The 248,042-nt window shown below is 44.6% G+C and overlaps 1 protein-coding gene and 2 long non-coding RNA genes across 3 annotated transcripts; 2 read left to right on the top strand and 1 right to left on the bottom strand.

Moving 5' to 3' along the window:
* The first annotated feature begins 37,191 nt into the window (after window positions 1–37,191).
* Window positions 37,192–213,673, top strand: lrp1bb (low density lipoprotein receptor-related protein 1Bb). The gene is given in 95 exon segments (XM_029843977.1): window positions 37,192–37,360; window positions 40,649–40,773; window positions 53,736–54,033; window positions 99,635–99,757; window positions 111,348–111,485; window positions 121,320–121,439; window positions 122,182–122,310; window positions 123,917–124,174; window positions 124,925–125,087; window positions 128,412–128,634; window positions 129,533–129,725; window positions 129,844–129,987; window positions 131,788–132,024; window positions 132,164–132,344; window positions 134,358–134,577; window positions 134,964–135,153; window positions 136,629–136,751; window positions 137,045–137,188; window positions 137,883–138,008; window positions 138,519–138,632; window positions 140,928–141,008; window positions 141,103–141,273; window positions 142,331–142,513; window positions 143,337–143,537; window positions 145,851–146,096; window positions 147,730–147,927; window positions 148,409–148,613; window positions 151,239–151,403; window positions 151,669–151,913; window positions 153,633–153,764; window positions 153,851–154,078; window positions 154,396–154,570; window positions 154,873–154,967; window positions 157,556–157,681; window positions 157,684–157,704; window positions 160,863–161,003; window positions 161,106–161,231; window positions 161,314–161,445; window positions 163,909–164,043; window positions 164,132–164,261; window positions 164,426–164,552; window positions 164,665–164,816; window positions 165,435–165,559; window positions 165,674–166,045; window positions 167,867–168,056; window positions 169,222–169,426; window positions 171,274–171,466; window positions 173,314–173,439; window positions 174,132–174,260; window positions 174,336–174,455; window positions 175,169–175,282; window positions 175,729–175,878; window positions 176,062–176,184; window positions 178,870–178,989; window positions 180,036–180,164; window positions 180,520–180,642; window positions 181,461–181,601; window positions 181,841–182,028; window positions 182,972–183,155; window positions 183,227–183,312; window positions 185,214–185,336; window positions 186,975–187,156; window positions 187,289–187,488; window positions 187,649–187,837; window positions 187,916–188,064; window positions 188,193–188,286; window positions 188,454–188,570; window positions 189,659–189,778; window positions 190,313–190,432; window positions 192,259–192,375; window positions 193,532–193,638; window positions 194,342–194,474; window positions 194,632–194,738; window positions 194,860–194,992; window positions 196,350–196,472; window positions 196,599–196,721; window positions 197,566–197,706; window positions 197,968–198,102; window positions 198,592–198,711; window positions 198,799–199,040; window positions 199,125–199,348; window positions 199,730–199,836; window positions 200,127–200,243; window positions 200,337–200,510; window positions 201,495–201,620; window positions 201,780–201,944; window positions 204,138–204,299; window positions 204,801–204,975; window positions 205,158–205,262; window positions 207,966–208,079; window positions 209,842–209,918; window positions 210,583–210,673; window positions 210,804–210,954; window positions 211,217–211,291; window positions 212,629–213,673. Coding segments are annotated over 93 exon segments (13,929 nt in total). The 5' UTR covers window positions 37,192–37,360; window positions 40,649–40,773; window positions 53,736–53,942; the 3' UTR covers window positions 212,770–213,673.
* LOC115251499 (uncharacterized) lies at window positions 113,814–116,022 on the bottom strand. Its single transcript, XR_003890067.1, has 3 exons — window positions 115,236–116,022; window positions 114,396–114,512; window positions 113,814–114,263 (listed from the first exon to the last, which is right to left on the bottom strand). It is a non-coding gene; the product is annotated as an uncharacterized lncRNA (long non-coding RNA).
* An 8,946-nt stretch (window positions 213,674–222,619) lies between the features above and the next one.
* On the top strand, window positions 222,620–224,681 carry LOC115251662 (uncharacterized). The gene is made up of 3 exons (XR_003890178.1): window positions 222,620–222,680; window positions 222,809–223,311; window positions 224,283–224,681. It is a non-coding gene; the product is annotated as an uncharacterized lncRNA (long non-coding RNA).
* The last annotated feature ends 23,361 nt before the right edge of the window (window positions 224,682–248,042 follow it).

Raw genomic sequence — 248,042 nt, 5'->3', positions numbered from 1 at the left:
ACTGTTAGAATTATTTCTGTTTCCATCTCTGTTTGAGAAAACACATCTGCCCCATGTGATTTATAGATAAATGCAGTCGACACCCCTTTTATCACTGTCAGCAGCACCACTGAGGGTGTGGGTCAACCTGGACAAGTATGTCTAAAAAACCATGAATGACTGTTTATCCATAGGACAAGGGGCTTAAATTAGAATAACTGCCTGAATAAATATATTAAAAATTAGAATAAGCAGCCCGGTTAGTGCCTGAGCAAGAGCCCAACAAGCTCTGATTTATCTCCTCTGTGCCGATAGAAGACAGGGAGGTCTAAGTCATCCAGGCGGTGTGTGTAAAAAACTGCTGCGTTACAACTCCATAATTCTGACAAAAGTGGTGGAGGAAGTGGACGCACACACCGAGACACATAGACGGGGGACACCAGCAGTTTGTCATGGAACATGAGAGTAAACCTCTGTCACAGTGAAACTCTGACCAGCGCCGCCTGAGAAAGAAGGATTTTTGAGTCGTGGCATTTGAACATGTATATCGGTGTAATTACAGTCTCATTTCACTTTGATTAACTTTATCCCGCCATCAGGCCTGCTCAGCCGCCTACTGGCAGCAGGAGCTTTCCGTCTCGCTTTAGCAGCAGAACTGGAGCAAGGTTTAGATTTAGGGTTATTCAATAAGACATCTGGAGGAGACAAATATTACTTTAAAATGACTTTACAAAATTTGCCTACCTAAGTCCTGAAAGCTATCGGGAGGGGTTTCTTGCCTGGGTTTGCACTGTACTGTGTTGCTGGGTTCTTTCTGAAAAGAACAATCAGAGCAAGTCCATCTTCTTTTCAATACACACAGTAATGCACATTGAAATACCACATCACCACAGTAACTAGTTTAAAAACCTGTAATTACAGAAAGCAAGATAATGATGATGATGATGATGATGATGATGATGATGATGATGATGATGATGATGATGATGATGATGATTGTATTTGAGATGAACTTCCAAACTCTGTGAAAAACATCATGCATGTAGGTAATGTCATTTGATGTTCTTTCTTGTCACATATGTTTGTGTAACACTGCAATTTTGCACCCATGAGTGACTGAAAGCCAAGACTGACAAGCTAATTTTCAGGCTTTACCTCTGTCTCAGAATAAAGTCTTCATCTTGACAGCAAGCAGACTGGACAATATGAATACAAGGAAAAAATATCACCAAAGGGCCAAACATTTTGTTTCTGATGTATATGGCATATACAGTATACTCATCCAAAACGTCAGAAAACAATGGTATATTTGAGCTTTTAGGGTGATATTTATTGCACAGAATTGATCTTTCCTCTTCATGCATGAGCCGTCCTTATGAGCTACAGTTCTCACATTCATTTCTGAAAAATACTTCTCAACTCTGATGTGCTAAATCTCTAGTTGAAAGGCATTTTATTAAAGGAAAGTGGCATGAGGAAGGCAGACAAAGACAGGTCTGTGCAAGCTAAAGGATGCTAATTAAAAATAAATGACTGTATGAAGTGATTCTTTGACAAGAGGCGATGCTGGTTTTTGAAGAGGGTCAGGGGTGTTCCAGAGTCCCTCAGAGTGATAACACGCATGAAAACACGCCACACAGGTCAGTTTAATGGAAGTCAAGGAACTTGATCCATAAAATAAAGCCCGATGAGGATGGGATTCAACCCCACGCATGAAAAAAAAACCCACAATGGATTAGCAGTTCATCGCCTTATCATCTTAGCCACCTCATCCTTGACCCCTGTATTGGTGCTTACTACCTCTCTCTCTCTGTTTCTATCTCTCCATCACACACACACACACACACACGCACACACACACACACACACACACACACACACACACACACACACACACACATGCTCTCTTTTTAATTGCCATTGTCTTGAAATAAGCATGGTTGGTAAAGGTCAGCGCTCGATTGATTCTTTGGTTGTAACCTTTAAACTATTTCTCAAATATTAACCTTTGTAGAGTGAATAATCACATACCTTTAGGACTGATTAGGTTTTTGGTTGTTCATCCTTCTCTTTTTAGGATTTTATTATTGTTAGCGTCTCCAAAACTATATGGAAAACACTGTATCCTTTTTCTGTCTCCGTAACTGAAGATGTGAGCCTGTGCTCAACATGTCAATGGTTTGAAAGTTTTCTTGAGTCTGCCACAGTAATACCAGCCTTATCCACCAAAGGTAAGATTAATAACACATGGCTACGTCCTGAGATAGAAATGAAAGCACATCATATGAAAAGTGACTCATGTCCGTATTTGATTCTGTAGCCTGGCTCGATGACAACTGATAAAACACCAACCTTTGCTTTGAAATGACCAGATTTCTCTACGATAGCTATAACGGATTATATTGTAGGCCTAGTTATCTGAAAATACATGTTTTTCATTTTTGGTTTACAGCGATTGTTTCCAGTGAGACAGATCATCTCCTTAGCAAGTGTCACAACACACTATTCATACATTTCTGTAGGAGGTTAAATGTGAAATAAAACAGCATTGACGTCAATGGAACAATGAGAGCTGAACATGGAGGACCTGCCAAGCTAATAAAAAACACACATTAAATTAAAAGGTAATTTGTGTTATATTGTCTTGCAAGGTTGAGGTTTTGACCCTATGCTGTGCAACAAGGACGACAATTTATGAGTCGCAGAGATAAATCACAGTTATGTGAATCAGACAGCACGAAGCTGCATGCATGTGGAATCTATCCAGTCACAAACCAGATTGTAAATGTTAGATAACATATTTACCTCCTAGGAAATCTATGGAAAACAATTTGACTTAAAAACATGGTGAAAACCAAAAACACTCATGCTACTAAGAGTGAACCTGTACGGTAAGATACTTTTTTCTCCATCCTCTTACTGTGCACCTTTATATCTTGACACCACTTACATTTTGTAAATTGCCAAAACCCCAGGTTTAAAAGCTCTGGGCAAGAGCACACTTCCTGTTTATTTTCTTTCCGACTGTATCCAAAACACTCTCAGAATAAACTAGGCAGAATGTGACATCAGGTCTGCAAGCCGACACCATAAAGTTGACAGTGTTTATCTGGGAGGATGGCAGTTAAGATAATCAGGAGGTACAAGGTAAAGAAAGGCAGCACAGATCAATCTCTTGGTTGTATTTCACGACCACACTCTTTATTTATTTTTTTAAATTCCAGGGAGAAAAAGAACTCCAAACAACATAACATCATCTAGACTACTGGGCTACTGAAACTATAAGAACACCTCAACATTTTGTATCTTAAATAATGCAGTAAGGAATGGGATTATGTATGTCTCTAAATTTTAATGACAGATACATGATGATGATGATGATGACGATGATGATGATAAAGCGCCCGCTACCTGAGCGTGATTGACAGATTGCAACACACCTGCGTGATCAGATAGGTGCGGAAGACAGGTACGTACGTGCCCATTGCGAACTAAGTGTTAAAGCTGTTATGTATCAAGGTTAAATTAGCAATGGATAAACTATTTTTTTCGCACGCTAATGAATCCATATCGAACTATCTAAAAGCAGCCCGGAGTGCTAAACTAGCGGGCAGGTGCTAATGTGGCTAACGGGTGACGTATGTTGTGTGACGCAGACCCCATGTTGTGGAGTCTGGTGATGGTTAGCGGCTTAGCTGCTAATAGTGAGTTAAAGCACTCGTTAACAGCGTAAATAGTTTGAGTGCCGGTTTAGGCACACTTCCCATAATGTAAAGTGTAATGGTGTTTTGATACGTTCGTTGTTTGCTACTTTAGATTACACCGACGCATGCTGGTAGTAAAGTACGGTGCAATAATTCACATATTGATAGTCAGACTTTGTCGAACCAAAGTGTAAAGAGATGCCTAAAATTGTACTAAATCAACAGGGTATGATTTGTTCCAGGTTCAGGGGGGGTCCCATTTAATGGTTTTTTTTAATTAAGGTCTGTTAAATCTCCGATTCACCGTAATTGTCAGACTACTGAGCGCACTTAAATTAAGCAAAGCTTTACGGCCCCCACACGGCACCACCTTTCACTTAAAAGCTGCATCATGTGTAGTTCTTTGTCTTTCTTTCTTTTGTCTTTCTTTCTTTTGTCTTTCTTTCTTTGTGTGTGAATGATGCACAGAATGACAATTCAAAATAAAAACTAGTGTTTCCTTCGGTGCATAATCTTTCTCCATGTCTCTCACTTTTACGTGTACTGCTAGAAAGTGCCCTTAGCCAGTAAAAATCTATAGATGAGAAGCACTTTTGTATAGGCCACAGGGTTCAAGGCATGTGAAAAAAGTAGCAGCTTATAGTCTGAAAATTACAGTACAACACTGATTAATGATTGAGGGGAAAAAAAGCTTGAACCTGCTACTTTTAAATCCTCGTAACAGCAAGTGTCTCTTTATTTGTCTTACAAAAGAATTAATCATGGCTCAAACAAGGTGGTACCGTGGCCCAACAATGGAGTACAGATCTTCTGAGCTGTGTGACTGATGAGACAATCCAGAGTCGGCTACACCGTCAGAGCTGAAATGAGCTTTACAGGGGACGAGCAGAAAGGGGTGGAAGTGATTTGATTAAACGGAGGCTATTTACGGCAACGGGAGGAATAGTTGCCTCAGCCGAAGAGTTGGTGGACAACTCGGCTGAGTTAAACATTTTTCATGTTCTAGTGGAGTTTACTTTGAGCAGACATTTACAGAATATACAGTATATTTTGAACGTACCTGTATGTTGTTTCAAGAAGCGGTAGTTGTGGGGTCCTGGGCTGAGAAGCAGAGGGTTCTCGGTTCAAGTCCTGGTGTGGCAACTCATCCAGGGGTAGACCCTTCCTTCGCCAGGTAAAGTAAAAAAGATGTGTTGATGTCCTCCACAGTTATGTGTTACATGGTGCCACAAATCGTGTAGACTATAGCCAATACTGTGTAGTGGTAACGCACCTTCAGTATTTTACTGTGTTACATCTAATGTGACATCGGTGTTATACTTTGGAGTGATTGATGTCCAAAAATGACTGGAATGAAATGTTAAAATCCTGTTTATAAAACCAAGCAGGTCAGGTCTTATGCACAGAGTGAGTTTCTCCTGAAAACTGATCGGAATTGATGGCAAATGCCACCTATATCAGTTATTGATGAGGTGATGCCAGTAGCCAGGACACTCATACACACGTCCACATTCATTTATTCATATTCCAGGAAGTGTCCAAAGGATATTTGGCACTAATAGGAAATCTACAGACAGTGGATTGGAAAGGCAATGTTACTGTGAAAGTGAATAAACTGGCCAGATTTATCGTTCAAACAGCCCAGTTCGATTTCATCTTTTCATGTATTTTGCTAATCGTGGTTTGGGAAACAGCTTACAATCCTTGTTGATTGTGTACTTTCCTGTACAGCTATTGTTGTATAATCTTTCAGCCCCACACAGACCTAGATTGACAGCGTAGCCTCCAGGTTACAAGGAAAGGACAGAACCACTGATGTGCAACCTAAACTTTTGGGATGGCAAATTTAACAAAATCTCTCTTGTTACATAAAATGACCTGCGAGAGTTTTGTGTGACGCGTCTCTTATCAGTGTCCGTGTCTTAATCTTTGTCATCTTTGGGGCTCCTTTATTGTTCTGGGGGAGCGCTATGCAGTCCTGAGTACAATCTATAATGATCTACAATTGTGTAGTTTACTTTCACTCCTATTCTCACTATCTTGCTGCTCATTTTAGCCTTTTCACTGCAAAAACGTTCTTGATTTTTATCCAAGACATTTCTGTCCTGACTGGGACAGAAGTCAGGAGGGTTGGCAATCCAATAATTGCTTCACAGGAGGAGTTTCTTTGGTCCCCAGAAGCGCCCGTAGACATATTCCACCAGGACTTTGTCACAAAATCAATAACCCCAACCTGTCGGCTCGGAGGATAGACGGCTTTACGCGCTAACCGGGTGCATCCTCTCAGCCAGAGCTCCCAGAACAAAAGCGTATGACGACGAACGAAGACCTCTGCAGCTGGGTTGTGAAACGCGCTTCTACTTGTTCTTTTAAGCTTTCTAGTAATGACCGAAGACCTGAGAATAATCACTCGGCTTTTGAAACTGCTGTTTTTTTTTTTTTTCTATTTCCATTCTGATGTGCTCCTGTGGGCATCAAGGGGCCCAGCAGCTTGAGGGAATCATGCAGCCGTCTGTGGAGCCGAGTTGAAAGGTTTTACTTTGCATCATTTCAAACCTCACTTTCAACCTCCCCACTGTTGGCTGTGTGCAGCAGGAGACGGCAGCAGCTTCATTAATTAGATTTCTTCACTGCGGAGGCTTTTGGGTAATCTAGAGGATTCTGATATAAAATGTAATTTTTTTGGTTTTATCTCAGACTGAAACTGAAAGAAAAATGATTGTGTTCTGGAGGAACTAAGGCAGAATTCCCTTATGTTTAAATAAAGGCAAAATACATATTTTTGCTGTATATGGTTACAATTAGATAAAGGATAATAATCCATGAGCCACGATTCTACTCTAAAGTGAAGTCACGTCATTGTTTTCTTTGAGTAAACACACATTACAAAAATGGGAGACAGGATTATCACGATGCATTTGTTCCTGTCATTTCTCTTGTTTGTAAATGTAAAGTTTTACAAGTGAGGAAAAGGAATTATTCTAAACACCAGTGCTGTACCAGAGCGGCAGTTTGGATGCAGAACTACAGATTTAATTCCTGAATTACATCTTTTAAATTGCAGTGGTGGGAACAATCTCACAGCTTCAGAATTCGAGCCTTCTCGAGGAGAAACCCTATTTGTGAGTGCTTGCTGACAAGCTAACATTCAGCTCTCAGTTCCCTTCATGTTTTATCTGGGTTTCTATCACTCTTTTTATTTGCTGTCATTGGTTCCTCTTTGCTCGCTGTGTACACCCATTTCTCCGGGTGTCTCGCTGTTAAATGGAGCTAGCTTCTGAGAAAATGAAATTCCTTATCCACACAGACGTGCTGCTTTTGGGCTTTGTCTCAGTATTCCAGGAGAAGAGATGCCGACAGGGATCTGTCCAATCAGGCCGTCCAGGACAGATGGGCTTTGTGGGCTGAGTGTATAAGTAAAAATAAAAAAAAAAGAATATTGTGTGACAATTTACAACAAAGGTTTCAGTCAACTGCTAGATATGACACTGCACATCCATCCTCCTTATCCGTCCTGCTTGTTGACTTTGTCTCTGCCGTTTGTCTGGACTGTTGTTTTTGTGTTTTAGCCTAACCTTTGATAGCGCTCCCTGCTGGGGAACAATACTGACTGGTTCTTGCATGTGGTGCCTTTACACCGCTTTTATTTCTAATCTGACGGTGACAGGATTGAGACTGAACGTGGGAGGTGGGCTGTGAAAATTAGAATAATTATTATTTATGTAAAGCTCTGATATATTTTGTCCCCAAAGCCGATACCAGTCACTCCTCAGGTGTCATCTGGTAAAAATGTGAGATTAATGGTTTAAAATGGTGTCTCTGCCTACATTTATTGAAATGACTTGTTTTAGATAATAGAATTTCAACAGTTAATGAGTTTTTGATATGCTGATTGACTATAAAGTCGTCGTGTGGAGCCGGTGGTGCCGTGTGACCAAGCCTCATTATATGATGCACGGCAGTATGGACATAGACAGCACATACATTATGCAGATGAAAATGACTTTATTATAGTGTCAGATTAAAGGCTACTGATCTGTTTTGCTGGTCTGTGAAGAAAAGCTAGAAAGGCCACAGTCTTGTGCTCTAGTAAACCAGTCAATTATCATTAATATCGGTGTCTGACTGTAAACGTATATAAACATCATTTATGTCTCTGCGTTCCTCAAGGTTGATATGAGCTTTCTTTGCTTTTCTCTATCATCAAGTTTATTTTGTGTTTGTTTGTCTCCTGATATACTTTTCATTAACATTTTTGTGTCTCCAAGGCCAAGATTTGCAAAGAACTTACAGCGATAAGCTTAGTATACACACTATGGCAGGTCTGTTATACATGAGTTTGACCTCAAAATATATTTTACTGTACTCAAACCTCTGGCGCTGTGAGAGGGTGGACATATATACAGGCTTCAAAAATGGCTCGGGTAGTCAAGGGTTAAGAAGAGAGTAGTGCTGGGATGCATTTCTTTAAGTCTTTAGGCAAGAATAAAGAGAACAAAAAGAAACAAAAACAGAAATGTCACATTTGCTCATAGCAACATATTGTTTCCACTTCATGAGCCAAATGGTGGACTCGGTGGTCCAAACCTTCTACCTGGAGACCAAAATGAAAATGGTTGCAGAGGCTCAGTGGCACCTCTGCCAGTGACAGCAGCATTAATGTGTGCAGCACCTTTACTGTTACAGATGCAAATCCGTTAGCATGCGACGGGCAGTGGCGTGCTAACGACGGCACAAGCGGTTAAAAAGGTTCAGTGGGTAATAGCTTCTGACCTTGGGCAGAAAACAAATGGGTTGACTCAGGCCAATGTTGTTGTTGCTGATTTAAGATAAATATAATTTCCTCACTTTAATCTGACTCTTATGATGTTCTGTTTTCAATTTGGGGGAAAAAGCATTTCACTGCTATGTTATTTAAATTTGCTCCATTCTGTACAATTTGTCCAACCTACTCTAAACTGCTGTGTTTTTCTAACATGCCGACGTGCTAATGCAATATCTCCTGGAAGGTAAAGTTGTATATTTCCTCCTTGAATGTCATTCGGTCTTTCAGACCCACTGCTGTTTCTATCAGCAGGCTAATCTCTACTGTATATTCCGAGCTGGGAGAACCTTTTTTCCTCTAAATCACTTTTCACTTGCATCAGCATTTCACCTCACAAGGTGCATTTCCCCCTCAGTAATAGAAGCTGTCCCTGCCTGGGAACACTTTTCTGTTTTGAAGACAGATTTTTTTTTAAAGTGAATATGCTAACTGGTGTCAAAGTGTAACAGATTATGTTGGCGACTGTAAGCCGTGAACTAACTGTATGATGGAGCTTTTCAAGGACAAGCGGCCCGGGGTCCTCATGAAATTAAACATGAAAAACGGCATTTTCTGCCTTCTAAACAAATTAAAATTTACTGACCTGTAAATTCTCAGGACAGATGGGTATCATTAACATGAAAGGGCTCACTCGAAGTATTCCTTCTTTACTGTAACGTTGGAATATCTGACAAAACGCATATGTGGATCAGTGATTAGACAATTCAACAATTTTCAACAGTCCTAAATGTTTCTCCTTTATAAAACTTTTAGTCAAAATTTTTAGTCAACTGCTGACTAATGTTTCAGTTTTCTTTAAATTGCTGTATTCAGAGAACAAGGCGGATCAAAATGGAATCAAATGGAAAAGAAAAACTTAACGCCTGTAAATCCCCCTTCCATATTCTCACCACGCTTTAGGAGCGATTTGAATGATTTCATTCTGTTGTAAAGGTAACGGGCAGCTCAGATGAAGAAGTGCAGCAAATCTGGCGTCGGTTTAAAAAGTGAAAATAAATGTAAGTCAGGCATTAACTTTTTGGCCCTTGGATATAAAAGCTTTTCCTCTGAGTGCCTTTTCTGTAACGGTGGGAGCTGTTTGTCTGTTTCATTAAAGCCGGAAGAGTCTACATCCATAACCAAGTAGAACAGTGCAGCATGGGGATCCAGAGGGTCCAGCGGGGTTCCCAGCAAGGAAGGAGACTTGTTTATTTACACTAATGTCTCCTATAAATAAGTTATTGACTGATATTGCCCTATCCGGTGTCATACATTCAAAAGTAAATGGGTGTCAGGGTGAGTTGGGGGAGGTATTAGGAGGATAATGCAGAGTATTAGTAATGTGCAATAAATTGATACTTAATGTGAAAAATGGAATGCAATTGGTGGCTCTTAGGGAGCATATTGATCTAAGCGTCACAGGAACCGCTGGGTGACAAATTGTTATGATAATACTGATAAATGCTCTGGCTCGACTACGCCCGGGCTTTATCTGGGCGCGCTGTCCGTGTGACCTGTTAAGTGGCACATTTGAAACCAGCCTCCTATTAATGGAATGCTGACATCAGCAAAAAGACAGTAAGTACCCTTTATAGGAGGGTTGGGAACGATGAGGTGGAGCGATTAGTCAAGACTAAGAGCCCGGGCTTTAATTTAAACTCATCGGGCAATTAAGAACCGGCGAGATAGTGCTTTACAATGCATTTCTGTCTTGTCCATTACTCAGGCTTAATCTCAGAAATCCTGTCAGTGATGTTATGAGCTATAAATGTTGCCTCAGTATATGGTCAGATGTAGGTAGGCAGTGTTTGAGATACGCTTTTGTCTGAAAGCATAGCTCACTTTCCAAATGTGTGGGATCTGTAAATGAGTATGCAGAACTGATGCATAAATATGCTGCATTACAGTGGATTGAGGTCACATTATAATCGAACGACCTACAGAACCACCTTATAACCGTCTGCTCCCTCATTGTTGGTCTAGGAAGTGTTGTTCCGTTCAGCCTCCTTATGAACTTTTAATTTACTGTATTTTGAATTGATGACCAGCATGATTGATTCGGGCTGTGTGAGGAATGAGGACACAGCCGTGTTGGCAGGGTGGTGTTGCAGACACAGAATCCACATTGATCTGCTGGTGCCTGTGTCCCGGCCCAGTAATGGAGTGTGAAAGTGGCAAAGATGAAAAGTAGCAGACGGGGGGGGGGGGGGGTGAACTTGACCAAGTGAGCAGTCACAGCGAGACCCCAGGATTCCTCAGAATGATTCAGCAGGGTCAATATTTATTACCGCGGCTCCATTAGCAACGACTGCAGCTCATTAATATGTACACGGTGGCTCCTGATGACCTTCATAACTGCAGTTTCTGCTCAAGTTCAGGCTCAACAGGACACGATGATTAGACAAAGACCTCAAGCTTTAGCTAGGAAACCGCAGCAATTTAAGGGGTTCTGGAAGTGTACCCCGTGTTTCAATCCAACCCAGCGTCTGCCTCAAACACGAACAGTATAACTCCTACAACATTTAGAGTTTGGTATATTTTTATCATAAATATACTAAATCATGTGATACACATTTGAATCATTTTTCTTCTCATGCAATAGCTTGCTAAAGCAATAAAAACATAAGGGACACTCTTGCTTACTGGCACATTAAACCAGTAATGAGGAACTAATCCAGACGGCTGACTGGTGAAAGAAGCAACAAGCTGACAGTTGACATATGGACCGTGCACAGAGCCCAACATGTGGGCAAAGAAAATAGAGATTTACTGTCTAATGAGGTCTTGATATTAAATGATGGAGTTAAGTGAAGTGGCGTTAACTGAAATAAAAAATGGATAAATGACACCTAGTTCTGCCAAGACGTCGCTCGTGTTTCTTCTTATTGACTTCAGAGTTTCTTGAACCAACAGTTCGGAGTTGCCCTGCAGAGCACATTGCAGTTATAAACTAAAGTAGATTCAAATCTAGCTAATTCATAAACGTGTCAAGAATATTTTAATGACCTTTCTTGCTGAAGCACAGCTGTCATTTACGGTAATTAGGCAGAATATGTACGCTATCACGGATTCTTCTAACGATTCACTGCTTCTTTCTATCGCATCCATATTTAATGACTTATAGTTTCAATGATCTATTTGATGTTCTCACGTCTCTGAGACGTTCCACTGTCTCTATTGTACCGGTCTGGCTTTCCACTTTGAAACATTGATAATGGGAAACAGTGGCCATCGGCACATTATTGAGTTAAATTATGTTATTGGATGTCTCAGCTTTACTTGTGAGTTTTATTAAATGCTCCTCTGATTTTTTTTTTTAGTCAATCGGGGAAATCGACAGAGCAATAAACCCGTCTAGTGAAAGAAACCTGCCCTTGGATGTTTGACGACAAAACCTCAATCAAACTTCACTTAATTCTGGTTTTGATCATTTTGTTTTCTCCAAAACGGACATGACAAATGACCCAGATGCACAGGATCTGGTTTATTTGACAGGTGTCTTGCTAATCCCCTCCTTGGGTGAAGGCGAAGAGTCGGAGCTTGTTGGGAGATGATTAGAAGAGTGATGGAAACATCCTGGAAAGACTGGTGCCTGGCAGGTGCACGTTTAGCCAGGAAGCAGGAGAGGAGGAAGTAGCACATTCTGGCAGATTGGAGCAGGCTGGACTGGGAGCACTGGGGATAGCAGGAGAAAGCTGTAGATCATGTTACCAAGGAACACAAAGAAAGATGATATAAAATAAATAAAACTCCCTGAGAAATACCAATACGGAAATGCTTTGAGACTGTTCTTTTCCAAATTAGGGCAATTATCACTCCAGTGAACATGTGACCCATTAAAAGACAAAAGAACAGTCATGATTCAAAATTGCGGATCACGTTTCTGAACCTGGAGGCAATAATGTAATGAATCAATAGGGATAGAGCCTATAGAATAATGAATAAGATGAATTATTAATTCATCTACCATTAAGGTTGCTGCTGACATTTTTTCCATTTGACATTTTCCATTTTTTCATGACAGTTGTCGACGGTCTTGGTGCTAATTCTGCTGCACAACAACCAAGGATTTTGTTGTATTTATGAGCATAGGATTCAATTACTGTCAGCGCGTTGTAAATAATGAAATATGAAAACTTATATGAACAGAGGTGACAGCATGCATATTTTCTCCATTGTTTATGGTTTTGGAATGATCCCCTCCACATTTTTTTTGATCAAGTAATTGCTTCCGCGCTCATCTCAGGAATTTATAAATCATGCTGAAAATGTTGATATAGTAATCATCTCTGCTTTCAAGTGACCTTGAATGTGGCGTGGCAGTGTTTAAATCTGCCAGCCAAACTTCATTTGACAGTGTTTCAGGCGGGTGAGGTGGTTTTTGCTCTTCACATGAGCATGCTAATCAATCATCCGTGTCATGTTGTTACATCAGGGACTGGGTTAAAGCAGATAATATTCTGGGCAGAAAAGCCTCATCCTTTGTGTTACTATGTTTCAGTGAGAGCAGGGAAACCTTGTGTAGGTTTATCTAACTCTTTTTGCTTTGCAGGAATTTATCACTAGAAAGCCTGCTCATTGAAATAGAAATGACCCAAAGATGAAGAGGGTAGACAGCTCTCCAGGTGCAAGATTGGATGCACACGTGCTCTGGTGTATTTCTAGTGGGACAACCTAGAGTGCTATGCTACTTTTTCAGTCTCCATTAGGCTGTAGTGGCTGATCTTGACCCACAGCAGAAAGGCCTCCGTTGACACGCAGGTATCAAAAAATGGCATAAATGGTGCACATCCCTTGTGGCGTTGTCGGCACCTGGAGACACGTTGGGGCTCGGTTCGGGTGGTTCACGCCATAAGCCTGTCTTTGAGCTCAAATGGCAGCACTTCAGCTCTGACATGTTAATTAGCAACGACTTTGCCTTCTGGCTGCGGTGCGAGACAGCTACAGCAAAGGTGAGACACTTCAGGGAGATAGGCAGGAAACATCTAAGTGCTGAACTCTGTGTTTGATCTACTGGGATCTTCAGTCTTATTGTATAGTTTAACTTCTAAGATGAAAGTATGGCTCCTGACACCAGCACTGACAGCATCGTAAAAGCTTTGTTGTAAGCGCCCGACTTCATACTTATGTTAGAATTTAGGCTAACATGTATTCCTTTGTGTTGGTGCTGAAATATTCAGTGCATGATACATCTTTAATCAATGTGTCAAACCGTTTAAACATTTAACACAAATAAAATGCTGGTCACATGTGAAAAGGGTCATTTTTGGGGTTCAGATGATGCTTAAGAAATGCTAAATGCATCGACGGTGTGAAAAATGTTGCACCTGAAATATCAAGATTTGAGATTTGTGTCTTGAGACATGATTATTTCTAGTTGCCACAGATTAAAGTTAAAATGGTTCTGACCAACTCCGCCATCCTTCCTGTGGAAAAGAAACACATTTGTGAGCGGGGATCATAAACCGGACAATAAACAATAATACAAAATGTCTGTGCAGCCATGCAGCGAAGAAACCTGTCCTCAAACCCAGTAGTTATATTTTACATTGATTCTTCTAATTTATTATTTTTATTTAATTTTTAAGTTAGCACTATTGCCGCTGGATCCTGGGGCTTTTCCGAGTTAGCGTGTTCCTCGTGTGTCTGCGTGGGTTTGCTCTGAGTTCTCCATCTGCTTCCCAAGAGGGAGGATAAGAGGTGAAACGTCTTCAAAAAACCAACAGGAGCCCAGTTGAATTCTCTGAAGCCAAGATTCTCTTAATAATGAGGTGATCCGATGCTCTTGTAAACGCATAAACACAACTCGTTAATTTCTGATAATTTCAGTCTTAACTCCAAAGGAAAAAAAGATTAATAAATACTTTATTCCAGTCAAATAGGTAAAATCCACTGTACATTGTGCAAAATCCAAATTGCAACACACAGACAACTTTTTAAGTAATGTAATGAAGCAATTGCCAGAAACAAGCAGTTTATGTCTTTTTTGGTGCGTTGAACATCTCGCTACTGACGTTTGTCTTCATTTTTGTTGTGTGTACTCCCAGTTCCTGTCCGTACTGCCGATGTAACCATGGGAATTACCAATGCAGTTGCACTGCACGCTTTAAGATCAGACCACCGATGGAAACCGGTGAAACTTGACATCCTTAGTTACCTGGTGACTTGTCCAGGATGTATCTTGCCCCCTCCCCCAAGGAGTACTGGGATCTTTTCCAGCTTCCCTGTGACCCTGTTAAGGGAAAAGTGGTAGAAGATGAATGGCTAACACCGATTCCAATGATCTATCAAGCCACAAACTGTGGTCGGACATCAAATGTGATGTCCTGTAGTGGGGAAGATTCCTCATTGGTGCATTGGCTCAATTTGGCTTTTCTTTCACTGCCTCGATCATAAACTGCTTGAAAACACTTAAAACATGAGGCAGCGTTTGTATGTTCCCAAGTTCCATGTACGTTATTAAAGGTGTTCCATGTTATTAAAGGTGTTACTTTGTCAAGCTGCGTGTTTAAAGAAGCTGCCCTTTGATGTGTTTGATATTTGCAACTGTTAAAGAACAAAACTACCCCTGGCCAATTAGCCTTGAGATAAATCCTCGTTCCATCTGACGTCTATAAATATTCTTTTACAGAATCCAAAATAAGGTGGGCCAAAAAGGTTGTAGATGAACTTCGCAGGACACTTTCATGTGCACTGTGATCCCTCCTGAACATCTTCTGCTCCATTTTTAGGATTAAAGCAGTGCAAAATTGTCATTTCAGCTGCTGAGGTGGTTTTGGAACACTCTTGGTCCAGATCAGATAGATGAAATGCTCCAGTTTGAGAGTCTGTCATTTGAATCAATGTGCAGCCATGCTCGGACACCTTATCCTCCTCACTAACACATTTTGTCAGTCTGTAAATTCAAATATAAATAGTTTAGGCTGTGGATGTGGGTGATATAACTGGGTGAGCTCTTTAACAGGTCAGACTTGTCATTCGCTATAATATAAGCCTCAAGACAGACACACACACACACACACACACACACAGAACTATAGAAACTTGAGTAGAAAGCCAAGACAAGTTGACATTTCAACATTTTATGTAAAACAATGCAACATCATGCTCTTAAGGACAGAAAGCTGCATTTAGCAGCATTGCTCAGGCAGGCAGGACATTTAAAATGGAGACAATCTTGTGACATTTTTAAGATTGCGGCACCATATATGATTGCTGAAAGGTCAAACAGACTTCACATTCTTTCAAGTAATGCACGCCCACCGATTACCCTGCAGTAGACTTTGCAAATAGAAATTTTTTTTTCTTCCCACTAAAGTGGTGTGTAAATGTCGTTCATACCATGTTAAATATCTTCTCACAAAATCACGATTGTAAAAAAAGAAATAAAAAAATTCCAAGACAAACTGGTGCGTCTGTGCTTGTGTAGTCAGTGTTGTGAATACACGCCTATAGTGTGTTCCACTTGTAACCACCATACATTATTTCCCCTATGGTGATCATCCCCACCACTCCAGTGCCTTTAGCCCAATTATAGAACTGAATAATGCAGAAAAAAATACAGCCCTACAAATTTCAAACGGGGCACCAAGCACACACAGCATGTAGTGGAAAAGTCCTTTAGAAAACAAAAAGCCCTGTGCAACCAAGACCCACGCTGTTTATGGCTAACAAAACACTGAAAGCAATTCAAGCTTGCAAATCTAGCATCAATTAATCAAAAGCACAGGATATTTGAACCAAGGCGACGGACAACGTTGCTTAATTTTAGAGTCACGTTCAAGAAATGTGGGGGGAAATTATTACACATGCAAAACGCGTTTGAAAAGGTCTCGCGGATGATTTGAATTTCATGCGGTGTAATTAGATGTTCGTGAAGAGTGGGAGTAGCACATGCTTTGCATATCAGCAAGTGTAACTTCAATTGTATCCCTACAAAGAAAAGTAGCACACAAAGAGGAGGCCTGATTTTCCAAAGGATAAACAGAGGCAAACACCAACGCCCTGTGATACGGGCAATTTCATTAATTTAATCGCAGCAAATCATCTTATCTGCCTTTGTTCAAATGGCTATGTTTTGTCACGACATGTTTTGTCGGACAGTTTTATTTTTATGATGTGATATTCGAAGACTCCCTCTCCCAGTCGGGTGCTTCGTAACAAATGAATAAATTATACAACCATTTCAACAACAAAAAAACCCCCCATCTTAAAATAATAGCGCAGGTGTTTGAGAATAGATGCTATTTACTTTTAGTCTGCTTGTGGATTCTGCTACCCTGATTATCACATTTTATCCGTGGTGATTACGGCGATGCTTGAATTTTGATTAAACGCAGCAGCCAATGAAATCTTATCCACAGGTTGTCAGAAAGACGGCAGCGTATTCACCGTGTTGGCACTCGTAAATGAGCTGCGTACAACCCAAGTCGGAGGGATCGGGACAAACCGCGCTGAATTTTCATTTTCACTTTGCTGCTTCCAATATGTGCTTTGCAGCATTTCCCCAAACAGTTCCAGATGGCATCAGAAGCTCGTGAGAGGCGCGCTGCATTCAGAAACACACACCAGCCTTTGACAGTCCCTGTTACCATTTTACTTTGTAAGTCATCTGGATCACTTGCTCATTTAATTTTAAAATAGGTGGCATATGCCGGCACAAATGCTGCTGTAATTTATGCAAATAGCGCTGAAGCATATTCATATGTTGACACGTTCCTCCTTTCCACTGCGTCACAAACTCCATCAACAAACAGTGGTCAAAGCTACAGCCGCACGTCTGGGGAAAGGAAAGTCAAACAAGTGTAATTTTATGAAGGAGAAAGATGTTGGCAAGTGTTCACCGAAAGCTGTCTGAGAGATGGGGAGCGGAATGGTCGCGTTGTCAAATTGCCACCTGATATAACGTATGAGTGGGGAGATGAGCATGAAATCCTCATAAACCAAAATGCAGCAGTCTATCATGAAAGGGAAATGAGAGGGAAATGTTTCATGCAAGGTCACAGTGAAGCAAATGTGACATTAAAAACAGCTCATGACGTTAATTCACTCTAAATGTGCCATTTATATCCCACGGAAAGCTTACCTGACAATATGTTCCTTGAGAAGCTTTGTGGAAAGGTCATTTTGAGGTTTTTCCAACATTAGAAACTTTGCAGGACTTCAGCCTGCGTTCGCATTGTTTGCCAATAACGGAGGGAAGACTGAAAATAGCGTCCATATTTGGTCCGATACTTGCAGACATGTGATGGAGCCCGATCGAGACGCGCTGTCCGTTGATGGCTTCATTTGTGAAGCTTCCTGTTTTCTGTTTCCAGCTCGGTAAATGGTCTTTATTTGTTGCCATTTATGTGGGCAAGCTCATCATGTTTTGCAGACATCATCTCAGTAATTTGCTGTTATGGATAGAGGTTGTGCCAGAAGCAGGCTGTGGTAAATTAGCCTGAAATGTATGTCTTCCATTGTCCTCTGCATGGTCACTGGGTTTGATTTTCTCTTTCTCTGATAAGGTTTTTGGGTCCCAGCTGAGGCTTGTTGATCAGCCACGGTCACGGTGTTCAGAGATGGTGGGAGCAGTCAGGTGTGAGGGTGAGGGACCTGGAAGTCTTATATGTATGAGCAAGACAATGCCTGACCTTGGCCTCGCTCTGTGAGCTGCTTGGCAAAGAATGGAAATGCAAATGCAAGGAAAGACTACAGGACAGGACGAGCCACTTGGAACACATCCACCCTACTCCTCACCTCTTTAGCATGCACTTCAGTCACGCACCGTGCCATAATATCGGCCTTATGTGACAAATGCCTTTCAGCCATTTAATGGATGTGAGGCAGTCATGTAATCTGGGTATCTGAGACCAGGCCAGGCACTCCTGGTGATTCGGCTAAATTCAGCCTGAGCTGCGAGGAATACCCGTCGAGAAGAATTTGACTTTAGTCTTGGGGCTCAATGAGAACCGCACAGCTCAAATACGTAACAAGTTAAACGGCCCACTAACATTTTAACATTACAAAAATCAAAGTGCTGATTTGATGCTCATTGTAGATTAAATCGGGAGGCACTAATAAATGACACAGTGAGAGTGACGTAGAGGAATAAATGATTTATTTGAGCATAAAATATTTGGTGCTTGAAAGGAGGGAGCAAAGATTGTGGGTGTGTGATCCAGAGCTACCGAAAGGAAAAAAAGAAAAATCCCCTTGGGCCTAATTCATGACATTATGATGCAGGACTCCTGGACAGTGTGATTGGAGAAGGCCAGGCCACCCCTGATGAGGTGCACGAGGGGAGGAGGTGAGTTGACAGTGCGATGAGGGGGAAGAGAGAGCACTTTAAAGTGACGAGAAAGAAGAAGAGGGCGTGTGAGTGATTGGAGCAGGAGGGGACCCGAAATCAAAGAGCTGGAAATGCAGAGGTTCGTGATGTGTGCATGGATAGATGGTTGAACTTTGGCTTAGCCTCATTAAATTAATAATTTCTTGTAATAATGTCATATTTTACCACAGTTGCACACCACCTCTGCACATTCCCATGAGTCATTGTGACATTTGGAACGTATGAGATGTTGAGCAGGGACGGTGGCATGTGACTGAGTTACAACCATCAGCAAGCTTTCTTTAACTTTATGTGGTCCCAGTTTGACAAGATAAGATATAAGTCGATAATATAATATAAGTCCATACAAATATAATGACAGGGACTTGTTTTACTAATTGTGGAAGATGTGTCTTTGATCTTGTATTAGATCTCTTAAATCAGATATGTTCCCTCTGTTTTGATCTTTCTCCACCTTCTATGGGTTTTTTTTTTCTCCGAACATAAATGTTTTCATTTTTTGAGGTTTAATAACGACCTTTGTTGACAACGGCCCGCTCACACCTACTGTAACCACAGGCATCAATCACGTGCGCTTGCATGAACGCCCACTGACAAGGTTGAGAACTCGCTGTGAAGGACAATCGCACTTTAAATGACGAAAGCAAAATAAACGAACAAATACTGCATTTGGACTGTATTTATTATCAGTTTAGAGATAGTTAAGTATTACCTATATCGGCGTTTATTTTCCAACTGAAAAGGTAAAACTTTACTAGCGCCAGTGTACATTGAAAAACCTGGTGCTGGACGAGTCACAATAGACGAATATGTTACTCAGAAAATCTCCAGTTTCCAGCAGACACTTGTTCACACAGGTGTCCAGCTGTTGAGCTGGACATTTCAAGGTGCTCTGCCAACTTCCAACTGCTATGGAACGCCAGGCCTGCAATTGTAAATACCTAAATATTATCTCAGTGCAAAACTATAGAAGCTGGAGTAACAAATCATAAGCATTTCCTCGCCAATGAACCCACATATTGGGAAATTTGTTCACAGATGTACACCCGATATTTAATCTTTGCTTTGCTGGCGCCCAGCTTTAGCTGCCATTTGGCAGCACAATGTGAGATTTCCCAAGAAACTAACAGCATGTAAATGCTGCGGCACAAACGCCATGTGTGCCACAGTCACCTGACATTTGGTGAAATATGGCTGGAAGGAGCAGATGGAGAAGACCAGGAGACACTGGTGATAATGTTCTTTAGGAGAGGACAAAAATCCAGCCTGCAGGTGAGAAGCTGTGTTATATGTTTTACCAAGGTGCTCATATTGAGTTTTCTTATATGAATATTTCAGACTGGACAGACAAGGACAAACAAGGTCAAAGACACACATGGAAGGTGTTTAATTTAACAAACTGTAGAGACCCTTGGTATTCTTCATGCAATTATAAAGTAAATCCATGAAAGCAATAAAATAGGATATGAAATCAGGCCTCATCTTTGGACTTTACTTGTTCAAGTCTGATACTGATGAGAGATTTATACTGAAGAAAATTTAAAATGCAGACACAGACCAAAGAATAGATTCTACACCTGGGGAAGACACCAAGGAGCATAAAAGAGCTTTAGTATTTAATGCCCGGGGAACGAGAGCAGGCGGCTCAGGCTGACTCTTTATCCAGGTTCAGTGGTAGCTCGTGTTCCTGTCGTCACACATCTCCACACAGCATTTACTTCTGCGCCAACTGTCACTAAATAATGTAGAAATTAAACTAAATTGAACTAAATTCTTGCAATAATTGCTAACATCATGCAACATAACGAGTTGGTGATAAAGGAAAAGAAAGGTGAACAAAGGTGGGAGAAGGTGGAAGACTGGACAAGTAGTGCCTGCATTTATACTTTATCAAAGGCCCAAAACAATAGAACAAAGAAAATAGGCAGTTCACATCTCTGCCAGAGGGCAGGAAGCTGCAAGGAGGGTAAACGATGTGGTGACGGCCACGGGAAGCCACCCTTGATTTACTGCAGCCTTTCGCTGGGATCCTCATCGGACAATGCGCCAAGATCCCATCAGAACACACACTCGCACACGCTGAGCCGCGGCATGTGGTCGTAGGCCTGTCAACTGTTAAAGTGACACATAACAAACACGCCCTGATGTGATTAACTGGGGTGGCAGTGGGGCAACAAAGCTATGGCCTAATCATCAGTGTCAGCACTGATGTATGTTGCAGATGAACTTCTGCCTTCAGCAAGAAGTGCAGATTTCAGTTTCATGGAAACCCAGGCATCTGGAGGAGTAAATCTAATGGATATCAGCCTCACTCCAGCTCCGTTCTAATGTTCACTATAACTTTAGCTACTTCTGGTTTGATTTATTACAAAGCGCACTCTTAAACTGTCTAAAACGCGACAAGGTGAAAATGTAGGAGAGACGGCTCAGGCAGCGCCTCAGAAGACGCTACGCCACAGGTGAGGGTCGGACAGCGTGATCACACATTAATCAAATATGTAATAATCTTCTCCTGCAGTGGTTCCTCCGTTCCAGCTGTGTCATGCTGCGATTTTAACAACTCGAAGCCAGAAGGATCTCTGCTTAGGAAGCATCCGTGCATCCTTGCGCTTTAAGATTTATGATGTATTATAATTAAAAATATTATAGGAGTGGAAGCATATTTACAGGGCTGCAGACAGTGATTTCTTTAGTCACAGACAAGGGGCTGCAGGAGGGATGGAGGCACTAAACAGCCCCGAGAAAATACAGGGGTGGGATGTAAACCCAAGGATTCCAGAGGAATTTACAGTTGCCAACTTCCTGATAAATACATAAGAGGGACATTTTGTTGGCAGGGCCGGCGACCTTGCTGGGTTTTCTCCTTTGTCCGTTCAATGATTACCTAAACATTTGACTCCAGCCTCATTTTCATTAGATGCATGTTGTTGAGTAGTACCAATATAAATGGAAAACAAATTATTTAACAATTTAGTTTTTAGTGCAAAATAACAAAATTACCAGAATAAAATGAATATTTTAATAAAAAATCTTTAAAGTACCTCCGTCCTGCTTACATTTCTGTAGTATTGCAATTAGAAAAGGAAAAACAAGAAGTCCGCCTCTAGAGGAATTTCACATCAAACACAACACAACTGCAGTGCACAACTTTCTAGACAAACTCGTGCACTCTTTCCAGCCTTATAGGTCCCTTTGCCCATTTGAATCTGTATTTTTACAAAGAGCATTGGGAATAACTCCCGCTGTAAAATGTGAGATAATTCATTCATTCTGATTACATTTTACAGACTATCTTTGATTCTCATGATAATACGGAACAAAGGGCGTCCCATTTGATCTCAATAGGGGATTTTGTTTCAAAATACAGAGCGGTTCTGTTTTTCCAATGAGGTTTGTCAACCTTGTTAAGTGATGATGAACAACTGCAGCCTGGGATCAGAAAGAAATCAAATGTCTTGGGTAGATACAGCTAATCTATTGTAAATATCACTACTTGCTCGGTGCCAAAAAAGGCTGGTTTCCTGAATGGCATGAACGTCACATAGGAGATAGAAAAGCTCTTTAAGCACGAGCAGATCATCTGGTTATTTAACGTGTTCATAAAGGTTTTATTATCCTGTGAGTTAAGTGTGGTGGTTTTAACAAAGCCAACAGACAGACAGTATTTCTGCCAGGAGAGGACAATTATGGTAATGTGGGCCCAGTCCAGGAAACCAAGGAATGCGCTCTCAATTCCTTGGTGGATTAAATATTTGGAAATAGGATCCAGAATTGAAGACGTTGTGATACACCTGCACCCACATGTTGACATCTTTCAGGACTGGGTAGCAGGCACTCGCCCTCTGTTCACAGACCTCTGACTGTGCCTGGGCGCATGGAAACAGGGCCTTCTGTGTTTATTTCTCACCACAAATGTGTCCTGAACCCAGTGGGAAACTATTACCACAGGATGACATTTTTCATTGAGCTGGAAGTCAAAACATCTCCAGGGGACAAACTGTCTTTATTTTTTATGTTGGCACACATTTATCAATCCGCAGTAATAGAACCATGACCCGGTGTGGAGGTTAGAGCCTGTAGAATGGCAGGCACACACACACACACACACACACACACACACACACACACACACACACACACACACACACACACACACACACACACACACACACACAGAGGGATGTCTACAGCAACATCTAAATAAGTAATTATCTGACAAGAGGAGAGGACCTGCATGACCCCTGTGATCAGCATAAAACTAAAGCTCTGAGTCAGCACATTAAGTGTGATTGTCTACACATGGTAAGACAAAGAGAATAAGGATTACACACAGCTAGTTAGCACAAGCCTCCTGTCAGCCACCATTATCTCCATCTCAGCCTTGGAGAGAGAAACACGTCTATCACAAGCTGCAGTACTGGTTAGAGGGCCGGCACGAACCTGCAGAGACTCTGCACCACTACTTGTGATGCTGGTGAGAAAAGTATTGGGTGTTTCAGAACCTCATTCACACTGAAGGCTTCGACATGAATGCGTGAAATGAGCGGATTTTGATTCTACTGCTCAGATGAGAGACTCACAACAGTGTTCTCAGTGGTTCTACCTTCAGTGCAAAATTATCAATTTCTACTAACAATGTGTGAAGGTTCAATTTGCATCATGCTACAACTGTTGTGTATTTTAGCCAACATTAGCATTTTCATGTCAGATGGAGATGACAAACGCCAGCACTGCCAGATGATAAATAATAATACAAAAAGGTTGTCACAGTGTTCTAAACCTCAAATTATGTTTGAAATGAACCAAACTTTGCTTAGACGAAACTAAAAGCTCCGATTAAGTGTTTTTCCTCTGCCTGCCTGTTAACTTTAATGCTATTTTATTGTTTTCTGCATGAAACTATTTACCTCACAGTCATTTGTGATTTTTTTATTTTTTTATTTTTTATTTTGGCACCTTGGCAACAGACATTTTATCAAAGTGCGAAACAGCTCTTGAGATGCTAATAGAGAATTATGCTACTTCTGGCAGGGCGCTGATTGATTGATGGAAACGCCAGCACACATTGGCTCACGGTTCAGCGCCTCCCTTCTATATATTCAATTGGTGGAGCTCATATAGAGTGGAGCATTTGAGCGAGATTGAACTTCTTATTCTTTCTTTCTTCTATTCTTCGTCGCCTGCAGCCTGACTACCACCAATTCAGCTCCTCCTTTTCATGCTGTGTTTGACTTAATCAATTTCATCTCTGTTGTCGTTGATGCTCTGTTGCCCCGTCCTCCCATTAGGCACACGGAGGCGCACGTCTGAAGAGAAAATGGAAGGAAAGTATCAAGGCTATTTTTTAGCTATAGTGGGTGTGAAAGGACTACTGATGGTGTCCATATTTGCAATGTGTGTTATTTAGATTTAGATTGTCTTTTAGGGGGAGGTTAGGGGATAGCCAGTTGGATTCCAGACAAATTTGGTGTCAAGCCCTGTTTCCCCTCTCAGCATTAATTAATGGACAGGTGGGACACTTGGTTACAGTGAACTTACAGATATCTGCCTTCATGTTGTGTACATGATTCAGACGACCACTTCCTCAATCCCAAACTGATCCAAGAACTCCAAATTGGTGCCTTGAAATATCCCAAAGGGGCTTAATAGAGGCTATCAAGGTCTCGTCATTTGTCCACGAGAGCTAAAACCTGCCCTAGGTTTTTATTTGTCCTTTTCTTTACTTTCTGCAGTCTTCCAGTGCTGTTTTTTTGCATTTCCAGAGCTCTCAGAAATCCCAGTTTCCTACAGTAAAGAGCTACAGTCCTCTGAGGAGCAACTCCTTCTGTACTGGCCAACTCCCCATGTTTCAGATGGGATTGTTTGTCATCTCCTAGACCATCTGACCATGGTCTCCTGGCTATCTTTCCTTCCCTCCATTTTGTGACAGTTTCTGGCTCTATTATTACATCAACTTAACGTCAACTTTATCAAAGCAGTGAACAATATATTTTGACTGATGTAAGTCCCATTAAATATGGTGTGAATTTGCCCTCAGAAAATTACAAATAAGCACTTGAGCTAATGTAATAGAAAGCCAGCTCATTATAATAAGTTACTTTAGCAGTTAGCTGTGGGGTGGCTGATTGTGTAGATATAATTTCTCATGATAGAATCCAAAAGAATCAGGGGTCCTTTGGCTGACTGAATTGAGTTCAAATAATGAGACGCGTTCTCCACAGAAGTTGTGCCTCCTGGAAATGTTTGCATAAGTAAAACTACAGCCTGCATTTAGATTGCATCGTTGTTATCATGGAGGATGCATCCACAGACAGGCACCATCTGTTTCTGGAATTCCATGCCAAGCTCAGAGTCACCCTTGAGATGAAGAACATGCATCTTAATGTAGCACTATCGGCTGGATACACACCTGGTTATTTTAAGATGTCCAAGACCTTCTCTCATGTCTTTAAATAATCTACATGAATAATGATCAATAAAACTACAAAATCTTTATTAATCCCCATTATTTTGACTATTTCTGAACCCGTCCGCATGCTGCCTCAAAAACGTCCAGCAACGTTGATGGACCAACATGGGTGAACAAGATGGATGAATGATTCACTCCACGTTAATGAACATGACGTTTTGTTCTAGACCTGAGCTGTTATTTTGTTTGCATTAATGTTTCACAGATCTCATTCATAACCCAGCTAGGCAGCTCAACGATCCATGTCTCTGTTTTGGCCTTAGCTTGTCTCCAAAGCTTTGGCCCTGCAACTGTGTGCAGGCAGACCCGACCTGAACACCAATTATTTTTATTATTTGACAAAGATCAATGTCTGCAAATATCTGCATTTCTATCCATATTCATTTGCAGTATCTAAAACTTGACAAACCCTCATTAAAACCCTCTAGTGTTGTGTTCTTTATGTTGAATGTCGCAGCGTCACACCAAGACAAATTCCTAGCTTGTGTAATACTGTGTATTACATGAACAATGGCAATAAACCTGATTCAATTCAATTCAATTCAATTCAAATTAACTCTTGCACGAAGCTCCGGTTAATATTTGCTCCTTGATCTCAGCCTTGTTAAGGTTTCTCCTCCTTCCCAGTTCCTCTGGGGTCTTCTGGACTTCTGCCTCTTTCCACCAGCACTGGATTCACCTTGGACGCTCAGTCAAAACTCATCTCTTACCTGGCTGACATTCACCTCTCCCAACCTTGCAATAAACCATCAATCACTCTTATTCCGGTCCCTTAGCCTGTTTCCTACTGGGTTTGTTCATTAAAAAAAAGAAGCTTGTTTGTGCAACATGATTCTGAGTCTTTTAACAGACACTATGGAGTTTCTTTATAGTTAAGTTGTGTGCAAAGTCGTTTCTCTGTGTGTGTGTGCGTGTGCGTGTGCGTGTGTGTGTGTGTGTGCGTGTGTGTGTGTGTGTGAGTGTGTGTGTGAGAGAGACAGAACCTTGTCTTTACCACTGACATCACAACACCACACAGGTTCCAGGCCCAGTGTGACCCGGCGGTTGTGACACATGAGTATTTTTGTGTCTCTCAGAGTCCATCACATCATCTCCTGGGAGCATCTTCGCAACTACTGCAACCTGTGTCAACAATGACCAAGGTCCTCAACTCCCACGGTCTTTTCCTGTGATACAGCTTTCGCCTTTATTCTGTGTCTCAGCACCAAAGCCGATCCAGTGGTGAATCACACCGGTACAAACTGGATATCGGGCAGGGCTTTATCTCATTACTGTGCAAAGTTCTTGTTCTCTGTATTCCTCACTGCCAGGGTGCTGACCATGGTGCTGAAATTAGCTGTGGCACTCGCGGGGCTCCACACTGTGTTTAACGATGCAGGGCGATAACAACGCTCCAGAGCGGCACATTTCAAACATCAGCCCTCTTTCTTTTTTGCCTGTTTACACTGATTTTAGTTTATACCGTTTCCTATATTTTCCCCTCCCTGTCTGTGTCCATTCTCTTACCCTATCTGGGCTCCGTGTGCCGCCTCTCCTGATCCTCCTAATTGCTCCCCCCGTGCCTTGTTCTGCCTCCCCCTGTCACTCAGTTCTCTGTCAGATTGTTAGACGTCCCAGGTCATCAGTGTCTGCGTCAGTTGACGACGCTTCCTCTCTTCCTCCCAGTTTGATTTTGCTTTCCTTGTATTTCGTCATGCATTTATTTATTGTTAATCACATAAATCCCAAATTCCATCCGTCCCATGGTCGACTTTTGGGTCCAACTCTGATAGAAGGCAGCATCTTCTGATCCTATCTGTCAGTTCTGTATGTGGGTTGCCAAAGCCTGACAGACTGCCTTTTGCTATGGCTGCTGCATTGTTGGAACGCTAGTTTGGGTATTACAACTATCTAGCTGTAAACGGCTGTCATTGGCACCCCCACAATATCAGTTCAAATGGTCAAGAACTCTGTTGAACATTGGACAGCTGCAACATTTTATTTTATCCTTCATATCTTGCCAAATATTTGCAACCCTTATATAATTCCTGAAGCGGAGATCCCTGAAAACTGGACGGTGGTCTTCAGGCGACGGCCCCACAGAGACACAGACAGACTTGAAAGACAAAGCGGGGAGTATTTCCATGGAGAGGAATGTCCACGGGGAAGAGGAAGTGAAGAGGCTCTCGAAGTTGGATGCTGACGTCCTCACCAAAACATGCAACTTGGCTCTTTTCAGAGCTGAAAGTTGCCCACAGCAAACTAACACTGACCAAAGAATAAAAACAAAAATGGGAAAAAGATAAAGGATCACATTCTCAGCATCAATCACTGAAACTACACAGGATGGTTATGTTGTTCCAGCACTTCTAATAGAAATGTCATCATAAATGTCAAGGCTATTGGCCCAAAAACCTCAAACGCAACCCCTAAACTCTCCTTCGTGCACTACAGTGCACACACAGATTTACATGGATTACTATACATCTTGGAAAAGCCTGTATCTTATATAGGATTTAGGCAGGATTAATGAAACACATTGGCAGGCTGAGGGCAACCATACTGATACCTCACTCACTGACACAATGCGCCCAGATGGCATATAAGAGCACGAACCCCCCACCTCCACCTCCACCTCCACTGCAACAGTTTCATGGTTCTAAAAAGTTCCTCAATATTTTCTGGCACACACAATATGAACCCGCCGTAATGTGTGAATAATCTGAGAGGGAGTCTTACTTATGCAGCACTCTGCTTCCTGGCCTTAAAGGTTGAAGTAGTCAAAACTGTCAAAACCAGAGTAGATAAATTGTGAGGCTGTTAAACTTGTATAGCCTTTGCCTGGCAATGGCTCCACCATCAGCTTCTGTGTCAGGCTCAGGCTCAAGAAATGCATCATCCTCACTGCCAGGCTAAGGCTCTTTGCCAGAGGCAACGGGGAAAAAACCTTAATATCGTGGGTATTTTCCTCCTCTTGCCCAGTTATCCTGTTAGCTGGTTTTATATTTTAAGTCCCCGATTCTGGTGTAAGAATCTATGATCAGCCTCGATGCTCCCGTTGTTACAATTATTCTTGCTTTGCAACTAAACTAATCATATGTTTTGTAATAGCAAATAAATGCTAGATTGGACTAGAATCTTTGCACCTCTCCCCATTCCAGCCCTGGTCTTTCTGCCCACGACCTCTTGCTGCAGACTACTGACAGCTTGGTTGACCTCAGTTTGAGCGTTCCACCTTCGGTCAATGGGAACCTTGGCGTTTGCATTCCCTACTGACTGATTGGTGGACTCCATTAGCTAGAGACCCGTCCCCACATTCTCTTACATATAACCTCCACTGATGGACGGTGGTTGCAGCTGGAGGGCATTCTTCCTAAGCAGCCTGTTTCAGAGAGGCACCATGGCGGACACAACCACTTTGTGATGAATGAGATGGCTTTGTCCATCTATCTTACGTACAAAGATTGGAGGGTTATAAACAAGCACAATTGTTGAGGTCAGAAACCTACAGCTCTATGAGATTAAGGAGATCCAATGCTGATAGAGGATATTTAAGTTGTTTTATCATTTCAGTGGCCTCAGTTTTGTATCGGTACTGTGAGAAAACTGATCCAACTTGTGTTAGATTTGATAGCATTAGGGGAAAAAATCCCGATACCACGTGGAGACAGCACAAACACGGACGGGTCACTGATGTAGGAACCAGCTGTGACACCCCCGTAAGCATCCTTTGGCGATCAAATAGATATTCTGATAAACACCACACCACCACACAAGTGGAAATCCTACCTGTAGATAAAGGAGATGCGGAGCTTCCATTTTGCCAAATATGATTTAGCGGGGAGCGTGTTGCACTGCGCTGGTTAGCGTTAACGTTCGGCCTCAGGGGAAGCGGCAGGTTATACTCGTTTCTATACATTTTTCATCACCCTGTCTCCCTGTATTGTTGCACATAAATTGACTGGTCTGCCGCAAGGTAACACAGTCATCCAGCTGCAAAATAAGTTTTAAATTCCATCACTTAGGCAGCATGTGTTCAGCGAACGTGCCCCTCCACCGGTGTCATGATTTTCCAGCTTGCTGCAGCTCTCCCACAGTGCTGCCACTTTGATGAGAACAAGCGGCGTCTAGCATGGTCCCGTTATGAGCGAACTGTCTCAATATGAGTCCTTTCCACATGAGAAACTACTGGAGTGAATATTTAAACCCAGTTGCACGACCTCTTTCATGTACAGAAGCTTTTATTTCTTTTTTTTTTCTCCCCATACGCTCTAAGTTGTAGCAGGACTTCAAAATTTAGACAACAAATGTTGATATTTAGCTGAAAATTTAATATTTCTTCAGAGGGAAAAACACAAATAATACAAAAAATAGTTAAACAGGTCTAAGACAATTAAATGAAGTTCTAATCACTGAATTTGTTTTCTTATTTTCCAGTTGTTTAAGTTTTGTACAAAACCCCCCAACCCCACAGTGCTGAGTAGGGCAATAGATTAATAGGTCTGTTTATGATGAGCATTAAATAAAACCAGTCTTTTTATGATATATGTTGTTTTGGTCCACCACCTCTGCTGCACTGACTGAGGGGGAGGAGGAGGAAGATGATGAAGCGAAGGGGGATGGCATGGGTATGTGCGGACTAAAAATGAGCAGATTGGAAATATGACAAATGTATTTATTTGCCCAGACAACACACAATCACCGTTCTGTACAGTCTGGTTTGATAATCACAACATCCGGTGATAGTTGCTGCATATTTAGCGCCAGACTGTCGATTTGAATGTAAATCCTTTTTATGGCCTTGACCATGATGCAACACTGCGAGTGTGCGTTCAGGAATCTGCAAATTTTAGTAGCAAAGTGAGTGTTTTCTCAAATTAGCCGCAGTAGTAACCGTTTGGAGTAAGTGCCTCTCTTGGTGTGGCAATTGTTTTCTCTTTTGTCAAGGTAAGGTGTACTAGCTTGAAGGCATATTATTTTAAAATCACCACGCCGACGTAGGCAAAAACAGGACAAATTGTGCATAAAATTTGAGAAAATAAGAGTTTTAGGACAAAAAAATAATCAGAATCAAGTGCCGCTGGTGTAATTGTCCACGAAGACAAAGAAACGCCACTGTTATTGTGATGGTTTCCTTAATTTTGGTTCACTCTTTTCAAAGCTGCGGTGAAGGTCTCATTGTGCTTGGAGTCGAGATAAAGCGCCTCTCCCCAGCTGCTGTGTACTGGTGAGGGGAAGAAGAAAGGTTTAAACATTTCCTGCTCTCAGATGAATCACCTGCACATTGTTCCATAATTAATAAGCCCATAAAGAGTCTGAACAAAAGGAAAGGAAGAGGCAGCATCTTGTGAATCCACCAAGGTAATTAACATGCCTCCCTCAACCTGTAACATTGCAACTCTCTCCAAATAATTGCCTCTCGCACCCACTGTGCTATAACGGTCGAGTGTTTTTCTGTTTATGCGCAGAAAGGTAACAGTTATATTTAGAACAGGATCCATTTCAAAGGCTTCGCCGTATTTAAGTCCCTAACTGCGGAATAAGAAAGTGAATTATGATATAAAAACCCGTGCGCGCTCCCCCTCCTATAGAGCAACTTTTGATGAAATGAACGACCGTTTCCATTGAAACATGCAGCGATTGTAAAGCAAACCAAGGATGAGTTATCACAAGGGTCTTTCACGTCCAAAACCTTCCCGTTTGCAACTGTACAACCTCAGGAACTTGTATCTGTCAGAAGCCCGGGGCTAGTTGTCAGACTGAAATGGTCTCATGCAAAATAGATGCATCCCATAACGGTTTGTTTAAAATAGCAGCAGCTCCTGGCACACGGGGCCACACCGAGAGGCCGAGAGAGTCCAGCAAAGATCTGGGGAGTTAGCCAGGTAGCGTTAGCGTTGCATTCTTCCAAAGGCAGCATAACAAATTCCATCAAAACGACGATGCTCCGGAAGAAAATTTAAGTGTACGGATTAAATATTGATGGATCGTTGTGGAAAAAAAAAAACTCTGCTTCGTTTTATTTCGAAGTTTTGTGTCTCAGGGTGTGATTTCAGTATTAATCGTGGGACACAAAAGTAATAAATAACAGGGAGCTTTTGGAAGGGGAAGGGATTCAGACAAAAGCCCAAGCATAAGTGTTTTACGCCTTTGAGGCACACTCGTATCTAAGAAAAGAGAAGACTTGGCTGTCAGAACGCAGACAGGACATCGGGCCGGGCCTTGAAGGAACGCTTGTTATCTCCATGAAACCCAACGTCTGTGTGGCAAAATGGGAAGCTGCTTCTATCTACAGATGTTCCCTCCGACATTTTTACTCCCTGTCAGTGTGATTATTAATGATAGTGACATAAGAATGTGCTCATAAACAATCGCGCCGCCGTCGGTGTGGCGTGTGGCACCCGGGCTCATCCAGAGCTGCCCGTCTGGAGAAGCTGCCAAAGCCACCGGCTGCTGCTCTCGTTTCCCAAACCAATCCCTTTCGGTGTGTGTGGTGTTGCCGAGCAATTTTAATTGCTACTCTGAAGAGAACTTCTTGACTCCTTATATGGTTTAGCCAACAACACAGACACAGACCGTGTTCGGAACATCCTTTAGATGAACCTGGCACGGTTTAAACCACCTTTACAAGTTGCATCATCATCGGCTGCCATGATGACAGTTACACGAGTGATTTAATATTTATTAACTTTAAAACCGAAAGTGACAAGATTCATTGCCAGGGTTTTTTAAGGAGTGTCTGTTCTTCCCATCTTCATATGGAGCTTTCTCCAGGTACTGAGGGTTTTTCCAGCAGTCCAGGGACACATTGGGGTGAGTGTGTACGTGTGTCTGCCTGTGTGTGCAGCTGAAATTAACACTATTGCTATTTCCAACTTTATCATTGTGTTGCCAACGCTCAAATTCTCTCAGACTATTGTGCTGCAGGAAAAGGATAATTATACCGTGGAGATAATTTCATTGGTTTGGCTGGTAAGGTTGCGTAAAATGGAACAATTAAGAACCTGCACATTACTGCCGATGTATCACCGAATCTAAGCGTTGATCCTCAAACGCCTTTCTGATCAGATCTATGGGCGTTAATGTCTCTTGCTTTAGTCTTGTGCCACCCCTTACCATGCCCAAGTGGGAGTAAACAGTCAAGGTCAATAGCTGATAACACTCTTAAACTGAGCATGACCTGGTGGAACCTTGTTTCACATGAGGGACCTCACGGCGGCGGAGGCAATTTGTCATGATGGCGGTGTAACCGGCAATTACCCCGCATCCTTATAGGCATCATGTATCATTGACTCTCACAGTCCTCAGTATCTGTGGACCATAGAAATCCCAGCTGATCCACACAGGCCAAACATAGCCGCCACGTTGGTCGGACTTTAAATATGGCCCCGTTTTAATGGGAAGACGTAGAAACTTCTGCAGCGTACGACTGAATAATGGAGACTTTTAAAATGTTTACTATTGAATCATTACCGCAGTCAGTAATTTATTGTTCCCATTCATTATATTTTAAACATTTTATTACTATCATTAAAACACATAACTCACAGTTGATGTGTTTATAATCTCAAGAAGAGGAGTAACCATCCGTTTACCGAGCTGCTGTTGATTACGAAACAGAAAATAGCCTGCCTGAGATGCTAATTAGCCAATGGCGTTAACAAAGAAATCTGTAATTGTGACAGCTTTTTGCAGAGCCTCGCCACATTTCCCTGTTCCCTCTCTCATTCCCGAGATCCTCCATACATCACCTTCACGTATGGATTTAAACTGGGTCAGCCATACTTCCCTCGCTTCGTGGAAAGGAGAATCCACATTCATCTTCATGGCGCGTTTTATTTCCAGGCGCAATTATCCCTAAACAATAGCACTTGGACGAAGATTTCCTTCTGTGCAGCCCAAGTCGTTTCCAGATTACGGGATTCTTCACTGACTGGCTGTACGTGAACTACTTTTGAGTTTTGCATTCGCTTAAGGAAGTTCACTGCCAACTGGAACTTTAAATCTCATTGTCACCAACTCTTTGTCTTTCCTGCCGAATCGCTGTTAATTGATAGACAAATCAAAGATGTTGAGGAAGAAAAAGAAATCCTACATGAACTATTCCGATCTCTGCAGTGGTCATTTCACACTGATGAGCTGCTGCTGATCATCAAAGCTGGAATCGATGACCCCCCCCCCACCAAAAGAAAATAAAAAAAATTCTAATCTGATGTCAGACACATTATGGAATGATTAGCAAACCATCACAGCGCTGCGGCTTCAACCAGACTTCTTCCCTCAGCAGAATGAAGCTATAATCACTTCAGCCCCCATCTCCAGACCAAATATATCTCAAACTCTACATACGTCTGCTGCTGGGGCCACTGCAGCCATTATTTTTGGTCAGATGTAGTTTTCACCTGCGCTGCACATCCCATCATGTGCAAAAACATTGATGGGAACATTTAGACATGTGACCTTCACTCATTATAGATTTTGGAGATGATCAGGCAAAATCCTTCAACATGAGATTAGAGTCCTTAAGGCTCTTAATGTATGTGCGCCACTATTTGCTTCAGAACGGGTCCGAAAGCTGCCCTCTGGACTCCCCAACCAGAGCTGGTTCCGCTTTAGAACGGGTCCAAAAGCTGCCCACCGGACTCCCCAACCAGAGCTGGTTCCGCTTCAGAACGGGTCCAAAAGCTGCCCTCTGGACTCCCAAACTCCCAGATCTGCACTGCAAAGGAAAGCGAGTATTTGTCTCCTTATTTTTGTCAGAACTTTGCCAGCAGGCAGCCTCCCCGTGCTGCTCTGGGGGCTTCATGTCTGTCCCGTGCTGTCGTCATTACTGACTGTGAGGCAACATTTCCCAGGCAGATATCCAGTCTGAACCGCGGGTTAGGATGGGGGGGGGGGTCACCCCCAAGGCTACTACACCACAGGCGTGACACAGAATGAAGGAGCCCGTGCTTCTGCCATGCAGAGAAATCGTTTTGAGAAATCTGTCATACGTGTTTGCCACAACCAGCAGGGTTTGATTCTGCAGGCTGAATGCTGAAATACATACTGAGCTTTTCTAAAAGGTTGAAAAGCACAAATGTGACAGCTTCAAATTGCAGCCTTTCTAACGAGATATGTCAAGATCAACTTCGTAGACATGCCGTAATTCTTATTTCATGCTATTAAAGTCAGTTATTTGCTCCCAATGTGATGTCAGGTGGTCCTTTTTCAGCTAGTTCAAGATTTTGTTGAATGTTTTTGACACAGTAATATGACCCCAGCGGGACCTTTTGAGTACTTTTCATGGATAAATGGAAGAAAGAATCGCAAATGCTGACCAGGTTTTCAAATACCACGAAACCAGTTCACAGATCAGAACCAGATCAGAGGGCATTTCGTTCCATCAGTGAGCATTTTTCTTTTTTCAAGTGTTTTTTCTCAAAGTGGAATTCCAGTGATGATGGTCGCAATATCTGACATGTCAGAAGTGAAATTGGGCCAACTGTATTTTAATAGATGTCACATTCCACAACCGCTGAAAGTGGTTTTGTCTTCCATCTGTGCCAGGAAAGACCACACAAAAAGATACGCTGTGAGATCGAAAGGCTATAGATCCTCCTGTTCACGTAGGGTTTTAAAGAGGTAAAAACAAACCTAAAGCCATTTTATCTTGGCCAAGGTCAGTGCGCCATGCACATTAAAAATAGTGTTAAATGGAGAGCGCTTTGAAGCACTTACTGTCACTGCTGACATGATGCTACCAATTAACAGCAGCCTCTGTGTTTATAAAAGAGCAGATGAAAGAAAAACACTTATGATGAGCTGTAATTAACAGTTTGGACATGTTGTCAAAAGATTTGCATTTGTCATAAATTCCAAATAATAGCTTCTTGTGAGTAGCTTTAAAAAGAAAAAAGTGACAGACTTGAGTGATTGTAAAGCCTGAGGAATTATTCTCACGCAGAATGGGCTCAGACTTGATGGCTGACATTTGTAACAAGAAGAAATATGTTTAAAAAACAAACAAGCCAAGAAACTGCTTTTGAGGTCCCGACTTTTAAGTTAAGCCCAGTTCAATAATAATAAGATAAAAGGAGATCATCGAGGGTTTCATCAGACTTTAGCGCGCCACAGCTTCAGGTCAGGATTTTTAACTGCTGAAGATTGTTTGCAGATACACTTTTTTCCACAGATAAGAAATCATTTTGAAGCTAAAAACTGGAAATAAGTTACTGGAGAGGATGGTAAACAGCCTGGTTCAATTGGAATCAGCCTATTTAAACAGCCGCAATCCTGCCTGTCAATTTGACGCAACGCTGTGGCAATCATCCCTCATTGACAGTCAGACAATTTCCGCCTCTAACGTCATTGGGTCTAACGGATGACATCATGTGATTAAACTGCCAACTTGAGGGTTCAGCCTCTGAACAGCATGTGAACTAATAGGCTAACACGTTTGCACCGGCGGTATTAGCTTATATCTGTCCATTCACACCGAGGCGACTGTGAGCAAAACACTATCCTAATGGGGTTTTGTGGCTCGTCAGTCTGAGCCTGAGAGTCTCACAGCAACAAAAATGTGTTAATCTAAATGATTTAGGTTGTCATCACTGCCATCACCACGTGTCATGTGCAAATCTTCTGAACTATAATTATAGGGTTAGTGACAGACTGGAACCCAGTTGAGAGCGTTAAAAAACCTTCAAAATGTCAAAAAAGCCACAATTTACTTGGCATTTAGCAAAATTTCAATCATTTCTCCACATGCTTTAGCTCCGAGGTTCTTTCTATTGCTAAGAATATCAGATTTATGTCCAAGAATCTTCTGCACTTAGAGCATTCGATGGTGATATGATTCAGTGGTGATATGTTTTTTTCAGAGCCTAACCCAGCGATGTTTCATAAATTCCACCATATATCCACCATTCCATCCAGAGCAGATCACCTTCATTCTCTTTGTAAGAATAAATGTCTGGTTTGCTTGTTTGTGCAGGTACTTGATGCAAAAGGTATGAGCAAAACACAGTGTGTATCAGGAAATCTCCTCTAAAGACGTCAGAAAGACACCAGATCATATTAAATTCTTCTTTGGTGGATGGCTACAATATTAAATGTAATTTGTCTTCTACCCAAGAGAGAGAGAGAGAGAGAGAGAGAGAAAACCTTCAATCCACTATTATTTCAGATTATTTCTGCCCATACGAGCAGATTCGTTATATTTTTGCACGTTGCTGGAAGGGACACAATGCCAGCCAGCTTTATTAGCAGGCCTGGGATAAAAGGACCAATGTGTGTAAAAGATTTAAGACCGAAGAGCTTCCTGTTTTTAGCTGAACATCGGGTGCACGCAGCGTTGCTGTGAAGATCATGTGTCGAGCTGAAAAGACTAAAAAGGTTTAGTCAGTTTGGACGGTACACAGCGTCCAGACATTTCTGTTTAGATATAAAACTCACGCCCTCTTGTAAACTTCAGCGGCTAACGCCATCCTCCTCGCCTTCTCCAAGCACAGTTCTTTGTCCAGCGGTCAGATGGGAGACGTGATCTCCCGAGCATGACTCCAGGGTCTCCCCAGCACGGTCAGAAACCCCTCTCGAGACTATTGTGGCGTTCTGAGCAGACACCTGGTATCTTGATGCTGTAGCTTGTGAATTTCTCTTGGACGTGTGTCCGGGTCCATGTTCTCGATTTCCTTTCCTTTCCTGAGGCCTGCTGGAATTTCCAAGCTGAGTTGGACTTTATGTTTGGCAAGCCTTTCCTCTCCCTTCAGGTGAGGAACATTAGTGAGGATCCTGCTTTAACTTGTCAACAGTGATATTGTGGAAAACTCTGACAAAGCTAGAAGAACTACTGTGCTGTTCTGACCTTGTTCGCTTGTGGACCTTCTCACACTCATCGTTTGTTTCTGCTCTTCTCACACACTGTGTAATCCCAGCCCTGACCTCGGCCAGAAGCCAACTCTTCCTCCGCTCAGTGTTTCTGCCCAATGCCAAGTCAGCCCCAGCTCTTTGTCCTAACCACCCGCTTACTCAGACTCAGCTCCAGTCTAAAGCCAGATGCTGACCTGGCCTCTTCAAGGAACGCCGCCACGTGTCTGAGTATCCACCTACAGGTATCGCTGACTCTGAAGTTGCACACTGACCTCCAACCCTCTGACCCACCCAGGTCTACTTCTGCATTTTTATAGAACAAATTACATCCATGTATCATGTATGAGTCTGTTCTTCACCTCCTGCTTTGCCCAGTTGGCCATTCCCCATCAGAGCTTGGTTCTGTTTAACGTTTCTCCCTGTTATAAGGGAGGGTTTCCTTTACCTTGCTTGTTCTGGGGTCAGATTTCGGGTTCCTGTAAAGCAGCCAGAGACAAGATCTACTAACAAAATACTGCCTGTTGGAACTCCTTACTCCTTCATCAATAGTAGTAGTAGTAGTAGTAGTAGTAGTAGTAATAGTAATAGTAATAGTAATAGTAATGATAATGATAATAAACAGATACAACTAACAAAATGAATTCTTTTGTTTAAACGTTGGCCAGTTTAAACAGACATACTGTATAATGATGGGTGGAATTTGATGAAACAGCATGAACAAGACAACCCCCCCTTTCAGTTTTACCACTATTTCTTATGGTGAAGCCTCAAAACAAAACAAGCCTCAAAAATAGTCCATCAATCCACATTTGGTACCTCAGGAGCACAGACCCACCCAGAATTTAAGAAGTTAACATTCAAACTTCTGCCACTCTGATGGTTTCTGATCATTTAACACTAGAAGTCCCAGAGAGGGGCCATTTGGCCTTTTTACCTAGAAAACCCACAAGAGGGCCAATTGGCCCCAAGTCCCCCCTGTGGACACTCATTTTGTTATGGAAATGTGGCTGTTAGTGGCACACGGCCGGAGCCACTTGAACCTGTGTGGGGGAGGGGACATACCTTACAGCTCAGGAGGTTCTTTTGAGAGCAAGCTTTAGTTGTGGGATGGATAAATACCTCAGTGAACATAGCCATAAAGACTTAAACTGGACTATGAGCTGTATGCGGAAGTGGAAAGGATCAACAGGAAGGAAGGGATCAACACACTGACATTTATTGTTAAAAAAAGAAAACATATTTACAAAGAATGAAAAAGCAACTTTTTCCCAGTTTTGGTGTGGAGGGTTGTTGCAGAAGTAATTGTTATTTTTTTGCTAAAAATAGTAAAAAAAATTAAAAAAAAGAAACCCAAGCATATTTACAAAGAATGAAAAACCATGCATTGTGAGTGAAATACATTTGAGCAGTCACTCACAATCCTGGCACTGCCATTGCTCCTTTGGGCATTTCCCACATGTATATCGGTAGCAGTCAACACAGCGCACAGTTGCGTGATTGTCCTTACATTTAATTTTAGCCTGACACTTGGCTCTTTTTCCTAGTTGTGGTGTGGAGGGTTGTTGCCGAAATAATTGTTCCTTTTGGGCCTTTTTCATACCCACGTGGGTTTGAGCCAACTCTCTTGCAAGCTCCAGCAGGAAATCCACCCGTCTCTCCTCCCTCCCGGTGAATAACTGATAGAGCACGTGTGCATTCAGTGCTGCCATATCTATCATGTTATAGAACACTGCTACTGGCCAGCGCCGTGTTCCTGCGCGGACAGTGTACTCTCGCACCACCTGGTCCATGACAGCGACGCCGCACTTTGTTGTGTTGTAGAGTGTGATGGTGTTTGGCTTCTTTTTAGTGGTATCCTGTGTCTGAATCATGCTGTGCATGCTGCTGACATTCACACAGAAGTAGCCAACATGACTTCACCACTGTAAGGTGTGACCCCCTCACCCCACACACTGCCACTAACAGCCTCATTACCATAACAAAATGAGTGATTAGTGTATTCGGAAAAAGTTGTCGGGCCAAATGGCCCCTATGTGGGTCTTCTACGTAGACAGAAAAATGCTGGGACTTCTAGTGTTAAGTGGCTTTGAGCTGGTTCCTCAACTTCATTTGATGAATTAAATGAATGGACCTGGTTTTTAAGGCACACACCCGTCTAAATATGGCCTTACATAGAAAGGTCATAGAAAAGAGGAGATCCATGAGGTCAAAAGAGTCTTGGACAGAGAGTGTTGGGATTTCTGGGTTGTGTCTGTCTTTGACCTGCAGGGGGTGGTGTTGAGCACAATTGGGTGCAGCTGGCACTGCAGGCGGGCGCACCTGTAGGCAATTAGTTCGTCTAGTGTGGGTGTCTGTTCGTGGTGAAGCTGTTTGGTTGCTTCCCCTGTCGTGTGTTGGTGCTCTGAGTTTCCTGGAGGGCCGCTCCTGTTCCCAAGCTTCCGGTTTCCCTGGAGGGCCGCTCCTGTTCCTGTTCCTGTGTTCCTGTTGCCCTGGAGGGCCGCTCCTGTCCCCGAGCTTCCGGTTTTCCTGGAAGGCCGCTCCTGTTCCTGTTCCTGGTCTCCTGGAGGACCGCTCCTGCTCCCCTTGCAGCCTAGGAGGACTGTCTCTGCCTTCAGTGTCTTCAGGGGACGTTCGTGTGGTGAGCGTGTCGCGCCGGACTCCCGAGTCCTCCCCGGTCCTGGAGGACTGCTGCGGGTTATGGACTCACCGGTGTTCCGAGTTCCCCGCAGTCTGGTTGGGGACTTGCCGATGGACCTGTGAGGGGCAGACGCTGCCTCCTAATCACCGGCAGTCCAGGAGGACTGTCTTGTCGCCAGTGTGTGCCCCCCCCCCCCCCCATAAATAAAGCTGTTGACTACTCCACCACTGTGTCCTGGCCTGCGTTCGGGTCCTCTACCACCACGTCTCGTAACAGACAGGTCAATAAGAACCCAAAGATCACTCTGACTGATCTCTGCAGATCCAGATGGAGAAAGTTTCAGATCAACAACCTTGATGCCACTCTGCGTCAATTTTGGTCAATTGGTCAGTTTAATGAATTTTGTTTTATTTACTATTTCTTATGAACTTAACTCAATTATTTGTTTTTTTCCCTTGTGTGATCTTGACATTCGTCCTTTGGTGAACAAAGTGGTTTCAAGGTTCTGCTGAATTTCTTCTTTGAAGAAGAGCCTGGAGCCTTTTGTCCTTCTACCGCTCTTAGCTTTTCTTCTTTTGCTCTATTATTGACGTGAAGTTTGTGAAAATAAAGTGGCTACAGCCCCTTAAACACGCTTTAGTCTGACCCAAAATGGTGGAATACCCAGCTAAATGTCAAGCGGTGAACAGTTTAAACGATGCTTAGCTTATGCTCCCAATGTATGTCTGTCTTAGGTAACATGAAATGATTAATGCCACTGCTGTGTTGTTTGTTTGGGGTGAACTCGCTGGTGGTGATGCTGAGGCTTTTCTTCTCTACTAACGTTGTTGTAGCCTTTCAGTGACACTTGCAGAGACCCCCATAGCTAATCCTTGTTTTTGTTGCTCTCCAGGATCACTCACCTGCCTGCTTGCCTGCTGATTGCCCACACATCCACATCCACAGCCGTTGATCTCAATCTTCTGCCCTCTGCCTCATCCAGCTGCCTCTCCACCTCCATTCTCCTGTTCTTTTCCAGTAAGTACATCTTTCAATGCAATGTCTCTGTGGTTGCGACTTAGCGAAGACCCTCACTGTTAATTCTTTATTAACCAAGTTCCAATCCGGTACGGATCTGGAATATTTTCAGTCTATTTATATTTTGCAGCAGGGGAGCGAGTGGTACAACTGGTTTCACGCATGGAAAGGGCTTCCTGTGTTCCTGCGCTCTTTATGAAGGATGTGATATTTGACAGGTTCACCTTGAAATCCCAAATTAATAGATGCAATAATGGATGTGGTTCACATTAATTAAGCATGCGAAAGGGCTGATCTTTAACAGAAAACTGTATGCAAGTGAAGAACGTGATCACAAATGTTGGGGAGGAAATGGAGAGAAAGAAGTTTAGCAGCTTACTTTTTTCTCCCATTGTGCTCTCAGAACATCATGAACTTTAATCTTTATTTTCATCCCCCCTCAGGCCAACTCTGCAGGTTATCTGGATAACCGGCAGGGCTTTCCATACTAGCAAGAGCACCATGCCCTTTCAAAAGAATAGAAAAAGAGAGATATTCAGGACCTCGATTCCCTCCTACATGAGCACACAAGGTCTTACAGGAGTGTGAAAGCAGAGAATATTAAGAATAGGTGGTTTGAAACCTCACAATTTGATACCTTTCTCATAAATAAGGCTTTATCCTCCCCTTACGTTCATAATTAGCAGTGATAATCATACATATTTGCATTAAAAGAACATTACTCTGAGAATGTGGGGACTGATTTTAAATCAATCGCACAGTGTTTGATCACCAGTATTGCTTTCACTTGTTTACCACCCCTTTTTTGTTCTCTCTCAGCCTCCTTATTCTGCAACGGTGAACATTGTAGAACATTCATCTTCCAAGTTTATTTGTCTGAATCAGTGTTACATGTGTTATATTCATTTAAGGATGACAAAGAAGATTTGAAAGGAATGCTTGGCATCAAATTCATATCAAGCCCATATTCATGAAGACCACGGTCCACACTTAAAAAATATATACAGTACATTAATTTCAGTTCAGGTAAAAGCTCTTCAAAAGCTCATACTGATCACACAATGTCAAACGCACTTGAACTCCATCCACCCACAGACATCTTTAATGATTTCCTTGCCTACAGTATCTCAGTGTAAGGACTGAAATAAAGAATAGCCACCTCCGACTGCCCCCAGACTAATTTTTTTCCAATGAAAATAAGTCTGCATATACGTGTCTGATCAGAGCTCTTTCCATATAATTTCCTTCTCATACACGTAAAAAAAACATTTAATCAACATGCCCGAGTACATTTTGAGATGTTAAAATGGAGGCACAACAGTGTCAAGCAAGCCTGACCGTGGTTCCAGACTCAGTCAGGGTAGAGCAATCTTCATTCACCAAATCCCTGCAGCACAATTCAATTCTGTATCACTGCAGGACAGGACACCCCGGACATAATCTGACAGCCATGAAAGGCTGGCGGGTGGGGGTTTGGGAGGGGTGCAAACAGACGCTTCTGTCAACGCCATGAAATAAAGCTTACCTTTAACAAGTGCATCCGCAGCCTGTAATAAGAAACTACTGAATATTTTCAATCTCAACCCTGCACACAGGCCTAGGAGGGTCCTGATCTCTTGTTATGCTCTTGTAAAGCACTTTTTGCCTTTTGAATATTACGAGCGTAATATGGAGGAACCTCTTTTACACTGTGCGACCGCAGTCGCCCTGACAATCGACACATTTTCAAGGTCGACACCAACGATCAGCACTGCTAACTCGCCATTCAAATGTGATATATGGTCACAGTCTTCCATTTGGGTCCTGGATCATCCTTTTGAGAGCTCATCCTCTTCAGAAAGTCCCTGTTCCCGGACATGCTCTTAAAGTAGCACTCCATTAGTTCCGTAGTCATGAATATTTTGTTGCCTCTCATTAGATCCGTCTGGTTCATCAACACTTGGCCTTGACCTTGTTGACCTGGGCAAATTCAGAGCTCCAATATTAGTTATCTCCCTTCTATCAAAGGGAGGCTTGAAGCTTCAAGAGCCTTCCCTCCAGACACAGACATGCATCTCACCTTGGCTGATCTTCAAATGATGGAATCAATGAAGGAACAAAACAATAAGTGAAACCACGTGGTGGAACTTGGCTTTCTTGTGAAGAGCTGGGAGAGGCTTCCGCTACACAATGGATTTATTATCAACCCAAAATAAACTGGGCTTATTAGACCTGCAGGAGTCAACAGGCGGTTCCAAGTAATCACAGCTCAATTAACAAGTGAGCAGCCATTTTAAACCGTCCAAAACAAACACCTTTTTAAGGGCTGCTTGCAGAACTTCCATTTTTCCTCTGCTGTTTTGTCTGTTTTAAAGTGAATTGGTAAGAGAAAAATCAGGAATATTTCAAGTATTAATATAGCTCCTCTCTGGTGCTCTCAGCGATCAGAAGGTTCCCCTGAGAAGGCTTAATAAGCGAGGGAGCAAGACTGAGATTAAATCATAAATATTTAACATCTAATGTGCCTACAAACTTTATATTCCTGTCTGACCTCACTTTCCAGATATCATGATGTCAGTTTAAAAACAAGTGAAGTTTTAAAACCACTAAAGGCAGACCTAGTCGCTATATGGATGAATTACGATATATAACACACACACACGCACGCACACACACACACACACACACACACACACACACACACACACACAAGCTCTGGTACATGAACACTTCCATGGTTCCAAACTGTCAAAAAATGCTACTTTTTAACTCAGAATGCTCCAATTTATAGTTTTCTTCCACATCGTCTCTTGTCCGCCCTCCCTGTCACTTTGCTGTCTATCTTACAGAGCGTTGAGCTGTTCATCCCTATCGTAATGACCTCCTCAGGGGCTTGGAGATACAGTCTGCACAGCCCCAGCTGTTTGGTGAAGGGCTTTGCCACTTCATGTGAAACAATAAAGAGTGATGCTGCAGACCGTCGTCTTGTTAAAAGCTTTGATCGCAGAGTTCACACAAAACCTTCACAGCGAGATGAAAAGGAAGGCACATTTTAGGGTGAGGACCTTTCTTTTGGTACAATAATGGGGTAGAATGGGAGCAAAAGGTCTCTTTGATAGCCACCTGCTTTGAAAGCCACTCATGTAAGTCTGTAAAAATATGGTACATCTCACCAAAAATGGCAAATCAGACCATCGGGCAGGGATCTACTTGATAACTCTTATTTATTTCTACAAAAATGGGAAAGCAAAATGCAAGTTTGACTTTTCCTTGGAGGGAAAAGTCGATAAAAAGAGGCAGAAAGTAGAAAGAAGTTCAAACATATATGCAAATTTACGGCACGTCGTTGTGATAGAAAACAGCATTCTTCATTCCAGCACAGTTGCATTCAAAACCCATCTCACTGCTGCAGGCGATGCATTCTTTAGGGAAAACTAAGACATTGCAAGCCTGCTAAAGAGGGCTCACGCAAGAGCAGCGTCTTGAAGGCACCTAAATTGATGACATAAACCGCAGCTCTGGTGCACTAAGATAATCACTTTGCATGCTCAAATATTTCCGCAAGTGTGAGTCCTCGTCCCACAGCGGTGGCGTGATTCTGTGGAACTGACAAATCAAACAGGGACGAACACCGTAGCTTCCTCAGCCTCGCCGCACTTTACGGGCAATTAAAATCCAAAACAATCATGGAAAACTGTTAGAATCGTGCAGACGGTCATCTGCCTGACATGGGACAGTGCTCGCTGGCATCGAGTCCACATTGACCAGAAATGCGTCTATTTTGGGATAAGGTTATGACAGCGTCTCCTCACGAGACTGTGCCATCGGTGTGGTAGTAATTGGTTTGGAAAACAACAGTCGGTGTTCAGGTGTCCATTATTAAGAATTGCTGGTGATAGCTGCCCCAGTGGATGTGCTTATTTCAGTGTGTATCTGAAATACACCAGCGGCAAGACATAACAATTGGCTTCCATCTATAGTTAAGCCTCTTTTCTTGTTTGACACAAACGGTGCATTAATGATGGATGATCCCGATGCAGCGGGGTTGTTTTTAGAAGTAAAATCCAACATTTAAAGTCTTTCATTGATGAGTAACATTGAATCTATATTTCCCTAAAAGACAATAACAATCTGTCTGCGTCCTTATCGCGCCCGGCTCATCAGATATGGATGCTTTGTACCTGTGAGAAGGACCAACATACATGAAAAGATTCAGGCTCACAGTGAAACATGTGGGGACATTCTTCCTCTACTCAATAATCTAAAGATATCCACATAGAGGTGTGAGATTCTGTGTTTGTCTGAACCTGGCTGTTCAGGCTTTTGTCTTATTACCACTGTAGTAGGGTCAGGGACCCTTTCATGACCCAATACAACAGTTGATGTAAGCATAAATCAGATGGATGGAATTCAGTGGTGACTACTACTGTTGTCATTCTCTGTTAGATTCAGCTTCCTGCCTGACTATGATTGGTTTATACATACATGTTGGATATTTTGGCTGATAGTGGCCAATAATCACACGACAATCATGGAATCTGCTGACACTGCTGTTGTCTTCATTTTATTGCTATTCCAGGTTGTTTTACGCCGTGGAGATCCAGACGACTGAGGTCAGTACTCTTAATAAAGTGATATGAAGTGATGTTCAATGGGGGATAGCCAGCGTATTTAATTGGCGCTGCTGCTGCCCCCGATGCTCTCACTAAATACCCTGCTGCGAGGGGGCATTAGTTCTGTGAGCTCTCCGGTGAGGGCTGTTCCACCGTGGCTCCTACTGGTTGGACCCAGAGGAGCCGGCCCATATTCAGTTTTGTCTATTTTGTTACTAGTGAATAACAATTCAGTGTTTGACATAAGATTCTTTTGCAAATCTTTATTAACTGCAGCATGAATTGGTGCAAAACAAAGGAAACTTTTTTCAAGGGTTATTAAATGCTGCAGGGATTGGCTCCAAAATTGTATTTTGTTAATGTTAGCAGATGATTTTGAGGAAAACTAAGATCTTAAACTGCTTATAAATCTGTTTGTGCTAATAAGGAAATTTTTGGCTTGGTTAAGTAATTAGTGAATTATTACCATTAGATTTCAGATGCAAAGTGCAGTCCAGATAATGGACATGTTTAGCCTCTGTGTACACTTAGCGGTTTGGCTCTTTTGGGATTAATCAGCAGTCCGCCTTCACAGCGGGGCCTAGATTGAACACTCAAAGCTCTGCTCGGGTCACGATGTTCTGTTGTGAACAGGAATCATGCATATGCAGAAAGAGCCCTCTAGGCCTCATAAAAAGCAGCATTATGCTTCCCTAATTAAACTGAACTCTCCCCTTCCAAACACTGTAGCAGGTCTTCAGGGATGTATAGAACCTCCTTGGGTCTGCTCCCAGGCTGTGTCGGCCTCTTGCAACAGCTCCCCTATTGGAGGCATTGCAGACTGCAACAATCAATAAAGTGCAACATTATGAAGAGAGAATATTGGTGCCATTACAAACAGCAATGCTGAACAGCCCAGCTATGGTGGAATGGCTTGATGTAAATGGAATGGATGTGGGCTGACACCTTACATCATTTACAGTTGATAAAAGTATTCTGCAACCCCCCCTCCATAATGGCTCAGGGTAAAGAGAAAGCATCCATGGGTCCAGTGAATTACAGAAAAACATTCTGATGGAAAATAAGAAGCATTTTTCACTACTGACCATTAAGGCCCCAAACAAAACCCCTCAACAAGGTCGTTTTTTCCGAACGCTGAAGCAAATAGGACATTTTTTGGTTTGTTTTGTTTTTCTTATGCACGTGTGTGTGGAGACTTTTGTTCCCTCTGCCATTTCAGATTCATACATCTGTTAAACATCAAAAATACAAACTGGTTTGCTCGTGACTGTTAGACTGAGGTGACTGGGTGAACAATATGTGGGCCCGCAGTCGGAGCAACGTTGTGACTCCAAATGATGGTTGAAAATACATAATACAAATCAGCTCTTTGCTCCCGCTGTGCATTGTCGCAGAGGGGAAAATGAGGAAGAGCGTTCAGAAGTCTATTCCGAACATGTAAAACCACAAAGGAAAAATTTTGAGGAGGAAAATGACTACTTGAGGCTGTCCTCAGCGGGTGCGCATTTATGCCTCGCTTGTCACTTCCCTTTTCTTTCACCTGCAACACTTGTGCCGCCCCATGAATGACGTGATGTGATTTGATGGTGGTCTTTGTAGTTAACAACCACGTATGAAGCCATAGCTCACAATGAAGTTCCTGATGAACCTTCATTTAGAGTATGCTTGCTCCTGACCACGCTTTACATGCCGGTGGCCACGTGATGAAGTGAGATGAAAGAGGCATTTGGAATTGCTGGTGATAGCTGGGGCCCATTTGGTACCAGTTGTACCAAATGGGCCCCAGTTCATGAAATTATTCAAAAACTCACACTGAATCCCAAGAAGGAAGTGAGGTTCAAGCTGTCTACCGTTAAAACAATGAAAAAAGGCATCATAACTGGTGTGGGTCCATGCGATTATTCCATCCTACTGCAATGTAAAACGGAGATTATGAACTCCTCTTTGTGATGCATTGTTGATGCTGCATAACATCAAGTTGCTCTATCTCACCTAGAATTATTTCTGCACCAATTCAGGTTTCCAGCTCATTAGGGCAGGATAATTAGTTTGAAAAGTAAACGAATGATGTTTGATCTATCTACTCAGGCCTCATTAGGATCTTTGTTTCCCTGTATAAACAGGCATTGATGGCAGATGATGCGTCTACTATCAGCAAAGAAAAACTTCCCAACTGAAGTTCGGTTAAAGGGCATTGTTTTGTTGGATGTTTCCGCTTGGAGCCTTGCGGTGATTTAACGCTGGGATGCACTGATAAAAGTTGGAAGAGCTGCATGAAAAGTGTCATTCAGTGTTTTGATTCAGTGGGATTGTGCGAGATGATATGTGGGAATGGGAAATGCCAGGAAGAGTATCCACAACCTGGGGAGCAAAGAGATGCAGTGGAGTTGTGATAAAACCACACATTTACCTAGAAGATGCTTCACAAATACTCGTATATAATAAAATGCTTCAAATAGATGGATATGGCGCTAAATGAGGGGGGAAATCCACTAAGCTCCCACATTATTATATTTCAAAATTAAGTCCCACAGTGACAGAGAGAAAGAGTGTGTGTGTGTGTGTGTGTGTGTGTGTGTTGGCCTGATGCCACAGCTTGTGAAAAGGGACGGCAAGAAGTGGATCTGTCACTATGAGTTAAGAGACACAGGATGACTCCCCAACAGGAGGTAGGGGTGTGTGTGCATGTGTGTGTGTGTGTGTGTGTGTGTGTATGTGTCTGTGTTTGATTGGGAACCGGGGATCGCCAGGATAGTGAACCCAAACATCAAAACCACACAGGCTGACCGCATCCAAGTTAGGCGAAATCTCATTCGCAGGTGGACGTTCTGCGTGTTCCCTGATGCGGTTGCCTAAATTTTCCTTTACTCTCCACGCAGCAGCCCACAAATTTCATTAGTGTCTGGGGTAATTACTGTAGATCTAATCGAATGCTGTCATATTTCTGCTGTTAATGGGCTTCGCGTGGAAGAGACGGGGTGAAGGGCTTTCTGAAAGGTCAGCTGACTCATCAGTGCTGCTTACCCCCTTCAGCTCTGCCTACCCACACCTCTTAAATCTCAGGGATGGGCTGCGCAGCCATTCATTAGCTTAGTATCCAGCGGCTGCCTCTTTCATCTCACTTCATCACGTGGCCACCACCCCTTCTTTTCCGATCTTTCCTCCCTTTCTCAGTCAAAAACACTCTCCGGGACCCCAAAGGTGCAGGAAGGGTCAAACCGCTGGAAGAAAACACCACTAGGGCTCCTCCAGCCCCCCCCACCCCGCTGCCTTTCTGAAGCCGGTGCACACCTTCGAGGTTTTTCAGCTTTCTGTTTTCCTCCTTGACTCCCAGTCAGCCCAGCATTTCCTGGAGAACTACTTGTGGCAAAAATAAATAAATAAATAGATAAATAATGGCGACGGGCATGAGTGCGCGCGCGCTCTAATGTGCGGGAGCGTACGCGCACGGGCAACAAAGCTTTGCGCTAAGCTGAGGGTGGCTCCCAGGTCCCCCCCTGAGGCAGAGCTGAGATTGAGTTCATTATTCAGTGGGAGTGTGTTCCAGCTGCGAGAGGAGCGAGATGGCGAGACCGTCTGCCTGTTTCGTGGCTCTTCCAACTCTGCTGCCCACGGGGAACGAGTACAAAATACAGCACGGCACAAAGACCCGTCTCTCTCTCTCTCTCTCTCTCTCTCTCTCTCTCTCACTTACACTCACACTCACACACACACACACACACACACAAAGTGAACAGGCAGATTTCTATGTGTCTTTAGCTAAACGCTGAGCTGCATTTGCGCGATCCAGCCTTCTTGTCTTGCCCCTTGCTGCAGTTTTCTATCTTTTTCCGAGGAACGCTGGGTTGTGACTGTGAAATGCTCAGGAGGAGTTGATGCCGAGCCCTAGATGGCAGTAGTAAGACGAGGAGAGTGTGCGCGAGAATAACTGTGTGTTTGCTTTTCCCGTGTGCAGTGATGAAGCTTTTAGCATAATCTTAGCAATGAGTGATCACAAACTGTCAAAAATACAAATATATATAATACTTTTACCCGAAACAGTCCGCTCCTCCGCTGTGGGAGCAGGCTGTCCCATTCACGTGTGAAGACCAAGGTTTTGTTTTTTCCCGTTTTCACACAAAGACAATTAACTTGAAATTGCTTTTTGTGAAATTGTTCCTTCAACAGTTTAGCGCGAGCAGGAAATGGTTGTGCAGCCATTTGCCGTTTGTGGGAATTAAATGTATGAGGTTCATCTCCTCTGAGATGTGCATGAAATTGCGTTAAGGGGCAATCAATTGTGAATGCAACAATGCGCTGTGGTTTTTGTTTACATTCGCCCCGGCTGCTGATGACCTCTCGCTAAGACAAACAGCGAGAAAATTAGAAAAGGCACTTTTACCACCCCGGTGCTGTTCATGGCCCATCGACATTAGGGAGGCCTAGAATGGTTTGGATGGCAGCACACCAAGCTGAGGTTCCTAAAAACAGCCCTTCTCAGGCATAAAAAACAGAACGGAATTGTCATTTTCAGTCTAATGGGAGGACACAACTGGCTTGCCAACCTGCTGCTTGATTAAGAAGAAGCGAGACCCTGGCGAGAGACCCGGGGTTCCTCATCACTTCGGCCTTTCCCTCAGCAGCACGACGGGAGCAGCCTATCATTCAGTCTGCTTTTCCTAATAACTGTCAAAACAAAACATGTCAGCCTGGATTTGCTGGTCCATCTTTCCCTACACCTTATTTATTAAAATTGCTTGTGACTTGCAGGGGAGATCTCATGTTGGCCAAGATGGGCACAGCGCTGAGGCTAAATCCATAGCGGCGGGGCTATTAGCTGATAATGAGCCCGCCGCTATGACAGGGTGAGCCAGGGTCAACCGCTGCTGCTAATTTAGGATGATGCTATCTTAATCCGAGAGCGTTACGTCAAGAGGCACACTTGGCAAAGGACTGGCACGGTCATCCATGTCAGCCAGCTCCCAAGGGCGCGGTGAGAGGAAACATCTCGCGCCGCGTCAAGTCAAACAGATGTAGCAGCCCCGAGGTCACACGTCGGGCGCGCGGTTCAACTGGGTCGCCGCATGTCAACGTGTAGGTATTCCTGACAGGCAGAAAAGCACAGTCTTGTCCCGCGTGTCAGGACCTGGTCTGCAAGTGCACGACACACAAGGCACACGTGGCCATTAGGCCGCCCCCGACGGTGCCATTCAGTGGAAAGACTGCCACTTGCTCTTGATTCTCAGTGACAGGTCGGCGCTGAAGTCAAGCCTGCTGGCCCACTCGACGCTATTGACAAACGCACGACCTCTTCGTGCAAAGGAACACTGGACTGTGGCAGAAGGAGGTTTCAAATCCAGGCGGACGGGGGCGTCGCGCAAGCATGAAGGCACGTAACGGGACAAAAAGCTGAAAAGGTGGTTCAGACCCTGAACCACCTGTTAGTGTAGTTATTTCCATAATGGGCAACACTCTTTAATGTTTGGAATATATATAGAAAATACAGCTGCCTACTTCTACAGATAACACCAACCCTCCTCCTCTACCTATCTGGCCCTCAGCAGGAGGGTCCCCCCTTATGAGCTTGGGCCTGCTCAAGGTTTCTTCCTATTAATGCGTTTTCTTCGCTGGTGAGAAGTGATCGTGCAAGATAGTAAAGTTCATCATGTACTCGGGGAGATTGTTGCTTTCCTCACCCTGGGTGACAACTCAGTAATAGAACATGACACGTTAATCTGCATGCATTCCGTCTCATCTCGGAGAGTCCTTGCTAGCCTAGCAGACCTTCAGCGTCGCTGATTGGTGACGTGACAGCATTGGTCAGCATCTGCGCTGTGATACTCATCCAACAAATATTTTAATATCACAGTTTCCAGCGACGCTGCTCTCACTTTCTGTCTGCCACTTGGCAAAATATCGTTATTACCAGACTTCATTAACGGGTTTTTTTTTTGACTTATTCGTGTGATTTCTGTTCCTTCCACTGCTGAAAGCTCTATACAGGGAATCCCCTTAAAGTCCCCCACCAATATGAATGATTTAATGCCCAGAAATTAATTTTTGCTGCATTTTGAGGGGGCTTCATCTATTAAAAAATTCCAAGACATTTGGGATGTAATTCCATTCCTCCACACCTTCTAATCTAGTTTCCACATATGAATATGTTAATTTAATCCCACCCTGTCTCTGCTCACCCCTGTGCCCCACGCCTGCAGCTAGCACTTACCTACTCTGTCACCATCCGACGTTTAAACCAGCCTGCTAAACTGCTCAGCGTCACCCTGCAGGCTGGAGTCATTCTGCCAGGCACGGATTCTCCAAATGGAAGCTAACACACAAGGTCAGCTACAAGTTGTGGAATGTTTCCTTTTTCTACTCTGTCACTCTCCCGCCACACCAGAAGTTTTGTTCAGCACAATATAAAACGGGAGCTGGTAAAATCGAGCGTTAACGCTGACACAGTCACATTTTCCTGCCGCCCCGAGAGTATAATTACAATTGCACGCTGCCTTAAGAGTTGGGGCTAACGCCAGTCACCAGCCGGGGTGATCCCAGTCATAAAAAAGGAAATGTAAGTAAGTTCATTTGTTTTTGGATTTGTTTTGAAATATTTCGCAAAGGAATGATATGTGTAATGAATGCCAGTTATTTTGGTGAATAATCAACAGTCGCAGTAAAAAAAAAAGGCCCAATTATGCAGGTGAATGGATGGAGTTTTTTGTTTTGTTTTGCCAAAATAATTGGAAAAATGGAAAAAAAAACCCTGCTTTTATTGAATTCCGTATTGTTATTTTGAGTGAAACAGTACCTCATTTGTAATGTGCCTGAAGCAGGGAAGCGCCGGCTGCTCACCCATCTAAAATAAACATGACAAAATATTGGAAAAGACAAGATTTCAACAGACTATTTAATAGCAGCTCGTGCTAACAGGGCGTGAACTCCCTGAGGTTTTGAACCTTTTCTTTGAACCACACAGTGACACTCTTCAGTCCTCTGCATGTTCCAAGGACATAAATCAATATTGAAATGGTGTTAGCCTGGCAAAATCTTTAAAAAAAAAAAAAAAAGCATCATTGGATATTTCTCTCACCCTATCGCATCAGTGAGACAGTTTTTGTTGTACTTGCTGTGCTCAGGTAACAAGAGCAGAAAATGCCCCGCAAGCTGACAGTAAAACTATGGGCAGCAAGAGAGATCTGTGGGAGAGGGACACTTTGGAGTAGAACTATAGGAAGGGGCAAGCTCCTTATATGTTTCAATTGCTTTGAAAAGGCACAGAAGAAAAATAAAAATAATGAGAGACTTGTAAGAAAAGGGTCCACCCTCTAAAGTAACCAGTAATTGCCTCATCTTGGTAAGATAATAGATTCTACAGGGACAACAAAAGAACAAAACAAAACTCTGCAGTGGGGCTTTTAACAGTCGCTGCTGGAGGAAAGCTGCAGCGTCTGCGTTCATTTTTTGAGTTCATTTCCACTTGTGTATCGGTTTCGAAAAAGAAGTGACAAGCGGTCCCAGATCTGTGAAGACCTGCACTTCTCTCCCTTTTTAAAGGTCTGACTTGCCTTCCGCTACAGCCTCAAAAGAACCCAAACTGTAATAAATAAAAACCAAACAAAAAACTTCCTGTTTAGGATCCAATTATTGATTGTTAGCTCCAACTATTAGAGTTTTAGGGCTCCTGGAACTTCAGAGCTTGGAATGTTTTCGTGATTTGTCGGACCTCTTGACCTACACGAGCGATAGCAGCTATTTTTCACGAGCTTTGCGTGTAAAAATTTACCCTTGCTGGGTCGGCTTCTCCCATGGAAACACCAAAAGGGCAAAGAAGAGCAGAGGTCTGCTCTCCCTCAGTAGTCAGGCCCACGGTCCACTGAGCTACTGAGCATCCAACTTTATGCTTATTTTCTCCCCCTCCTATTTGCCTTAAAAAATAACACCAAAGCAACAGAAACATGTGAATGAATTATTCATCCGTGACTTTTTTGAAGAAGGTTTGGCAGTCACTACAGTAAAACTTGCATCTGTGGGTGTCTGTAGTTTGGACTTTGTGTCCTCTTGCGTCACAGGGTTCATCGCATGCTTGTGTATTCTGGAGGATGGCGCGTTTTGTAGGTGTATAAACCATTAAGGTCTGCATCCACGGCTGAAATTACGCATGACTCACGCCACGTCCTGTGACTTTCTCCTCTCCCCCCTTTTCAAGACCACCCTCTGTCACCCACTCCGCTGACACGCAGCCTGAGCACCATGATGAATTTCAGCCGAGCTGCGCCACCTTGACGGCATTTAATCATTGAGAAAAAAAAGCAGGGAACGTACTCATTCTTTATCCTCCTCCACTCTCACCCCGCCTTCTCTCCCTCTCTTCGTCTCCCATCTCTCCCGCAGTCTCCGGAGTGTCTGATCGCAGTAGGCTGCACACGGCGGCGACGGCGGCGGCGTGCATGTGTCGCGGAGCGGTGAGAGCGCTGCTCCGTCCTGCGCACTGGTTCACCGAATAACGGCGCTCGGTTACCCCGGTGGTGGCGGAGGGGGAGAAGTGGAGCCCGGACCAGGAGAAGCACCGCGGCTCTCTACAGCCCGCTCTCCGAAATCATGTTCGACTTCTTTCTACTCGTCTTTCTCGCCCTTTTCTCGGGATTATTTCCATGCGCCGAACCACTGACAGTGTCGGACAAGGATGAAGGTAAGAATTCCTTCTCGCCCGGGCCGCCGGGGATGCGCAGCCCGATTAAACTTGGAAGCAGAGTCCGCAGGAGCAAGAATGAAAATCTGCTCCGTGCGTAAAATAATCCTCGATCATGCGAAACAGACACGATCTCAGGTGTCTAATCTGCGTATTTCCAGTTTTGTGGGATGTCAGAGTGTTGGCGTGTAACGCATCCCTGCTGAGAAATCGGGGCACCTCAGTAGTAGCCCAACACATGGAACTTGCCCTCGGCATCCACCAGAACATTCGTATGCGCCTCGCTGGATGATTTACCCGACGCAGCAGGTGAACAGACCTGGTGCCAAAGTGGGGCTCGCATCTCCCCGAGCTGCGTCTTTGCCGTGGGGGGCAGCGCAGCGTCGGATGGAGACGTACTTGGTGGGACTTGTTCTGCACGGACAACTCTGGCCGCGATGCGCCCTCCTCCCGGTGCTGTCGGGGAACTCATTTATGAGCTGCAGCATATTGACCGTCGGCGGCCCGACAGCTGATTTAAAACGAGTCTCAGATTTGCAGCGGGCTGCGTTCACGGTTCCCCTCGGCGTGTTTGTGTGTAAAGATCATTAAGCTTAATGTTCAGCGGAGTCGTCTCTCCACAATTATCCTTTCGGTATGGATTTGTGAACAAGCTGGACTGAAAACATCATTTGAAACAGAGTTCTGTGCAACGGCAATCAGGCTCCTTAGACACCGTGTTTCTGCCTTTTAATTTATAGGACTCGTGGCTGTGTAGGGTCATGGTCAGTTATTAGACCTGGACAAAAGCGGGCTGATCCGAGGCAAACATGAGAGCCAGAAGACTTAGTTTGTTGCGAACACCCCAAATCTCCCATCTCCCATCACAGCATGTGATGCAGTAGAGCTTTTCAGCAGGCAAGAGGAAAATACAGTTTACCTGACCCCCCCTCAGGATGTACCTGCTCTGAGAGTCATTATAAAAAGTAAAAAATAAGGCTAAAGAAAACACCACAGTGCTACAAATAATTGAAAGGACCGATGGAGATTGTAATGTAACAATGCAGCACTGCGCCTTCTTAATGTGGTTTGAGCTGAAGAAAAACGACGTGCCACCGAGCCACCGGGTCGAGGCTATTAGGACACATTTTAGAGAGGGAGCATTTATGGTAGCACCTATTCACACAGCGTTCTGGACGCACCCTAGCCTTGCCAGCTCGTCCTGTCCTATTTTCTTGAAACACATCCAGAATAAATGAACGTTCCTGTGACTGTGTCTAAATGGATGGTAATGATAATGGCATATCTTATTTCTTCCAACACTGAAGCCGCTTGTTAGCCTAATTACTCAGAAATTAATTTGCCTTTCTGGTAGCAGCGTTGCTACGTTGAATGCCAAGTAGAATCTGTGTGTGTGTGTGTGTGTGCGTGTGTGCGTGTGTGTGTGTGTGTGTGTGTGTGTGTGTGTGTGTGTGTGTGTGTGTGTGTGTGTGTGTGTGTGTGTTTTGTTCGTTCGTTCTTTGTGACTCGGGAGCGTTTCCAGACCTCATTCTTCACTGTGACTCCACTGTGTGTTCCACCCGCTTATCGTATGTGTCCATCTAATATCGAGCCGGCTGACCCTGCCTGGCGTGGCAGCACTCAGCTGATCTCCCAGAATGACAAGCTGGAGAATTCCAGACGCACATTTAGGCTTCTGCTTCCCAAATATGCACTCTGATCAAATTGATCACTGAATCAATAGCAGGTAAACATCATTCAGCACACGTTGCCTTGTTGAAGGTGGTTTGGAATGCACGTCACACTCTTCATATGATAGCGTGGCGAAGGGCAGTGATATGTCCACACACTACGCTGTAATTAGGGGCTAATTAAGGCAGATCGTTTTACAGATGTGTGTAGCTGTGCCGTGTGGAATAAATGATGGGGGTGTCATTGCACGGTGGGCTTTTTAAAAAAAAAAAATCACATACAATAAAGTTAGTGTCATAAAGTCGGAGACCGTATTAAATGAATCCTTCAGCTATATTGACACACAAAAGCTGTGGAATATTTGCAGAGTGTGAAAGCCACAGATTTCATGCAACAAGGCGTGATGCTGAGTGATTGAGGCTGAACCGCTGCACTAATGTTGCACCGATGTTGCGCTTTCCCTTTTTACACACGCAGCCTGTAATAACGGCTCTGTAATGTGGCTTTTCATGTCCAACACGACCCCGGTGACGCTTTATCTCCGCTTGGCTCCGCGCCCCAACAAGTCATTTAAGATCGCCTCGGGTTGCACGGCAGCACCAGGATTCAGTGATTTTGGAACCGGCGTCTAGAATAGAAGACGTTGCAGTACATGTTGCTTTGATTTTTTTCTCCCACCCTAAAAATCAGTCTCCTGTGAGTCTGACTTTATGAAAGTGGACCACGGCTGAGTAACGCGAACGTACTCTGCCAGTTGCAAAAAGCTTGCAAGATTAAAAGCCTTAAGATCAACTCCAGGCTGTGGCAACCATTGCCTCTCTTCTGGCTTGTACTTTCCAGAACCTGGGCAATTTCACAAACCCATCCCTGAAACATAAGAACAGGCATGTGTGATGTTCCACCCCCAGCCCCGCCTTGCCACTTACTTCAAGTCTACTTTCTTGTAAACCTCAATAGTGCCACAGTTTGCATCAAAACGCCATTTAATCAAAGCCAAGACTGTTGCTGAGGGGTGCCATGGACCAGCTGATCGATTTGGGCTTTAATAATCCTTGACATGTGCACAATGACTATATAACTCTGCTTCCTTAGTGCTGCTGACTTAAACAAATGCCCGTGCCACTTAATGCTGCTGCCGTATCCATATTTAAGAGCGAGCCTGGGCACAGGAAATGGATTACAGTTGTACGTGATAAATTGCAAATAAATGGAGAATATGTAAATCACTTCAGGAAGTACATGCCAAGAAGGGATGGCTGTGAGGCGCCGCTGTATAAAGATCAGGATGTTGTTTTTACAGGATTTGCCGGGCACTGATGGTTGACCTTCAAAGGTTGGAGAGAATTCTGTTTTCATAGCTGCTCGTACATATTTCTCCCTGGAAATCATTAACAGAGAATAAGACAGCCTGCTGCAAAGCCTTTCGGCTTTTCTGTTTTTTCTCTGCCCGCATCCTGCTCTGATGTGGCAGCTGAAGTGTCGCCTCGGCGATAAATGATCCTCGGGATGGAAAGTGTCCAGCTGCTTGGTCGTAAACCGAGCGAGTGGGGAAACAGCGTGCAGTTTACAGGTGAGGCTCCATGAAAGGGCTGCAGAGGAGCTCCTGGGTTGATTTTGGGCTGGGATGACTTTGTGGTACCGCTGTGATTGGCATTTATTCGCTATTGCTGGAGCCGCTATTGACAGTTGCCTCGCAAGTTTATCTTAGCTGGAAAACCAGACAAGTCATCAGAAAAGGCTGTCAGTTACTAACATGTCGAGAAGGTCAACACCAGTTTGCTGGCAGTTGTGTCAGACCTCATTTTTCCCCCCTGCTGTATTTTGTAGAGCACTAAGAACATCTGTGGGCCGTAACTGCCTTTCTGAGGTCTGTCTGAGGGGAGCGCTGAGGCAGCGTTTTTGGGGCGAGCAAATTTGGCTTTTTATGAGCTATGAAAAGACACTAAAACAGCTGATGCATTTATACCGCAATGCCAGCTAAGTGTTGCTGTCACTGAGCCGCTACATCTAACTCGGGTCAGAGGTCAAGTATATGGCTTAGACTTCCAGGAGGCGGCTCTCATCCCAACCCCCACTGGGAAAGAGCACGATGGCCCAGCTGGGCTGAGTTTTGGAATCGCGCTATGGATATTTGGTTGTGTCACCTTTGAATAATTCCCACCGCCTGGTCAGTTTACAGTTAATCGGTAATTTATTTGGTCAGGCCGTGAAAGCCTTTCTCTCTAAATTGACTTGAGGAATTGATTACAAGTGGAAGACGGGCCAACACTGTGACCCACATCGTCTGTGTTGATGTTTGTAGGTCGACTTACGCCTAAAACCTGGCCCAGAATATACAGTAGAGGGTCATTTATGAAACGTGAGCGTGTGTTTGTGTGCCTATCTATCTATCTGTCTATCTGTCTATCTGTCTATCTGTCTGTCTGTCTGTCTGTCTGTCTGTCTGTCTGTCTGTAAGTTCATGGGTGAGACTTGACATTTAGGCTGGTTTTACTGGGAAAAAGTCTAACTAGAGCTAAATGGACTCCTCAACATCTTACAGTGGATAAATGGAGTGCTAATAATGGAACAGAGAAGCTAAATGGACTTGTTATTGTGGGACAGAGCAGCTTAATGGACTGGTTATAGTGGAACAAAGGGGATAAAATGACTGGTTAAACTGGGCCAAATGAACTGCGTGTGATCGGCATGGAGAACGGCGGCGCTCTGATGTTCAGCCGGTCTGTCGCTGCGCGCTGTGTCTCTGTGTACCATGCAGCGTGTAAATCTGTGCCGAGTGGCTTCAGTTATTTCCGTTTATTGATTTTCGCACCTACCGCGGTGCACCGATGGTTTTACATATTTGTGTTGAATCATCTCGGTTGTTTAACTGTGCTGATGCTAAACACTGGAGCGAGGCTGCACGCTGGAGCTGATAGCGAGGGCTTTGACCAGGCTTCCCTTTCCACTATAACTGGACTTTATTACCTAGATATTAGCACAGGTTTGAACGGCTATGTGTGTGAAATGAAACTGAGTTTAATACCAGTGCTCTTTACATCAATGCAGAGAGCCTCTCTCCAGAAAAAGCTGTCAAGTTGTGGAGAAGAAATGTGACCCTATTAAATCAGTGTTCAAATGGCAGAAACTGAGGTGCTGCAGAAAGCCCGGCATTCATTTTAAGGTAACTCTGAGGTAACTCAGAAATGTTAAGTTCCTTTTCATTTTTATGTGGTTTTTTTTGGCCTTGGATCCTCTGGCAAAATTGTTTGTTTTTTAGTCCGATATCAGTGTGGCTCCTCTGTCAGGGACGCTGCTTTGTGAGGTGAGGTTCGTGTCTAGAAAATTTGATCAACAAGGTTTTGATGTGTTCTTAATTGCCGTCTCTGCCAGATCTCATCTGCCTGCCTCTGTTTCCCCGATCTTATTTCTCCCTTTAATACGATCCATCTTGGGGAGATTAAAGGAGCACAGGCTTAAATCACAACCCTGGGAAAATGCAAGATGGCCGCCGCAGGTGGACCAGGAAAAAATGTGCAGGTCAGAAGTGGCGATGTCGAGCCTGGAGGAACAACGGCGGTGGCCAGGGGACCAGAGCGAGCTCTGCCGAGGCCTGGCCGAGGACTCGCTCTCCCAGCTGCCACCTGGCACAGAACAAGGTCTCAGGGCTCCATCATGCAGGCTTGGCCCAGTAATCCAGAACAGGGGAGGGATTCATACATCCACCAACAAGCTCCATTCAGCCGACAAACCTGAGGCAAGTTGCCGCTGCTACTGTGCTCGTCCTTCTGAGAGATATCGGCACACTTAAGCAGCTGAGAAAACAATTTACCATCGCGCTGATTTATTTTAATGTACAACTTGGTAATTGTCATTTTTTTCACCCTTTATTTATTTAAATCTAAATTCGTTACGCTGTGATTGCCAGGCACTCAGCTAAAGGTGATTTTCTGGTCTGCCTGAATTGTTTTTCACTCATTGTCACAAACCATTGCCTTCAACCATTACCCAGAATATAGATAAACAGAATAAATTGGCCTCTCGTCATCCCGACGCAGGCCTCCGCGCAGCGTGCGTGCTTTATATTTTGGCGCAGGGCTCTCAGCTAAAAAAGAAAACTTGAAAAAGCTGTGTATTTTATAGCCACGCAAAGGCGAGCGGAAGATAAAAACACATGCAGATGCACAAACTCGGCTTTTGTGAAGTGGATGTTTGTGCCCAGCCTGTGTTGCGGCCCTCTGGCAGAGCTCGCTCCACTGCAGTGCTCTTCCACGGAGGACGGGGGGAATTACTGGCATCGTTTTCACGCTTGTGTGCAAAAGCAGTCAGTGGCTCCATCAACTGCAGCTGGTTTGTGCTCAGTTCGTTTGGGGGGGGGGGGGGGGGGGGGGGGTTGTACTAAGAATATCTCCCAGTCCGATTCCTTCAGCATCAATTTTGAGGGAGGGGATATAGTGCACTGAGAGCTTTTTGAGCCTTAAATATTTGTGAGAAGTCCGCATCAATATTTTAATACACTTTGGTATGGCAGCGCACGGATTGAAAAGCAAAGATAGGAGCACGCCGCCGCCCCACACCTGCAGCCTGGATGAATTTCCTCCCTCTACAGCTGTGATATGGCTGCCCCATGAGGATCCAGTTCATTTTTGTGGCTGCCCTATCAGTGAGTTTCTTTGTGTTAAAATTAGATTGCCAAATACATCACCACCAGCTGTCAGCAATCTGCCTCAGTATGATTCCCTAACATGCTTCCGAGCCGCTATTGATCTCTGGTCCACACCCTCCCGTCTTACACGGTGTCGGATTGGGAGTCCTATTAACTGTGCTCCCATCAATCACGGTTCACCCCGTGTTTGTTTGTAGCACTCTTTGATACGGTTAAAAGAGAGCTCACTCCTTCGTACTGCTCGGCTTTCTCTGTGGCTTCGTTCCGCGAAGCCTCATTTTTCACGGAGCGGAAGATGTGGATGCTCCCAAAAAAGTGATCAATTAGTGACACAGACAGTAAATCTCCTGGATTTAATTGGTGACCTTCAATGTAACCCCAAAACCAGCTTTTAAATTTAATGGGAATATCAGAATGGGAAAGTTTTTTCCCCTTCAGGTTTTGGTTCCTGCCTGATTAACCTTTAGGGCTGATAGTCTGTCATTTTAGATATTTATCAATTGATTGGAGAAGAACCTGATCGTTAAAGGATATGAAAAAGCTTCTGTGTGATTTTGTAACGTGAATTTTGTTGAACAGTGTGAAGTGTTGAATTTACCAAATGCAACTATTTGGCAAATTTCTCATTTCCGAGTCTCTAATGCCAGTTTTAATTGGTTGTGGTAATTTTCCTCCTAAAAGTAATTATTAGTGTTGAGCTATCGATCAGAAAGGAGGGATTTGTGAAGGATGGATTACTGCTTCTAATTAACTAACAGTTTCTCTCACCAGGCGAACGAATGTCACCCTAAATCTTCCTAGAGTTCCACCCTTGCTCTCAGGCCTCTTATTTCATGCCCTGAAATTACCTTCAGCTTCTGTGACGACATCTTGTTTTCCAGTCCTTTACATAGACAAAGCAGTGTTGAGGCAGCAGTAAAACAAGCGAGATGATTCTGTTGGAACAAAGGTTAGCGTTCCCTTTTTTCGGGATAGCTAGCAACAGACTGGCTGGCGCCATTGGTGGTCCTAGCCAGCGACTGACCTCCCACCTTTCTTACACCATATACAGTATACCTCTGGGCACAAATGGCTCGTGGGAATCGGTGCTGCCTCTGCATCCATGAGCTGGTGCTGCCTTGGTATTACTTGGTATCTGAGTCTCGTGTGTCTCATTTCCAAATAGAAATGATAGAATCATGAAGAAGAAGAAGAAGAAGAAGTTCTCTTGACTGGTGAGAGAAACAATTCGTTAATCAGAAGGAGTGATTCTTCCTTCACACCCTGTCTTGCAGGAGAGCCTGGCCCAGATCTTTATCATCACCTGTAATTATCGATCTATAAATAATCTAAGACCCTCTTGGCCTTTTAAACACAATTGTACGTTTGTTACCTGGAAATAAGAGTAAGTAATCATTATTCCAAAAGTCTGACAGCCTACTCATCAATAAATTACTCATCAGTTCTACACTGTTGCGCCAACAGTGTACAGGATGTATCAGCTAATAATATATTATAATATATTATTGTTCACATGAATCATAGCATAGCATAGCATAGCATAGTATAGTATAGTATAGTAGAGTACAGTACTGTATAGTATAGTAGAGTACAGTAGAGTACAGTACTGTATAGTATAGTACAGTAGAGTACAGTACTGTATAGTATATTATAGCATAGCATAGTATAGTACAGTATAGTACAGTACAGTACTGTATAGTATATTATATTATAGCATAGTATAGTATACTGTAGTACAGTATAGTATATTATAACATAGCATAGTATAGTATAGTACAGTATAGTACAGTACAGTATAGCATAGCATAGTATAGTATAGCATAGTACAGTACAGTATAGTACAGTACAGTATAGCATAGCATAGCATAGCATAGTATAGCATAGTATAGCATAGTATAGTATAGTATAGTATAGCGCTTCCACTTCCTCAATATGAATAGTCCCAGTGAACCTGAACCACCTGAATGATGGCACAAGCGTTTCTTGGTCAGACCAGGTTTTTCTGTGCGATTGCAGCGCGACCTTGTCACTCCGGTCGACACGTTACACATACTTTGTCGGCCTGTGTGTGAAAACAACTTGTTGTCGTTCCAAAACTCGTCATACGGTGACATTTTGTCACGTCTGATTTGTCAGGATGCGAGCTACCCTTTAGCATCGCCAGCTTAAGTGCTAAGCTCTCGCTCCCATAACACGAGGCCCCGTTGGCTGATGTGGCCGACGTTGCGAGCCTTCCCTTCAGCGTCCCCGTCTGCCATAGCTCACGCCCTGTCCCATTCTGAAAAGTTCACATGATGCTGGATAAATGAAAGTCAACACCAATAAAAGTCACGTTCATGACCTTGTTAGCGAGTCCATATGGCGTGTTTCTGGCTCGGCGTTGCTCTGACATGAAATCATTTTGCATCCAGGGGGCGTAGCTTCTGCATCTGCACGGTGCAACGAACCTCAACTGACACGCCGGGGATGAGGACGGACGATGAGAATCTCTCGCTGACTCCCACGCGGGCTGCAGCGTCCTCACATCCCCCCACCCCCCCATCTACTTAAATTCAGGTTTATTGAACCCAGACATGAAAACATATGTAAATGCATGTTTTCAATTTAGTAATGGCGACGCGGCGTTCATCTACGCAAATGAAATCGCTCGCGCACGTCGGGTAGCATAATGTCCACGGGGCCACTGCAGAGTCAGGCTTCTGGCTCCTGGCTGCCATCATGGATGCGATTGTTCGGCCGTCTCTGTCCTGCTCCGTGCCGGCCCCCTCCTGTGTCAGCAGCGCCGGATCATTTTCATTGCTTTGACGGGAGTCTGAAGTGAAGGGGAGCCGACTATCAGGGGTGTCGAGATCACACTCCTCAAATGACTCCCTCTGCCACCGATCATCAGGTCGGCCGAGACAGTGGCGTCACCGTTGAAGGATGTGACAACATCTCCCGCCAGCTCAGCCTTGAACAGAGATGCGGTGCCATCCTCACTTTGGACTTTCCGCAGGTGATGACCAGCAGTGTCTCCGACTCCCGCTGTCCCCGAAATCTGTTTCCAAGCCCCCCAATGTCTCATCACCCTCAGGCTGAGTTTGTGTCATTCTCCCAGACTGACATTCTGCAGAGTCGGGGTATCAACTTTTAAAGAGTCGGACGCTCAAGGTCAACCTGATCTTCAGCCCCAGGCTTCCTCATGCAAATGCTAACCTGTTTCTGGTCGGCGGGGTGGAGACCCCACCCGTGGTTAATGGAGAATTACAGCACAGTTCATTGAGCTCAGGTAGGCTGCAGCAAGTACGTGCAAATGTAAAAATCTGTGCAGTAGGAGGTGCAGATCAATGCTAATCAATAATTAGACAAGGTGCTGCTGGTTACCGCTAATGCATTAGCTGACGAGCCATCATGAGAGAGTGTCTGCAGATGTGTTCATGCCTGGGTTCTTGATGAGATTTATTAAAGGAGCGGGTTTCATTTTTGTCAAGTGACTGAACCAACACGGTGTAATCTATCTTACAGTGACTACACCTGTCCGCTCTCATATAGCTCCTGTTTCTCTGGGCTGTCAACCAGTGATGGTCTCATTTCAGCCACCCTGTTTTTTGTTTTTTTTTACTGGAACGCATCATTGCCTTTGAGGATGGGAGTTTGGGTCTACACTGAACCAACGGCTCGCTAAAGCTCGAGCGTTATGCAAATAGCATCTACAGTAGCATCTTCTCCAAATCCCTGCTCCTCCTCTTGTTCATTGTGCGCGTCCTCAGTTTACCGCTGAGTGCGTAGCAGTATTTTATTTATTGCAGCTCGTCATTTACCAGTTCGCTGCCTCGGTTCGTGACATGAAAATTGTATTTAGCATGCCTTCACTGTCACTGCAGGTTGACATACGACGATATTTACTGTCCCCTTTCCAGCAGAGAGGATTGTGGGTCAGCAGCTGCCGTTTTGTACACAGATGAAGGTTGTTTTTGGTGCCTGTTTTTTGGCAATTTGCACGAGTCCACACTCCAGAGACCAGACCTAATTCAAGCATTGACTTTATATAAATCAATAAGTAGCGGCTGATGCGTGTGGAGCCGCGCTCCCTTCAATTTAACGGACTGCATTTTCTTGTCGTTACTGTCTCATCATTTCGAAGCACGCTCTTTCTACAAGCCCTTCTGTCCTGTCTCATTAATTAAAGGCCTTTCTTGGAGGAAAAACTGAAGAATAAATCAAGGGAAGAAAAATTGTAGCATTTGATGGGGCCCTTTGTAAGAAAGCAGCACATTAGTGAAGCATTTTAGATGGAAAAAATGAAAAGTGTCCCAATTTTATGTGCAAAGTTTATTAACTGTGATTGACAAAAGACGTCTTCATGGTGATAGTTGAAAAGCAACAGATGATTTTTTTTTTTTATTTTGGTAGCAGAGGAGTTAACTCTTTTGCAACAGGTTGCTCAGCTTCGTGAGGCGGTTCCTTTTGACGAACAAGCAGCGTTCGCTGCGTCCCCGTTTGGTGTTCGACTTAAGCTTGATGTTGGATGAAAGCTGTCGCCTCTGACTGCTCCAGCCCTTGAAGCCGGGGACTGAGGTGTTCGCCGCATAACCCAGCGGAGACGTCGCATCTGTTCACATCATTAGAGAATCATTTTATCCTCATCAATCAAGAAATCGCAGTGGAGAAACCAGATAGTGTTTACAGACCAAGTGATGAGGATATAATTAGACAGCCAACAATGACAAAACAATGCCAGTGTTCCTTTGTCAAATTGTGATCTGATTGGATTACTGGAAACATCACTTGGTGCCTGCATGAGCATCTTAAAGGGATCGTATTTTCTTTGAAATTAAATAATCTCTTCAGTAACAGACTCATTTGACGCGAATGCTTGAACAAAAACCTTTACAAATGCTCATTTACATATTTAATTTCCCTGATGTGTAACCAGAGTAGTCGTATCCTGCTTTGGTTTGTATAATACATCATATTTTATACGTGTATCAGTAGCAGACGCGCTAGTTATTCCTACTACTAAAGCTACTTAAAGTGAGCAGAAGGGCATAAAGCTCCATTCTTGGGCTTCAGGGTTCGGCCTGTAATAATCACAACATGAGCATGGAAAAAAATGAGAAAGCAGCCATATTTTTCCAGTCCCACCCAGAGAAAACAGTCATCAGTAATGTCTGCGGGACCGTGGAGGTGTGGGGGTGCCAGCCCTCACCCTCATGTTTCCATCCATTAGTCACTAATTACATTAGTAGTGTTGGAATATTCATCTGTTATTGATGTCAAGGGCATGGCTAAATTCCATTAAAGAGGCAGAAATTCCTTTTTTATCAAGTTAAGGCTTCATTTCATATTCATTCTTGTATCACTGTAATATGAATAACATGAATATTCTGTTATTTTTCGCCACAAATACAACACAGACACTGTAGCAAAAACAAAGCCGAATGATTCTGCCCTATTAAAAAGATTTTAAAGCCAAAACGTTCTTTATCCAGCTTAAACCCTGAAATCCAAACCTGGTAAAAGCCACTTGGAGGCTGCTGTCTTTATTATTCACGGCTGCATTTGTCCCAGTTGAGTGTCTATATGAGGCTAATTAATCAGACGTCGGACTGCTTATAAGCTTCATTTTCCCTCTGTCAATGAGGCTCAACTGCATTATGATACACAAACAGGAGCCTAAAGTTACCAGCAGCAGTAAAACAAACCAAATCAATAAGTCTCTTCCGTTTTGACTTTAATTAGCAGCAATAAATTCCGACTCTGAGCTTTAATGATGAAGTTGACTGATGTGACAGGGGTGTTGATTTAGTGCCGATTGTTCCTCCGGTCATTCATCTCGCCGCTTGTAAGTTCGCCTCAATCAAACGTACAGCAATTACGTCTCACCCCGTGTTATTAACCTCTGACAGCAGTCAAAACCGGCCCGTCTTTTCTGTGCATTCCTGTTGTCACACATTGTAATGACAATAATTGCCTGTGCGACTCTTTACCTAATCTCTGCCGGGAAGGTAGAAATCACCTGACAAGTGGTTTGTGTAACCGAGCGACCTCTTCAAAGTCGCGGCGCGCCGAGGCGTCCTATTAAAGATGCTGACAGGCGTGTCGTGGCGTCGTCACGGCGACGGGAAACAATCAATTCTAAAAATAAGGCGCGCCGTTGCAAGAACATCTCGGAGGGTTGTCAGCGTCAGATCTGTCGAGCGTGAGTTGTCAGCTCTCATTTTTAGACGCTCCCGCTTGACCTTAGCCTTGTCGCGCTAACAGAATCCTCCTCGTCTGACTCAAATTTACCTCTCTGATTTATCAGTCAGAAATGTCGGTCCAGGCGGGACGTACGCCGGCTCCCCGGGACGTACGCCGGCTCCCCGGAGCGCTTTGATGCGCTCGCTTCCGTCCTGAAACGAATCTCCGGCGATGCTGATTTCTCTGTGGGCCGTGCCGCCTACGCACTCCTTTTTTCCCGGGTTCTCTCCATCCAGCACCCCTGACAGAGGTCTGTCTCCACGAGGCTGTCCCCACACAGGACAGCCGCTTGTCACCGTGGTGACTGTGTCCCCGGAGGAAGCTGCGGGAGCGATGCTGAACGTTCCCAGGACTTTAACGGAGATCCGACACAGTCACATGTAATAATATTAATAAGTTAGTCGGGATGGGCATGTTTTTATTAGATTTCGCCGTGGTTTTGGCTCCTGAACCCAAGCTAACAGGTCAAACCGAGGCCACTCGTGCCTGCCGAGTGCACGAGGAATGATTGACAGCTTGTCAGTCACACCTTCTGTCTGTGATTGGTTGTTTTTGCTGGGGGCGGTTCTTGCAAATCAAATTGAAGGCATCAGACTGATTCTTTCCCCCACATATGAGTTTACTCAGGTACAAGTGTCAGGTCATCGTGTCCGTTTTAACAAATAGCATTTTTAAATTGCAAACTCCATTCATAAAACAGCTGGAATTCCCAGAAGTGTCAGGGAGGAACAGACTCTTCAAGTTCTTTGCTCGCCTCGTCAGAAAATGCTTATCTTGGATTGGAAACAGCCCGTCTGGCTCACAGCACACTTACAATATTTACAGTGACACAGAAGGAGTGTAAAATCCTATTATTTCAGTATTAAAGGAGGCTTTTAGGTGAAATAACCTCCCGCAGATCCGACACATCGTTCACTGTGAAGACTCGTCTTCTGGTGCTGAGGATTTGTTCCGTGCACATCAAACAAGCAATTATTTCACTAATCAAAGCAACGCGGTGTAGCTTCATATTTCATTTCCAGAAATATTGGGCCATTTTCAGACGTTCTTGGAATCATTTCCCCGAGCTTTTACCCCCCCCGCCCTCATTTTTTCTGGCTACACACATTTTTGAAAAGCTTCAATGTGGAAAATAAAGATCCAAAAAGAGAGATTACGCAATGTGAGGAGTAAGTCGGATAAGTAAGTCCTAGATGACGAGGTATAACTAGCTGTTGCTTCGTTTTGTACACGCTCCATTACATTTATGTTTCGGATGTTCGCTCACGAGCCGAGCGCCCCGTGTTTGTAGATCCATGCCTGCCAGCAGATAACAGGAGGACGGAAGAGGAGATGATCAGACCGAGGTTGAAATGGCGTCAATGGAATCAAACAGCGGCCACTTTAAGGAGCGTTTCTTTCAGATGGATGTGGGGGGGGGACCTCTGTGCACCTTCAAACCTTCCATTTCCATAGCTGCTCGGGCAGCTTCAGGCAGCGCTTCCCTGTGGATCACCAGCTCTTCATTATTAAAAGTCCCCTCGCAGACCGTCCTCCAGATTCCTCCGGCGTTCCGGAGCGTGGAGCCGTGGCTCCCGGTCCTTCTCTCGCAGCCTCGTTCTGCTTTAAGAGTTGCAGTTGAAGAAGCCTTATTTTTTATACCAAACAGCGGGATGGCAGAGTGGAATCACCCTTTCACACCATGAAATATTGATGAACGTTCTTTTATCCAGAGAAGCTGCAATTACAACGCAGCATCGATGCTGGACAGGCAGCAAAGTTCGCTCCTCGCCGCCTGGGTACCTTGTTTATTTGTTCCGGGTCAGTTTTGTTAGCTTGTCTGCTGAATTCTGTCTTGTTTATGTGAGAATGGGAATTTGGCTGTCGCATAAACATCAAAAAGGCATCCACCATTTGAGCTTGACCTCCCGCTTCATCCTCTTTAAACATTTATTTGTATAGGTTTACGGCACATGTGCAGTTTTTGTTCCAAAATTCATGCTAGCTCTTTGGAGAAGGTGTTGTTAGGGATGTTTTTTTTAGATTTATTTAAGTAAGGTGAACCTGTTCACACCCCTGTGATGGTGTAAACCTTACGAATATAAACGCTGTCCAGCGTTTTAAGGTCTACTTGCACATTTTTGATACAAAAGGTCTGAAAGCAACGCTGATAAAGTAGAGAAGTCATCTGCAGTTCATCCCACTCCTACACACTTAGTGAGAAAGGACAGAGATGTGCACATGGAGCGTGTGTGTGCACGTGTGTGTGAGTGTCAGATGGCTATTGATCGAGGATATAAAAATAACTTCTATGAAAAATCTTCAGAACATGTGCGTAGCAGATTTTGATCATGTTACGCTGTCATCACCCAGTTCAGAGCTGCGGGTGCGGACGAGATGTTTGTGATGAAAGTTCCTTATTTTAATGGAGGTTAGAATCATGAAATGGGTAAAAATATTTCCAAACACCCTTTTGGGAGACAAGTGAAATGAGAACTATATCATCTTTCGCAAAGGTGGGGAAACAACAGAAGCCAAAATCTGCAGGTGAAGCTAGCTTCTCCAGCGGGCTGCGATGAAGACAGATTAACCTGATAACGACTCAAACGGTGTCACATCGTTTGTCTAACAGTGTGACCAGCTCACATTTAATTCTGTGATATTAAAGCTTGATGTGGTTTGCTTACATTAAGCTACACCTGTGGGATCGTAAAACTAGATTTAATGTGGGCTAAATTAGCTTACTAGGCTAATGGCCATGGCTGATAGATTCAATTGTTGTTTCATGAATACTCACAATCACAGCTACCTGATGGGGTGTTTTTTGCTGCTGAGCTTATTACAAGCTACACTGTTAGCATCTGCCTGCTCCAAATTCAAACTGGGAGTTTCTTATCAGTAAGCTAATCCGATTAAGTTCATTAGGGCTTCCTGTGTGAGGTATCTGATGGATTCTTGTGAACAGACCTCTCTGTCTTCATCAGAACCGACAGCTTCGGCTACGTCCTGCCGCCTTCCTCACAAGTGATATGTGGCGACTGCATCGGCCAAAATCTGTCACGCCGACGCCTCGTGACACTAACAAATTTCACTTGTGTATTTTTTTTCTTCTTCTTTGAGCTGCTATACCCCTTTTTGTCAGTGGAACAGTGCTGGAGCGCATCCCTGCATACAGGGACAGCATGGTACAGCCCTGAATGAGTCAGAAGGGCCTTGTGTCAGCACATGTAATGTACACACACATGCAACAATAAAAGCCATCTTTACAATTGATTTGAATCATAACTGGTGCATGTAACCTTTTACAGTATAGAGGCTTCAGTTCACTACTTTAATGTAAATACAGGCACAATAACCCTATTTAAATGTACTGCGAGGCCCATTCAGACAATCACTAGCTAAACCTCGACCTTGGTTCTCCAACACTTCCTGCACATTCAAAGATTTTCTCTCGCGCACACATGAATGAAAAGTGTATTTAGATGTCCTCTTCACCCCCGAATACTTTCCATAGAACAGGCGTACATTTGTCAGACCTGATACTGCGAGACGTTTGAATACTTGGAATCAAGCTGTAACACCAGAGTGTGTAAATAGTCTCAAAAGAAACATGTTGAAACATTGTGAACCATTTCAATCAGTACGCGCAGCAGGAGGCTCCGGCTTCCACATTCAGCGTGGCCACAGTTTGCTGCCATATGTGCGGTGGTGATAACAACAAAGAACACTGTGCAGAGACGCACCACTGCGCCGCGAACAGCTTGAACTTCTCCCCTCTTTGAATTAGTGCTGTAAACATGCGTGCTATTTATCCCGTTCTACGGAGTCGGTCCATGCTGAGGAGAAGATGGACAACTCACTCGATAAAGCCCAACGTTGTGCATGTGGACGCGCTGTTTGAGAGCCGCAGGACGTATGAAACATGCTTCCCTTTTGGGGAATGTGGTGCAGGGATTTGCAAGACACACAGCTGTTCAAATGGTCAACTTCTCAGCTGGTGTAGAAGCAAATTATACGTTTTTATGTGGTACTGATTGAGGGATTGTCAAGGAAGGTGTGAACCCTCAGACTGTTTGCTAGTTCTGGTCAGAAAATTTGAGCAAAACAATGAAATTAATTATCAACAGAGGGGCGACAGAAGAAATAAAAAGATGACATTCTAACATGCTATTGTTAGCCGCGCACCAAATTGTAACTGATTAGCGTCCCTGACAATTGCGACAATTGACAGAATGAAAGAGGCATTGTGAGCACAAAGGAAGCTTCGAGAAAAGGAATGCCACAGGAATATTTTAGTGGAGTCATTTAGAAGGAGCTCTTTTTTCATGGCTATTCTTCATAATTTAGATTTAGCCAGATTTAAAAGAGAATTGGAACACGGGTTGTCTCGTGGAGCTCTCTCCTTTGTCAGAGTTGGTTTTTCGCTACTTTTCACAGGCGTAGCCGGACCTTTTTCTTGCTTTTGTATGATTTGCATGAATTGTTTCTGTGTTTGCGCCTCCATTTCTGCTCTTTTGTTGTGTGAGCAGGTCTGCTAGTGAATACTAACGTGGTCAAGCGATGTAGCCTCTTCGTCTAGTGCTTGGCAAAAGCTTACAGGTTTATTGCTGCCAACATCAGAATTTGAGTGTGAATCACAATGTCTTACTGTATTACATTCCCTAAAGAGTCCAGCACAGTTCTTTTCAAGACAGGGATGCTTAATATAACAGATCACGACCCAACTGAAGCTTGTTGGTCCATCAGACTAGTAGCTAGTTTTGGCAAACGCAAACTCTCATGAAAACCAGACAGTTGTGTGCGTTGACAGTGATGCGTTGTTTTTAATGCTCTACTCCAGACTACACAATAGCACCGTGCGTACTGAGTGGAAGACTGTGCACGGACTTCCGTCGTCCCTCGACGTAGCTTTTGTGATTATGATTCCTTGGCTCTGGAATAAGCTAGATCTGAGCCAAGCTGGGAACTTGCCACAGTGTCCGCTAGTATGATTAGATTTAGTAATCATTTTAATGTAGTCTAGGAACACGCCTCCGTACACCAGCGCCCTGCTTCCCACTCCCACCAGGGTCCACCAATGAAAAGTGGCTCTGGACCAGCGAGGGGAAATCCGATCCGGGGAGCCAACACAGTCAGTGTGAAGCGTCGTGTTTACGTTTAAATAGTGCCAATTTGCTGCTTAACAGCAACCGTTATCAGCTCCCATTGAGGCCAAAATAATTGACTATGAATTTGATTTTCTCAGTCCAAACATGATTATGTCGTTGCTTAGTGGGTGTTTGCAAATGCCGGTTTCTGGAGCAGGAATTCAAAGGGAAACTATCGACTGAGCCGCCGCTCTGAGAAAATTGCGCTTAACTGCCATTCCCAACGTCTCCACGAGCAGACGTTTCTGCAGCGGAACACAATTAGCGCACGTCAAGCTCCTACAAAGATCTCCGCTCACCTGTCTGCATATTATACAGCTACATCTGCGTTTCCGAGACGTGAGCGATTCTGTTTTTTTTTTTTCTTAATCCAATTCAAATCGGAGAGAGAACGTGGACAAACGGACGTGTCCACCTCTCCATCCTACCAGACTCCCGGAGCGCAGCTATCCGAGTGGCCGCCGCTGAAACCTCCACACGCCTCGGTTAATTAAAGGAGCAGCGAGTCCGGCCGCCTGCTCAGCAGCCCCCCCCCGCCCCGGCAGACTCAGCCATAATAAAATAATCTTTGTGTTTGGAAATGGAAGTGATTGTTCCTGCCGGAGTGATGGGCCGTGACACTGCTGGGCCTTTTGTTGCTGTTTAAAAAAATAAATAAAAACCTGCTGATGGTGCAGAACGTTCCCCCGGTCGGCCGAGACCCTCTCCGCTCTCCGCCGCTCTAAATAAAATCAGGACCAGATGACATGATGGGAGACGTCCCAGGTGGCGCGGCATCGGGGGCAGCCGAGGCGTCTTTGACATTGGCTCGGTGGGAGGTGCCAGAGTGGAACACTTTAGTCTGACTTTCACACTTTTACGGCGTTCCCTCGATGGCCAAACGCCGTTTTATGTAACAAATGAAAGCGTTTGTTGATTCACTTTTCTTATTACTTGGAGGAGGCGCCGCGTTTTCCTTCAGCAAGGGCACACGTTCACGAGCACTTGGTCCGTCTTCTGATCCGGAGCGCTTCAGGGAGGGAAGGAGGGAAACGCGTGCTGCAGCCGCCGTGCTGGCTTCTGATTGGCTGCTGGAAATATTGGCGCTTTTACAAAAGGACGAGCGAAACGACCCCGGATGTGCTGAGATGATATTTCTGATTGGAAACTGTGGACGGCGCCCGTGGAATTTCAGCACATCTGCGGCTCACCTGTTACCAGCTCCGACCCAATTTGGGTGCTTAAACATTTTACTGGTTCCATCATCATCATCATCATCATCTTCATCACCAACTCATCATCTGCTGCATTTACAAGCAAAGAAAAACACATTCAGTCGCAACATTTCATCCTGGTTTTACAGCTGCAGATTTGTAAACGGCTGAATCTAAAGAGAGCGTTCACGCCTGATAGGCTCCGCCTCCAACAGCAGCTCCAGGTTTTACTTTGGTCCTGCTTTTTTGAACGGCCACATCGCTGTTTGATCCAGTTAAAACAACAGACGCGTTGTGGGTTAACGAACTACAACAACCCCACGTGAGCGTTGAGCCTTTGAGGCGAGCCCACGTGGCGTGCTGCGGGTGCCGCCGGGTCCTGTGTGCGTGCAGGAACAAAGCTGAACCGCCATAACTCGCCTGTAATTCTGCAGCATCCAGGTGAGAGAAGCCTCTCAGAGAAGTGCCTGTAATCATGCTTAATGTTCCGTGGAAGACGTCTACCCTGTCTCTGTCCTCCCTCATCACAGAGGCTTCACTTGTGCCGGTGTTAAGTGTCGCTGTGTGCGCACGTATGCGCACGTGTGCGCCCTGGCAACGCGGGGCTTGACAGCGGCACATTTGGCTTCTCAGCGGACCATGGAAGTGCAACTCAGACTTGGAAGTGCTCAGATGTCTCTTCATAGGCCGGTCTCGTGGTGCGTGACCTTATTCCCAGTGACATTTTCAGCCATTAATCTGCAGACGTATAGTGATGGAGAACCTCTTCGGGGGTTACGGTGCGTTCATGTCGCCCGGTTTCTAGGTGGAACCGAGGTCGTGCGGCGGCGAGCTGAAGGTAGGGTGGAATTTGTCTCTGCTTCAGTCCGCTGCAGACGGAGGGAGTTATTGTTGCTGTTTTGATCGGAAGAAGACGGCCGTCGTCGTCAAACTGCTCTGCTGTTTAACGGTTTCGCTGAAGCAGGAAGGGCGCTGTCGGTAAAGCAGAGCCACACAGCTGTGAAATGCTGCTTTTATGCTTTCTACAGCTTTGGGAGATTTCAATTTCACATTTAATTTGTAGATAATCAGAACTCTCCTCCGACGGATATGAAGTCACCTGTGTGCTAAACCTGGTTTAGAGCTCCTTTGTGATAGTTGTTTCAGTCGTGCTGTCAAAGCTACACGCTCACATTAAAAGTGGACAAACTGATGGATTTTAGCGTAAACCCATATTATTGGGGGGATTTAAGATTTCCTAATTGCACTCAGCCAACACGGTTCAATTCAGCTCTCTCATCATTAAAAACCATTAACACTGGCGGCCCTCAAGGGTGTGTGTTTGTCCCCCTTGTTATACTTTGTACACAAACAACTGTCCAGGCAGCTTCATCTGAACGTAGTTTTTTGTTCAGTGTACAGATGACGCAGCCTTAGTTGGCTTTTTAAGATCTGAAACACCATCTGTGGAGGGTTTTGGGAGGTTAAAGTCAAAAAGACCCGAGGTGGTGGCTGATTTTGTAAAAAAAAAAAAAAACAACCTGTTCCCCTCTGCAATAAACATGGTGAGCAAACCAAGAGGATCTCAACTCACACATAGCAAAGAGATGAAAGAGACAATAAATATATAGAATTAAAAAAAAAAATCAGCCAGTCCAGGACGTCCAGGTGGGACTTTTCAGAATAGAGCGACGTGTCCTCCACGTGTTCTAGAAACCGGTTCGGCAGACTGTTCTGACCTTTGTCCCCCTCTGCACGCGTCAGAGATCAGGCTGAATTACAAACGCACGGCGAGGACAGCCAGGGAGGTCATTGGGACGCTCCGCCGTCGGCAGCCCCGTTGTACCATGAGCTGATGTTAAAAGAAGGCAGACGAGCGCCTCGCTGACCGCGCTCGTGCGCTCCATCCAGAGGTGGCGGGTCACGGTGGAAGCTGGCAACAGGAAGTCTGAACAGCGAGATGTAATAAACCACTTGTGATGCGATTGTAAATGATGTCCTGCTTGATTTATGTATCCATAGTCTGAAGCACGGCGTATGCCTGATACTGACTGGCTGTCTGTTGTGGTTTCTGCCTGCTCTTCTCTGGTTTTTCTCATGTTCCCTTAATAACATATAATAACAACATATAATAAGGTTAATCTTGCCTTGCTGACGACTTGACAACCGACTGCTGCAGCAGATGGGTGTGTAGGCAACATTCTTAAATTAATCCACATGCGTGAGCGTGTTATGCAAGCGTTTGCTAAGTTTTCATCTGCAGAAGTCTTCTTGGCTACCGGGCATCGTGGGATGTGATGACAGCTCTTCATCTTTGAAATCACCTCTGGTATAGGCTCATTTCAACCTGTACCTGTGCTACCAGCTGGAGCAGGGGCTCAAAGTGACGTGGTAACTGAAAGTGACAGTTCTGCGAACTGAGAGCTCCGACCCTTGAACTGGGACTCCAGCAGATTCAAGGAACGGCCTGAAGAAAGAGCTGGGAGCTCTTCAGCAAGAGGCCCTGCGAGAAGTAACCGGCAAACTTCTTAAACGGTGAAATGCTGGACTAAACTCCTTTGTGAGCGATCTCATTGTCGGATTTTCTTGTGCCATAATGAGTAGTTTCCTACAGAGCTGAGCTATAGAAGTGGAATAGTTGGGAGCTGCGCTGTGACAGGCGTGTCACGTCAGAGTTGTCAAAGACGTCCTGCGTGTGAGGGGTGTAATCTTCCAATCACTGGTGACATCTAAAAGCCTGCGCAGCAGGACTTTTGAACAGAGCAGCGGATAATTATCCTTCTCCAGAGTCCAGGCGGCAGCTGCACTGGAAACAGTGCTTTTGTAATTGAAATGGGAAGACAAAGCTTGGCTTTTTTTACGAATGTAATAGCTCAGAAGATGTAATGATGTATGTATTACAAAATAACCACATTTACCTTCAGTCTTATATACAGACAGCCTCTGTGGACGGACATACCGGCATCTCTCCGATAACAGCTCCTTTTATAGCAAGAGGCAGAGTAAAGTGGAACTTGTGTTGTTGTTAAATTGGAGGAATAATGTCTGCTGGGACCAACAAGTGTGCTCTAATATTACATCCTGAACCATTTCCGCTGTATTCTTCCTGAGAATGAGGACCTTGGACACCAAACTGGGTCCAGAGGTGCAACAATTTGAAGGTAATCCCATCAGCATGTGATTAGACGTCAATTTAGAGTAAAGTTTGAGATTTGGACATTATTGAATACGTTGAGATTAGGTTAGTGTGTAAGAATGATGAAGAAACCAATCATCCACGGCAGCAGTCTGCGACTCTACAGCTTCCTAATTGGCTACTTTAATTAACTGTCAGCGGCTTTGGCTCTATTGTCAACACACAACAGGTTATAACTGAAAGTCAATGTCAATCAGTGTTTCCATCTCACTTTAGTCAGCTCACAAAAAACACTTTTTATTTTACTTTTTTCTAACATCAGTGTAGAGGCTGAGCTTTGCTTCCTGAAACTGTCTTTCCATCGCCACAGATAAAATTGTGCATCCCATCCTAGCTGGAGTTTATTGCGATGTCCTCCCAACTGGTGACCCCGTTGTCATGCAAATGTAGCCAAATCATGTAAAATAAACAGCTCTTACGTGTCGTAAAACCACGGCTTTTGGAGCAAACCAACATGTTTAACAGTGGCACAATGGCCGGCGTTGAGCAGTAATAACGTTGTGTGTATCTGTTGACAGACTGTCCAAAGCAACCATTATCCACTCCTCCTTTCTTATCTCAGCCACCTGAAATTGCATTAATGTTTGCTCTCTGCTGAGCTCCGCGGACAACATGGCCACACTTCGGCTGGAATCCAGTCTGGAAATCCTTTCGTGATGTCTTTTTCCAATGATGGAATGTGAAATTAGGGCTCATGCTGGAAATGGAAATGCTTCATACTTCAGGGTCGAGGGTTTAGGGGGTTATATAGGCAGCAAGGGCTGCCGGATTGTTTCTGAAGCCTTTGGAACAACATCATTATTACGCTAGAATGAGCTGGGGAGGGGGGAGGGTTGTTGCAGGTAACAGGCTAAGTTGAAGATGATGCTCAACCCATCATCTTCTGATGAGGTCATCCGCCCTAATCATCATTTTGGAGGGTTTGCATGGGCAGTTTTTGGTTAAGGTTAGATTGCTCGCTGAGCTGTAGGTTTGTATTAAAACCTTCAAACCACATATTTGTTTTGTCGCTATTGTTAAGAGAAATAGTTTTAGGGCAGAAACCTCTCTTATTGGGAGTTGCGGGTAGAGATAAAACCCTCCGGAGATGCCAAACCTCTGCTTTCAAGGAACTCCAAATGCTTTTTTTGGGTTAGACCGGAGCAATTCAACACAAATACATGTGGAAAACAATAGAGAAATGAAGAAGAAAAAGAACGGTTAGCGTAGGAATTAAAAACAATGCTGCAATGGCGCCTTGTCATGTGGGCAGATGGCTTTTTCTTTGGTTTTTTGTTGGTTAGAAGAGTCCTAGACTTACGTCTCCAGCTGTTCTCCTCATATCTGCCCCTGAAATAATGTAGTCAGAGCTCCGAATTCCGAGCTGAATCAGTAATGAACCGAGTCAAAAGGTGCCTGGATCCTATTTTCAAAGGTATCACCTTGAAGTGACTTTGAACTAACACATTTCATAGTAATTCTCGCTCATTTCCTGTCAGACTGGACTTTCAAAACACTTTTTACCGCAATTCAGATACTCACCATAAAAAAAAGAGTCTCATCCACCAGTGTTGCATTAAAGTTGCTAATGAGGGAGTACAGGATGGCTTCCGGGGCCATTAGATCTCTGCACAGCATCGAGTGCATTGTGCAGTTATTTCCTTTTTAAAGCCAAATGACATATTATCAGGCACATCATACATTACCTTTGCAGTCACTTTGCTCACAGGCATTTCAATTTCAGTGTGCGTAAGCGCCCGGAAATGAGATTGTTGCTGTGGCTGTTTTGTTTTGTGCAGGCTAATAAAATATGCATCAGCTGGATGCTATTTGGGGCAGCGCTGATCAATACATGTGCCTGTTTTATGAGAATTCTCAGAAGAGACGCCTTGTCAATCTGTCAGAGATCATTAGCGAGGCTGCTGCCGTGATTGATTGTGGCTCTGACGGGGGAAAGAAAATCAGGTGGGCCTGACATTAACATCCCATCCTCGATTTTCCATCTGTCTCTTAGTTACCAATTCACACTGTTTCAGTAAACACGGGAGGCATTTTTCACTTTTCACAGCGGTGCAACGGGATCTCTGTGAGGAATGCGAAGAGAAGAAAATAGAATATTCTGTGCATAAGCTCCTCCATACATCACTGCTATTTGATGCATGTGCTCCCTTTATTGGAAGTCAAATGGAATAAGAACAGCAACACCATAAATGCAGAACATTCATTTTTTTCCAATAACAGGTGTGTCTATCTATCTGTGAGCATCTGTGAGAGCGGGAGAGAGAGATGGATAGATGGGGGGGGGGGGGGGGCACTGAAGGAAATCATTCCACTCATTCCTGGATTTGTTAGGACTCATTTAGTCCAATCGTTCGGTACGATCAGAGGAATGCTCCTGTTTGCTCTCTAGCGCCCCCAGTGGCTGTTGTTGTTTTCTGTTTGAACCACACATCCGATTGATTTCTAACCCCATCTGGCCCCTTCCTGCATCAGGTCATCATGACACCAACAATTGACGGATTAGAGAAGTGAAAACCATCTTGAAAATATCAACCACTTTATTAAAAAGGTGCTGGACCGCAGGGAGATTGGATCTCCTCTCCATCATTATTGGATGTTCGAGAAATAGTGTTTTTTTTTGTTCATTTTAATGATGACATGGGAATATGTGCTGCATTTGACCACAATGACCATGTCAAGTTTCCCTGTTAGCTCCAGAGTTTAAGGTGCCAGTTAATATAAGGGTTGATATAATGACAGCATGACAACATCGAGACTGTGGTAAATCTTTACAGGCCTTAATGAACCTCATTCATGGAAGAAGGCAAATTAATTGATTTCCCTATTGTCTCAAATACAATCCAATAATGGAACAAGTGCCTTATCAAATGTACAACTTGGATGTAATTTGATTTTGAGTGTAATATTTCTTTTGTTAAATTTCATCCTGGCTTCTAATTACAATTAATGAAAGGGGAAATTGTTTCCTTTCATGTGACAAACTTTGGTGTTTATAATGGCTGAGAGGGAATGATCCATTAGAAAAAAGTGGTTTAATTGGGCCTTGTTGAGCACTCAGATAATCAGAGCATAGGTCTTTTAGTCCCCCTCCTTAACAAAATAAACCACTTTGTGAAAGGATATCCACACGTTACCATGAGCAGAGCCTTCATATCAACCTTGATATGGTTTACAGAGTTTTAAATCTTCATCCTGGTGCATCTCTGTTGGATTAAAAACCTTGACTTGGCTTTCTGAGCTCAAATTGAGTTTGACTGACTAAAACTGTCACGTTGGCCTCAGGTCTCTTCTGCAGAGGGGAAAAAAGACCTTTGCATCAATGTGGAGCCCGATATTCTAACTCCACCGATTGGATTAATCCCTGTTGTTGTATGTTTCTCCACAACAATTACGGCTTCTAAGTTTAATTTCACCTGGAGAGCTGCAGGGGGTTCGTTTTAAAGAGCGAGAACAGCATTTTACTCAGCCGACGGCCAAAGCAGCCAAAACGAAGACTCGTTGAGGACATTGGAAAGCACAAAGAACTCTCTGGCACACCCGCTAGCAAGTCCAACAGCAGCAAATCAATTACCGCTGCGCTGAATGGCTGATACATATTCATCTTCAGGAAAGGAAGCCGGAAAAAACATTTGCCAGGTAAACAGCAGATTGGCTGTTTGCAGTGTGCCGTTGCCCAACTGCGTGATTGTTTTAACGTGTCTGGGTTGAGTTTTCTTTGGTTTATCTGCACCTGAAGTTTCAAATAAGAATAGTTGGTGGCAATTAAAGCATAGCCGTTAAGAAGAATCCTAATGACAAGTCAGCCAGCATCCCTGCTTCCCTCCATGAGCTTCACAAACAACTTCTGCTCACCGTAATAGGCGCGCTGGACAATATCACTGTTGTTGCCTCTATTTTCCTGCTATCTTTTAATTGAAGCAATTACAGTGTCGGAGACAAGCGAGAGAGGAGAGGTGTCTTTACCTGCCTAGAGCTTGTTAATAAAGCAGAGAAATAGAATACGAATCAGTAGCTGCTCCTGTAATGTGATTTCACCCTTAGGCCTCATTTTTAATAGTCGGGGGTAGCGTTCCCACTGAGCTAGCTTTAATTTCACTGACGTGATAGTTTTTTTTTGTGCTGGAGTTGCACAATAGCGGTGTGGGATGTTTTAGCTTTGTCATTAATGGCCTTGTATTTGGAAATAGCCATCGCACGTCAGGAGATATATGTTCTACAGTATGACCGGCTGCATTCATCAGCAGGCAGGAGAAGGAGCGAGGGATGCAGTTCAGGCCAGTTCAGCTCTGCTCGCTCCTCTTCTTCCAGATTTAATTGTGAGTTTTGCTCAGATTGTGCCCCCAAATGGTGAATAATTTGCATGTATCTAATTGGCTGGCGGATGGTGGTTAGAGGGCTTTCTGGGGAAAAGCTACGAATTGAAAAGTGCACTCTTGTTTTGCACTGCAGAAGGGGGCGCTGGGTGGTGTCCAGAGGTCAAACACCAAGTTGGCTTCCTCCTCGACTGTCTCCTGCAGGAAAATAGTCCTCCAACTGCGGCTGATGATCACAGACTGCCTTTTGGCTAAAAAAGGGACACTATTTTCACACATTTGTGCAGCTCCAATTCTTTGCCTGTATGACAGTGTTGATATTGTTGTCTTTTATATAAATCCGACCAGAAAAGCACATTATTCTGACCCTATCTCAACTTTAGTTAAGGCAGAAACCCAAACTATGGTCCCCCTGCAATGTTACCACTTAAAATAATAAAATGTTTTTTAATTTTTTCCCAAACTCTATTTAATATACTAACGCAATTGATCTTAAAATTTGATCAAATGCATGACCAGCTATCAAACAGATTAGCAAGTGCTCTGATCTCATTATTCCATTGGTCAGTTATATGATTGACTGCATTATAATGGTTGCCCTTAGGCCCCGAACACTGTCCATTACTTTAGACAACGGAGGCATTAATATGATTTAATCGTTTTTTCACCCCAAAGTATAATTTGATGACATTAAATGAAATCAGATTGGTGTAAGGGTCACACAGAACTGCAGAAACAGAAGACACAATGATCTAAACATTGTGTCTTCTGGTCCCGTTTGTGTTGCAGGATTCTTCTTATTTTTCAGTATGAAGTCCTCAGGTGTTGAACAAGGCCTCGCTAAGTCTTGCTTTTCACATTGTTGGAAATGTGAGGCTGCAGAACTCTGTCCTTCATCATTTGGTTGGTTTAATATATGCTGGTGGTGGTGCTGAAGGCCTTGGCTACATCCCACAAAGATAGAGATTCACAGTTCCGTGGGCCAACCTCTTTATGATGTTACCTCTTTTGACCATTTTTTTGAAAACACACAAAGTTTCTTTTCACATGTGTCGGTTTAAAAGTCTCAAATTGTTTGACAAATTTTTCGCTGCATCATAGATCCGAACTGAAGAGCGAACGGCTCCGTTTCCACGGCAGTGATCCCCAGCCAAAAGCACATTGCTCTGATAGCGGCTGAGTTGGTTATGAAAGGTGGTTATTTAGCTCTGCTGACAAACACAGCAGAATTTAAAGATCCGGGTGCGACTTTGACTCAGTGGGAACTTACTGACATCACTGCGGTCAGATTTTCACTTATCGACATTGATTAAAAGATTCATAACATCAAAACTGCTGGGTGGCAGTTTCAGAAACAAAGAGCTCTTGTGCTGTTAAAGCAAAGGCAGGGCGAGATGAAACATTTCCGCCCTAAGCAGCTTGTGAGAGCGAGCTAGCCTCCAGCGGCACCCGGGAGGCAGCGATGCAATCCTTTCACTGCACCCGGGGGACCCACAAAAAGGTATGACGACCTTATTCTCCCTGGGATCTGCCGCAGTATGAGAGGCAACAACCAGACCTTAATAAAAGGAAGTGATCAGTTTCAGTGTTCAGTGTTTATCTATGATCTTTCAGCACGAGGACCCGTCTGGTCTTTGGGAGACGTGATCCTTTACTTTGCGCTGATGCTAAAGCCATTAACGTCGTTCCACTGCTCCCTAGTTTGCATCTCCATCATCTAATGGACCTGCAAAGCCCTCCTGACACAGGCTGCGGTTCTGATTTAAGGCGGCGTCCACAGTTCCACCGCGCATGTTTCACGTCCGTTCAGCCGCGCTCACGGTGCACTGCGAGCTCCTTTTCTTTCTTGCGTATCTGGGGAACAGGCAAAGCGAGAGGCAACGACAGAAAAAGTGTGCCGCGCTGTTTTTTTTTTAAAGTCGGCACCAATTAAATAAACTCCTTCTGTTCCCTTTAAGGGTGCTGCGGTTTATTGGCAGCGGTGTGATGCGGTCAAAGTGTTGGTAACGAAATCAAAGTGTCGTTTTTGCCGTTTCATCCCCATCGTTACCGCGGCGTAGGGAAGTTCGGAGAGTCTTTGCTGGGTTGAATAGTTCAGCTGTACAGGCCCGTCTTTCTTCTGCACCGTGGATGCACACTAACTGCGTTTAACTGGGAAATACGTGTTCTGCAAAGTTCCACAAATGCATCATGCGCTTAATAAATAAAGGAAAAACGAATATTTGAGCGTTGCGGCGACGCACCCGGCAGCTTCACAGAACAAAGTGGATTAGCAAGCTTTTTTTCAAACACGCAGAAGAAGCACAAAACAGCTTCCAAATCTACTTTTGAGACGTTGGATAGACCCCAAATACCCCCGGGCATCAGACTGCTGCGTCAATTTGCCTCTGACTGTGATCGGACCTGTGCTCCACCCTGTCAAATAGCTCCAAGTTCAGCACCGGCCTTCTGTCATGAAGCACGCCAGGAGGGGAATTGGCGAAGGGCTCCTTGGGCTCCTCCTGGACGTGGGTCTATTCGGGAGCAGCTCTTCAGGAGCGAACCAGGAAGCAGCCTGGGCTCTTGAGCTCCTAACTTCTAGTTTACATGGCTTACTGAAATCTGATTAACTAACACAGAGCAACAAAACAAGCGTGTCCAGAGAGGAATGCGGAGGCCGAGATTGAATTTGCAGCTGTTTTCCGACAGTCTTATTAGGAGCGCTCCGTGCGGGAGACGTCGCTTGATTAGGAACATTCATCAAGTCTGCGTGACACAGATGGGGACTTGACCAAACTTGTCGATTGTTTTATGCCGGTACTTAATTCCGTCCCCACATTTGACAAACATTTTCTCGCCGGTCCATCAATCAGGCTGCCAGGATTTAAGGCTGTTTGTTGTCATGCACCAAAAGTAATGTGCCCGTGCACTCACTTTACTTCCAGCGGTGCAGATTTTCTCGTAGGACCGACACAGTTTGAGATTAGCTAAATTATGCAGAATATATTAATTCTATATCTCTATCATTCCATTTACATCCATCCCTCCGAGGACGCTCAAAGCTAATGTGCCCTTGAAGCTAATTTTTTCCTTCCCCACCCTGGAGGGCTTTTCTTTCATCCCAACATTGCAGACTAAACAATTTAAATGCATGTGGCACACAGTTATACTGTATGTTATGACATTCAACATGTATTACTGCTGTCAATATGTAAAGCCTCATTTTTGTTCTACAAAAAGACAAAATCAACTGTTTGGTGAAACTAAATATTCCCCAAAACAACACAAAGTAGAAAAAAGTTTACTTTATGCATTTTTTAGGTGATTTAAGTCGAAACTAATACATTAGAAGTAGAGGAGTTCTTTTGAATAAGCAGTGGACTGGAAAATAATCCCATTGAATATGAATCCCATGAGAATATGTGAAGTGTCGGTAGTCAACAAAACATTTAAATATGATCAGAAGCACAGCAACCATAATGCTATTAGAATTAACATCCTGTACATGATAACAGGACATGGGAATGAAGCCACGGTCGTATCGGGGGCTGCAGGGTCTTGTAGCTTCACAGTGGCGGGCGGGAAAACATTTAAGGTAGGACTCATGTCACCTTGCTTGAGGGGGAATTTATAGTTTCTGGGCTAACTCTGCTGAGGACGTGGAGCCAGTGACTCATGGTGGCCCAAGGAGACTGGAGGCCATCAACCTCACACGGCCGTTCTCCCACTGGGGAGGAGCAGGTGGCGAGAACACAGAATTTCCCTGGCAGCATCGCATTTTAATCAAGTAAATCTCATCAGAGATCAACGCGCGTCTGCTCCTAGATTTGACTTTTATTTACTGGGATGTTTTTGGGCTGATTTTAGGGTGATTTTGTCCTTTTCCACCAATAGAAATAGTTATTTAAATCTATAAACATTGAATTACTGTGAATAACATCCCATTGTGTTTATCCTCTCTCAAAAATAGATAGTCTATACGCTTCTTCGGCTTCACTCCTGGCTTATTAGAGCCCCACCGGAAAGAAAATTAATTTCACCATACATTGTGCTGTGACACCAAAGGCATTGAATTAAATTCTTTGCACATTTAAGAATACACGCCACAGTTGGCTGCCTGCTGCATCGTAAATTGTAGCGCACAGTCAGAAGCTCTATTCCGTCTGGTAACCATGTAAGGGCAGCTGTGCCAGCCCTCCCCAGCAAGTGTGCAGCTGATGGGGGCTAAATTAAGTGAGTTAGTGCAGGGTTTTGCAGCAAAGACAGAGGCCAGCTGTGCCACCGTGGTCACGTTTGATGTCTGTCATGGCAGCCCGGTCTGTGGTTTCATTCGCCTGATGCTGGTTTTTTTCGTTTTTTCTTACCCTGACGGTTTCTGCTGGAGCCGTCACGTCTCTCAGATGGTTGTTACTCATCAGCGACCGTCGCCGGGTGACTAATTGATTCGGCAACATGAAAATGACAGAGGTTCCTTCATCCTGACGAGACGTTCGTCTGGCGATGAAGGACGAGGGATGAAAAGCAGCTGCAGGGGACATTCAGGACCAGAGAACTTGGCACCATTGATTTCTCCAGTCACAAGTTAGACTCCAAAGTGGAGAAAACGCTGTCAGTGTCGCGCTCTCACAGGGAAAGTGCTTGACACCTCAAGGAGGTGCTGCATGTTTAAGGTCTTTGAAACAGATTCAAGAGTTCTGTTTTATGGTGGAATTATAATGGGATTGCTGAAGTGTGAAGCTGTAAGAGTTGATTTTTTTTTAAACTTTCTTTGAATAGAGCTTTCATTTAATACAGATTTCATGCCAGAACATTTTAAATCCTCTTACTGTTTTCTTTGTGTAATGTAGCCTAATTTTGCTAATGGCCCTTCCATTTGTTTTGATCAGGTCAAATCAAACTGGACCACTACAAAAATATTTCATTGCACTCAAGGTTCCAGAGATCAAAGCAGCCTTTTTTTAAAACGGAATAATGGAGCAATCTTGGTTAAGAAATGGTACTCACTGTGGCAGCACCCAGTGGTCGCTCCAGCTCAGGTCCAGAGAGCGTGCGTGTAGATGGTTAGTTCCAGAAGGTGAGCTGTGAATGCAGCACCAGAACACCAAGGATCTCAGTCTGGGCTGAAGGTTCACTTGAAGACAGTGACCCAGGACACCACAGGAGTTTCTGAATGTCCTTCAGTGGCCCAGTCGGAGCCCTGACTTAGACCCAGTCCTGAAAACGAGCCCATCCAAGCAGATACAGCTTGAGAGGATCTGCAGAGAAGACTATCAGAATATCCCCAAATCCAGGTGAGCAAAGCTGGTCTCATCATCTCCAAAGAAGTCTGGAGGCTCGATCTGCTGCCAGAGGTGCCTCTAAGTACTGAGTAAAGGGTCTAAACACTGACTTTTCTCCAGTTCTGCTTTGTCGTTGATCCTGCAGAATGCAACGTTATCATTATCCAAGTCTTCCCAGCAAATCTAAGCAGCAGTTGGACATTCCAGCTTCATATGTGACCGTAAATGATCTGGTTATTTGAACACAGGAACACTTCCTGTTTGGGTTAAGACCCTCTGAGCAAAATGACTGTAATTTATGATCATTTCAATAGGTTTTTCTTCTTGTTGACAACAACACCAAATGCCGTACTACTTTACTGACCAGCAACACCCTATATGACATGACTGTCTGTATGCATATTGCTTCTAGCCCTGACATTTCATATGAAGCAATAACGTCACCTGTTTACATTTCAAATTACATTCCTGTTTCAAAATATATACTTTGGACGGAACAAGGAACTGGCATCAGGATTTATTTGAACTGAGGCGTTCCCAGAGATCGACAGAGACATTCACCCGGTCCAGCAGACACTGAGGTTCTCTTTCACCAGTGGTGATTTAATGAAGTGTAATGTCAGCATATGCACCACCTCTGAGTCCTATGGAAGATAAAGATCACATCCTCGGTTAAATGTGCGCTCCCACATTCTCAGGAGTCCACTCCCCCTTTTAATCTGTCATATCGATCATACAAATCCTCTTTAATGTCGGTGGAATAAATTGCTGGACCAGCCTGACCTCATGGCACGTGTGTGTGTGTGTGTGTGTGTGGGGGGGGGGGGGGTGTGCTGGAGGCGGATGCCTGAAGGTCGGGATGCGTGCGATGAGGAATTAGCACCCAAAGTGCAGCCTTTTTTCTTCTGCATCTTGACACATTTCACTCGTCAAACGCGTCCCTCCCCTTTATTTCATTCTGACGTTCCAATCTTGGGTGGTGCAATCCATTCTTTTTTTTTTGCCTATAACCTCTGATTTCTTTCCCCCGGTTTTCTCTCTTTCTGAAGATTCATTTTCAGTCCTTTTGAAAGTGCTTGATTTTTATCCCTGACTGTGTTCTCATAAAAGCTGCAGGATCCCAACACTGTAGTAAAGTCTGCTTACATCTGTATTTGCTTCTGCCTTTGAAATCACAGGTGTTGGACCCCGAGTTACTCATTTATTATTTTTAAAACCTGCTCACAGTTTTGGGCCCGGTGAAAACACACGTCTGTTTCCTGTACGGACGGAAAAATCTGATGTTGGGTGAGAGTGAGTCACGGCTGCCGTGCAGGCAGACTGTAGCCTGCAGGGGCCTTTTTCTGCAGGATTTAAATGAACGCGGCTCTCCGTGCTAAAGTCATTCACAATGTCGACGTGCGCGCTCTCACGTGCTTTTTACATTTTGCGGCACTTCCTGTATGCAGGCTACCCACATCCTTTAGTTGTTGGTATACTGTAGTGCTGCAGTGGGAGTTTAGTGGAGAATCCGCTCGCTGCCTGGGTCCTTTAGCACTGACTGGCGTTCCTTTCAAAGTCATCACATCACTTTCTTGTTTAGACTGAAGCTGGATGCGTCAGAGCTGGCAGGAGAACCGTCTCTCCTACTTCCATTAATTCACTTTGAACAGCTTTAATTTTCAATTTTGAATGACCCCTCTGTGTCTCTCCCCCGGCCCCCCGCTGTGCACGTACTGAGTTGGCACCACAACTGTGTCTTGGAGGAGCAGCGAACCGCCACCAGCGATTATGTAGCTTTGGAAACAGGCCATCGAGCGATCCGGGGGAGATTTTAACCAACGGAATACAGAGTTATATCATTAGATTTGCCGTTTGGAATCATTTGCAGTTAGTGGAGAATGGATGGAATCGCTGAAATATGAATGATGTGGTCCCCGTCATGGCATTCATAAAAGGAGTTTTTCTTTTTTAGATGAAAGTGCTCCTTCACAGAAACTTGTCCATTCAAGTCATAATGGGTATCAAAATTCCAAGCAATATTCATAAGTAGAAGAACCATAGACGTCGTCACCGACCTTCATTGGTTTTAGACCACAGCTTAGCTGATATGAGTCTGTTTAATCTGATAAAACTGGTAATGACATTGCTTTTATGGAAAAGAAATCAACACCAAAAAATCGGATCTACCGTTCCTGGTGAAGTCCATTCACATGGATCTGTGACATTTGGGGTGTTGGGAGTCATCAATGATGATTACCTGGATAGGCTGCTTCAGAATTCACGGCTACTGGATCAACTTGCTTTGTTCGCCGTCTCTTTGCTCTGGCTGCCGTCCATGATTCAGATAGAACTCGAGTGTTTTGGGCTTGTACAGGTGTCCACTGTGCACTAACACCATGTTTTAGCAGGTGCCTGACAGCCTTGGAAAGTAATGGCCCTGATTTTTTCCCACATTTAGCTCTCATATTACACGTCTCCTACAGCCTTAGAATTTCACCGAATGACATTGTTTTGCACGTGTGGCATTGCCTCAGATAGGGAGTTGGAGTTAAGCCTCCATTTCCTTTTATTTTTGATTCTTTCTCTGCAAATGTAGCCTCCTTGATGCTGAGTGAGTTTTTTTCATTTTTCCCAAATGTAACAAAGACATTGACTGAATAGATGCAGATTGATTCTAAAATATAAAAAGGTTTGAAAGGTGCTACAAAAAGTGACATTTGTGAACTTGTGTATGTGAAAAGCTGTTTACAAGCTCTGCTTTGAGAAATTGCTGCTTTACGTCAGAGAGTAATTGCTAATTAGCCAGAAAGCTCACTGATAATTCACGTCCTGTGACCATAAACGTGACCCTTTTGTGGGCTTTTTTGTTTGTTTGAGAGCGTTTTTGACTGCTTTTCTGTCCTTCAATACTTCATCACCACAATAACATATTTTCTGGTAATTTTAGAGGTGAGTTTCAAGAATAAATATCACCCATTTGTTTGTCTCGTTAACCTTCAGTCAGCCCAGTAAACATAAAAAATATTCAAGTTATAAGATTCAGGACTTTGCCTCATCACAATTTGGTTTTGTTCCTTAGTTTTTATGCTTGTAGTAAAGAATCAGCAACACCAAAGCGTTAAATACTGTGATTCCTCAGGCTGTCTAAAAGCTCCCTCCAACCCAATTCAGAGCATTGAAATGCTATAAGTGGTAACCGAGCGGAAGAGCTGATGATGATCACGGGCAGTAGTTTAGGTCTGCGCAGCACTTTTATGCCGAAAAGTCTACATTTGCTTGCCGACAGACGAGCCTGTTTTGTGTCGCAGCTTTAATTGTTATAAGAAAAGTTGTGGTAATCAGCAAGGCCGCGCTGTTTGAAGAACAGAGCGTCTTCATCACTCACCGCTGTGGCGCGCAGCCTAAATTAGAGCTGCGCCTCACCAACGGCTCGGCCCTAACAGATGGAGACAACAGTGGCAGGAATTAAAAGAAGGGCTTCATACTGCTGTGACGGCAGCAGCGCGCCTGAAGCTAAAAGATTGGGACTTTTCCTTTTTGTTTTTTTTTCGTTTTAAATCAAAAGGGAGCAAACATTGTAGCCTGTTTTCTAAATCTGATTATGTTGTGTCCCGACAATGAAAGTGTCACCGTTTATCTGCGCGCCGTTGTTTCTCTTGCGCCGTAATCGCTTTATCAGATCGGGTTTGCATAATTAGATGATGCAGACGTTTATGAGGAGGATGACCTCTAAAAAAGCTGGAATTGATCCGCCAGTGTTGGGGTTTCTGCTCACGTCGCTGCCCTGCATTCTCTGATATCTTAAGATGATAGATTATCCTTCTCCTTTGGTCGCAGCGTGTCACATTTTACAGACTGCTGCACCCACAAATCTGTGCTCTATGTTGCCATGACAACTTATTACTGCGATGTGAAAGCTCCATGCTTCCTCCTAAGGCGCTGTTTGATGATATGGGCGAAGTAAAACACTTCCACTGCGGGGGAACCGTTTGACGACTGACCAGAGTCCGTTGAACTTTGCGTGATGGTCGGGAGTTAGTTTGTGTTTTTGTTTATCCTGTTTTCTTTTGAAAATGTCACAACGCAAAGCTTTTTTAAAAAAAATTTAAAGCCAATGCAGTGTGGCATTTTGCCTGCATGCCTTTCCTTTGGTTGTGTTCAGCTAAGTGCTGCGTTTGGTGCTGTGAGACAAACATGGCGTACCTCGCTGTGTTGGTGCTCATGGTGATGTCTAACAAGGCTCTTTAAAGGTTAGGTGAGGCTTCTTATCAGGGTCCCCAGTTCTGTTTTTAAAAGCCAACACAGTGGTGCGCGTATCGCACATAAATCATTTAAGATGTTAACGATGTGGATCATTAGCTGCGCAAAGGTCACGGGCCATGTGACATCTTGGAAAGCGAGAGCAACCGTCTTCATTGTTATTGTCTTTACAACACGTTACAGGACTCTGCGATGTTAAAAGATGCTAAACATTTGTGATGAAGAATTCTTCATTTCTGAGCGAGGGCTCTTAGTTGAAATGGCCTCACACTCCTGTGGTTGCAGCCATAATCACACCACACGAACACGCAGAGCCGATCCTGAGGGATTGGAAGAGCTGCGGACTTGAGGACGTCAAGTCTCGTCTCATCTAAAACACTCGTCCCCCGCTGTTGTCATGTTCATTTAATTACATTATGCACGCCTCTAAACCACGGAAAAGCACATTTGTTAAAGGAATAATTATATTTTCAAAAGTAAATCTACAGTTATGGGTCTTCGCCTCTTTTACTTTAGCACCACTGCTGCTCTCGCTGGCCGAGGTGAAATGGATTGTGGGATATTTAGCCGTCCCACATCCACACGGGTCAAAGGTGATTTAAAAATGGGCAGGGCAAGAACACATCAAAGCCTTTGGAGCATACTTAGAATCAGAACTGGAATTGGGTGGCAGATTAAGGGCGTTTAGTCTTGAAAGCGGCGTAAAACACGAGTGGTTGTTTGTTCTAATACGGGAGCGATCACTGTCCACGACCACGACTGTCACCTAATCATCTGTTAATTGTAGCTGTCTCGTGTTTTCGATGACCTGTCCTTTTTTTACCCCCTCGCGACGCCACCCATCATGAATCAAGCTGACACTGCTGTTGCAGCCAGAGTTGTCGTCTTCATTCAATAGTGAGAAAGGAGGAGATGCTGAACAACCTCCTATTGCTCGTCCCATCCTTCATCCTCATCACCGGACACAGCAGATTGATTTTAATCAGACAATAAAGTAGATCTGATCCACACTCTGTTGACTCACTTTCGTGGCCCCGAGAGTCTGATCTGATTGACTTTTCTGATGGAATGTGCTCATAACCGCCTGCAGCCGCCTTCCACTCCGACCTTCTCCGCGATGTTTCGGATGCAGTAGCGATGCTGTACGGGTGTTTGTGAGGAGGCTTTAACAGTTTCACCTGTTGTACTCTTTGATCTTTTGGTTTCTGGCTCCCTGAAGATGAACAAAACCACTTATAATAAAAGTATTCACCTTTTTGTTCCTTCAGAAATCATTTAGAAACGTTAAATGCCGAAACATCAAAATGTCTCTAAAACATACGCCCGGCACTTTAGACAGAGTGCCTTTAAATTTCTTCTTTTTTATGTCATTTATATTATAAAAAATCAGCCATCTGCTCATGCACGATCTATTATAAACTGTGAAGAGGTAATAGAATGCTTGCGATAAGTTTAGAAAAGAACAGAAAAGCCATGATGAACTCTAGATTAAGCACTATAAACTTTTAAAAAAAGGAAATTCAATTCTTTTTTGCGCTTTTTTGTCGTCACTATCACTTATCTCTAAAAAAACATCTGTAAAACACCAAGGTGCCAAATTGAAAGCTGTCAAAATTGAACAATGACACGTTCCTTTTCATTTTGGAACGAGCTCTCTATATTTGTCTCCCTTCTTTCCTCTGCTTTATACATGAACAAAGAGACACAGAACAGTTTCATCCCTGTCACATTATGTAACGTTAAACTCGGATTAGATGTGTGGAATTGAAACAAATGAGGGGGGTGAACTGCGGAGCGCAGCATCGTTTGGAAGTGAAGATCCCGTCCCTTTTCCCTCAGTGCTGCTTTGATTTGAAACAGAACACCAGAAACCGACAAAGATGGTGAAACGAGGAAGAATGCAAGGATCCTGCTCCCATGGAAAAAGATCGGATTGTGCCGATGATGTCCAACAGCTGACAGACTGGCCTTTAATGTCCCCAATCAGACTTTTATTTTGAAAGCTCACTGACGTTTCGGCCTATTTATGCGTTTTGCATGATTTAAGGTTCAGATTTTACAGGTTCATAATTTGACTGACCCACTTCCTTGCTTCCATGGAACATCCTTTTGGATCGGTTTTGGCATTGACTCAGTAGTGGGTGGCAGTGTTGCAGTGTTTAACTAATAGGCACCGACAGCGACGGTTCCACAGTAAATGTACAGTATATGAATAAATTTACATCCAGAATGACATTAAAGGCACTGTAGCAACAGACCGAAAGGGCTAACGAGTGGTCGTGTGTGCTAATCCATTATACTATACGTGCCCTTATTTTCTTTAACATTTCTGATCATTCTGGGTATTAAAATTAGCTGGCAGATTAACCTGTAATGTAAAGAAAATTCTATATCTGTGGGGTGGAAAAGGCTTCCTGTGTGACAGCTTTGGGAGGGACGTTTAGATTATTCTCTCTTTTAGAAAGCATTAAGAGGAGCAGATGAGTCTTTGCTTCAGGCTGAAATTGGGAAATCACTGTATTCCCTGCTTTGTTTAACAAGTAATACATGTTGCTTATCATTTCCTTATGTCATTAAGCTTTGGGACCTGTGATGAATACTAAACACAGCACACACACATGCTGGATCCAATGTTAATACATAATTGAAGATGTGCTGGCCTGCAAAATTATTAAAACGCGCTCTCTATTCTTTTTTAATATAAATTACAGTGGGCGTGAACGGCTGTCATAAAAATTCCATTTGTGTACTGGCATGCGTGTTAATTTCCTGAAAAATTACCTGCAGATGACCACACTTAATGTATTCGCACGTTTTATTTCGAGCTGTGGATTTTTGGTGCCGCTCTGGCCGCCAGGTGCGCCTGATTCCACACGTGGCGGCGTCCCGTCGCCAAATGCTCTGGATGGCGTGGGCTTCGATCTGCGGCCGAAAAGTGAAACCTTTGCTGCCATTTGTGATGCATGAGCGGCGATACGGCTCAGCCCCCTTCCTCCAGCCACAGCAGGGCTCGGTGCTGCGCCCACACTGCTGCGGAGATACTTAGCCTTTTCTCTTTTCATTCCATTTTGCCTCTGATTTCCTGCGAGGACGAGACTGACGGGGTGTGGTGGAATATGGAAAGAGGTGCGCAGCGAGAAGAAAATCTGACGTTTAATGCGGGTTTTTGAGCCGTGATGAATATAAATGGTGGCAGAAGATGGACTCCTGCTTCCTCCATGGCGAGCAGACCAAACCACAGTGCTTCAGGGGCTGACCTGTTTGTTGTTTAGGATGTTTCTACCACTTTGAATCCAAAAAACACGTCAAAGTTCCACCTGTTAATCCTTAAATCTCAAAAGTGCTGAGCTTATTCTTAAATTGGGTGCTGGGGTCCCTGATGTCTAATGTTAATGCGCATCTTTAGTATCTTAAATTCATTCCCGTTCTGACCGCAGGTGCTTTGCAGGTGTAGCACAGCCGGCATAAACTGATGATCCCAACGGGGTATTTGCTTTCATTTCTATGTGGACAACCATTGTGGCGCTACAGTCTGGCTGCAGAATGAATCTTCCTTATATCTGAATGATCTATCGAGGGCTTCGATTGGGCAACGGTGAGTAATCGCCGAAGTCAAAAGCCCACGACGCGGCTAGCCGAGATCAGTCCCATCTCGTTGAAGAATAACAGGGAAGAGGAATGAAGACGCAGCGATCTCTGGCCGTGCAGCCAGAGGGCTGCGGGAGCACTGTGGCAGGACTGAGGGATCACTGTGGGTGGACAGAAAACGGCTCCACCTACTGTATCCTCTGTTTGATATTTCTGTAAAGATGATGGACACCCCTGCCCTCCTTCACATCTTTCCACATCCCCTGGTCTTTGCTCTGTAATGAATGGTGGTCGGATTGGATGTGTTCGTTTTTGTCCTTCTGTGGATTTTATAAAAGTGCCGAGCGCGCTCATCTTCTGTTTGTATGAATACAATGAATGCATTACAGATCTTTTACTGTTATTGTTTAGAGTGAATACTTAAAAGAGCTGCGTTCCTTTATAGCGTGTCTCCATGTGAGGATCTAATGTAACATTTCCATGATTAATAAGCTTTCTTCTTTGTTTCATCGAAACAGAAACGTGCTGTTCTGCCTTTTATTCCACAAAACCAATCAGATCTCTTCAAAATGACTTCCACCTCTGAAGTAAGATGATTTCTTTCCTTTGTGATGACAAAGGTTTAACATGACATTGAAGTCCAAACCTTTAACTTGTTATGTTTTGCCACTCGACAAGGTGTGACGTTTGATTTCTAGAGGCTTATGGAATATTTATGAAACAGTACTGGAGACTATGAAGGAAAAGCCTTTTCAGTCTGATTTCATTCTTTGAATAGAATCTGAACATTGTTAATAATCAAGCCTGGAGCTCTATTCATTATTTACCAACTAAAATCAATTCAGCTGAGTGATTAAACATGGAGAGAATATAAATATTTCAATGGGTTAATTTGCTGTTGCCAGTTTACCTGATCATATAGGATGCATGTATCTTTTGATGGATAGGAGCTGACAGGGCCACCATGTTTATTTATATTTTTCTATTTGAAATTTAAACTTTAATTATTTTTTTATGTAGTACTTGGAAAACTGGTGGAGCTTTTCCAGTCATTCTTCTGGGATGGGGGTGGTGATTCCTCAGCTCTCAGTTCACTTTGATAATGCAGTTTAATCTGGAGGCTACACCCAAGGCACTGGCGTGCCAACCGGAGTGCCGGACGGCATTGTACAAACTCGGAGGAAACCTTGACTGTCACTTCACCCCGGCGATGACAAAAGCCCCCTGTCTTCTTAAGCAGCTATTACTCCACCTGATTGGTAATCATGACATGGAGTGGGGCATAAATCCCCGTGACTGCTGCTGGTTAAGATCGAGGTCTTTGAAGGAACATGGTGATTAGGTGACCTTGGATAGAGCGAGGAAAAGGGGCCAGGCGACAGGAAGCTTGAGGGGATGTACTTTTCTATTATTGGCAGTATAATGACACATTCTCATGCAAATTAAATTCACATACATGGTCTACATTCAAATCGGTTATCACCTCGGAGCTCTAAAAGTGTGTTTGAATATCCTTTTTCCCCCCAGAAGCTGATATTTTGTACCGTAAATGTTTTAGGCAACATTTTTTATGAATATTTACACCAGTGTATTAGCATATGTGCATTGTTTTAGCCAAGTACTTGTACAAAGGTGTAAGATTCCGGGTCCCCAAAATGCTGTGACATTCCTCCACCTAAAATGGCTCATCAGTAAGAGTCACGGTCCGCTCTCGTCTTCGCACTTTTATCAGACTTGATGTGAATGACATTTAAGTCTAAATACCACATGGCGTGTGTCACTTCTGGAGATATGCTTGTAATAAAGATTCATTATGCAGGTGTGAGGCAGCATTGAGATGCATCACACTGCGTTGCGTCTTTTGGCAGATAAAAGATATGAAGATTAAGGGAGAGAGTGCATTATGCTGTTGTGATACTTAATAACCTGCTTAGTCTGGCTCATAGCCCTTTGCTGATGCATAATTCATATGACCTGCAGCTGGCCAGGATGCCACGTTTGCTCTGCCTGTGTAAGAGGGCTTAAAATGACTAACAGATTGGTGTGGAGTGATTGGGAGTATGTTTCCTTCACTTGGACAGATAGACGGAAAATAATTCTCTATTTTCTCATCAATAACTTAGAGTTGTGTTTAATTTATGTTGCAATGAGTGGTATCCACCAATCTGGGCTAAACCTCCTCAGTTTAAGACCTATGAAAGGCCCACGATGGACTCTCAGGGAACGAAAACGAGAGGTTGTTGTCTGATAAATCCAAGTTTTTAGAGGTAATTCTATGTAGACATCAGGTACTGCTCATCGTCTTCCCAATGACAGTGAGCCAGAGTGGTGGCAGTAAGGTGCTGTGGGTGTTTTTCTAACAGCAGGCAGATGGGGTCAAGGTTTCTAAAAACCTCTATGGACCAAAGTACAGAGATATCCTTAGCAAAAATGTTCCTCAGGGAAGGCTGCAGGTTTACCAACAAAACAATGACAGTAAACAACAACTCAAGATTGTCCTCAAGTGACCCGTCCAACCTGAGCAAAGTCATCATAGCGAAGGAACCTGAAGGCCGTAGATGCACCGGTTTTGACAAATCTCAACGGAGGTGAGTTGATTTTGTGTTTGGCCTCCTAAAGAACTGGGTCCACCAGAAGCACCCAGTCATCTCTCCCCGTGTGACAAAGTCACGCCCAAGAACAGTAAGATTATGTGGGAATTTGTGCAACAAGCTACGGCTCTTTAGCTCCAACCCAGGAAGATTCTGCCTTCTTTAGCTATACAACACAGCTGACATTTAATCTAGCAGCCTGAGCTTTGCAGGGCTAGCGCATTTACAACACGCGCTATGTTTGAATAAGCATATGACTTATCCAATGAACCATACTGTGAACTGTGTGTCTGATGCTGTTCAGAGGATTGTAGCACCTTAGAGGGCTCCGGCTTACCTCCCCAGAATACGGCATTGTTTAGAAAAGATAGATGAAGCCCTGAGCCCTCATGTAATTCAGAGTGTAATAGGACTGAGCTAATAGATTGGATGTATACTGTGAGGTGCAGGGACGAGGGATTGTGATTTTTTCTTTCTCTCTGTGTCCTTTTGCATTGCAGTATACTGGGTATGTTTAGCAATAAGGTCAGTGCTCTAAAAGTCATATCTCATCCAAAGGGGGAGAAAATATCAAACATAAATCAAAAAATACCACATGCGGTGGCGGTTTTCCATTCGCAGGTTTTCAAATTAGCTTTACTGTGTGAGTGCCTCTGAATATCACCCTGTTCCTCAGAATATCTGGCACAATTGAAAGGCTCAGTGGCTTTAATGAGCCACAATTTTGAGCCAGTGGTGGTTGTTGGGTTGTCAAGAATGAAGCTCATAATAATGTACACGGCTGACTGCCACCAGTGTTCCCCACTGTTATGGTAATGGAATGTTTCCCCTTTTTTTCCCACAATTCTCCTTCCCTACTGAAAGCAGCTGCCGCATCTGCGTGTTTGATATAATTTCCATCACCACTTATTTGATGTTTGTGTCTGTAAAATACATAATGCTGGATAATAGCAGAGTTTCTTTTTGTAATGGAATATGAAATTGAAACAAAAAGTGGGCTTATACTTTCCCAGGCTCGGGAGTTGTTTCCCTCCACGGTTGCGGTGACGGGAAAGTCAAGGAGAGACTGTTTTCAGACGCAGGCGGGAGAGATGGATTGGCATAAGGTGGCCATTTGGTCACCTCATATTCGTCCCCTTAGCTTTCAAGGTGAAGAGGCATGAAAAAAGGTGAAACTTCAAGCATTAACCCCCGTGACCCGCGTTCCGCTGGCATTTCCTTTCATGGGTCCCGGTGCCAGCTGGGGACGCGTCGCTGTTGTCGGCAGAGCTTCTCAATGGAAATCAATTCAGCTCTAAAGTCACAAAAGATGGTTGACAACAGACCGAGTACACACCTGCCAACCCTGCACACACTGTGGGTTTGTGATCATGGTGCCGTCTCTCAAAGGGGAATTTAAAACTGCGATTGGCTTATTCAGGACCTCACTTGTACATGCAAGTAATATATGTATGCATTTTTGTCTGATGCAGCATAATTAACTGCAGAGGTTTGTAAATCGCTCCATATTCCCGATACAGTGCACTTATTAGGTAGTTCCTGATTTTGTGGGTTAATCTGAATGTTAAGTGGTGACTGCAACCACTGATGATTATGGAAATTCATGTAAAATACAAGCTATTATATAATACAAGGTATAGCTGGTTATGAATGGATGGATGGATGGATGGATGGATGGATGGATGGATGTAACAAATTAAATGATTAGTATCGAGGACGGTTCACACTAATACATTTATTCAAGCATTCTAATGAACAATAATTAATGAGTGTGCACTAAAAAGTGTGCACTTACCGTATCCCATAATGCATTCGGTAAAAGTAGTGTACAAGAAGCCAGACGTTAAGTTTGAATAAATAATAAAGATAATTATCAGAGTAATAGATCAAAATACAAATGACCACTGTGTGTTTTATTTATTTATCAGTTAAAAAAAAGGAAATTGCTTGACCCGCGTCAGCATCAACCTGGTACTTGAGTATTATGGGACACTATGACGGTATTCAAAGTTCACTGTTCAGTGTGTGAACGTTCCCCATAGTGAGTCAGCAATAGTGACGCGGTGACTTGGAAGGCTGTGTCAGTGATGCATCACTTCACCAAGATGTGCATTTTCATGTTTGAAAGAAGAATATCTAATGATCAAAATGAAGGATTCCTTTAATTTCCGGATGCTAACCAGCATGGCACGACCTGCCGCCGTTCTGTTCACTTACCGCAGCATTTAAAAGGAAATTGCCGGTAAACAGAGGAGCTTTTAACTAGAACATGTTTTCAGCTCCAGCTCCAACATTTCCAGCCATCCAGGACGCGCCTCCCAGAACACTGGAACAGGTATCATGGAGAACACCTGTGATTACCCTGTAATTTCAAGCTGTTTTAGCACTTAATGTGTGACCTCAACAAAACCAGCTCACATGATATCACAGAAGGGCTGTCACACCTATTTTCCTCACAAACAAGAAAAATAAATTTAAAAAAAAACAACCCACAAATCATGACACCTTTTACCCATTTTTAGTATTATCTCACCATGACACCTTTTAAATCAAACTATTCCTCTGCAGCCACCTCCAAATTACCCAAACTAAATCCCCATCTCACAGAGAGGGGTGAAAATATTCCCTCTAACGCCCTGCTCGCTCTTCCTCCTCTTCCTCCTCCTCCTCCTCACCACTCTCCTCCTCCGCTCTTGCATTTTAGGCAATGTTTTGATAAGTTGTTTGACGTCTTTGTGTGCTTTTAAGAGTGCTCCCCTCATTTCAAACCTTTCTAAATTCTTCTGAATGTTTGAAAGGAGACCTTAAATTTCAATGATAACATTTCAAATATATTGCATCGGTGGGAATAGGAAAGACAAAATGGATGAGATGTTTGACCTTTTCAGATTTGTCCCCTGGTAATGAATTTGCTGGAGGGCGGCGGGGCAGCGAGCAGCAGTGCGTTGAATTATCGCTCCCATTGTTCAAATGCTGCAGACCTGGACTCTCAATAGGCCCACTCCTGCTAATAGGCCGGGAATGTGGGAGAGAGATTGGGAGGAAGATTTAGCCCGTCTCAGGGCGTTGTGGGTAAAGCCGTGAGACAAATGGCTGTTTTTGCTCACTGCCGAGGAGAAACGGGCTCAGGTCACATTGCTGAGTCAAATCTTTATGCCATTCGCTCAAATGATGGAGTCAAATCTCTGACAGCCACCCACAGGAAGCGTGTCAACGCTCTGACAGATGCTCGTTACAGGATACGGGACGGACGTGAGCATTTTTTCGGTGACTGGTTTTCCGCCACGTTGCTGCAGTCCTACGGCTGAATCGCAGCAGGAATACGATGATAGCCGCAGAAATGTTTACAATAAGGCATAAAGGACATCCTGTCTTTGGGAGGAGGAGGTGTCACATTCATAACGCCGGGGCGGCTGACTCAGAGTGTTGGAAGCCACTTTTGTCCGTCATGAGTTCCATTAAGAGCATCTGCACCCATGTTCATGTAAACATCCTGCGATCTGCCTGTTTGCCAGCCATCACCTCATGCTGCATTTCCCCCTCTCTTTTTCTTCACTCTTTCCTCACGCCACCTTAGACGCCATCTTGTGTGACATAGGGGAGTTTCACTGTCGCGACGGGAAGACCTGCATCCCCGAGGCCTGGCTCTGCGACGGCGAGCCCGACTGCCCCGATGACTCCGATGAAAGCGACGCCATTTGTAAGTCTGCCATTGCGCCCATTGCTCACCAGTATAAAAGGGTCATCTATACACTGCATTCATCACAAACTAACACCTTTATTTGATACGCCGTGTCCACCAATCACGTCAGTCCGATAGCACGCTGTAAAAAGTGGGTCGTCTTTTTTGATGAGTCATGCTGAAATCCTCGAGTTGACACAAAGGAACCCTGTTGGAGTTTGCCATCCCAGCTCGGGAACTCCAAATGAAGACTAAAAACTTCTATTTGAGTTTCAAACTCTCCTCAGACGTGTTTTCTTGAAAGGAATTCTTGATCAGAGAGGAGAGCAGAGTTTGAAGACCTTAAACTCTCTCACATTGTTTATAGCCACCATGAAAAGCAGGTTCTAAACAAGGCAGCGATATCTTAAATTGCAGCAGAACCTTTCGACATTTGGAGGGGCAGAAAGCTTTGAAAAAGTTTCCCAAATTCATTTTTTTTGTTGTCCTTTTCACAAATGATGAAACAAGTTCTTTGCAAAAGTTTGGTCCTCAAACGTGGGCTCTAAATGTTGCTGAACGATGACCCTCTGTTACCTTAAACTTTAAGACGATGCTAATATGTTGATGCACCTTAATGTGATTGCACAAAGGGGAAGGTCAATTTAGCTGGTTTGAAACAGGTCAGGGTCTCCACAACTGCTGCTTGATCCGTTTTGTGTGTTTTTTGTGTTCTGCAAAACCAATTTCACACTCAAGGTCGTGTTTTTTTGTCCTGAATATCAGCGAGGCGTTGAGGCTCTTGCTAGCACGCGATAGCTCAGCAACAACCCTGCTCACTTAATTATTACTAAATTACAACTAGCTCTCAAAGCCAAATGAATTTAAAAAATATATATATACATTTAAAGAAATTGGGTGAAAGAAATAGACCCTTTTAAATCTCACTTTTAAAAGGTGTTTTTACTCTTTTCTCATTCAGCATGACAGTTGGGTATGTTTTATCTATGTTGTAGACAGTGTTTATGTTGGATTTTTACATTACTTTTTAATGTTATTTTCACATTTTTATTGTTTTCTTCAGATATTTGTGTTTCTTTTTCAAGGTTGCAATATACTGTAAATTAAGTGGATTAAATCTGGAAGGAGCTGGCATTTATCTGCTGATGCCAATTCTTGATCTGTTATCAGATTAATCAAAATAACAGCAGTTGTGACAAATTGGATCCTACATTTCTCTCCAATACTCAAATGTCTTTGTGTGAACATTCCTGTTTTCTAAATTACTTTTGTCCTTAGCATTCTTGCAGGTATGAAAATATCAACATGGGCTAAAACAAGTAAACCAGGGTTTCATAGATTTCTGCAGCACATGTAGACCAGTCAGATCTGATTATTATAATCTGATTAGCTCCAGAATAATGGTCATGTAAATGGTTTTAGTAACATGGGAGGTCATGTGGCTGATCAGTGGGTAAATGAATATGCTGTGTTATGATGTGAAGAACCAACTTGACATTTTGGTCTGTAGCCATGTGGACCTTTCCTTCTGTAGATGAAATGTACTTTACATACGTCTCACGTGCATCTGCACCTTATTGTGACATGAACGAGGCTCTGAACCGGCGGGATGTGAGATCGAAACCTGGAATAATATTACCAGAGACATTAACAGTCACGTCGGGTCCATCATCAGAGTTATTGGCTGTGATAAATGATTTATAGCTTTGGAGGCAGCAGAAATGAATGAAACACAGATGACAATAATTATTAATGCACTGGTGAGATTTATAACCTGGCATAAGATGCCACTCGTATTTTAATTAGACACCCCTGTGAAGCAGAGCATGTGTGGATTCACAACCATTTACATCTGATAACATATGTGGTTTAATCCAGAATGCTTCATACAGCCAAGGATTAAAGGGCCTGGGCTAACGCATGCTAGCATCTATTATGGTGCTAGTTGCCTGCTAGTTGTAGGCTAACAGACATACTGTACGTATTGACAGGATTATTGTGATGTTTGCCTCTCATCGCTCTCTGTCCTTTTCCTCGTGAAGCATTTATGCATTTCCTCCTACAGTCCACAAACATGCACATTAGGTGCAAGGAGACCTGTCCAGGCTGTATTCATGATCATGACATCATGCTTCGACACCCCGCTGCCCAAACCCTGATTGGGTCTCGATAGCAGTTTGCAGAAAATGGATGGAAGGATCAATATTAGAGCTGTCAAATTATTTAAAAAAAAATTCTAGTTTAATCTGATTAAACACAGGGTGGTTTCGAATTAATCATGATTAATCACATTCGACAAAAACGCCCAATACAGTCAATTTTTCTCTCTTCGCTGTTGTGGGATGAAAAGATGAATGCTGTGTTCATTGATCCAGGCGGACACCAGCGGCCTCTCCTTCTTCTTCTTTATCACTCCACATGGATGTGCTGCCCATCATCTCCAGTGTTAGCGTGACGGGTTGCGCATGCGCTAATTGCATTAAGAAATTACCATTTCAAAAATGAATCATCCATCATCGCTCGTTAATGTATCAATTTTGACAGCCCTGATTAATACTGAAAGAGTTTAATTCGTAAAGTAGATTTACTACTCAATAAATATTTAGGACGGTCCTGAGAGCAACATATTAAGCTTGGTGTACAACCGGGAGCTGGTAATCGCTGCATCTTCAGGGCTCTGGAGGTGGCCTTGGATTGGAGTATCTGGAGTAGGAGAGCATTCATTTATCTGTTCAGCCCTGGGTCTTATGTGACTGGACAGCTGACAAGTCTTTCAGGGAGGAGGCAGAAGCAGGCTGCCTTCAAGAACATGTAAGTGATCCAAGTGAAATGGCAACCCTCCAGTTGTTAGCAGCTTCAAACATCTCCGCAGAGGAAAAAAAAGAAATTGCCAAAAAAACAAACATTTGCCCTCAGGGATAATCACACATTTACAACCAGAGTTGCACGGCGCTCTCAAGGACGTCTAAATGTCAAGGCGGTCTTGGGATGTGCCGAGGTTCACTGTACATGAGAGATAATGCGTCCCAGCGTTCTGTAAATGTGTCTCCGAAAATAACTTTTTCAGCAAACAAAATGTCTATCAACTGCGTTGGTGCAAGAACCAACCAGAGACTGTTTTAAATCTAAAATCCATCAGGAGACCCTGGAGATGGGATTTCATGGACGTTTGGCTCAGCTCGGCGCTGCTGCCATGAGGGGCCTTGTGAATCCGCTGGACGTGGGCACCAGTGAATCCTTTGATTGAATTGTCCCTCCCAGAGGAAGAAACAATGAAAGGGGTCAGCGGCTGACTTCAAAAATATGGCCGCAGAAGCCGCGTTTCACGGTCGCAGCTCATTTTGACCCAATCAAGGCGGAGGCTGATCCCGGCGTCCTCGAGGTGCGCCGGGACGGGAGCTATTCAGAGCCAGCTCTCTCTGGAGTCCTTCCATTTATTCTCCCTCCACGACAGGGGAGGGCACGTCTCCACATGGCTTCCTCGAAATTCCCCAGATTCGGAAGTCTGCAGTTTCCTGTTGAGATTGTAAAAATCAAGCAGCTTGATGACTCCGCAGGGGGCCCAGCCTCTATCTCATGGCTCTGCTGCTTCGTTAGCAGCAGCCACCTGAAAAGAACATTTTGCGTTGCCTGTTTTCACCCAGGGAGAACAAATCCCACCTATTTTTGCCCTTATTTCTACTGTATACGTGCCAGCGGCGGCACGGAAAATAAGACCTTGAAATCACAAAACGAGCCAGTGAAATTCATTAGGTGATTCATGTGTTTGACGGGTTATTGATTTTTAATCTCTACTATGACATAATGTTAGTTTGTTTGACCCAAACTCAGCGCTTCTATTACCCTGCGGTTAATAGCTGAGCTCTTTTTATAACCTTTTGAGTGAATTCTGTCGGTGGTGTTTGTACTCCGTATAACAGCCTTACATCAGGTTTGTGTGTATGCTGGTTTGGTTTTAGCTGAATTTATCACTTAACTCCATCCCTAAACTACACCCCCAAATGCTGGATGTAGAGGCGGATGTACAGAGCCCATCTAAAAACAACTCTGAGGTTTAGAGGACGCACGACTGCAGCCGGAACATCACAGAGTGTATCTGAGGCAGCCTATCGGTGTCCAGCGAGGGATTCTAAGTCACATGTTGAAATCAATGTTTTGGGAACCACGTGGGGTTCCTGAGAGGATTGGCACCAACAGGACGGCGGTTTTGGGGGTAATGTAGCATAGAATATTGCTGAGATGAAGGACAGGGGCCTTTTGCATTATGGAATGTTTATTTCCCCTTCTCCCCGCCTCTCAACCCTTTTGACTCATCAGAAAAGGCGATATTACAGCTCATAAAAAAGAATCCGTGTGATTGGGACCGCAGTGCGGCTATAGTCGCATTCATGGAAAAGTCAGTGTGTGTGCGTGTGTGTGTGTGCGTGTGCGTGTGTGTGTGTGATGTAGGTGGGACTGGAAGTGAATGTATCTCAGCCTCCTGTGGATTTCTGATTAAACACAGTCGTCTTCCTGAACTGAATTTTAACATGTTTAACCAGCGTTGTTGGAGCCGACCGGCTGTGCGGCAAAACTTCCGTCTCTTCTTTACATTTGGAACCGAACCGATGTCCGTGTCCTCAGGTGGCGCCATCTGGTTTCAGGGGTTTGTCAGTGGGGGGGCAGACAGAGGACAGTGTGTGTACGCATGCAGCTCCTGGAGAGAGGAGTGTTTGCTTTAAGGCCTTTAATAGCAAACTAGTCCAAAAGCTGCAAAAATCCCCCCTTTGCTCCTGCTTCCTCACACTCTTTGGTGTTAGACTTCAACCTCTGTCTGCAATTAAAGCCGTTTTCTCAAACACCCACGACTGAGAATAAATTTGGTTGCCAACCTTCATTCTGCCTTATTTACATCAGCGTGAAGACTACAACAGCCTTCACCCTGACTCTTAAGCTCCTGTTTCCTGTTGAATAGCTTCCCCCGCTTCTGATGCCTTCACACTCGCTTTCCATCCTAACCCCTTATTGTCCCCGGAACGTCTGCGGCAGTGTCAGCTTTAAATCTGAGGGAATTCAATGCCAGAGCAAAAGGCAGCATCCTCGCCGCCATGAACGCTGCTCGTCTTTACCTGTAGCCAGACGTGAACCTTTATGTGCGCGGCTCCGTGACGTTGGATTGTGTTTATTGACCATAACTAACAGCTTGTGTAGGAGCTGGTGAAAGATATGAAGCATGGCAGCAGTAAACATGGTCAACGCTGTGTTTGCTGTGTTCCTGCGTGTGCCTGTTACCGTGTGTGCGACTCTAACCCTCATTAAAGATGCCCTCCAGTCAACGCAGACGTATTTGCTTGCTTATGATCAGCTGATTGACACCATGGGCGGGCGCACACATTCAGTCACACCTGTTAACAGAGACAACCAGGGCCGAAGGGCGTAAAAGCATCTCGTTTTTATGTGAAAGACTCGCATCTGTTAAGTGTGCAAATCGTTTCTCGCCGTTACCTCACTTCACCGTGGTCATAAAAGCTCGCACATTCGCGCCTTCGTCCCGTTTATCAAGGTCACCCCTCGAGCCGCGACCTCCGAAAGAAACGCTGATGTGCACTTGTTTCATTTACACCGCTGCGCGTTGTAAAACTGGAGTGCATCACTGGCGCGTCAGTCATTGGCCGTCCCATTCATTACACCTTCTGCTCTGGTTCACAGGTAGCGTAAATCAACAATCGGCCATCAGCCATGTTATTTATGGGCTAGCAACCTCCTCTGGGCCAACAGTAGCAACTAGCTTTGCTTCCCAAGGGATTATTTTCATTGTTAAAAGACATTGACTGACGTGATGATTTGGTGAGTTCATGTAAAAACATCTCAACCTCACTGTTTCCTTCTGTATCTCAGCACACATATATATACATACATACACACACACACACACACACACACATATATATATCTATAAAAGTGGCAGATTTCCCTTTTGCTGTCCCTTAAATCTCAGGGTAAGCACATTGTTTTTGTAAATGTTGGTTTAAGGCTTTGTAAGTATGGAACGCACATGAATTATTCATTTAATGCTGGACTCGAAACAATGATAATGGAGTATTTGCATATATATATATATATATATATATATATATATATATATATAATAGTCGGTCAGTAAATATTAGTAAATATAAATGATCTGTGTATTATTAGAATATAGGATGGCTTTTGTTGCATTTTTGAATTGCTGTTTTCTCCCCGAGGCTTCTTGAGCACGTGTGTATGTGTGGGGGTGCCTGTGTGTCAGTGTGTGTTGATTTTGTGTCAGATGCAGTTGCAGACACCTTCATTTTTCACGATAATGTGTGTTTTCAACACTAACGTGAATAGATGCAGGAACCTGGATGTAGAATATATTAATTCTCATTTATTCTCTATTTGTCTTTATTTATTCAGACTTATTTACACAAGCCCACATAATATCCACCAAATCTGGACTTTTAAGTTCTTAACTTTGTTCTTGAGCAAAAAAAAACTTTACACTGATAATTAGCTGTATTTGTGATGAAAAATGGTTCTTGACAGCTTCTACTTGCATCTAAAAAACGAATCTAAAATGTTGCTCTGACACAACTACTACACAACATACGCTCTGATGTGACCTTTGGACCTGAGCCCTGAATGCCTGCCCGTTCTCTCTAGCATCTCTGAGATGATTCAGAACCCTGATTGGAGTCCTGTGGATTAGAGAGTTGATTTGCATCTACATCAGGTGTCAGAGCTGACCGTGCACATCACAGTAACAAGCAAAGCCGCGAGGTCAGAGACAAGGTTGTGACAAGACAGAGATCTGGTGGAGGCCGGATCCCAGAGCTGTCCATCGTCCCAAAGTGAGCAGTCAGAGGGGGGAAAGGTTCTTGGTAAAAGACATGACCAAGAACTTGCTGAGCCCCAGAGATGCTGGTGTGGATAGCAGGACGTTCCAGAAGGTCAACCAATGCTGCAGCACTCCACCAGTCTGGGTTTATTGATGGTGTCCAGATGGGCGCCTCTCCTCACATTCATGGAAGCCCACCTTTAGTCTGCAGAAGGCCCCAAAGGACACTCAGACTGTGACAAGCCAGAGTCTCTGGGCTGGTGAAACCCCGACTGAACTTTACTGACTCATTTTTCAGCATCACGTTGGGAGGAACCAGGCAACTTTGGCTGCTCTACGTCTCCCTAAATATTATGACGATGATGCAAAACTGTAGCGTGATGTAACGTAGCTTCAAAATGTGTTTAAACATAAGACGATGTGGGGAAAAAATGGGTCTGAAAAACTTTTGATCAACTCTACATTCACCTCTGTTGGCAGATGAAAACACAGTATATTAGAAGACAGTGTAATTGTAGTGATAAATGATGCATCGTGTCCATATATGTGGGCATTTGAACAAATAGTTAATAGACGAATGTACGTGGAGTGTTGTTGAAGGCGAGAGGGAGAGTCGGTCGCCACTGTGGGTCTAACCTGTACGTTTCTGATGGCGGCGGAAACTGGAGCACCCAGATAAACCCACACAGACAGAGTTGATGCCGAAGGGCCCGTTGTAGCAGGGGATCAAACCCATGACCTTCTCACCATCAGGCTGTGATGAAAATCCAATCAACAGCAGCCTTGCTTTTGGTTCTGCACTGAAAACCCGGCAAAACTATTGGATTTCTGTCTTTATTCTGAAAGTTGTTCGGTATGTGAAGGTTCTGGCCTGTAGAGCATCTTTAAAAGAGAAGCTCCTCGCAGAAAGAGTCTGGATAAACTAATTTTCCATTCCATGCTTATACTGGGCTGCCTTATAAGGGCTGTTTTTGGACCGCGCTTGCTAACTGGACGTGAACCGTTCAGACGGGCTGCTGTGTTGGCTCTTTTCTTGGCAGCCTACCGAAGCCATTGGGACAATACTGTTTGATTTAAATGTGTTTGTCCTTGTCCAGACGCTGCCGCTGCTGCTGAACAAGTGTCGTTGATTGGCCAGCTTCACCCTGAAGCAGCATCATGAATCAACTCTCCCTAACCTGGTTCTGCCTGTACTGAATGGGCCTTGTTTTATACTGCAAACAGAGCTGGAGCCACAGGCGTTCATGCTGTAGCGTAATGCTAATAGCATATCCGCAGGATGAGAAAGCTGCGCAGGGTCAGAGGTCACGTGTTGCTCTACTGTGTGCTGTCTGGTGATGCAAAATGCATGAACGTAATTCTTTAAATCTCTGTAAATTTATTTTTAGCGAGTATTTTTTTTGAAGTGCTTTTCTGGTGCTTTTCTTATTCCATTTATTATGACACTTAGTATCTGGTGATGCAAAAGAAGAGCAAGTCTTTTCTTCAATATCAAGTCACACAAACACTGAGATAAGTGACATTTAAGGGATTCTGAGTATTCTTGTTCTTGCTACATGCTGAGTACCAACATGTGCATTTTACTAGCAAAGTGAGGACATTTTTGAGAAGTGAGGACATTTTTGAGAAGTGAGGACATTTCAGCTGGTCCTCACAATTTTAAAGGCCTGTTTAACGATGAAGACGTGGTTTTTGGTTAATATTGGGTTTAGTGTCCAGGATTGGGGGTTAGTTGGTATGGTTAGGGTTAGGTATTGCTTTATGTCTATTAAAGTCCTCATAAAGATAGAAGTCCAAGGGTGTGTGTGGGGGGAGAGAGAGTCAAAAATGATGCTGCTAATTATGTACAATAAGAAGAGATCATTGTTCTGACAATGATGACAATATTGTGGCATTAATTTTATCTGGACCTCTGATTGTCAATATATACTTCTAAATAATAATAATTAAAAAAAAAAAAAATCACCGAGCTGCTCTAACGCCGCAGTGGTGACGCTGAAACGGTGACGGGGCTTGGTTGGAAAATGTGCATATTGACTCTCGCGTCATGTGTGAAAAGCATTGAATTCACCAGAGAAGACGCTGTTTTATAGGAATAAAAGGAAAATTGTTTTATGGCTCCCTCACGGCACCCGCTGGGACGTCGGATATCTTCATATCTCTGAATTATGAACAATGTGCCGTTGCTTCTTTATAAAACCAATTTATGACGGAGCAGACGAGCTATGAATTCATGGAGAACGCCCCTGTTGCGGCGTTCTCCTGGAGCTTCTGAGGACCCCATCACTCTGCGTAAACTAGCACTGACACAGATTAACACCGTTATCGGCGTTGACACAGTCCCTGACTGAGGAGTCTCTCCTGACGCATTAAGAGGCAGCGTCACTTCCAAACACAATCAGCAGCCGGCCCGGGTGGCCGACACCTGCCTCACCTCCGGCGGTGTCACCTGGCAAATGTATGCAAACCCTGAATTTGGTCTGAAGAAACCGATTCAGATTAAAAAAAAGCTGTAAAACTGGCAGTGCTCAGGGTTTCTAATGCATATGCATGTTATATAGAAATGCTGCATATTTTAACATGCAGCACCTTTGATGTACAGTAGTTTCACACCATTGCTGCTGAAGTTCCATCTTTCTTTTATATCTCTCTATCATCTCGATTGAAGTAAAAAAAAAAAAAGTTCGAGACTGTCTGAAGGTAAAAGATGGACCCTTTAGATTGACTTTATCTGCTCAGGACACACACATTTGGTGCATTACGAGTTTCCTGTAGTTTCCTGTGAGCATAATTAGCTGAGACCCAATATACCATAGCTAGTTTATACCTGTAATTGTTCAGAAAGTGCTGATACTAAATTGAATTGTTCTTGCGTTACCTGAATAGGCGTGAAGTCTCCTTTAGCTTACCCAGAGAACGTCTGCCTTCCCCTCACTCATTAGAGTTAAATTGCTGTTTAAGTCTACTTGCACATTTAATCTCTGAACATTATTAATTAATCAAACATTACGAAGACCATGCAGTTTTCATCTGCAATAATTGGAGGTTTATAAATTAGGAATCTCCCAATACAGCGGAGGGCTGCTCCGTTGAGCTTTTTTTTTGGTGTAACTACAGAAATGGAACTGGAAATCCTGGAGTTTGATCCAGGGAACCTGTGGTTGATGTTCCTGCTTCCTGCTGTGTTAGAAGCACACGGGTCCGCCCATGCGCCCATATTTTTTGAACTGAAGCTTAATATTTTATTGTTTCAAGGTTGTTTCTTTGCTCATCATTACATTGGTATTAACCTCAAAGATGTATTTTCTGATCTTTATTTGATTTTATTCTACCTGCCAAAGCTTAAACTGTCACCTTTTCCCTTTAGCCTAAGTGGATGGTGGAGAACTGAACGCACATTATGCAAGAAGCTTTAATAATAATTTCCATGGGAATCAGCAGCTCTGGAGGAAGGCGCTGCGCTATCTCCCGGTGTCACGTAGCACATCCTCTATCTTGTACATATGACTTTGAGCAATCATCCGACATAGTACAGTAGTTTGGGAATTGACGGAGGAATTTTAAGCACCTCAGCCATTGCGAGACCATCTGGGTATCCCTGCATGACAGATCAGAGCTGCTGAATATTCATGCGCCACCCCGCCCCTTATCACATTAGATTAGAGCCCATGTGGCGAGGGAGTGCTGGGAGAGGCTGACAGCGCCGTTACATTGTCAGAGACCTTTACAGCTGTGTGTTAAATAGTACATTTGCCAAATGTGCTCAGATGCGGCGCCCAGGCTGAGGCTGCATCTCCGAGTTTGATTCCGTGCAAATCACTTTTGAAAATCAAGCTGCAACGGGAGTCTAAAGTGTTTTACTGGATTTGACTAAAAAGGATGAGTGAGAATCTCCAGGCCTTGGAAAAGCTAGCCGGGGAATATTCCTAATTAAAGGCATCCCTTTCAAAACAATGAAGCTGCTCGGGGTGTTGGTGATGATGATGGGGAGGCGGCTAATGACTCGTTATAATGTCAGTACAGATGCGCGCCTTGTCGTCGGCGCGTCCTCCCTGTATATCAGCGGGAGGCGCCGCTCCTTGCACCGTTTACATTAATTATTGTGCATCTTCATTCGTTTTAATAAAGGAAAAATGGCTGCTGCAGATTAAACAGTCCAAGGTGTTGGGATGCGCATTCTCGGGGAGGGAAAACTCACCGGGATCGTTGCCGATCCTCTTCACCTGCGTGATAAATCCTCCCATTAGGCGGCCGCAGTAGCGCGCCGGTAATTGGTATCAATGTGGTTAGGGTGGAGCCGCGGCACGTTTGCAGCGCTGTGTTCCTGCGCTCTCCTGGTTGCCACGTGAACGAGGGGACATTTCTGTCTCATGAATCCTTAAGCAGCTGCTCACCGCTGGTTCCCAGGCTGGCGGGGGGAGCCGAGCAGTTTGTCATCGGACTTCTGCGCCGTTGTTGGCGAACATCTGCTGTGCGTAAGGAACAGCGCTGTAAATTATAAATCGCATGTGTAAAGGTTCCCCCACCTCCGATGGACGAGGTCTAGCAGCACAAAGCGGAGCGATTGTTTAACGGTGAAGACGGCAAAGCGCGATAATGATGACGAACTATTGTTTGACCTCTCGACCTCAGTCGGTCGCGGTCGACGCTACTCCGCGCTGGAGGGAAAAAACCCAACCACAATACTCTCTGCTTGGTAATTGCGCTGTCCGACTTTGCTAGTTATTATAGTTAGCATGTCTAAATGTGTCGTTTTCTCCTCCGCAGGCACGCATCAGGTTGTGGTCAGATGTCCCCTCAACCACATCCAGTGCATCGGGACCAAAAAGTGTATCCACTTCAACAAACTCTGCAACGGGGCCAGAGATTGTGAGGACGGCTTCGATGAAGGCGTTCACTGTCGAGGTGAGGCGCTTCTCTCGCCCCTCCTCCTCCGCCTTGGGTTCCAGAATACATAAAATAATCAGTATTCTTTTTATTATGTAAATCGCCGCTAATCTTATTGGGAATATTAAGATTGTGAAATTCGTTTGTGCAATATTTATCCACGGAAATTGCTTTGCTCTTTGTTCCGCGCCTGTAATATTCATGACACCGAAGCTCTTTCAACCGTGTACATTTTAAAGTTTTTTCTTTGAATAGTCACATTTAATCTTTCTTTGCTTTTATCAAATGCATATGTAACATTATTAACGCCAGTAACGGCCGTAGCTCCTGCTTTTTGTCTTGAACTGGTTGCAGAGGTCACACCTCGCCATCCCTCCCGTCGGGGCAGGCGCGGGGCCCAGTAGGGCGAGGGCACCGGGTATTGTGTTCTACACAAGGTTTTTGTTGCTGCTTGCATTCTTAGCATCATAGCAAGCTGCTAAGGACACCTGGCTGCTGCAGGGAAGCGGCGATTGCCTCTTGGTTAATTGGCATGACTCTGAGTCGGCCCTGGCAGAATCCACAACCTTACCGGACCTGTAAGGAACTCAAGCTGGGCTTTGTCTGTGTGCTACGTGGAGATAAGGGGCAGTGAGAGAAGTGGATACTACAGGATACTACAGGAGCAGCATTCACAGTAATGTTGAAATGTCCGGGAAAAAAGGGAAATTTTGTTCTTTTGCTCTTTAATGTTGCAGGTGACTAAAACATGACATGACAGAAACTATGTGGCTGTTAAAGGATGAAATCAGATCACGAGGCGGCTGTGGGTTGATTTAGATGAATCAGAAGGTGATTAAGATTAAGATATGAGCTAATGTCCGATGGTGAGGCCCGACGAACGGCTGACCGGTGTTTGCTTTGTGGTGACGTTGTACTTTAACTTTAAGTCCTTCGGTGAAACCAAAATTGCTGCGTGTGAGTGTGAAAATTGACTCTGTTGGTCGATTGTTCCATCTTGGGGGGGGTTGTACTCGATTCTCCCCTCTAGAGGTCCGATATGTTACTCAGAGTCATCTATCTTCATTGAGTTGGTTCTGCTGGCAAATAGCGTCGGAGCTGCAGTCCAGGCCGGTGAGCAGAATTGTGGGAGTTTGAGTCATTTATGGTCAAATGAAATCATCTGGATTAAGGTGCTAGCTGAAAACAAGCTCCAAAAGAGTCTTAGCAAATAATTTCTGGAAATCCATCCCATAATGCAGTGCAGGAAGATAGAAAGCACTCTAGTTACAGGAAGGCCTTTCTTGATTTCTTCAATTTATTCCTGAATGTTTGTCGGGTACAGGAGCTAAATGCACGTCATTAAAGGGAAAAAAGCCAATTTAAAGGCTCTGGACGTGAAACGAAGAGGGCAAATGGGTCGATGCCAGGTTTCCACTTCTACCCATCCCGGGTTTTTTCAGGGCAGATAGAAGGAGTGCATCAGGAGAAAAGGAAGAAACTAAAAGCTTGTTGTTGGAAGTGCTGACCTCCGTATTTAAAGGATGCTCCCTTTGGTCGGATTAGTGGGATCATTAGATCCAGATCATTCCGTAGCCATAATCAAGGGAAGGATTGTTTATCCCGTGCATGTTTTTTAATCTCACAAAGTTTATGTGAAAGAAACTGACACCCCCCCTCCCCCGCTGTGCCACCGTTCACCTTGAATTCCGTCAGGGCTGCATGATTTAGAGCACTCTCAGCCCCGTATGGATGAAGCAAAGCTCATCGGCAGGCAGAATAAATTGAGGTCATAAGAGAAGAAGTTTTCTGCAACAGCTGGGTATCTCTGAAAACTTTTTTATTTTTTAACTTCTCCTTTTCTGCAAAAGCTCCCCCAAAATAGCCGCACGGAGCGCTGGAGAATGCCTTTCAAATGGAAATCTACAAACCTCCCTTCATTCACCTTTCGGATATTTGCTCGCTTGTTATCGCCGCGACGTCGGGACGTTTGATGTCTCCGCTGACGGCGCCACGAAAGCACTGCAGCTTCTGACGGCGTGTTGTGCTAAACGGCTGCTCATTTCTGCTCTGTTTATAGTATTTGTTGCTACATCCCTTCAGATTTAAAGAGGTTTGCTCTCTGAAGATGGATATTAGGCGGAGAACTGGAAATATGAGTTAGAGCTGACCAGAGGTCTGTGTCCTGACCATTGAATCATAAAGACGATTTAGAGCTCGTTTAACTATTAATATTTGGTCCTATTAATATTAGGGTTAGTTTAACTATTAATATTTGGTCCTGCATTGGGAACTGATGTTTCCATTAATGGTGGTCCACGTAAACAAATGGCTTCTGGGTGAATTTAAACTCTGAATTCAGGGTTTTGGAATAATTTATTCACCAACATTAGATGGACTTTGTTCATTGTAACGTTTCCATAGATACATCGAACGAGGCTTGACCCAGGCCTCAACCTTGTAGCCATTAAGAAAGTTTCCAGTGAAAGAACGATTGTGTAGAGGATGGTAGCGACCACCACTAGGTTTTTTTATTTATTTACTTTTTTTCCATATTGGCCTTGCGTCACAGGACTTTGGGCTTAAAAAGAAATAAGAAATAGTTCCTTTCTAATCATTCAATAGAAAAGTCCACTAAATACTTCCGGGTCATCCATAATCTGCTCCGCTGCAGCTCAAAGCTTGAGAAATTTGTTTCGTATTCCAGGAACGTCCATGTCGTATGTTGCTGGAGGCACCAAGGGGTGTCCTGCTCTCCCACAGCCCCTGTGCACCTCGTGCTCTGTAGGATACACATATCAGCCGTGCACCAGGCACCTTCATTACCACACACACAGACACACACACACACACACGCACACAGACACAGGTGTGCGTTTGGCTGTATATGCAGGGACCAATCAGAAAGGCTGCTATGATGCAGAACGTGGCAGGTTGGCAGGAAGTTACCAGTGTCGCAGTGTATCAGTTCACGCCCCACTGTCCTCTCGCCGAGTCCGCCGTATAATAATGTTTATTAGCGGCTCGGGACTGCACGAAATTTATTGCGGAATCAGGTGTTGTCCTCTGCAAGTGCGGAGGAGAGCAGAACAACAAGAGTCAGGAGGAAAGTCAATTTACATCAACAACAGCACACCTCAAATATGATTCACGGGTTGTTAACCAGCCTTAACCAGCCTGGAGTCTCTGGAGGTGCGTTAAGCCCCCCCCCCCCCCTTGTACACGCAGGCGCTTACCCATCTTTGCTTTGTCGGTCACAAGCTAATGGGGGACAATATTCAATAAGCTTCCCCCATGAACAGACCTGTTTTTAATGGACGTCTTTCTTCACTCGTTCGCGCACACGTGTTACACAAATGTAGCACTGAGGAGTTTACATGGCGCCACCTGCTCAATGGGAGCAATAATCATTCCCACAATTAGCCATTTGCTAGTTAACAGTTTGTTAATCTGCCCGTTGGTCAAAGGATTGGGCAGATTAACACCCTCACTCGGCACTTTAACACTCACGGTTAGACTGGAAGGGGAGGAAGCCTCATCAGAAATGTCAGTTTTGTATTTTAGAGATTGTGTTGGACTTGGCATATAAGCCAGCGACACACACACACACACACACACACACACGCACCCTGGACCTGCTTCCTGTGCTAGAGGTTCCTGCACAACAGTGACCGGAGCTAGAGTATAACAGTATACAGTACAGTATTGCAGCCCAGATGGTCCATATGACAGTGTTTTCAGTGTTGACGGGGTTGTGTTAGCGGTCCAAAGCCTCCAGTGAAGTCTTACCTTAAATCATGTGCTCACTTCGTCATTGCTAATTAAAGCGCCGCTTTAGCCTCCACATTGTAGCAGTAGCTGCCACGGTTACTGTCGGCGCTCACTTTTCGTATCATCCTCATGTTGGCTCTGCTTCTGAGGTTTTTAACCCCCCCTGCTCCACCTCCCCCCGGAAAAGTTGGCCGATCTGTGTGCTCTCTCCTCTCTTTGTGCTTGGCTTTCAAATGTTTTGTCTTTGGGGGGAAAATATATTTCTGCCTCAGTTGTCTAATAAAACTGTCTATATTTGGTTCACATGAGGTGAATGAACTCTAATTTACTCTTTCTTTTTCAACCTCGGGGCTTCGAGCCCGACGGGCCCCATTTTACAGCGAGCCTTCCCAAGAATAACCAACAGCTAACAGCTTTCAATTTTTTCGAATTAAATTTACGAGAGTTTATTAGTTTAACGTCGGGCTCCTCTGCGGCGCACGCACCGATAGACGGCGCGTTATTTAGGGATTCACGTTGCACCCGACATTTTGAAGTGCACCGACTCGAAAGTAGAGTATAAAAAACAAAACAAAGGGGCGTAAAAAAAAAAAAAAAAAAATCTCATTAGCGACGGAGACCCGAGAAATCCTCGTCTCTGCGGTTCATCTGTTGTAGCAGCCAAACGCGCGCTTCTTTTTCATTTTCCAGCCTCTCTGCCTCACTCCAAATCCAGTGTGGGAGAAAAATACAGATCAGTATATGTTTTTCTTACCGCCGAGTCTCAGAAAAACAAACAGTGTCAAACATGCGCACGCCCTCCTACCTCGTGTCTCTGAACAATATTCAATTATCTCACTTGATTAACTTTTCGTCGCGCCGCCACAAACAAACACTCCTCTCCGGGGTGACGGCGGCCGTGATAAGCGATGCACTTGTTCTGAAACGACCAGCCATGAATACAGCTCAATAATTTTCTTCTTTTTTTTTTTTTTTTGCTGTGTTTCTCAGTAGGTTGAAAATGGGCTGCCAACCAGCCTCGCGGACTGTAAAACATTAGCATATTTATTAAATTTTTGCCCGTCTAATGGATGGAACATTTACAGTAAGTAGTCAGAGCGATCGCTCTCCTCTCCAGGGTGGTGCTCCGCCATGTCTTCTGCTCTTTTATTGTTCTTCAACTACAGAAACAACAAGCGAATTGGATTTTATTTCCCAGCCTTGTCCTCCGTACCGATGGGCTCTGACATTTTCAAAGACGTTTTTGCAGAAACGGTGCTAAATGACACAGAACTGGCCACTATTATGTCCTAATGAGAGCGTTTAGGATTGATTCCCAGGCACCACAACATGCTATAAATAACAGCAGACGCTGGGAATCAATATTTCATGCGTCTTACTTTGTTGGCAGGGCATTGTCATTCATGTCATTACTGCGCCTAATATGAGGAAGCATTGTGGTGTCACATCCTTTGACAGCAGATTGTCTTCCTGGGGAGCGCTTCTAATTAAAATTTCATTGTTTTGTGGAAGATTTCAACACCCACTCTAATGGCATTTCCGATATTTAAGGGCACGTCACAGAGACTGGCAGCCTACCAGCTCTCCAATCCCTCATTGAATTGTGCTTTCAGGGATTAACAACATTTACTGTCACATTTGAGCCCTACTTTGAGCTTCAGAATTGGATTTTTTCCCCCCTTTCCTTTCATTTTGAAATGTACACGCGTACGTGCTTGTATCTGTGACATTTCAGATGATACCTCCTAGACCGTCCGGACAGCTCTGTGTCACATCAAAGCTAGCGCGCTTAAGCTTCCCAGATAACTTCCTTAGCCTAAATTGTCACTCCAATCATCGCACTTCTTGCACAAACGCATCTCTGGAAACCCTTGAATGCTTGAAACCCAAGGAATTCATGACCCAATTTAATCAATCTTATCACTCCCCACCACCCAGAGGAGGCCAACCACAGCTACAGTGCACCAGAATGGGTTAAGCATCTCATTTACAAGTGAGAAATCCACTCATATGCCCTTCAGACAGCCACGGGTCCACCTCCCATGTTGAATTTGCTCTCGGAATAATTACAGGTCTTGACTGCAAACAGAATTTTGAGGTGGAACCAATGATTCAAAGACCAGCTGAGGAGAAAAGTCCTAATTAATGCCCTAATGGGGAATTAGCCTTTTCTCAAGCATGGGGAGCTTTTTTCCCCCCAGATACTGGGAGACGGACTGTGATACACTCATTACTCATACCTCACTTATATGCAGAATGAAAATGTGTGAATAATGTGAGGAAATTACATCCGTGTTGCTCATAGACGATATGCTAAACTTAATATCCTCATTAATTTTAGATTCAACACCTCCCAACTAGCAAGCAGGGAAGATCAAAATTGCATTGAAATCTATTTGATCGCACAGGCGCGTACCTAAGGGATCGGTGTGTAGGTGCAGCCCTCTCTTGGATCTCCCTCGACGCGGCGTCGTCGACTGTGGTCGTTGGCAGGTGCTGCATCTGCTGCCTCAACAGGAATGCTTCCTCATCTCCTCAGGGAAGTCTTCCTCCTTGTGAGGCTTTGAAATGCTCCTTTTGGGAAATCTCTGTCCAGATGATGAAAGTAGCATCGGCTAATAAATCAGGTGGGCTGTAAAGGACGACCGGGGGGGCCGGCGCACAGTCATAAACTTGGGGTTCCCCACAGGAAAGTGTGTGTTGGTATAAATGTGTTGTTGCTGTGGGAGTCGCACGGCGAGCAGATTAAAGCACTTTGTAAATAAGGGCTAAAATGCTAATAATTGATTCTCCAGGGGGAACAGTTGCACACATAAATCATGTATTTGTATCAGATTACAATCTGGCTCTTTTTTGCTGCTGCTGTGATTGGAATTTAGAGGAATTAGTGAGAATTAATGGCAAACACTTTTTTATAATTATTCGCAGTGTTCAGTTAAATAAAACTCGGGTCACACTCCTGTAAATACACTCATTTTATTTTTAAAAAGAGCGTCATTGAAATGGAATATGGTTAAGGTCATTCAGAGCTGGAGCCTGAGCACTCATGATGAGATGGGCCCACTTCCATCCGTGCTACAGAAACCCCTGCATCTACACCTGCTAATTCTGGTAGATCTTTCTCTTTTGTCCGGGCCAGCGTCCCCGTCCTCCCATCCTGTGTGTAAAAGAAAATAACCCTGAACGCACCTTTTGTGTGTAACAGCTGAAAAGCACCCAAGAGGCCAGCATCACACACACTGACACGTGCAATGTGGTGAGCCATAAATTAGAACTGCAAACAAGCAAAGGTAATGACAGCTATCTTCTCTATCTCTATCAGCCCCCCCCCCTCCCCACAATGAGCAAAAGGATGGTGATTCTTAATGGATGCAGAGACCTCGTTAAAGTTTCAGCCTCCTGTTCTCACTTGTGCTCCGACACGTGGACCATTCCGCTGATTCATGCGTCCAGTCAGGCCCGGAGTGGCATTCAGGGGGAACTTGAGGACCAAAAGTTCCAAGCGTTGGCGTCTGACCCCCCCCCCCCCCCCCCGCCCTCTGGAGCGCAGATTCCCGGGATGTAACGGAAATACAGAGCTGCTGTTGTGACGCAAACCGGAATAATCCATGTCACCACCTTTAATATGAAAACTGATGGATTTCATTTTGTCCAATTGCTGCAATCATCCTGCTGATTCAAGTGATTAGCGCACATTAGCTAGCCCTCGCCTGGCAATTAAACAGGGCTTGCTGTCGTGATTTAAAGCACTCCGCTCAAATCAACTCGCAAGTTCTGCCTGATTTCCAGCAAACCTCAGATTTGGCTGCACGCGTGTGCCATTGGCGCTTTATTAATCTGTGCTCTGTGTTCTCTGAAAGTCTTTCTTGAGGCAAGAAAATGACTCTTCAGTCGCGAGGAAGCGATGGCGGTAGTCTTCAGCTCAGGTTGTTTGTGTTGTTCCACTTTAAATATCAGCTGGCAGCATGTAAGTCAATACCGCTGTCGGTATAATGTTAATATTAGAGAAAGGGAGAATCGTACGTCTCACAATAGAGAGCTTTCTGACAACAGGAGCAGCTTCCTCTCTCGTACATCTGCTACCCATTTAATCAAGGTGTCCCCCTCCACCCCTCCGGCGCCGATGCGTTGAAGGCGGATCTTCGCCCCCTGCAGCGGTTTAGGTTCGCCAGTATGGAACGCTGATCATCTGGTGTCTGCGAGCAGATCTAAGGGATTAGTTCTGAATAGCTTCTGCCCAGCATGCGCTCACTTTGCATGCTTCTCACACAAGGAATAGCAGGAGTGGCGGCTGGCGTGCCACGCAGCGAATAACGATGCAGTCGAACGGAGTCGGCGCACAAACCTGGAGGCCCGAACAGAGACGGCCGGAGGCATTTATGGACCACCAAGCTGACTCTTTAAAAGAGTTTGCTTTGACTAAATGTTTTGCCAAAAAAGCCCCTTTAAGATGATTTTATTTATTCATAAACACTGAGCAAATGCTCGCAGTGCTTCATTTTATATACAGTAGATTATAGGATGAAGTCATTCAAATGCCAAGCTAGTTAGCAACGCAAATTACTGTACAGATCCCACATTGGTGAGTAGGCAAAGTGGAATATCGAAATCTGGAATGCAGCGACAGGCTCAGTGAAGCATGTGGCCGCCAGAATACCATGATGGCTAAAGTGTCTGTGCGAGTCTGTGGTTTGCTGCGACAGGAGAGTGTTTGGATTTGGAGGCTTTCAACCATGACACGACTTCAGCGCGGTTGTGGAGGAAGCACACGCAGAAGGGCCGAGTCGGCAAAAAGAAACCCAACGAGAACAAGGTGGAAACATTTCCACTAAAAGAATGTGTTTAATGGCACTGCTGACAGGAAATGTGTTTTATTCCAAAATAATGTATTTAATCAGAAGCTACAGTGTCTTTTTTACATTATTAAGCCATGTGAAATGTAAAAGTTTGGAATATTTAGCATCAATCTGAGTGTGTGTGTCCATGCGTCGTCATTTTTGTGTTTAAATTATTGCACTTTGAAGCTGTAACTTTCATATATAACCATATAATAATGACTCAAACTATACATTAATGAAGAAAACATCACGCCGACTTGCTACACAAACATCAAATGCTAACTTGATACTTTCAAAATTAGCAATGAGCAAACAGGAACTACATCAGAGCCTAAAAGTTAAAACCTTCTATAAAAGTATTCCAGTCTCAAATGTAGCGACTGGATATTTTGATAACGCTTTAAAACTTTCTATCCACGACAGCTTTACGTACCTTTTGTGCTGCAGATGCTAATTTCCGGTGCTTTGAAGCCTCCTGTGACCATCGTTAATCTCTTTGCTTTGCTCTAAAAAGCAGCGTGTGCGTTTACACACGTGTTTTCCCCCTCAGAGGCGGAGCTTTACTCGGGGACCGTTGCATATTTATTCATTCAGACATGTTTTACTGAAGCTGCTGGCTATGTGGCTTAACCTCTGGCTGTGCGAGGGTGACATTATTCTCAAAAATAGAATTGCCGGAGCTCGTTAGACCTGAAGAACGCGCACACAGCAAATTAAAGCTGTTAGTTTGCAGGAGTTTATTGAGCTCCTGATTGTTAACCAACGCTGACGATGGATAAACCGACTTCCCTTCATCGTGGAAGACCAAAGGCTGTCGGCCATTTGCTAGTTCAGTCCTTTATTTTTGTGTGCTGACTGTCACAGCATTTTACAGCATATTCAAGCATCCATGTCGGTACGTTGGAGTCCGTGCTTGACCCTGATTGGTCTTACGCTAGTTGTGTGCAAAAAAACCTGTATTTTAATGCTGCTGTTTCTCTTCACTTGCTTCCGTATCATTTTGATAAATGGATCTGACTGAGACATTAGCAGTCGTGTTACTTTTGAGTTCCGAGTTGAATGTTTAAACACAATTATGCTTCCTGGAGAGCTTAATTTTAGGTGAGTTTATGGAATTTTCAACCACTGTGTTGCCGCCTACGTAATGTTTCCGTGACACAGCAGGTCAAACACCTCCAGAAAAAGTCATTTCCATCTCCGCCTTTCTAATCCTCTTTCCTCCATCCACTAATTCTCACCTTGTCTCTGCTGCTCCCCCCTGCAGAGCTCCTGTCAGCCTGCCACGAGCTCCGGTGCCGCTACGGGTGCGTCATGACAAGAAATGGCACCTTCTGTTTCTGTGCCGACGGCTTTGAGGTCGGGGAGGATGGAACGAGCTGCAGAGGTAGGATTCAGCTGCACCGGGGGGGGGCAGTGTGCCTGATCTGGTGCAGAACCCGTCTCCCTTTGCCCTCGGCCAAACTTCCCTCACAGGAATGAACAGGAGAACAGGAGATGCTCTCTGAACCATCTGTCTGCAGGCACAACCTGACTACATTGAATTACCCCCCCCCCCCACCAAAAAAAAAAAACAGAGTTTCTTCTATATGCAAAACCTCCTGATGACCTTAAGTGCTGGAAATGTCTTATTTGCATATTTAACCAGTGTTGTCAATCACAGAGGGGACAGAATAATAAAAAAAAGAAAATCTACTTTTAAAGTCAAGAGTCAATCAGGGGGAAGATTAAACAGTCTTTATTTTTAAAGGTAAAAAAAAAGAGAAAATTCAAGATCAAATGAAAACAATCCTACGGTATTTTATTTAATTTTCTATTGAATCAGAAAACAGAACTGAACAAAGTCGCCCTAATGTTACTTCATAATGTGCTTTTTTTGGCCTGCAACGCCCCCACATGATGCCAGATATGTTCCAGATGAGCAACAATGAAAGATTTATCCTTTTTTTTGTCGGAGCCTTTCAGAATAATGCAGCTGAAGGGAAATAAAAAAAAAGAGGATCTTTGGTTCTAAAAGTAATTATGCATGAGGTGCCAGAGTGAGGCCACATTAAGTATACTTTATGTATTTGGGTCATGTTTGAACACACCTAATTTGTTACAAATGGCTCTCTTCCCTTTACCACAAGATCATGATGAATGCGCCACGTATGGTGCGTGCAGCCAAACCTGCAGGAACACCTACGGGTCATACAGCTGCAGCTGCACGGAAGGATACGTCCTGCAGCCTGACAGGATATCCTGCCGAGCCAGACAAGGTGAGCGGGACCGCTCGCGCTGGAAACGCCATCAACTGCATCGCATGGAAATTGGAGTTCTAATAATAAACAGGGCTGTTTCTTGCTCAATCGGCGTGGAATTATGGCTATCATCCCGTTTGTGTTCACTGGCTTTATAGAGCAAGATTAATGTGGTTTAGCGTTGACCACATCTATCACCCACACGGGAGCGGGTAGCTGTGGTCAGGTCGGGATAATGATAAAATTAATGAGCATGTGATTTTAAGTGGGAGCAGTCTGAGGTATTTTGCGCACAGACAATGCACTGTGTCACGCTGATTTATGTCGACGCTGGTTTCCGGTAACAAATCTGACCTGGCGAGTAAAAAGAAAAAGAAAATGGGGGGGGGGGGGGTATTTATGAGTGAGCCAGCCAGAGCCGTGGTGTTCTGGTGGGCCAGCGAGTAAACAAGCTTGACCTTGGGTGGTATTTTTGTATTGAACCATAAACTAAAGTGTTGTTTTTTTCCCCAGTTTATTTCCTGCCATATATGCCATATAAGGCATATATGGGTTGGAAGTAGCTGGAGGCCCAGCACACCTAGCTGGGGAGGAAAAACACCGTCGCAGCTTTTAATCAATGTGACTGGTGTCCTACCAGGAATAAACTGAATATGATTACCCATAAACTTAACTGAACCCAATGCTCACATGCATTAATATTAATTTAGCAGAGCGCGATAGAGGTACAGGGATAACGACGGGGTTACCATTAGTTGTAAAATCTCATGAATATAAATTTAGGAAAGAGCTCCCCGCAACCGAAAGATGAGTTGCAAAAGGGAATGAAAAACGTATCATGTTGGAGTGTTGGAGTGAAGCTAACAATCAGCACCACAAATGTTCTTTTGCTTGGTTTGATCTTGATTTAATGTCTGTTTCGTTTGGCTCAGACTGCAGTGGAGGGTGTAATGTATGTATTTTCGCCCTAATTGAAGTCTGCAACAGCCCTGTGATTTTCCCGCCTTCTAGTAAATGCACTTAACTGAATCAGGTCAGGAGAATAATTGGGAGTTTTGGTTTGTGACGCTAATGCTTGTACATATCTGCTAGTTACTTTTGGTTTCACGATGACGCCTTCTATCAAGGCCCCAACTCATCGACAAGCTAAGAGCAGCTGCCAGGATGTGGGAAGAGAGAGATTCCTTTCTTTAAAGTTAGATGAGCTAACACGATTTAGAGTTGGAGCCGTCATCTTCAGCCGAGTCAAAACTTCATCTGCTGCTACGGGTGTGGAAGCAGTTTTGTAGCCAGACTTTCTGATTTATTGCGCTGGCCTGAACTTTTGTGGATGAATGGGATAAATGTGTGCTCTGCAATGGGGGTGAACCTGACATCAGGGAAAGTGCACGATCAGTCCAGACCACAAAGTGGCTCATTTCAGTTTTACAGCCACCGACTGGGCAGCACTGAGGTCCTGCCCCCCCCCATCCAATTTAAACTCAATGATTCTCCATATCACTAGCATTAGCATTTTTCTTTCCACTTTCCTTTTATTCTCAAGGTTGTTTTTTGTGGTTTTGTTCTGTCTGGCACCTCCAGCGGTGATCATCTTGACACACACACTCCTGTTTCTCTTCTCCAGATCCTGGCGACAGCCGTCCAGTGCTCCTCATTGGAGGTTCGGACCGCATTGTTATCACAAATCTTAATGGAACAGGCCTTCAGCCCCTGAGGTCTCTGAGTGTAAATGGAAGCCTGACATTGGATTTCCAACACAACCAGGGGAGTGTGTGCTGGGTCCTGTCTACAAAGTCCTCTGGGCAACTGTACTGCGCTGAAATGAGGAACTTGCGTGGCTTCACGAAGGAACATGAAATCAGAACTCAACAAAGTCTGCAATGTATGTTTTAGCCAATCACACCTAATTTGTCTCATATACGTTGTCTTTGATACTGAAGGCAAAGCTGGTCTGTAATGATAAACACTGTCGCCTTCAATACCCAGATCTCCCTCTCTCTCCCTCTCTCTCTCTCTCTCTCTCTCTCTCTCTCTTTCACACACACACACACACACACATAAATACACACACGCCGCAGCTTTTCTAATTCTCGCATCTTCCTTTCACAGCTTACCTGTGAGATTTTTCTCTCATCCCTCCATTTCCTCAGATTCAGCACTCTTGCCGCTCACATTGCCTTAAAACCAGCACATTTCACCAGCTTCCCTCTCTCCCAAAGCGCACTTCATTCGTTTGACTTGATCTAACAGTATATCTTGCCTTTTCAAACATATTCGCCGCTACACGCGGAACATTTCCAGCATGCATTTGTCATTGGGATGCTGTTTCTCCAAAAGAAAACATTAATTCTGGCAAGCAATGGTCCTAAACTGAAACCGTATAAATGGATTTGTGATTTAAGCATCGCCTACTGTATTCTACCTGCATATAGATTAGATTGCGAAGGCATTTTAAACATGCGGCAATGTTTAAAATGTTATCCTGCAGGATAAATAAACCCCTGTTGCATTGTGGGAACAGTTGCTCATAATTTGCTGCTCGTTCTGATCCCTCTTTTCTTCATTCATGGATGATGCGACGCTTTATATAGATTTGTTTATACTAAATTTAACCTCTGTTTGCATTTTGCAGATGTGGACAATATGGCGATCGACTGGTTGACAGGGAACCGCTATTTCATTGATCGCGTCACCGACAAAATATTCGCCTGCAACCAGGCAGGGGACACGTGTGTTACTGTTCTGCACTTAGACCTGCAGAATCCTAAAGGAATAGCTCTGGATCCCCTCATGGGGTGAGTGTTCCGCCGCTTGTGCAATATAAAATCTTTGAAATTCATAACTTGTCTGGTGAAATGTAGGAGCGCCACAGTGAAGGGATTTAAATGATCATCTGGCCTTCAGCTCTTTTCTTTCTGAGCTGTGTAATTTGGTGAATAGTGACGCTCCAGACAGCTTCTATAGTCAAACCATTCATTTGCATTCACTGATTTCTCCCCATATCCCTCAGTGGAAAACGACCCTGCAGGACTTTTCATTACACACTTCTTTCTGGCTCCCTGGGAGCTGAGAGAATGTGGAGCCGCAGCAGTGAAAATGGAAGCATTTGCAGCCTTTGCTTGACAGTCACCACAATGGGAAATACATCACTAAATTAAAAACTAAATACATATGCTTGATGTTGATGTGGGCACAAAATGGTAGAAATTCCCAGTTTTAGCAGTTTTAGGTGTAGCAGAAATGTCCTAATTAATTCAACACGAAAGTGATCGCAAGCTTCCTTTTTAATATTACTTTGAGCCTCATTGTTCCTCCTCTAAATTCTTTTTCCAACTACATTTTACCGTTGCTTCTAATGTAAACCATGAATGTAATTAGTTTAAGTTGGTGCTAAGGTTTAAGGAGGTGTTTAGCAGCAGACCTCCGCTGGGCTTCGCGTGTTTTTATTTTAATGAACTTCTATATTTTATGTATTCTCCCCCTTGCCTCTGTGGTTATTTACAGACCAAAATGTGCACACCAGGCTAATTGGAGACTCTACCTTACCCAATTTTTTCGTGTGTGCATGTGTATAAAATACCTCCCCCACCCTACACACACACACACACACACACGCACATGCATATCTAAAACCTAGTCTTCCACTGAAAAGCTGATTTTCCACCGATATATAAACTACAACTTTGATTGATAGCACATTACGTTTCCCCAGGCTTCTCCTGCACCTACTCGCTCAGATACAGAGTGAGATTTTTCCATAGAAAGGAGCCGGAGCGTCCTGTCGCTCCCCAGAGCGGTGAGAGAAAAAAATCTAAAGTTGAGAGAAAGGACTGTGTGAGGATTACTGAGTAGGTTTAAGTGCTTGATGCAAAGCCAACCAAGGTTCTTTTAGCTTTCTAAAGACTTATATTGTAAGCGTGTAAGCACTTCGGACCAGTATGAGCCAAATGACTGAGAACGGACACTGGCAGCTCTGGCAGGCGGGGGTGGTGGGGGGGGGGGGACGGAGTCATCAGTTCTCACGATCACCTTTACCTGAATCTCCACTTCTTTGAAGTGAAAAAACCTTTCAGATACGAGGTGAAAGGTCTTCACTTCAAAAGCCTGATGAGAGGCTCAGGTGAAGGTGATGCTCAGAGCTGATAACCTGCCCCGCTCTGATGCCCCCAAAGGCTTGACCCCTTCTTGAGGCACTGGCCCACCACACTTTCATGGTTGATGCTCCAAGACTTCAAGAGGTGCCACCAACTGTGGACCAACCATTGTTGCAAAGGCTGAAGGAGATGAGAGATGTAGCGTATTGATCACAAATCAGGCGGCGGACGCTGACCTCCGCATTTGACCCGTGGAGCGCTGGCAGCCACTGTGTGATACATCACGGTCAAACGGACTTAACCAGTTCCATCCCAACTGATTTCTCCTTGATAAAGTGTCCTTGGAAGAATTATCCTGAACATTTAGGTTCCTCTACATCCCTGATTCATCTCTGGTGATTCATCTCTGGTACTGAATGCACGGCGTCAGCACCGTCCTAATCCGAGAGGATCATTTTTCTACCACCCGAAGGCGCACCTGTTTGGGGAGGTTGGGTTCTTGCTGATGCCGACAGTTTTCCGACACAGTCGGCTCCGGGTTCAAAGGGCAGCCCATCGCTCCCTCGGCTTGACTCGTGCAGATTAAGTCGGCTTCCCGCCGCTCTCCTGCTGCAGCTTGTTATCAGCGGAGGCTGTTGGAGCTCCGTTCTCACAGAGCCACAGCGAGACAGGAAGGCAACCCCTCCCTGTTAATTACAGCGTGTGCAAACCGGAGTGTTTTCAGAACCTCAAGTAACATTCACCACCGTTGGGCTGATTCACTCACTACTTTAAGACCCAGTTTTAAATGTTGCACCTGTTTCCTCAGCGTAAATCATGTTGGTTCCCCGCGTCTCTTAGAATTGATTTTCACCCTCCGCTGATGTGCTGTGAGGTACCAAATGGTGCGGCCGCTGTGCATCACACAATCCCTGTCATTTCATGTCTACTTTGGTCCTCTGCTGCAGCTTCTAAATTTCCCTGAGATTGGCTGCAATGAAATTGGAAACATTGCTTTCATTGGGTTTGCCTTGAGGTCATAAAGTTGTTGTTTTGTTTTTTATATCAGAGATGGCAAAAGTGGAATGGATTTTAGTGCCCAGAGTATCTTCTGTGATCATAGTTTTATTTTGTAATATGTTGTGTTTGATTCATATTTGTTTGGGAGTTTGTTTTTTAAGACAACTCTGAGTTGCAGCAAGAGCCCAAAATATCTGGGGTTCTGAAAAACATCAGCCAAACCTTCCCCGGTCCAATCACTTGTGCAGATTTCACTGGGATTGTTGCAGCCTTGAAGCCTGATTTCACAGGGGCTTTTAAAAAAAAAGGTTATTTTTGCAGTGAAACAAATAAAAGTGAGCACATCATGCAGCTCTGCCTCATCGCCTGCACAGACTTTTATTTAAATGTGAGGAATCAGTTTTACCCGCTCACAAACATGGTGGAGCTTTGGTGCAATCCAGCCGCCCTGATTGATGAAGCCTGCAATAAAACGTGCTGACATCCAATGAGTGGTGACATCCAACGTGTCGACAAATTGTGAGGTTATTTAGAATTTACTAGGTTGAAAATTGAGGAAGAAACAAAGAAGAAAATCACCCGCGGCAACAGCTGTTGATAGATGCAGCCTGATCTTAGACTTTAAAGCACACCTTTATTAAGGCCTTGGTTATTTTCAGACGCAGTCGCACGCCAAGTCAGGGACGGCATCAAAAATGGGACTGAACACACCTTGTAAAAATCAAATAATACTAATAATAATGATAATGTGACTTCTCCTCCACTCCCCTGCTGCTGAACCTCAGCATGTGTTAGGAGGCTCTTTGCATCAGAGCCGAACTGTTTACTTCAGCCATCAGCACGCGACCTTGTTTAAGCCACAGGATTCCCAAACGTTGATGTTTGAAACCCCGTAAATGACTTTTATCTCCTCCGCTGTAAATATGAGAAGAAAATGTTTGTACCGCTGTGTTGTGCCGTTTATAGTAGAGAATTCAAGTCCTTTCACCAACAAAGTAGATCACTGAACTCTCCAACCCTCCACAGAATGTTGTTTTTCACTGATTATGGGAATGTGGCCAAGGTGGCGCGTTGCAACATGGATGGCACCAACCGGACACAGCTGGTGGATTACAGGATCGAGCTGCCCACCGCCGTGGCGCTGGACGTAGTCAGGAAGCTGGTGTACTGGGCAGACGCCTACCTGGATTACATCGATGTTGTGGATTACGATGGGAAGAACAGGCACAGCATCGTCCACGGGAGCAAAGTGAGTGTCCCGTCTGGTCGTGAGCGCCGCTTCCTGTCATCCGGGGGTCGCGCGTCACAAGCGCTTTCTCCCTACTCATTGGAGAGGGTTATTACATGGATGGGTTTTCTTCATTCATTTTCTCATTTAGGGCACCGTACCTTATCAGTGCCAGACAGGTGGGATATCCTCTGCTTGTTGTTATAGTGCACTCCTCATTCTTCATTTCCATATAAAAAGTCTTTTGAACTGGAACTGGATGGTTCATTAAAATGAAAGGAATTGATGCCAGGTGGAGCAGTCGTCTAAAACTGTTTGGAATCCTTTTTTCTCTCCACTTGTAGTCCATTTTCAGGCCCTTTCATCACAGATTATGAGTGTTTGACCCTATTAAAGGACCCTGTCCTGCAACCTTCCTCCTGTATCCTTTTGTAAATAAATAATAACGGCGTGATTCACACTCCTACCAGCTGGACAGTCTCATGTTGGGACTGTTTGTCTCATTTTGTAGCAAGGTTTCCACAGGTGGGTGAAGGGACTGAGGAAGGAATAGGTTATCTTTTCAAAGGAAAACATAACCAGCCATTTTCCTTTTGAGAGACTGGCGAGTGGTTGGTTATGTGTTGCATCATTTTTGCTCCCCTTGATTTTAGAGTTTGCTTCTAGAGATTGCTTATTCATGTTGCCATGGCGTTTTCTGTCATTTTTTAAGAGTAAAAGCTTTCTATTTAAAGTAACGTAGGCTGGAGTGTTGCCTCTCCAGGTGCCGCTTTTGCTCTCAGGTCCTCCTGTACTGGTGCTCGCTGAATATTTACATTTAAAAGTCCTCTGTAATTCGTGTCCTGTCGTTATTTTCATGCTCGGCATCTGATTTATCTCTCTCTTTGTGGATGACGCGCTGTTTTGTTTTGGTTCGCAGGTGTCGTACGTCTACGCGCTGTCGGTGTTCGAGGACCACCTCTATGCTACCCGCTCTGACCCTTCCAAAGGGAGTTCCTCTGTGGAGCTGATACGGATCCACAGGTTCAACATCACAGCAGAGAGCGAGATGCTCGCTACCCTCGGGAATTCCAAACAACTGCGTGTTTACCACAAACTCAGTCAGCCAAAAGGTAAATCGAGACTTTCCCACGTATGCGAGTTAGCGCGCACGTGAACCGGAGTCATCCCGCTTTCACGTCTCACAAGCTTCAGTTTATTTTAGACGCTTGTGTTTGTCCTCTCCCACAGTTAGGAGTCACGCCTGCGACACAGATTCCCGTGGAAAGCCGGGCGGATGTTCACACATTTGCCTCCTGAGCGGCAGCTACAAGTCCAGAACCTGCCGGTGTCCTACTGGATACAGCCTGGGCCCTGATGGACAGTCATGCAAAAGTCAGTAACTGCCTCCCGTTGATTAAGTGTCCCTAATGTATTGTGGTTTGACTGGGGCAGTAACAATGCCTGATTTTAACAAATGGAAATGAATCCTGACTCGGACCTGAAAGGACGTCCTGTAATGCTGCTCTTACTCCGCTGACACGAGCCAGGAGAGGTTACGTGAGAGATCGGCGCTCCGCCGGTGCCGCCCGCCCCTCAGCAGAAGGGTGACAGTGATGAAGAAGAGCACCGCTGGACGTAGTCCCATTTGAACGTGATCACTTTCAACCTTTGCCAGCCTGATTGATTATTTCCATAATAAGGTTTTAAGTTTGTCTCCATTTGTTGGCCGGCCTGATCAATCGCTGGACATTGTGTGGCTGACAATAAAAGCAGAAGATCAAATTGATGACACAATCAGGGGGCCCGCCACTTTTCGATCGGTGTAGTGAAGCATTGGGAGTCTTAGTATGACATGTTTGATTTATTCGCCCCTCATAGATGTTCTGATGACACCAGCTATCTCTCTCCTCCGCTTGTGCGTTCCCTCTCCCTAAGCATAATGAGATTTGGAGCTAAATGGTAGTGCTTCTTCATCCAGCAGTCACCGTGGGGTTTGATATCTGGGTCTCTTGCAATGCTTAATTGTCTCCTGGGTAGTTGGTTTCTCCCTTACAAAATGATAAATTGAAGTCAGCCTTGTGTGGTCTCACCCGCAGCATCTCGGTCTCTTGGGTAGAGGCTGAGGCTGGAAAAGGGTCTGTTTTCTCACTGGAAGGCCTCCTTCATTTCTGCATTCATCACAAGACGATCCCAAAGGGTTCAAGCACACACAGCCCCGCGAGTGGCTGTTTGGGCCGCTGAGGAGCTGCCTCCGATTCCTGCAGATTCTGTTTGTCTTTCAGACGTCGTAGGCCTTAACATACACTTATGTGCGGCTCATCCCAAATTCCAGAAGGGTCCAAATCCACTTTACAAGGGATAACTGTGCTGTTTGTCTTAATGAGCAATAAGGAATCATTAGCTTACAGTCTGTGCACAGTGGAAGAACCTTCAGGAGAGAGTCGGCATTGCTAACTGTGTATATCCAGGAGGACAGGACACATACGGGGGTCCTCTATACTCCTGCCTTCAAAATGATTCACCCGCTGATGACTCGATCAATCATGAATAATTAAGTGGCTTTTGGACTAATTAAGCTTAGCAAACATAGAGGTAAGTTAGCAATGTTAACTTTGCTGTTTTAGAAAACAAACCATAAAAAAACAAAAAAAAAATACACTTTTGTATATCCTGCTAATAACTCTGACCTGGTCTAAAGCGTAGCATCTTCAGTATCCCAGCGATAGATAGGAGAACATCAGGATAGCAAATGCACTGAACCGTCCGTCAAATCCACCTCCAGAGTCAGACGTGCCACCCACGGTTCACACAAACCTGGAACAGATAAATCTGATATCTTGTAGACATGCAGAAACTCTATGTAAATTGGGTGCATAATAGCAAGACATCACCAGCGTACCAGCTCCCAGGCTGGGGCCCAGGATTTTAAATTCGAGGCAGCGTTTGCACCTAAGGGGGAGTACTGCTATTGCCCCAGCATTTTCCTGCCCTGATGTAGGCAGCTTCCCAGCTGGAGCATAATTGAAGAGGAAAAGCATAGTCATTGGCACTGATTGCTGGCTGCATTAAGGTGACTGAGCGGCTGTGGTCCACAGCGTGGCCAGTAAGAGATTGTACTGCTGAAATCAGCAAGCATCAACTTTGAGCTACATTGACAGCGTGTATAAAAAGATGTGCTTGCTTTCTTTGCAGAGCCCAAAAAAGACCTCTTTCTGTTCTACGGCAAGGGACGTCCTGGGATCATCAGAGGTCTAGACATGAATATAAAGTCTAGCGACGAGCACATGGAGCCCATTGAGGACTTGGTCAACCCTCGTGCAATCGACTACCATGCAGAACTGGGGCACATTTACTTTGCTGACACCACCAGTTTCCTTATCGGCCGACAGAAATTAGACGGAAGCGGCAGAGAGACGATACTCAAAGATGGTGAGCAGGAGTGCAGCAGTATTCCCTTCTAAAGTTAGCTTATGTGTGAGGATCTGAAGAGTTTGCACACATTTAAGGGCCACTTGCCTCACAGGCGAATAGATTTTACATGCATATATTGTTATATATCCTCTTCCAGAACTGGACAATGTTGAAGGAATCTCAGTGGACTGGATTGGGAATAATTTGTACTGGACCAATGATGGCTACCGGAAGACGATTAGCATTGCCAGGCTGGACAGAGCCTCCCAGACGCGCAAGACTCTGCTGGAAGGAAACATGTCGCACCCTCGAGCCATCGTGGTTGACCCTCCAAACAGGTCAGCAAAAGGGAAAAATTACCCTGACAGTCAAAGAGGGAAGAAGTCTTATCTCGCCACTCACACCTCGTAATGGGGTTTAGGGGCTTTTTGACACAGGCTCATTTCAGCTGGACAGCTGCTGAGCTCCTGCATCTGGTGGAAGTCACTTTGGTTGGGAGCATGAAGAAAGGGTTGCTGCATTAATATGAATCTTTTTTTGTTTAATCTATATCTTAATGGATTCTAAAGGCACGTCACATCCTATTTCCCCCAAATAGAATACATTTATGTCGGTTTGCATTCTGCTAATTCGACTTTTTATGACAGCCCCCACTTGCACCTGTTTGTGTTACAAATCTTTCTAAATAAGAAAAAAAAAAAAAAAAACCTTCAAAAAATAAATATCACTTTCAATCTTTTTGTAAAATAAACATGCCCCGGGCACAGATGCGATGATTTAAACAGTTTTGATTTCGTCAGATTTTAAGGAGGAGCGCTGCGACTCGTGAACCCTGAAGCTGTTTGAAAGACGCCGTTCAAGCCCAGATTTGTGGGATCCAGATGCCTGACAGCAAATCATCTGACAGCCGATGATGGAAATGCCTAAACGACGAGCGATATTGTCCTGTTTCACGCTGCCGTGTCTCGTAGATGTACGAGACTGCTTCAAACTTTAATCCTGAATATTTTAAATGACATCTGCTGTGGCAGATGAAGCCATTGTGCTGCTTTCAAAAGACAGCGTGGAAATGTGGGAGGGTTCTTCTCTGCCCCCTTGAAGAAAGCAGCTGAACAAATGCTGGCAGCACATGTTCTACGCACAGTAGGGTTTTGTTTACCGCTCATAAAGATTCACATTCACCACTTCGTTCATTTGAAAGGGCCAGTTACAGATGTTTGGTCCTTCTCAGCGAGCATTGTGTCCGAGGAGATTCTGCACAGCCGGACTCCCTGAAGGTCCCGCGGATCTTTGGGATTAATAACACTTAAAGTCCTAAATCGTATTAACCCTCACCAAATTCATCCCAGTCAAAGATTAGTTTTTAAATCTCAAGGGGGTTGAACCAACGCACTAGTTGACATTTGTTGCCGTCTTTTTTCTTAATATATAATCGTAATACTTTTTTATTTTAGAATTCCAGACTACCAATTCCAAGTTCAGAGTTCTTTGTTGTGTTGTGTGTCTAATTGGACAAATTAAATCCTTGAATTGAACAACAATGCGCAAGTGAATAAATGCATGTTCAATAATGTTTAAATGTTCCTTTATTCTACAAAAAGATCATCGGATTTTTACACCCAAGTAGAACTCAAATAAGGCAATGAGGCGATATTAAACAATAAAACCCACAACAAAGTCATCATTATGCAGATGCTTCTCAGAGATCAGGATATTGGTGCAGGATATTGGTGCAGGATATTGGTGCAGGATATTGGCGGCGGCTCCGTTTGGGCTGTGAGCAGGACTGCTGTGGCTCTCTTCCATCCACAGTCACATTTAGAAGCTTTCTTTCTAAAAACTCTATTTATTGCTTTTCGTTCCAATTGCTGCCTTCAGATTTGTCCTTTTCTCCAACAAGACCCAACCCAGACGCTATCTGTGCACGCTATCGGCGCGCTTATGTGACTGTGCGGCTGATTGAATAATACATGAGGTCATCAAAATGACTGTAAGACAGAGGAAGGCTCCATTCACCCCCATATCACATTCGGTTTCATCCCCCCTTTGTTGAGGCTCGATCTTTGATGAGAAACCGGGAGCAACAAGGCTCCGTCAGCAACCCTCCAACGCAGCACATCCCCTGGGCACGTTTAATAAAGAAGAGATCATGGCAAATAGTTGAACAAATCACATTTCAAATCCCACGAAACCACTGAGAATTGGCTGTTTTCGCCTCCACGTGCTGTCCAGCAGGTTTAAATCGTTTCCTAATCTGGTGTGATGTTCCGTCTTGAGTTTGCTAGCAATGATGTCATCCAGCAAATGCTGCCAAGGTCTGTTTGGCCATGACAGTTTTGTGTTTGTGACAGCTGGATGTACTGGACAGACTGGGAAGAGGACGAGGTCAACGACAGCATCGGGCGGATCGAGAAAGCCTGGATGGACGGATCCAACCGACGCATCTTCGTGACCTCCAACATGCTGTGGCCCAACGGCCTGACGCTGGACCACAGCACCAGTACCATGTACTGGTGCGACGCCTACTACGACCACATTGAGCAGATTTATCTCAATGGCACCGGTAGAATGGTGAGTAAAGGTTCTGAGATTCAGTAAACGGGCAGATGACGACACTCAGGACTCAATAAATACCCGTTTAACCTCCATCAACAAAGTCGGAGGAGATGATCTTTTCCTGCATAAGTTACTGGAAATGCAAATAAGTGCACAGTCAGTTTTATTTACTAGCTTATGTTTAACCCAAGGAGGGATGGAATAACCTTTGGATGAAAAAATAATAAATCAAGACTTATTTTTTAAGTCCAATTTTTAGCCCGTGGAGGAGTCGCTACCGTTAAAGTTACATTTTTAAGTGATATGGCTGAAATCAACCTGAATATTCCACGATGGTTCTTGCTTTTGCTAGCTTGAATCGTTTGGTTGCAACACTGCACGTATGCCTCTTCATGTCACAGGTGGTGTACAATGGCAAAGAACTGAACCACCCATTTGGGATTTCGCATTATCGTAATTATATATTCTGGACCGAGTACATGAACGCATCAGTGTTCCAGCTGGAGTTGTCCACCGGCGACGTTACCCCGCTGCGGAGCGAGAGACCACCGCTGTTCGGCCTGCGTGTCTACGATGCACAGAGTCAGCAAGGTGAGCTCATCTCAATGTGCTCGGCCTTCATCATTGATTAAATGTGCTGGAAGCAACAACACGCTGGGCATCAAGATTTCCTGAGAATAATCCATTCCATACATTAATAATCATTTATACACACATAAAAACCAATTAATTAGATCATGACAAGGAAAATACATGTGAGTGGGGGGTTCCAGTATATGGATTCAGAGATGTTGAGCAGATTTGGAGGAGTTTTGTGAAAGTGATGATGGATACAAGATGTTAAAAACCTGGAAGACAGAGTGGAGTCAGACATGGCCGAGAGTGGAGACCAGCGCCATCGCTCGCCGCGGGTGCTTTGTTTTTGCTATCTAATGCGCATACACACATGGCACCATGCGGAGAGGTTGATACCTGGACTCTGGGCCGGTAAACACACATTAGCTACACAGAAATGTGTCAAATTCGTAAACAGGAAAAATCCTGATGGGGAAGAATTTTCTCGGCGCATAAAGCTATCGACCAGGCATTGAACAACTCGGGGGATGTGTTGCTGCTCGCAGCAGAAAATAAACTGTAGCAACATTCTCTCCGTTTTTCATTCAGACTAATAACCCAAACCCAGCAGGGGAGGCGGGCAAACTGCAGCACTTGCTCCTGTTCTGACTGACTGTCCCTCTGCTTCATTATTATCTGTGTTCTGCCAGGATTAGTGCAATCTATAAATGAAAATAGCCTTTATTCAAGCCTACTTAGAGCAAATGGAGAAAGGGAACTAAAGTTTCCATAACTTTGTTTTCCACTGATTGGTTCCACTAAGGATTTTACTGATGCCATAGCTTCATCCGGCACTTATGTCAATAGTCTTTACAATGACGGCACATCACATCACCCGCAGTCACACTCGATTGGCCAAATAATCAAGCAAATTAATGCTAAAGTGGATTACAGGCCATGTTAATTGGAAGGAGAACTGAATTGTTTTATTGACTTGGATGGTGGCAAAAGAGGACTCGGATGTAAATCAAATATTTGGCCCCTGCTCAGAGCTGCTTGGTCCTGTTTTTTGTGGACACAACAGGACGAGGGTCCAGTCTCCTGTGTGTTGGTGAGTCCTTTCTCACAAAACAAAAGGTTGTATCCCAGTGGCTCGGCTGGGCTCTTTGGGCTCCGTGTTAAATGAAAGAAACAAAGGTGGCTGACACCTAACTTTGCTGTTGACATTGCTTTTTTCCCTCTTTTTTTTAATACCCTTGGGGGAATATTGTCTTCAGGAAAGACAAATGACTCCCCCTAAGAGGGGTAAAGCATGTCAAGTGTCCCTAACCTCTGCTGTTCCCAATAATTGCCTTGACATGGCGTTACAGTAGATAAACGGGCTTTGGACCAGTGACACGATGTGTGAGGGAGGAGCAGCAGGAGGAAATTAAAGCCGTTCCAGCCTGGATCATAAAACGCATCTCATTTAAAAGTGCACCGCCCCATGTTTACTTTTTGTATTCCCCCAGGTGACAACGCATGCGGCGTGAATTATGGGGGCTGCGGTACCCTCTGCCTCGCCATCCCAGGAGGGAGAGTGTGTGCCTGCGCTGACAACCAGGTTCTGGAAAAGAACAATGTCACCTGTGCAGGTAGGAGGGCACAGGGAATCTGACAGCGAGAGGCCTTAGATCCCCCTACCCCTGCACACGGCACCCCTCCTCCCCTCCCTTTACCTATGGCGCAGTCAACAGATAAATACGTTATGTGCAAATCAGCAAATGAACACATGGGTGGGGGGGTCATCCCAGTGGCTTTTATGAAATACAAGCTAAGTCCCAGCAGTCGTACGCAGGGTCAGGAGACATTATTATCAGCTTTACTGCTGTTATAGTCATGCTAATCATTTCCCTGGAACAGCTATTTCATAGGAGGTCTCTTCCAGAAGCCCCTGCCGGTGGTTCAGAGCCGCGGTCCTGCAGAAACGACGAGTTCCAGTGCCACAACCAACGCTGCATCAGGGCCCTGTGGAGGTGTGATGGAGACGACGACTGTCTGGACGGCAGCGATGAGGAGACTCACAGCTGCTGTGAGGATAACAGAAGAAGTCTGGGAACGCGGGACAATATGCTCCGTGCAGACACACAACACAATCAGTCTAATGCGGCTCCACTCCACTGGGGCATGACGCACGCAGAGGCGACAAAGGATGTTCAAACATCTATTTAGTTATATTATTCTGTGTCTCAACAGCTACTCAAGTGGAGTTAGAATGTCTTGATCCCGTTAATGTTCTGCTTTTGAGGGTGGACTTAACCTTTTCTGCCCCTGTACTAAACTCCTGAGTCAGATTCACAGTCCAACTACAGTCAAATGAAAACTCTGCTGCTCTCACATGAAGGACACATTTAAAAAAACAACTTTCTCTTTTATAGCTTCGTACTTGGCTTGTTAGTTTATCAGTAGGTACAAATATGGCGAGCTCTGGACTTTATAAAATTCCATTTTGAAGCTGTAAACAGGTTGTTCACAATAAGAACTTTTTTTTTTCCCGCAAAAGAGCTGGAAAAGGTCAGACTGGCAGCAGAGGTAATAAAGCTTTTAATAAAAAAGATAGCAGAACCTTGGAGACGCCCTGGCGCCATGTACAGTATAACATAATGAAAATGTGTTTTTTCCACGCAAACACGATGAAACTCCTGTTGGTTGTGCTGATTGGCTTAGATTTATTGTTGTGAAGGTTGTTGGCTCACATTTTGCGCTTTGAACTCTTGAATTTGCAGACAATCACACGTGTCCCGCTGGTTATTTCAAATGCAGCAACAATCGCTGCATTCCCAAAAGATGGCTCTGTGACGGAACAAACGACTGCGGGAACAACGAGGACGAGGCCAACGGCACCTGCTCAGGTAGGAGGCACGCTCGCGTTGATCCTCTGCTCACCATCCCTCATCGCTTTGTGTTTCAATCGACTCTGTGAAGCTAAAACCAAATGTCTGAATGGCTCCATTAGGCACAGGTCTTCACAGAAGGAACATCAGTGACCTTTACCCCCCGGCCATTTAATCTACCGTCTCTGTCCTCATTAATATTACTCCGACTCTGTGAAGGTGTGAGTCACTCGGTCTGTTCTTAAAGTCATGCATTTAGCTCCAGGGGACGAGCGACGTCATTGTCTGTCTCCGACAAACACGCTGACGCTGGAGATGTTATTCTTTTTTCAAACGCATCCTCCAACGAACCCGGGGGACATCGGTCAAGTGACGTACCAGCCGTCCCGAACGCGAGCATATCAAATCCCCTCGGACTCTCGCCGGTGCCTCTTCTTTACTCGAAGAGGATCAATCAGTGGGAGCTTTAGTCAGGAGCTGAAAAATGTTAGCTGCTCCCAGGTCTGACATGCCTGCCCCTCCCCCCAGCCCAGCACTGTCAGGTGGACCAGTTCCCCTGCACGAACGGACGCTGCATACCCCGAGCCTGGAGCTGCGACCGGGAGGACGACTGTGGAGACATGTCTGATGAAATATCCTGCAGTAAGTCACCCTTGGCTGCTCCTCACATTTGCATTCACTCCTTCATCCATTCATTCACCCGCTGTTTGTTGTTGGTCGACAACTCAGGCCAGCTCAGCCAATGAATTGAATCCTAATATGAGGATTTAGAGGAATCCTCGGCCACTGATTCCTCCTGTTTAATAATTTCATCCCTAATGAAATTCAACACAATCTTTCATATACAATATCTGTGAGGGCTGATAAGGTTGTCAGCTCACGGTCTAATATCCTCCACTGGGGGAATTCGGTCAGGCAGCAGTCACTGTTATTTCGTCATTTATGTCTGTGGTTCCTGAAAGAACTCAAACAACAATAGCACTGATTTAAATACGGCAGAATCGAGCAACTACTGCAGGGCTGTGGGGAAACTTTGGAGGGGTGGAAGAGTCACACCAGCTTGGATGTTCTCTCTGTTCTCATTAGCAACGGCGGCTTTCAGAAGCCTTTGAGACGCGCTGGTGACTGATGTGTTAATGTGACCCAGGTGCAGATTTATGCAGATATGAGAATATTCTCCTGCTTTTAAGACGGAGCACTAATCTCTTTAATGCACTAATAAATATCACGGTTCAATAATCTAAATTTCATCATTAGCTGCCAAAGTCTTGCGCTGTGTCACTATTTATGCTTTTATTTTGACAGGGCATTTTGCGTGCGGTGCCGAGTGTTTTTATGTCTTGAATTATGGATGGTATTTTTTGGACTGAGAGCTAGACATGCCCTCCCTGTTGCCATGCACACGGAGAGGTGGTGCTGAGTAAACAGCGTACTTTTGTTCAGAGCTTCGCTGCTCTTTAGCCGTTGCTCTGAGGTCTTCCTCCATCTGCCAGCGAATGTTGACTTGTCTGATCTGGATTAATCTTAGGAAACACTAATAAGAGGGGGGAATGCACAGCACGCCAGGCTGGCCTGGGTTTTTGGACTACTTTGGGGGCTTAACTGTTTTTCTCTGTGCTGCGTTTAAGGCCATCAGAACGTTTCTTGCCAGGGTGACCTGGCGTGCGTTAAAGCAGCAGCTTTCAAATTCACCTTTGGTTATTGTTTGTAATAAATCAGCCTCTTAGGGTGACTGATGTTTTCCAAACGCCGTGCAGTGCCGTGCCGTACTGCCACAGCCTCCTTTTGTGCCTCCTAAGCTGCCTCAACACACAGTCCCAAACAGCGCCGGTGTACACAGTAATTAAAGTTCATGCTTGGCTTCGTTCAATCATAATCAAGCTGTGCAGCAAAACATATTCTCTCGCACGCCGTTGTCTCTGCTTCCTCGGGCGTCGCATCTCGGCAGACGCCGCTGTGCAGCTCTGACGGCACACTTAGCTTCACCGGAGCTGCTGTTGGTGTTTGAACACCTGAAGCTCAGTGGTGGCCGCCTTAAAGATTGATGCTAATTTGGATCTGGTTTGTCGGAACTTTAGGAGGTGTCACACTCTCTTTTGTTGGTGTCTGTGCTCACTTGAAGCTGTCATTATTTATACAATGGCTGCTTTTTGTTTTGCTTGCTATATATATATAGGTTTTTTAATAGCTCTGTTTACTTGAAACCTTCATTATTTATGGATGCTCTCACTTCCGACCAGCGGTGCACGGGCCGTGACACGCTGCACTAAGATGGCGGGGAAAAAACTGGAGAAAGATGCAGCGCGTCTCCTTTCCAGCTCCCTGCGCTTCCCGGCAGCTCCGGCAGATGTCAAGAAATCAATTCCAATGTAGAATTAATTTGATAGCAAAGTCAATATAGCTTTGGTGATCCAGGAAGGATGTTTGAAAAATGTCTTTTACACACGTGTTTACCGCACACTGTTTACTGCACACACAAATGTCAGACAGTGTCCCATAGAAAGGCATAAAGTGAATCTAAACTATAAACTTGTACGTTGACGCTAATTTAACTTTGATAAGACTGGCGCGTTCCCTTCATTTGTTGTCCGATTCCGGCTGAAAAACGCATTTTTATATGGGACGTTTTTGCGTCCACCGACGGGATTTCACGCGGCAGAATCAAACCGACGGCATTCCAATTTATTCTTGATTCAATTCATTAGAGCTCAATTACAGAGGGATCATTGGATGAGACAGGCCAGATTCAGGAATTTCAGCTGTGTAATTCATTTTCTGCTGGCTTATTTATTTATTTTCCCCAACAGTATTTACTCTGCCAAATGATTGGTTTTAGAGGATCTGGCACTTCCAATTAGAAACATCTGTGTCTTGATCATTCATTACACGACTTAATGAGTTTGTGGCTGACATGTAGCTGGGAACACTCTGTTTCAGCCTTCCCCACCTGTGAACCGCTCACGCAGTTCAGCTGCTCCAGCGGCCGGTGCGTCAGCGCGCAGTGGCGCTGCGACTCAGGTGACTCCGCCCGCCTCGCTCTGCAAACCTCAGCTCTTTGTGGCATCCTCCAGGGAAGCTGCTGCTTTTAACGGTCCTTCCTGCGTGGTTACAGATGACGACTGCGGGGACGGCAGCGACGAAGTGGGCTGCGCCCGGTCCTGCGCCAACACCCAGTTCCAGTGCGCCAGCGGCCGCTGCATCCCGGACCACTGGGCCTGCGACGGTGACAACGACTGCGGGGACTACAGCGATGAAAACACCACCTGCAGGGGCGGATCGGCATGTGAGAACGCCCTGCGTTAGTTCTCGGAGCGCTCATCGGCGCGCCGCCAATGCCGACGTTCGTGAGAAAAAAAGAAATGAAATGAACAAAAGGCAGCGCTAAAGACTGGAGCAGTATCCCTGAACCCAGCGAGACGCGTTCGGATTGTTCGTTTCAAGGCAGGAAAACAAAAAGGCAAATCTGCATTCAGCCGATGCTCCTGACAAATAACGGAGCAGCAAATACTGGACAGTTCTGTTGGAACTGGTCCAAAACTTTGAACAAACTTTACTGTCTTAAGCAGGTCTGATCGGGTCACCATGATTCTATATTCATCAGCCTGTTTGCTGAGATCAAATAAAGCACTTTTGTTGTCTGCTAGCATCTGTCAGGAGATCTCATATATACTTCAAAATGCTAATAATTGCATTTGTAATTCAAATCACGACTTAAATTTGGGGGTTGTAATTATAGTTAAACAATTTAACAGCTTGAGTCTAATAACTTCCTTTTCATGCTCACATGTGACTAATCTTATCTCGTCCCTGTTTGGGGAAATGCAAGCATCAGGAGCTGAATCATTTAATCTAATTACCACACAAATCTCACGCAGGCTCCTCGAAACTCGCGTCTCGCGTGCTTGTCACTAGAATGTGCAGACTATCCGTCAACCCGTTTCCTGATGGGAGCTGCATGCTGCTCCACTCCCCCGTGTCTGCTCCGTCTCTTACCCCAGGGATCAGAATCAGAATCGCTCCTCCGCCTCAGCTGCCGAGCAAAAAAATAAATAAATTAAAAAAATAAAACGGGGGAAGAAAAACTCCCCTCTGATGTCAGGATTTAAAGTAATCAGATTTCCAGCATGTATGATCACATATTATTTTATGCCTAACAAATGCGAAACACATTTACAATTTTAATCCTGCTCAGTGATTACTCATCCATTTCACAGTCTTTAGTGGTTTTATTTCTACTCGAAATCCCAGACTCATTTATTTTAAATACATCTTTACATCACGAGTGTGCTGGAACTAAACCCGTAAAGCTGTGAGGAATTCAATCCCGACCTTTGTTTCAGTGCTGCCATCTGTGATCGAATGCAGCGAAGAGGAATTCCACTGCGTCACGGATGGGACCTGCATCCCGGAACGCTGGAGATGCGACGGGGACAAGGACTGCGAGGACGGTGGCGATGAGGACGGCTGTGAGGGGACCAGAAGGATGTGCGATCCCAAGGCCAAATTCACCTGCAAGGACACAGGTAGGAGGTGCAGCGCCACGGTCGGGGGGCCCTTCGTGGTGACCCCCATGCGCATCTTCTTAAAAACGCCTCTTCAATACCCACGGGGAACTTTTCTTCAATAAACAAGCGCTCCCTAACTTCTCAACCTTCTCTGGACCATCTGACAGCTGCTTTTTCCCTCTGCTAACAGTTCACATGCTTGTGAACCCGGCTTGGATTTTTGACAGGGCTGTGATTGAAGAGGAGACACGGATGATGACACCCTGGGTGGAAAAGAAGTGATCTCACGTTGCCCTTGGTGTCAGTTCCAACACGAGTCCCTTCCTTTGGTCCTCCCCTGCATCCTTTTGTTCGATGGTTCCAGCACAGGCTGACGAAAAAGACCTGGACTTGGATTGGCATCGGTTTTAAAACCAGCATGAATGATAAAGACGAAGAAGAAATCTCTCCCTTTCATGTATTTAGTTGAATCAGAAAGCACTTTTCTATAGTAAAAAAAGCATTTTAGTCTTCAGTTCTTTAGAAATCCTGTTTCATAAACCCATTAAACGTGCTTCTATGACACCCACTCCCTGATAAACCCTCATGTTTTTATGTCAATGTTAGGGCCTCTCCTATAGTTAGACAAACACTTCAAACAAGCTGCTGGACTCTTTTTTTCTGACAGTTTTACCCGCTGTTACGGTGCATTATGACCATTTCATTTCTAAATCCAAGATTGACATTGAAATCCATATAAGTTAAATGCAACACTGCGTAACCATGAGACGGGGAACCTTTTCTTCTTTCAAAGTAAAATCTCTTTTGATGCCACTCTGACTCGACGCTCCGCTCTCCACAGGCAAGTGCATCACCAAGAGCTGGGTGTGCGACGGCGACATTGACTGCGAGGACCGCTCCGATGAAGAGTCCTGCGAAACTGCCGTCTGCAAGCCGCCCAAGTACCCTTGTGCCAACGACACTTCTGTGTGCCTCACCCCCGACAAGATCTGCAACGGCAAAGTGGACTGCGCGGACCGCTCGGACGAGGGACCCATCTGTGGTAACGCTGGCTGCTTCTCGTTTGCCCATTCATCGTTTTGTGACCCACTTAGAAAAGCAGCTCGCCGGCACGTGAGAGCGCACGTCAGTGATGTTGCCGCCCACCTACGCAACATTTATTTATTCTATTTTTTTTCCAAGATTGCTCACGGATCATTGTTCAGCGGTAGCGTCAACATCAGCCCCTCTGGTGTGACTTCGGCCACGTCTAAAAGTGCTGTCGGAATTTTTCTATCCTCCTTTTTCTTTTGCTTTGTAAAAAACTCAGACTTAAGTCGACAAATGTCTGTGGGCAGATTATCTGAGTCTCTCCCTTGTGACTTGAACGAGCACAATATGTTCAGTTTTTATATTTGAGTTTCCGTAGTTTTACATGTGGAATGTGGAACATTGTGTTCCATCTTTAGTGTTCAGCTGCACAATCACAGTGTCTGGGATTGTATTCTAGCCAAATACAATGCTCAAAAGAGCCTGGCGGACCGGCAGGTACGGTTTTAGGGCATCAAAGTAATATGAATTGACACTATAGGAAAGAGAACGCTGTTAATATTGATATAAAATGTTACTGCAAAATTCAATGGTCCAGAAGTGCTTCTCATCCAAAGGAACTTTTTATAGCCACACTACAAGCCTGTGTTTGATTCTTAAAGATGTATTTTGGGTGAAGAAGAACTTTAAAGTTAAGGAACTAAAAGAAAGAAAGTGCCAAAAATAATAACCCCTGGGAAATGTTGAGTTGATGCAACTGACAGTTCATAACATGGAGTGAAACGCGTCGTTTGTGAAGCACGTTCTTCTTCTACTATTAAAACCCGGAGCGTTTTAAAAGCAAAACTGAAACATAAAGCTCATCACATCATCGCAGTGCAGATTTTTAGGACATGTAACCTCCAAAGTTTCAGATTTTGCTGGTAAGTATCCTGCCACTGGTCTCCTGTTATGTCCTCGCTTTCCCCATTTAGCAGCTCCAAGGCCAGCGGTGAACTGGTGCGTGTCCTCTCAGAGGCTATAGGGATTGAATATGAGGTATTATTCTGGTGTCCAGATAATGGCAGACGTGAGTGTTTGTCCAACAGCTTTCAGCGGGAAGGAAAGGATCTCCTGCGATTAGCCGCAGCCATCTAATCTCTTAAAGGAAGCAGTGTAAACACGGAGGTTCATTTTTCTTGAGCATCACTACTCGGGCCTGCACGAGTCCTTCAGGACCTCTGAGTATCTGCGGCGTCGGAGCTGGAAAGAATGCTTCTGCCTGCACGTCAACAATTATGTCTTCAAAAGAGGCCCTCAGGGTCTGATCTGCACATGTTCAGCAGGATTTGCAACCATTAGGAGCTATGAGTCCATACTCCATTAGGCTCACAAGTGAGATGTCACTGTGTTGTCCTGGCCCCCTGGTGAAGATGAGCTCAATCACGATGGGGAAAAGGAGAGAGAGTACCGGTATGTTTGGGTCGATATACCGTGTAGATGCAGACCAGAACTTTAGTCCTGGTGCAAGCACAAGGAGGATCTCATCTGGGTTTATTAAATCACCTTATATCTTTTATGTATTTTTGCCCCATCCCCTCTGTCACTGTTGCCCATGTTGCTTTCTATTGTTTTGGAAAGCTTGGAAGCATATTGGAAAAACCATGTGCAGCTCTTTACTCCAAAATTTTCAGGGCCTTATTTTCTGGGGAATCTATGGGATTTTGTTTCCACTGCACCTCAAAGTTCTGGAAAATGTAATTCTATTAACGTACGGGCCAGTGCTACATTGGTTGAACCTATTACCATTGCGGTCGTTCAACGTCTTAACAATTTTAGCCATTTTGTCCCCCGACCAGGTGCTTTTCCTGGACTGATCACCATGATGACATCTACTACTAAAATGACGTGATGTCTCACCTGGAGACCGTAACACTGGCACAGGGATCAAATTTAGTTACCTATTAAATATATAGGAACTAACCTGTATCGATGATTACTGCCATCATACTGGCGCTCCCCATGTCTCCAGCCAGAGTGCTTATTCTGCCACACAACATGAAGTTCACTCATATTTATGCCCCGTACCCTACAGTTCTGGGTCTTTTAGTAATTGGTCAGAACATTTTAAAGCTGGTGGGTGCAATTATTTTATGAACACCTGGATTCTCTAGATAATAGTTCCAAGAGGGTTGTAATTGTTGTGACATAGTGGACACAATCCATGTAGTATCGCTTTACAATGTAAAGTGACGCTAAATAAGCACCTATATATCCTGTTTTGGCACATTTGTGTTCCACTGTTTCCGCAACCACCCCTCATGACGTTTCTGGCCTCCCTTCACAGATTTGTGTCTCGTGGCCAGAGGCGGCTGCAGTCACCAGTGTACCGTGGCACCGGGGAAGGGAGTCGTGTGTTTTTGTCCCCCGGGGCTTCACCTGGACTCCAGCAACAAGACCTGTGAGGTGGTGGACTACTGTAGCCGTCACCTAAAGTGCAGCCAGCTGTGTGAGCAGTACAAGACCACTGTGAAATGCTCCTGTTACCCGGGATGGACGCTGGACCCAGACGGAGACAGCTGCCACAGCACAGGTAACGGCGTCCAAGCTGAGGACTTTGGCTGGTGTCTTTGAGCCTGGATCACATTTGTATCTACCAGTAACACAAAAGTGGTTTCTAATTATGAGGAGCTATTGCTTTATTTCTAATGAGAAATATGAGTGTCATTTGATGACTAATGCATGAAATAGCCTATAAACTGCACCAGAATGAGGCAAAAAGCAGCCGAGGGACATGGGGAGGGTGCAACTGCCTGGAAAGTGGAGAGCCGGGCTGAAGAACCGTAATAGGTAGTTATTAGGATGCTGCCTAGTTCACTTACAAATCTGAAGAGGCGTGTGGCTGATGAGTCATGTCTGTTTTCATCTGCGCTGATGCCGACTGAAGGGAGGCATTCTCAAACCAGCAGAGCTTTGCTCAGGTCCGCGGGCCAACGGCTCCCCTCACATCTACTCACATGCAAACAACAGGGTTTTGCCAGCGCGGTACACATTAGAAACATCAAACACCCAGACACTTTGTCTCATCGTCTGTTTGACAAGGCCACTCCGTGACTGCTTGAAACGGGATGATTGCGCAACCGCACCGCACCGGTTTGGCACGTTCCGATTTACGGACCGCGGTCTGATTACTTTCCTCTGTTGTCCCTCAAAGACGGATGGCAGCTGCAGCGCTAATCTTGAATTAACACTGGAAAACGTGCACATTCCTCCCTCGCCATAAATCATATTTTGCAAACAAGCGCATTCGAATTTAGACATTTGATCCAGGAACGCTCAGGAAATATCTGCTCTGCCTCCTTAGCGCATCTCTCCGGTGGTTTATTTGTCACTGAGGCAAGGGCATTTTTTTAATTAGCTTTATAAGAACAGTTATGTCTCTGTGGTATTTTTTTTCTTCTGGTGTGCAGGAGATAAATTCCACAATACATAATTTTATTTTGCAGATTGTTTGTGGGGTGAATGATGATTTTTTTTGGAGTGGGGGTGGGGGTGGGGCTGGCAGTGGTGAATGACTTGGAAGTGTTACTTTTTTTTTTTTGGTTTTCAAAAAAAACCAACATGCATTTATTGATTAGACACAGCCCAACACGGTAGGTGCCAAAGGTGTTTAGCATGCAAACACTGTCGCCAGCTTTAGATTTAAGCTCCTCTCTGATTCTATTAGAGGCAGTTCCCGGAGGACAAGAACAAAAAATGGGATTACTGGGGGGAAAAAAACACAAAATTTAACGAGTGGATATCTTGTACTGGTGATAATCCAGAAGGAACCTGGAAGTAGTCAAAATAAAGCTTTCACTTCTGGTTCTGGTGAGGGGAAAAAAACCCAAATGAAACAAATCAAGGTGAGAAGAAGGGGCTATGTTATTGTTTCCTCTGTGTGTTATTTAAACAGCGGAGGCCAAAATTACACCCGACTGACCTGCAAATATAGATCTTGGCCTCTTAAACGGGATTTAATTTTATATTGAAAGGAGTGACGTGAGCAGCACCAGTGTCAAAGGTCACATCACAGAATCCACCTGTCCTCTGGTTGACGATGTCCAGAACTGTGCAGGAGGTCACACTTCAGTGAAGACATCATTGAAGCATCGCACAGCCTCGGGAGGGGTTTTAAAAAAAAAACAAACAGTAAAATCTTTGTTGCTGTCTCCTTCTTCATTCAGATCCCTTTGAGGCGTTTATAATTTTCTCAATCCGACACGAGATAAGACGGATAGACCTTCACAAGCGAGACTACAGCCTGCTGGTGCCGGGGCTGAGGAACACCATCGCCCTGGACTTCCACTTTAATCACAGCCTGCTCTACTGGACAGATGTGGTGGAGGATAAGATCTACAGAGGACGGCTCTCAGAGTCCGGTGGTACGCACACACGCCAGCACACAAGCATTTACCACAGGGGATCTCTGAAGGCACTGTGATGCATCGACTGGAAACAGTCATGATTTGCTCATATGTACAAGAGCAGCTCTAATGGATTCCTCTGACGGTATCTGTGGTAATGCCACACATCTATTCTACTCTCCTCATGTATTCCGGTGTGATACAGTCCCCTGATAAGGTCTCTCCTTAAAAATTGATCTCGGATCTCCCTATGAAAAAATAATACAGCTCCACTGCATGAAATGAAGCTTCAGACCTTCTTTCCTTGCTTTAGCTGAGCCGTAGCAACCACCTTCTGGTAGTAACCACGCAGGACTGTAGAATGAATATAGGCAGGTGTGATAGGCTGTGGGGGAAAACCCTTATTACAGTGCAAGAAGCTTTACTCAGGAGTATTTGTGACCTTTTCTAATGCTCCGGAACAATGTGGAGATTTCTACCATCCATGTCGTTGTTTCAGGGGTGACAGGAATCGAAGTGGTGGTGCAGCACGGGCTGGCCACCCCGGAGGGCCTGGCTGTAGACTGGATCACCGGCAAACTCTACTGGATCGACAGCAATCTGGATCAGATCGAGGTAGCAAAGCTTAATGGAGATATGCGCACCACCTTGATCGCTGGAGGCATGGAGCACCCACGAGCCATCGCTCTTGACCCAGGGCAAGGGTACGTTGTCCCACGTGGAGGCTGCCTCCAGCCATGCGGTCGGTCATGCGTCCAGATTATTGGAATGTGGTAAAATTATGGCTGCCTTCCGTTTCTCATTTCCGCATCTTCCTCGGGGTTAGAAGCCCACTGAGCTCCGGCCCAGCAAGCTAGCAGATATTGAGGACATCAGTACCAGTGCTGCGCTCGTGTCTCTTTTAAAATGACCCCCCCCCCCCGCCGGCAGCAGTGTCATATTGTCATATTTGTTTATGATATATTCCATACATTACTGTCAACCTTAATGCTTTTTCCCCCTTTAAAACTCCTTAAGCAGAACCTTCAAACCAAAAAGCTCCAAATAAAATGTTTTGATTTCTCAAACTTGGTTCTTCATCCCACTGAGACTCGGGGACACATTTATTGATCTGTGGCTTAGTTGCAGTACACTGACTGCACCTCTCCCACTTTTTATGTGGGGGGGCGGGCAGCCTCTTTAATATGTCAAACTGCATTATTGGACATTGTCTCACTGGGATATCACTTCCTATTAGCTGCTGATGCTAGACACCGTTGAGGACGTGGCAGCAGGTATTGTTTGGGATTGAGTAACTTGATGGAAAGTTGCCATCAACACTCCATGAAATGAAGCATTGATCTGGCTCTGACTGGTGATTCTGGACATTTGCAATATTATTTTCCTCTAAGGACTCTGATTGAGTTCCCAAAGGCAGCGTGTGTGTGTTGGTACGCAGCACGTGGTTGTGGTTTTATGTCTGCTAATCTGTGTTTTGCTCTCTGGGCTGTTGCTGCTCTGTCAGCTCATTTATTCTTTTTGGTTCTTTTAGTCGTCTCTGTGGTTTCTACTTTTTTTGTTTTTTGTTTTTAATTAAAGTTTGGTGTGCACATTGATGGACGCCACATGCACGTCAGTTCAATTACATTTGCTTAGATAGGGTAGCTGTAAATCCCCAGTAAATAACACAGAGTTTATAAAAGAACATATAAACAATCCTGACACTTTCGACTGTGTAATCTTAAAGGGAAAAAATGTGGACAAATCTTCTTTTGCTTTTTTTTTTGGCCCGTTGCATTTGAATTTATACTCAAGCAGATGTCGCTGGGCCTCCCAGTATACACGCGAGAAGAAATGATGACCATTATGTGCGAAAGCCTCTGTTTACAAAGGCAACACTGCGTCATTTAGTTGTGCTTGTGGTTAAATATGATGTAGTTTAATAGGAGAGCTGAACGTTTCCAAACTGGGCTTCATTTTGCCAACTAAATAAAATACTAAAAGACGTATAAATTCACTGTGCCGGGCTGATCCGGATTCTATAAACACAAAGTTTATTTATTTATTAATTTTTGGTTTTGTTTTGTTTCTTTGTGGTGGGTGATAACGCCGAGTATCGACACACCTCATGTGGGTACTCATTAGGTAGAAAATTGTGGGCAGAGTAGCATGATGCAGATGAATTATTCTGGGCACATTAGCTCTCCACTCAACACCATGCCCCTGCAGTCACTCAGGAAAATAGATGTAAAAGTTTTCTAGGGCAACACAATGATGCAGTGGTTAGCAACGGCGGCTTTGAATGAGTTTGCATGTTCCCCGTGTGCCTGCACACGTTCCCTCCTGGTACAGTGGTTTCCTGCACATTAAGCCGACTGGAGACTCTAAATTGTCCCTAAATGTGATTGAAGGCAATGGACTGGTAAAAAGTCCAGGGTGTAATTCTGCCTCTGGCTCGGGCTCCAGCACCCTTCTGGCCTCCACTGTGAAAGAGTCTTAAATCGTTATGTGCGTTTATCCTTGGAACATTTTACAATTTTCACCAAAATATGTTTTTGGGTGGTTTTTTGGGTTTTTTTTTGTCGCCGCCTTCTTGAAATTGTGTTTGACACTTGATGTCACAGATGCATAATAGCATCTGTGAGGTCGCTCCTAGTTGTACATTGTGGTCGGTGCGTTTAGGATTAACGCACCACCCCGACATTATTAAAATCAATTTGGCTCTCTAAAGGGATGAGTAATCTGCTCGTGCACCCCTTCCCACAGAATTCTTCCATATTTGGAAGGATGGCTACATTTCATGGCTGCACAGAGTAGGATTTATGTGTGCTTTTGGTGCCTAAGGGTGCATTTCCAGTCCAGGGCAATAATTCTAATCTAATTACTTGAATCCACTTAAAGGAGTGGATCATTGATCAGGAAGGCCTTATCCAGCGAATAACGTTATTGATCGGGACAAGGATACTTCTTTCTAACACTGTTCCGTTGTCGTCACTGTGTGATTTAAGCTCGAATCCTTTTTTTTTTCCGTCATTACATCAGCTTCTGGGTGGGAGAGTGGGACACAGGTGTTTGCAGGGTTGTTGTCCTCCTGTCATTGGACACATCGTTTAGAATTTATGTCCAGGCATCGCTGAACTGTCCTAATAAAACAAGTGGCCCAACGTTGGTCACATCTTCTGGTTGTTATTGTCCATATTTTAATGTGATGTGCATGTAGTTGCTGTATAATACTAAGTAATATAGAACATGGATCCAACAGCCCCTCAATGTGGATCTCTGAAAAAACAGAAAATGCAGTGTGCAGCAGTTTATAGTTTTTACTTGAAAACACCCTTTTCTACTCCAAGGATCCTTTTCTGGACCGACTGGGACGCCACCTTCCCTCGCATTGAGGCTGCATCCATGAGCGGAGTCGGCCGCCACATCGTGTTCAAGGACATGGAGACGGGCGCCTGGCCCAACGGACTCACTCTGGATCATCTGGAAAAGCGGATCGTTTGGACGGATGCACGGTACTGACATTAGGCAGTGGGAAAAGTCAGCGTTCCACGCTGGAAGATTCCAGGCTACATGACTCCACTGAAGCTTTAAATAATGGAGGGCATCAAATATTCAGAGATCTTTGTTCAGTGACCATATTTAGATTTAAGTGAGTCATGAACAATTGAACAGTGGACCGACGCCTGACGCTTTGATTTTTCTACCTTCCCCTTTTGCCTCTCGATGACGTTTAAACTTCGATTTCAGCCCGTTTTCTTTGTGATCTCTTTTCAACAGCTCTGACGCCATTTTCTCTGCACTCTACGATGGGAGCGGGGTCATCGAAATCCTCCGGGGCCATGAATACCTCTCCCATCCTTTTGCCGTTTCTCTCTATGGGGGCAACGTGTACTGGACCGACTGGAGGACCAATACTTTAGCCAGAGCCAATAAATGGACCGGGCAGAATGTGACTGTTATCCAGAAGACAAGCGCGCAGCCATTCGACTTGCAGATTTTCCACCCCAGCAGACAGCCTCAAGGTAGCTCCATACATAGATATATGACACTAAATAACATGTACAGCAACAATAATGTCAAAACCTGTTTGAAAATGTTTGCAGGTTGAATAGTTGTGTTAAAACTATATTTTAAATGTCAACTTCTCAAACCTGTGGCATAAAATCTTCCCCGTTTTAATCGATTTGAGATTGATTGCCATTAATTTGATTGAGTTTTCACTTAGCAGGCGACCGACAGGAGCTGCATTAAGTGTTTTCAGAACACGTGTCAGAACATTTACCCCATCATGACACCTTCTCCCCTTCTCTAGTTTAAATTCCAACCAGAGAGGCGTCCCATCACTTATGAGCGTGAAAGTGTGGTCTGCTGAAAACACTGTGGAAAAAAAGGATTCTGATTCTTACGCTTCATTAGCTTCGTTTCTCGACCTGTCGCAGTGAAATTTTGGGGGTTCCGTTGCCAAGAGTCGGACTGTAGAAGCCCCCAGTGTTGATGCGGTCTGACGGAAGGCCTGCATATGTGAGCCAATCTTTATTTGATATGCAGATCAGCCTGCCAAGCTGCAATTAATGGACCCAAATCTGTTTGCAGTTGGCCTCACTGCATATTTTTCCTCAGAATTATATTGTTTGAAATTGTTTTTTGATTGATCGCAAAAGCAGAAGCAGCTCCCAAATTGTGAGCGCGGATTATGAAATATTTGGGCCATTTGTGTCAAGCCCACCTGGTAGATGGATGGGACCCTTTCCCCCCTGATTTCTGCAACATTTCAATAGGCATTATTACGGCCGTAACCAGGCTTGAATCCATTCTCTACCGTTCCTTCGGGTTCTTTTGTCTGCTTTCACCCTGCTTATATTTTTTCTTCTGCTGATTGTAGAAAAACATGAGAAGCAGAGTCGTTGTCCCCCAACAGTAGAGCAAATCTCCATAATGGTGTTGAAGAAAGATAGAAAGTCTTTTTATCCAAATGCAGAGACGAACCACGGCACATTAACGGAAATCAAATACGTGAAAGTGAAATGAAGTAATTATTTTGAAGGCCGTAGAGCACGCATCTCTCATTTAAGAGCAAATAGATACTTTGGCTCCGTTCTTCCTCGTCCCCGACCGTTTGTGGTATTTGTGGATCAGTGGATTTCTGGTGTGTGGCGGACAGATTCTGGGAATTGATCCTTGAATAAGCTTATTTGGCATGAATCATCCAGAGTAGATGGAAATCAGAGTGGATGGATGACAAATGGAATGTCATCTCATCCTGACAGGAAACGGCTGAAAAATTTGGCCACTCTTCAGGTTTGCGGAGGTGATTTATTCAGAAGAGGAGGAACCAGAGACGTTCTGTAAATGTTGAGCTCGCAGAGGATCACTGTTAGTTAAAAGTTAATGAAATTCAGAATTTTGCCTTTCTGCACCAACGGCTGCTGACAGATTACCGTCTTAAAGTGGATCTACTGCATCTGGAGAGTGACAGGATAACTGAAACGCTGTCGCCTGTAAATACAGACAAATGTGTGAACAGTTTTTTAAATGCACTAACCTTTAATTTAATTAACCGAAGCAGCAGCAGCAGAACTCAAAGTTCTGTCAATTTCAGCCCACAGTTAGTAAATATGTGCCTGTATTTTCTTGTCACTTTTAAACTATTGGTATCAAAAGTAAAGCACGTCGTGTCAGCTGAGGCTTTCACACCATTTCCCAGCTTTTCTTCCTCCACCTTGTTCTCCTCCTCCCCTCAGCTTCAAACCCATGTGAGACGAATGATGGACGTGGTCCCTGCTCGCATCTGTGTCTCATTAATTACAACCGCACTGCGTCCTGCACCTGTCCACACCTCATGAAGCTCTCTCCCAACAAGCAGTCGTGCTTCGGTAGGCCACAAACCACGTCCTTGCCTTCTTTTCTCGCCCGAAACACGTAAACAGCACATAAACGGCCGCCCTTTCGCCCTCGGCAGCGGTGAAAAGGTTCCTCCTGTACGTGCGGCGCTCTGAAATCCGCGGCGTGGACATAGACGACCCGTACATGAACATCATGACGGCTCTCACCGTGCCAGACATCGATGATGTGACGGTGGTGGACTACGACGCCACGGAGGAGAGGATCTACTGGGCCGACATCAAAACTCAAACCATCAAACGGGCCTTCATCAACGGCACCCAGTTGGAGACCATCATTTCTGCAGGTAAGTGCTCTCCAGGCTGTATAGTTCCACCACGTTAAGGACCGCAGCGTGCTATTGATGTGTGCATCAAGCTATAATGACGGGGGAGGAGAGCAGAGACACAGGTGTTGATTCATGGATTCCAACAGAACCAATGATGGGGAATCGCAGCATATCTGTGCTTTAGCGCACAGTCATGTGTTCTAGTGCTTGATTACATTTAGCTGCAGAAGGTAATAAACGAGCCACAGCAAGACTTCTCACTAAAATCCAGATTTTTCCATCTACTTTTTCCATTTCCTCTCCCCTCCCCCCTCGTTTCTCGCCCTGTCTGGCAGATATCGTGAACTGCCGCAGTCTGGCTTTAGACTGGCTTTCCAGGAACTTATACTGGCTCAGCTCGGAAAATGACGAGTCGCAGATCAATGTGGCTCGCTTTGATGGGTCCCTGAAGACCTCCATCATCCACGGCATTGATAAGCCAAGGTGTCTTGTAGTGCACCCCGCCCGGGGGTAAGTAGATTACAGCAGTCCGTGCACTTCCTCGTCACCTTCAGCGCGCAGCAGAATGCAGAGCACATGACTCGATAAAGATTATTACTAAACAAAATGAGGGAGCAGTGCTGGGTTTTGTGTATTGTGTATCGACGTGCCAGTAACGTGACATTTAAAAGGATCATTCCACGGTTGGTTACACCTTGAAACAACCTCCCGACGTGCCTTTTACATGGAATAAGGCCTTTATCGCCGTTGCTTTATTGCCTGTGATTTCAACTGTGGCGGCGTGGTTATTTATGTCACATGTCACTGCGCAGGAAAATCTACTGGACAGATGGCAACACCATTAACATGGCCAGCATGGACGGGAGCAACAGCAAAGTCCTCCACCAGAACCAGCGGGATCCCGTAGGTCAGTACGAGAGCTCCGGGCCGCATGCTGATGGAGAACTCCTCGTTAGCTGCGTATCGGATGCGGCATGTTCCATATTAGATGCTGTGCTGCAGTGGTCGCTCCCTAAAAGAACATTTGTTTTCATCTGTGTGTGGTCGCGACCCTCTGCAGCAGCTGATGAAGTCATTTGGATGCGAATGCCCTATTATATTGACGGAGCTGGGTCGGTTCAGGAGTACGTTTCCGTGCGCGTGAAGGTCAACTTTACACTGGCTGTGGTCCTTGTACCTGTTGATGCACGACGTGTTTCAACAACGTCAGCCGGAATCACAATGAACGCCCACGTTCGCTGTCTACCGGGCACTGCCACAACGGTGGGGGTCAAACTCAGGTGCAAACTCAGCGAGGTGAACGAGGGAACACCCGGAAACAAAGAGGAACTTTATGTTCTTGGTTTTTATGGTGTTTTTATCAACGCCACCAGATTTCAGTGCTGCAGACAGACTTCCAAAACTCATAGATGACTTTCAACTTATTTCCTGGGATTATTTGTGAGGTAATGTGGCCCAAAGCCCCCCCCCCGCCCCCCCCAGGTGATGTGCAGCCTGTCTGTCATGTATGAATGGATGGTCCCGCCTGCTGTAATCATGTAATCCTTTCATCTAAAGATACACTTCTGCAGGTAAAAGCATTCACCATTTTCATCTGCAGAGTTGGTGCTTTCTAATGTTAATGGTTTTACTCTGTCCTGCTGGTTAAACCCGCCGACTGTCCAAGCCATCTTCATAACGTGACGTTTTCATCTCGCAAATCAACTCTACGGCTCTACCCAACGCTCAAAGCCGCCATCCCACTTTAACCATCGTGTTTTTCATTTTGGAAAAGCCATTCCCGGAGTTCTTAATCCTCTTCTTCCTCCTTTTCTTTATTTGACTTCCCTCTTCATCCTCTGCTTCTTCTTCTCCTTGTAGTAGGAAATTTCTAACAAGAGAGTCTTAAAGTATTTGCATCTCTGTTTGTGGAGGAAACATACAGATGTTTTGACACGAGTTTGTTTTTTTAGCTTTATTTACCTTCTGTCTGGAAAACTATCATTTCAGTTGAAACCTTCACAAACATTTTAAAATGACACATTTCTTGAAGCAATCCCTTAAAATATGCAAATAGACTCTAAATCTGCTAGCATTGACTCGTGCAGCAGATCACCAATATGCTTGCAAGAAAAAGCCAAGCATCAAAGCAACAACTGATCATCAATCTCAAGTTAAGATAAAAATGAAAAAGTTAGAGAAAAAATAGAGAAAAGAAGAAAATAATAAAAAACAAAAACAAACTAAGCTTCCTTTAATTTTCTCACACACCAAGAGTATGAGCGTCCATACACACTTTTATTGCTAGCTTGGAAACTAAATTTACATTAAAATCATTCAACTTCAAAGGTTTTTCCGTATTGCTCGGCTCTCGATGTGCACGTGAGCATCATATTCACCCATCTATGAGAATCGCATGTGTCAGAGCGGGAAGATCTCGAGGCACAGCTGAAGGTCAGCTCCCCTCTTCATTTTAGCAACACCTCTATCGTCCCCGTTCTACTGTCACACCTCCCTCCATCGGGCCGTATTTCACCGGCTTCAGTTATGATCATGGCTCAGACCTGAGGACGAGCATATATTAATGACATATTGTGGCTGAGAATCTTCCAGGCCTTCCATTCCCCATAAATTAAGTAGTATTTTATGAAAGCCCTTAATGTAAGCCAGGGACTAAAAAGCAGTCTGTCTCTTTTTTTCCATTTATTTTTCATGCCAGCTGGAGCTGCTCAGAAGATCCAGTAAACCTATAAAGAACTCCATTATTCCCGACTCCACCGAGTGGAAGGAAGCTGCTATCAAAGTGTTGTAGGACACACAAAACTGTCCTGTTGCCATAGTGACAAAAGAGGACTTATATTTGTGTTGCTTCACGTGTCGTCATCAAAGTCCACGCTTTATTTCATTCACTGCTCACAATTTTCAACACAATGACTCAAACTGACAATTGCACTGATGAGGATTAGTGCTCGATCAAGGTGGACAACTCTAACAACATACTGCCCCCCCCCAAAATAAATCCAGGACTCAACAATCAACCCACATAAAGTGGGTGTCACACTCTGAAAAGGGGACTCGACCAAACTCCCCTCACGGCCTGTCAGCTTGTGAAAGCTACAGACTGATTAATGTCGTGGTGGGAGACGCGTCACGGGCTTCACGAAGCTCGAGATCCAAGATAATTAATTGTGTTTTTCATCGTCTGTCTGTGATTTAAATGAAAGATGTGGTAAGTCTATATATCACCTTCCGTCTTGAGCCTTTTTGGCCCAACAAAATGAAAGAGAATTAATAATGAATGGATATTAATCGCGATTACTTTAATGAATCCACAGCAGCGCTGTGATTAATCTGATAATATTTTAATGCGGCGGCCCCGGTTGAATTTAGTGCGTAATGTTTGCAGCGGCGTTGCTCATTTACCCGGTTCTTTGTGCGTATGTAGAAAAGCACAGATGCCCCCCCAACACACTGAGCTCTGACCCCCTCTTCCTCCCTCACTTGTCTTCCTCTCAGGGCTCTCGATAGATTACACTGCCAGCAAACTGTACTGGATAAGCTCGGCCAATGGCACTATCAACAGGTGCAATCTGGACGGCAGTGGACTGGAGGCGCTGGAGACTCTGAAGAGGGACTTAGTCAAGGCACAGCTCTGGCCGTGATGGGTGAGTGGATCTCAGAGATGGCTGCTGGGGATTAGCTGGAGAGCGTCCAGGGATTACACGTTTAACTAGCTGAGTAGCAGCAGAACGGAGCTATTTAGTCCAGTTGTAGCTCTTCATGGGAGCGGGGGGGGGGGGGGGGGGGGGGGGGGGGGGGGCATTGGGTAATTAAAACAGTGTAGCAGTGATTGATGATTGATTCAACCCTTTGTAATGAAAATCTAGCCGGATGTTCATTATGTGTTGGTTCTTGCTATCAGTGCTGAATGCGATGAGTCACGTCATCCATCAACCGCTGGATTAATATACAGGGGCCCTGAAATCCAAGTCAACACTTGGTGCGATTAAATCATCATCTAGTTTACATCACTCTGGCATTAAAGTACATGCACTGAATGCCAAGATACCTGCTCATCCTAACTCGGGTTATTGGGGTGATAATCAAGCTTTTTTTTTTTTATTTCCTCTGCGTTTCTAGTTGTTTTATGCAGGAATTTTCTCTCTCCACCTGTTTTTTTTGTTGACAGAGGGATGGCAATGAGAGGGAGGTAAACATCATTTGGTTTATTTGCCAAATTTACCCAGACTAACATACAATTAATGGGTTTTTTTAAGGAAAAATAAAATGGAGAGAGTTGTCAGGGTGTTAGTTTACGTCTTTGAAGCATGTTATTAATCGCGGCGGCGCTATCTTCCTGCACGGTGCGCATCTGTCGTGTGTGCACCCAGCATTAATTACACTGTTGGAGGATAACACAGTGGTGGCAGAACAGAATCCCACTGTTTCCTCCAGTTGTTAGAATTCTGCGGCTCCTGTCGGCATCTTCTTTGTTGAATTTTTAGAAAGGATTCTCAGAGCGAGAACACTGACTGAGGAGGGTTTTTTAGCTCCATAATGGCAACTTCATTATTGCAGTTGGGAAAAATGGGCGACACGACTCAAGGCGACGTAGACTAACGGCTCGGTTGGGTACAGCAAAACGGTGATACGCCAGACTCCATCGATCACAATTAATCACGTTTTGTTCCTGATTCCCAACGGTCGAATGAGCAGCTGTAACGTTGCTGGTAACAAATATCTTTGATACAGCTCGAAGTGCATGAATCACAGTTATTAAAGACATGTGGGAAAAATAAGGACGTGTCCAACACTTTCAGTTGCTCCTTCAGAAGTGTGTTTTGTCCAGTGTTTGTTCCCACAACAGCATTTCCTGTTCCAGAAGGCAGATTTGCAATTAGCACACATATAATAATTTGTGTATTTTTTTATGTGCTTTTTTAATTCAATTTCAGTTTCTTCACTCGCAGGTTAATTTTTTTAAACTAAAAAAAATGACTTTTGCGAATCCTTGTGGAGAAAGTTTGCATTTGCAGCTTTATGAAATAACTAAAAAATACAATGATGTCCTAAGTATGGGATTTATGGTTAGAAAGATGTTTGGGGCAATAAATTGTTCTAGGCAGAAAAATGTTTTTTTTTTGTTTTTTTTTTAGCTTTTAAATGTTCCGTGCAAAATTAGCTGGTCTGTAATTTTCCCGACAAAGGCTTGATAAATTAATTTGTGTAATTGAGTGGAGAATATTAAAAATCAGGTCTGCGGAGCACATTTGGTATCGAGTAATTTAATTTTGATTACCGAGGTGGGTGCTGCCTCTGTCTTCACAATAGCCCAGTAGTTCCACCGTAGGTTAGCCAGAGGAAGCCCCGGAATTCGCTACAATCAGCTGAGCCATTAAAAGAAAACACACACTGGAGTGTTTTAAAACATGTTGACCTGCTGATGTTTCTCTTTGGCTTTTACATTGTGTGCACATTAAGTTTTACAAGCTGGCTGTAAAATGATGTAATGAAGGCAGAGTTAGTGACACCAGGTCGATCCACTCAGGTTCTAGGGCTCCGTGATGATTGGATTGACTCGAGGGAAATGTTAAGGCTTCTGTTTGAAAGGTGTGGGTGATCCATCAGCTGGGAATCAAAGTAGCGGTTGAAGAGGAAATTGAATATGATGTGCCACTAGCGAGCAATCACATCCAGGCAGCAGCCCCTGTGGCTTCAAATTAACAGAGGGAGCAAAGCTAATCTGGGCTAGCATACCCTCCAGGTTAAATGTTCTGTAAACTGCATGTAGACTGTCATCTGCATTTGTGGGAGCTGTGTCTGATTTGCAGAAACAAGCTTAGCATATCCCTGAAGATGGCTTTGGAGATATAAGTCTTCAAAAGTATGAATCAGAAATATTATGTTACCGGAAATATATAGATGCAACTGGTGATTAGAGCTCTTTCCATAGTAATTGTTTACCAAGTAGTCCCTCTGGTCTTTTGTTGCCTTTATTGGGATCCATTAGGCTGTTTTTAATTGGGGGAGCAGAATTGGCTCCATCTTCACCACATTAACAGAGATAAATGAGAGAGCCAGCGAAGGCACCTGCCTCTCCTCCTCTCCACATTTTAGTCAGATTTTCTCGTCACGTCTGTGACAGAGCGCTGACTCTGAATCACTGATGTCTGCACAAGGCGGAAACGTGGGTGGTGGCGTGGAGGAGCTGGTGGCGGCAGCGCACCAGGCCTGACCCTGAGCGTGTTTTAAATGGGCCTTTTCCGAAACGACTGAGGCAAATATGGCGTTATGGTCATCGCACGTTTTATTAGCGAGTTCTTTTAAATTAGCCCAACTTGTACGCTGGATGCTGCGCCCGAGTTAAAAGAGAGAAGAAAACATGACCCGGCTCGAATTCTTCGGATAAGTGGAGCATTTTCGGAGAAGAACCTGATTCCTAAATATGAAAGTAGCCAGGGAGGATGCATGCATCATTAAGGACGAGCGGGAAGAGCGGGGAAGGAGGTCTGCTACACTTTAATCTCAAAGTGACTCAGAGAACGTTTCAATTATTGAGGGCTTTTTTTTTTTGCGCGAGCGCGCCAGTCTTGGTGGATTACAGTGAGAGCCCAAGTGCGCCATTATTGCTCACAAAGTATGATGAAGGCGATTGTGCGGTAGGTGTTCCTGTTTGCACTGATGCACAAGATTCCCTTCCAGCGAAGGGAGACGGGAGGAGGTGACTCGTAATTTCACCGCAGCTCCATCTGCAGACGTGATTTATGATCCAGGCATATGTTTTATGACACCGGCATATGCTGTGTGACGTTGATGGTTACAGGTGGCAAACTGTGGTGGGCAGATGAGGACTCGGGACAGCTGGGAACAGTTACCAAGAGAGATGGGAGGAACCTGGCCATCCTGAGGAACAAGACCGCCGGCGTGATTCACATGAAGGTGTACGACAGAGAGGGTCAGAAAGGTACCCTTATTTCTTTATCTGCCCCTCAGAAACACACATGGACGGCACAGGCTTGAGGCTCCTATCAGCTCCTAACGTCTGTCGGTTGTGCTTAACATTCAGGAAGAAACCCGTGTCAGGTAAACAACGGAGGGTGTTCCCAGCTCTGCCTCCCCACTTCAGAGAACACCCGGAGCTGCTCGTGCACCGTCGGATACAATCTGCGCAGTGACCGCGTGTCTTGTGAAGGTAACCAACAATGGGTGGATGGACGGATGGAGAGGCTGTTATACCTCTGTCGGGGGCTTTACGTGGTATTTTCCTGCTTTAGGTGTTGACTCTTTCCTGATATATTCCATCCACGAGGGAGTCCGAGGTGTTGCTCTTGATCCAAATGACAACAGCGAGGCTCTAATGCCCATCACAGGAACACTGTTTGCTGTGGGGGTCGACTTTCATGCAGGTATGATACCAAGCTCCACCCGGGGATTTCCATCCTTGAATATTAAGCAGATATTAAGGGTACAGCGTGCACTCTAAATCACCTCTATTGTCTTAAAACTCACTTTCCACATGCAAACATGTCCAGTTTTCATGTCGGGGTATCGGCATATATTTAAAAGCATGGACCAACTCCTAAAAACACTCCATTAGTTTCTCAGAACCTAGACTCTTCGTCAACATTACTTTTAATTTTATTTGTAAGAGGACATTTTTGGTATTCTCATAACTGTGTTAGTGTATGTGTCCTTGTCTGCGTTCATGAAAGACATTCTAATAGAAGCCTCAACATGTATAATATCAGCCTCATTCCTCTCAGTCCCTTGGAAAAAAAAAACCCTGAATATAAAGCAGTTCCAGAGATATTATATCAGTGAAGGTACGAGAATGTGCAGTGCCCAACGTAGGTCTGAGCTGTTGTTTGTTATGGCCTTGCTTCATTCCACCCTATAGTTACGATAAAAATAATCCATTTATTACACTTACAAATGCTATGAATATCCTATGGGCTTGTAGCATTCCATATATGTAATAGGCTGCCACGGAAACATGATAACAAAGGCTTTGCAGGGGAAATTGCGAAGCTGGAAACGGAAACAAACTGCCCACATTTTGATGCACTGAGAATTTACAGTAATTTTTTAGAGAAATGGATAAGCAACACGGCTCACTTCTGGCATTTGTATGGAGAGTAGGCAACATTTGTAATATGAAATATGAATAGAGCGCGCAACCCAGAACAGGATCCCATCTATAGCAAATATTTAGAATGCAGATGAAAGCTGCTTTAGAGTCGGAACGTCTAAAAGTCTCATAGCCTTCATTTAAATCCATGTAGACTCTTCCAGTACTATCATCATTTTAAGGGAAGGCATATTAAGGAGAAAAATCCAAGGAAGAAATGAAAAGAAATCATTTTTATGGTTGAAGGATGGCAATGCAGCACTATCCTGTTTTTTTTTTGTCCTGCATCCATCTCTGAAATGCTTCTGTTGGTCAGAGATCTAATGCATTTGGGGGCAATTGCAGATGTACATTTCTATCCAATGATTGACACTAGCAGTAAACAACGGTGAGTTTATCTCACTAAAACCTTGGGCCTGACATTCACGGGGATGTCACCCGACCCATAAAAGGTTTGCAATTGTTTCAGGAATGGTAATCCCCCTAAAGGCAACAGCACTTGCTGGTGTATTTCCACCAGTTCCACCAGCAGGAGATCCACCGTCACTGTTAAAGCGATTGAATCTTCTTCACAGGCACATCACATAGATACTGAATCAAATTTGGTTTCTGATTCGAGACAGTCGCTGTCCCTGAGAGCTACTTTCTGCTGCGAATTGAATTGTCTTGCTGGGGGGCACCGGTGCCATCTGGGGAATGCTGGTACCTTTGAGCTGGGGCTTGTTCCACAGGACTATGAGGCAAACGCTGGGCTCATGGGTTTCCCGGTGATCACTCCTGATCAATTGTCATTTAGAGCCGGTTGAATTCAGTGAGGTTTTCTGCTGCAGACTCGTCAAATCTGTTTCTCCCAAACGCGAAGCACAAACGTGGTGACATCTGACCGATAACAGGTCCTTCTAAACTAAGCAAGATGATCATCGAGGCACGTTTAAATGATCTGAGCTGATAGTTGTGTATGAATCAACACCAAAAATGAGCATGTTCACACTCTTAGTCAGTCGCCAGGTTTGCAACAATATTGGATCAGGCTTGAGTCAGTCTGCAGTCTGACTGAAATGTATTCCTGTATCTAAGTACCATCTTAGGTGGATATCGATCTTGATGTGTGACTGGAGCTTTCGGTAAAGAGGAAATGAACAGATGGCCATCCCAGAAAATATGAAGGCCTAAAAACAAAGCAGACGCACTCTGCAACAGGAAAGAAAAAGCATTACTAAGCTTGTCCGAGGGCTGCAGCTGATTGTTTGTGCACATTTACGCCGCCATTAAGACACCAGAGAGGAGGAGATGAAAGCCAGGCGGCTGTGCCTGTCAAATCTGAGCCTCCTGTTAACCCAGTGCAAAGACGGGCTGTACAAATGGGTGCAAATACACATGTAATGTCACATAACCTCATAATAGCCAGCAGAACTGACAGCCGAGCACAGAGATGCAGTTAAGTGCAGTACTGTCAATGCATCATGCATCATCCTGCGCTATATAGAATTCAGTGGGGGTCTATAACATTTACAAAAACAAAAAGCAAATTATTGTTCTTTAAAATGTGTCCTCTCTATAATCTGGACTGTCCAACAAGAGCTGTGAGTGTCCTCTGTTGGGTGTTTATGTCGTCATGTTTTATGTCTCCAGAACACATTTGGTGAAATGGGCCGTGCTGCAGTCGAACCCGTTTTGATGAGCTTGTTTTTGTTTCGGGCTGTGATGGATATACATCACATTTCTTTCCCCCCTCTGACAGGCAATGACACCGTGTACTGGACGGACATGGGACTGAACCGGATTTCCAGGGCCAAGCGCGACCAGACGTGGAGGGAGGACGTCATCACCACTGGCATCAGCCGGGTGGAGGGCATCGCCGTCGACTGGATCGCTGGTTCGTCCCTCAAATTGAGCTAAATTTGAGTCTATATATGCATCTAAGGACTGAATAATCCCCACTGCTTTCTCTCCCATCCACACAGGAAACCTGTACTGGACAGACCACGGTTTCAATCTGATAGAAATCTCCCGTCTGAATGGTGCCTATCGCTCGGTGGTCATATCTGAAGGTCTGGACCAGCCCAGGGCCATTGCGGTGCACCCACAGAAGGGGTAGCCGACTTTGAAAACCTACAATTCATGCAGCAAAGCTTTAGTTTCCCTGTTAGCGTTGCGCTGAAACAATTCAGTAAAGACACAGAGATGTAAATCAATCCAGCATATGTAATGAGATGGGCCTTCTGACTCATTCACCTTTTTTTTTTTTTCTCATCTAGGTATCTCTTCTGGACCGAATGGGGGAAGATCCCCTGCATCGGGCGCTCTCGCCTGGATGGCTCCGACCAGGTTACTCTGGTCAACTCTGGCGTCATGTGGCCAAATGGAATTTCTATAGACTATGAGGTAGCGGCTCTCCACTCCCTCCCGCCGGGCAGCCTCCTCTCATTTCTACCTGGGATATGACTTTGCCTAAGAGGTTATGTTTGTGATTCGGAATTTCAAATTTCTCTTGCAGGAAAACACATTATATTGGTGCGATGCTCGCACGGATAGGATCGAGAAGATAAACCTTGAGACAGGTGAGAACCGGGAGATTGTGCTGTCAGCAGCCAACGTAGACCTCTTCTCTGTTGCGGTGTTCGGCCCTTACATCTACTGGTCTGACAGGTAATTTATTATTCTCTTCAGCGCGCAGCCATGAATTGGTCTGCAATACTAACCTGACAATAACCCTTCCCTTGGAAGCTCTCAGGTGAAATTATGAAGAAAAGCTTTACCTCCGGATCACTGTCAAGGAAAAAACTCACTACATCTGGATTCAACGCCAATTTCTGCGTACTGAGAGTTGAATATTTGATCTTCACACAAACACCTCCCTTATTTACTATTTATTTACTAAAAAAGTAAAGGAATAACACAGCAGTGCCACAACAGATGGAAACCTGGAACCAGCGATGCTTTAAGAAATAGTCTAAAATGAAAACAGGTTCTGATATTGTGATTGACAGTTCTTCCTGTGTTGGCTGGGCAGCCATATGGGCAGCGAATGGCTAAAATGCCTCCCCCTCCCCTTAATTCTATACTGTGCAACTCTGTAAACTCTGTTGCCACGGTGATATGGCACCATCTGTTACGCTGACCTCAGAACTGTCAATTTAATGAGCCATAATATTTTCTTTGTGCCCGTAGAAGGTAGCTGCAACAAAGGTCCATATGCTGTTTGGTGCCAAAGTGAGCTCGATGAAAGCAAACTGCACATTCTAAAGCGGCTGTTTACTGTTCCAGGGCGCACTCGAACGGTTCCATTCGCCGTGGCTTCAAGACTGACACCAGCGAGCCCTTGACCATGAGGAGCGGTCTGGGTGTGAATTTGAAGGATGTGACTGTCTTCAACAGAGGCAGAGAAAAGGGTAGAAGATCAGTCCTCTCACGTCTTTCCTTCCTCCTCACTTTTTGTATTTATCACCGTGCACAACTCAACCAAAGCAGGCAGCAGTAATTGAACATGTGTTGGGTTTTTAAAGGAACCAACCCGTGCGCCCGGAGCAACGGAGGCTGCCAGCAGCTGTGCTTCCACCTGGGCAGCGGCCGCCGGACCTGCTCCTGCGCCCACGGTCGCCTGGCCGAGGACGGCTTTGCCTGCGAGCGCTACGAGGGTTATCTGCTCTACTCTGAGAGGACCATATTGAAAAGCATTCACCTTTCAGATGAAAGTGACCTCAATTCACCCGTTCAGCCGTTCGAAAATCCGGCTTTTTTTAAGAGCGCCATCGCCCTGGCCTTTGACTACAGCCAGACAACAGCCGGGACCAACCGCATCTTTTACAGCGACGCCCACTTCGGAAACATCCAGATGATTAACGACGACTGGACGGGGAGATCTGTTGTCGTGGAAAGTATGTTTGTGCTTCTATTGTGCTCTTCTGTGGTGCCCATCACGCTTCATTCCTTTCAAGGTCCACTTAAACAGCTGTAGTATTGTAGAATTTTCTTCCCATGTGCTACAATTCTGAGGTCAACACGGGAAGGTCTGAGGTCTGAAAAGAGCAGGATTACAGCGGGCTCCCATTCAGTTCTCTTTTTTTCTGTCCACTCAATCCAAGAAAATGATTCTGCTGTTGTTGGGTGACAACAGTTTGTCTCTTAATTGGACCCAAGTGCTTACAGCTAAACGTCACAGTTGGTTTTGCCAAAGTGAAATTGTGCTGGAGTCATACACGTGCAGGATGAATCTTGTCTGACTCCTCATATTATTTTTATCATACCCTGTGTAGTAAATTGTACATTAAGAAGCTTTTCCTTCAGTTGGCCTTGACGTACATCTAATTAATGGAATGAGCAATCAGCCGGGTACAGTGCTCTGCCTTTGAAAGCCTTGTAATTCACCAGTCACTCACTGAACAATGGCACCAACTTCCCTTTATTCCTTCACTGCATTCCAGTCAGTCGTGTCTTGATAAGCATGACTGCCGTCAGATGAGAAGCCGGAGTCTCTGTCTGTTCTGCTCGACTAGCATCCTGTGGCGTTCTGGGAAGTATCTACTGGGAGCATAGTTCAGCACCTTCTCCCTCATCACTGACAGAATGTAACTGATCCGTTCTCAGCCATCCTCTCTTCCATTTCCCCTTTCGTTCTTTCTTTGGTTACAATTCATTGGTGTTAAATAAGAGCATGAGCCAAAACATTTAGCCAGCTAAGCCGTGTAGAATTTACAGCACTGGCCTTTTTTCTGTCTCACATTTTCTGTCTGGCTCCAGCCGTTAGAAGGTGAAGATGTTAATCTCCCATATTTTCCTGATTAAATTCAGTGTTTCCACTTAATTACATCCAGCCCCATCAACAGCCTGAAAGAACCACCAAGCTGCTGCTGCATTTACTGCTATTAATTAGCGATTTGCTGACTCAGGCGGATGGCTATGCAAAAAATAAATACTGGAACAGGAGTTTGTTTTCCTTCTTTTATTGGTTATTTTTCAAACTAATTTGACAGATGATCTTGTGAACTATGTCACTGTAGTTGGTTATTGTTATCTGTATCAATTGTCCCACTATGGGGAGGAAAGCATAGTAAGGTACAGACTTATCAAGGATATCGGATATCAGAAGCATAAACCGTATACATGGAATATGAAAATAAACACAAGCTTAGCTATTGTGCATTGGCAGACTGGCTTTGTCATTTCCAGGCTCGCTTTTTCTTTTAGTGAATGCTCTGAAACACAGCATTTGAGTTATTATCTTGGCTTATGGGGATGTTTGCAGAAATGCAGCGCTAATTTTGTGGGTACTTGCTATCCTAGAAAGTGAAAAACTCTCATAAAAACAAGCTCTTGTCCCCTACCTGGCAGTGGAGGGCAGAAAACACCAAAACATCATCACATTATTATTCATGTGAACTGTGGGGACAGTGGAAGTCATATTCTGTAGGAAATATGGTGGACTATTTCAGGGTCTATTTCTGGATGTTTTCTTCCTACCTGTATTACCCTGGCCTCAGAGGCTGCCAAAGGCATTTTGTTTTATATGTTTAGGCAATTGGTTTGCAGCGGGGAGGAAATATAAAAACAACAGACAGCCACTAAGTGAGTCAGCAAATATGTATCGAACGTTATTGAGGATCAGAGTTTCTCCCGTCAGTCAAAATATGATCTCAAACCCAACTAATGCGACAAAGCCAGTGTTGAATTTCAGAGGTTGTGTGCAAATGTCCTTCCAGATGTGGGTTCTGTGGAGGGACTGGCCTACCACCGGGCCTGGGACACCCTGTACTGGACCAGCTCCACCACGTCCACCATCAGCAGACACACCCTGGACCAGAGCCGAGCGGGCGCCTTCGCCAGGGAGGCCGTGGTCGCGCTGTCAGAGGAAGACCATCCCCACGTGCTGGCCCTGGATGAGTGTCAAAAGTCAGTCACGCTTTCGAGACTATAATATTTGATATTGGATTCTAAATATGGTTTTGTGGCTTAACGCCAGCTTTATAGACAAGTTTATAGAACTTCTGCTTTATTGACACTGAGCAAATAACTCTGCTGTTCTGTTTCACCAGGGAAAATGACTCTGCAGTTCCGTTGACTCATACCAGTTTATAGACAGACTTTTTGATTGATCTCTCTCGCCATTTATCTATTCATTGGCTTATATGTTGATATTCTGCCAAGGCGAGCCACAGAGAGAGCTCTCAAAGCCCTTGATTTCTTTCTTTTTTCTGCTGCTTACTGTAACATAAATGCAGACAAATGGAATTGGCTCCCTCTCGATCGGAGGACATCATTATTCCAGGCTTTTAAAGATTCACTGTTCCTGCTTTTTAGTCATCCACTTGATGTATTTCTATTTGTTAAAGTACCAGAGCACACGGACGGCGTGTTTGCATAAATACCCACTCATGGATCCGAGGAGGCACATTTGGAAAGTTATCTGATGAAAGTTCCTGCAATGGCAGGCTAACTGTCCGCGTTTAGCAAACGTTTGAACTCCGTCAATAGTTTGGGCTTGTCAACTCAACATAAATCAAAACGCTGTTAGCTGATCCTGTCAAACGAGCAGCCGTTTGTGTAGGTAATGATTTCAGGCGCGGCTGTGAAATGAAACTCAACAAGCTCGTGCAAATGAGCGGCTGAGAAAGAGGCTACGCGGTGAAGAGATTTCTCGTTATTATTCGTAGCCGTCGCAGGATCAGCATCAGTTTTCCTCATGTTAGAATTATAAATATAAAGATGTTATCTTGGATAGGGTGAATCGAGTCTCTGAGTTCTTTTGTTCCACTAACATAATAGATTTCTTGGCCTCAGACTGTATCTACGGTCAGCAGTTTGGCGCCATATACAATGTTAATTGGTATTCATACGCGAGTGGCTCACACAATATAAAGGGAAATGTGTTATTGTAGGTTTAACTTTTTATTATTTATTTTATGCCAGTCAAAGGATAACAAGGCTACAGAAGCAGGCTACAGAGACCTTACGGATGAGGTTGTGTGCATGGTTGCGGAATAGGAACCTCCAGCTGTTTAATTATTGAGCGAAAAAGGACAGCGGTAGATAATGACCTGTGGGTTTCACTTCCTAGCCTGATGTTTTGGACCAACTGGAACGAACAGAGGCCCAGCATCATGAGATCCACCTTGGCGGGCAAGAACATGAGGATTATCATAAGTTCGGAAGTACTGACACCCAACGGGCTCACCGTGGACCACAAGGCCGAGAAGCTCTACTTTTCTGACGGAAGCCTCGGTAAAATAGAAAGATGTGACTACGATGGTTCCAGCAGATATGTGAGTAAAATAAGCATCATCCCAAGTGAATTGTATAAAATTTAATTATTCAGTGTCCTTATACTTCATTATTTACCGTGAAACAATTACGTTATTAGTTGATCGGCAACATTTCCTTGAGACATCTATTTTTTCTGCTTCCTATTTAATTTTCCACGGGGTTCAGGTAACATTGGCTCTGACTGGAGACGCCTCTAGGTTTCTGTGTGGGGGTAGAAATCATCAAGCTCCACCCCCCATATTTCAGTAAAATTATAGCCCAAAATGGTCTAGCTGAGATTTTTGTCATATTTTCGACTGTCTGCTGTGCAGCCACTCTCAATTAGCCGCACTGCGTCTTCTGAGTCGGGTCAGTAGGCTCAGAAACACTTTCACCTTTGGGTCTCCGGCAGCTCTTTCTGCTGTCTAATCCTGCTAATGAAGGCTTTACTTCCAGCCCGCTCTGGGTGCAAATGCTTCATTCTAATTAAAATGTGTAAATTAAACAGTGGTAGCTAATTGTTAGCTTCACCGGTTTTTACGGCTCCTGTGAAAAATCCGCTGTCCAAAACTCCCTCAAGAGGTTTCGGGACAAGGATATGCGACGACATCATTACCATATCTATCAACACACTACAGAATATTTCAGTTTAATTTTCTGAATTGTTTATCATTTCTCAGAATTATCACAGTATGAAATGATGCTCCTGATTCTGATATGATTCACCAACATGTAATTAAGGTGTTATGACAGGACCAGGAACAGCAACAATGATACTTCTTTTGCATATTATTTTCCTACACAGATCAGGTGTTTTTCTCACACTGATTTGCCTCATGCACTAATCTGAAATCATTTAAAAGCGGAAGTATTTTTTTTTTCCTCTATTCCAATCAATAATACAGGCACTCGGCAGTTGGGATGAACATGAACAAATGAACATTTATAAAAAGCAGAAGGTCTCTGAGTAGCAAAGCTAAAAACAGGGAAATTCATATTTTATAAGTCCAAAACCTTCGTACCAAAACCACCAGACATCAAGGTTAACAACAGATGTCTGATGTATGGTATTGGGATATGAAAATAAAAGCACAATGAAAGCTACACTTTAATGTAATAGTTTGATTACATGTTGTGTGCTTTCAATGTGTGTTTGCCTTGCGTGTGGTTTGTCGATGTTGCGCCGCACTGAGATCTTTATCCGGGCCTCTGCAGAACCATCACCAACAGTGACATGAGCGCCAGATAAGAGAGGACGGGATCGTTTGTAATCGATTCAGTATTTTATAACAACATTGCCAAATATGGACGTAGTGATAAGAGCACCTGAAAGGTGTTCGTATTTACCCCAAACACCAAACAACCATTCTGGGTTTATTACCGCTGAGATAATGTCTCCCAAATCTAATTTCCTGTCAATGTGTTACATCTTCCTCCATCTGGCATTAGATCTTTCTCTTTTTTTTTCCTGTTTTTCCTCGTCTGTCACCTGCCTGATGGCCAGTTGCTGCTTCACACGCAGAGCTGCTTTAATCAACACCTGTCCTGTTAGTCCCAGTATGACACTGGGCTAATGCGGCGCCACTTTAAAGCCTGTCCCACTTAATGACTGAGACCGCAGAGCTGCTGGAGGCTCACATGCCTCCACCCACAAGCTGGAGAATCCCACGAGGGCGCATCTGATGGATTCCTGCCTTCTCGCCAATGACACTGTCATTTACTCCCAACATCTGGGTTAAGCAGTCATGTGGGTGGCGGGGTTGATGTATTGATGAACGACTGTGCTGCGAAGGCCTTTAGCACGTTGTGCCTTATACATGAAAACCAAGATGGAAAGTGGTCCTAAAAATGTGCTCTTCTGGTTAAGGTCATAGTTAAATCTGGACCTGGGAACTTCTATGGTCTCGCCATCCATGCAGACTTTATCTACTGGTCAGACTGGGCCCGTAGGTCAGTGCTGCGGTCCAACAAGTACACAGGCAGTGACACCAAGGTACTACGGGCAGATATACCACACCAGCCGATGGGAATCATAGCAGTTGCCAGGGATACCAACAACTGTAAGTATTTAACCAAGCCAAAACCAGTGGATGTGATGTCTGGTAATATTAGCGGGCCAGGTGTTTCTACGGTATCGGCAGGTCTCTGTACGCGCATATTAATTATGGACAGTTGACCAGATTGAATGTGTTGCTAAATGAGCTTTATTTCTGCCTCACATGAGACAGTTAAAGGAATCCTCGCTGACTTTGTCTGTTTCAGTGACGTACAGACACGCATTGCCCGAGACCAGTAATGTTACCGCCGCACCAGCACAGCAGCACCTGGAGCAAAAGATAACGCTGCTCCAAAATTTGCAGCACACATTCCCAGTCAGCCAGCATCTCTGTTACCCATGATTCAATTAGCCGGCAGCCCCCCACCCCACCCAGCTTGACAACATTGAGTCATTAACACAGGCTTTTATTGCAGCGATCTTCATCAAGCAAGATTGATGTGATGTGCTCTACCAGTCTATAGATATCACCGTTCCTACTAAGCTTCAACATTTTTCTAATAAATAGAAGAAGGCTTTCACGGCTTTCTCTCCTCCTGTGAAATCCCCCCTGTTGAGAAAAACCTTGCTCACTTTCTTCTTCTTTAACCACTCCCCCCCCCCCACCCCCCACTTTTACCACCACGACAATTTCCTCTAATTATTTGAGCTTAAGTACAGTGGATGTTTGTTGAGGGCTTGTTTGCTACATCCATTTACCCCCACTGTGGAGGCTGTGTAGAGCTTCTGGGGGTAAACTTGGGCCTCAACATACGTTAATGCATGAAAAAACTGCATATAAATTAATCCCTTTTTATTGGAAGAGTAACATTTTGATTCGTAATAGCCACTTAAAAATAATAGTCGAGGTGCAGGATGCTGAATTTTTTACATCCGTGCAACATTAATCAATTAATTTGTAGAAAAAAAAGATTTGGTTTTACCGAGAAACTCTAGAAACTTCATTTCCTAATCAAAACAAACTTCTCCTGCTCCATTGATCTAATTTATCAAACACCATTTATTGCATAAATATGTTATTTCTGGCGCACAATGTGTTAAATGTTTTTATTCCCATGAATGAAACACACGGCTGGCGGGCAACCGACTGAGCAGCTCGACCGGACTTCAAAAACGCTCCGAACATTTGATGCTACATCTGCTACTAAGGCTCAAGTTGCTCTCAGGACTCGTTTCAACCAGCAGCTTCTTTGACAGCTTTTGTGGTCGGGTCGCGCCTTCTGCCGCGTTACACATCCAACAGAACTTTTCCACACAGCACCTCAGGCAACAAGTGTATGCACAAAGTTAAGGCATTTACTACCTGTCAGGGCTGATCGTGCTCAGTCCCGATGTGCACCTTCAAACAACCACCCTTTTTTCCTTTTGTTGGTGCGTTTCAAACTGTTGGGTTTTTATTATATATATATATATATATATATATATATACACATTACAGACCTATATATATATATAGACCTATATATATATATATATATATAGGTCTATATATATATATAGGTCTTTATATATATATATATATATATAGGTCTATATATATAGGTCTGTAATAGAAACAATGGGTGTGCAACATTTCACACTTGAATTAACTACATAATTAATAGTTGGTTCTCCAAAGTGTTGGGAAAGCGACTCCACTCCACTTGATTGCAGAAGTGGTGTGGGTTATTTGTATAAGTAAATAACTGTGATAATTGCACGCCTGTTCGGTCGGTCATCGCAACACCTCAATAAACAACAGGTCCGGACTGCTGACACCTGATGGTCCTCAGGAGTGTATTTGTTCTATTTTTTGAGTTGATTTGAACTGTTTCTGCCCATCTAATCTCGTTTGCGTGATTGTTGTCGAAGGTGAGTTGTCCCCCTGTCGGAACATGAACGGAGGCTGTGGCGACCTTTGTCTGCTGACCCCTAATGGGAGGGTCAACTGCACTTGCCGTGGGGAGCGTGTGCTTCTGGATGACAACAGATGCGTGTGTAAGTCGTCGAAAGATCTGCAAAAACCTGTCCTTAAATCACTCCGGCCATTGATTCCAACTGCAGCCATAATCACATGTTCAGATCCTGCTGTATAAACTCATTTTTTTCCATTTAAATGAGCGGCAGCTTTATCTTCCTCTTTGGATTAAGGAGGAGGAAGTCAAGAAAAAGGGGAGTGCCATTTTGATACCATCTTGCTCACCTAATTTGACACAATTCTGGCTGCGCTGATTAGAATGTGATGTGTGGACAGCACATATGGCAGCAGAAGCTGTTTAAACAAGGGAGATTTGGAAAGACTAAAAATAACAGACGACTCAGAAGATCTGGATGGCAGCCTGGATGTAAGCTCAGAGGATACACACCCCCATTACTTCATTACCAGCCCGAGAAACAGTTTTTGAATTGTGGAGCCGTAACCACCAAAGCCGTGTTATTCTTTTTTTTTTGGAATTTTCACATTGCCTCAGGACTGAAATAACAAAGCAGTGTTGACATTTTACTAGAGAAAAAAATACGTCATGGTATGCTAAAAGTTTCACAGGCCTTTATCTCAGGCCGAACTAGAAGGGTAATAATGTTATTGATTGCAGCTATGACATTTACAGTAATGTTGTTACTAATGTTTACTGGTGTTTTCTCAGTGCTACGAATGACAACATTCTTTCAATCTTGCCGTTGTCCTGCAGCAGAAAACTCCTCTTGCAACATCCACACTGAATTTGAGTGTGGCAACGGCGAGTGCATAAACTACCAGCTAACCTGCGACGGAGTGGCTCATTGCAAGGATAAATCCGACGAGAAGATGCAGTACTGTGGTAAGAGAGGCTTCAAAGTTCCTTCTGAAGTATTTGATCCTTTCCTAGCATATTTATGAATTTCACTGTTTGCAGTCAACAGGAGCTGCCGAAAAGGTTTCAGGCCCTGCTACAACCAGAGATGCGTGGCCAACAGTCGCTTCTGCGATGGGATCGATGACTGTGGGGACAACTCTGATGAGGCTTACTGTAGCAGTAAGTCCTAGCTTGTTAGATCTTCCATCCAAGATATCCTGCCTCTGAGGGCAGGACCCAGCCACACTAATGCCCATATAAATGTGACATACTAGGCCACGTGCTGCGCTAAGCCTTCACCCTCTAATGAGCACCAAGATCACAAAGAGTGGCACAAATTCAAAGACTCGTCCTTCCCCCACTCTTTACAGCTGCTGAGAGCCCAGGCAACACATTGTGAAGTCAGAGCAATTTGCTCTGACCTAATGGCTAACTAATACACTAAACAGGAAGTCGGTGCTACCTCCGGTGTATAGAGAAAATAGGTTTTTATAAAAACCATATGTCTCTACTTATATGTCTCTCCATGTGTCTCTGTTTATTATGATAATAATATATAATGAAGTGTGTTAGCTGCATTGTAAAGAGTGGACATTGTGAGCTGTCCCTCCTGCATATTAGTGTGTGTGATTTTCTTTTTCAGTGCAGCAAGAGGGTCGTGCTATCCATTTAATTTGGGTCATAACGTTGAGTTAATTTGGATGGCCCAGGCTATTTAACCGCACTGATCCCGCTCATCTCGGGCCTCTCACTGTCTGGCAGTTTTCAACCTTGAGCTAATTTTAACCTTCCCCTGAAAGAGGTTCTAAGAATTGTTCTGAGCTGTAGCTGCGACTGCCTGCGAGTGCTGCTTCCGTTATCTTTTTGAAATGCAAATACCCCCCCCCCCGCAGACGTCACGTGCGGCTCGTCGGAATCGTCGTGCAAGGATGGGAGCTGCATACCCAGCTCAGCCTGGTGCAACCAGGTCATCGACTGTGGTGATGCCTCGGATGAGAAGAGCTGCAGTAAGTTCTCTAAGATGTGAATGAACAGCAGTGTAATATCCAGTCTGCACCAAACTAAATTGCAGTGTCTGTTTACTTGTCATCACAATGTTCTTAAGCTCATAATAAAGCAAAATAGTTCAATATGAAAGTGGAGGGCTATTGGAAATCCCCCCAAATCCCTGATACACACATAATGTGGAATAATGACTCAATCACAAAAAAATGGAATATTGAAAACCAATGGGAACGCTGTCCCTTTGGTCTTCTGGGCCACAATAATAAACACTAACGCTCCCGTGGCTTTTACAACAATTTATAGGAAACGATGCGCGTTATCATCACCCACAGGACTATTTTCATAAATCCACGAGTGTCACTCTGATTAAGTACCATCCAGGTAACCTTTACCTCCGCCGCCGTGTCTGTTATAACCACAGTTATTGTTTCCTGGGTTTTGTATTCAGACCACACAGACTGTTCCCACTTTTACAAGCTGGGGGCGAAAGAGAAGGATTTTATCAGCTGCAACTCCACATCTCTGTGCATCCACCCTTCGTGGATCTGCGACGGTTCAAACGACTGCGGGGACTACGCGGACGAGACCAACTGCCAGGGTGAGCCCCCGCACAAACACCCTCGTTACTGTTGTGGGGTTTTTTTGATGTAAGGCGTCTTTAATTGGAAGAGTAATCTTTGTTTTTGGAGTTGTGTTTGAAGTCATGGGGAATAGCATTTAACAAGCTTAATCTCTGCCACGTGCCAGTGGAGTCATGTGGTTTTGTTGCTTCCCTCCCAAGTTTCCCATGGGCAGAAGTGTGAGGAAGGCCACTTCGCCTGTCCGAGTGGGAACTGCATCTCCAGCGTGTGGCTGTGCGACGGTCAGAAAGACTGTGAAGATGGAGCTGATGAATTCCAGTGCGGTAAACCAACTTCTCCTTTGTCTTTCTTGGTTCCGGCTCCTGCTCAGCAAACTGAATTGGTAATTTGTTTGCTAATGGGTGGAAACGGATGAGATATTTAGTGGTTTCCAGCACCGTTTGCGGTCGCGAGCATATCCATCCTCGCTAATATGGAGCGATTGGTCGAAATGTTTTTTCTTTTAAATAGTCCCGCATCGTTACACCCAGCAGAGGAAGATGATGAAGAATAGTAATAGATGATGATTTATCGTGCCAAAGGCGAGTCCCCATCACTCTGTTCTACACCCACTCATCGTGTAAAAGATTTCAGGAGCGGATGCTGCTGCTTGTTCGGCGCTGCCTCCACATCTAATTTCTGAGTGATGCTGTTCCAAGTTTTGCCCCGTTCTCCCTTTGAATTATCATCCACTGTGCTTAAAGTATAACAATGAACGGCCGAGCCGTCAGCTGCTGCAACCACTCAAGTGAAGGCGTTGCTGCATTACTTTGATTCAGAAGAAGCAGCAATGGCCTTTGTATCGACGCCTTGTTCCGAGCTCATTGTTAAATAATTGATCACAATAAAGATCTCAGTTTAAATGCCATGGTCGTTATTAGGCCTCGCTATGAATCAGACTGTTATAACATCGCCTCCCTATATTTAACATGTCCCTGCAGATTTGCGCTGTGTTCTCCCAACACTCAAAAGCCCGAACCCTAATTTTCTGCAGGCTCCTCGCCACGAGGCCCATCTGTGCCCTTCTCACTTCCTCAGGGTTGGGTAGAAGAACACGCAGGTCCTGCTAGACTGGAACAAAGAACAGCGGAACAGAGGCTGGGAGCTTCTGTGTAAAGATCAAGTCTGTTAAAAGGAATGTGCTCTGTGGCGGACTGGAGTGCTTCCTTTGGGAGCCTGGTCCTGCTCAAGGTTTCTTCCTGTTAAAGGGGGGAGTTTTTCTCGCTGCGGTTTTCTGTTCTGGATTCAGACTCTGGGTTTCTGTAAAGCCCCTAGAGGCAGCAACTATAAATAAGGCTTAATGAAATTGAATTGAACTCTCGGGGCTCTGCAGCCTTGGGTTTGCGCTGATTGTTTGTTTCATTTCATTTTGATGACATCTGGTGAGTCAAGTGAGCTCAGTTTGGCTGCGGCTAATGTGCGAAACCACACTGAAGTGAGGTTGTTGCCACTATAATTGTTTTGATGGATAATAATTCCAGCATATCAGTGTGAGACTCTAGTTCAGCGTGCAGGGTTCATTACCTACAAAACTTTGCAGGAGGAAGTGTTATCATGGAGGCCTGATTGAAAATAAACACCTCAGAAACGCAGCCGTTGGTGCTTTAGTTCGGAGGAGCTCACTTGCCTGGTTGGCTCTTCCTGTCGAACGAAGCACCGCCTTTGTTCTCGGTTGAGTTGCGGCTGATTGGGGGAGGCAGTTCAATGCAAACCAGTTACATATTAAATGCTTTGAGAGTTATCTGATTTATTTCCATAAATTGGCAATGAATGTTGTCTGAAAGCTGCAGAGCGCCTGAACAGATCCCATTCATTCCCTTAAAAATGTCATTTGTGCCTGTGTGAAATGATAAAATCCCACGCGTCAAAAAGGGAGCTGGTATAAATTATACCACAGTACTGAAGTTGTGAATAGTCTTTTTATGACAAACAGACAATATTCTCCCCGCTGAGTTAATTATCATATAAAAAGCTCCAGCCACTGATGATCTGACTGCAAAGGCAAAAGTGTTTCGAGGAAAATGTCAGTGCATTTCAGGAATCTCAAATTCCTGATCTGATTAGGAGAACCAGTGATTTGTCACTTGGTAATGCAGAACGTTCCTCTCCGCTGTGGAGCACGACTGAAAATAAGACATTAAAGACTTCTGATATTTCTCATGTGCTGCTATTATGTTAAACACTTGAAACAACTCTCAAAGTGCAAATTTAGAATCATGTGCAGGGAATATGGGCAATAACGGTTCCCAGATTTAGCCCTTTATTGATTATTTCCTCCTCATGATGGTGTGATGATAAAATGAGAAGAGAGGCCCATCTGACCCTTGATAGAGCAAACATCTTGGATTCCTCTCTGTTCGCTGACATCTGTAAACACGTTTAAAGCCTATTTTGCAGAACTACTACTATCTTTTACAGTGAGATTAAACATGTCAGCATTTATCTGTGGTTTTATCCTGCACCCTATTGTTGTTCAGGGAACTGATCCGAGGGCCAGTCTGCACTAGGGACCCTTTCCCACCAACATTCTGGTGGGAACTCTTATTGGAAGGAATTTAGTTGGCTTTATTTGTGACTGAGCAGCAGCTGTATGAACATCAATGAGCATTAACAAGGCATCATACCAACATTTATTCATCTTTCCATAAACATAACACCTGGCTGTCAATCCCAACTTAATCAATGAGATGCCATCCAGGCCTGTTACTCAGATTATCCTGATTACGTTTACATCTCACAATCATACCGTGCACTTTATGTGGTACCATACCTGAGTCCTAAAGTGGTATTAAAGTAGTACTCTGCACGATTTCAACATTAATATAGTTTCACGCTTCTATGCTTTATATAGATATACTTTCTATGCCTAAATCCTGAAATAATTATGTTAATAATTATGTCTCCTACTGTGGTTTTGTGATCTTTCTGCTACATTTGTGGGGCTGAAGGTTCTCCGCTCCCCTCTGCAGACTCCTCGTGCTTGTGGAACCAGTTCGCCTGCTCGAAAAACAAATGCATCGCCAAACAGTGGCTCTGTGACGGGGAGAATGACTGCGAGGACGGCCTCGATGAGAGCGCCGAGATCTGCGGTGAGTGCGGCGCCTTTGTGGCCGCCGCGAGGAATCTGCGGTTAAAGGTCACGCTCGATAAAGAATGTGCGACAGCTGCGCGGAGCGAGGAATAAATGGACAGAAACGGGGAAAAAATCCTAATGAGACCACAAATGAGGCTACAGACAATCCTGATGGTTTTTCATCACGGAGCTGCAGCTACTCCAACAGGCATCGTGGATGTAATGAATTCCAAAATAAAATAAATAAATCTAAAAAAAAAAGAGAGTCCGACCACATTAAAGAGACAGGAATTGCTGTGAACATTGGTTGTATAATTGGATTGTAATGGGGTGTCAAGGAAATATTAATGAAATGGCCTGAAGGTTTCCGAGGCACGATTCCCCTCAAAAGCAAGGTATGAGTTTAAGCAAGCCGTGCCTCACTGAGCCGCTGTATTTAACATTGTTTCGCACCGCAGCCATTTGTTCTGCTGATCCTTCCGGCCTCTAAGAGCAGCGCCTAGATAAAGGAAAGTATTGCTGACGTGCACGATTGCAGCAAATAACACTTACTTAGAGCGCAGTAGCGCTAGGCCAATAGCTGGGTTCTTCCTTCAAACCAGCTCCTGTACAATGGATACACATTCATAACATAAAGGCAGTTCATAATAGAAGAATGTTTTTATGAGAGCAGCATCTTGTTTATGTGGCAGAGACCTTTCTTTAGTGTTATCTTTAGGTTCACTCAACCTTCTGGGATCCACAATAAGTCCTTGGGTGTCCTTTGCTGACATTTTAACCTTGTTGGAGTTTATGTACTGGCCCTCCCCTTTAGGATCAGGTGACACAAAGGCTTCACCAGGTGTGCAGGATCTTTGCACAAACAGCATTTAGCGTGTTTTTGATGCATCTATCTATATATTTACAAGAGGAAGTGCAACGTGTGCTTTCCATTTATCAATATTCGAATCTTTCGATGAGAAATGTGCGGCTACGCTTTCTGCTTAAGTACTGTTGCGTCAGGATCTTGTGTATTCCTCTGCTTTAGGAAGTAACTACAATAGGTTGTTTTGTCCCCCCCAGGCTCAGTGACGTGTGCTCCGGGGCTCTTCAGCTGCCCCAGCTCCTACGGCTGCGTCCCCCAACGCTGGCTCTGCGATGGCGAACGCGACTGCCCTGATGGGAGCGATGAACTGGCCGCCGCCGGCTGTGGTAAATCCCAGGATGAGCGTCGGACGGATCCTGTTGATTAGAACAAATCTTCACAGAGTCCCCAATTTGGGGACTCATTTCAGGGTTTTTTGTGCGTTAAATGGAAGCTAATGACAACAAAACTCCACAAACATGTTCTGTCAGTTTCTCTGGAATTGTCTGCCAAGCAAAGCAGAGAAAGCCAACAGTGCAGAGCAGCTAGGATCCGAGCTCCAGCACGACTGTGTCCCGTTTGTGAGGATTTTGTAAGGACAGTTGCTAAAAGCTGTCCAATGTTAATATTTCACAAGTGTTATCCGAAATGTTTGGAAAAAACATGGATCATCTTTTAAAGCCGTTTGTTGTCTTGCTGTAGCACCCAACAACACTTGCGATGACAGCTCGTTTCGCTGTAACAACAAAGCGTGCGTCCCGCAGCGCTTCGTCTGCGACCATGACGATGACTGCGGAGACGGATCGGATGAATCTCTGGAATGTGGCAAGTGGATTTAGCTCATCTTTCTTTTGATATCCGGTTGTTCTGCCCTCTCTCACAGCAGTGCCGACAAAGATCTTATTTTATTATTATTATTATTATTTATTCCAACACATCTTTCCTTTTCTTTCTCCCTTTTACTTTTCAAATAAGATCAAAACAAAACTAAAATTTCATAAAAGTTTTTGCAGAAGTCAAAAAGTCACTTGCTGCCAGTGTTATTCTTTCAATTTTACACATTAGTCTTAAAAATGAAAATGTCTTTTCTTATTTTAAAGACCCTGCTAGCTCTATGTAATTTATGGCCAGTACATAATATCTAATAGAATATAGATTGAAATATAATGTAATGCTTCCATTTAATCTGATAAATTTCGATCAATTTTAAAACAGATCACGCTGCTGTCCCGGCCCTTTTGGTTTTTGTTGTGGGGAGTCGTAATGAGACATGCAACCTGTGCACACCATGCACAGAATATGTTCAGGATATGTCTTTTTTTAAAATGATACACGCGGCCGTGTTGTGCTAGCATGTGCTGCTCCTTGCTGTAATGGTTTTAACAAATCCTGTGCTTTTATCCAAATTCTGTTAGGAATAAGGTCAGTAAGCACATTTAGCAGAAAAGTATGAATTGGAAACAGCATTATGAAGTTATTGCATTTTGTTCTCCGTGCGCCGTCTGAATTGTGCTAATACGTCTACAGTCTTGGCTACAGAATCGTGCTGCGTCCATTCTTTGAACGATGCCGCCCGCCTGCAGGTTTGGAACTGTGGAACCCGAATTTAACCTGATGAAAACCATCCATCTTCTTTCCTCCAGTCTATCGCTCCTGTGGATCAGAGGAATTTCGCTGCAGGGACGGCCGCTGTCTTCTCAGCTCTCAGTGGGAATGCGATGGCTATGCAGACTGTCCCGACCACTCTGACGAACTGCCTCTGAACCTCAAATGTCTGGCTGCAGGTAAGACCGCTGTTTGGCTCTCAGCAGGAATCTCTTCATTAGTGTCAGGAGCAGCGCCGCTCTCCGGGGAAACCGCCGGGAACACATGGCCAAGACAAAAGGCCCCGGATCCGCGAGAGCTCTCCGTGAAAGGAATTGATCTGTCAGGATCCATTGTGGGGCCAAAAAAGTGCTCCCCAAGTTTGTCGGGGAATTACGGGGAGTTTGGGCAGTGACGGGCCATGTCTTGCATTTTCCAGGAAGCCTGTGCAACGGCTCCTTCTTCATGTGCTCCAACGGCCGCTGCATCTCCGAGAGGAGCCTCTGCGACGGCAGGGATGATTGCGGAGACCGCTCGGATGAGCGGAATTGTAACCTGAACGAGTGTTTGAATCGCCGAGTCAGCGGGTGCACTCAGGATTGCCAAGACTTTCCTGTGGGATTCAAGGTAGGTTTAGAGGGGACTAGCCACTGTTCACTGGCTCGGCGGAGCCCCCCCCCCAATTACTCCCTCTACATCAGCCTTCACCGGAAACCATGAAAGAATAAATTAATGAATTGCAGTTAATATAATTGGAATAAATTCAAATGCATTGCAGGCTGCAGGTGAATTGCTCTCTGAGACAAATGGTCATTAAATAATCAGTTTTATTGTCCTTCAGAGCAGGAAAAGGGTTTTAGTTTGACGTCGACCAGTCAAGCTGGGTGGAGATCCAGTCCTAAATAATCGCTAGTTGAGCTACACGTTAGCTCACGTTGCTCATAGTGTGGGCATAGACAGTTGGCGCTCACGTACGTATGGTCTCTGCTGTTCTCTATAACCTTGAACGCTGTAAGGAGAGTCTAATGATATGCCGGCAACTGTTTGCGCCCCCTCACTGTGCAGGGTGAGTGCGCCGCGCTTGGCAGTGGTGGCATTTGACGCTCAGAGTGCATCCAGGTCAAGGCCACTTTCAGCCACAGCACTCTGCCCACGTGTGCCTTCTCCGCACTGTCCTCTCCTCCCCCCTCGATATATTGGCACTTACTGCAGCAGAAAAGTTGCTTAAAACACAGAAAGCCTTCCTTCTGTCATGCGAGGGGCAGGGCCGGACAGGGAGCACATCAATGCAGACCCCTTAGCGCATCCGTTTGTAGCCTGAACAGGAAGATCAGCAGAAAGGTCCTCAAGGTTGAAACACTGGCTGAGAAAAGGATTTACAGGATCCTTGGAGAAGCTGATACAAGCAATTTGAGGTATTTTATGTGTGCCCTGGTTACTGAAATGCTGGGGAAGTTTGACCTAAATGAGCCCAGATTCACACTTTGATCATCGTCGATGGCAGACGTTAGGTGTTCGTTGCCACTTCCTGTCGCAAATGGGCCCAAAAATCTGTTTGTTTCTTTATCAGTGTAAATGCTGGCCGGGCTTTCACCTGAAGGATGATGGAAAGACTTGTGTGGACGTTGACGAGTGCGCCGCCACTCTCCCGTGCAGCCAGCGATGCATCAACACCTACGGCTCCTTCAAGTGCCTGTGTGTGGATGGCTACGAAGCCCTGGAGCGCAGCCCCAATACGTGCAAGGCTCTGTCCGGTCAGCCTAACGCTCACGTTCACGCTCACGTTCACCTTCAGTCACGTGACTAAAACTCCTTCTCATTTCAGCTGAAGAGCCTTTTCTCATCATGGCGGACCACCACGAGATCCGAAAACTGAGCGTTGACGGCTCAAACTACACGATCTTGAAGCAGGTCTGTGGAATTTATCACCATATATATGGTCATATATGACCAAGGATCCAAGGTTATGAAAATATAGCTTTGTAAGCTTTTAAACACTGAACTTCAATTTCAGGACTCCTCACGCCGCCCCGTAAAGTCTGATTTTTAAATTATAGAGTCGCAACATTGCGGAGCCCACGGAAAATCAGTTTGCCACTTCTTTGTGTCATGACTGCGACTCAGGGCAGCGCTCGAATCTGACTGCTGATTATCACAAATGGTTTGGGGCGATTTACTGTAAATCGGCCTACACCCCTCCCACTGACTGCCTGGTGGCTGCAGCAAATAAATGCACTTAACTGTCAGTATCAGGGTTTCTCATTACCCACATCTCACTTTAAATCTCCAAATGTTAGCTTAATGGAAGCTAGAGAAGAGAACGTGCATATTACCAAGAGGCGGTGGGTACTTTGCTGACCTCAGATCGCTTACAACCCCATTACACACCAGCATTATTTTGTGGTATTATGCAAATTTCAAATGCAATCTTATCATTTTTTCATCCATACTGCATTTGCTGGTAGCATCAAATAGCTTCCCATCAGAAGCACGAAATGACTTGGTCTAAGAGAATAATGGAAGCACATTGTTGAATGATTATTTTAATGCGCCCCTTTAACTTTCCAGTTGTCGATTACAGCTGAATAAAACTCTCCAAAGGTACGCAGACTCATTTTCTAGGCTGAGGTTTGTGTCCAGTAAATCAGGGTTTACATGAGCTGTGTGATCATGAGATTCTCATGCACAGATGCCAGTAAAGTTAAGATATGAGACACCTCAAGATAAAGAATCAAGTGAAAACAGGCACAAATGATATCACACATGCACGTAAAACAGACCATTACAGCAGCTGTCACTAATTTAAACTGCTCAGTGATTTAATCCAAGAGCGCCTCCGTTCTATTCACCACACGATCTAATCATCAGATGTCTCGTATAAAAAGATTAAAATTCCGTTTCGTGTTTTTTTTTATTTTATATTTTAAAAAACCTCTCCACAAATAACAAAAGACGTTTTTGAAGTATTTTGAAGCCGTCCTCTCCCACCATAGAGATTAAACAGAAGCATCAGAACAAAAACTTCCATTTGTAGAATTCATTCAAGAGCCCTGCTGCTTATGAAAAAAAAAAAGTCAAATGTTATCAGTAAATGGTCTAAAATATTATGCTGTGATATCACAAAAACAGAATCTTCTATTTGAGGTTCCAGTGACAGTTTAGGGGTCGCTGTAGGCCTGGACCCTGACGCTGACGTGTGTGTGTGTGGCTGCTGCTCACGAAGAAGAAGAACTCTTCCTTCGACACCTGAAGGGTGTTGACGATCCGATGAAGACGTCTTATTCTGCCCGCCAGATTACCTGACACCACCTTTGCTGTAAAATGGCAGCATGAGGGATGGGGGGGGGGGGGGGGAGCGCTTGTTTTTCTGCTTGGTTTGACTGATGGCCGGGGTCAGAGGAGGAGAGTGACTGACTCACTCTGCTACTGTGATGGACATTTATGGCTCCTGCTTCAGACGCTCCAGAAGGCAGAAAGCGTCACGGCCTTTGAGGCGAAAACAGCAGAGTAAATATCAACAGTACGACAAACTTCAGAAGTTAAAGTATCGTTTGTGGTGAGAGGTAGGGAATGGACAAGAGAGGGGGGATGTCCAAAGGCTCAGTCAATGTCGGCATGCATCAGCACCCATCATCACTTTTGGGAAGGTGTTGGACTGTCTTCTTTGAGATAAAAAAATAAATGAAAAAGTCGAAACTGGGGCGTCTCCTCTAGCGCCACGTCTACTCAATGCAGCTTTCTTGGTCGTTACGTGTTGCAACACTTTCCATCGATTATCTTTGTTGAAACTGTAGGATTATTTCTCCACTCAGGGCCTCAACAACATCATCCACATAGACTTTGACTATAAGAAGGAATTCATCTACTGGGTGGACTCAACAAGGCCAAGTGGACGCAAGATCAACAGAATGCGCCTTAATGGAAGCGACCTCAAGGTACCGCCACATTTAGACGCCGTCTCTGATGGATTTCTGGTCTTTTTGCCACCCACACAAGACATAACATGTATTTAGAATGAGCAAATGAAAGTGCTACTGATCCTGCGCTAACGATCGCATGCTAAGGGGTAGTGCTGGGTGTAATCAACAAAGGTTTGCCTGGGTCACGGGATCAGAGCCCAGATGTCGGAGATGCGGCGATGACAGCAAAACACCTGCGGTGCTCCCGTTCCACATCTCATTAGCGCTGGTGTGTGGAGGGATTAGGCTTAGTCGGCTCAATTACTTCCACAGCCCCTTTTTGAGCCACCGCCACAGCTTAGCAGCAGAGTAAACTGTCAGGGACACAAATTGAGGAGTTTCTCACATTTGCTTAATTAAAACCCAACCGGTGCAACTGCAACCATCGCTGTACACAGAGGGGGGGTGAAGACCGGCGCCGCGCTGCTCACATCTTCCCTTAATCTGCAGGTTTATTCCAGCATCCATACGTGTGCGATACGTGAAGAGGCTCCTATGAAGATCCTACATGTTCCAAGTCACAAGTATTAATAATTCAACCTCTAAATATCGGCGTGTTGCAGCAGTGGCGTCGCTGCATTCATCTGCTGGCTGCATTTACTGCAGTTGTTATATGCATCTGCTTTGACAATGTGTTTCATTATGTACCCAAATCAGCAGTGTCACTGTTATAAACATGTAAACACAATTGAGTTAAATTAAGCCCACACCCGGTTTCTTTCATTTGATTCGTATGAGCAGCCTCCGCAATTGTAGGAATGATCAGTGAACTCATCTACAGCCTGTAATTTAAAAACAGAGCATGCATATTTATGCCCTCTATGGGTCAAGTTCCTGCTGTACCTTTGATTAAATGCACTTAGATTCAGCTCCTCGGTCTGTAAGTAACAACTCAAGCTACTGTTCTCTCATTCTCTCATTCTGAAAGCATTGCAGTCCTGAGCTCCAACTGCACAACCACCTTAAAGCAAAAGTCAATAAACTCTTTTATCAACAGAAATGTACACCTCTGTAATGAAATCACACCTGGAAAAGAGCTTGTCCAGGAATATCGACATGTACCGAGGTGCGGGGATGCTGTGCCCGGTCTGAAGACGGTTGCCTACTATAAGCACTCTGTAAATGAATGTAAATAAAAGTTACAGCTTGAGGAATATTGTTGCATGGCAACATTAATCTACAGCACCCCAGTGCCGAGACCATCAGTTTACGGGCAATTTATCATGATATCCAGCATCAAGAACTGTATATATTAAGCTTTAATTATGACTTTCTTGGGTTTTCCATATGCTATATATAGTCTTACCCTTTAGCATTTCATGGTCTTTTTAGAACGTTGTCCCAGATTAATGCTGATGCTCTTTGAGACAATTTCCGCCATAGAATAGAGAAGGCGTAGCTATTACCGTGCCCAACATGGACTTCTCCCATTCGTCAGATGGGTGAGCATTTTGATCTTGATTCGGGAAAAAAACATTGCTGACCAACAGAAACCAGAAACACTGATAATACTGGGATATTTCAGTCATATAAGGATAGAAAAGTGTTGACTGTACTTTGTGTTTCTTAGTGGTTCAGACTCGTTTGAAACGTCCCCCTCTCTGTCTTACGTAGATTGTCCACAGGACGGCGGTACCCAGTGCCTTAGCAGTGGATTGGATCGGAAAAAATCTTTACTGGTGTGACGCTGAGAGAAAAACATTAGAAGTGTCCAGGGCCAATGGCCTATATCCTACAATCCTGATCAGTTCCGGCCTCAGAAATCCCTCTGATCTCGCTCTGGACCCGCAGGCAGGGTAAGCGGAGCACCACTATTAGCACATCCCTTTAACTCCAACCATCGTGCCATGTGATGCATTTCTTATGACAGAGAAGGAGAATAAAAATGAGCATTAATTGTTTTCTAATATTTTCATACTCCTGACCAGCTACGTGTTCTGGGTGGACTGTTGTGAGCCCCCTCACATCGGGCGCATTGGAATGGATGGACGGGGTCAAGTGGTTATCATTGACAAAGAGATCTATAACCCCAGCGCCCTCACCATCGATTATACAAACAAGAGGATCTACTGGGCAGACGACAACCACATCTTGCTCGCCAACATGGACGGCACACAACGACGCAAAGGTGAGCCTCGTCCGTCTGCCAATATGGATTCGATAGCTGCAGAGAACGGCTCCACCTTGCAGCTTCTGTTGACGTTAAAGTGGTGCCGTAACCTCTTTAGCATGTGCACATAAATGCTCTGTAGCGTTTGAAAAAAAGGATTCAATTAAACTCTCCACAGTGGCCTATGAACATATTCAGGGGGTGATGGCCCTCACGTTGTTTGAGGACTTTGTTTACTGGACTGATGGGAAGTCCAAATCGTTACGACGTGCTCATAAGACGACGGGTACCCAAGGGATTGAGCTGCTCAACTCCTGGCAGGCCATCAAATCCATCAAGGTCTACCACTCGCTGCGGCAGCCTGAAGGTATTCCATCCATCTGCCTCCCATGTCCCACGTGTTCAGCATCATTTGGCTTTCATCTCGTATCCTTCCATCCTTCAGTTACTAAACATCAGTGCCAGATCGCCAATGGAGGATGCAGCCATCTCTGTCTTCTGTCTCCTGGTGGTGGACACAAATGTGCCTGTCCCACTAATTTCTACCTGGCTGCGGACAACAAGACCTGCCTGTCTAACTGCACCTCCAGTCAGGTCAGGTTCCCAACAGCTCCTTTGACCCTGTTGCTAATGTCTAATTGACTTTGAAGGGAACTGAGTCAAATGTCCACACTGAGGCCAAATCTTGTGTTTCTTTCTGTGTTGGCCGGCGATGCTAACAGTTTCGCTGTGGAACAGATGAGTGCATCCCTTTCTGGTGGAAGTGCGACACGGTGGATGATTGTGGGGACGGTTCGGATGAACCTGCTGACTGCCGTGAGTGCTCCACAACAGTATCACACCAAAAGGAGGCTTGTCTATCTGCTTTAGCCACTTTAGCTGAAGCTCCATGTTTGGGTGGTGTAATTCAGACGATTTCTGCACATAGTCTTGTGTTCTATCAAGTAACCACTGAATTATGTCCTTTCTTCCTTTTTAAACAGCTGAATTCAAGTGTCAGCCCGGGCGCTTTCAGTGCGGCACAGGTCTTTGTGCTCTCCCTCCATTCATCTGTGATGGAGAGAACGACTGCGGCGACAACTCAGACGAAGCCAATTGTGGTAAGGATAGATAAGTCATTGAGTTAGAACATCTGGTTGTTTCAGAACTGTGACTGGCAGAATCAATATATGTTGTTTTTTTCCCTTTTTGTCCTCACCTGTTAGAAATCTTTGGTAGTAAAACACGTAGTCGATGAATGCTTTACTTCTATAGCAGGTTTAAAAAACATTCAAGGTACTGTGCAGGTGTGTCCAAAGAACTGAAGGAAATAAATGTACTGAAGGATGTAAATGTACATGTTTTTCCATAACAGAGCTATAGGTCCATAACAGAGCTATAGGTTGCTAGTGCCTATGGTATGGAATGCTATCAAGGTTCTGTTAGGTTCAGTAAATTGGAGTTCATCCATGATGTGGTGTCACTAAGACAAGTGAGCAGGGGGTGTAGATGTAAACACAGGTGTCATCAGCAAAGAAGTGCACTCAGAGACACTTCTGGGAAACTGAATCAGGGGCAGCAAACAAAACAAATAATAGAGGCTCTAAAACTCAGCCCTGAGGAACTCTACAGGGGGCAGCCAGGGTGATCTGGAGAGTTAAGAGTTTAAATTACACCATTAAAGACCCTTATCAGTGCAGTTTCAGTAATATGATGGGCTCTGAAGCCAGACAAAAATGTAAACTTTGTGGATAGTTTAAAAAAAAAAAGCTGATTAAAAAGTATTTTCTCCAACACCTCAGATAAAAAGGCAATTTTGAGATGGGCCTGAAATAAGAGCGAAAGGAGTCGTCCAGGTTTGGATTTTTAATCAAAGGATGTACTATCGGGTGTTTAAACGCAGTCGGAACTGAGGCAGGTATTTATCAGAGCGAGAATATCTGATCCAACAGAAATTAAAACCTCCTTTAGAAGGTGAGCAGGGAGCCTATCTGTGCAGCAGTTAGCGCGGAGTAGCTCATGAACAAGGAAATAGGCTTCGACTGGTCAAACGCAGCAAAAACAAGGGACATTCACACGGGAGGAACTTTGTAGAGAACTTTAGCAACTCATTACAGGGACCAGGAAGGTCACCATGGCAATAAGAGGATTTAATACGATATGTTTATTTTGTTTATATGTCATTGACGACCCCATGTGACTCTTCCAGAGACATACATCTGCCTGTCAGGCCAGTTCAAGTGCACGAGGAAACAGAAGTGCATCCCTCTGAACCTGCGCTGCAACGGTCAGAACGACTGCGGGGACGGAGAGGACGAGACGGACTGCCGTAAGACCGTCTCTTCATCTTTGTTTCAATAGCGCCGTCTCAGAAATGGCGCAAGTGGGCCATGACATGGGCTGCTTTGTCAACACCGTCCGCCGTGTTAAAATAAAATAGGGGACTCTATTGAGGGTTTGGTGTATACTTTAGTTTATCCCAGACATATTATGAGTAGATTAAGACAAATGACTCTACTGGTGAGTTTTATCTGCTCTGAATTTCATTAGTTGTGCTAAAGGCAGCTTTTGTTTGGCCTGTTTTCATAAAAAAGATTTAGATCTTGAATCAGACACAGGATACCAACAGATTTTTGTGCCATGAAGTAATCACGATGTGTTCAAGTGTTTGCCGCTGCTTTGCCCGTCTCGCATATGATGTAAAAGGACCGACAGTGGGAACTAGAGCCAAGGAAAGCAGACGGAGACGCTAATTGCTAATGTCCTATCTTAGGCTGCAACGGTGACTGGATGGGATAGTGAAGACACTTTTTCGGAAGTGATGTGGTATTTTTCATGTTCTACTATCCATCTCTGCCTCCAGCCGAAAGCACGTGCTCACCAGACCAGTTCCAGTGCAAGGCCTCCATGCACTGCATCTCCAAACTCTGGGTCTGTGACGAGGACCCCGACTGCGCGGACGGGTCAGACGAGGCTAATTGCGGTGAGTTGCGGAAACCCACTTAACCATAAATCACATCGCTTCACCTAAGTTAAATAGGGGAGAATCGGATTTAATCTGAATTAATTTTACACTTGGCTTCACCCCGGCCCGACCGCTTCTCACCGTCTGACTGACTGCGTTCTGGGAGGGAGCGGTGAAGGACGGCTGCTCCGCCCGGTCAATGGCAGCGGAGGGGCGGGGCAGCGAGGGCAGCTGTCGGCGTCTCGCGCTTTGACACCCGGAGAAACACAATTAATTGAACTTGAACTATCGATCAGTTCAGTCACCTCGGGAATTTTCCCAGTTTGCAGAAAAAAACAACAGCAGCTGAGTGCAGCGACGTGCTGGGTGAATCTGCAGTATCGGATTGGTGCGTCTCAGTAACTGTCAGGACGCGCTCGTCAATAACGGCGCCACACTGAAGCGGGGATCGATGTCAACCCACTAAATGTAGTGTCATCGAAGCCGAGGCGTCTGTTAATCTGCAAATGCCGTTTCTCACTTGTTGTCTTTCTTAATTATCATCATTAACTTGCGAGCGGTTTGCTGATGTTTGATCCCGGCTGCTCACGCTGGATTATCCACAGCGCTCGTCAATGTCTCCATCACTTAAATGCACCTTCAACACTCCGCAGCACACGGCGGCGCTAATGCTGATATATGGCTATTTCATTTGAGCTTTGAATTACCTTAGACTGGTAAAGGAACTCTTGCTTGTTGGGACTGTAATGAGCAGCGACTTGGCAGGGAAATGTTGTGTTTTCCCCCCTTGTTACATCTTTTATATCCTGTAAGTGACTAAGCTGCTTCCTAATGAGTTCCTGCCTTGTGTGTTCCGCCGCTGCGCTCGGCTTTGCCTCCCGAATCCTCTCCTCCTGCTGTCATGTTGGAAAGAGATCCAGGCAGAATCGGTCGGCCTCCTCGATTTGATGCGTCTCTTCCCTGACTGATAACACTTGGCTATTGTCCCTGACGATGTCTCCACCGAGAGGACGTTTAGAAGGCGTGTTCTAAGTTTGACTTTGAAAGGAGGATGTAGACGTGCTGCTGCAGGAATCAGAGCGTGTGTTTATTTCTGAGATTTTTTTAAAATAAAAATTAAACTAGTGTTATTTTAGAAGGACCCGAACTTCCAGCAGCGACACGCGTCCAAAAATCCAAACCCCAGACAGCAAATACAGTCCAAGCGCAGCTGAATAAGACGTTCCAATCACATTATTGGATGTTGCAGGTGACATTTTGCTGCTGGGGTCCAATCCCAATTATGAAGCTTGACATTTTTGCAGGCACGATTGGCTTTGACCAAAGTCTGGGGCCATTTTCATTCCAACAACACATTACTTTCAAAGCAACTACTCAGAAAACGGACAAATATTATCTGTTGTTGTCATCAGCATTCAACAAATACGTCGATTTCTCCGACTCGCGCTTGGGGGACGGTCAGAGGTGACTGAAAACGAGCGACGGCATTTAAAATTTCCACCAAGAATGTTTTGGGTCCTGTGTGATCGAGCAAAAAATCTTCATCTTTGGGGTTTGTTGTGTTTTGAAATTCTCTTGGATGTTTTCTTGAAGGAAGTTCAGTGTTACCCACTCTGTGTCACAAACTCTGGAGGATGATTGGTAGCACAGTCAGGTATTTCATCTTGCAGCGCATCAGCCTCTGGAGTGAATTCTGTGTTTTTGAACTCCGAGTCAGAGTTGTTCAGGGAAACCCTGAGGAAACAATGATTACACCTAGAAAATATGATAGCTAGCAGCGTATTAATATTCATGCTCTTTGAAGCCATTTTCATCTTCGTGTTTGTTTGCTCCTGATGAAAAAGATGAAAAGACCTGCGGACCTCATGAATTCCGCTGCGAGAATAACAACTGCATTCCCGACCACTGGAGGTGCGACAGCCAGAACGACTGCGGAGACAACTCAGACGAGGAGAGCTGCAGTGAGTGTCTGCCTGCCTCACTTTTTTCTTCCCCGTCGCTTCGCTTTTGTTCCTTTGCAAACACTGCCGATGTTCCGCCTGCGTGCTCTGACAGCGGTGGCTCGGACTCCTGAGTGCCTCCGCCGACCCTCCCTGACGCACGCGCCTATTACTGTACGCTGGTTTCTGCTAGGTTTTTCCTTTCTGTTCACCCTTGATTAAGCCAGACACGACTCCATTTAAGGGATGTTCCTAGCATCTGTGCTGTTGTCTCCAAGACACCTGCGCTCATTCATCGGTTTTTTTTCTTTCTAAAAGGCATCCGTCATATTTCCAAGCACCCCCCTCCACACACACACACACACCTTTTCCATGCGTGCATTTCGTGCTACCTTTGTCTGCATTCATAAACATTTTTCTCTAGTCCTTGTATACAGAGCTGTTTCGGATTAGCTTTAGAATTTAATCTTGATGATTATGTAAATTAGCATCCTCAAGAAAGCACTGAACACAAAGACTCGTGCATGCGAGCGCCACTGTTGGTGCATCTAACAAATGCGAGCAGTCCCTCTATGTGCTGTTTGCTGTGCATGCATCATTTATGTGCTATATTAGCTTCTTATTCTCCACACCTATTAATGTCACTTAAAATGCAAATAAAAGCCAGTCAAGTGGTGAATGGCAAAGCATTAAGTAGGTGCTCCGGCAGACAGCAGCACGGCTGCAAATCAGATTTTGCTGCAATGCCTGTTGGGAGTTCCTGTTGCAGAGCACAACTCATAACACACATTCTGCGTTAGCTAACAGTCGGCGATAACAAGGGGAGGTCCCAGACAGTGGATCTAATGCAGCTGTTTAGCTGCGCCCTAATGTTGTCCTCAGGGACAGACTTGCACTAAATAACAGACACGAGATTTTTGGCTTTGGGTGCCTTGATTGTGCGCGGAGCATTGCATGTATTTACATCTTGATCAGCTATGCCGCTTTCTACTGTTCTAACACAAAATGACTCTTAATTAGCTGACAAGACGGTGCTGCCAGAGCATTAGCATTAGATTGTAAACACAGAATGTGGGGCTGCTAATACCATCAGGGGAGATATACTTATTGTCTGTTCTATTAGGAAAAGGCCCAGTTTAGCAAGGCTTTTATGACTTTTATGTCTTTCTCAATATAGAGCCCGTCACTTGCAACCATAAAGAATTTGCCTGCGCTAACGGCGACTGCATCTCCTCTCGCTTCCGCTGTGATGGAGACTACGACTGCCTGGACAATTCAGATGAGGCCAGTATTTATTGTTGATTTCGTGTTTGAGTGTTTCATTCAACAACGAGAAATGGAAATGATATTTGTAATGTGTAATGTGTGTTTCAGTTCTAATATATTTCTAATGTGTTGACCCAAATGTCATTGTCTTTTAACTAGATTCCAAATCATGTCAGAAAATCTCCTCATGATGATCATTTTTGCGCTTTAGTTGCACCTTTTTTCCCTTTAGGAAAACCTAATACGCCATGAATTACAGGGAACTGTTGTGGATAGTTTATAAATACGTAATCACGTATTTAGCTTTAAAATTGTGAGCCCAGTTTTTTTGTCCTGGCGTCTTTGTCCTCCACTGAGTCCTGTTATTGCCGAGCGTACAAGAAGAATTCCTCGTTAGCAATGAGGAAGCAGCAGAACAGCTAATGCGAGCCTGTTGTTGAGATTCATCTTCATTGTTCTTGCTTCAGTCTTTTCCCAACTAGTTTATTTATAGACAGCATATTCTCCGGTGCAAAACCACAAAACCCTTAATAACCCCCCCATAGGTGTCTCCGCCCTGCCAGTTTCAGGCTCAGGAAAAGAAAATAAAGCTGTTTTTGTGTGGAAATCTTAGTTACTTCAGTGGAAATTTAACACCAAGGCAAAACTTTAGTCTAGTTTTCTTTCTATGCCAATGTAGTCGTCTGTATTTATGCCGTGCTTTCATTTCATTTGGCTGTAGAGAGGCTGTGAGGAGCGCTGTGCAGACGACCAGTTCCAGTGTCTCAATAACCTCTGCATCTTGCTGAAGTGGCTCTGCGACGGCCAGGAGGACTGCAAGATGGGGGAGGACGAGAGGAGCTGCCAAGGAACAGGTGAGAAGCCTGATAAACCACATTACTGATGCTTCTCAACGCCTACCAGAAGTTTCAGAACGTTCTTTCTGCAGTGAAGAGATGGTTCGCCCAGCGATCCAACGGGTGTGGCGTGATCTCGTGATCTCCACACACAGGTTGACTAACGCCTGTTCAGTTCTCCCCACATGTTCCCTCAACGAGTACGTGTGTGCCAGCGGAGGCTGCGTCTCAGCCAGCCTGCGGTGCGACGGACACGATAACTGCCTGGACGGCTCGGACGAGGTCAGTGCGGCCTCCATTCGTCAAAACACTCTTTTCCCAACCTCCAGTAGCCAATTATCCACTGAAAAAGTGCCGTGGACGGGTGAGACGCTCTGACATCTGCCGCTTCCTGTCCCGCTAGATCGGCTGCGTGAAGGAGTGCCGGGAGGACGAGTTCCTGTGTTTGAACCGAGCGCACTGCATCCCGCGGCGCTGGCGCTGCGACGAGGTCTTCGACTGCATGGACCACAGCGACGAGGAAAACTGCAGCCAGGGTAGGCGTCCACGGGACCGGGACCGGGCGGCAACATAGCGTCAGCATGCAAATATCTGATAAATGAAATATCAACAGCCAGAAGGATTAGAGATGACGTCATTAGCGGGTAATAGTTAGCATTATTGTAGTTAGCATTATTGTATGACAGTCGAGGAGATCAGACCCTTCAGCTCAGTCACCGGCTTTATTCACCCCCTGGTGATTCCTTTTAGAGCAGGGGTGGGCAAGTCCAGTCCTCGAGGGCCGTATCCAAGCCAGACTTTCTGTCCTACAGGTAAACACTTACCTGGGGTTCCCTTTACCTTGGTGAAAGCGGTTTCTCCCTGGTAGGATGCAAAACATGGCTGGATTCCAGCCTTCATGGATTGGACTGGCCCATCAAAGGAGGTCAAATCCATTCCTCGAGGGTTGCATCCTACCAGGCAGGAAATGCTTTCACCAAGGTAAATGAAACCCCAGGTGAGTGTTTACCTGTCGGACAGAAAGTCTGGCTTGGATACAGCCCTCCATGCCCACCCCTGTTTTAGAGCCACATAAGAAGATAAATACACTGGTGACAGTGGGAAAGTGGTTAAATGACAGGTTGGAGAGAGACAAAGAGTCTGGTATGAGACATTTTTATGGCAAAAAGTGACTCATGAGAGTGGTAAAAATCAGTGGTTTCACAGAGGATAAAAGGTGGTATTTACTTATTTATTGTAGCACTGTGCTCATAGCTAATTTTAAGTATTCCAACGACGGTTTAATCTCCTCCGTTTGGTCTGGTTATCTGTAAGAGTGAGGAGGGAAGGGAGGAAGTCTGTTGCATATTTATGGCTGATAATCGGGGCTGTTGACAGGCTGCTGTCCAAACAAATGGAGTTTCCTATCAGTTTGGACATAAAGGCTTAGCGCTGCGGTGTTGCTCCGCCACTGCTGTTTGATCATGACTTAATTAAACATTGAGTTTGTGATTCACCGTCCTGCCGTTGCCAAATAACACGTCGGTGTTTATGTTTTAATAAAAAGAAAAAAGGTAAATATCAATATTTGCCATCTCACCACAGCTACAGCTCACCCAGAACAGCCTCATGTGAGTTTTAATCCTCACGGAGGAGGTAGTTGGTTAAAAGATGCTGTAGAACATGAAGCTGCTTCGACTTGGGTTTAGATCAGAGCGTTCTGGAGATCCTGACCTGATATTAGAGCTCTTTCAAGAGCTCTCGAATCACTTTTCAACATTTTAGTTTTGACACATTCAAACCCTTAAAATGGTGATGACTCATTTGTCAATTTCACTTCAAAGAAAAAACTAAGATGATGATGTAAATGTGTTTTTTTATTTGACAGAAGCTCTTTTCTGTCTGTGATTGCAGGCGCTTCCTTCTGCCGGGCCGACGAGTTCATCTGCAACAACACCTTATGTAAACTTCACATGTGGGTCTGCGATGGCAGGGACGACTGTGGCGACAACTCCGATGAGGACGCAGACATGTGTGGTAGGGCTGAGACGTCCTTTCAAGACACACAATAAAGATTTTATAAGCCCCTTTTTCCCTGCGACGCCACCCGTCGGTGCCTCATGACGGACGCGCTCATCAGCTTTCGTGTCTCTCTGACCTCAGCGAGGCGTCCCTGTCCTCCGACCAGGCCGTTCCGCTGCAGGAACGACCGTGTCTGCCTGCGCTCCCAACAAGTCTGTAACAAGGTGGACGACTGCGGGGACAACTCGGACGAGGACGAGTGCGGTGAGCCCAGAATGCACTGCTGCATGAGCCCCGCTGGGGCCCCGGGTCCTGTTGTAGGAGAGCCATCCATCCATCCATCCATCCATCCATCACCAAAATATTATGTCAGAATTTGGATAGTTAAGTCAAAGAATTCCCAGACCAGGAATCTCTACATATATTTCAGTGCCCCCCCCCCCCCCCCCCACAGCACCAGACGGACCCCCTGCTCTCACTGGGCACTTTAAAACTCATTTGCTTCATGAGGTGAACCAGTGCATCCTTCCCCATTCATTCCAAAATGTCCCCTTCACCACCCCCGACGTGCATAAAGGCAGAACCACTCGGGTGACGCTCCGAAATGATCACACGGCGCAGGCAGCTGCGGAGGAAGGAAATCCCCTGCATATTCTCATCTTTCACTCTTTCATCCCTTTTGTCCCACATTCATCTTATTCTCTGATTCCATTGATTCATCCATCCATCTCTGTGCTCACTCCATTACCTCTCACCATTGTATGAGTCCTCCCACCATCCATCCTTTCAATCTCCCTTTAAAGCCATTGTTCCCTCCCCCGTCTCGGTTGTGTTCCTTCCCTCTTTTTCCCCTCTTCTGCATGTGATGGATGGGCCCGCTCTCTTCCTATATTATGAAATCCAAACCATACAGTTATTTCAAGTTACTCACTGAATACAAGACAGCATTTTTGGTTGGTATAGCTGCGACATCAATAAAATAAATCAGCTCCCTCATTTGCTCGTGTCGTTCCACCATTGGAAATTGGGATACGACTTTAAACATAATTGCAGCAATTCTGGGCGTGTGGTTATTTTTTCTGAGGTGAGACTGTGTGTGCACGAGCAGGGACGGTGACTCGGAGATCTCGGCCTTGTGGGAAGACAGAGTTTACCTGCAGCAACCAGCGCTGCATCCCAATGCAGCTGCAGTGTGACCTTTTCAACGACTGCGGCGACGCCGGCTCCGATGAGCAAGATTGCAAAGCCCGTAAGTGCGGCGTCAGTTGACGTGAGCAAACATCAAAGCACCATTGAGGGGAGATAAAAAGGTGCCAAGGGTCACCGCGCTGCTATCTTAGCCGGCTCATTTTCGCCAGTATGTTTTGATATTTATGGTAATGTATGTGCGAGCGCGCTGGAGTGCCCTCTGTGGAAGACGGCGGGGCTTTGGTGGTTTCTGCACATCAAAGGAAAAACCCAGCCGTTCCCCGGGATGCAAAAGGACTCAGGTTGTTGTCTTTGTTGGTAGTGTCCAGCGGAGACGTATGTGGCAAGAAAACCAATCCATGCGGAGAGGACGCCGTCTGCAACCAGACCAACGTTCACGGCATCTGCCAGTGCAAGGCTGGCTTCCAGAGGAGCCAGGAGGGCGGCCAGTGCGAAGGTGATGCATCCACGGCTCGTTTCCTTCCATCGCTCACGTTTCTCTTTCCGTAGTTTCTGCAAGGTTTAAGGAGCAACGGCAGTTTGTGGCAATAAAGTTGACATAATGTTCAGTTGTGTCAACTCGCGTTAAACGAGGTCGTTAATTCTGCAACAGGCTGCCAGTTTCCCTCATTGTTGATGGAGTTTTGTTGACAGGACACACACTGGCTGACGGTGTTGTGCTGATAGGGAAAATGGAATTAAGCAAAGCTGAAAAGAACGTCAGCGTTTCACCTGCGGCACAACGCTGCATAAATCAGGAAAATGTGTCTGGCAAATTATTAGATATTCTGTGTTTATGCTACTTTGTTCTATTGGGGTGTTGAGAGTAAAAATGATGAACAAATGCTTTTTCAGATTTCTTTTTGAATCTGCCAAGATTTCACCATTTTAGACACCAGAATGGTTTTTGATGGATCAAATGTTCGGTGGATCGTCTCTGTTTCAGAGGTTAACGAGTGTCTGCAGCTGGACACGTGTCCTCATTACTGCACCAACACGAAAGGATCCTTCAAATGTACCTGTGACAGAAATTACAAGGACGTCAACGGCAACTGCGTGGCTAAAGGTAGCTGCTGACCTCCGAACACAACCGTACGTCTCCATGACAACGGGTTATTCAATTCAACCTCCCTGCTGTTCTCTCCTCTGGCAGGACCAGAAGACCGAGTCTTCTACGTGGCCAATGATACGGAGATCCGGAGTTTTGTGTACCCGTTTAACCAGAGCCAGGGGCAGAAGGTCCTCACCCACGTTGAGGATAACGCTCGTATCATCGGCATGGACGCTCTGTTCCACCACCAGAAGTTTGTCTGGGCCACCCAGTTTAACCCCGGTGGGATATTTTACAAAGACATAGTGGAACGAGGTCAGACCAAAGCACAGACCAAAAACATTGTGAGTAATCTCAAAAAAATTTTATTCACTCTTAGCCCACTTTCACAAGATTTTATTGACCAATAAAATGACTTTTGATGACAGTGTTCGGACTTCCGGAGGCCGAGGGACATCTCGGCTGATTGGATCACGGGCAACATTTACTGGACCGACCACTCCCGAATGCACTGGTTCAGCTATTACACAGCACACTGGACCAAGCTGCGCTACTCCATCAACGTGGGCCAGCTGAGAGGACCCAACTGCACCCGCTTGATTACTGACATTGCAGGAGAGCCGTACGCCATCGCCGTCAACCCGGCCAGAGGGTGAGGCGTCCACCAACCCTACTCTACGAACATATACATGCCTCGTTGGCGCTATGAAAGGGAGCAGCTGAGAACTTCTGCTAGTTGAGAAGATATCGCTGCAGAGATCGAGTCCCATAAAACTGATTTAAAGGTCATAAAATGTAAAGACGTGATTGCAGTAGGGAAATCTTTTGCAGGGGAAGTGGCATTCCAGAGATCTTTTAGAAACTACTTCAAGTGAAGCAGCTTTAGTTTCTTTTCTTCCGCGTCGTCCTTGTGGAGCAGTCGTGGGTTAGCATCCGTAGCAACGAAGCGTCGCGCCTTCACACAGTTCTCAGACTGTAGCAGACGTCGCTGGCATGTGCCATGTTAACATGAACATAACTGTGTCTGCTGTAGGATGATGTATTGGAGCGTTATAGGCGATCACGCTCATATAGAGGAATCTGGCATGGATGGATCTCTGCGCCGAGTGCTGCTGGAGAAAAATCTAAGGAGACCCACTGGTAGGTTTCCACTGATGGCCTTCACCAGTTGGCTGTAATGGTCCTGTGTTTACTTTATAGCTTGGTAAATACTGTATCACAGCATGTGCACGTGGACGGCAGTGCCAGCGGGGGGGCTCAGCAGGATGTCATGTCGGTGGTCTGTAAATCCACAGCTGCCATTCCTATTATTTGTGACAGGAAGTGATTCAGGCCTGTCTGATGTGTTTGTAATTAACTCGGCTTTAACTTCCTGATCGGAGCCTCTCTGTGGTGGGAAACAAAGTATGCAGTTTCTTCTTCGTTCACAGGACTCGCTGTTGATTATTTCAACCATCGGTTGTACTGGGCGGATCCCGAACTCTCACATATCGGGAGCGTGAGGACGGATGGCTCCGACCCTCTGGTGACAATCAGTGAGAAACACGGTAAAGTCAAACGGAACATCAACGATGAGCTCGCTCCTGCTGCGCCTCGCTTTGATAACGGTTTTTATTCCCGTCTGTCGGCTGGACTTTCAGGAATCTCCCAACCTTATAGAATTGATATTTTTGAAGACTACATCTATGGAACTGGAGTCAAACACGAGGTCTTCAAAATTCACAAGTATGGAAAACAGCCAGTGGAATTCCTCAATTTGGGAATGGTGAAACCCACCAATGTTCTGATCTACCATCGTTACAAACAGCAGGATGGTGAGTGATGTCTGCCCACCCATCCATCCATCCATCCATCCATCCATCATCCATCCATCCATCCATCCATCCATCCATCCATCCATCCATCCATCCATCCATCCATCCACCCACCCACCTACCCATCCATCCATCCATCCATCCATCCATCCATCCATCCATCCATCCATCCACCCACCCACCTACCCATCCATCCATCCATCCATCCATCCATCCATCCATCCACCCACCCACCTACCCATCCATCCATCCATCCATCCATCCATCCATCCATCCATCCATCCATCCATCCATCCACCCACCCACCTACCCATCCATCCATCCATCCATCCATCCACCCATCCATCCATCCACCCATCCATCCATCCATCCATCCATCCATAGTTATGTTAGGTCAGTCAGGTCAGTTTTTCACCTCATTTATGTTCCAGGAATACTTGAGTCTAATTATATAGTATAAAGTGCAGGAAAGGTGTTCTTGGTGTTTCCTGGCAAGGTCTGCAACATGAAAACAGGTGACCATAATTGGAATGGGCTTTATTTTATTTCTTAATAAAGAAAAAAATGGACTTCTGGATCTGTCTTAACATTCTTGATGGCTTTAGAAACTAATCAAGCCTGGAATATACAGAAATGTCTGATCTCAAACCGGAAAATTAAAAACTCCTGCGTTATTTTTTTGGGCCGACTTAAGAGACATGGGTTAAATACAGGGATCACCTTATGAATAAATAATCCGAGGCATCTTTTGGACCTGCCAAACCTTTTGTTTACCTCCTTTGTGTTGTTTTACCATAAATTTTTTATTTGCTGTGACTGTCACATATTCAGTCATTTCGGTCAATTTTTTTCAAAATAAGGCAATTATAATTGTTTTCTCCTCTCAGAAATGAGATTGACTGTACCCTTGAGATAATACGACACAGAGGTGGGGGGACAGCCTATGCAGAATATCAATAATGTATTTTTATTCTTTCTCCACAGCATCAAATCCCTGTCTGAGGATGTCCTGTGACTTCATGTGTCTCCTCAACCCCGCGGGGGCCAGATGTACCTGTCCAGAGGGCAAAGTACTGATCAACGGCACCTGTGCCGACGCCATTGTCTCAGGTAGGCCTGTTCTTGGCACATTTGGCCTCTCATTTACCCTGAATAGAGGCAGGATGAGGCATCTAAACAATAAGGGAACGCGATGAACCGACTCGCTTTTCACACTACTGACGACATAAAAGGGAAGCGATGTGTGATGGAGACTCTGTGGTTGTGAAGGTGAACTGTGCCGCCCTCCCTGTGAGAACGGAGGCCGCTGTCTAGCCAATGAGAAGGGAGACTGGAGGTGCTACTGCTGGCCTGACTTTTCGGGGGAGCGCTGTGAGGCCAACCACTGTACGGACTACTGCCTCAACGGAGGCACGTGCATGGGTTCACCTCTGGGTAGGTCCACTTCAAATACGATGAATTTACTGTATGGGCCGCTTTCAATTCTCTGCCTTATAAACAAAGCAGATAAACCCACAGCAGTGCAACAAGCTATTCAGACATCATTGGTTCCTAACAGGGGCGCAAACACCTGCACGCATTTGTGCAGTGTTGTGCAGAGTTTTGCTCCGTTGGGGTCCACCCCCAAGGATGCGTCAGCAGACAGGGATTAAGCAAACGACAGCTGTGAAATTAAATATGATTTCTTATATGCTGGAAAAAACATGTGGCACTTTCCATCCTTGGCTGGGTGGATCTGTCACTCTTGGCTGTTGCAAGAAATGCTGGGAAACTAAAATAAGAGCTACTTCAGTCGCTGTAATTATGCTGCCTAAAGTCATATACAGTAGCGCCGGAAAGAGCCGCCGCCAGTTTCTGGTTTCCAAGCAACTGCAAATGCTGTCATGGGAGGATCGGAATTCCTAGGACTGAAAAAGAAGTTTAAAAATCGGCCGCATTTTTGCTTTTAATCTGTGAATCGGAAACAGACAAACAGGAATAAATAAATAAATAAATAAATAACACACCAAAGTATTCCAGTATTTGCTTTGCTTTTTTTTAAATCAGTTGACAGAAACAGGACTGTTACATTTGTCCTGTCTAAAAGGTCAGAATTGCAACATGCACATCAACGTGCGTGTGTGTCTGTTTAGTTGTTTTTTCCCCAAACAGCATACAGGTGTATAGTTTGATGGTCCTGAAAGGATTTTCCCAGAAACCACAGAGATTATCCCAGCCACAGAGTTGTCAAGTGTGAAATTACCAGGCACATTTATGTGACCTACATGGTGAGACCTGTATCCATGGCAACATTATTGTCTGCCAGGCAAGCAGTCCCGCACGGGCAGAGACAACTGTGGCCTTGTAAAACAGCTCTGATGTTCTTCCTGTCCATTAGGAAGCTGGGAGTGAACTCCGGTCTAAAGATGTGTTGGGAAGCTTTTCCATAAAACAAACAATAATGGAAAAGAAATGCAATTCCAGCAACATTACACATGCAGGACAGCAGAAGAGAGGACAGGACAGGATAGCAGAAGAGAGGACAGGACAGGACAGCAGAAGAGAGGACAGGACAGGATAGCAGAAGAGAGGACAGGACAGGACAGCAGAAGAGAGGACAGGACAGCAGAAGAGAGGACAGGACAGCAGAAGACAGGACAGGACAGGACAGCAGAAGAGAGGACAGGACAGCAGAAGAGAGGACAGGACAGGATAGCAGAAGAGAGGACAGGACAGGACAGCAGAAGAGAGGACAGGACAGCAGAAGAGAGGACAGGACAGGATAGCAGAAGAGAGGACAGGATAGCAGAAGACAGGACAGGACAGGATAGCAGAAGACAGGACAGGACAGCAGAAGAAAGGACAGGACAGCAGAAGACAGGACAGTAAAAGACAGAACAGGACAGCAGAAGAGAGGACAGGACAGCAGAAGACAGGACAGTAAAAGACAGAACAGGACAGCAGAAGAGAGGACAGGACAGCAGAAGACAGGACAGTAAAAGACAGAACAGGACAGCAGAAGAAAGGACAGGACAGCAGAAGAGAGGACAGGACAGCAGAAGACAGGACAATAAAAGACAGAACAGGACAGCAAAAGAGAGGACAGGACAGGACAGCAGAAGACAAGACAGCAAAAGAGAGGACAGGAGAGGAAACAGGACAGGACAGCAAAACACAGAACAGGACAGCAGAAGAGAGGACAGGAGAGGAAACAGGACAGGACAGCAAAACACAGAACAGGACAGCAGAAGAGAGGACAGGAGAAGAGAAGAGGACAGGAGGGACACAAGGATTAATCAATGGACATAATCCTGAGAACTACATAAGAGATCGATAATGAAGAGAGACGCATCACAGCAGCCGTCAGAATCATGATTTTAGAGCTGATTTTAGAGCTGATTTAGAGCTGATTTTAGAGCTTAACGGGTCTCCAGCGTTCAGAAGGCTGCTGCTATGGTCACAACGTTCCCGTTATGCTATTGTCATCTGAGCTGATGATCCACTTTAAACCGACTTCCAAAAGCATTCGGGGGAAGCGAATAAACTGATCTGAGCCTGAGCAAAACACAAGCACGGGTTAAAAGAAAAGAAAGGCTGGATTTGTCATGTTTGTTGGATTTAGCCTCCGCTCGCTCTCCGTCTCCTCAGGTAAACCCACCTGCCGCTGCCCGCTCGGCTTCTCTGGGCCGTTCTGCGAGCGGCGGATCTGCGAGAACTACTGCATGAACGGGGGAACGTGTGATGTCACCGAGGGGAACCAGCCTGTGTGCCGCTGCCTGGCGGAGTATACAGGGGAGCGCTGCCTCTACCGTGAGCCGCGCACCCGTCCCTTATCTGCAAACACGACAGCCCCGTTCTCTTCACTTGACGTTAGCTTTTCATTTCCAGCCACAACAGGGAGCTGGTTCGAAATCCACAGAAATAAGCATTTTAAAGTTCACGAGCGGGGGGAATAAACCAACGGCCTTAGGTGTCTCTGTTCCACAAACAGCACATTTGCTTCTATTTGCAGATAAACACAATCCAACTCACGCAATTAAGCAACCTGTGGGTGCTTCTGTGCCGGAGCGATAGCATATTTCCTCCTGCATTGTTTTGTCACAATTGTTCACAGGGAAACAAATTCAACTGCACATCATTAGCACTCCCCCCCCCCTCCTCACCCAAGGGGAGTATATTTTTCATCTGTGGCTAAGATGTCATTTGATGCGGGTAATTAACTTCTATTAAAACCTCGTACAGCTCCAGCCAGACCTCCATCCGCTGAAACGGTCCTGGTGTCTCACTTCCTGTCTTGCTCTTCCTGGACAGACATCTGCCACCACTACTGCGTCAACTCCAGGGCCTGCACGCTGTCCAGCAGCGGGTACGTGGAGTGCGTGTGTCCCGCCAGGTTCGAGGGCAACAAATGCGAAGTGGACAAGTGTCTCCGATGCCACGGAGCGCCCTGCCTCATTAACGAGGACACGGGAGATGTGGTTTGCAAGTAAATATTTACCTTGTTTGTCCTTCATCCTTTTTTTTGCTCGGCCAGCCAGCCGGACGTCGCCTCCGCTAACCCTGGCAGATCGAACCGCGCATATGTTCCACACACCCAAAAGGCATTTTTCCCTGGTGAAGCGTATCTTCCTGCTTGTGACCAACACCCATTATTTCTTCACCCTTCAGCTGCACAAATGGCAGAATTGCACCAAGCTGTCAGCTGTGTGATGGATATTGCTACAATGGAGGAACCTGTCACCTGGACCCCGACACCAACCTACCCTTCTGTCAGTAAGTCACTGCTTAATGGCTGAAGGAGAGAAGAAGGAAACCAAAGCATCCCTCTATAAGTTGGATGCTGGAGTGACTCTCAGAAGGGGCCCGAGCAGCAGCGTTTTGTTGGTGACGCTTCGCTGCTTTAATGTTTTTAGGCAGGTAAAAGAGATAAATCCCTTTTTTTCTGCGATTTCGCTGCCGCCTTCGAGAGCTGGTGTCAGGCCTCTGACATTCCTCGAGTGGGATTTAGAAGTCGAGTCTCTAAAAAAAGCCAAAGCGTGATTGAGCCCGTCGTGAATTTCAGCAGCAAAAATCTGTGGACACACACACACACACAACAAAGCTTGACTGGCTGTTGTAGGGCAACGGTGTTTTGGTTCCGCCACCTGAGCTATAATCACGTGCAACACTGTTATCTCCGATGAGGGAATTGGAATTCCATTTCAAAAGGTCCCCCCCCCTCGTTTTTTTTTTTGGGACTGTCCTTTGTCCACCATGGTTCAGCTGAAAATTGTGGTCATCACTCACAGGTTCTAGAGGATAAAATCAATTTCTATGCAAATGATCCCGTCTTATTTGATGAGGTTAACAGATCATGATAACAAATATGGATTGTTATTTGCTGCAAAGAGCGGAGATTGTGCGAAGTGATGATTAGATATGGCTTTGTGGAGGAATCACAGTGTTTGGTTGAACTGTGATGCATAACACATCCCTCGCTCTCTCGCTCTGTCTCGCTCTCCCATACAGCAGAGTGTCGTGACACGAACGGCAGAGCAGCACCGAGGTAGAAAAAAGTGTTTTATTAAAGCACACAACACTTCCTCAATCCAACTTGAACACAGAAAAGACTGGTGGCAATAACATCATGGAGGACAAATGACCATGTCATTAAAACAGGCCAATTATCTATCATAACATTTGTCATTTTAGCACTTTGCTTCACATTATCATCCTATATGATTGGGATTTTATAATTAGAATGTCCATTATTGAGTCTGCCCTGTCCTTGAATGCAACGCGACACTTGCACGGACGTGCGCGCTGGTTGTTGATTGTTTCATTAGTTCTGTGCTGGTGCGACAGCGCTGCTGAAATATTCAAGTCCCCCTCAAGACAGCGATTACGGCCATAAAATCCTATTTCTGCTCATAAAACGTATATATTACGATTTTTAATTTCAAAGGGGGAAAAAAAAGTCCCAATATGGTTTTCAAATTGCTGGGATTTCGTTCTACACCTTTGACTCCATGAATATGCTAATGTGGTCCCACTCCGTGTGTGTTCACTTCCCTCATGGGAGTGATTCAAACGGTCGGATTTGAATCCGACAGGAATTCCTCAGAATAGAAGGAAATAACGTGCCCAATCGCCTAGAGTATTAATCTTCATCGCCGTGAGTTGCCAGGATTCTCTCCTTGGGTTTTATGTATGAAAGACGTGCGCTGCTGATGGTTTTTGATGGCTGGCCGTCAATCTCCTGCAGCAGAACACAGAAATCAATGAAGCGAAAGAGGTAGAAACACATCGACCGTGTCTGATACATTCACTGGAATTAGTCGCTAAAGTTGTCTGATAGTGCTTCCAACCCCCCCCCCCCCCCCCCCCCCCCCCCCACACACACACACACAAACAAGACTGGTACTTCTATCTTTGCGGGGACTCACTGACATAATTGCTTTCCCTTAATATCATCCTTAAAACCAAGTTGTAACCCTCAGACCACCATTTGAAGTTGGGAGAACCAGACAAACAGTCCTGACTTTAAAAAAAATGTCCTCACTTTGCCAGGAAAATGTACAGTCTGCTCCTCAGCATGTACAAGAACATCCACTCACATCATTGTACTGTCTTTGTGAGGACCTAATATATTACCCAGCCCCTAACCCTAACCATCCCAACTAACCCCAGACCCTAACCTAAACCTAATTATAACCTCAACCATGTCTTAATCCCCAAATAGTCCTTAAAATTTGTAAGCACAAGCTAAAATGTCCCCACTAGCAAGAATGTCCTCATTCTGCTAGTAGACATTGGTAGTGGACATTGGTAGTCAGCATGGAGCAAGTACAAGCACACACACACACACACACACACAGGTTTGTTCCCAAAGAATAATCACAGGATTGATCTTTATTTTAAAAAAAATCAGAAATGCTGCGCCTCACATTAAAATATTCATGTCTAGTTAATGAATAAAACAGGAGTTTAAGCTTTTCTCCTGTTTTATAAACACTCGCTTGTCGCAGGTCAGACTGAGGAGAAACACAGCTGAACTACAGTAACTCTGTTTCTTCACTCGTCCTCTGTTTTAATTCATTTCTGTCACTTCACGGAATATAAACTCTTTCTGGGCTCTGTGTCTTTTTTCTGTAGCTTTAAAAAAAGGGGTAAAAAATTAAACAAGTTCAAACCGTACAGATAATGAAATGAAGCTATTCTGTAACTCCGACACCCATCGGGGCTGTTCTGGTGCCCAGTGCCCCCCCTTCCCCCCCAGTCTGTCTCCTTCTCCTGTTAACACCCGGGTCTCTGCTCTCTTCTCCACCCACACCAGCTCTGTCAGAAACCCTGACTTTTTTTATGCTAAACCTATTTTTCTCTCACTTGACTGCCTTCCCCTCATGACTGAAGCTGCTGAAAACACACTGTCGTCTGCCTGGGATTGTGAACTCTGACCGGCCCTTTTTCTTTCACCCCGAACACACTGTTTTCCAGCTGCACATCAGGGTTCAAGAATCAGCGTTGCGACGAGCTGGCCAACCCCTGCGACTACTTCTGTCAGAATGAGGGGATGTGCACATTAACAGCTCTTAATAAACCACGCTGCAAGTAGGTCTCCCTCGCCTCTGGAGCTGCACCCAGAGACGCTCACCCCCACTGCCTCACCCCCACCGCTTCCATCTGGCTCCATTTCAGCCTCAGTCCGATGTTCAGAATGAGCCATTTGTCACAGTGTCGCCTTGTAGCAACTTATCTTGTAATAAGTGCAAATATTTCTGAGTTAATTCCAATATCAGTATAGTAACATTTCTCTAATTTGTCTTTTATGGGCTTTGCAGTGGTTTTCTTTTCTTTTTTTAGTTGAATTAATAATTTATTATTTAGAGAAGATTGATTTTTTAAGTTTTCTTTTTTTTTTTAAAGTGTCCTGCTTAAGTTTTCCAGACGTCACATGCCTCAGGTCATGATATTCACTGTTATGCTATTGCTATCACACGGCTCTCACACATTTATGTAAAAGTATAATTTTAAGAGTTATTCTAAGTACATTAAAGAAAATTCTAGTATCAGTGTAAAGCTAATCAGCACAAAGTGACCAAAAGCAGGATAGGATGACATAATTCCACACTTCCTGTTGTGTTTATGATTCCAACAAAAATCAAATCAAAAAAACAAACAAGAATTAGACTGTTTACAACTTAGAAACTTTGGTGCTTCTTCACTTCTGTTTATCTGTACGGTTCCTTTCAGTTTTCTAAAGCGAATGAGGCACTTGTTGCATTATTCGTTGCAGCACGGCTGCCCCCCCGCCCCACTCACCCATTCACCCATCTCATGCATTCATCACCCAACATGGAGGAATCACCTTACATCCCTAACCCAAATAAAAGCTGCACAACAACAACAGCTGGTTTAAACCTATAAAGAAAACACAATCTGATGGCCCCATTGTTATTCCACTAGATCTTTAGGTTTAGAACTCTTTTCCCCGAATCTCTGTCATATTTGGCACCATCCTTCACGTACGACCTTCAGTTTGTCCTTTAAAGCCCCTTTCGTCTCTCCCCGTCTTCACGGCTGCCCACTGTTGCCGTAGTTTGCTGCTCTAGGGAACAGTTTGCAATCGATGGACTCTCGGGGGGGCGGCCGGCTGTAACTGTCTCAGCAGGAAGATCTTCCTGCTGTTGGGATGAAGAAGATACCTGTAGACCAGAAAAGAGACTTTTGTGATGGCCTCAAAAGTGTGTGTGAAGTGGGCATCACACAGATGAAGAGAGAGTCCCGCGCTTCCTTCTGATTCACTATTTAGGTTCCTCCTAGAATTAGTATCTTTTATGGTTTACACCTCCCAGAGGGGATCAGGCTCCTCTGGCCCCGTTGCGCCATGAAAATTCATGTTGCCGTGACATTTGGTTCTTGGAGGACATGATTCATTCCCCGTATTATGGCTGTGCATTCTTATTTTTGATGGCCCGGCGTTTTTTGATTGTTAGAGTGCATGTAATTTTAGTAATTTCATTCTGTCATCACCCATCCGCGCCCGCCAAATCAGCCATGCTTTACAGACCCATCTGCGTCAATCCTTTTGGAATTAAATATCACCTCTAACAAGGGTCATGCGCATCACGCCCACCCGATCCCGTCGGAACACTAATGAGACGGAGACTTGTCGTTCCTGCCTCATCCCGTCTTCCTTTCCCCCCTCCTCGCCGCGTTTCCCACATGTGGACCGAGACTTTTTGGACGCCCTCTCTGTTCTGCGGCGCTTGCGCCTCACAGCAGGAGCGAATCCTCGTCGCCTCATAGCCCAGCTCCCGTTCTGTTTTCCTTTCCCGTGACGGTGTTTTTCTCCCCGTTTGACTGCTCGTAGATGCTCGGCCAACTGGGCGGGGACGCAGTGCGAGCGACCGGCCCCGAGGAGCAGCAGGTCGGACAGCACAAGCGGAGGTGAGTCCCGGGAGCTCCAGGACGCTCTAATATCCTGGATGAATCAATGCTCTATATAACATGAGGGTTTATCTCAGAGCAGATCTGGCCCTTTAATCACATCAAACTGGGGTATTAATGAGTTCTGAGTTATGTTGCCATGAAAGGAAGCTCAGGATGCGTCTCCTCCCCGTTCTTCATACATAAATACCAAATTCATGTCAATATATAACAGTTTTCCTCATATCTGAAAAGAATCCTATGCTCTATAGCGTCCCAATCATCCAGAGATTTGACAGGTTGTAGGGGGAAATAACCCCCTAAAATAAAAATAAAAAGAATAACAGCAGGCAGCAAACTACAACAGTGATTTCTTAGTGTCAGATTTACATGCTGGTGGAAACTCTCAATATCTGGCCTGCAGAATAACAACTGCATGGCTCCTCTATAGCTCATGTGTGTGGACAGCTGAATTGTGGGTAATATGTCATCTGCGAGCTCTAAAGCCCCAGGGAGACAAATACAAAGGTTTTGTGGTTTCCTCGTTTGAAGTCGTGCTCGGGCTTGTTGTTTATTTATTTATTTATTTTTTATTTTTTACAGCTTGTTGCTATCTGAAGTCATCTCAGCTCCTCTCAGTCGTTCCTCATCTCTCTGCTCCATCTCTCTTCTGTCTGTCTCTCAGGGAGCATCGCTATCATCGTGCCTCTGGTCCTGCTGGTAATCTTGATTGTGGTGGTGGTGACGGGTGTTTACGTCTGCAGACGGAGGCAGAGGTAAGCAAATAAACCGAAGAGGCGTAAAATAAAGAGGCTGCCAGCAGCTGGAGTTCTGTCATTTGGAGGATAAAACCTGAGAATTGTGGGAAAATGAAAGCCGTGTTATTCACGAGTCGTGACTCCTCAGGGGCAAGCGTGTCCAGAGGCAGCCCATGACCAACGGAGGCATAAACGTGGAGATCGGGAACCCGTCGTACAACATGTACGAGGTGGAGCACGACAACCACGCTGACGCGGGCAGCCTGCTGCGGCCCAACTTCACACTGGACCCTCACAAGGTCTGTAATCGCACGGTGCAACGACGCCACGGTTTTGACCCCCATTAGCGCCGTGACGAAGCTGATCTGATAGCTAGCTTCTCACGTGTTCGAAGCCTCCTGAGCCGCGTTTGCCTTCTTGCTACATCTGCTGCCGTCGGGTCGTCCTGCTGCTGGTTTCAGCTGCGACCGAGGCCCTGAATGAGCTAAACTAACCATTTACAGACCTAAATCTGTCTCACTGCGTGTGAAGATGTCGATGACATGAGTGTGTCTTGTGCAGGGCTGGTGTGTACAGTCCAGTGACCCTCGCACCTTGGGCATTAATTCTTCTCCCAAGGAGGTGATCCCTGGACAGGTTGTGACTCCAAACCTTGTTTCTAAACTTTGCATGCCTGACCGTGTGTGTGTGACTCCTCCCTCCACTCACAGATGCCATCGAGCACGTTAGCAAAGAAAGTGCCGACTTCCTGTTTGGATGTAGTTTAAACTGTACATTTAGCGCTCACTGAGCAGCCTCTGCAGTGGAGGCAGGAATATCTGCATGTCTGGAATGGAACTTGAAATTGTCTCTGCATGTTTGTACGTCTGCGTGTTCGCTAACATTCTGACAACATGCATGAATTCTGTCTTGTGACTGAGCTTTTGATGTTTTTTCTTTAGATTTCTTAACAACGGTAAAAGAGGAAGTTGCTCTTAGGCCTGGTGTAACAGGAAATTCTGTAATAGCGTAATAATAACAAAGATGAGCTCTATCAACTAAAAGGTTTATCTCTAAGCTCAAATGAATAGTCCTCCCACCAGCCTGCTGAAAACTGATAAACGTTTCAGGCTGTATGTTCTGTGTTTGCGTCTCGCACGTTGAACAGTGAAACAGTGAAGCTCTAATGCCAGCGAAGGATTTGCTGTTAAGAAATGACCTTGTCTTCACTCAAGGATACAGTCGGCACAGCTGCATCTCATTTTAAAAACCCATTTCAGTCAAACTCAGCGGGAACAAAATAGCAATCAGTGCGGAAGCGTCTTTCCCTTTCAGCGCTACAACAAACCCACGAGTTGTGCTCGCCGCTGTTGCTTCTCTCTCTTCAGGCTTGAAGTAACTGAGCAGCAAAACGCTTACCTATTCGTAAAGCTCAGGCCATTAAATACATCTGAATAAATGGCCCAGAGCCGCTCTGATGGCAGACCTTTGTTGTCGTAGCAACCTATAGGTACAACCTACATTCCTCTGACAACGGAAACATTAAGTCTGGCCTGAGAAGCGGAGGGCTGCTGGTTCGAGACCCGTTGTGGGCAAAAGTTAGGTGCTCTGGTAGCAGGAGACGTGCCAGGACACCTTCACTGCTGAGGTACCCTTGAGCAAGGCACCAAGGTGACCCTGCCTTTGCTCATGTGCAGCTGGGATGGGCTCCAACTCCAGCTCCTTCCCCACGACCTGCAAGGGATGAAATGGTCAAGCACACAAAAAATAAATGAAAAATGGATTAAGCATTGAAAGTTAATGTGCTGTATTAACCAGACTGTAATTTTAGCCCTCAAACATTTCAAAATCAAATGAAATTGCAGGTTAAATCACCAGCACGCGCTCCAGTCGGCTTTGCTAGCTTTACTTTTCAAGCTTTTCTACTTTATATCGATGATTCGACGCACAGCCTCTCTGAGGGCAATAATCTCTCTTTTCCTGCTTCTCTGCAGCCTGTGAACTACTCCAACCCCGTGTATGCAAAGATATACATTGACGGACAAAACTGCCGGAAGCCGGTCATCAGTATTGACGAGCGGAGAGAGCTACTCCCAAAGAAACTAGAGGGGACAATTCACGAAACCGCCGCATAGCCTAACTCGACTGTTTGTACTTCTCTTTTCTACGACGGTGTATCACGACAGAAGCGAGACCTTTTCTATTTAACCGGTTTAGCATCAGCATAATGTCCTGGTCGTTGCGCTGAAGATTTCTTTCCCTTTACTTTTTCCTTTGGAATGTCCGTCAGACAGGAGCTCCCGGCGCTCCGTCCTGTAACGTATGACACTAGAGTACAGCTGCCGTCCTGCAAAAACCCCATTAACAGCATAAGTGTGCACAGTTTAAGACTTAAATGCAGTGTTGAAAAGTGTAAACTCCCCTGACACACACACACACACACACACACACCTGGTTGACGTCAGAATGGAATACACTTGTGGCCATGATAAGTTTTTCTTTTTTAAACAAATGTAATTACTACAGAGAAGCTATAAATGGTTGTTTTTCCTAGTTTTTCCCGCATAAGCTGACAGATTTCTGACTGGATTTCCAGTAAAGGCCATAATAAGACCCTGACCCCCTCCCACTTTGTGTAATCCCGCTGGTTTTACGTCTCCACCATGTCCACTAACGTCCGTCCACCTGGGTTTGTCTCACGTGAACTTTTGGTCAAAGGGACCTCGAATGTTTTGATCAGAGCCCCAGATCCTGTACTGTACACAGAAAGGACAGATGCAGAGTATCATATTTTTCTAGGTCTAAATATGTCAACAGATGCATAAATGTTAGAGACACGGAAAAAAGAGTTACCACAAGCCACAAGAGAGGTTAAGAGTTATTATAAAGGACATCTGTTTCTTCAGAAAAGGGAGATAAATATAAGAAATTTTATAATTTTGTATTTGATTTGTATGTTGTTTGGCTGCTTGTATTTTGAAGAAATGTATTAAATGTAAGTAATTTTTATATCAACTGTAAATCAGTATTGAATAAAGGGGCTTATTTCGAGCTTGTGTCCCATTCCTGCACACACACACACACACACACACACACACACCTACACACACACGTGTCCGGCGGCCAATCATGCATGAATGAGGGTTCAGTCTTTTGTCTTAAACCAGGAAGGTGTTGGTTTGTCGGCTGAAATCAGTCATTTTAGCCACCACCGTGAGCTATTTCACCTGTTACGCTGGAGGGAAGCTAACAAGATGTCATTTACCTCCCTGTGTGTGCAGGAAGACCAACAGCATTGATTAACATTGTGTGTGTTTCTGTGCGTGCGTGTGTGTGTGTGTTTCTGTGTGTGTGTGTGTGTGTGTGTGGTGGGGGTGTGCAGCATCGCTGCCACCTGCTGAATGATAATTCACTCTTTGACTCCACACTGGCCAGTCTCTCTCCGTGCACGCGCTTCCTCACCATAGCAACCGGAGCGTGCGTGGGCTCTTCCTGATGCGCCACCAGTTCTAATTTTGCCAACGTGACCGACGCCGCATCCATTTCCGGCGTAATTGTCCCATGAGGTAGTTCATTTTGCAAAAACCGTCAATGTGGCATCGATTAGCCGGTGTTCTGCCATCGTAAGTGGCATTTTCTCTTTTTTTTGGGACAATTTCTCCCACGGTTTTGCAGATTGAATTGACAGCGGTGGCCAATTTCTTTAGCCAATTTAGCTGTTAAATCAGCAGCTTTAGTGGAGTCAATAAGTAAAAGTGCCAGCAGACGTCAGACCTGTTAAAGAAATAAGACCTTTATCGGTGATATTTTACGGTACATCAGTAATATGGGTCTGAACAGCTCTATTGCTATTCAGCCGTTGCATTTCAGCATAAATTCAAAATAAAATCGCATAAAGCAGTGTGGTCTTTTAATTTACACTCATTTATTTTTGCGAGTAGAACCCGTCTCTGATATTATTTCACTATTGCTTGTTTACCATTTAGCACATTTGAACACAGCAATAGAAAAGTGCGTTTATAATTGCAGTCAGACTGTTTTCCCCTCTTGCTTTCCTTACAGAAAATGTGTTTTTCTGTCAACGAAAAGATGTAGGGAGAAAAAAAGCTATAATTTCTGCTTGTTTATGTACATAATGAATAATGTTTTTAATGGAAAGCATGAGTGAAAAGAGTCCTGCCCTCCTGCTGCCTGTCCAGGAACAGAAAGTGAAGCTTTAACTAGCTCGCTAGCATATTGGGCTGAGAGGATCTTCAGGTACCAGATCAGAAACAAAAGAACCAGACGAGTGTGTAGTGGGACAAATAAAGCAAGTGCAGCTGGGCCTCCCACCCTAAAGTGCATTAAAAAAGAAAAGTATTACTCGCAGATGTCTGGCACACTCTTCTCCCACCTTAGCTATTGATTTATTGTCTCCATTCCACTTAGCAGGCATCACCATTCTCCTGCATAAACATCAGAAAAACCCAGAGGGCTCATCTCTGGGATGGAATCAATATCAGCAGTAGTCGTATTCACATTATAAACAAGCCCTTCTGAATACTCCTGCCACAACCTGCACCCAGGAAAAGGTTGTGCATCCCTCTGAGAGGAGACGCAAAGAGACTCTGTAAGGAGAAGAAATGGGAGCCGGGAATAACTGTGAACTCCGATGTCCGGCGTAGCCAATGACTTATTACGCTTTTGTAAACTATTTGTGCGCAAAGTGTTAGTAGTATAATAAAATAATAGTTTCAGCTCCATTTCTGAGTCGGAGGGGATAAATAGTGCGTTTTTACCTCGCCTTAGTGTGAGAGGACTGACGGTGGCAAAGAGGACGGCACTTTCTGAGAAAAATAATCAAACCAGTCAACTAGCCGAGAGGTTAATTGGTCAATTACCAGGGCCTGTATTTTCCCACTGTTATTAAGATTGACTCAATCGTTCATCCACATTAGTACCTCCATTCTTGCTACCCTGGAGGTTTTCCAACAGCCCTTAAACCTGAGAGTTTTGTTTTTTTCTCTCTCTCTGCACATTTGCGCACATAAAAACAGCCAGCGAGGCACACCCGACTATTTTTACCACCTTTATGCAGCGTTGAACACTTGTTTCTTTGAATCAGCGAGAATGGAACCATTTCTTACTAGAAGGCACCAACTGGGAACCCTTTGTTCCCCTCTGACGGATGTTTCCGGTGGTGCAAACTTTCACGAGAAATACCCAGAATGCTTCCCTTCTTATGGGAGTCAAACTACGGGAGCAGATCGCACCTCATCAGCTGTCGTGATTTTTGATTTCAAATCAGAACTAATGCTGACGCCTTGATTTGAACCTGCCGGCTTCATCAGTGCTCCATAAATGGTATTAACCAAAAGTCGTAAGAGTTTAGCACCCGGTTTTTGTGGAAGTTTCTCCTTTTTCCCTCCCTCCAGGCAGCAGCTGTTTGTTAACATTATATTTACATGCAGAGGAGACGCGTCCCGATGTGCAGGATGTATTTTGTCCTTGTACATCCTGACTAATGACAGGATTAGAGGAGGCTAATGGGGCTGAATTGTAATCCTCATAGTGAAAGCTGCACTTTCACTAAGCTGGTCTGCTGAATACGTGAGGAAGAGTTCTTTCTTCTCTTTTGTAGCTACAGTTCTGGGGGGGGGGGGGGGGTTACTTGATCTGGGCTCCGCATGCTCTCATTGACATGCTGACATCTTTTGGGCCGAATGTTTCTGAAAAAGAAGGACAATTATTACAGAACAAGAGAAAAGACCCCCCACCCCCACCATCACCAAAAACAACAACAGCCCATAAACATAACAGATCGATTTCTCTGACATGCACATGTAAGATTTACTGAAAAAGGACATGTGATCGGGCCATTTGACGATGGACGTTTCACCATTTAGTGCTTTTCTCGTCCTTTTTTTGCTGCTCTTAAGATGTAAACAACACAATACATCAGAGGGGACAAAGGCGTCTCTTTCACGCGTTCCCTATTGATGGATTAAGGTGGCACTTGGGAATGGAAAAACCTCCGTCAGCTATGTTGACTCTTTGAATTAATCTTCATTTTATGCTAATTTGTTGAAAACAATTACAAGAGCGAGAGAAATCACTCGGCTCCTTCAGCTGATCCGACGAGCTCGGTTCCGTAAGAGTTGGGACAGTGTGTGAGATGTACACAGAGAGCGAATCTTATTTGAACTTAAGTGTTGCTGAATATTATGAGATGATATACAGACAGTTAATCCACAGACAGATTAACGGTGCTTTTCTTTTGTTTGGAATTGGGATTTTACTTCAAAAATCTCCCTATTTCAAAAAAGCCTCTTAGCTCTCTAGTGCAGGCAGCTATTAGCCACGTGCTACGTTTAAAAATACCCTTTTGCCCCCCCCATGCTCGTGAAGATTGCTGCTCAGATGGACTCAATTACAGAGGAGCTGTGGGGGCACCACAGAAAAATAACAATTCCCAGCCTCAGCACTGGACAAAAGGTGAATGAAAGGGATGGGCAGGAGCTGGGGAGTCTTTCCATCCTTATTTGTTCCAATAGAGTCACATGTGCACGGTCACACTAACTTTACACGAGTGGACACGTCTGACCTGTTAGCCGCATCTGACCACCTCCACGCACCATTATGCATGATGGATGTATGCTGCAGGGGTGGCGGCACGGTAAAATACTGGCTGCTAACGTGTGAAACAACCTGAAATGCTACCATTAGCGCAGGTGGGGTTGTTGCCGTTTGCTGTCTGCGTACCTGCCTGCGCTTTGATTCGGAACCGCGTAAGGTCGTTTAAGGCGCCAAAGCGGACCCAAACAGCAGCTGGAGCCTCTGTTGCGGAACCGCATTTGGTAAAAACCAACGGAGCAGCTGTTGACCCGTCGGGTTAAATCTGCTTCCTGTGTCACACATGGCCGGTGTTACACGGCAGCTTTGGAGTCCAACATCAGGGTACGCTGGTGCGCTTCAGACCTTTTTTAATAGTTTTTTTTTCAACCCATAACTTGCCTTTTCCGCGGGTTTCTCTCTGTCGGTAAAGTTTTGCTTTAATTGAGTGTGCCGGCAGCAGTCGCGCCGGGTAATTGATATTCCTGGCCATGACTTTTCAAATTCACAGAACCCGGTGCAGCCCGTCTCTGGAGGTCTGGCCTTAAAGACGAGCAGGTAAAATGTATTTTCATCCGCATCTTCTGGGATCTGTCGACGTGAGCGCGAACACTTTCGCATTAAGCCTCGCCGGCTGATGATGTCGGCATTGGCCAGGGAAAGAAAAGAGGAAGAAGGATGATGACTTGAGCTAGCAGTCAGACAATAACGGGAGAACTTTGATTTCCCTCTCTTCTGCGTCTCAATATTGTCCATCTGTAGGAGGTCGTGCGTTTGTGTTGCACGTGCATTTCTGGGCTCGCGGTCTTCTGGTCGCTACGGGCGTGTTGGGGGCTCAGTCCAGCGCCGACATCGGCCTCCACGCCGGACTGGAGCCCAGTCGCAGGCCAGACGAGCTTCAAAAGTTCCCCCAATCTGAAAACGGCAACGCTGGACAGTCTGAGTCGAAAGAAAAACCTTTTCAGTGCGTTTGGTCCCTTTTGGCCAGCCAGCGCGCCCATTAAAAACAGAGCGCATTTTTAAGCAAAACAAGACAAAACATCGTGCACCGGCACGCCGAGGCAGCCATCTGCGGAATAATGCAACAGTAAAACTTGACGGCGTTCCAAATGGTTCGGATGCACCGAGGAGCTCATTACGATGCTACGCTGGCGACTGGAGGCATCCTGTTCCCTGTTTATCCGTCCATCTGTCCGTACGCTCCCACACACGCACACGGCACATCTGCTTCCGAAAACGGATCGCCCGGCCCTGCTGAGGAAACTCCAGCATTTTCAGCCCCCCCCGCCTGCCCTGGTACGGAGGAACCGGGGGAACTGTGACCTCTGAGGGATGCGAGCTTTGTTCCCCGTCAGCTCCAACGGATGGACTGGAGTCGCGGCGCCATTTATCCATCGGTGGAGATTTGTGTCCGATGGGGGGGCCACCTTATCACTCTTTCTCAGAGGCCAGAGATAAAGTGCTGTTATGCCTCCGGTTCTGCCGCTCAGTGCCGCTCCGAGGCCGTGAAAAACGACACCGCTGTAGCTGCTACGCTACCAAAGTAGCGGGAGGAAAATGTTTTATCGGCAGGCCGCGGCGCTGACGGCCAGCACTCATGGAAAACTTTGGAACAGAAGTTTTCCTCCCTCTTGCCTGCGGTCTGCAGCTTCCCGAGAGTCAGAGGGACGACAAACAACACAAATAATCACAAGCGAGACATATGGTAGCGAAGAGACATACACTATCAAGATAAACGGTACGTTTCATCTCGCTGTATGCACCATATGGGGGCGACTTATGCCCGTTAAAGGGAACATAAATAAGGTTTATGCGTCGTATCGGAAGAGTGCACAATACAGAATCTGGATTGAGTTCTGAAATAATTGCGGACTTGCATTATGAATGATTGAAAAGCCACCGTGGGGTTTAAGAAATAAGGAAAAAAAGTCTCTTTCATTCGTGCAGCCAGAGTGGAAGCTCTTCTGCATCACGTTGGATTCCAATCAGTAATTATCAGGGATTGTCACAGAGCCAGGACAGAACGCTTTTGTTTTTATCGTGTTTTCGCGACAAAGGACGGAGCCGCGCGCGCTGACCAGATGCTGATTTACATTTCTGGAAGACGCTGAAATGCACATTTTCATTCATTTTTCCCTCAGAAGCTGTTTAGGCGTGCGTGCATCCTCATTTAGCAACGCAACACTGACTTTATATAATTACAAATAAATAAATAAGCCAGACTAGTTGTGTGCAGGAAGGACACTCACCCCTCTTTTCTTAAGAAAGCCTGAATAGCAAAGGGATTATGAATGTATTTACATGCAGGACGTCGAGAGATTAGAGAGAGGAGAGACTTCTGAGGATATATTCTGTATCCATCAAGCTTCGTGCATTAAAATAAGCTCCAGCTAGGACGCCCGGCTGTTCGGTTTCTGGGTGCGACGAGAGGAAGCATGAATGACCAAAATGGTTCAGACCATTTAGCTCAGGACATCCTGGAGGCTGAACACTCCGGACGTTTCTTTCAAGACCCAGTTTGACGGCCGAAGGAGTGAAAAATGTTCAGCTTCACTTCACCTCGGTTTGAATGGCATCACTTGAAGAATAAGCTAACGCGTTGCAGGAGGAGACCAATGTTTGGACTGATTGGGGAGGACAGACCATTCATCGTAGTTACACAACCCCCCACCCCCCCGACGGGGGTTGATGCCCCATCTTCTTTTAGATAAGGAAGCTCGGTAGTTTTGAATGAATTTTTGAAGCGCCTTTATCAACGTTTTAAGGGGGGTTTGTTGCTATTGGCAACCATCTTATAGAAAGGAGCACGGGTCAAGTGAGTTGTGTGATGCGAAAGGATCTCATATTTTTAACGTGCTGTATTCTCGACCCTGGAAAGAAACGAGGACGTCAAAGACTCAAACACTCGCCACCACTTCATTAGGTGCAGCTTGAAAAAGGTTTGAGCATCTTTTGCCATCAGAACCGCCTTAATTCTTTGTGGTTTGCTTTCAACGAGGTTTTGGAAACACACGCAGACTTCTAAAGTGAGAATTATGCCCAAAACATTTTTAATAGTTTTTTTTGAACCCATAACTTAGCACAGGGGCCATAATTTAGTGTCAGTAGTCGGGGCTGAGCAGGAATCATCAGCCGCCACCCAGGGTGCACAGTTCTGATTGGCTGCAATTTTGGAAATAAAAATCAATTAGCTGGCAGCATTTCTGTCGACATCACTGTAGCTAGCATGAATCAGCACCATGCAGGGTAATTTATTCAGGACTTTAATGGCAAAAGTCTTTTCCAAAAGATTGTAAATTTTGTACTAATGGACAAACTTTTAAAGAGCATGAAGAGAAAATGAGAAAATGTATTTTTAAACTCGATTTATTAAAATTCAGAGTGAAACCAAAGGCGAACGTTACACAAGGCAGTAATGTTGGTAGTCTTTGGCAATATCAGCTGTCCTCTGTCAGGATCAGGATCCATACATTAACTGTAGAAGTTTTTTTTTAGTTTTTTTTAAATTTGCATGCAGTGTGAATAAACACATGTTGAACTGCATCTGGATTTAGATCACATTTCAGAATTTAAAGGGAAATGAGCAAACGTAATCTCATGAGCATATTAGCTTCGGGGTGCAGTACCTGTGGGGGAGACACATTAATATGGAAATGCTGCTGGTGTCTTCAATCTATTTCGCAGCAGGACTTTTTCACTCCAGATTCCTGCCGTATATTCCTCCACAGGTGATCAAAGAGTGCCACAAGTTTGGAGCCCACGAGGACAGAATGGAGGCGTTTGAGAATCTAAAGGAATTTTAAATGCTCTTGAGAGCCTTTGCTTTGCTGCGATTATTGCGATGCTACAGCCTCCCCTCCCCTCCCCTCTCCTCTCCTCTCCTCTCCTCTCCTCTCCTCTCCTCTCCTCTCCTCTCCTCCTCTCCTCTCCTCTCCTCTCCTCCCTCCCCTCCCCTCCCCTCTCCCCTCCCCTCCCCTCCCCTCCCCTCCCCTCTCCCCTCCCCTCCCCTCCTCTCCTCTCCTCTCCTCTCCTCTCCTCTCCTCTCCTCTCCTCTCCTCTCCTCTCCTCTCCTCTCCTCTCCTCTCCTCTCCTCCTCTCCAGGAGCAACTTGTGCTTTTTCCCACCTCATTCTTTCCTTTCTTCCATGTGAACATGACATTTCAACTCTTCAAACTACAGAGGTGGAGGAACGTTACCTACAGCGCGCACATAAAGGCATCAGCGCTAGTGGAAGCGATGGCAGCAGGATGCCAAACATTTCCAACCATCGTGCGGCGTTGGTTGAGGCGATCAGCTGTGTTTCCGAGGGTACACGTTTGTTTCCTGTGTTTCTCAGCTGTGCTGTAAAGAGGAGAGTCGTTTTCTGTCTATCCAAGACAAATATGACTGCTGACAGGAGGGATGTGAATCAAGAGGCTTTTGCCCACATATCTTTAAGAAACTCTGCTGGGCTGGAGACAGTTTTATTTTTGACGTTGCCATGACGCTTCTCCACACTGTCAGATGTGCTGCCTGTGGGCTGTGTGCCAGTCTGTGGGTTTCTGCCAACATGACTTGGATGAGGGTTGGGGAGTAACCAGTTTAGGCCAGTTCAACGTAACCTGCTGCTGCTGCTGCTGCCGAGGAGCGCTGGAAGCAGAGACCACTGAGACGCAGGCAGCTTCTGTCCCATCTAATGGGATGAAAAGCAGAGGATGATGTTTTGGGACAGCTGCCCCATCAACCAAAAAGCGATCCCGTCTTTGCTGACTCGTCACCAGCTCTCAGGCCAAGAACCTCCCTCGTGTGACAGCTGCTCGATGTTCTCAGTTGAAGCATATGTGTGCACTGCTCTGTACCAGGGATGATGCCAGAAAAACGCTCAGTCACAGCTTCATGTGTGCTAGAGCCAGGCCCAGTGCATTCAGAGGCCAGCCTGCTGCACCCAGGTCATAGAGTTCAACAAACAAACCAACAGTGTTTTGTATTTATTATGCTGTTAAAAAAAAAAAATTGAATCAACCAAATGGTGCCGATGCTCTTTGGCCGAGTGTCTGCAGGATTTCAGACCCTCAGAGGTCACTAAGTAGTTCACTCCAGGCTATTTACTGTGTAGGGGGAAAGGAAGCAGTGTGTGATTTCTGACACATGAATCAAATTTTTTATTAAACTAAGAATGAACTGAAAACTTCATATATAGTTCCCATGGTTACGCTGGCTTCAATGCAAAATCTGATATGGGGTAAACCTTTGAAGATGACTCGATGATGTCATTATTTGAGGTTTATTACTTAATATAAAGTCAGACTTTGAAGATTATTACGGGTTATGACGGCTTTGAAGATTTTACTCTCACGTCTTAAATAACCTTTGTGTCTCCAACGTTGCTGTCAGCAAAAGATTTTGCAACCGTTTCCGGTTTACATGGTTTCATGCACTTGGAGTCAACAAATCCAGCAGAACGTGGGCAGATGAGGTGATTTCAGGCACCGTGACCTTATTTCCTACTCAGCCTTGATAATGAAACCGTTAAACAACATTTTTTTCTGATGGATGTGACTAATGTGAAGCATCTTTATTTCCCTGTTTGGTCTGAAATGGAAGAGAAGCAGAGCATGGATGAAGAGCTCTGGCTTACAGTGAGGGAGCAGCTTCAGAAGGAAGTGACTGAACTCCTGACCACGCTGGGGAGGCTTCACCATGAAGTCAACCATTTTAAAGAGCAGCTCACTGAAAAGGATCAGCAGCTCATCAGTGCCCTTCACAAGAGTCTGTGGGGAACCATTGCTCATGTCCAAACCATGAATGAGCTGACTGCCACAGAGGCTGCTCGGGAAGAGAGCAAAAAATATGAAGCTCTCAAGCTGAACCTCCAGACGAGGATGGAGTTAACAGATGTGGCCCACCAGAGAGGACTGAAGATAAAAGAGGAGCATTTCTCTGGAGAATTAGCGCGACACGAGCAGGAGCTCTCAGAGGTGGAGGAGAAGATGAAGGAGCTGTCTGAACAGTGGTCAGTCAGAAGTCTACTGAAATACAGAAAGAGCCACAGGAGATAATCCAGAAGTTAAAGAAGGACCAAGAAGAAGCTCAAGAACATCACAAAGGTGGGTGGGTGGGTGGGTGGATGGATGGATGGATGGATGGATGGATGGATGGATGGATGGATGGATGGATGGATGGGTGCGTGGGTGGATGGATGGATGGATGGATGGATGGATGGAGGGGTGGGTGGATGGATGGAGGGGTGGGTGGATGGGTGGGTGGATGGATGGATGGATGGATGGATGGATGGATGGATGGATGGATGGATGGATGGATGGGTGCGTGGGTGGATGGATGGATGGATGGGTGCGTGGGTGGATGGATGGATGGATGGATGGAGGGGTGGGTGGATGGATGGAGGGGTGGGTGGATGGGTGGTTGGGTGTTTGGTGTCTTTCAGCGTACAGCCAAACTAATACAACTTGGTTCTGAGCCCTTGTCTCAACATTTGACCACATCTGCCATTTTTGGGCATTTAAAAATGTAACATAAATCTATAAATGTGTTTAATTTCCTGTTACTGACGTTATTTCAAACACTTTAACGCAGCCAATACAATAAACACTGAAGACATGTGATGGCCTTTTATTACAAATGTGTGAAACTTTACGGCAGTAAAAACAAATCCTTGACTTGCACTGTTAGTTACCATAGTAATTTAATTCATGCTCTATTTTTACCCCCGAGAAAAGGTTAAAGGACCTTCCAGCCATTTGGAGTTGGTTTCTTATTAACTGTTGCATCTCTATTTGAAAATGAGCCACATGGCACTCGTGGGAAGATGGATTGAATAATTTCGGTCCATTTCTTGTCTGAACTCGAGGTTACCGATACCAGGGAACATGAAGCCATACCGGACCTCCTCTAATTGGTCTTGACAAGCACGTGACTATAAAATACTGAAAGAGCAGAGCGGAGTGTGTGTGGAAACTGTGCTTATACTGTGGCTTTTTAATACAATGAAATACAATAAAAATGAAGAAAAGTGCAAATGGGAGCGTAATCGGTGTAATTTGATTGTCAAATTTTGCAGAGCAAACTCACCTGTTGGTCCAGAAATCTCACATCTGACATCTTAGCGATCAGACGTCTGTTCCAGCATCGATCGTGTTGGCCTCAGCATCACAGAGCAGCAGAAGGAGGCGTTCTGCCGGGCTGGAAGGTTCTGTAAAGGTGTGGAAACCTGGCTGGCACGGTCTTCCAGACGACTACCTGTCAGATGTGTCTGCAGTCACATGACCTTTGTTTTCTCATCACCCAGCTGCTGCTCAAAGTAAAGAGTGACGTTCATTCTCTGCTGGGCCATCAAGCAGCACAGCTGGATGGTTTTTTTTATTTATTTATTTTTTAATCTTGAATCATAAAGACAATAGATTTAAGAATAAGGAGGTGAAATAAAATATTGTATGTTTTCATGCAACACAAATGCATCGTTTGTTGGTGGCGTCGGAACAACTGAAAGATCTAAACCTGGTTCATGAAGGACAGCATCCAGTTGTTGATACAAGTGGCCCGAAACACACAAGGTCTCTAAGTTTGGACGAGTTGCTTTGAGAAATGCACCGTTCTGCCATATATGCTGAGGAGGTGGAGGCTGGAGGCTGCAGCAGCTCTGAATTTTCTGTTAGGCTTTAAAATATTTTGGAAGATCTCTGTTTTGGGAAATCTGTTACCTCTCTTTAAATATGGAGATTGTCATTAATGTAACGTAGTGCATGCTAAAACCTAAAGAGTTTAGACCTTTTAATGTTGATGTGGTGAAGTGTTGCTTTTCTATTTGAGTAATAGTGTTTTAAAGACTTGGAACTTTTGAAAGATTCCAGCTACAAAACAAGAACAAAAGCTGTGTCAATTTTTCAAATTTTAAGTAAAATAGAAAAATACTCCTTAATTGTTCCATTGCACCACTTGAACAGGGATACTATTTGCCTTTTTGTGGATGCTTGCCGGCTATTGTGAATCCGTGAATGCATCATCTCCTGATACATCCCTATGAAAGCCAGAGCACTCTAAATGGAATGTGGCAGTTACTGTTTGCATGGTCGTTAATTGCACTGTTTTCCTTGAGGCATGCACATCAACAGGTCTTTGAAACATTATTTTCACCCCCCCAGTGTGAACAATTACAGAGAAGTACGTGGAGGCAGAATTAATCACCAATACAGTGTCCTCCAACGGTTCAGCTGGTAATGATGGTCTCGCTGTTGGATCAGGCATATGGAAATACAGATTTAAATCCTTTTCACGCAGGCTTTGAACAGTTTTTAGGTGCCTGTGCATCGGCATGTAAAGGGAGCTGCTGTGATTGTTATTCCATCCAACAGAATGTGAAATGAGAGTGAACAGACTTCTAACCTCCCCTGGGGCCTGTTCTTATGACAGTCTCTCTGCCTTGCAGCGGTAGACGGGTCGCGGAGATGGCAGCGCCTTCACAAACCACTTTGGTGTGACCACGAGTGTCGCTCCTTTTCTGCCGCGGGTGTTGAATCCTTTGCCCCCGTGCCACATTGTGCTTGCGTTTTCATTAGATGAATGAGCCGCTTGCAGAACAGCTCCTGAATGTTGACACTTCAAACTGCAAAGAAATGACAATTGTCTGGTTCGGAGGAACCCGTCTGGGTGGTCCTAATCGCAGGAACCCTAAGAAAAACATGATGCGCTCCCATCCAGGAAGCACAAGCACAGCACAACCGCAGGAGAGAAACACACACTAAGAAAGTGAACAAAAGAGCCTTTTTCCAAGTTTAAAAACCAAATTCAGACATCCCATAATGGAAAGCCAAGTTTTAAAATGATGGTTTTGTTTTTATATCCCATATAGGTGGCGAAACAGCAAAGGAGCAATTAAAAGCCTAAAAATTGCATGTTTGAGCTAATGAGGTTGGTGGCAGAGCTAATGATAACATGTCCTCTAGCCTCCCCCAGCAAAATCCCCTCATCAATGTTTCACATATCGGGTTTTTAGGGAGGGATCCAGGTCAAAGCCTTGTTTGATCTCAATCTCAGTCAATTTACACAGGATGACGGCTTAGAACGATACAATCACCATCCTCCTGGCACTGTGGCATGGATTGCTAGTTAATTAATTTAGCATCTGGCCTGACAAAGGAGAGCTTATATGTCAGCATTGTTTCATCAGTATTTAATAAATGACTCAGGAGAGAGTGAGAGGAAGACGCTCCCGAACTGCTGCGCATGGAGGAGGAGAGGCTGATGGAACTGACGTTGACAAAGTGTAGTCACAATTTTCACAAATAACCTCTCTGAAGTGCTTGCGTCGACTTTCATCTCATACGTGCCGTTATAAAGATAAAAGGTCTGCACCGCCACATGTGGCACTTCACCATAGATCTACATTAGAACCCAGACAGAGGGGATGTAAATCCTCCCTGTCGCTACCACTGAGACCACGTTCCCATCACTGGAATTCGCAGAGCTGCCCCCAATAAGAGACGCAGATTTATTTCATTTCCATACGCTCAGTGCCGTTCATTTAAAGGTCCTCTTGTGTATTTACCCGGAACATGTGCCTTTTCTCTGTTCAGCAGTGATATCCACTGCTCAGAGGTAAAATTAGCTTACAAAGCTAATAAGTTTGCCTGTTTGGGTAATGGCTCAGAACCCCACAGTAAGTTGAGTCAGCCTGCCTTGGAGAGCGTCACCGCCTTTCTGGGGTGGCGGTAGCTCAGGCTGTAGGGGACTGGGTGGAAAGCGGTGGGTTCTCAATTCAAGCTTGCAGACAAAACATGGACGGTGTTCTGGTAGTCGGTTATATATGCTCACATAGGGCCCTGCAATGAGCTGGTGACCTCTTCATCCTGCCTTCCAGCTCCAGCTCCCCGTGACCCTGAAATGGAAATAGAGGTCAAGAAAGGGATTCCATCTGCTATAAAATTCAGTCAAAAGAAAGCAAAAAAAACCCTCTGTGATGAGGATGTCAGACCTGCTGATTATCTTGTGTAACCGAGCTTTGCCTGAAAGCCAGGGCCAATATTATCAGTAATAAGGGGAAAAGAAGAGTTTTTGAACAATGTCATTTTGCTTCCGCAGGTGTCTGCATTTCTTTCTGTCCCCTCCCTCTGAAATACTCATTAGATTTATGCAAATGGGATTTGTCATCCCCTTGAAAAGATGCAAATTGAGGCCTTTTATTGTATTCCGTGCTGAGCGTCTGGCAGCAACTGACATTTTTGTCCTCCTGGCAGTAAAAAGTGCAAGTAAGAATTCATGCTGCTAATAGAAATAAGGTAATTCTGCAACATGAGCCTAGTTTAGGATGCCTGTGTACACCGGACCGGCAGTTATCTTCTAAACCCATCAAAATTGGCTTATCTATGAAGTCGGGAGTCCTTTAACGCTATCTCTGTGATGCACTTGAGTGAGCTGGAGTGCAGGGGGAAAAAATAAATCAATGGTAATTGCAGGACATTTTCAGGTCCTGTGGTGTACAGTATGGGGTAATTAATAGATGCAGAGTACATAGACAGGTGTTCCATTCTCTACTGATGTGTGTTGCGCCAAGGATTTACAGCGTGACCGCGGCTCCAGAGTTCGTAGGACTTTGTAGGCTTGAGTTGATCATTCAAACATGGATCAATCTGAGGTGGCTCCCCTCCGTTCGCATCTTATACAGAAGTTATTTAGTTTTTAAACATTGCAGTGTCACATTTGAGTGTTTGTCTCATTGAGAACGCTTTTGATTGCTCTGATACTTTCTTAGTTACATAGTTGCATTTTGGCTGTAAACAGCAGAGTTCATTGTTGGTTTAGGATTGGTGAAGGACTCGTTAGACGTTTGACTGTGCTGTCATCCTGCACCACTGACACCACATCACCAGTCAGATCTCACACAAGCGTACCTGATTTTTGCTGTTGCCTCTCACCAATGGAGTAAAAAAAGCCCTGAAGGAGCCAAAGAGATGACAAAACAATGTGTGTTCTGGTCAGAGGCAACAGCGGGAATGCAGCGTCCTGTGATGACTGATGGGAGCACAGTAAAAATAGCAACCAGCTGCTGATCTACCTGGTTAATACGTCACCTTTGTTGCTGCTTAAAGCTGACAATTTTATATATAAAAACAGGCCAGAGCAGATATATCTGATTGTTCAAGGTCAGTTGTGTGTGTGTGTGTGTGTGTGTGTGTGTGTGTGTGTGTGGGGGGGGGGGGGTGTCTTGCTTGGTATGTTCTTCTCAAAGTCACTGGTCAGACTAAAAGGAGCAGCTTATCTGTCTTCCTGGCAGCTAACGTTGTTCGCGCAGGTACATTTGCTGCTGGCCAGAATAGAATAAACTTGATTACAGTTGATGTGAACACACACCAACATCCCTTTTGTGTGTTGTGTTTTGCAAACGGATCACTGGAATAATGCATCACCCAGGAATAATCGAACAACCCCGGATCTAAATCAAAGCATCTGATATCGGGTGGCTTTTATTTCCTCCTCTGATCTACCTGGCCATTATTTTACACACCCATCAAGATTAGTTCATTTAAATACAACACACACATGAAAATCACAGGCAGAAGCATGCTCTAAGGCAAGATCCCTGACCCAGCAGATGTTAATATTCTCTATGCTAGCACCTTGAAAGACTACATTACTGTGATTCTCAAGGTCGGGAAGACTCCAGCGTTCCACATGAAAATCTCTTGGGTCTCTTTTATCATCATCGAGGAGAGGAGAGGAGAGGAGAGGAGAGGAGAGGAGAGGAGAGGAGAGGAGAGGAGAGGAGAGGAGAGGAGAGGAGAGGAGAGGAGAGGAGAGGAGAGGAGAGGAGAGGAGAGGAGAGGAGAGGAGAGGAGAGGAGAGGAGAGGAGTCACATGTAAACCGGCATTCTTCTGAGATGTCATGGCACCATCACCTTCTCCAGATGTGATGGAGCTTTGCCTCTTCTGATGTTTGTAGGTCAGAGGTATTTAAACTATTGGACATCCAAATAAGAGGAGCCAGGATCTAAGAAATGTGGTCCATCTTGCTAAATTCCATCAGAACTCTATTGCAGCTGACCTTAAATTTACTTTACACTTAAATACAGATGTCATATTTGCTGTCATATTAGCACTAATGTGTAGTTTGTTTACCACATCAGGACCTGCACCTTGAAAACCTGCACTTTTATCTACTTTGGTTGACTTTTAAGGATCAGGTCGTACGCCAACGTGAGGCCAAATGAAACTAGGGCGACATTGTGCTAGAACACAAAAGCAAGGCGCCGCAGCACAAAGACGCTCCAGACGCATCAGTGACAGGTTGCTGCACTCTTGTGTTCCAGGCACTGAAATAAATCAATAACCAATAAGTCCTTTAGGCCTGTGAATATGCTTCATGCCGGTGGGCAATAGCGACTTTGTTGTCCGGTGCAAAAGCATATTTGGAGAGTTTTCCAACAGACCAGTTGCAGATGGTGGCAGGTGGTCAGGCCACTCCTGCTTAGATGGGAAATAGAGGCGACCATCAAGCCGAGGTGCTCGCGGGGCAAACGGACCCACCTTTGATGCGCTCACTTTTAACTTTCATTCATTTGTTTTCCTCCTCAAAATAACCCGCCGTCATATCGCAGCAGAGAGAGAAAAAGACGTGTTAGTTGTGAGCCAATGATGAGAAAATGTCAAGGTTATTTCAGTGACTTAAGGCGGTGATCTGCCAGGTGCTAATGTCCTTTCCAGTAATAAAAGAGTGAATGTTCAGCTTTTTCAGCTCCATTTATTCAGCCCTGCATTCAGGAATCCTTCTTTGCATATGATGACATTTATGATATGGCCCAAAGGGGGACCGAATATTATAAGCAAAGCAATTGGGTATTCTCTCCTGAGAAATCTGTGTTAATGCTCAAATGAGAGGCAATGACATTACTGCCTGCATTTCAATGGTGAACGGGGGGACGGAGGTGGGGGGGGGGGGGGGGGGGCGGAGACTTTGTGTGAAAGCGTGAGCTGGATCAATACTGCCTGGCTCAGGTTTTCTTCTATTCAAGGTAACCTTACCTGGCAGAGAGGGCACCAGCAATTGGTGCCTTTATGAAAAATGGCCTTTTTTTCTTCTCACTTTGTCATAATGGACAAAGACAAGGGTCAAATTAGTAGGGACACGTTTGTGGGCTTTCTTTGCAGTTTTGTAATGACTATTTTATTGGTGGTAATACCGTTATGGCTTTTATGGCTGCCCTGACTCACACGTTCGGGTTGTGACCTTGGCATTCCTGTTGGGACTTTTAGGTTTGTGACTTTTGTTGACAGGATTTCTTCAGCCTCCTTTTCAGTGCCGTGTTGCTGGGGGGGGGGGACGCAAAGGCCTTTCCACTCAGAAGGCACCTGTCTGCGTGTTTGTGTCCAAAAAATGCCACGCAGAGTACCAGAAGATTGTTGTTCTCCAAAGGTCGCCCAGCATTTATTGGAGATCAAAAAGGAGTCAGGATTACAGCAGCCAATGAGTCAAAAAATAAACGAAGATGTGCAGAGCAACAACCTAGTGGTGAATCAAAACCCAAAAGGTCAGTCGACTGGAACATAACTCGCCGGTCTCTGAGGTACCTGAACGCTCATCAGGCCAACTGAACCTCTCCAGACTTGGGATGAGGCCTTATGCTGTCAGGCGAATGCTAACAGACAGTGTTTATGCTCACTAAGGAACGCATTGAAGACTCATTTACAAGCGTGATGGCCCATCCTACACATATCTTGCGTTTCCGAACAATCTCAGCCTGTCTCAGGCAACTTATCTTTAAAAACTGCACACGTGCCAGCTCTTAGATGACTACATAAGGCGAACATTCAGTGCCTAAACTAAGCAAAAACACACCAGTACATGCTTCCATGGACCATAGCTGTGATGAGTAAAGTTGATGAGTATACAAGGAGGCTTAGCTACACTGTTAATACACACAGGGCAGCATTTAGGCCAGCACGTCCCCCACTCTACTTCACACTAATAAAGAGCTATTTGGGATTTTTTTCATCATCTTTATTACCGACCTCACATTTACTGTTGTTACTGTGAGTCGGACACAAAGGCGTCTTTAATCTATCTACTGAATTCTGCATCGTGTGTGAAAACGGTCTGCGTTCAATCATCATTCAAGTCTGATTTGCTGAGGTGTGTGTTCCCTGTGTGCGTGCTGTCACCACCTGCCCTCCTGGTGAACCCCCTCCACATATGGGCGGCTGTCTCGTAAAGAAGGAGCTCCATTAAATAGCGGGTGATTTTCCACGTTGATATGAGCATCTCAGCCGGACTGTCCCAGCCTCCTAATGCCGAAGGAGGATTTCAGCATATTCCATCAGCTGATGCACATTTAACGGCCCCAACAAAGTCCTCATCATGGTTATTGTCGATCTCCGATGGCGAGAGCTGGCATTTCCATCCCGGGGCTCGACTTTGACATTGTGAAGGTCAACACCTTCTCTCTTCTTAACACACACGTTTACGGCAAAAGTGACAAACTCTTTAGATTTGTGTCCTTTGCTGATGAGATAAAACTGAAAGTGCTCTGATCCACTTATAGTGGGAGTCTAATGTAGAATAGATTATAACTGTGTATGATGTGAGTAATTAAACCACAAGAAACATGAATGACTCTACAATCCTCTTTGTCTTATTTACGCAAAATACCACAGTTTTTACTTTAATAAGCGATGTAATGAAAAAAACGTATGTAGATATTAGGGCTGGCAAAAAATTAAAATTTTAAGCAGATTAATCACATTGCGGCTGTGGATTACAGTTGGATTAATCCTGAATAATTGTCTTTTAATTTGAATTGTGTGCAGATATGGTGTTCAGATCTTAAGTTGGATTTTTTTTGGATTGTCTCTGTCATTCAGTTTTTCGAAGGGCGATTCGCCGAGACCGCCGATGTTCCGTGAGGCCAGAAGCTGGGAGTCGCCGCTGTACTGGGAGAACCTTTGAGTAATGGTAGCTTCACGCTGATGTGCCACTTTCAAACAGAAACACTCTCATCCAGAGTGTGTAAACTCCTCCCTCTCAGATGCCTGTTTGGTGTTGGTCTTTCCGCAGTAGCTGGGATGTTTTGAGTGCTCCATCTCGAGCCAGTTGGTTCTTCCAGCAAATATTGTTGGAGCACCAATGAGCACGGTGGCCCGTGAACCTAGGCCTTTGATTGTGCTGACATTTTTCTTCAAATCCATTATGTAAATCTATTCATTTGATTAAATGCACACATTTAAAGAGGCAGAAAATATATTTTGATGTATAAAATAAGAATAATGCTTATATTTGTTATTTTGTTCATAATTCAATTGGTGGTGGTGGTGGTGGTGGTGTGTGTGTGTGTGTGTGTGTGTGTGTGTGTGGGGCGGGGGGGGGGTAGCACTTTAACCAGAATTGTTTTCTTTTTAAACTGAATGAACACAATTTAGCAAATGTATTTAAAAGATTCAGGTGCATTAGGTGCTAGTCATGTACTTACAAGGCTCCAAAGGTGATTTTTAAAAAAATATTATTTTACTCTTAAAGACCCAAAAGCAAAAAAAAAAAAACATTCAGCCTAAAAGGAACATTTCGAAAGGCACAAGGCACAGAGGAGAATCACAAAAGGGCTGCTGGATATTGACTTGGACTTTGTGGCAGAGGAAAGGTCTCAGCCCCTCACTCAGCCCACGCTCGTGCCTGAGCCAATGAGATAAAGACCTCCGTCTTTGTAGAAGCCAATCAGTAATACACCGAAGAGGCTTGAGCCAATTAATCTCATTGGTGACATGAGCTGTGGTGGAATCTCTCGGTTAATTCCTGGTGGCGTGTTGAATCTGGATAGAATCCCCCGCTGCTTTCCTTTGATCCCATCACAGAGAGAAAACACCATGTTCCCTGCAGCAGGCAGAAGCAGGAGGCTTTGCTGCTGTTTGAAACTCTACCTGCTCTTTCATGAGCCGTAAAGACAAACTCTATCACAGAATCACTTCAGCATTCAACTTCTGAGGAATTCTGTCGGATAATTCATCGAAGTGGGAGCGCACGGACGCAGACAGTATCTTTCCAGCTCTTTTCATCTCTTTGTTCTGACAATTAGCCTTTGGCGTGTCACTGCAAAATGTTGACAACACATTAAAGACAAGGAACACTCAGATATTCTTCATCCTGTTCCAGGTTTGGGTGTCAAATTGTGTCGTGTTTCTAAACTCCACTCTACCGATGCCCTTCCTGTATCATAACATCAGTGTATCATTGGCATAAGGTGAAAGTCAATGAAAAATCCCAAACACCCAGTCCACTGTAGGGGTCCAGATACACACATTACACTGCACCTAGGTGCAGCATAATGGAATTTAGACAATTGTGCAAGTTTGAACCTGAATTGCGGCGAACACGGCTGTTTCCTGCTGTTACAATTAATGTTGTGAGCATAAGGCAGGCCCACACTTTTGTTTAGGGTGTTTTCTGTCACACATCGAAAGGGAGGAGGAGGAATAATACATCATTAAAGCTCTCGGTTCGATAGGAGACAGTGCTGCTTTCAGATGAGGACTGACTTTCACATGGAATACTAATGCGTCAGTTTCCGATTAATGTCTGTTGCGGAAAACACTGCAGACTGCTGATGTTTCCACTAAATTTTTAATGTATGAATGATACTTTATTTATTTTACCAGGCTCTTGAGCTGCTTTACTTTTGGAAACACTGACTGTGTTGGGGAGGGGGGGGGGGACATTAATCTTTAAGAATATGCAATAAAAAAAAAGTTCAGCTAGACAGAGCTTTCAATGTCAGTGCGTTTGGGTAGAAATCACAGGTCAAACTTTAATGAATATATAATTAACTCATCACTATAAATCAAAAAATAATAACTCCTTTGTGGACTCCTCCAGTTATTCTGTTCGGTAACCATGACGATTTTTAATGTTTTTCATCACCCAGAGCTCAAATGTTTTCTGACCTTTATTCAGAATTTGAAGGGTATACTGACTCGTTAATGAAGCGAGTGACACTGCAGGAAATTATGCTGCCAGCTCTGTGCTACGAAGCGGGATTCTGTGCCGGGCATTCCACATCGATTTGAAGACTGTGGAAGAGTTCGAGCAAACCGATTTCAGCAGAGTTTTGTGCCCCAGCGAAGCAAAGTTTTGACAGAACACAAGCCCCGCGATAAACCGGCGTAGCGGAGCTGCCTGCTCTATTTGTCCGTATTTGCAGAATGCATAATCTTACATGCCTCATGGCCAAAGGAGCTCTGCCATCCGTCGGATTTGTGAAACGGGGTAAGACAGAAGAGGTAATGGAGCAAGTGTGCAGCGTTCATGCATTCAGGCTCACCCTCTGCTGCCGTTTTCTCCCCCACCGGCGTCTCCCCCACCTCCGCAGCGCACGGATGAGGCCTGAATCAAAGAAAGGTCAGAATGATTGGAGATCATTTTGTGTCTCACCGTGTTGACCACGATATGATGTGACACTGTGAGGGAAATGGGGGTTTAGGGGGAGTGTTTGAAGAAGACAGAGAGGATGTAAATGGTGTTTAAACAGGAACAGAGGCTTGTAGCTCGCTGGGGGATTCGCATTCACGGGGGATAGATATGCACTCATGAGGAGTACGCTGCAGTCGGTGTGCGTGTGCGTGCGTAGTCGTAATCAGCGGGGATTTTTTGAGGGGGCTGCATATCACAATGAATGGCTCTGCTTCATCATGCTATCTCTATTTTCAAAGTTATCGCCTCAGAGGAGATAAATTGCATGCTCGCGTTTCATATTCAGGCAGCGTCTGTATAACTCAGCACCTTTTTAAAGTTAGAGGTTTGTGGTTTGAGGCCGTGCTGCTCGCCGCCTTTTCTGTCAACACGTGTTTGGGTATAAATGCATTGTTACATGTTGTAAATTAATATAGAGAAGGTTATTAAACCCCATTATTTATGTCTTTCTGCTATAGCTGTGGCATCTCAAGGGCTCTTTGTAATAACAGGAGTGATTATGTTTCATTCAGGCAACTACTGTGCCTCGAATAATGCGTGTCAAATAGCACTAGAGCTCTGCTAGCTGGCTGCAACACTCATCCACAACCCCGCTTGTGGAGAGGATCAGTATGTTGCACTATCTCCTCACCTTCCAGGTATTAGGCATGGGGAAATGTACTGTAATGTTCCAACTCCCCACCCAGAAGGCTAATCGGCGAGTAAACAAACAACTCTTTATTGTAATGGGAGCTGTGCTCAAGGCTGAGGTCAGATTATGATGACAGTAAATCAATAGGATTCAATAACAAGGCTTTGACTTAAACCAGCTCTATACAATAACAATCCAGGATGTGTAAAGTGTGCGTTTGTGTTTTCCAGTATTAGCACAAAGAAATGTAGCTAATTGTGTTGGTCCTCAGACGGCTTCCACAGTTACAGTAGAATCAGCGTACAGGAATATCATGGACCAGGTGAGTGTTTGTACAGGGTGTTCTGAGGTCACTGTTAGCTTCCAGTTAATATCTTGGTGCTCTACATACACCTGCAGCACCTCATAGTTATTTGACTTCAGTCCTCATCCATAAGATGTGGGAAAATGTGCAGAAATTCCAAATGATAAAGAGGCAGTATAGACAAAAGCATCTGGCTCTGCGTGCATAGCTGCATGTGCATATGTGCACGTGTTTGCATATTTGCTCTACTAAGCCTCAGCAGCATTTGTGATAGGCTTAAAATGTAACCTGTGCACTCAGTCTGATCGTGTTGGGTGAAGTGCAGGATTTGAGGCACCTCTTGAAACAAATTTAAGAAAGACAAAAAAAATGAATACTTTAGTTTGATTTTTTTCAAAAATGCAGGGGGATGTTGGCCCAGTTGGCAAACACCACTGCAATAAATCACAATCTGTGACACTGTTCCCCTCCGAAGGAGAGCGAATCATGAAAAAAGCCTCTTTCTCTTGGAAGCATATTTTAGTTGTTGTTTTTTTTTGCTTCTACCTCCGAATGCGGCTTGATATTAACTTTCACCATTTCAGCCTTTAACCAAGTCTTCACAAAGGCCCCAAAAGTAACAGGACATCACTTTTGACACTGCTTTAGTTCTCTCTATATTGTAGCCTTCACATTCTTCCTTTTCTTAATGCCCCACTGTCCTTGTCCAACAAACACCCATCGGTGGAAGAAATTTGAAAGAATGTCAATAAATAACTTGACACTGGGGTGCACTTTGTTGTAGGAAAAAAAAAGCATCTTGTACACCAGAAATGACAAAAAGTCATAAATGTGGTGGCTAAATATGATAGAATTACAGAAACAATCAATGAATCACTGGATGCTCTCATCTTTTAATGAATTAGTCTGGTACTAAGAAAGAAATAAACTAAAGCTACAAGGATTATAGTGCTTGCCTGCCCCGAAGACAAAGACAACTTTCAATTAATCACAGCAGCGTCATTTAGCATTGATTCCCAGCTTCTTAGTAGTTATTGAGCCTTTTTAAAGCTCCTGTCGGTGTCCATGTCAGTTTGATTTAAAAGACAATGGCGAGGTTTTTGCTCAGCGTTAGTGGTTGTGTTGTTCATCAATAGCGGCAAAAAGAAACGAGTATCTCCCGAAAATCAATAATTATTGCTTTTATTGTCCATGTCTTAAAAAAGGACATCTTTTCTCAACATCAGTTGGTCTGCCTCAGCTCTATAAATGACTCAAACGCCATTTAGATTTGTCTAGACATCTTTATGTGCCGGATATTATGAGGCCATTATTGCTGCAATGATTTGCAAATGTGTGACACGATCTGCAGATAGAGAGATATCTTTATCGCCATTGGACATAATGCCATGAAAGTTTGTGGGGGTAATCCTCCAGATGCCCCAAAATATAAAAGCCAAGAATGTCAAGGAAGCATAGAATAAAATTTGTATAAGCCCTGTCAAAGTATCCAGGATCCAGAAGTCGAATGTATTTGTGAATGTTTGCACAAATCTGCAAACATGTATTTACAATCAAGTGTGTTTGTAGTTCATGGACTAATCTTTTGCATTTAATAGTGAACAGTAACAGCTATGAAAACTGACAACCTTTGGGTTACATGTTGTATTCGGACATTTCTGCTGTGCAAATGCATTTAAAAACAGACAAGAAACCAGCAGGGGTGACAGCAGGAATACGTTGCCTTAGCATTAATGCTAACTACCTTTGTTAAGATTAAAAACATGCAAAGTGTTAATGTTGAAGGGTAAAAAAAGGTTTCTTTTTATAGGCAAGGAAGGAATCCACATGATATATGTAGAAATAGATGGAGATATTCTCCTTGTTTGAAATAACAACACCCCCACAGACGCAGCAAAATGAAATAAGATGGTGAGGGCAACAAATGACATACAGGCCCTACTGGTACACAACGGCTCCAATCCATGGGGATAAGTGGGTGGCCGGTAATGTCTTCCCAACGGATCCGGCAATCCCAGGACTGCACCTTCCCTCAGGGTAGCAGATAGTTCTCTGCACGCACATGCACAGGCGCTCCTGTTCACCCAGGAGACTCCGGAGCTGCACAGGTGAGGCCATACATGTATCACTTCAATTTATCATTCTCACAGGGCAAGCTTTATAAAACAAGCAGCAGCTGTAGCAGATTTACAGATACAAATATCGCCTCGCCTCTGTTTGCCGTCCTGAGATGCCAAACAGACTTTAGGTTATTTGAGCTCGCAGCATCTCTGAACAAACACGGCATTAGAGCCCGCCGATGTATGCACCGTTATCTGGAAAACAGGGAGGTTTACAGCAGATTTGACACTTCTGATTTGACAATCGAAGGATAGAAATCAACAAACAAACAATTCCGTCCGGTGCAGGAAGACAGGGAAGTATTCAAATCCAAACCAACCTGAACCTTAAAAGCTGGTGCTTTAAATTTAATAATGAGGATTGACCTGATGCTCAGACTGCAACGAGTTCGCTCCTTGGCTCCCCTAAAGAACAGAAAAACAGTCCTCGTTGTGCAGGCCACTGCTGAAGATTCACCAGGAGGATATTCTGCCTTTAGGAAAATTTTTATACGTCTCTTGTTTAGTAATAAGACAAATCTATTGGGCTCTGATCGTCTCCAAATTGTAATGCTTCATCGTAACTAAGTGTCACTTTTTCAACACGGAGCACACAAGTATTTCCGTCCATGAAGGACCAAAACATGGCCGTGTAATTTTTCCACAAGAAGCCCATTAACAACATTAACGCTTCAACGAGAAGACCGTCAGTGATGGAAATAATCAACCAATAAAACGACTCCTCTCCGAGCTGCGTGCTTGTTTGTCGATGTTTTTAACAGAGTTGGTGGTCGAGTTCAAAATCATGTAGCATCTTAACGAAATACACAACATACATCAGTCATTGTCTCTCTTTGAGAAGCCACTATGTCCTGACTGGCTCTTGAGACTGTGTATTGGTGCCTGTTGCGGGGGCTAAGTAACACTTGTCCTGCCCACTCTAAAGGAATAGACAACATGACCCCTCTCACTCAATACAGTGCCAACTCCCAGCGCTAAGACAGAGGCTAATGCTCATTAGCAAGCTTTGTGTAAGCAATCAGGCCACCTCTTTCTCCAATGATTTACTGGAGTTTGCGGCGGTTTTCTTTGAACCTGGCGTCTTCAATGGAAAGTGTCGTACAAATGAGGACTCTCGGAAGCCGAGATAATGATCTCCTCCTCCACCAACCTTTTCCCCGCAGCTGGTCGCGCCGCCATGGCTTTGATTTCTTGTCAGACTCTCGGATAATCAGCGTGAAGCTTCCAGGCAAATTTTGCACCTATTTGCATACATCTTGACGTTCGCACCTTTTGACCCACGCCTTTTCAACCCCGGAGAATCAACACCACCATGTCTGCTGGAAGACTCATTTATTCATATCAGGTAAAAATGAAGACGGTGCAGAATCACCTGGGTGATGATATCCTTCAGTGCTTTATGGACAACTACATCCCCACACGTCTGGAGGTCCTTGTCCTTTATTTTAATTAATGAGAATACCTGTCTTTTTGCTCATTTGAGCTCATCTTTTACTCTGTTACATAAAAAAACACTATTTATGATGCATTTTCATGTTATCTGCAAGTCTTATATTTCAACATTTTCCCTTGTCAGACTTTGTTAGGTAGTTAAGGTTATTCCCATAACGACCCAGGATTGTGTTCTTTGCACGAATATTTTTTTTGTATTCTGTACTTGTAATACCATAACTTTATTTCGTGAGTTTGTCTGCTCTTCTTGCCCGTGTCTCTTTTCTCTGGCCACTCGAGTTTCTTCCCACAGTCCCCCAGAGACCCTAAACTGCCCCCAGGTTTGAGTGTATAAATAAATGGTGTGTGTGCCCTGTGAAGAACAACAATTACTAATTAACAAGTTTAAAAGCAGCTTAATGTGTTTTTCTTCCGGTGAGGGTTAGTCTCTGCCACGCTCACACACAGGACCACGCCACTTGTCTGCGAGCCAGCTCTGGTCGCTAAACGAAGCCGCCCAGCAATTATTCCTCCTAAGGCGACTCTTAATCCAGTGACAAATTTGGTTAATCTTTAACTTTTCTGTCTCTGAGCTCTTTTTGCCAAATTCACTTTAATTTAACTTGTCTGGCCAACACTGTTTAATATGTCGCATTTGTCTATTTATTCTTTTTCTTACAAGCCACTATGTTTTCCATGTGGAGGTGGAAGCAGCAGAAGAATATGCGAACCTTATATATATAGAACAAAACCCAGGGGATAGCCAGGATATACCCAGCATCCACAGCCTTCTGAGAATCTTGATCTGAATGGTCCCCTACTACATCACCCTGCATCCTCTCATCCCCGTAAGTCATCTCTAATTGTTAAACCCGCAAGGTTTTTAAGTTTTAAATTGCATCCATTTGATATTTTCCCTCAGTGAATATTTCATCCCATTCGTGAACATTTCATAGACTCTAATAATTTCTAATTTCAGTCTCTAATAACCTGCATTTATTGGGGGCTACGGTTGTTTTTTGCATTACGCTGTTGCCTCCTTTTAAAGAGAAATACAAAGAACAAGCTGTGGAGTCCTTTTGAATAGGGCATCGCTGCCAGTGCTGCACATTCGCTGGAACTTGGAAGGATAAGTGAGCTTTTTATCAGTTTATAATCACACCTGTGTGATGTCCTTAATGTGCCGCTTCAGGACATTACTCATTTTTCAGTACCCGTTTTCAGAGTGTGCGAAGGTTATCTAGCAAATAACACAAATTATAATGGCCAACATCAGAGTGCACAGGTGAATTCAGAGAGAGCCATCAGCATTCGGCCCAGGCTCACTGGGAGAGGTGGGGGGGGGGGGCGCGAGGACTGAATCATTGAACATTGGTATGCACAGGAAGACGCTCGCCGTTTTCAACAAGTGGAAGGTGTGTCGAGGTTAAACATTTAGCACGGGGAGGGAAAAAATACCAAAGCTTGGGATTTTTGTTCCTCAGCTCTGACCAATCACTTAACCCGAGCAAAAACGATGACACATACACACCAACGGTGAACCTGATGCAACGCCTAATAATCCAAAAAATCTTGCGTTGATGGAGTTTGTCCTTGGCAATGTATTCTCTCGGCCTGGGGTGTCTGTATTGGTGCCATTGACTTTTAGCCCAGTGGGACTAATGCTCCATCCAAACTGCAAAGCATGCCGATTACTCAGGACTCTTTCGAATGCGAGGTGATTAGAACCGCACACGCCGGTGAACTCAATCACTCTTAATTCTATTACTATCCCTTTCTCTTCCTGGGCCCTGCAACGTCCCTCATGGCACAAACACATGCACACCTTGATTAGGGTCATAAACTCTGTCTAACAGCTCAGGAGGGGGGGGTCTGACAAAAACTTTTCAGGCCCCATATTTGCATCCCTCTGTTAACGTGGAATATGCCAACAAAAGTCTGGAGAAGACTCCCACACGGGGGGTCCGGGTCGGGAGATAAACCGCAACCCACCTCTGAAGATGAAATGACTCCACCCGAAATCTAAGCTGGGGATTTAATTCACGAAGGATATAAGCCCCCGACATCAAAAGGAAATGGCAATTAGGAGGAGGCTTCAAAGCAATAATAACTGCATGCATAAGCAAATGTTATAAGGTGGGATTCAGTGACAGCTGGGTAACTGTACTTCAGAAGTAATCAGCAGAGGCCAGATAGAGAGTGAAGGCTGCAATAAAGCATGTAGCGCTCTCCTCAAACGGCACATTCTCGGCACATTGAATCGACTACCGGAAGCATGTCGGCTCGTGTAAACGTTCAGACGGCGCGATCGGATGCGACTGGCTTAAACAGACATGAACGCATCGTCAGAGGCTGGCAGATGGGAAATTATAGGTATTAATTATTAATTGTAAGAAGCGTCAGAGGGTTTTCTTCAGTATTTTGGTAGAATTATCCACTTGTTCTCAATTTTTGCAGAGTTTGGTGGTCGTTTGATCTGCTCTCAACAGGAGTCGTCGCTCTTTGCTGGTACCTGCTGTGACTCCTTTATTGTTGCTGTATGTGAACTGTTCAGAGCATCGACCGCACCGACAAAAGCTTCTGAAGATTACAGTGAGGTAAGCAAAATGCTGGATCTGTGTATCCAGGCTTACTGAGATTAAATCATGTGAAATATATCCCTTAATCCAAACAAGGTTTAATTTCGAGGGCGACAGTGACTAAATAATAACAAATCAACACAGCTGCTCGGGCGTTTCTTCTGTTTCTCATAGTTCTTTATTTAATATGTATTGAGAACTCTGGCACATGTTGTAGGATACTAATGTGTGTGATTATCAAGGATTAGATGAATGATCCCCAATTTAATCTGTGTACAAAGGGACAAAAACAGATATAGATGAGCATACATACATATTAGAACAAGTATATTTAAATCTGGGAGGATGCAATGGATGGATGCATGTATTTATTGGCTTTTACATCATATAAAGCGACTTTTTCATTTCCAATCATCAGTTTTCTGTTTTTATTAACTATAACTTCAAACAGGGAGCGTCATCTGTAGTGCGCTCACCTGTCAGGTTTACTTTAGGTGCTGTTGTGTCATTTTTCCCAGTTGACTTCAGCACATGGTCACTCTCCATTTCCCGCTGTCATCGCGTGGGGCCGTCAATGGAGACGTCAGCTATCTTCATCGGCCTGTCTCAGCCATCCGGCAGCAGGGCCCCATGTCTTCATTGTAGACTGTCACCTGTCTGTGAACAACGCCTTTGTCTCTATCTTCAGTTTGTGCAAGCTGCTGATATTCCTGCTCCTCCATCTCCCCTCGCCCCCATCTCAAATCAGCCCCGGGAGATTCATCGCGCAACACTGGCAGCAGCAGCGTGGAGGATTTATCCGAGCACTGTCACTTAAGAGAGCTGTCACCCAGCCTCACAGTATCATCTCAACCTCCTCCGATTCTGCACTGGACACTTTCAACCAAAGTCCGTCTGCTCGAATAACGACCGTCGTCATTAAAGTAATGAATCATTCGGGTGCCTGAGCAGATCTCCAGGTCAGGACACCTTCCCGATCCTGGAGGCTGCATGAAATCACAATCTATGACCTCCATCAACACTTGTACGGCCAAAGCTGATCTCTCAATGACAACCGGTTATCAATATTCTGCCTACACCGTGAGAGAGGACATATCAGATTCCACAGGCCCTCCTGAATAATTGCATTCCCTCCACTCCTCCTGCAGAAGAATGGATGGTCCCCGGCTAATCTGGTTCAACATCTGAAGCGAATGCCAAGTTGGCACCTCTCAGCGGTTGTGTGAGCGTTCCTCAGGCTGGCTTTCTCATGCTCCATCTGGCTCAGACTCACCAACTGCTGCTATTATCTCCTTTGTTCACCTCAGCCTCCGATTCTCTTTGCTCCCACCGAAACCTAAAGACGATAACTTCATATTTGTGAATGTAGCCATCGAACAACTATGCAATTCCTAAAAATCATAACAAGCTTCAACTTAGAGTAGATTTCAGAATTGTTGATGATGTCACTCAAATGTCAAATATAGCCACTTTTAAAGCACAGTAACAATTATCCATCCAAACACACACCTACCCATCCATCCATCCATCCATCCATCCATCCATCCATCCATCCATCCATCCATCCATCCATCCATCCATCCATCCATCCACAAAACCATTACACAAAACCTAAACAGGCTAATTATGCATTTAGCCTCTTAAAATGTACTTAAGGTCCCACAATCTAATCCAGGTGAAAACACAAAGCCAATACTAGGCAATGTTTGTAATCTTAGTGCTTCCAGACTTAAAAAATGGACATTCAAGGGCCAAAAAGAGAGGTGAAATAATTTTCTTCCTCACAGGATATGTTGTTGAAATCTCAAAGAGTAGCAAAGCTCTTTGACCTCACTGTCCAGGAGTCACGCTGTCACTCCCGACTGCGCAGCACAAGGGCGGCGCCGTGCCGGAACCCTTTAATCCGTGTTTTCTTTGACCTGAATCTCAGAGCACTCGGCTGACCAAACTCTGCCTCCTCATAATGGTGTAGAGAGGTTGAGTAGGCAGTCACTGTTGTGTGCTGCCAGGGTGTTACGGTGGAACTCTGTCGGATACCAACAGCAGAAGGAATCCACACAGGAAGCAAATACACAGGTGATCTGGTCAGGCCATCACCAGAAATAACTGTGAACTGTTCAGAAGTGACTGAAAAAGGAGTATTGTCGTCCAGAAAGATCCAATTTTACTTGTTACGTACAAGAGCATCGTGGCTCCAACAAAACAATGTCTGACCTAAAAATCCCCATTTTAATTACACAGCCGTACAGTTTTTTTTCTTTTAAAGTCTTTGAAACATCTCTTTGCTTTTCTAGAATGTCCCCTCAGCGTCTCTAATAGCAACATAAATGTAAAGTACAAGCAAAATTCTTCATCATGTAACCTATGTTCAGGCTGGCGTGTAGGATTCTCTCCCCTGAACTCTTGGGACCCCGGAATCTTTAAAGCAAAAGTGTCTCCAAAGGTTTAAGTAAAGGAGTAAAGACCAACAGGTGGATCCTTTTTTTATACATCAGCACATCTGCTTTGATAGACTGCAATAATATGCCACCGTGATGCAAATATTCTAGGCCATGAGGAGTCTTTTTAGTAAGTAAGACAAGACAGACGGCACTGCTGGGCAGCCAAGAGAGGACCCCAGTCACAAATCCTGCCTTTAATTAACTTTTAATCTGTCTAACATGCCGTTTTCCATCACAGTATCCTTCAGATGCTGACAGGTGTGATTAGTAATAAATTACAGATGTAGAATATGCCCCCGCTGTCCCACACAAATAGTCAATTTTACATTTGACATCACAAGGGCTTTGTCTCCACGGATTTATGCTAGCGGACCTTGGTTTGGAGTAATAAAGTTTGGAGGATTTGTGACAGCGAAATTACAGTTAATTTTACTGAAATACCATTACTGTTGGGGGAGAAAAGTGTCCTGCACATCTCTGCTGGCAGAATTGTGCGCTGCTCCTCAGTAAAACCATTATGTGGAGTAATGTAATGACACAAATGGTGCTTTGCCCCAAGATGAAGTACAAATATGTAAGCACTGGCTCTCTTCCACGCGTTCACTTCGCCACAAAATGTTACCTTGAGACTAAGGCGCAAAAGTGTGGCATTAAAATGAGAAATCAATCAACAAAGCTGACAAATATTATTGCCTCCTCTGGCAGAAGAACTGCTATTGCTTCGATCCTGAACCACATCACAACCATCCATCATCTATATGAGCTGCTGTGTGAGTCACTTGCCAGCACTGTCGACCTAAATTTCCAACAAAGACCAATAGGAAATGCTTCCTTCTTTGGGGGGGGATCAGCCATTAAACGCATAATTATTCAGTGCATAATAGTTTTCAGGAAGGAGACCAAAACAGCTAACAAGAGTCAGTGATTATCATATTGATATCTTTTAGAATATATGCATTTCTTTAAAAAAGCAAAACTCAATTACTCTATAACTCATTCATTGTTCCATACACTGATGTATTAACGCACATGGAGGAGAATAATTCACAATGTCGCTTATCGTGAACATACTAACCCATCATTTTTACAACCCAGGGCCTTACCATGCCATGATCTACCTGCATACAAAGCAGCACAAGTCATGTACAACACCAGCAATAACTCGCTACCCAGGAAGTACAGAAAATGTTTTTGAGAGGAGGAGAATCTCAGGGGTCCCACTAAACGCACGACTATGAGAGGATTTTGTATCTCCAGCCGGAATTATGGAGCAATTGGAGAAGTGAAGTAAAGCAAAACCAAAAGGCTTCGTTTTTGAGAAATAGAAGAATGAGGACGGCCACATGTAATCTATTACTATGTGTTTATAACAGAAGTGGCTTGAATGTACGTGTGAGTGATCATTTGTCTTTGTATTCACAGACAATGGCAATATAGTTCTAAGATATTTCATTGATATATGTGCTCACTATCCTATTTATTTATATAAAGTACTTAATGAATAAGTTATTGATTTACTGCTATGCCAATTTCTTTCAATAAGACAAACTAGTGACTAAGGGGTAGAACTCAATACGGCCCTTTAGCCACTGTTTTTATGTGTGTAATGAATAAATACATCTGAAAAACTAAATCAAAAATCATGTTAGACCGACGGTGGATCCAAGAGATGAATAATAAACTGCAGACTAGCTTTTTCTTCAGACGTTTTTATTATCATGCCCCCTCCTGTTCTGAAAATCACCGCGCCGCCCCAGCCTGCTCCGCAGTGATTTCCCCACGTTCCCTCCAAACAGCTGACGATTGGTGGAAAGTTAGCGTTGGAAACGTCCGGGCGCCGATACTGTAACAGGTGTCAAGTGTGCGAGTTCAAGCATAACGCAGGATTGTTGGCACGCTCTGGTTTTTACAAGTTGGGTGATGTGGAGGTGGAAGAGAACACAATTATTAGCTCTGAGCGGCTGCGTCTAGAAATGTGTTTATCACAGCTAAGGTGTTGAAGTAGGCTTGTGAATGCCTTTAATCATGATCATTGTTATTGTTTTAGCTTGTCTAACTATGGGATACGTTTATTTAACGGGGTGGGGTTAAAGTGGGCGGGGCTTCAGAAACGGATCACACTGGCCTGGAGGGGGGTGCTGCACAAACTCCACGGAGCTCCATCTGTGCTTGTTTGACGCTTCGCTGCTCCCAGATGTTTGTTGACCTGCCAGATCGAGCGCCTTCTTGATCTGACGCAAGCCCATAACACATCGGCAGTGACGCAACCCCTCCTGGGTTGAACTTTGAACTCCACGCACGCTAGCGAACAGTAAAGGCCGCCCAGTTGCGGCTCATTTCGATGGCACCTCGTTATCGTTTCAGCCGCTCCGCCAGAGTTTATTGCTCATTTGCAAAGCTGTCACGCTGACATGCGACGAAGTCAAAGCCTGGGATGATATACACGAGGAGCATGGTGATTTGCTGCTGTGCTCCGCAAACACAATTTATATGTGAGCAAAAGCATTTTGTGTAGGAATTAGTTTACAGCCTTCAATCAATACGACACCTCTTCCCCCCGCCAGCCTCTGCTGGAATCATTACTGACCTCTGCGGAGGAAATTGCATATTTCAATAATTCACTTTGTTGAAAGAACGGTTTGTGACCTTAAACTGGCTGAAACCACCTGCAGCTGAACATCAGAGTTTATCTGCTCTGCCAAGTGATAAACTAGTCCACAATGATGCAGAACGCTGCGGCGTGACCTCAACCTGTGACTGGTGACCTCTAGAACCTCAACAGGAATCCAAAGGAAAGGCCGTCGGCCCAGTTCGGCAATGCAGAGAGTTGGGATGCATGAAGAAAGCCCACCACATGGGGACGTTAACAAGCTTAATTAAATCTGATTCACTATCTGATGTTTGGTCTCTGAAGAGTGATACAACAGGATAAACGCAAACTAATTGTTTATGAGCTCTTTAATAAAGACAATGTAAACTTTACTATAGTGCATCTGCGGGGCTGCTCAGGAGCTCTGCAGTTATGGAACACAGGCCAGATGTCATTCGGTAGTTCAGGAAAGACAAACTCCAGCCCATAAAAGTTCTCCCTTCTGTGCCCGAGTTCTGTTCAAATAGCTGCCACAACATCAATATTTAAACTACAGTGTGATGCACAGCATGTAAAACAGATAAATGCATTTGGAGTTCAGGATTCATATAGGGTCCATTTCTCACACATCAGAGCATTCCATCCTTAAAAATAAGTTCTTATTTAGTACAAAACTACCAGATTCTGAAAAGGAGAACAGAATTCACAGGCTCAAGTGTGATGTTCTCCATTGCCGACAGAATGTTCCGGAGCCGCCGCACTCTCGCGGTGAACGGTATTAAAATGAAAATTGAACTTGGGTGACAGAAATGATAATGATGGAATAATCGGTGGGAAGAGCGTGAGAGTGAAAAGGGCTCCAAAGTCTGCCGGAGCGCCGCTAAAAGCTTTACCGTAGACTAACTTTTCAACAACGAGCGTATCAAAGTCAAACAATGAAATGAACAGCAAAAAATTATAGTTTAAGCGGTGGAACCTGTGGAAAACCGCCTACAGACAAACACAAGAGATTATATCAGATTATTAGGAATTTGCAGTTCAGTTAAAACAGAATTACTTCATAATCAGGCTGACTGATTAATCAGTATTCAAACCCTGGTAATAACTGCTAAATTATAGCAGTTATTACCAGCATATTAGCTGTACGACTGTAATAGCAGCAAAATAGTGTCTTTTGTGAGACACTTGCAGTTGTAGACATTAAAAACATTGTTGGGGGGTTCGTTTACCCCATCAACAATCCCTCCCACCTTGGCCAGGTTGCCATGGAAGCCTCTT

This window comes from Takifugu rubripes, chromosome 1, assembly GCF_901000725.2.
Source record: "Takifugu rubripes chromosome 1, fTakRub1.2, whole genome shotgun sequence".
Taxonomy (NCBI): domain Eukaryota; kingdom Metazoa; phylum Chordata; class Actinopteri; order Tetraodontiformes; family Tetraodontidae; genus Takifugu; species Takifugu rubripes.
This window is presented reverse-complemented; position numbering and strand designations above follow the sequence as displayed.